The following is a 252,891-nucleotide window of genomic DNA, read 5'->3' on the forward strand; positions in this document are numbered from 1 at the left end:
TAGAAATGGAATCAACAAAAGGATTGAAATCTGTAGAGCAATTCAATTCAATGATGTCTGTATATTGCAAACATGGATTCATTGGCAAAGCAGCTAAACTGTACAAAAATATGAAGGCAAGTGGGTGTAAACCAAATGCCATAACTTATCGTCAGCTTGCTCTGGGCTGCTTGAAATCTGGTATGGCAGAGCAAGGTTTAAAGACATTAGACTTAGGCTTGCGTTTGACAATTAGCAAGAGGGTTAGAAATTCAATCCCATGGTTGGAGACCACTCTTTCAATTGTTGAGATTTTTGCTGAAAAAGGTGACATGGGAAATGTTGAGAGATTGTTTGAAGAATTTCATAAATCTAAGTATTGTAGATATACTTTTGTATATAATACCTTGATTAAGGCTTATGTAAAAGCTAAGATTTATGATCCAAATCTTTTGAAAAGGATGATTCTTGGGGGAGCTAGACCAGATGCCGAAACCTACAGTCTTCTAAAAATTGCAGAACAGTTTCGGACCTGATTTTGGTTGATTATTTTCAACATGTGTATCTTGTTGTCTTTCTATTTACTAAATATTTATTGGTGGTGGGACATGAGTCGATGTTAATTTATTGGCAAATATACTAATTTAATAAAGATTAAAATGAAAGTTCAAGTGTCGAATTCATAATAATTTTGGTTGTACTTAAGTGATGCAAACCCAATTATTAAGCAATTAGAAGTAGAAGAAAAAAGGAATTGTAAGTGTGAAAATTGAGGATAAAAGAAAAGAAGAAAGATAACAAGAAAAATAAACAATAGTTTAAATGCGAAAAGATGAAGTCAAAATGCAATAATGTTGGAACCTAATATGTCAAAACTACTACTTATAATGTAATGTAGCAGATTTTCTCTCATTAATGAAATATCTATTTCCACCTGTATCTATCGAATTATCTTATCTTTGATTTTCCGCACGAAGTGTCTAGTTTATTTTTTTTTTCCCCAAATTTCTTTGTAGAGACAAAAATAACAAACTCCATTAAAATAAGAGATGTAAAAATTCTTTTGGGCAAAATAAATGTCAATTTATTTGTAACAATGAATTTATTTAAATGCCCTCTAAACATTATATGGGTGATGAGACCATAATGATAGAAAAACACTGAGAAGAATAATAGAATCAAAATTGTATTAAATAGATAATAGAGAAGAATTACATTACAAGAGTTTGGTCTCTAAGCTCCTGTTATAGATAGAGGATTTCCCCTATGAGAGATATACTAGCGAGGAGACAAGCTAAAATTATTTTAAGCGTTAAGCGAGTTATCTTAATGTTCAATTTTTTCTTCAAGGTTTTCATTTTTTAAGTTTTTACATTGTTTTTTCTTCAAAGCACTTGAAATTTTCTTATTCTAAATTCTGCTGATCAAAAACTACAAAAATATTTAAAAAAATTATTTCATTAAATAACAACAATAAAATAAATAAATAATTTAACCAAAATTAACTATCAAATTAACTAAAATTTCGAATCCATCAATAAGATGCAAGAGGTATTAAAGAACATATACAATCTGAATCTCCACTGCTAGGCAAAATGTTCTTGGCTTAGAGTACTATGTATATCTGAGAAGTTCAGTAATTAGTTTTTCTCTAATCTTATAGCACATCATGGTTCTTATTATCATAATTAATTCAACTCTATTTCTATCATGGCAAAGTTTTTATTTAGAAAATGTGTCATATATCCCTATAAAATTATGATATACAATTCGGAAAATTATATTGAATAAGTGAACATAAAGAAAGTGATGGGATTATTTAACTACACATTCCACGGACAAGAATTTTAGGTCAGCTGTGGGGACATTTTCTATCATGTTGAATTTGGAAAGAAAGTCATGTTATGATTCTAGGTTCATGATTTAGATAAGCCCTGTTATTGAATACTCAATATCATATAAATCTGCATGCTGGATAAATGGAATGAAAATAGAGGCTATAGAATTCTCCACAATCTTTGTCAAAGGGATTACTAACATAATAACTTAACAAGTACCTTTGATTTTGTTGTGCCCATCTAGCTGTTCCTGCAACTTGAAATCGAAACTGAATACCAAGTGCCATGGGTTTGAGGCAATGCTTCAACTGTATGACAAACGCCTGCAAGTGCTGTAGGTGGTAGCAGCATTTGCAATGGAGATGCAAAAGCCAAGAGAGCGGGTCTTTTCTGATGCATTCGAAGTTGAAACCAGTTAAGGCAACGGCAAACCAATTAATATAGAGTAACACAACAACCGCTATCATAAGGACCCATTCATGAGGCTTGCAAGTGCCATTCTTGAGATGTCCATTTGTTTCTACCTACAAAGATGTACAAGATGGTGGGACCTCTTTGGATGCTAGTATAGACTGATGAGAGTGAATAGAGATATTAAGAACTTGACCATGAGTTCCTCTGTGACTGATTGTTGAGGATTTTTTTAACATTCCAATCATATCAAGAAAAATATTCCTAAGACAGCAACATGAAATACCCGTAAAGAAGGGTCATGTTCAAAGGATGTAATCAGCTAGGCTGCTTGAATAAAGTTCCGGGAAATTTCTCATTTCTTTCCTTAGATGTCCATGTGAAAAACCATAGACTATTTATTTTTTTTATATGGAAAAAACGAAGTGAGTGGTAAAAAGTATGTTACATAGTTAAATCGTTTAGCCTTTCTAAAGAATTAACAGTTATATTTTGATTTAAAAGAAAAAGTAATTTTTTTTTTGTCACTGAATGTCTAGATCAACTGATACAGTGTCATTCTAAATTTAAATTAACTAGAAATCTTGAGTATAATCCTGCCTAGGGTAGCTTTGCTATTCTTAGCCGGTCCCAAGCCCGGATAAAAGGAGAGGGTTGTGTTAGGCTTTCGACAGCCAACGTTAAACTTTGTCGAATCTCTATGACATGGATCAATTACGTAATAATGTGAATGCTAGGTCGTTGCCCGGAAGCAACGCGCTGTATGGCTCGAGTACAGTGTCAAAAGAGCAAGGGCCGCTGCATCGCCGCCCGGATGTAGTGAAAAGTAAGCAAGGGTTCCCACATTTTCGTGAACGGGTGTAGGTAAAGAAGTTAGTTCATGACAGGAGGATTCGCTTTGGTACATGGAATATAGGCACACTTACTGAAAAATCTATGGAAATAGTGGATGTTATGGTAAGGAGGAAGATCAATTTTATGTGCCTACAAGAAACTAAGTGGACAGGTGAAAAAGCGAAAGAATTAGACAACTCGGAATTTAAGCTGTGGTATACGGGAAAAATCAGATCAAGAAATGGGGTAGGGATTATTGTGGACAAGGAGTGGAAGAAGGATGTCGTGGATGTAAGAAGAGTAGGAGATCGTATCATAGTCTTAAAATTGGTAGTGGGACAGGACACCTTTAATGTTATTAGTGGGTACGCACCTCAGGTTGGGTTAGCAGAACACTTTAAGGTAAAATTTTGGGAGGATCTAGAAGGGGTACTTCAGGATATATCCCAAGGAGAGAAAGTTTTCCTAGGAGAGGATCTCAATGGACATGTAGGTAGCGTGGCTAGAGGTTTTGAGGGGGTGCATGGGGGTTTTGGCCTAGGGGAGATGAATGGGGAGGGTAAATCCATCTTGGAGTTTTCGGAGGCTTTGGATCTTTCTATAGCCAATACATGGTTTAAGAAAAGAGAGGAACATCTTATCACTTACAAAAGTGGAGGGACATGTTCTCAGATAGATTTCTTCCTTATCAGGAAGTCTGATAAGAAGTATTGCTTGAACTGTAAAGTTATCCCGGGAGAGAGCTTGACTACCCAACATAGAGTTTTGGTTATGGATGTAAGAATTAGAGATAGGGTAAAGAGAAGAAGTCCTCTTGTAGCACCAAGGATCAAATGGTGGCACTTGAAGGGTGAGAAACAAGGAATCTTCCAACAAAAGATATGGGAGGGTTGGTGTGGACAATCACAAGGAAGTGCAAATGATATGTGGAACAAGATGTCCCAAGAGATTATTAAAGTGGCTAAAGAGACGTTGGGTGAATCTAGAGGTTTTGGACCTAGGGGTAAAGAATCGTGGTGGTGGAATGAAAATGTTCAGAGCAAAGTTAGAGTAAAAAAGGAGTGTTTCAAGGAGTGGTCTAGGTGTAGAAATTCTGAAACTTGGGATAAGTATAAGATAGCTAGAAATGAAACCAAAAAGGCGGTGAGTGAGGCAAGAGCCCAAGCTTTTGACGGACTATACCAAGCTCTAGGAACCAGGGACGGAGAAAGATCTATATATAGGCTTGCTAAGGGTAGAGAGAGGAAGACTAGAGATTTGGATCAAGTAAAGTGTGTTAAGGATGAAGAAGGCAAAGTCTTAGTGCAGGAAAAAGATATCAAGGAAAGGTGGAAGGCGTATTTCCACAACTTATTTAATGATGGATATGGATATGACTCTAGCAGTCTAGACACAAGAGAAGAGGACCGGAACTATAAGTACTATCGTTGGATTCAGAAACAGGAAGTAAAGGAAGCGTTGAAAAGAATGAGTAATGGTAAGGCGGTGGGGCCAGACAACATACCTATTGAAGTGTGGAAAACTCTTGGAGATAGAGGTCTTGAGTGGCTCACCGAACTCTTTAACGAAATTATGAGGTCAAAACGCATGCCGGAGGAATGGAGGAGAAGCACGTTAGTGTCAATCTATAAGAACAAGGGGGATATACAAAATTGTGCAAATTATAGGGGAATCAAGCTCATGAGTCATACCATGAAATTATGGGAAAGAGTGATCGAACGGAGATTAAGAAAGGAGACTCAAGTTACTGAGAATCAATTTGGTTTCATGCCGGGAAGGTCGACCATGGAAGCGATTTATTTATTACGGCGGGTGATGGAGCAATATCGCATGGCCCAACAAGACTTGCACTTGATTTTTATTGACTTGGAGAAAGCGTATGATAGAGTGCCTAAAGAGATTTTGTGGAAAGCTCTAGAGAAGAAAGGGGTTAGGGTTGCATATATTCGAGCTATCCAAGATATGTATGATAGGGTATCGACTAGTGTTAGGACACAGAGTGGAGAGTCAGACGATTTTCCCATCACAATTGGTTTACATCAAGGGTCAACCCTTAGCCCCTACCTTTTTACCTTAATTCTGTATGTCCTCACGGAACAAATCCAAGAGATAGCTCCGAGATGCATGCTTTTTGCAGATGATATAGTCCTCCTTGGAGAGTCGAGGGAGGAGTTGAATGAGAGGTTGGAAACTTGGAGACGAGCTCTAGAAACACATGGCTTTCGCCTAAGCAGAAACAAATCGGAGTATATGGAATGTAAGTTCAACAAAAGAAGGAGGGTTTCTAACTCAGAGGTGAAAATAGGAGACCATATTATCCCTCAAGTCACACGGTTTAAATATCTTGGGTCTGTAATACAGGATGATGGGGAAATTGAAGGGGATGTGAATCATCGCATTCAAGCAGGATGGATGAAATGGAGAAAAGCATCGGGGGTGTTATGTGATGCAAAGGTACCGATCAAGCTAAAGGGAAAGTTTTATCGGACTACGGTAAGACCGGCGATTTTGTACGGAACAGAATGTTGGGCGGTCAAGAGCCAACATGAGAATAAAGTAGGTGTAGCGGAGATGAGGATGTTGCGGTGGATGTGTGGTAAGACTCGACAGGATAAAATTAGAAACGAAGCTATTAGAGAGAGGGTTGGAGTAGCGCCTATTGTAGAGAAGATGGTGGAAAATAGACTTAGGTGGTTTGGGCATGTAGAGAGAAGACCGGTAGACTCTGTAGTGAGGAGAGTAGACCAGATGGAGAGAAGACAAACAATTCGAGGCAGAGGAAGACCCAAAAAGACTATAAGAGAGGTTATCAAAAAGGATCTCGAAATTAATGGTTTGGATAGAAGTATGGTACTTGATAGAACATTATGGCGGAAGTTGATCCATGTAGCCGACCCCACCTAGTGGGATAAGGCGTTGTTGTTGTTGTTGTTTGTTGTTGTAGAAATCTTGAGTATAAATCTTTAGAAATGCAACTGTGTTAAAAGGGAGTGTTTTGTTACTTACTAATCTTATTTGACTTAGTTTAATTGAATGTTCAATATGATGTCTAGATATGAGTGGTCTTGGACAAAAGAAAAATAAACCTCTGTTATCAATCTTTACCCATCATTTTGTTCATGTTTATGGTGGAGCTAAAAAAGATAAAAATGAAATTGTTTTCACTGTTCTTTTCGAACCAAACATTAATTGAATGCTTTAAAACTTTGTAGCTCTGTTCCATTACATGCGCAGTGCAGGCTTAAATATTAGTGAAATTAACAAATGCCTTTGTTAATGCCTTATGGAAAAGCAAAATGCTTTATCTAATGCATATTGTTTGAAGTACAGATGGTTAGGTGACTTGTCTCAAACACGTGACATAATCTAAGAGAAGTGTCAACGAGTTGGTAAAAGTAATTAATTTTCTCCAGAATTAACTTTTATTTTAAAATCCTACTAGGTGGATAGCCCTTCTTAGAGAGATCTCTAATGCTCAAGGACTAATGCATGTTAGTGCGGATAAGAAAAGCCAATTCAATCTTCAAAACGTTACATGTTTTTCTCTCAAGCCACCTAATTATGTGTGCTCTTTTCAGTTTTAAACTTCATGTTTTTCAAAATATCTCTCAATTTTCCTTCTTCCACGACTTTTTTACGCAAGAGTTTTTATGAAACTTAGTTAGACTTACATATAACACTTAAGACTGAGGCGAGTACAGTGTTTTATGTTTTAATGCATGTTATAAATCATATCATATTTTGTAGAGGCTGAATACAGTTAAATACCCTTAGCTGCATGGAATTTTTGACTGGTGAGCTTAAAAGGATAGTTTTTTAAATTGTAATACGCGCGGAAAATTTTATTTTTTAAACTCAAAAATCTTGCTTCAATTAGTTCTGTATGTTTCAAAGGAACCACAATGTGATAGATTGATGTGCCATGCGTTCAACACTGGAGACTGGAGAGCTTCTCCTTACAGATGTACACTTCATTTCATGATCAATAACTGTAATTGAAATAAGTAAACATGAACTTGATTAACCTGTCAGCAGAAAAGGATTAAATTTGAAAACCTGTTCATCCAGAACCTTCATTATTCCAAAACCCAAAGACTAAATCGAACTGAACATGCTTTGACATAATTGCACAAGTCTAGCTTGACTAAATTGCAAGGCAAAGCTACTAACATGCAGAAAACCGAATGGCCAATATAATTTATCAAAACATGGGTTTTATAGAAAGTTAAATAAATAGCATATCTTAGAAGTAACTGCACCAATATCAAAGACGGAACCGGTACAGAGTATGACTAAAGAGAGACTGAGTGTGCAATCCTTTTCCAAAACATGCAAGAAAACCAGCAAGACATCCACTTTCATTCATTCAGGTAAGGTAATTTATGAACTCTGCAGCAGTAGCAATTGCTGCCCCAGTAATGGCATCTATTGCAATTTTGTCTTTCTTGTTGTTGCTGGCTGCAGATACCAGGGCCCCAGTTACTGCACCCCCAATCATGGCATTCTTCTGCAGTACATCCAATCCAAGTTCAAGAAAACAAAAATAAAAAGGGGGTTGAGTAAGAATTCAAGTTAAAAATAAAATTACAATTGAACAACAAAAAGCACAGTGCACATCTACAAATCCAAAAGTTACAACACGTTTGACTTCCAATTTTCACAAATTCATTTTTTTTTTCAAATCTTATGTCAAATTATTGTTCCCAAATCTTGAGTCCAGTCTAGTTGAATAAACTTCTCAATAAACACTGCAAGGAGAAGAAAATAAGAAGGTAAAATAAATTAAGTTTTTCCCGTAAGTTAAAAATTAACTTATGAATAAGTTGAAATCAGCTTTTGCAGAAGCTAAAAAGCTAAATGAGAAAACTCTTATAAACAACTTATGCATAAACAAATTTTAACTTATGCATAAACTAACTTATTAAGAAATTTATTCAAACACAACCTCTGCAATTTAAATTTCTAGCCACTCAAGCAATATTGAAATGGTTATTTTTTTTTCTTAATTCTAATACCTTCGCATAGCGAAGAGCCTCTGGGCAATGGGTACGAAGTTTTTAATTCCAATACAATATCCAGTTCACTATTAGACTAGCTCAAAGCCAAACATGATGCTTTTTAACTATAGCTTGAATTTTGTTATCAGATTACATATCAGCATGTTGAAGGCAAGTCCAGAAAACAAAAAGTAGTATAATTTATATCAGGGGATCTAAGATCTTAATGTCTATTTAAAATGTGAAATTAGACTACTGTACTGTAGAAAATGCTAGTAGTTGGGCAAACGGTAAGTACAACCACCCTGTGGAGAGAATTACCCAATCTCTGGTGCCACGGATCCTCTCTACCCCATATTCCATTCCAACATAAACGCCAGCTATAGTTCCTATAAGCATAAGAAAATTACATCAAATGGAGCTACATAATTTTCTAAATGAATGTAGCACATCATGCAACACAAAGTCTTACCCCAATATACACCTTCTTTGCACATCTTCTTCAACTGCAACAACACAAACCATACCTCGTGAGAAAGGAATGAAGAATAGCATACACCACGAAATGTCTATTGAATAGGATTCCAAGGTGCCCTTAGGGGGGGTCACCCCAGTCATCATCATTTTCCGTTAGGACTAATCCTCCCATCACTATAATATTGAAATGTTATGGACAAGAAAATCTAATGGCTCGTTATGTTAAAAACTGACAACAATATACCAATCTACATAGTGAAATTGTAGATGTCATCACCTAAAAACATCAATAGCACGAATTACAACGTTAAATCGCGAACTTACCGTTTTCTCGAAATCATGACTTGAGATATTCCCTGGAACAGACATGTTGAATTAGTCTGACAACAAAGGCCTTCGCAGATAATAACAATAATTCAAATCAAAACAACCAGGAACATTGAACCGATGCCACCACAGAAGCAAAGTAAAATACGGTACTACAATAAAACCTATTTTATACTTGCACGTTGGTGTATAACCCGAATTTAAACAAGGAAAGTAAAAATAAAAAACGTTATAAGAATCAAATTTTACCTCTTTAGGCTCCGAGAAAAAAGGAAAATAGCATGAAAAATAAATGGGGTGGAGAATTTGTGAAATGCTTGCTTACCCTTTTGGATAATATGATAAGTATCTTCAGCAGCTGATCGCGTGGCTGCGACCTGAAATTGGAAATGAAAAAACAAATAAAAAGGGCAATTAATTAAGAAAGAAAGAAGAAGAAAAAAAACTTACAGCTCCGATCTTAAGGAAACCATCAACAGTGAGATTGAGAAATGGATTGCCCATGTCAATAGCAACGTCGAGCCTTGGAGACCCTGAAAGCCTCGCCCAAGGCATCTTTCACGCTCACTCTTCCTTCCTTCCTTAGTTTTCTTCAGTTATGGTTTATGAATGCTTCATTTAATTCGCAAACATAGGAAAAGGCACAGATAGGGTCGGGATCCATGTGTCACTTCATTAGCTAATACTCACACATCCTTCCATATCAATTCTTTATATTTTTTACATCACAGCTTAGCTTCTAAGTATTTTGTCTTCAAGATGAGAAAGTAATAAATTTAGATCAGGGAGAGTGTTAAATTATTTTATATTATTATTTAAATTATTTTAAGATAGTTACTTGAAGAAAAAAAATGTTATATATCGGTAGAATACAAATTTTATGTATTCATTTAATCACAAATTATTATTTAAAATAATTATTTTAAAATAATTTAAATTAAAATTTTTAAAACCAAATCAATCATTATTAAACCCGTTAGCATATTGGTTCAAGGTTTAATAATTTAATCCTAATTGAATCGGTGTTAATAAAATATTATTATCGTATTTTTTTAATATAATAACTATATATGATATCAGTAATAATTATTTCTTAATATCTTTTTTCATATATATATATATATATATATATATATATATATATATATATATATATATATATTCATTAATATCTTTTCATTTTGTTTTTTTAACTGGATCAGCTCCACATTGTCTAAACATGAATTCAAAATTAATTCATTTAAAAAATTTAATTCTCGATCACCAAGGGAAAAAAAAGTTCAATATCATGAGTTTGATTTAAAAAATAAAAAATAAAAAGCAAGCAAAATAGACAGCTTTTTATCCTTGAAATGGGTGACGTAAAAGGTGGAAAGCTAAATTACCACCGAATACTTACAAGTTAACATACTACAATATACTTTTATATAGTATTTTATATTATATAAGTGTAATGTGTAGTATTCAAAAACGTATAGCCTATGGGTTCTGTAAAGGCTAGAGCATAGGTTTGACTGAAATCTATCACTCTTTGCGTGAGTATAGTTACAAAGCAAAACAATTTTTTTATTATTATTATAAAAAGAGAACGGTACTGCAACATTTTCATCTTCCTCCCTAGTGGTCATCTCCAGTCGCCATAACTCAAGCAACAAAGCAAAACAAGATACCATGGCAGCCACTGAGATCTACCACCACCATTTTCATCTTCCTCCATAGCATTCATTGCCACAACTCACAAGCTTTTTCAGTCCCTCGTTTCTTCTCATTGGATTGTTACTGCTACCTGTTATTGAAATTTTCTATTTTAATAATTAATATCAATTAATATTATAAAATAATTATATTAATTATTTATTATTAGTAGATATTATTTTATGTGGTTAAATTAAATGAATTCGTTGTATAATTAAATAATATAATATGAATTTAAAGGAGTAAATGTTTAATATTAAGAGATAATAAAAATCTTATTAGATTAATAAGTTATATGATTTATAACTTTTCTTTCTCTATTTAAAGAGTCATAAATATCCTGTTAGGAAAAAATAAAAAAACTTAAGTGAGAATGGATAGTAACAAAAATTTTATAACTAATATTTAATAATTAAATATATTATAGATCTTAAATATTTTTTAAAATTATTCTAGAATATAAACATGTGATATTTTAAGCTTTTACATAAAAAAAAATTAAGATATTCCAAAACAAGTGCCACCGCGGCAAGGAAGCCTCTCACCCTGTGCTGGTGCCGTTGATTCATCTTCTTCTTCTAACAACGATCTCTTCAAACTAGAATCAATTAATCCAGTAAACCACCGATTTTCACCGGTTCAGATGGTTTAACACCAGTTTTTGTGGTTTCTAGCCAGTTCCTCAAAAAGGCAGTTTGATGGTTCATTTGGACCGGACATCATACTCATTCAACCGATTAGTCCGATCCGATTTTAGAAATCTTGATTTCAACTGTGATTTATGATTACATGATAATATAAATATATAGTATATAGATATTAAATTATTATTTTAAAAATTAATAAATTTAATATATATGATAAACTGTAATTAGATAATTGTATAAAAAAATTTACACTATGAATGTATAATTATTTTTCTTTTTTTTTCAAAACTTTTATTTAAATGCAATCAGAAATCTACTATTTATTTAATCATTATTTTTTAAAAGTGTTAATAAACTAATTTAATTTAATTCAACAAAAACATAAAAATCATACAAACTAAATGTCAAAATTTCAAAAAAATAACTTTTTTTATAATTGGGTAAAATCAAATGTTAATTCATAACATGTTATTGGAGTTTAAGTCAAAAACAATGTATTTGTTACTGAGCAAAAACAATCTTAATTAATTTGTTATTGAGAAAATGGAGGGATAAAATATAAGAAAAATATTAACTAATGAATTAAAAGTACACCATATAAGCTAATTTAATATTAGGTTTGTAAAATTTTTTCATTTATATCTTATTCAACTTGTCTATTTTTATTCAGTTTGAGCTTACACATTTATACTTAAACTTCAATTGTATGCTATGTATATGTTAAAATACTTGTTATGGTTAGAAAATACCTAATTTCTCGTATGTTGATGTCAAAGTTCGATCCTCCGTGTTACACATAGATTGGTTTAGAGGGATGAAACAAAGGTAAAAGTCATTGCAGACTTGTACCTGAAAAGTGGTGAAAGTTTTGAAATTCACGTGAACCCCATAGTGGTTAGTTCACTTTCGCTTGGAAATGAGAAGAAATGTAATAAAAGTCATGAACTAAGAGGTTGCACCATACCAAGATTATATATTTTCCAAATTTGATCCACTCTATCCCGCATGACAAAAAAAAAAAAAAACATTCATTCCCCTTTAATATCTTACATTTATAGTATTTTTATCTAATGTATCTATTTCATATTTAAGAAAAGTTTCGAAACTTGATTTATTGATTAATGGAATATTAAACAATCTAAAATTTTCTTGAATGATATTAAAGAAAATAATGTTTTTAAAAAATTCATAAAATTTGAAAAACTATTTTTTTAGATGATGTTAAATAAATGTTCAAAAACACATTTACAAAATCTGCATACTTGAATCTATAAAGAAATAATATAATTAATTAAAACACACAACTAAAATCATATGAATACGATTTTGCATTTCTCGACAATTATAATTTGTTTCTTTATTCTTTGTGTGCTTTGTTTATTTATTTTTTGGTTCCCTCGTTGAGTGGGTGTTCATGTATGTTTTTGTTGGTGCTTGTAATAGATATGTTGTTTGGTAATGGGTTATGCTTAAATGCATAACTAGTCATGCTAACATGCATAATTGATTTTGTTAAAAAAATCATCCTATATAAATAAGGAAACTGCACTTTTGATGGTGTAAAATGGACAGTAGTTTTTTTAACCTACAATTTTAATCTAAATGTTTCATCTCTTTTACACTTTTTTTTCATCTCAATCAAACAATTTAACTTTTCACCCTCTTTCATCATTTTTCATTTTGTTTCATTCAACATACTTTGATCTTTTTTCATCATTCTCTACCAAATTCGGGCTTAATTCATCATATAATATTTATATTGGTTTTTTATTAGAATAAATTACATTAATGTTTATTGAGATTTTGTGAAATTACACAAACATCTTATATATTTTTAACTATTTAATAACCTTTATTATGGGAGAATATTAATGTAATATATAAAAGAGTGTTAGTGTAATGTTTTTAAACATAAAAAAAAAATTAATGTATGAATAAAAAAAGTGTTGTACGGTGTAATTTGAAAAAAAACTAAGTGAGTGTAATTTACTTTAAGTTTATAGTTTTTGAATTTACCTTTTGGATAAATAGTCATTTTTGTTCCTCAATATGTAATTCACTGACAAATACATCTCTGAAATATGAAATACAAAATTTAGTCCCTGAAAGTGTAAAAAGTGCGATAAATATATTCGGCGTTAACTTCCGTCCGTCGCTGTTAATAAAATAGTTTACGTGGTATGGAAAAATAAATTTGTCACTAAAATGATTATCAACGTGTATTACCAGCTTATGAACATATTTGTCATAATATTTTTTTGACTTTTCGTCTTCTCACCTCACTGACAAATACATCCTTGAAATATGAAAATATAAAATTTAGTCCCCAAAAGTATAAAAAATATGACAAATATATCCGAACGTTAATAATATATTGTGACTAATTATTATTATTATTATTACTACGTGTTTAGTACTAATGTAATATATTTTTTAAATTTCCTTTTAATATATATATTTTTATTATTTTGATTTATTTGTCAAACCTTAATCTTTGTTATTAAAAACAAACTTTATCTTATATATTATAATTTTATCATATTTCTACTAAATTTTTCACTTTTAATCTTTAAAATTATTTCATATCTCAATTTCAAGTTTTCAACTTAAGTATCCTTATATTTAGATTGAAAATAATATGTCGAGAATTTTGAGTAGTAAAAACACAAGCGATCGTGAGACCAAATTTATTTATTTATTTATTTATTAAAAAAATTAATAAACTATTCTTTTTATAAAAAAAGTCCCACAAAATTTAAACCAGATAAAGTTAATGTGAAATTATAAGTCTTTTTCCTTAATCAATAAAATATATATATACCTCATATATGAAAGAATCCATTGAATAAACCTTATGTGCTTCTACTCGATACAATACTTATGCACAATATGAATGAAATGAAAACAATTACTAATAAATAAAAAACCCAAATAAATTTAAATAAAAAATGCAATAATGTCCAAACTAATACAAAGATTAACTTTAAAAAAAAAACTAATAGAGAGATTTATTCTTTGCCTTTGGGACGTAGAGTTGTATCTTTCGTTGATTTAGAGGCTACAGCAATCTTGCATCCCATTTGACATATTGTGACAGAGTATATAATAAAGATTAATAATTAATTGAAGAAAAAAAAATTAAGAAATAAAAGGCTTTCATTTTTTTAAATGATAACTCAATTTTTTTATTTCATAAAACTAAAGAAATTTATTTTATTTTGAAAAATAAGTAGTTATCTTGATTAATTAAAAAATAATTAACAATTTGATAGATGGATAAATAGATAAATAATCAAAATATAAGAGTTCTAATCTTAAGTTGTATTTACTATTTTTTTAATTTCTTTTTTCCTATCTTCTCTCCTATACAATTTATTATTAACGTCCGCATATATTTGTCGTACTTTTATAGTTTAAAGGATTAAATTTTATATTTTTATCTTTCATGACGCATTTGTGAGCAAAGTGAGAAGACGAAAAATAAAAAAAAATATTACGCATTTGTGTCAGGTAGGTTATTTTTTTAACAGTGACAAACGGAAGTTAGGGACCAGATATATTTATTGTACTTTCAGGAACTAAATTTTATATTTTTATTTTTTAGGATACATTTGTCAACGAATTACACATTAAGGTACAAAAATGGTTATCATAACTAGCGTCCCACACGTTATTAACAATAAGACGAAAAAAAATTTGCTTGATGTTCTTAGATTACATGAGAAATCTTTGTCTAATTCTAATACTAGCTTGGGAAAGTCAAATTAAAATGTGTAGGTATTAGATTTTAAGTTTTCAAAATAAGATTGAATTTATTGGAATTATGCAAATATTATGATAATAGCAAGTAAAAAATTCAAGTGGAGTTTTTGGTTAATACGCTGAGTTGAGATTTTACTTTGTATGATTATTTAATGTGATAATTTATTTGCTAAGAAATTACAATCAAAATATACGTGGATGGGCACTATCATTAAGCAATTGATCGGTGTATTTTTTCTGAAAAACATAAAGATAAATTTTTACATCTAGTATGAATATTGTTAAAAGCATTGCTCTTATAATGGATGTAAATCCATCCTTTTAACAAAATGGCGTGTTATTAGAAGAAAAAAAAAATCGTAATTGTAAAATTATTGTCTATCACTAGTGGTGGCAGACTATCACCAAGAAAATTATGTAACACTTTTTATACTCCTTTTTGCAAATCTAGAAAAACTTATGATCATTTGTGTATTTTATTTTGCAGATGATGGATGATAATTTTGCAATTAGGAAAATATTTTATTAACAAGCAATAACATAGTGACGGTTTTTCTCTTCGGTAGGAGTAGCTATAAAAAGGCATAAAATATGCACTTATAATATAATATGTTTAAACTTAACATTTTCTTTTGCATTTTTATCTGCCATAAAAAAAATTATAATTTTCTTCGCAACCTCTTCTTCTTCCCATGATAAACACCATAACTCAAACACCAATCATATTGAAATTATGTGTAAATTTCTAAAGTGTTTATTAAAATTAAATTATAAATCTAACTTTTTTCAAGTTGAAAATAAAGTTGATTGCTAGATTAAAGGACTCACATAATTGTTTTGAAAACATAGTCTAATTATTAAAATTCTTATTTGTTGAATTAAAGTCTCTAATTTTTGTAACCAAAAAAAAGTCTCAAATTTTAACTCAAATTCTACGATCAACACCCACAGAATCGTACATTAGATAAAAAAGTTGGAAAAGAAAAATAGAAGAAGTAGGAGCTTGTTGAAGCTTTCAGCGAGTTTCATAAGAAGTGTGGCAATAAACGAAGCAATAAGCACCCACAGAGTTGTGACAAAAACGGATGTCCAGCAATCTGTGGTTGAAGAGGTTTCTTTACTGGTTCCACCTAACTCGAACAGGTCATAATTTAAACTCTAAAAAAAAGTAAATTAATGACACATGAAATCACACATGTTACTACGTGAGTTTTATTGGACAATGTAAACTCATTGAAGGTAGTGGTAAACTAGGAATAGGAACATCGGGACATTGGGTGGTTTAATTAATAATAAACAAAAAGTTAAATCCTAAAATCACCAATCAGAAGAATGAAAACCATGTCTAGATGCTCTTTTTTTTTTAACAGAGCCATGTCTTGATGCTTGAGAAAGCTCTAATCTTTTATGTCTTTATTATAAGGTCTAAAGCATTTAGTTTTTTTATAAGATCAAATTTAAATTATTTTTTAATAAAAATTCATAAAAATATATGACGGTGAAAAAATACAATCCATTATTATTTGTTAGTTTTTTTATTCTTGAGAACAAAATATAATTTTATGATAATTTATCTTTCATTAGAATTTGATATTAAATTTTTTAAAAAAATCATTGAAAACACAATCTCAATTAAATAAGAAAATATTTAGGTGATAATGTCATTAAATAAAATAAATTAGTTAATAATAAAAAAGGATCACCGAAAACATTATCTCAACAAACATGTGATTTATTGTAAAGAAAATAAACATGTGATTTTTTCTTATGAGATCAAATGAAGTAATCATTAAGGAAAGAATATACTATGTTTATTAATTTATTGATTGACCAGTAGCTTGTTAATCGCCAATATGCTAACCGAATCAATGATCAATGCAATTTTAAAAACATTGCAGAAATATTTGCTTTTTGACATTTTTTTAATATTATACATGGCTAAAATTTATTAAAATTGTTAATTTTGACAAATTTTAATTCTAAATAATAATAATAATAATAATAATGGCAATAAATCATTAATCAATTCATTAAAAACGTAAAAAAAATATCCCTAATATTTACAGCAGCATTTATCAAATATATCCATCACGTTCATATATATCCGATTAAGTGTATGTTTAATTCTTCGCTACAAAATCACATTAAAGTATTTTTTGTCAAGAGATCAAGACCCTTATTTTTATATTTATTTTATTTTTATCTTTTGAACTTATATTAGAACACACGACCTAATATTTTCACCACAAAACCAAGCATACAGTCAGGGCCAAAATAAAACATACTTGTCTCTGAATTTGGGTGATCAGCATAATTTACTCTACGAACCATTCGTCATTGAAGTTAACGTCACTCTCTTACCAATTGAATTTTATGAGAGCCACACACACACAAAAAAAAGGTAGTACTCTTAGTAGTAGTTACAACGGCCACAAAGTTATTCTAGATGCATCTTAATTGTGAATTGTGAATCGTGGATAGTTGGGACCTGAACAAACATGAATTACAGCCAAGTCTTAAATGCTTGTTTCTTACTCCTGCACAAGGAGAGATGCCTGACCACAATAATAGAATTTCTCCTCAACTTTTTCCTTTTCATTTTTTCTATTAAAAGAAAAAAAAAACTTTAATCCTATGTACAGACTTTAACGATGATTTAGTTTAATTTTTTTGCCACACATAGTAGTATCGCGTGTTTTCATTTCTTTTTTTTTAATGTTTTTTCCAATATTGAGATTGATTAGTGATTTTAATAAGTAGATGATTTTTTTAAAAATTTTCTTTACTATAAAATTTATAGAAGCTATCTAAACTCTCAATATTATTTATTATTTCAACACTAATAAAAAAATTATAAATAGATTAAAAATGAAGATAACATAACTCCAATATAATTAATTTAAAATAGATATATACGAGACAATTGAGCAAATGCGCAATCAATCATATATTTAAATATACATTATGTCAATTATTTACAGTTGACCTGTGAAGATTTTCTTTTTTGAAAGCTCTGGTTTTGACATTAATGTCTTTTTTTCCTCTTTTCTAAAACCTGTTTTAATTAGATAGTTCATTTGAAATTAAGATATTGGGAATAGACATAACCATCATGTCAAAAAAATAATTTAGAAATATAAATATTTTTTCATATTATTTTATAATCCATTTTAAAAATCTCTTTTATTTTGACGGGTGCATAAAATTGATATTTCATTTGTTCACTAGAGTCGACTTAGTAATATATATATATATATATATATATATATATATATATATATCATTTGTACAATATATCAAGTTCAAATCCAACTCTTGTCATTATTATGCATAAATAAAAATCTGATATTTCATTTAGAATCATCATGTATTTTCCCATAATCATTAACATGCTTCGACCAAATAATGTATATTAAGCATCTTATTCGGGTTTCAATTCCCAAATTTGTGTTATAAAAGAATATTTTATTGAGAGAGAGATGAGAGATACCCTTAAATTAATTTCATTATTCTCAGAAATTAGTTTATAATTCTCTACTAGGAAATACTCCAAATTAAAAAAAAAAAGAGAAGAGAAAAACATATCCCAATCAGTTTACCTGCAGATATTGATATTAGAGTAAGTTAAAAAAACATATCATTTAATAATTTTCAGAAATATTTTATAAATATACTATTAAATAAAAAATTCTTACAGAAAAATATGTTTATAACACTTTATATTAATTTCCCTTTCAAAAAAAATTAATGGATTTATAATCATTTAATATTTTATTAAAATTCAACATGCATGGATATTTATACTAACATTATAGTATATATTTAATATATAAAGATAATAATTATTTAATTAAATTTTATTAATTTTCAAATTTGATAATATCTGACGCACATAATTGAAGGAAGTTTTTAACGTCAAATTTTTCTAAAATGATGTTTATTTATTATTTATGTACTGAACTAAACTAAAGTAGTTTTTTAAAAACAATTAATTTTTTTATTGTTAAAAAAGAGAGGCAAAGGAAACGCCCTAAAGCATATTCGGTTTATCCGCATTATTGTAAAGGGTGATAAGGCTGTTTGGACGGTCACACGCAGTTGTATTGTAGAACTGAACAAGGGTTTCTCTTTCTCTTTCTCTGTCTGCTTCTTCACTTTCTCTCGTTTCAATCGAAAAAAATCATGGGCAGAAAATTCTTCGTCGGTGGCAACTGGAAATGCGTATGTTTCAATCACTATCTTCACCATTTACCTTTTTTTTTTTTTGCATGTCCGGTTTTTGTTTTAATCTCGATGAGTGAAATCTCGGTAGTTCTACTCTACATGATCAACTTCGAAAATTGTTCTAATTCACAAGGCTGGGCTCTGAAACTATCGTAAGATTGTATAATCCTTATAACTATAAGATCCAAAGAGTTTAATGTCTGTTTGTGAATCATTTGATGCATGATACTATTTTTTTTCCCGATCTATCACGTACATAGTAATAGTGACACTCTTTGGACTAAGATCCTTATCCTCGTCAGGGATTTGTACAATGGAAACACACTTTGAATATTTTGTGATGATCTTGAAAGTATTTGTGTTTTTGTGAATGCTTTATGTGTAATCTGATGATGACAATTCTTATTGCCTGGTATTTTGTTTTGTTTTTCGTGGATCTGTTTTGGACATATTGTGGAAATAGCTAATTGTTAAATCAACCGGTGTTCTGAAATTCCTAAGTGATTCATCGGCGGAACTGATGCTTTGAATTGATTTTGTTGCAGAATGGGACCACTGAGGAGGTGAAGAAGATTGTTACTACTTTAAATGAAGCTAAAGTCCCTGGAGAAGATGTTGTAGGTGAGCCTTAGCTAGCTTCTGATGGGATTGCCTCTATTTGTGGAAAACATTTTGTACTTATCATACTCTTGCGATGGTCTCTCTGGCTAAGTAAATTTCACTGTTAATATGGATCATTTTTTGGCATTGGAAATTATAATCACAAAACTACTAAGTATTTAAAAGGTTCTAATTCTCTCTTTTTGAATTCAGAAGTACTTTTTTTTTTAAATGTAGCAATGATATGTGACGTAAATTCTTTAGATACCATATATGAGTGTTTCATGTGCTTATACTGTGTGCAATTTGCATTTTGCCTTTGGATTTAAAAAAATTCACTTGTATCATAACCTTTTTTTTTTCTCTAAATAACAAGTTTCTGGCTCCCCTTGAACCTATTGCAATTTCTTTACTGGTATCTCATATATCCGTTGTTGGGTATTTCTCTTCAATTACTTCCTTTGCAAATAAGTTCATCAAATTATTTTTATCACCTCTTGGCAATGACAATGTTTTGACACGTGCTAATAAACCTGTTTGTCTTTTACAGAAGTTGTTGTGAGCCCTCCTTTTGTGTTCCTTCCTTTTGTAAAAAGTTTGCTGCGCCCTGATTTCCATGTCTCGGCCCAAAATTGTTGGGTTCGCAAAGGTGGTGCTTATACTGGAGAGGTTAGGTATGTTACCTGTTTTTTCTTCAATATTTTTCACTTGGTCAAGTGCTCTGCATTTAGTTATTTTTTGGCTAATGACTTAGTTATCTTCATTCGGTTCGGTTGAACCTTGTTATAGGACTGTCTAGTTCCCCGTCCCTGTGTCATCAGTGATATATAAATAGTGAGGCACATTTTCTCAAAGTTTTTACCCATCTTTTAATAGCTTTCCATTTTGTCTTTTGCATTAACAGTGCTGAAATGCTTGTTAATTTGGGAATTCCTTGGGTTATTATTGGTCACTCTGAACGGAGGCAGCTTTTGAATGAATCAAATGAGGTACAAAGTGTTCAATTGGCCTTGCTTTATATTCTCTTGTTAAAAAATTCTACTTTGTGAAGTTGCTTGTAATGGCAAAAACATAACATTTACTAAATATTTTACTGTCTATCAGTTTGTGGGAGATAAAGTTGCCTATGCACTTCAACAAGGTCTGAAAGTTATAGCATGCATTGGGGAAACTCTTGAACAGCGTGAAGCTGGTACAACAACGGCTGTTGTTGCTGAGCAAACAAAAGCAATTGCAGGTAGCTTTTTTTCTCCATATAAACAGGTTTAATTTTGTGCATATTCATTAAGTCGTGTTTTTATCTCTCAGATTTGTTCACAAATGCTGTTAGGAGGTCTTCGCAGTTCTTGTTAAAAAAAACTGTTCTAATTGCTTTAACAGATTATCATCTCATCACTTGCTATTTTGTTAGCAATCTATATTTTCGCTGACCTTAAGTGTATTTGCAGCTAAAATATCAAATTGGGACAATGTCGTTTTGGCCTATGAGCCAGTTTGGGCCATTGGAACAGGAAAGGTTGCAACTCCTGCTCAGGCTCAAGAGGTATGCTTGTCTATATTTTGTTAACAGTACTATTGTTTTGGTGAAAACTTGCTCGCCATTATGGTGATTATATTTTTGAATTTTATTGTTCTCACATATTCGAGATTGTGTAACTTTGTCTGATATCTTTTTGTTCTTTGCTCTTTTGCCCATTTAGACATTTGATACCTCGCATAATAGTGACTTGTAAATTGTGTTCTCTTTGACGATGTTTGTTGGTTGTTTGGCCTAGGTTCATGCTGATTTAAGGAAATGGGTTCATGACAATGTGAGTGCTGAAGTTGCTGCATCTGTAAGAATTATCTATGGAGGTAATCTTGCATCCACTTTACCCTGTATCATTGTATAATGTATCATATGTAGTTTACTTGGGGTTGTATGCCAATGAGTAAACATGGTGAGTTTCTTATCTAATGAAGCATTCATTAACTGCAGGCTCTGTAAATGGAGGAAACTGCAAAGAATTGGCAGCACAGCCCGATGTTGATGGATTTTTGGTTGGTGGTGCATCCCTCAAGGTGATTCCCCCCCCCCCCCCCCCCAATTATTTTGGTTGTGGTTGGTTTTCTTTACTTCTTGCTTTGCATTTAAGCAACTGACTTTTTGTACTTGTCTGTAATTAGGCGGAATTTGTGGACATCATAAACGCTGCTACTGTGAAGAAGAATTGAAATTCGTAGTTAGGAACTGATAATGCTGCCTTTCAAGCTGCTTCGGAAATTGCTGTTTTTGAGTTTTGGTTCTGTGCTTTGTGGCCAATGTATTGAACTCTGTTTAGTACCTGAATAAACATGCTTTCCTTTGATCTCATCCATAGGCGATCAATTGGATTTTGATTAAATTTCTGATTGCAAAAATAGTGTAACTACCATAACATTTGGTGGGTAAATAATGTTGAACTTGACTGTACTTTTAATCGTCACTTTCTTTATTACTGTTTATGCACGCATCATTTAGATATAGAGGCTCTTTGTTAGTGGCCAAAGAAGGTGAAAAAGAAGTGAAATAAACAGTAAAATTTTGTGGGATTTACACCTTTACTTTCTACTTCAATTCAAAATTTTCATCGCTTTTCCTTTTCACTTTATCAAACATACACAACTTTGTGGGTTTGGTTCTCCTTAGGGTTGGGATGTATTTTGTACACTAGAGGTGAAGGATCTAACCCTAGATAGAGGTGTGTATGCTAATCATGTGAACTTCACAACTTTGGTATCGAGCAGTTAAGTTATAAATATTTACAGTTTAGGAGGCTAGTTTAGGCAAAACCCTGCAATGCACTTGTAACAGTGCCGAAGGCAATGCTTGGAATTAACCTGTTGTATGATTTTTATCTTAAAATTCTTAAATTGAGAAAGAAAATAAAGGGGGTTATTAGATATAAATTATTTAGCAACAAGTTAATAGATATAAATGACATCCAATTGTATTATAGTCTCTTAATTTAAAATTTTCCCATTTTAGTCTCTGCATATAATTTCTTAAAATCTCTTTTGGATTCATTTGGATATTGGCAAATCTTTTGGTGTGTATCAAATCTGGAAGGCACTGTGGTGTGCGGTTATTTTTCGTATATGGAAAGAACGAAACAACTGTGTTTTCACTTACCATATAGCTGGGTGGAAAACTCTGGTGCAGGATATCAATTTCTTGGTTTGGTCTTTGGTTTTTCGAGCAACACGGAGGCATGTTTGGCTTCTTTGTAATTGATGTATATGTTTGGTCTGTTATTGAGTCTATTGGAGAGGCTTGGGTGCATGATCAAATGCGGCTAACTACTTTTGCATGGTTATGATTCATGTGTGTTGGGTTGGGACTTAATACATCCAGGTCAGTTTGGTTAGCCTATATTTATAATAGTTCTGTTATTAAGATAGCTTAACCGTGGTGCTGATCGAATGTCTCTGTTAGCTACCTTTTGTAATCACCGTACCCCTGATACCATCATTTACATATTAATACGTATTTTGCTGATTTAAAAAAAAATCTTAAAATCTCAAACACACTAATTAGGATTTTATTTTATTTTTTTTTAAAAAAACATTACGATATATGCAAAATGTTTTTGTTTAGACTATATTCACTAATTAGGCCATATTCATTTTTTAGACCTTTTAAGTAAATTTTGTGAATTTTTAATTTTGATTATACGTGTACAATTGTATGTTAAGATGTGTTTTTCTCTTTTTTTATATGAAGTTATGTGACTTTAGGGAACTTTTAATATTGTTTGCCAATATAGGTTATTCTTTACCTTATTTATGGTGAGGATAAGATTATTACTATCATGGTCATGGGGCCTGTATCGTTTTTCTTTTCATTATACTAGTGTGTTTGGATTTGGATAGAAAAATTTAAGGGAGTAATTCAATTGAAGCGAGAATTTATAATTCTTCACTTTAAATATATTTTAAAAGTATTTGATATTCTAATAATTTTTTTGAAGTGCTTTAATTGCCTATAATTATAGAATTTTAAAATTTCATCTTAAAAAGTAAAAATAAAGAAATCTTTCATGTTCTCTCCCCCCCCCCCCCCCCTTCTTTTTTCTTGTTCTTTCCTCTCATTCAATTTTGTCTCTAGATTTGTATGTTGCCATCATTTTTATCCCTTAAATTTTTTGAAGTTTCATTTTAAGTCCTTGTAATTGTCTAATTGATCTGTTTTTTCTCATTTTGGTCCATAAATTTATATTCTTATTAATAGTACTTAAGTTTCTGCACTAGGTACACAAATGAAAAAAAGCAAATTATTTTCAAAGACTTTTTTTAGTTTTTCATAGTTTCAGAGAGTAAAATAACGAGATACAAATTTAATGATTAAATTGATCATTTACTAAAAAAATGCCCTATGCAAAGTATAAATTTAAAGTTTACGAAATTTAAATTGCTTTATCCAAACAAAATATTTAAAAAATAAAAGAAATTCAGTTAAAAGCAATTCGTATCCTAGGTATTTTAAGATTGTGTGGATAAAGTTTTTGAAAGAAGAGATGTTGTAATACAAAGTTTCTAATTTTGTCAGGTTGAACTTCATTTAATGTTTAAATGTTAAGTTTGAAAACATATTTTATGTTTACAAGTTTTTCAGTTAAAAAAAAAATATATAAAGTATAACTTAAAAGCATAAATTCCTTTTAAAACTATGTACTTCCTCGGTTATCTTTTTCTTCTTTTATTTTAAGGTTTTTATGTAAAAACTAAGAAATATGATCAATTTTATTGATCTTAATAAAATATTTGTAATGTTTTTTATTTTACCATTTTTCAATTGTACTCCATATTAAACGCTCATGGATAAATTAAGTAAAGATTAGGTAGAAAGAAAATGCTATAATTCACAAAAAAAAATATTATCTTAAACTTTGAAATGATAAATAAATACAAATGTTTTTTCTTCAAAAATTAAGAAGGAACGGAAGAAAGAAGTAATTTTTTAACAACAAATACCATATGAAGAAAATGAGCAAATTGCTAAAGCGTTTGTATACACTCCTCATCCGGGCAGCACAATGCATATGAAAATTATTTAGTGTTAGTGCTGTAAGACATTTATATTTCAGTTGAAAGGGCTAAAAGTATTTTTTATTTTTAATAATGCTTTTTTTCTTCCTAACATGAATTAAAATTTGCAAAAATACTATTGAAGCAACTTTATTTTAGTTTCAAAAGCAAAAGCAATGATGCTTTGCCAAGGACAGGATGACTTTCTTTTGTTCATTCACAAGTTTTGAGCCCCATGGCCATAGATCACTATGCTTATTGCTTAAAAGCGACTGGGCCATAAAGCAAAGACTAACTAGATCAGTTAATGGAAAGAAAGAAAAGGTAAAATGAAATAATTAAAGGTTAGCAACATTCATATATACTTTTTTAGTAACAACATTCTTAAAGTTCAGCTACCCGCACATGTACACTACACATGAAGTCTTCAAATTGTAGCCGAGTTGGTTGAGTCATTCATCTACTTATTGCACGGTTCACAATTTTTCAACATACTGTCTCAGCTCATTATTTGATGTTGGTTTGGTCCCCACTAAATCAATCAATTGGAGGCCACTTTACATGTGACCAAAGTCCATTGCAGCCATCATCTGTTCACATTCACAACCCAAAATCCCCCCCTTTTGGGATTCATGAGTAGTAAAGCACACATATGCCACGGTCTAACTTTCTTATAATGTTATATAAATAGTTGTTTATCTATTAAGTTGAACCTAAATTTAATGGTGATACACTTTTTATCCTTTGAGTGCATACTTCTTTTTCTCATTAAACCTTCATATCAAATAAAATAAGTACATTTTCTCTTTAATTAATCATTCATTAAAATAATTTTCTATTACCTTTTTTTATTTTTTAATTAATGTTCATATTTCATTAGTCAACATATGTTTAATAAAACCATTTATAAATTACTATTGAAATATTTTTTTATTAATTAAATCAAAACTTTAGAATCAAATGTTTTGAATTTTTATATTATTCATTTAATTTATTACTAATAAAATTATCATCCATTAATCAAATTAAACTTAAAAATATTTTATTTAAGTATATGTAAAAGCATTCCTTTATTGTATGAGATAATTCATAATTATGTTTAATTGATTTATCTTTAGAATTACAATAAAAAGCAATAAATAAATAAATTTTGACTATATAATATAATTGGATGAAAATCAAAATTCCATCTTCTTTTTTTGTTAACAAATCGTGACTTTTATACCTTAATTTCTATAATTATTCTACATGACTTTATTATTATTTTTTCTTTCTTTCAGCTTACGTGTACTCCGTGCTGTAAGAAAATGACAAGCAAGAAAAAAAGTTTGGTCACGCATCGCAGTGCCATTGCAGACCCATGCAACTTCTCACGTCAAAGTGCAATTTTGGACCATTAAATCATATCCATCTGTTTGCTTTTTACTTTGCAGTTCCATCTTCCATGTCACGGGTTGTTTGATTTTCATTAATAGAATAATATTTATATAAAATATTGAATTTAATTAAAAATATATTAATGATATAATTTGTTATGCTATTCTCTAATAATAAATTATCATATATAATAAATAATTAATTTTTATAATAATTATTTTAAAAATCACACCTAAAATAATTTTTGTTCATTAATAATAAAAAATGATCAAATATAAATTAAAGATTTAATTTCCTTTATGAAAATATTTTTTATTTTATAATTTTATTGGGATAATTAAATAATTAATACTTGGGGTTTGATTAGTATATATTCACATTTGTCTTTGTATTTGAATCTTTATAATTTCTTTATGTAAAAACTTGAAAATATTGATTTTTCATGATTGTTTAATGTTTGATTGATGTAAATGAAGTTTTATTTTAGATTTTACTATTTCATAATTGTACATATTATTATATAATTTTGTTATCACTTGCGAGTAGGGAAGGTCGGACTGTCTATTATAAGGCCTATGGTTTAATTCCTTTAAGTTCTAACTTCCACTTGTTTAACAAAAAAGATAAATTTCAGTTTTTTAAAAAAACTTTTTTCGTTAAATAAGTGAAGTTATAGGCCTTAAAAAATTATTTAAATTTGACAGACTAACCTATTTAACAATAATAATTTTAATAAAAATATTTTTATTAATATAATACATAATATTATAATTATTCAAATGAAATTATAAAATATTTTAGTGATATGATAATTTGAATTATTTTAATGTTTGGAATAGATTAATTGTTATAAGCATATATGTGTAGTAGGAACAATGACTCTTTTCTTTTAGTGAAGCTTAAATTTTTTTATTAATATGTTATATGTCATATTTATAGACAAATTTTGACTATATTTTGTAATTTAAAATTATCTTGTTATTTTTAATAAAAATATTTGACTTTGTTAAAGAAAAAATAAAAATGCAACACATTTAATTTTAGTTAACATATAAATAACATTAAGTTGTTGCTTCACATTCTAATATTTTAATACATAATAACTTTATTATTATATAATAATTTATTATACTTTTTAATACAAAATAAATCTTTAAATAGATTAATGGAAAAATCAGATTTATATAAAAGTTCAAAGACATATAAAATAAAGTCATAAAAAATAACAAAATTAGATTTGATCCATAAAAGATAAAATAAGTGAGACTAAACTCAAGTATGGTTTGGCCTAACTTATTTTTTATCTTACTCGTGAGCAAAAACTAGTATACCCACATTTACCAATAATATATTAAAATCAGACTTTAGTCCTTTTACTTTTCTATTACATTATTTTTTTTATTTGAGTTTTTCTTTTTATCTATTGTGAGCGTAGAAAAATTACGCTATTAGTCAATTAAAAAACACAAAAAGAAAGCACCAATAATTCTTACCCTTTTTTTTGTCTATTTCTTTTTCTCTCACACACGTACATCTGTAAAGTTGTTGGCCAATTGCCATTATTTTTTATTTGGCCAGTAAGTTTTGTTTGTGAAAATCAATATGATTTTAAAATTGAATTGATCGCTGAAACGGTCAAAACATTGATTTAAAATTTAAAAGTTTAATCGTAATTGAATGATAGTTGAATTGATATTAATAAAATAATAATAATTAAATAATTTATGAAAATACTAAATAAATATAATATTACATAACGTTATAATATTAAAAATTAAAATAAAATATCATTTTACAAGTTCTTAGCATTCAAAATATATATAAAAGTCTAATAAAATATACCATAATGCTAAGGACAATAATGAGTTTACATTAGAATAAACAACACAAATTAGTAGTAAGGATAAAAATTACAATATTAAATTTTAAAAACACAATAATATATCTTGTTTTATCAGTATATAAATAACCAATAGTAGTAATGTAAATATATTTTTCGTTATCTTTAGTGACTTTGTTCATAGTATTTTTTATTTATTAAAATATATAATTTAATATATTATTTAATAATTTTAACTTTTTAAATACACTAAATGACTAATTTATGTATAGTAATGTAACAGCTTAAGGAGTTTTGTTTGTCCTCTTCATTTCACGATTAATTTTTCTAACTTTTTAACTTTAATCAAAGTCCTTTATTTTTATTTTTTTACTTTCCAGGCATCAATGTGATAATAGCAGGTTTGCAGACTTAGTACAATGTCAGCTTTGCAGGCTTGCGTGTCTAAATTGTAGTAGTAGAACACGTTCAGTTCACGGAAACATCTTTTTAGAAACTGCTGGACCGGTTAGTTGGTTGTCAGATTTCAGGGGTCATTCGGACCGGACTACAAACCGGTTTACGGTTCAACCGGTAGAACTGGTCGGTCCAGACCGGTTTTCAGAATCTTGAAAACCAAATGAGTCCATTTCGACCACAGATTTAACAATCTAATTGTACAAGCTTGTAGCTGCATTTGTCCATTCATTGTGTCGCACACCGAATATCTGTGGCCTCTGTTTACCTGTGCACATCTCAATTCCTTATTGTGAATTTTTTTCATCTGTTAGCTATCATAATGGTAACTCGTACGTGAATATTTAAACAAGGATACCTGGATACCCCTTTTATCATATTTTACTATCAATTATATCACATGTTATAGTTACAGAATTAACATGAATTGGGTCTAAGAAAAATAACTAATTTTCCACCAAACACGATATCTATAGGAAACCAAACAAGAAAATAAAATAGCATAAAGATGTTTACCTATATGAATGTAAGAGAAGATAAAAAGAAACAAGAAGCAGGCTGCACAAAGTGAAAAGCAACATCTCCAGATATGGTAAGTTAGTAAAAAGCTAGAAAAGCTCATTTGAGAAGAATAAAATAAAATGAAAATGAGAAAATAGTTCAATATCCCAACTGGATTAATAATGGCTAGGCCAAGTCGCAGGTTTACCAACCTAATCTAGTTGGAAAATCCTGAACAGAATTGAATGGTTATTTTCCATTTCCAGTGAAACATCGTGTTTTGTCGTGTTGCGTTTTCCTCTATGAAACATTTGCCTAAGTATTTATGCTGAGTTCCTGCACATGCGCGTGAATGTTGGCAATTAAGTATTACATATAATTAAAAATTCCAGCTACTTGTATCTGAATTTGCTCCATGTATTCTATCCAAGGTTGGTAAACGGAAAACGTGGATCTGGCCACATCAAATTTTGTTTCCACCAAACGCTAAAAATTAAAAATACTCATAGCAGTACATCTGTTATTGATTGTCGTCGTATGTGGTCTGTAATCAAACATGAAGCATTCAACAATATGATTTTTTTTACTAAAATGTAGCTTTAGTTCATGTATAGTTTCATTTGAAATGTCCACGAAACACTTGCTATTGCTAATATTATGAGTAGAGATAGATAAAAATAAAACTTGGAAATGACGAGACAATGTAAAATTAAACTTTGACATGAGAGGACCCATATCATAGAGGGTTGCATCTAATTCAAACGGCAAGTAATACATCCAACTTGCAATCTCGTTGGACCCTCTTCATGAATGTGCACGTGATGATGCTTACCCTCTTAATGTTATCAAACGTAGCAATAGCATGTCCATCCTCTGCGGTTATTAATAGGGTTAAGAGAAACATCTACCTTATTTTTCGGTGTTTTTGCAAGATAAAATAAAAGAGAGACGGACAAAAAAAGTTATATACATAATGAATAGTTTAATGGTCAGTTTTTAACTGAATGAATAGTTTAAATTTTACACTTTACCAATGCAATTTTTAAAATTTATTTATAGTTCTCTTTAATTTTATTTTATTTTTACAACAATTGCTAACCACAAAGATACTAAAAGAAAAAAAAAGTGTATATGCATGATTAATGTAAATCTGTTAATTTTTATAATAATCAACTTAGAAGTTATATCCTTTTGAAGTTTGTCGATGACTCGATCTGTTATATGAATCATAGAGAAATTTATATATATTAATTAAAAGGGAAAGAAGAATGGTTTGGCATATTAAGTAATGGTAGTACTGCTCAACAAAATGAAAATCAAATTTTGTCAAGAGGCATTATTCCGTTGATTACAACATGATAGGGACTCCATGCTTATTATATTAAGGATTTTGTTGAAACAAACAATCTGACTTTGATCTCATATTTAACCTAGGGAATTTGGGAATTGGGAAGAAGAAAATATTGGCCTCTTATCCTTCCTTCCCTCGTGCAAGTATCGTACGGTCAACAGTTGAAGTCAATATTGTAAACATATACAGGGGCAAGACAAGACAAGGAATAAGGTAGGAGCCCATAAATAAATTAAAAAAGAAAAGAAAAGAAAAGGACAGGGAAGACTAGAAGAGGCCACTAACCAACAGGATGCAAAATGACATGGAAATTTGGAAGCTAAGGTTAAGAGACCGTGAATACCTACTTTTGTTGTTGTTACTTAGTTTGTTTTCAAAACTTTTTTTAAAAAAAGGAATATTCATTAAAAAAAAGGATGTTTCCCCCTAATTGAAACAAAAGAAAAGGAGAAAATATTAAATTGTCAAAAAAGAAAAAAAAATGTAAAGCTTTTTGAAAGAAAAATAAATAAAAATGCTTTAAAAAACAATTATTTTAATTTTACTATTAAAATACTGTGTAACAAAGAACATTGCAATAGGATGGGGGATCCTCGCATCCAACAAGAATCTAATTTCTTTTGTCAAATTTGAATAATTTTATTATTATTTTTACTGTAAAAACAACTGTGTATTGTTAGTGTAAAAATCAATTATAAGATAATTATAGTAAAAGTTAATAAATTTATTATATATGTTTATTTGTATTTGAATAATAATATAAAATTATTTTATAGGATGAATGGATAGCTTGTGTTTTCATAAAAAGAATTAAGTAAAGATGAGATTGGAAGAAAGTAAAGTAGACAAATAATAGTTATAATTATTTATTAAAAAAAGATTTGGATTTGGATGTGGAGTAAGGTGGTTTGATGATTGATGATTGATGATTGATGAATTGATCCAGGTTGTGACAGGACAAGGACGAGTGTAGGCCGTGTATGAGATTGGAGAAAAATACAATCAACACAATGAATGTCACTGCTTCATTCGTCCCCCTTTTCTTTTCCTATATTTATCTGTTAATATTAATTTTCTAGTACCACCCAAAACAAAACACGCACAACCTCTCTCTGTTTTTTGGAGTCAGCTTCTCTGCAAACTGCATACAGGTTCTTATCCTTTTCCTTCACCTTTCAATCTCAATTCCTTCTTTTTTTCTTTCTTTCTATTTTTCAATTCAACTTTCATGCTTTCTGCAGGATCGCAACATGGGAGTTTGTTTGAGCGCCCAAATTAAAGCTGAAAGCCCATTTAACACTGGTATCTATCTTCCTCTTCAACGCCCTGTTTTCCATTCATTCATCTTTCGGCCCTTGTGCTTCCATCTTCATTACTTTTAGTTTTGGCTATTCTCACTTTCCTTTCGTTTTGTTCAAGTTTAGTCCTTTCCTTTTCCCCCCACTATTGTAAAGAAACAAAAATTTATTTTGTAAATTGGAGTTAAGCTTCGTTTCCCTTACCCTCCTCTTCCAATTGTTCGATTACACTCTGTTCTGTTGCTTAATGTTTGCTTGTTCTCTGCACAAATATGAGAAATCGATTTCGGTAACTCTGCTTTCTCAATTTCAATCGTCTCCTAGTAGTCTTTAAAGCTTAACCTTAACACTCTGAATGTATCAATGTGATCGATTGCATTGTCTAAACTTAATTGAAGATGCACTTAAGATAACTCAGTGGATGCTGTTACATTTTATTTTTTTATCGGCAAATTGTTAATTTAATTGTTTTTAGTTTTTTTCCCTTCTCCTTTTACCACCCAACCAACCTTATAACTTCTAATGTTGTTACATTTGATTTGGTATTGGTGAACGTTTAACGGTAATGGATGTGGTTTGGTTTGGCAGTGTTCAATTCAAAGTATGTGAGTACAGATGGAAATGATCTCGGTAGCACAAACGATAAGGTTTCAGCAAACTCAGTTCCTCAGACTCCTCGGAGTGAGGGTGAGATCTTGCAGTCATCCAATTTAAAGAGCTTTACCTTGTCAGAACTTAAGACGGCCACTAGAAATTTCCGTCCAGATAGCGTGTTAGGAGAAGGTGGTTTTGGATCAGTTTTTAAGGGGTGGATTGATGAGAATTCATTGACCGCTACCAAACCTGGCACTGGCATTGTTATTGCTGTTAAAAGACTTAATCAAGATGGCATCCAGGGTCACAGGGAGTGGTTGGTAAGTTTAATCCAATCCTTTTTTTCACACTAGATACTAATTAAGAAGTAAATGCTTCCTGTCTTACACTAGTAAGCGCAATTCACGGTTAATGATTCTCAAGTTGCCTAATGTGTTCCATGCTCTTCTATGCCACACTGATGTTGTAATTTGCATCAGTACATTTTAAACCTGTTACATTTTTTTATACAATTATATAGCATTACTTATGGTTGGAAATAGGAAGAGTTTATTTTCAGTGGTTTAGATGTGCTTGCCTAACTGTGTTTCTGTTTTCACTTTTAGGCTGAAGTCAACTATCTTGGACAGCTTTCTCATCCTCATCTAGTGAGATTGATTGGGTTTTGCCTTGAAGATGAACACCGCCTTCTCGTCTACGAATTTATGCCACGTGGAAGCTTGGAAAACCATTTGTTCAGGAGTGAGTTTTCTTCCTCTCCCATCTTCTCACAGTTTTAATTAACTTGGGAAGTCTGTATAACACTGGGAATATGTATGGTTGTAACAGGAGGCTCATATTTTCAACCACTTTCTTGGAGCCTACGTTTGAAGGTTGCTCTTGATGCTGCCAAAGGGCTTGCATTTCTGCACAGTGCTGAAGCAAAAGTGATATATAGAGATTTTAAGACTTCAAATGTCTTGCTGGATTCAGTATGTGAACTTTGAATCTTTTTCATTGAATGCATAATGAAAGAAAAAAAGATCTGACGAGTGTAGAAACCATTTGGATAGCAGATCTGAAATATGTGTTGTTGATTTGATCACAGAAATATAATGCAAAACTTTCTGATTTTGGGCTGGCAAAGGACGGACCAACAGGAGACAAAAGTCATGTCTCCACCAGGGTAATGGGAACATATGGATACGCAGCACCTGAATATCTAGCCACAGGTATTGTTGGGTTCATATTACAGAAGCATTGGTGAATCATTTCATCTGAGTTTGTCAAGTGGCTAAAAAAACAAAACATTTTAACTGTAGGTCATCTTACTGCCAAGAGCGATGTGTACAGTTTTGGAGTTGTCCTGCTGGAAATGTTGTCTGGGAAGAGGGCAGTTGACAAGAATAGACCATCTGGACAACACAATTTGGTGGAATGGGCTAAACCTTTCATGGCAAACAAGCGTAAGATATTCCGCGTGTTGGACACCCGGCTCCAAGGACAATATTCAACAGATGATGCCTACAAGCTAGCCACCCTTGCCTTGCGCTGCCTATCAATAGAATCCAAGTTCAGGCCAAACATGGATCAAGTGGTTACGACATTGGAGCAGTTGCAGCTTTCTAATGTAAATGGAGGGCCTCGTGTTCGTAGAAGAAGTGCTGATGTTAATAGAGGCCATCAAAATCCTTCTTCTGTTAATGGATCTCGAGTTCGTAGAAGAAGTGCCGATGATATTAGCCGTTTGGAGACTCCCAACGCTTATCCCCGACCCTCTGCATCCCCTCTTTATACTTGACATTGCAAACACACACACCCTTCAAATTTATCATCATGCAATCTGTTTCGGGTGATCACATCCACGATCTCAGGCACCTGTGTAGCTATTAGCCTATTACTCTCTAGTACTGTACATATCGTATTTCACCTAATATATTCAATGTTGCTAGTCCACCAATTAATATTTCACATATCATATTTTGTGTAACTACTAAACTAGATTGCATTTGTATTATAGCTCTAGTTAGCTCATTTTTGTTCTTGTCTATATTAGGGTGGTGTGATTTCTTAGTCTATTTTGTAACACCCAGTTGCCTTATGTGACTTCTACATCAAACATACCAAATAGTAGTTCATTTAAAGACTTGTGCCCTATTCTATTTGTTTCCATTCTTTCATGCTTCATTCTTGTGAACATGGACTCAATTCTGGCCATGAAATGGGGAAATTTTGAAATATGTTGCGAATATGAAACAAAAGTTCAATTTGAAGGGATGGGTCAACAATGAATATTGAAGCAGTTTGGTTAGAAACAATCAATCACATGTAGCATGCAGGTAATTATGAAAGAATCACTTGCCAAAGAAGAGAACAAAGACATAAACCTACCCGTTTCCATTTGAAAAGGCATAATCATGGAAGCAACTTTTTTCTTGAATGCAGTTTGGTTACGACATCAGGATTTTAAAGAAAAAATGATTTGTTGTTGGAATTTTATGATTTTAGCTTAACTATAATGTTTAATTGATTACACTGATAGGTTTTGGATAAAAGAATGTTTAAAATGGTTTGATCGGTTTAGTTCATAAATATTCTGATAAAAAAAAATGTCAGAGCTATAAGCAAAAGAAATCTACCAGAATGTCCCAAGTGTAACAATTAAAAAGTTAGACTTGATTTAAATAAAAATTATTATAAAAACTAAAATTATACTATATTATTAATAATAAACGAGCTAATTAATCCTAAAAATGGTTGATACATTAAGGAAAAGTACAGCCCAGTTTTCCTCGGTTCATACGGTATTTGGGTTTGAACCCTGATATTAATTCTTCATTTCTTTGAATAATATTTTTCTAATAAAATTTTTATTAAAGATATTTATGTTAGAGCACATCTGATAGGTATTTTTACATCTTGATCTTAAATGCAAGAATTGATCTTGCTAAGATCTACCATTAGGGGTAAGGGCTTGATCTCTAGTATGACAATGTTGTTCTGGTAGAAGAATGCTTAAATAATATTTTAATGTCTCACACCACATCATGCATGATTAGTTTTTTTTTACTCTTTTGAAATCCAACTGTTGGGAAGTGGGAAGGGAGAAGGGAGAGTCTAGTTTTTTTTTTCCTCTTTAAATGCAACGGTTATAGTAGTAAACTTTTAATTATTTAATTTTTTTATATTTTAATTAATTATTTTCTTCATTCAAAATTATATAACTAATTATTTTTAATTTATTCTAAAATAAATATTAGAATATAGGTCCCTTGTGGATTAAAAAAATGATTTAAGATTACATACCTTGATTTTGTATTGAAGTAAAAAATTGATTTTTTTTTTAATAATGCCACATCCATCAAAAAGTTAGCATGACAAATCTTGATGTCCAAATGCTTGGAGATGTTCTTATAAGTTACGAATAAAGGACTTTTGGTATGAAAGGAGAAATATTGTTATGAATGCAAGAATAAGGGGAAAAGAACAGCCTAGCTTGGAAGGCTAGAACCTCCATAAGAAAAAAAATACTTCGAGGGCTAGAACCTCCATAAGAAAAAAAGATAAGGAATAAACTTGTATTATTTGTGCGCCCTCCAATACATTCATGTTTACTCCTATATATATGCATCAATGATGCTGTGATTTGAAAAGAAGATAACAGAATTCTAGAGAATTCTAGCAATAACAGAATTTAGACAGCAATAACATAAATTTAGACAGGTATCAAACAGTAATATTCCTTGTCTTGACACCCCAGCATTCCCTTAACATAATGGATTACACAAAATTCCTTAGGTGCTGAGGTTTGATGATCTTTCTAGTGGGCCTCTGATGTATGCTAGTGATTGCTCCTATCGTGCTTGGTTGTATTGTATCTGATGGTGGTTGCCGTGTTACTCCCTCCATAACAAATATTTTGCATACCTATTACTTGTGTATGCACTAAATGGACTTGTCGGCTTTAACCTGTTATGTTAAACAATTTAAGAGTTGTAATTGTTGGGTTAAGACAAGTTGTATTTATTGTTTATCTGGTTTAAACATATTACCCCTGTTACTTTTTTTTGTTTAGTAGAAACCAAAAATTCAATAATTTTTTTTATTCTAATAAAAATTGTAAAATTTCTTATTTCACTTCTTTCTCTTTCCACTTCACAGTAAAATATATGTATAAAATAATTAAAATAAAAAATAAGTAAGTCTATAATTGATAAAAGAATAGTTAATATTATCTTAAATATTAAATAGGAGCAAAAATTCTCTTAATATCCAACAATTAAAAAGAAAATGAGGATGTATGAAGTAGTGTGACAAAGACCGACATTCACACACAAATTAAAAAATTTCCTCTCATTTCTTAACAATTTAAACACAACCAAACCACCCTAAAGGAAAAGGAACAAAGATAACAAGTTTAAAAAAACTTCCTCCGAACATGGAGAATTCTACAAAATGGAGGGAAGTTATTTTTTAATGTTATATATTTTTATGTAATATACAAAATACAAAAAAAAATTGTTACTAAAAATATTATAATAAAATTTTAAATTTTTAAATAACTATTTTTATTATATAATTTTAATTTTCACTCTTTTTTATATTTATTTAAAATAATACTTCACACCAACAAACATTAGTGATTGAAAAACTCAGACACATATTTCGTTTCAATAACGTAATTAAAAAAAAACAGTACAATAATTTTTCTTTACTTTTCATTCTTTATCCATTCAAAGAATATACAATTCTTTTCACTTTAAGTCACACATTTTTTAAAAGAAATAGACTAATGCGATTAATAGAGTACACCTTCAAAGACTTATTTTAAAATTTTAAATTTCAAAAACTAATATAAATACACTTTCAAGAACTAAAATTATAATTTAGTAGGTAAGAAAAATAATTAAAATTTAACAAAAGTTAAACATATGGATAATACTTATCAATGAGTACATTTTCTTTTTCATGTCACTTTTATCCTCTTTTTTTAAATAAACTTTTCTGTATATGTTTTTTATTTCTTGTTATTTCTCTTTTATTTTTACCTCAAAGCATTCAAAATAGGATGGATGAACATCACTTCTCTTTACATATTAACATAAATTACAAAGGTTAACTTTTTTGAAATTTGATTTTTAAATGCTGAATAAAAGTTTGAGTGGTTGAGGTCCTTTCATTTATTTTGCATTAAGATTTTTAGCCCTTTGACAAAAATTGTCCAATCAATATTTTTAGACTTTTTTTAAAATATAACTTTTAATTTCTGAAATCCCTTTACTCAAAGCAATAAGTTAATCCTAAATTATATATAGTGGAGAAATAGTATTATTTATTTGTTTATTAAAGCTGCAGTGGAATGATAAACAGGGGAGACGGGGGTAGAATAATTGGTACGACATCACAGGGCAGGCAGTGATATTATCTAATATATCAATGCATGTATGGCTCACTCGTTACGTCTAATCAGAAGGTATGATTCTCTTCACTTTCGCTGTTTTGTACTCTGCCGTTGCAAATCTCTCCCATTCCCCAAAAGCTCTCCAGTCTCCAGAAAAAAAAAAGTGTCTTTCCTTTATTATTATGAACTGGGACCACTCAGCACAGTAGTGGATTTTGTTTGACCATATGATACAATTTATTATTTTATTTTGAAACTAGCTCTATGACCATCCATAGCCTTTATAGACCCAAAATGATTCCCTCTTACCAAGATATATCAGTTAGTACAAAAGTACACTTGTGTTGCTGCAGCCTATCTAAGATATTGCATCATCTAATTCAGCTTTTTACAACAGATACCCTGATTCACTCTCATCAACGCATGCCCTCCTACACATAATTCCACTAAAACACTCCTTTCTTTGCTTATTTACACTCCTACCATTAGTTCCTTCCCAACTTATCATTGTAACTATCTAGTTATCTAGTTGGCCTTGATCCGCGCGCGCAATGGACACATAACCGAACGTACTAGTTTGTTTTGTTCCCTACATTAATTAATGAGCAGCACATTAGGGTTTTAAAAGTAACTTTTGCATGTAATGCACAGTGAACAGAATTAATATATAAAGAAAAAAGTTAAAGAAGCTAGCTACTACCTGAACCTGTACCCACAAAAAATTACTACTCAACAACAGCAGTGCTGTCTCTTTCAAGTAGTTTCAATATTCAATTCAAACAAAGAAACAACCAAATTAATTAGCACACATAAATTTAACCTCAATAATTAATAGAATAGTAGTGAAGAATTTGGATCAACACATGCAAGTTGCAACAGTACTACAAGCCTGAGCTCAATTTGCCACAACAAAGTTCTACAAAGCGAAAAGCAAGGAAGGAGTCATGAGAAGCCAAAGTGGGAAGCAAAATGCATGGCTCTATTAATTGCTTAAAATAAAAGGGCATGTTAGGGTAGGGTCGTAGCTAGGGATAAGAACTTGGTGAAGCTAACTAGGGATCAAGAAGGTAAGAACTAAGAACCCATTAGGGCATGAAATCTTAACTTGAAATATCGTTGTCACAATAGTCTTGGTATTGCATAGTGGGGTCACGAACTTGAAAGAAAGAGCGATTTTTAACGACGATGTCGTAGAAGTGGAAGTGCTTAAAGTTGGAGAAGTTTTTGGGGAGGGAGATAAGGTGGGAGGAGGTGTCTGAGCGGTGGAACTGGATGAGGTCAGAGCGGTCCGAGTCACGGTAGCGAGTCCAACCGAGTTCAGTGAGTCGCTGCTCGAGTTCGGCGTAGGAACGAATGACCTGGTTGCTTGGGAGATACACCAAGACTCTTGGTCTTGCACCGGGTGCGGTGGCTGTACCAGGTTGTCTTGGCTCTTTCTGCTCGAAGGATTCCCTTGTTGGGTTTGTTATGAGCCTCGCCACTCCTTTCTTGTCAAAAACCCAAACACCAGACATTGCTGCCACACTCTCTTTTCCTTTCTCTCTCTCTGTTTTTCGTCAATGTATGATACAACGACTACTACACCATGATATCACTCGATCTGCTCTTGCAAGCGTCTCACGTGATTCGCTTTCTTCCTCTCACTCCAGCCATCACGATACATATATAAATGACTCGCTTACTCAACACTCAAGAGGTACTCTCCCTTTCTATGAAGAAAAAAAATATCAAATCAAAGAGAATTTTAATTGAGAATAAAGTAAGAGAATTTTTTTAAACTTTTTGCGTCTCCAAATCATTTTTTTTCTCTCTTTTACTCCAACCAAACAATAAAAAATTAAATCATTATCTGTGTTCTTTTTTCTTTTCTTTCGTCCAAATATACCAGTAAAGTTGTATAATAGGTAAAACCCTTATATTTGTCTAAATAATTCATTAATCATTTGAACGAACCTCCTTATATTTGACTTGTGATTTTAATAGCTCTTTTTGTTTTCACTCTTGTTACAGTTGGATATCTTTATTTAATTAGTTAACTTTAAATTAAAAACAAAATTAATTTAAGGGATTGTTCCAATTGAACAAAATATTGTCTTGCATACCAATGGAAGTTGGATCAAGAAGAAGGTTAAGGTTAGTCTCTCATTGGTGAATTAATATTTGAATCTTATTAAAAAAGATGTCTATATTTAGTGTGTCTAAAAAAATTTGTCTCTAAAGTAGGAGAGATGAGAGAAAAAAAATAGTCTTACATATGACATTGTAGGTTTTAATTTCTATTCAAATTTTTTTTAATAAGAACAAAGGTAAACTGGAACTAATTATAACTAAAAATAGATAAATTTAACAATTGAATACTTTTAAATAATTCAATTATATAAGAATAAAATTAATAATTAAACCTTAAAAGTGTGACATTATTTATGCTAATTGTAAAGACCCAGTTGATCCAGAAGAAATTGGACGTTTTAACTTCATATATACTACGAAAATTGATACAATTGTTTTTCCATTAGTATAAATTCAGTTTGTTGAATGACTATATCTAACGCAAGTTTTTAAATAAAAAATGTTTCATCACTTTCAAGTTTCATCCATTTGATGCCAGATTTCCATATTCTACGGTTTTATTTCATCAAAAGGCCACAAAGCATGGAGATGAAGCAGTTAAACGTCGCTTTAATTTACATGTGACGAGATGCCCCAGGAGTCCATCATCATATGTGGTTAGGTATTCATGTCAAAACTGTATTTTGTCACTATTAATATTAGTGTGCGCATGCTGAATCAAACTGTTCATTGTTTTGTTTTATTCTTAGCATTTTGGGGCCAAACACATTTACTCACGACAGAATTGATGGTTCTCGTTTTTTTTTTAATGATTGGTTTAATTAAGTTTAGGAGATGCTAATAACATTTTTTAACCTACTATTTTGAATTCATTATTTATTATTGGTTAATTTTTTTTAAAAATTATCATTTTTTTATAGGTTTCATTTCTAATTTAATGATTTTTTTTTAATTTTATAATTTTTAATAAATTTCTATCAATAAAAGAGTGTATTAGAAAGTATGTTGCTAACATTCATTTTAAGTTTATTTTATATAAGTAGAAATGAAATAAATTGTATTATAATAACAATTTTAGATTAAGTTCTATTATTTGGTTGGTTTAGTTATAAATTTAAGTTCGATCCACTACATTTATTTGTAGTTTGACTTGACATGGTGATTCATGACATGGTGATTCATATTTTTTAGCCATAATATTTCATTTCGTTTCTACACATTTATAGCACATTAGGGTATAGACATTTTATGATCATAAAGTATTTAGGTTTTTTTCTCTCGTAAATTGCATTTTTTTATTTATCTATCGAGTATGAAGGAAAAATTCCAATCCTTAGATAAGATAAAGGCTAATGGAATCAATTGAAATAAGGAAAAAGAAAATCATAGACATCTCTCCTATGAAGTGCACAAAATTTGTGGAGCACCAGGATAATTAAATTAAGATATCTTAGATGTAACTACACGATCGTTTTAGACCTTATTTGAAAACTTATGTTTTATTGAACTTTGGTTTTTCCATGTTCCTTCTTATTTTTATTATGTTTTAGGTCCAAAAATTAAATCTACTTATTAAAAGGGTTTAAAAAACACCGAAGAAATGTTCTTTTCGTTCCACCCCTTTTTCTCTTATTACTATTACCCCTTCTCCTCCTCTTCTGGCCACCTTCATCTCTCTCTCTCTTCTAATTTTTTAGTTTCTCAAATTTTCTATGCTACCTTCCTCTCTGTTTCTACCTCCTTCACATCACTTTTCTCTTTTCCAACAAAAATTTTCAGAGCTATTTTTTACAATTGTACCCTAACCATTAGAGTTTCTTTAGGCAACTTCCCCTACTCATATTAACTACCTTTTCACTTGCTCTTTACACTACACTTCTTTACTCAGATTTGTTGTGGAATGTTTATGGGTCATCTTAGTTTAAGATGTTGCTGAGCGTGTGCTGATTTATAAGGAATAATAGAGGAAATAAACAAAGTGAAAAAAAAAAAAAACTTATGACTCTATCAAGGCTTCTTTGTACCGAGAGGAATTGAATACCATGCATTTTGTGTTTGTAGTTTAAAATTTGGTAATTTGCTGAGTTTCGAATGTGTGCCTAGTTTGTCGTTGATTATTTGCTATGAACAATTATATCTGTTCGATGTAAAGATAAAACAATAAAATGTAAACTTTATATTCATTAATAAAAATATTCTTTTTTAGTTTTTATAAAATAAATAAAAAATCTCATGTTGATAAAAAAATATATGGGTGTTGAAAAAAATTATTATATAATTATTTCATTCAAAATAAAATATTTTTCTTAAAATTTATTTTAAGTCTTAGACCGACACTGTAACGATAATGTTTTTCTTTTAGTATCATATGCTTTTTGTCTGGTAGACATTTTCAATAAATAATACCTGATGACAAAAACAAACGCTTATATGCTTTAGAGAGAGTGATAGACCTATACTCACATGGCTTTTGTAGTGTCCACCCAATAGTAAGTGTGAGCTCCAAAATTTGAGAGAAACTCTCACTTTAAACGAGAGTTTAAAGTTAGATGTTGGATATTCTTTCTAACATATGCAATCTTTCTGCTTTATAAAAATTAATAGATAATATTTGTTTTTATTGATAGATCTAAAACTTGGATTTTAGTAGTCTTACTTTTTTTTTTTTACCGCGCTTCCATGAGAAACTAAACTCTTCTTCAAGTTCAAGAGTTAATCATGTCTATATATTTTTCAAATATTGTTATATTTAAATGTTTTCTATTCCTTTCTCTTTTTAAATATTTGTATTTTTACTGTATCTATCATCAAAATGTTATTGATTCCACAAGTGTTCATCATTTTTCGTAATCAATGGTTAAGGAACAACTTTCATTGTGTAAAAAAAAATCTAAATAAATCAGTTTCACTTTTTACTTGGAAAAATCAAACTCGGCTAGCTTCACTCGTATTAACATGTTTTTTCATTCATAATATAATTATTATCTAAAAAAACTTTTTTATTTATTGATATTCATAATTCAACTTGCTCAAGAGTAAAACAAATCCTATTAATTTCCATCTTGATATCGTCCACTTCTTTTTACCTTCGAACCTCAAGTTAGATAATGATTAGAATATTTAATAGTAAAAATTTAAGATTCTAGGTTGTTATTTAACTTTTATAAATTAACACTTTTTTTTGTACTAAAAAGTTATTCAAAGTACTGTGCCATGAAAATTAACTTTTCTTTGAATGGAGCATTAAACTTTAATAAATGAAAGCACCAATCCTTGGATACGGGATGAAAAGAGAGAATACCATACGAGATTTTTTTTATTAATATTATTAACGCAATTAAGGTTGCTGATGTATTCTCACTAATCTTTAATTTTAAGTTTAATGACACTTAAATTTTTTATCCCTCTTCATCGATGTATAACGTGAGAATAAAAAAAGGAAAAAATTGAGAAAATAGAAGGAATTTTTAAAATTGAGGTTGTTTGGTAAAGAGAAAGCATGATAAACTTTTATTTTATTTGGTTGAGTCTATATATATTTTATTTTTTCCGTTGCAAAAAAAAGGGAGATTGAAATTGAAATTGTGAGAGTAAGAGGTGAGAGAGAAACTGGGTTATAATATGACTAACCCAATAAATCTTTTAGTGCGCCTCTCATTTGCTTAATTTTGGGTTTTCTTCCCGCCAATGAAAGAGTTTCAATTTGCTTCCAGCTTCGTTAGATCCAGGTTGATTAAAAGACCCCATTTATAGGCCAGTATGAATCATTCTTGATCTCCCTATTCATTCTTCGTTTCCCTTTTCACAATTGATCATCATTTTCTCTTTTTATATATTTTTTTCTCTCTAATAATTGATCCTCTTTTATTTGATAACTGGTTCTCTTTTCTCTTAAAATCATTTTTCTTTATCCCATAATCAATTCTCGCAATGATATATTTGATTTATTTTTTGTTCTGATAATTGGTTCATTTTATATGATAATCGATTCTCTTAATGATATAATCTATATTTTATGTTGTGATACATTTGATGGAAAGTTATTTCTCACTTAGAAGTGAGAATCAATTTTCATTGTTATTGGAATCTTGATTATGTGGGATAATATAATCTTAGTCTCTTAGTAATCAAAATAAGGTGAGTAAAAAAATTTAATATTTTTCTTCTCAATTTTATTTTTTTCTCTTAAATCAAACAACTTCAAAATTCACCATATTCAATCAAGAATAGGTCGAAAGGGACAATCAAGGGTCTTGGCTTCCCCTATCCCTCAAGACCCTATGAGTACGAGAAGAAGATAAAAAAATAATATTAACAGAGGACAACAAATATGAAAGATAAGATGCTAAATTGATATTTACCTAATATTCATCTTATAATGAATCTTACCTCTAATTTAACACATGAAAATGATAATAATATATTTTGAAATTTATTATTTATTAAAATTAAATATTTAAATAATTGTGAAAGAAATTGGACCCTCTTAACACATTTCTGTATCCGTCTCTAACTGTATTTCCTTTTCTATTTCTCTCTCCCATTTTTCCATTTCTTATTTGCATAGGTATTTATTATCTATTTCCCTCTCCCATTTATCCATTTCTTATTTCCATAGGCTGCTGTATTTATATCTCCCTTTTACCAAATAAATCATCAAACCAGGTTTCTTCAAATTAAATTAGTATTTTGACCGATTATTATGATTATAAATACTGATAATATTTCAATGTCATGTGTTTTAGTTTGAAATATAACTCAGTAATATATAGTAGTGACAAAACAGACTTTAAAGCATTGTTTTCCCAATCGTCACCCTCGGGTCAATGTTCCAATGACCCCAACTAACTATTTCCCTCCTTCGGCCCCTCTGTTACTAAGGAATAAGAGATGCTCTTAGTCTTAGGTGGAGAATTCATGCGTGGTCACGTACCCAGTACCCTAACTATAATAATACTACTACATAAACGAGTACGCTATATATACTCTTATCAATTAATGTGTAGTAAGAAAATTAAACTATTTTTCGTCTGCCTCTAACACCTTGTTGATATACTATATTGTACACGATCTTCAGATTCAGCTATGCATGCCTGAGTTTTCATATTCATATTCGTATTGTTTGCATTATTATATATATATATATATATATATATATATATATATATATATATATATATATATATATATATTAAGTATACTTATGCTGTTATTACAAATTTGGCAATGGCGTGGGGGATGATGGCGACTACCCGCCTAATGTATTTACATTTGTCAGTGCAATTCACGATTCATGTGAATATGATGTAAGACCTGGATTCGATCTTCGGATTACAGTTGTTAATAAAAAAAAAAAGAGGAAGGGTAAATAATTTGGAATATTAAATTAAAATGATTTACAGGACGAGCCCTGGAGCGGTAAAGTTGTATCTTGGTGACTTGTTGGTCATGGATCCGAACCCGGAAACAGCTTCTTTGCATATGCAAGGGTAAGTCTTCGGGGAATGGGATACGAAGTTTTTTATTAAATTAAAATGATTTTAGTTGTTTTCCCATTAAAAAAATTGATTAAAGAAACAAAAGGTGAAAAAAATTTAAAGCCATAATTTTTTTTATTACATAAAGCAATAATATTTGATTTCAAATGTGGCCGCGGATGAAGTCAGCTTATTTTCTTGTATTTCTCCCCAAATTGAAATTGAAGATCGTATCTAATGTTAACCGAGTTAAAAATGAGAGTTCGTTTTCTATACAATTATTTTTTGAAGTTCTTTTCTATACAAAATAAAAATATTTTTATCATTACAAATTGTAATCAAATATTTGTGTGCGCATTGGCATAGCAGCACCTTGTACTGCAACAACTTTCAACCAAAACCTCTCTAGCTTCCAATTCAAAGTAGGAACTCTACCATTTTCGTGCTCGTAGTCGAGACAAAGGTAACAACAACGTTTCAGCTTCTACAGTGTTGATTCACGATTGCTGATTTCTGGACTTCTACTCTCACTAAAATATAGTTTTAGTGTTGAGAAAGGGTTTAGGTTTTTTTCGTCTATTTCTGCATTCCTTTTCTAACATCATCTCTTGATTTTCTCCCCTGCTCTTCAGGTTGATCGACGTCCGAACTCGTCATCATCATCGTGTCGCCATTCTTCCAGCGCAAGGTATTACAATATAGGTTTTCTTCTTCGGAAAATTTTCTTAAGCTTTGTGAGTGAGTGAAGGCATATATAAAACTGTGACAGTAGCGTTTTTCACACTCTATGAGTCAGCTTAGCTACATGTAAAATGGAGAATCTGTTGATGATTGACAAACTGTAAATATCATTGCGCAGGATAATCATCTTAGTTTTTTTTTTTTTTTTACGTTTTTTATACATATCGTCATGATTTTAATTTTAATATTCCTTTGTTTGTGGACGTTTGACGACCAATGTGTGGATCAACTTTTATATAAAGCCTGCAACTGATTGTATATATCTTTATGCTGTTAATGATTTTGTATACACAATGTAATATTCTGTGTGAAGATGTTGATGTGTTTAAGAGTGTATGGGAAACACGAATTCCTTTGAATGTATCTGCTTTTGTGCCGAGGGTTGTGCAGGATAGGATACAAACATAATGGAATTTGAGGAGGATAAATGTCTAATTACAGTCAGCAGACTATGGGTGTCCCTTTTGCAATCTAGAGGAGGAATCTATGGAGCATTTGATGTTCAGCTGTACATTTTCATCAACATCTGGAATAAGTATTATGCTTGGTTGGGGATACATACTGCCCAACAAAAATGCACCCAAGGCAACATTTGTGTGGGATCTTATGAAAGAAGTTGGTGGTGAAATGGATGGTGGTATGGTGCACAGTGGTGTGGTCTCTATGGTCACAGAAAATTTCTGTTTTTTAAGGATGGAAACATTGATGGTGAACAGGTATGGGAGATGTTTGAAGTCCATTTGTGGTCATGGTTGTCAAGGAAAACAAAGGACTTTAACTTGTCGTTCTATGAATGGTCAACAATCCCTTTGAAAGGTTTGTAGGTGGCTCAATGAAAATTCAAGTAGCAGTTCATGGTTACAGTGATATCAAGACTGAAGCAGCAGCAGAGCCTTGCACAACAAGGCTTCCTTTTGTTCTCTGTGATGGAAGGAAGTTACATGTCAATACTGGCAGCATAGTCCATGGTAATAGGACAAATTCAATATTCATGTCCAGCAACATCATAAAGAATTCTGTTTCGGTATTAAGAGGGAATGACTCAACTGAGATGATATATTGCTACCTGGGCGAAATATTGGGGTGGTTGGCTTTACAAGATAAATTTCAGAAAGTTGTCATTTGTTGGTTGGTTGGAATTTTTGGGAGATGAAGCAAAAGGGAATGAATTCACGAGGAACATGTTGGGGTAGTTTCTTGCATTGTCCAAATTTAGGAAACATATAATATTGTTTATCTTAACTTCAGTTGTGCTGGGAAACACCATACAACATTACTATTTCTGTTTTTATATGTTTCCTTCATGTATTTTGGCTCATTAAACTGTGTGGAATATTCTGTAGGGAACCTTTTGTAACAGGGCAGGGGTACTTCTTGTACTGTCATCAATATATATCTTTTATTGGCCGATTAAAAACAGAAGCTTGCAACTAATCTTAAATCTCTCATTTGCAGATGTCTGGTAGACGAGAACGAGTCCGGGAGTCTGACTTTGAATACTATGAACGCGTGTATTATGAAGACTTGAAGAGTGGTTACTATAAGCTCAAAATCTCCAAGTCATCATATAAGTGTCCCTTTTGCCAGGACAAGCGGGAATACTCATTGAATGAGCTTTCGAAGCATGCAGTAAGATTTGAAAGGGACTCACGGAGCATGAAGATAAAAGATTTAGCCAAGCACTCTGCTCTTCAATTGTACATTAAAAAGTATCTTGATGTCTATGATAAAGTAGGAAGTGTTGTCCATGATAAAGTAGAAAGTGTTATCCATGATAAAGCAGGAAGTGTTGTTCATGATAGACCAGGAAAAGTGGTCCTAGATAGATCCGGAAAAGTTGTCAATGATGGATCCGGAAATGTTTACAGTGATAGATTTGGAAAAGTTGTGAATGATAGACCAAGAAATGTTGTCATTGCCAATGATAGATCAGAAAAAGTTGGCAAAGATCAACTATTTGTCTGGCCTTGGGTGGGCATTGTTGCAAACATTGCCACTGAATTTAAAAACGGAATGCGTATTGGAGACAGTGGTTCCAAACTAAGGGATGAGTTTACTTTGAAAGGATTTCATCCTTTGAAAGTTCAACCATTATGGAACCGTTATGGACATTCAGGCTTTGCCATTGTAGAATTCTCCAAAGACTGGGATGGTTTCACCAATGCAATGAACTTTGAAAGAAGTTTTGAGGCAGAACATTGTGCTAAGAGGGACTACGACAATTTAAGAGACCGAGGAGGTAGACTGTATGGATGGGTAGCTCGTGATGATGATTACCACTCCAAGAGTATAATTGGTGATCACCTTCGGAAGACGGGGGATTTGCAATCTGTTTCTGGAAAACAAGCAGAGGAAAAAAGGAAAACAACGCTGCTTGTCTCAGATTTAGCTAAAACCTTGATAGTGAGAAATGAGAAATTGGAGCAGGTATGCAGCAAATATGATGATATTAGTGTGTCCCTGAACAGAGTTATGGATGAGAAAGAAGCAATGATTGAATCATATAATAATGGTATGTTGAAGCTTGAAGTGAGTTGTTTGAATTCATGTTGGTTTCTTTTCTTTCTTTCGGCATAGCTTATTGTGTGTTTCTGTGTTGAAAGGTGAAACAATCTGGTTGTGATTATATCTTTCCATTCCAGATAGCCTATGGTTTGTTTTACTTTCTAGTGAAAGTTTTCTAACCTTTTCTTGGTGGCTTACTTCGTGTTTCACCTTGTTCGATTAGAAATAAAAAAGATGCATCAAATTACCCGGAAATATTGGGAGGTGTTTTATAGGGATCGTGAAAAGGCCGGATTGAAACTACATGCGCAGAGGAAAAAACTAGAGAGCCGTGAGAAGGATCTGCAGAGAAATCAAGTGCAGAATGAGAATGAGAGAAAAAAACTGTACCTTGAAAGGAAAAATGTAATCTTTTTTGGCTGCTTAAATTTTTGGATATCCCAGTTTCTTTGTGTCAGATTGGGAATAATGCTCCATTTATTTGAATTTAAATAATTTGAATAGTGATGAACTTTGTTCTTCATCTTTCTGTTTGCAGAATGAGATGGCAATAATGGAGCAAAACAAAGCCGATGAGAAAGTGATGCATTTGGCCGAAGAACACAAGGCACAAATTCCATATTCTTCTTTCCAATTCCTTTGTGTGTAATCATAAAGTTTTTTACTTAGTCATTCTTTTTTGGTTTGAAATGCAGAAAGAAAAGGAGAAAATGCACAAAAAAATTCTTGAACTACAAAATGAACTTGATGCCAAACAAAAATTGGAATTGGAGATTCAACAATTGAAAGGAAATCTTCAAGTAAGGAATCAAATAGGAGAGGATGACGAGGAGGAGAAAAATAAATTGGATGCAATTAAAACGGAACTAGAAGATAAGGAGGAGGAATTAGAAGATCTGGAAGCACTTCAACAAGCTCTCGTTGTCAAGGAACGTAAAACCAATGATGAGTTGCAAGATGCCCGCAAGGAGTTAATACGTGTATGTGTCTATTACCAACCGTAAATGTAAATCTGTTTGATATTATTACAACTCTAGGTTTTCAACTGAACGGTCTTCTCCAAGTAATCTTTTTATTAACTGGGATTGAGGGCTTTTTATTTGTATAAATTAACTGGTAAAGTGCTGCAGAAATGTAAGGTTTGTCTTGATTTTTTTAATTGACATACTACTTGTTATATACTAATCACAGCAGAGTGTTTCATGTTTACTAGTATGCTTGTTAACATTAACTGGAATCATATTCCGAATATAACATTGTTGATTAGCTGCAATAACTTGAACTCATCTGTTTTGCATATTTTTGCAATGCGCATGCTACACATGCTGTGTTTTAACTCTTGTCTCCATATTTGAGAATTGCAGTTTTTCAATGGTATCATCTTGTGAAATAATGTGGTTGCTTGCCTTTCCTTTGTCAAATGGCTATATATTTGTTGGTGTCTAAAGGAGATGATTTAAATCTACATGGTTTAAAATTTTTGGTAAAAAGTGGTAGAATTAGGTCAGGTCTATTGTCTATAAAACTGGTATAATGCTTAAGCTAGTAGCAAATATGCTCTATAGTTCAGCTTGTATGTTGTGTTACTGCTGCTCCGATGGTTTTGTATGTATTTTGTTTAAGTAATATGATTTACTTGTTCACAGTGGCTGAGGAAGACAAACAGTAGTCGGGCTTTTATTGGTGTCAAAAGAATGGGGGAGCTTGATGAAAAACCCTTTTTGAGTGCAGCAAAGAGAAAATATTCTGGTGATGAAGTGAATCTGAAAGCAGTGGAGTTGTGCTCACAATACGAGGCTTATCTTAGAGACCCAACCTGGTTTCCATTTAAAGTTTTAATAGATAAGGAAGGGAAGGCCAAGGTACAATCACTTCCAGAATTACTTGTTCAAATAGAAGTCATCTTTTTTATCCCTAGGATTTGTTCATATGGTCATTTTAATTGCGGATTGCCTCATTATCCAAGCTTGTAATAATAGTATAATACTTTAAAAAGTCATTGCATCATTTCATAATAGTTAAAACCATGGTATGCTGTAGATATTGTTCAAAGATTTGGCAGGGTAAGGTGCTACTCATATTTTGAGCACTTTGTTGGCACCATTTCCCCTGATGTTTGGTGCATGGATCATGATCTAATATATGTTGGATATATTATGCAGGAAGTGTTAGATGAAGAAGATGAAAAACTGAGAACTTTAAAGGATGAGTTTGGTGACGATGTCTTTCAAGCAGTGGTTACAGCTCTGAAGGAGTTGAATGAGTACAACCCTAGTGGTAGATACCCGTTACCGGAGTTATGGCATTCTAAGGAAGGAAGGAAAGCCTTGTTAAAGGAGGGTTGTTCTTTTATAATCAGGCAATGGAAAGCATTAAAGCAGCGAAAGAAGTAGGACTGATGCGGAACTTACATTTTCGGTTCTTATTCCATCAAACCTACTGTTGTCATCGTCAACATCATGGTGAAATTGATTTAGTTCAACTCTAGTGCCAAAGGTTGGTTATAGTATGTTACATGCAATACTGATATCATATAATGTACTTTTTTCCCGTGTGATAGAGGTTTCTTCTATTGCCTTGGAACATTTTTGTTTAGAATCTATTTGAAGTTATATCAGACCTTGCTTGAAATTGAAGTGGCATATTATGTTGTTTAGATTTATATTTTTAGTTAACACTGCTATTTATAAATATACTGTACTATTCAACAATGTCAGAAAATTGGGGGTTGAATTGAAACTGACTCTGCCGTCAGTTATTCTCTTATTACGGGTTCGGTGCAGTATACCCATCATTATGGGTCTGTTATCAGGTTTATAAAACAGTTTGTTAATAGAGATTGGGAGGTTAAAATTTCCCACACATACTGGGAGGGGAATGCAGTAGTGGATTGGTTAGCTAATTATGGTCATTGTTTTCCTTGGGGACTCCATCTTTTTATCACCCTTCAAAGGAATGTAAATATTTACTATGGTCTGATTTTGTGGGCATCATGCTCCCACGCAGAGTTTTGGTATAATATGGCTTCGGCCACCCTTTACATAAAAAAAAAATCCATATTCTTTAGAGACTAAAGTAACTTTATTGTCCACTTCAAAAAAAAAAAAAGAGTATCTTTAATGTAAATCATAATTTTAATGCTTAATAAATGTTATTACCTCCTTCCCGTTTTTTTTAGTTGTTTTAGCTTTTTTTTCTTCAAAATAATTGATATTTTAATGTCTACTTCTATTAAATGTAGTATTTCTTAATCTATATGTTAATTTATTGATAATAGTACTTTGATTACGCTTGACGAAAGGTATAAGTACTAATTTCTTTTTCCAAAATATATCAATGCAGCTTGTGTGAAATGATTTTAATCAAAGGAGTATTTACTTTAGTATTGCTGAAAATTTTGGTTGGCCTGACTTTATATTTTCTCCCCCGAAAATTCTTCAACTACTGCAACCGGTGTCCAAATTGCATATATCTCTCCGTTAGTTAAGGTATTTTTCTAAGTACCAAAAGCATTCGTCTTTAGATTCCATACACTTTTAAACGCGGTAGTAATTTTGATATGCGTTACATTCAAAGTGAATTGTGAAGAATCTTTAGATTAATTCTACAAAGAACTTTAGAAAATCTATGAAACATTATAAACAATCAAGAATCAACAATACCTGCGAGACTAGTTTTAGATAATACACAAGAATCAATTTTTATCTACAAAAATTATGATAACACCATAAAAAGTAGAAATAATTATTTGTTATTTTGCCTTCATCATAAAAATTTAATTAATTTTTCTATCATTAATATAATTCAAACACACATCAAATCCATGAGTTTTTTTTTTCTTTCTAATTTAGACTCTCTCTAACACTTTCTTTTAAGACTCTTTTAATAAAATAAAATTACAAAAATATATTTTCATTAATATTCACAATTTTTCATTAAACCCACCAATTTAATACTTATATAATAAAGAAACCTTGTTACAATCTAAAAATTAAACTCATCGCAAGAGGATCTTTTATCAAATTCAAGCTCTTCTTCGTTGTAGACCCGCGGAACTTTCAATTAGGTTCATTTCAGTGGATCTTTATCACTGTCGTATAATTTGGGTTTGAACATAGTCTTAAAAGATAGTTTATAAGATAAGAATTGTTTTTCAATTATATATATTTTGGTTATGTTGATAATTAATGTGAAATCTCCGATGCACCATTCTCATGTTGAAGATTGAATATTTCAAATTTACAATTTACAGTATTAGACATCAATAGCTGATCCACTTTAGATTTAGACTTAATCTCAAAAAACAAGTAGTACATAAAATGAGGATTGTCCTACTTACGGGAGATCTCAAACACACTCTGTCACAAATCTACTTGATTTCTTTCCCTGAGTCTACTAATAACTAGTTGGATGAATCTCGGTGTTTGAAATTTAAGCATTTTATTTATTATGTGTAGTGTGTAGTAAACGGGATGGGATGCGATTACTATTTTGATCATCTACTAGTAGCGTCGTCAAATCCACGTCTTAACACATGGACGTGAAAGTTACTTTGCCCGTGTTTAATTCTGCTATTTCTCGTCCAAGATGTGAAAATCACAAGTTATCATTATATGCTAGCTTCTTCATTAGAAGTGAGAATGAGATGCTTGTGGTGCTAGATGTTCCTTAGAACCATAAACAATAAACACCATGAAAGAATTAATTTTTGACAAACACGCATTAAATCCCAGACAAGTCTGCAGCTGGGTTTTTCCGACAAACATTATACACCCCACCCAAACAAACCAAATACTGTTCCCATCTGAGCTTTTGCGTAAAGTAAAGCACGCTTCCTAGATCCATGACGGAACAATATATATTAGTTAATACAATAGCATCATTCTGTAAAATTTAGCCGCGGGCTACCCTCTTTGCTTAGCCGCTTCAGCATTTCCTACACTAATCGGAACGCAAAACTTCACCCGGGAATCATCAATTATACATTAATTAAAAAAATGAAACCCACCAATGAGAAGCAAAAGTAAAAAAACTTGTCACTGACTATTTTTTTGTTTCTTCCTCTGCAGTAAAAAAGATCAGGAAATAGATAAATGGTGGGAACCCAAACAAAAAGAAAATAAACTTGTATTTTATATATCTTAAGAAAGTAAAGGGGGTGTTCAGACACGGAAGTTCTTTCCAGTGAAAGTTTGACCAAATTGCCAATTTGATGGAACAATGTTCCAAGAGGTGGAAGAGCGACGGTCGCTGGCGGTGACTCTGAAGGACAAAGCCTGACCCACCAAAACGGCGTTTGACTGCCAGTTCTGTCCCCAGTTTCTGCTCATTGGCATCCACCCCGTTCGTGATCCCTTAACGTAGGCGTGCACGATATCCCCTGCACCCGCTACGTTGCTGATCAAAACCAGGTTAAAGTAACGGAAACCGTTTATTGTGAACCTGATCCCACCATGCTTCCTACATGCCACCCTGCGGAAGGCGACAGGCACGATGCCGGCGCGGTATTCGGCGATTTTAAGGAACATGGGCATGGCGAGGTCGAAGTGAGGGCGAGGAGGGTTGCACCAGCCGCCATTGTCGTTTGGAAGAGCGTAGTTAGGGGGACAGAAGTTGGTGGCGGTGATGAAGATGGAAGGGCTGCCGGAGTGACACCACTGCTTGTCGTTTGCGCATTTGATCTCGAAGCACGCTCCGCAGCTCAGCCCGCTGTTGAAGAGTGCCGTGCTCAACGCTGCAGTGTTCACTCCGTACCCTTGGCTGTACAGGTTCCCGTACCCACATGCTCCACCTGAACACAACAAAACAAAGTCTCAGTTTTTCTTTCTACTTGTTACATAACATAGTACTACACAAGTACATACCCATGGTGCCGGAAGCATCGGATCCTCCGTAGAACGTAGCGTGAGCATTTTGCCAAGCGCCGCCAGAGTATACGCCTGGAATTCGAGCATCCACCATCCACATTAGGGACATAAGGCACAGCAGCACTGTACTGAACACACCCATTTTCTTATTCTTCTCTGCTTTATTCAGTTGAGCAGAGAGAGAGAGAGATGGGAATGAATGAGTGAGAAGCCCGTGGGGGGTGGAGTACTTATGGACAAGGCTTTCTTGAGGTTGTGGTGGGGAAGCTCTTCACTGCGGGGGCCACATTTGGAATTCTCAAACTCTATCTTTATTCAATGTCCTGTCACTCTTTTTTTCTTCTTAGAATTAATTAAATGCCTCCTTTATGTATAGACTAGGATAAATAACTGCTCTTTTATCTTGACATTTTGTTTTCAATTTTAATTTGCTCGACTATTTTTTCTTAAAAAAAATAATTCACTTTGCTGACCCATGATAAATTGTGAAAGATATCAATGCTCAAATGTTTTTGTTTAATAGCACTTTAAAGTTAAAAAAAATTTAACTTAAACACTAAATTTAAACCAAAAAATTAAGATTAAAGAAGAAAATTAGTATATTTTATCCTTATATGTAATTGTAAAACCAAATAATGTTTATTTTTTCATCGATGCTCAACTGCACTCTGAGTCCGTAGGTGATACTTCCCAAATTCTATTCCCACATATACTTGTGGGTCCACCCAATATAATAACCACGATATGTTGGGAGAGTACTGTACACATTTTCGGATTTTGGTCTTTTTGCATTTTATTTTTCAATTTTATTTTGCAGTGAAGGTGGTAAAGGTGGGACATGATCCTCCAACAGACAATGTGAAAAGGACAAATAAACGAACCAAATCTTTGGGGAATTCAATCTCGATGGACAGAACACAAAAGCATAACTGATTAACTGGAATCAACCTAATGGTGATGAATGGGTCATCAGAAAGAAACCAACCCGAGGCTTTAATACTAAGAAAAACATGTAATTTTCAGTAATGAACAGTTTGAGTTTGTCACGTTAATATTAGTTGGTATAATCAAATTGTAGTAATTACGAAGCTTTAATTGGAACTTAAATAAATGTAGTAACCACTCTATGTTATGTTTCGAGCTCAATGGCTTTGAAATAGGGTAGCTTTCATTCCTTTTGATAATAATAATAATAATAAACCATCATCATAGTGTCAAAAGAAACGACCAGAGATTAGTGTCTAGCTTTACCTGGCGTGATGTGCGGATTTGATTAGAGTGGGTGAATCTCCCAACGACATAATTTATGAAATAAATGGTAGGCGTCAACGAAGAATGGCGAAAATACGATATACACTTTCGTATTATGTCAGCTAACAAAAAAATTTAATGTGTGATAAATACGTTGAGCAAAAGAATTCTTAATGGTACACAAAATTGAGCTACTTTCTTGTTTCTATTTGTCTTTCAGACATATTCTTCCATTTTTTCTCCTTCTCAGGTCACTCAATTCAAACGTAGTGTAGTGTGAATGGTGAGGGCATTCAACCAAATCTATGAACGCAGTACAAGAAAGAGGCCGAAGGGGTTTAAAAATCCAGCGTGGGTGCTGGGCCCTCTCCTCCCTTAATCATCGGCCTTTAACTGTAAGTGGGCCACCTAATAGACGTAAATAATTTAATTCTTTTAACATCACTGAAAATATAAAACATTAATTTGAATTAAAATATGTAATAATTTTGACTATGGTATATTTTTAAGGCTAAATATGTTTTTTTATGTGTAAATTAAGAAATACAATATTTTTTATCCTATTATAATAGTTATGAAGTTTTTTATTTTATTATTTTTAAATTGTTACCCTACAATAAATGCATTTTTTTCATTTTCGCTTTCATGATAAATTTTTAAATTATTTAAAATTAGGTAAAAATTAAGAATGTAATTGATAAAAGAATAATTAATGTTATACTGAACTTTGAAAAGGATAAATAAATATTTTTTTTAAAAAAATCAACACTTAAAAAAGAAACATAGGAAGTGTTTTTATTCTTTTTTATCATATATTTCTTTATTCTTATTACATCATTTATTTTATCATATATTTTATTTATTTATTTATTTTAATCATAGCCTAATTCTTCACGGTTTCCTTAGTAAGTTATGATAAGAGTTTATAGATAATTGTTTAACTAATCTATAAGTGCACTCTTTTTTGTTAAGTTTAATCATAAAGTTTATTTTATACCAAAACCATCTAAATTGCAAGTTACGCACATCTCTTGTTTTATAGTATTTACAATCAGCTAGCTTTCCATGTCACGAGAACTGTTGTTTGGTCCTTGAGCCTTTTCTACTTTCGAAGAAAACTATTATGAGCTATGCAATAATTTTTTACTTGCATTAGCAGCTATATCAAAATAGGCCAGGAGGTGTTTAAAATATATAGCCATTTATTTTTTTATCGTTAACTAAAGAAATTGGATAGTTAGTAGCATTGGATACCCCAAATATCAAAAGATGATTGATGATAAGCAGTTTACTGCTTATCTCCTATATTTTGTTAGTTCATCATTTGATTCCTCTTTTTGGAACATTCTCATGTTGTCAAAATGTATAAAACATTGAAAAGGAGGAAAATTTTGTACTGAGCAAAACAAGCAAAATTCAAAGTAAGGCTCAAATTATATGGAAAATGCTCCAGTTTGATGAGTTAGTAGAAATTGAATTCCATGACTGATGACAGAAACTGATACCATATATATAATTTTTACTCTGTAGCGTTACGTTGTTAATAACAAAAATGGGTTACCCTTTTGGCGTCAAAAGGGAATCCAAGCATTGCCAACAGGGATAGATTTGTATGACTTTTTCTCTTTTCAATTGGTTAATTAGTTAACAGTCAATTGTTTGTTACTAATAATAATTTTGGAGAAAAAACATGCATGCACGTACTTAAATTCAAATTGTATTAGATGATAATCGTGTTTGGTCATTGGAAATATGATTACGAGGTAATTAACTGAAGGTGGAAACAAATAGTGACTAACTACCACCCCTAGACTATCTAGTGTGGCAGCTTGTGGGATTTGGTGCATGTGGGACCAACCAGATGACTTGTGTTATGTCAATCATCATGGTGCGGTGCTAAATTCACGTTGTTGTGATTATGATCCATCCCAATATCAAATTACCAATTCATTTTTTGTTTTTAAAGTGTTTTCTTTCTTTTTAAGCTTAGCTTGCCTAATTTTCCCCCCCTACCAAATTGGATTAAACAAACACTCATATATATATATATATATATATATATATATAACCAACCTAAAACACATACTACGGGACATGTACACTACTTTTTGGATTAGTTAATTACCACTGGTTAACGCGTGCAATATATATCATACAGTTTAGCATGAATACAAAATAGGTTTCGTACTTAAAAAAAAAATCGTAAACAAATATATATGTCCATATGAACTAAACAAATTACAATGAACGTTGACCTTAGTAATCTGAGATCTTCTCGTTATTCCCTTCTTTTTGTTTGTATTATATTTGTCAATAATATCATGCTATATTTTACTTAATTTAATGTCCCAATGCAATTTCTTATGAATTAAATAAAATTATCATTCCGTATGAAGCTATGTACGACGGGAATCGCTTGGTTAAGTAAATAAATATGCTTTTGGAATGTTTCTCATTGGACGCTATCAATCTCGAGCATTTGAATCCATGATTAATAGTATATTTGTTTTAACTTGCTGGGTTTTCTTGTATAACTTGATAACCGTGTAATCAGTCCGACTTTTAAGCCAAAAGAGTAAAACTTGTTTCATCTTGTGTCTCTGATTCCTATCCCGTATGGTTAGTACATGCATTAGGACAAAACTTTTTGCATATTAAATAGAAGGCAAACTTCGTAGCATAATAATATATTGACCAACATGAGAACACAGGGTTACTTGAATATGGATGTAGTAAATGATTTAGACTATAAAGCATACATACCAATGTAGAGTTTTTTATTATTATTATTAACAAATATTAATTATTGATTATTAATTTTTTAATGAAAAAATTGAACCAATCATTTTTTCTTTTTTTACCAACCAATCTTATAACTTCATACCGATGTAGAGTTAACTGATATTAGTCTCCTATATATTGATATAGATGTATATCCAAAATTCAAATCAAATTAAATTACCATGTAGTCATAGAGCAGGAGTTAGCTAGATATATTAATGTTGAAAAAGAAAGAAGTAACAAATGAGTCCTTGATCACTGAATGCCTTAGGGTTGTTTTTAAATACTACTACTACGACTTATTAGGTTGGAAATAGGGATTATATGGTGCCTGACCACTTTTATTTGTAGACTTAATTTAATTTCTTTTTGCACTTTTTGAACGTCGAGTATTTTTCACGTTTGATGATTTTCTTTTTCTTGGCCTTCGCTTTCAACAACCACCAAAGTTCTCACCGTACAATACGGAGCAGAAACTAGAGAACGGGGGCATTTGGTGGCACCATTTTAGGCTTAATTGTTGGAGGCATAATACACCGTGCATGCTTTTGATTTATTGGGTCATTGATGACCAAATGCAGTCATAGTGGTTGCATTCTCTTTAACTAAAATATGACTTATTTAATTACTAGGAATAAAGTTAGTCAACAAGTCTCCACCATCTTGATCTGTCATTAGCTGAAAACACCAAAGATTTCTTAAATTAAGACCCCAAGGGTCGCGTAATTCAACTTCCACGTACTCTATATTTGCCTTGCAATGGTGTGGATGCGACTTGGAATGCAACCCTATTGTCTTGCACATGCTCTTTGTGACAAAGATAGTCCGAAGATTGCATGTGGTGTTTGGTGTGATAAAAAAATAGACACAAAACCACACTGTTCACTAACGTAGAGAAGATGGGGATGCCCCACCAAGTTGCAAATTAAATATCGAGTTACTAAGTTTATCCATTTCCATATCCTTATCAAATGATCTTGCTTCCATGTGATATTTAATATAAAGCTATGAACGCATCCTATTTGTCACAATTTGGGGCTGGCTATGACCCAAGAATAATACAGTAATGTATTACTTTAAAAGAGCTAAATTCCGTCAATTAATGTGTTACCAACCAATTTTTTTAGTTGAGTTCAGTAAATTTCCAACTTTACAGGCTCTGGCATATACCCACATAGTATACAAAGGTGAGATCAATTTATATTGACACCAGATTCTGTCCCTTTGTTTTACATTCACCCAAAGGCCACGATTTTTCGTTAAATCAAACACTTGTCTCTTCTATTCCATTGGTATGAGGATTTTCCTACCCACGATGGCAATTTGCAAGAAGAAACATGCCTCTGTGGTTGTTAATTACTTCCTCTTTCTGCGGGGCTTGCGGTAAGGTTAATGGACTTTTATATTCGGTTGAGGGAAGGCCATAGTGAAAAATACTACATATATATAACACCACATTAATTATAGGCTTGTTGTTGCTTTAGTTTACAAGACCCTATTACCTGATTCTTCTCGAATGATTTCCTGCACTTGGAATGAATATATGTACAGTAAAGGGGAGGGATAGACAACAGATAGAGGGGATCAATACCAGTTTCACAAAAAGAGGAGACAACATTGTCAGTCAAATGGACAAGCTCATTCATTACACCTTCAACTAAGTAATGACCATTTTTCTTTCCTACAGGATAAATGTGTTAGTGTTACGTTTGACTTATAAACCGTTGTATTGAGGTAAATTAAAGATTATATTGAAATGTATTTTGATTTTTTACTTTCGATTTTTTGTTACTCTTGCTCTTCCTTTCATTATCTCACCTTCCCCCACTACTGCTATCTAAAAACTAGTTCTATAACTATTTTATAAATTTGTTTTTGAAAACTAAAAAATATTAAAACAATCGATCACAACCTTCTCTTCAAATTTATTTGTAGTTTTTCTTAAAAAAAATGTTAAATTAAAATATTTTTCTAGCTTTTTTTTGTGTTAATAAAAGAAATTACTTTTAGCATTTTAATAAAAGTAAAAAATTATTGCGAAATATATAATTTTTAATAACTCAGACTGTCTAGTAATTTACTTAATTTTGGTCTATCTATCTTAAACTAAAAATAAAACAAAAAGGGAGTAGTGCAATTTGTTAAAGAGCTCTGTACTCATCCATAAAAATGATACCGCTATTGATTTTAGATTCGTGTAACTTGGCTTCTAAATTTGGGTCATGGTGGACATAAAATCTTGTCATGTCTGACCCCCCCTAGCAACAAACCTTGTTGGTTTTGAGATACAAGCCTGCCCCCTAATGTGGTATAACCGAAAATATCAGCTAAGAGGTGCTATGGCAATTTCCATCCAACAATTATAATTGGGACTTGCATAGATAAAAAAATGCCATGGTGTTTCAAACACATCCCTTTTTAATTCCGCTTCAGGTAAGAAACAATTTATGCCTAGCACTTTGTTGCCCTGCTAACTTTGCCAGAGGATTGTTTGAAAAATGAATTTATATTGAAAAAATAAGCAAGATGAAAGGTTGAAATTGTATTATGAGGAACAATGATGATGCCGTAGAGTAGATGTACTGAATTTGGCATGCATGCAAATGTAGTAATCATATTCATAAAACCTTTCCCAGCATTCAACGTTGGACCGTTTTATTGCATCAATGAACCGGGGATTCAGCATGCCCTCAAATCAATAGACAACTTTAACTTCACTGAAAAGCTAAGTTTTCTTTTAAGCGAATTGCCATAGCATAAAAGCTTCTTGTTCTAATCCAATTGGAGCAACAAGTCACATTGTCTCTACCTTTTTCTTTATTTCTCTTTTTGGGGTTCCTAAGATTATGGAGCAACTAACTTCCTTCTTTATGGTCTTCTCCGTATCCCTAACTACCATTGTGTAGCATATGAAGAATTACCAAGTACCAACTACCATACCATCTTTTTTAACTACTTGTTACAAGATGCTAAAGGGGACCCACAGAATTAGGAATAGAAATTTGAGGTGATAGGTGCAGGAGAAAGCATTTACCATCTACCCTACACAGCATCAATGGTTCTGTGATTTTTAACTTTGTTTCAGCAAGCCATTGAAACAATCATATCACTTCATTTATTCAAGGCATCATACAAGAACCGTGCAACCAGGCTAATCCAGTAGTGAAGTAAAGCAATGGAGTTTATACTCATACTTCTACATGCTATTTTTTCCGCTTCATTTTCCCTTCTTTTTCCTTAATGTCTTATTTGGTAGGTAAGGAATTAAGGGGAAGGATGAAAGAATAATTTGGGATATTTGGAGGAGGAAAAATAATCTGAATCACAAGAATCCTTAGTTAGAATGGGATTCCAACTCAGTACCTTTTGAGATTTTGAGAAGAGTTGTTTTTTAGAGAATACATTATAATGAAAGTTGTGAGTTGTGTTCAAGGAGAATTATTGTTTATGGTTGGTCTCTATGATAAAATCAGTCGGGGCTTAAGAGACTTTGATTTACCTTGGATAGAAAATATTTATGATCTATTCTATAATAATATAACTTTTATATTATTTCTCACGTATTTTCTCTCATCTCTCTACTCATTTATTTTTTATTTTTCTTTAATCAAACACCTTTAATTTTTATTTTATTTCCCATATATTTTCTCTCATTTTTTATTTACATTTACTCTATTTCTCTCTTCTCTGCAAAACAAGGCCTAACGTTTTGTTTACTTTTGTAGAAAAGCTACAAAATGATTGGGATCGAAGGGAAATATGGTATATGACAATCCTTCTCTTGTTTAGAATGGTACAAGGCACAAAGGAGAGAATGTATTTGTATGGATCTCACCTAAAAATGTTATGTCCAATTTTGAAAGGAAAGGGGAGGGAGTGAAGTTTTATGTGGGTTTAAAAAAAAATACCTTATTTATATCACATCGATTTTATCTGACCAATTATATTTTTATATACATTTTTTTTTCCTTTCACTTATTACACTACCAAATAAGAAGAAAGAAGAATATATATATTTCATTTTCTCTTTTACCAAAACATACATTGTTTAGCAAAAAGAATTGACCCGAAACAAGATCGATCCAAAGCTAAAAAATCCAAAGCGTGATATTTTCCTACAATCAATCATTTGACAACATTTACTATATTTGAGAAGTATTTTGCTTCTTTAATCAATTACAACTTCCTCTTTGCTCTCTGCTCCAGTTACAAAAGAATAATAGCACATTGTAATACACAACTAAGAAAGGAAAAGCAGTGACAACAATAGAAGAAATAATTTCTCTGTAGTATCAAGTATGATCATATGCACAGGTAGTTGAATAATATTTGCATTAAGGAATGCTGCATCTGTATCTATCAACTGCAAAGTTGAGAGCATAGCTGTTGTTGAGCCTCCAATGAGCTAATATCTGAAAGAGGAAACATGTGACTTCTCCCATTGCTCAAGCATGTTATGTTAAGTTGGTTTCGTATTTGGGTTGACTGCACCAGAAAATATCAATATTAAAACCAACTTAGATGATATAGAAAAAACATTGTGTAACAATCTCCTTAAATCATCTACAGATTTGGCAACAAAATCATACAATTCTTTTCATCACAGCCTGCAAGGATGGAAAGTACACGATGAAATGAAAGACCACTCACCTCACAATAAAGTTGTTGTGATTTGCAGCTCCATTTTGAGGTAGGAACGCAACTTAAGTAATGACACCATGAGCAACGATCATTCAAGTTAACACCTCGAAGGAGCAAAACCAGCCCAGTAACCAACCTGTCAAAATATACAACTTTCAGATTTGGGGGCCTAGTGTGATAAAGCAAAGCACCCAATAGAGATAAAATCACAAAGGTAATAATAAGAAAAATAGTACTTCACAGGCCATAAGATTCAATAAATATATTATTGTAGCATGACTTTATAAATCTTGCTGTGGAAGAAAAACATAGGCAATAATATTCAAAGAACTCAGAGCAAGGAGGATCAGGAACCATCCTGAAACAGAAAAAACAGGAAAAACAAAACCCAAGACTCTTAGAAGCACAGACACTTCTGAAGAGTGCCGTGTCCACTTGTCGGACACGTGTCTGACACCGACACTCCTCGGACACCATGTCAGAAACATTTTGGCAGTGTCCAATTTTTTTATTTTTGGGCTTGAACACACTGCAGACACTTCTTCAAACAACTGGACGCGCAACGGACACCTCTCTGAACACACAATGGACACTTATATGGACACATCAAACACATTTGTGGTTTGCCCCTTTTGCATGACAACATCCACTCACATTCTCGAGTATGCTGGTGCCACTGGTTATTTTTCATTTGTCATTGTGTCTGGTTGTCATGCTTGGCTGATTTCACATTTGTGGTCCCTTTGTTTGTCACTTCGTCTTGTTTTTCTTTTCACTAATTTTCCTCTCATTTCATGTGTTTCTGGAACACCCTTTGTTTTTCTTGATATAAATCTTAATTATCAATTTACATTTTTGTCATGCTGATTGTATATGTGTGTGTGTATGTGTGTATGTGGTGTCCCGTGTCCTATGTTTTAGATGACTTTGTGAAGCCCATAAACAGACACTCAGCAGCTTAAATACCATGCCAACAAATTTCTTTAACATAGTTGTTAGAATCTTAAGAATTGTGATTCAAATAGCACAATTTGATACAACTTGTATCATGTGATGAATTGTAGATGACTTTGAATCTTGTGATACATGGATAAGGCGGTACAATTCTGTATCACCAACACAAATCACTTGATTTATCAATTTGTTATTTTATACTATTCTTTCACCAAGTCTCATAAAAGAATTTGAAAAGTATGATAAGCTTAAATTGTTAAATTGAAAGGAATTGAAGGAGCACTGTTGCATGCATTCTATTTGATTATTCTAATGTTCTAATACCACCACTATCTCATCCTATGCATTCCATTTGGTTGTTCCATTCTCAACTTTTAATCACTTGAAACATAGGTTTCACACATAATTATGATTTGTTTTGGTAGATTCATGCGTAAGTGGTTTTATGATTTTATCTGTTATAGTTTAAAATTATTACATCAAACATTACACATCACTTATATAATATTGCTTAAGTAGTATATGTCAATTTTTTTACATTGTGCTTTTGAATCTTATGATTTGATACACTTTATGATTAACAATTCTAAAATTAGCTTGGCAATTCACAATTTGAATCCCAATTTGATAACCTTGTTCTTTAGTATTAAATCAGTGTATTTAGGAAACAAGCATCAAAGTCCTAATCTTGTGTAAATACCCTATTGTAGAAAACAATGCAATTGGATCCCCAATAAAATACAAGGTAATGTTCAAAACAGAAAGGAAGAAAATAAACAAAAAGAGAACTTACCCGGCAATGAGTAGTATGAAGGATATGACCCACAGAGCATACTGATAAGGTTTGTGTTTATATTTCACCGAAGGTGCAGCAGCTGTAGAGTGAGAATTCCTGTGTCTACTACTAACCCATTTGAACTGGGGGCGAATCAGAAAGATAAACCCAAGAAAAAAGCCAGAGACAAATCCTCCAATATGAGCAAAATTGTCCACATGTGGAAGAACTCCAATGGCTAAATTGATTACAACGATGACTATAAGAGTCAATAACGCTGCAAACTGCAAAACAATACAAACATAGAATGGAAAAAAAATAAATGTCTGTTGCACAAAGGCAGAGCGGATCATTTATTAGGAAGCAGGCACCATTGCATGGAACAGATTTGTTGATTCACTTACCTTATTGGCATATATTGTCCAATTTATCAAGAGCTCCGATAGCATGCCTCCTAGTAAGCCAAATAATGCACCAGAAGCACCCACGGAGATTCCTTCTTGTATGAATAGAGCAGACAGCAAACTCCCTCCAAAACCGGATATCACATACAGGAATCCAATTCGAACTGCCAAAGGGCAAGCCAACGTAGAAATTACAATCAGAAACTGAGATAGTTGCAGCTAAAGTCTGCTCAGTTTCTTCCAGAATATTTATGCAGTAAACCCTTAATAATGTGAAAAGGGAAATGAATGAATGATATACGTATACTTGACAATGCAAGGATAATTACCAGCACCATACCAAATCCAAATTCTTGCTCAAGGCGAATTCCAATAAAAACGAGACTCAACATGTTGGCAAGCACGTGAACAACCCCACCGTGCAACCATATACAAGAGAAGAGCCGCCAAACCTGGTGTCCATGAATCACTTTACCAACTTCAAGAGCACCCATCTTCTCTAATCTAAATAAATATAAAAATAAAAAAAATTTCAGTATTGGTACAATCCATTATTCATTGCAACAATGTATGACACATGAATGAAATAAAGTTGTGTTTTTGGGCGATGAGAGACGAAGAACTCACGTGGAGGAAGAAGGACCTAAGAGAGGGTTCTCTTTGAGAGGTTGAAACGAGAATCTTCCGAGAAAAGAGGCGACGCAGGAACCGTAAAAGGAATGGTTAGGACAATCATTTATATACATTGTGACGATGAAGACGACAATGTTGGCCACCACGAAGGTGGGGACCAGCCATGGGAACCAGCGCTTGAAGAGGCTGAAGTCGCGATCGTGCACGGCAGGGGGACTCGGCGGCGACGGAGAGTGCCTCCGCCCCCGTCCGGGGTGGACGGTGGTGGTGTCGCAGCGCGGATGAATCTGCACCTCGACGGTGGCAGAAGATGGGTCCCTCCCCATGATTCTTCTCGTCCCTTTGGCAAAGATTGAAACTTTGCTAACGCATTGCAGCAATTAAGATTTGGGGAATTGAGAGTTGGAAAACGGAATCCAACAAAGACGAGGGAGCAAAGTTAGGAAATGGTTGGTTGATCTTGTTTGGCATGTCTCGCTTCTTTGTTTCTTTGCCTTCCTTACAGACTAATCTTCTAACCAATGGCACCTACCATTAGCTCTCACTTACTTATTTCTTCTCAAATTCTTCTTCTTTTACTTCTTCTTTTTTTCAATTATTATTATTAATTATTAATTTTTGCCTAGAGTATAATATAAATTTATGGGAAATGTTTTGAGTGACGGTGAAGAAATTTAAAATAAAAATGTTTTATTTATGACGGAAAATTGTGTGGTAGATAATCTTTTTTTATTCTTCTATCATTCTTAAGCTAAATATTTTTTTTTCGATTTGTTAGTTAATACTTTAAGGTTATGTCTTGACAAGTTATTTTAATTAATTTTTAATTTTTTGATTGACTAAAATTTTATTTAATTGTTTAATAAATAATTTTTTAAAATAATTTCTACGTTTTTTTACAATAAAACATTGAAGTCAATTTTTAATTTTTTTTCTAGTTAAAAGTTTGTTTAATTGTTTTGATAAAAAAAACTTTATTAGCTTCTAGCGATTTTTTAAATATTACTTGGAGTAATATGTTTTAAAACGTTAATTTTTAATTTTTTATATTTTATTTTATTTTTATTGTCAATATATTTTTTATTTTTTTATTATTTTTTTTAAAATAAATCATAATTTTATTATTTTTTTATCATTTTATATTTTTCAATTACTTCAATAACTAATTTTACTAAACACGTGTAATTTAATAAATTAATTTTTCAATTCTAAGCTTGCAGCTTTTAGCTATCAATTAACTTTTCAACTTTTAGCTTATTTTCCAGTTTCGTCAACTATCTAGCTTTTCTCACTTTTAGCTAACTTTTTAGCTTTGAGTTAATTTTTTAGATAATTTTGTCCAACATAACTTATAACATTTTTAAAAATGCTAATTTTTAGCTTCTAGATTATCATATTTTATTCAATTTTTATCCTTAAAATATTTATTCAATTTTCTTATTATCTTTTTTAAATTTATCATTTTATATTTTTTAGTTACTTCAATAACTATTTTACCGAACACTTGTGATATAATAAGCTAATTGAAAGCTAAGAAGTACTTGATGATTGAAAGCTTAACAATTACCTTATTAAAAATCATGATTTATTTAAAATGACATAAAAAATAATAAAATTATCATCTAGTTAAGAAAAATAACAAGAAAAATGAATAAATATATTAAGAATAAAAGTGAAAGAAAATATAAAAAATTAAAAATTATTATTTAAAAAAACTGTTATTTAATGTTTTAAAAAACAATAGAAGTTACTTAAAAAAACATATGTTTACCGAACTGTTAAACAAATTTTTCAAATAATTAAAAAACTAAAAATTAATTAAAATGTTTTATTAAACATAACCTAATAACACTCATTAATAAGACACTAAATTTAGGCTTTTTTTTACGTTAATGGTGTAATTTTTTTCAAAAATTACCAAAATTAATACCTTTTGAATTATTTATGAAAGGAATAAATTGTCATTAGAAACACGATTTCAAATACAAAGAAATGGTGCTTGCAAACAGAACTTTCCTTTTCAAATACATTGATCATTTCTGTTTTTGTTTTAAATTATGTGATTTAAGTGAAATCGTACGTCCATTGATGATTTCAACTTAATTTTTAATATTAAACTAAAGTCGTCTTAGCAGTGACTTTTGTTTTTTTTTTTTAAATCATGAATTTATAGTGGGTTTTATGTTAGCTTAAAATATAAATGATTAAGGAATTTCTAAATTAAAAAAATATGAGAAAAACAATAGATTGGTAGATGTGGTGATAGAAGAAGGGGAATATAACCAATTTAATGTGGTTGTAGATAAAGGGGGAAACAACCAGAACCTATTTAACAACAAACGGAAGAAAGATCACGACAACACACCATAAGACCTACATGTAAAATATTCTCCCACAAATAATTTTTTTTCTTCCATATATGTAAGATATTAATTATATTTTTATTATAAAATTATGGCCAATTTTAAGTGCTTTTGAATTATCCAAATTTTTTTTATGATCATAATTTAAAATAATTTTCATATTTTAATTTAAATACCCTAATTTTATGCATTTTTTTTTAAAAAATATTATAAATTCATGAAAAAAAAATCGGTCCTGCTAAGATGATTTTAGTTTACTATTAAAAAATTAAGTTAAAATCGTGAATGAATGTACGATTTTATTTAAATCACATAAAAAAAATTAAAAAAACTGAATTCGTCCTTACATACACGATTTTTTCAATAAAAAGGAAATTGTGTTTGCAAACATGTTTGGATGAGATTATACGTTAACATTTCAATATCATAATTAGATAAAGTCCTATATTTTTATCACGCATATTATTTATATTTTTGTATTTCTGTTTTAAAGTTTGTTGTTACGTTCCCAAGTGTATCTCTGAAACGGCTGATCCGGAACGGACTTTAACCAAAAAAAAATTGTTGTGTTTGATTGAATGAAATCCAACTATCAAGTTTTTATGATGCATAGATGATAGAACACGGATACTTTTGCTTAAAATGCTTACATACATGTTTATAGTTACGTTACGGAAAAGGGATTACGATGTTCCATATAGGCATCCTCTCCAGGGATTACAATGCCCAGTCTCCACTATTCTAATTTATAAAGCAATTCCTGAATTGTCTTCCAAGCAATACCCCATGTTGAGTTTAAAATTTCACATTTTAACTTGTTTACCAACATCAAATTTAAACTCGACTTATTTTCATTATTTTTCCTTCCGTTGTTTTGGTTTTAAAAATTATTAAGTTTATATATTAATGGGCATTTTACATTAAAAAAATCAAACAGAATTAGGAAGATAAATACAGTAAAGTATGAAAACTAGGTATTATTCTCTACATAAAATTATAAATTATTAAGTAGAAGAAATATATATATTAAAATAATAAGATTCTGGCATTAAGTATGAGTATTAAGTATTTCTCGATAATATTTATATAAAAATTTTATTGTCATTATCATTCGTATAAATATGTTTTTAATGCTAAAGATTTTAAAGCCTGATTTTTTTTTTTTTGTTCTTTGTTGTCTTTTATCCCGTATGTATATGTAAAAAAAACAAAAAATCAAACTCGAGTAAAAAAAATCAATCATCCCTAATTGCTTTTGATGGGCGACGACAAATAAATGTTGTTATTATAAATTTGATTTTAAATATAATGTTGATAAAATGATCAACAAGGCGTTTGTAGTCCAACGGTTAGGATAATTGCCTTCCAAGCAATAGACCCGGGTTCGACTCCCGGCAAACGCAATTCCTCTTTTATGATATTATTTTAGTTTTTTTGGCTACACAGAAAAGACAAGGAGCCAAACGGCGAAACCAATCCAATCAATTGTGGTCTCTATTTATCTACGTGGTCGGGTTCTTTGTATTGTAATTTCTATTTTCTAAAGAATGAAAGTGAAGGTGATGAGAGTCGCGAGCAGCAGCAGCAGCAACGGGTTGAGCGTGGTAGCCAAAATGAGAAGAAGCAGCAGCGTTTCTTTGTTCTCCGTTCGAGCCTGCCATGATCTCCCTCATGGACCTTCCTGCATCTACGTTGGCCCCCTCCACACCGCAACCCAAGAGACCCTCGAAGCTCTTTACTCTCAGGTCAGCTCAATCAATTTAACTTAATTACCCTTCTACGATACATTTGTTTCCCTAGCTGCTCTTAATTTTTCTTAATTAAGCAGGCACGGGATGCATATTACAGCGGAGAGCCTTTGATTCTTGATGACATGTTTGATAGACTAGAGGTATCTATCTATGTCTATCTATCCATATCTTTCTTCATTTCACCACTCATCTATTCACTCATCTTATGGAAAAACAGTTGAAGCTTAAGTGGTATGGTTCTAAGTCAGTTGTCAAGTATCCCAGATGCAGTATCAGAAGGCATTCAACATATGCTGATGCTGACGTAATTTTTCTTCGTCAATTATCAATTTTTGCTTTCAAATATTAAACAATACAGTATTGTTAAGAATGCATCCCAAAGTTACATTTTATGTGTCGGGTGATGTAAGTCTATTGAATGTCCTTAGTTTATGCAGTTAAAATATCCAGGTTCCTCTGCCTCCTTTTTCTGTTCTCTTGGTTTCTTCACTTGAATATTGAGTGGTGTGGATGTAGGGCAGGAAGATCTGTCAATGGCTATTGCATTAGCAAGCTTATGGTCCCTATTTCTCGCACTTGGCTGTTCAGCGTGTGTTTCGCCCATATTCTACACTGTTAGCACGGCTTATCACAGAGCATTCGACTCAGGATTATCATACGGTAGCCCATCTTCATCGGGACTAGGGCTTCTTTTTGTCGTCAATAGCATTATCTTCATGGCACTGGGTTTCGTCATTGGCTACCCAGTTGCTTCAGCTTCAGGTAAAAATTATTTTCAAATTTAATGATAAGCCCTTTTATTTAGTTCAATTTTGATAAGGACAAAACTTAGAAATGATTCCTTGTGTATTTTTAGTGTTGTTCTCCGGTCAGATTTAGTGTCTCGCCCTCGAAAACTTATGTTAATATTTAATGTAAACATTTATTTTGGGGATTATTGAGGTGAAACTCCAATTCTATTTAGAGAATAACATGAAAAATACTTAAGTTATGTTTGACAACATTAGTTAAAAAAGTTAATTGGAAGTTAAAAATTGAAAGCTAGTAGTTGAAAGTATGTAACTGGAAACTAGCTTATAAAATTAGAAGTGTTGAGTAAAATTATCTGTTATAGTAGCTTAAAAGTATAAAATAACAAAAAATTAATAAAATCATGATTTATTTAAAAAAGGTAACAAGAAAAATGAATAAATATATCGAAAATAAAAATGAAAGAAAATATAAAAATCTAGAAGCTAAAACTAATGTTTTAAAAAACATCAAAAACTATTTAAAAAAATATTTGCTTACCAAACAATCAAATAAACTTTTAAAATAAATTAGAAACTACATATAAATTTTGTCCTTTTGGTAACTCCAAAAAAATATCGAATCATTCATTTCAACATGTCTACTATTACTATTACATTTATTTATAGAGCAAATTACACTTGCACCTTATGAGGTTAACACTTATTATATTCAAGCCCACTCCTCTTTTTTTTTATCATACACAAGACTCTTTTGTTATTTTTATCATCTATTACACTGTGACCCCTAATCCACTAATGCTGTCAAAGATAATGAGAAAAAGAAAAAAGAAGTGAGGATCTAGTGGCGTTGTCGTCACGTCTTCGACCCTGATGAAGGTGACATTGTTGTACTTGACGAAAAAACTGTTGAGCTGCAACGCACTATCACAGGAGGTGAAGCAGAGGTTGCTGAGTTTGGTGACCGCATGCGACACGCAGCAAGAGCACTAATCGTTGGTAAAGTTGTTGCAACATTGGAAGAGTCCATAGATGGCGTCAGAGAAAGCAGGAACAGTGAAGTTGTTGTGGTTGGTGAAGGCAACGAAGTTGCGAGGGAGGTGAGGAGCCAGTTGACGGTGTTTAATTTTGTAGGGGAACTTGAGTTGAAAGCAGACTTGCATGAGAGTAATAGAAAATTTTTACACATTTCAAAGAAATTAACATCGTTAGTAACAATGAATGTTCATGGGAAACAAAAGAAATGTGATTTTAGAGAGGAGGTGTAAGTGTAATAAACACTAACTTCAGGAGGAACGCGTGTAATTTACTCTTATTTATATTATATTAACTGCACATTTTCACAGTTAAGGTACTTCAAGGTTTGTGGAGGAATGATTTAGCGGCACTAAAGGGTTCTTGTCCAAATTGTGGAGAAGAGGTCAGTCATTAAGTTATATACACAAACTGTCATATAGGCCTCTGGTTTCTTTTCCAACTTGTTGCTCCAGTGACTGGTCCTTCCTATTTGTTCAGATAGAGAAGCACACATTTAATGTTAAACTTCTCTTAAATCGACCTCACGGAATTTAATTCCTTTTCTTTCAGGTATTTGCATTTGTGAGAACGGACAAGGCTAACAACTCTCCCCATAGAGCAGATTGTCATGTGTGTGAATGCTTATTGGAATTTCGCACCGAAGTTGAGGTAATAATATAATATTTTTTTGCTACTGCATAAGGGCTAATGCAGGTCATAAGATTAGACATCTATTTTATTCTCATTTTATGAGTAGAGAATAAAAACATAACAATGTAAAGCAAGAGTTGCAGCTATTTTGCTGTTTGCATGACAGATGATGTTATTATTTTGCAGCAATCGGCTTTAAGATTAGGGAGACAATGGGTTTATGGGCGTATTTACCTTGTTCGCAGATCCAGACGCCAAAGAGAACCGTAAATTTTCATCGCATCTGGGGCTTATATGATTGTGAATAGTAGCTAGTAAGGAATGGATAAAACCAAATTCTGTTCAGATCTTCTTAGTACAAAACAGTTTTGGTAGAACTAAGAAGCCATCTTGTAACACTTTCATAAAGGAAATAATTGACGTGTCAATGGTTTCTTTGATTTGATGGAGAGTTAGAGTTAACGATTTTATTTTTTGAAGCTGCTATAGATGTTAAATGTAATTTTAGTTTTAGTTATGAATGGTTAAATACTTAAGTGTAAACCAATATGCAACATCAGAACGTCTTCAATAGAAGACTACAAGTACAGTACCGCTGCTATTTTTTTTCCTCGACTTCAGACAACTATGGTCCAATATCAAATCACAAAAATCATTAAAATGTCAATTACGTTTGGAAGTTTAGCATCACTGGATTTGTCTCCTTTATATGCTTCTTTTTTGTATGCTTTTATTTAAAAAATAACACATCAAGGGAGTGAAAAAAACAACTAAGAAAGATAATGCTGCTATTTGAGAAAGAGAATTCATCTTTCTTATTATTTTCAAATCAAACTACATCGAGAGAAAACTAATTATGCAAATTGAACTCATTAAACTCGCAGGTTACGCAAATTAAACCGAACTCATATTCTAAATGAGCCTCACTTTATAAGACTCACAACCTATACGTTTCAGTGAAAACAAAACAAAAAAAAAAAAACCCTAAAGCGTGGACTATCTCTGTAACACAACTTTTATACCAAGCTCTACCTATAATAATGATAATAATTGTTCATATATATAATATCCTTTTGAAGATTTTACTTTTCTTTTTTTTATAAGATCATTTTCAAATTATTTTTTTTATTAAAATATTCTTAATTATTTTACAAATTTTAAGTGTATAAACAATAAATGGTACTAATTTAATAAGATAAACTCTATGTCTTTTACGAAGATTAAGAAAGATGACTAACAACATATTAATTAATTAAATTAGATAAAAAGAGTAAAATGATGAATAATATTAAAAAATAAGTATAAATTTATTTTCAAATTTAATATTACTATGTATTTTTGGTGTAAATAACGATAATAAAGATGAAATTTAATTTCTCATAGACTTGTACATTACTGGTTCCTAGATATGTTAATGAGGCTTTTAAATTAAAAAATATATAAATAGGGAGTTATTAGTAATCAGTAATAGCAATAAATTAGAGTGTAACTTGTGATGATAACATTAATATTCAGAGGAAGGGAGATGATCCACTTTAGAATTCTCACATAAATCATTAGATATTAAGAAGATTAACCATGAGAATGAAAAATAATACGCGACAGTCACTGCTTAACTTGAATGTTGTCTTCATCCACACTTCCTTCGGATTCCAACACACCAAACAGAACCTCCACCTACGCAATCCAAACCAAATTCTCTGTTCTCTTCTTTCTCAACATTTCAATACTCAATTCCATCCCTCAAATCACTCTTCCTTTTTTTCTCTTTCTAACATCCACTCCTTTCTCTCCTAATTATTATTATTTTAATTTTCTTTTCAAACAAACACTTTTTTTGCCAATTCGATTTGCTTCAGCGTCGAGGAGCCATCGTCGATTTGTTTCCCTTCTGTCTGATCTTCTGAATCAGTGTTTTACAGAGAGATGGGTAGCCCCGAGAAGAATGAAAATAAGGGCTTTTTCGCCACCATGACTTCCGGCTTCTCCATGTTCAGCAGCGCCATGCACCGATCTGTCAACGGGTATTTTTACCAACAAAGTTTCTTCTATTCCTATTCTAATTCATGTCTATATTATCATAATTCATCTGCGTTGTGTCATCATACATTGTATCTACACTCATGTGTATAACTATGTGTGCGTGCGTGTGCGTGTGCGCTTGTTGTTTAATTCTTAACTTATAATTTAAAGTGTCATTGACAACATCACATGATTATGTAATATTTGTTGGATTTTATAGTTTTAGTACTTGAATTTTACAACCTAGGTTTACCTGTGTGCTTCGACTTGTGTAACAAGCAAGCAACTTGTATTTCCCAGTTACTTTTATAACTGCAATTATTTGTCTGTATGGTATGCTTAACCTGAGATTGTATTCATCTCAAGCGCACAGATGATCATATCTTTTGAGGAAGACATAAGATTTTAATTATTACAAAGTATTGGGTACGGCAAAGGCATGTTGCTATTATAGTGTTATTGTCTTTTCAAAATACTAAAATGGCTGGAAAAGAGAATTTTTTCTCCATGTACTTGTTCTTAGTTCTGAGCTCTCAACACCATACTGGCAAGACTTATTGGAAAGGGTTCCATCAAGGATTTGCTTTCCAGGGTAATGTTCAACAGTTTTATACATCAAGGATGTGAGCTACAAGTAATTATTAAAGATAAATATCTGTTTATGGAAGTGGAATATCTTTAATCACTGATATTCTCAAGAAATGTAGAAAGCTTATGGCAATTTTATTCCAAGCTTTTTGGTCCTTGGACATCATTTTATTACACCCCTATCCATTTTAGTTTCATCACTAAGAAACGTAGTGATTCTGGGGAATGCAAGGTTACACATGTTCTCCTTTGATTCCAGGATGCTGGGACATGAAGGGGTAGAAGTCATAAATCCGGAGGGTAGTAAAGAGGATGCAGAGGAGGAAACTCAAAGAGGAAGATGGAAACCAGAGGTGTTTATTTTGCTTGTTTATTTTGTTAATGTTATTTTTGTAATTCCAACTTTTTCAGTATTATCTTATTTTCTTACTTCCTGTTTAGACATTGAAAATGCTCATGGTTGTCATTCCTCTGTCTCCCTTAAGTTATCTATTTGTGTTGCTTTTTAGTTTTATTTATTGTTGATCATAAGGTTGCCACCCATTTTTTTTTTGGTTTTACTTTATTTTCTACTTCTCTTCTTCAGCACATACTTGATGCATGTGTTAGTTTTTGTTCTTCTAATTACATTGAAGTATTTGTTAGCTTTGTGCATGTACTTTCTGATTATTTCATAATTCATACTATTATAACTTATTTAGTTATTGCAGCGCCATGGGCTATATCTGTGTACTTTGCATATCAACGAACCAGGAAGCCTTTTAACCCTATCCTTGGAGAGACTTATGAGATGGCTAACCATGGTGGAATTACATTTCTTGCAGAACAGGTACATTTCTTGAGATATTTGTTATTTGTATAATAAATTCGACACATAATGAAAGATAGAGAGAAAAGTATGGAATGTAATGAGTGATACCCATATGATCGGGGAGATGTTATAAGTATATTTTTTATATTTTTGTTTAGGAGATTTTTTAATGAGAGGAGGAAAACAAAAATCAACTTATTAATCACATTTTTCCTGAGGAGAATATATGTGCAGATAAAATTAACTTCTCATGGTAATTCTACTTAAGGTTTTTTTTTGTGAGATTCTACAGTGGGTTCTTTGCCTTGGGTTTGGTCTATGTCCCCACAATGGTCTTGTTTTTTTTAATTTATGAAGGTAAGGACATTTATATCCTACATTCTTACTATTACATCGACATTTTTTCTACTAAAGTATGCATGCAAAGAATCACGAAAGTAATAGGCATCCAAACCCCAGTTACTCGTGATGATCAGCTGCACACCCCAGTTGGTAGCAGCTATGGACATGTCACATGTCATTTTTAAGATTGGTTATAAAGGAGTTGTAGATAGAATTCAGGGTCATAGGATTGATTTTTCTGAAATCGGAGCCTTGGTGATTGAATGTAAGGCTCTTCTTTCTTCTTTTCCGAACTTTTCTGTGAAGTTTGTGCGGAGACAATCTAATATAACTGCTCATTTTAATGCAAGGGCAGTCATCAACTATGCTTCTACATACTTAGCAGTGTGCGTGTAAGATAGGTATCTTTTTTTCTACTATTTTCAAGAAGTGAATTTTAAAAATTGAAGAAGTGATGTAAGTCAAAGACTAGTCTGTTGCTAAAAAGATTGTTTTGTAAAACCATACAAAGATTCAGTCTATATGGCTGAAGTTTTCCGATGATTAGATTCAGTTAACATTTTTTCATTTTCTGGTATAGTGTTTTAAAGTTAATCCAAAATAGCACGACGGAGATTCACTCTGTTAACAATACTCATTCGGTAAAAAAAAATACTGATTAAGATTCAATTCCTTGTTAATTACAATTACGTGCACTTAAAATGGAATGCAAGTATTTAGATGTCTAAATGAGTTGAATGTTTGAAGTTAAGTTTTATTTTTAAAAAAAATGTTCAGGTTTGATTTATTTGTTTAAACAAGATAATTAAAGGGGCCAATTGCTAAATTAAAAGCTTCATCTCTACTTATTTAAAATATGAAGCTTGAATTTTCTTATTTAAAGGAATTTAAGAAAATACACGTTTGTGTGCTTTTGACGAAAACAATTTTTCAACTTTCAGCATTTTCCATTCTTTTAAACAAAATTTCTAAATAATTTTACTTTATTTTTAAAACCCTAAATTTTAGTTTCAATATACTTTTTTAAGTAAAAAAATGAGTCAAATTAAACACATAGGTATAAAAAGTAAGTATAAATAAGGGTTGTGTGCATGGGAGCAGTGAGGCTCTGAATTCCTCTGGTGAATCTGACTAGTTGGAGGCCATTAACCTTATATATCCTTAAAGGGTGCACCCCAACTCATGAGTGCGCTTCTATTAATTCTATTGTTCAATTTATATATTCTTCACAAAGCTAGTCTTGGAGTTTTTAGTTTAGTTATTTTTTACTCTGCCTCTCCTCTTTTGCTTCGTTGAGGGTCTGCGATGATGCTTCTGTAATCTCTTTCTCTCGTGGTTTTTACTTCTATTCGTCCCCTTCCTTCATTTCTCCAAAAAAGTGATCACCCGCGTCTAAAAATATTCTAATTTTACTCTATTAATCAACACAAACTGTGTTAGAGATAACTTTTAAAATGATTATGGTTAAAATCATCTAATTTATTTTATATACAAATTCGTGATTAGATGACATGTGCTATTCACTAATTATAATACGGATAAAATTATAATTTTCTCCTTCTCAATTTAATTTAACTTTCTTCTTTGATACATAATTTAATTTAACTTTCAGTTCTATTTAGTTACCTTTTTATTTAAAAGTTCAAGTATTTTTTATGCCAACTTTTTATCAATTCACACTAGTTGTTTTAAGTTTTTTTATGTTACTAATATTTTTTCTTTACGTTATTTTGTCTCCTAATTTAACAAAAGTTCCTTAAATAACATCATTTTGGAAGTTCTTTTTTCTGATTCTTTATATCTCAGTATCAAACTATCACCTAAAACTTTCAAATAGATAATATAAAAGCTTCCATGGTTACTTAAATGTTTCTGTTTAGCCACGTATCCTTACTTTATTCTCCATTTTAAGCATCTAATAATCACCGTAAAACTATCATCAAATGCCATACCATTGTCTCTGCTACCGATAATAATTTTCATTGGAATTAAATTAGGGAGAATTTTGACTAAAAATCAATAAAAAAATTAAATAAAAATAGAGAGTTAAATAAAACATAAATCAAATTTAGAAAAATTAATCAAATAAAAATCTAAAATTTCAAACACAAACCTAAATTAAATTAATAAAATAAAAAAGAATTACAATAAATAAATAATACATACACAAATAATATGAAAGATTTTAACAATCGTTAAACATTTATTTTTAACTACTTATATATCAATAAATTTATTATAATGTATATATTTACAAAAATTATTAAGAAAAAAATATTAAATTATATAAAAATTTTAAAATAAAATTAACTAGTAATAAAAATTCTAAGTTTTTGATTAAATTATACAAAAATTCTAAAAATTTTAAGTGACGGGATGAGTCTAGGGTTGGGGTCGGACGGATGTAATAATCTCATATCCATACTCGATTTTTAGTTATCAAAGAAAATTTAAATTCAAATCCAAACTTATACGCAATCAACTCAGATATTATCTATCAAAATCAAAACGATTTAAACAGATATATCCAAGAATACAGGTTTTGTTCACATGTCTAATCAAGAAATAACGAGTGACAACAAATAACACAAATGAAATGAATACTGTTTCAAACTCTAATTAATTATAGCGCGAGGGAGCAAAGTAAAAGAAGAAAATGTGAGGAGCGAGCGTCTTTCACGATCGTGCGGACCAGAAGCAACCACAGGATCCAAACGTGTGCCACGTGTCGGAATCTGGTGACCCATAAACCCATCCAATTGCGTGGAACCGGTCTTTAGGTGCCTTATGATCCACCTATTATATCCGGTGCCCTTCCCTGCAATCACCGATAGCTCCGGTGACACTGACACACGGTCAATGTTATAAACTCTTGGGGTTTAAGCCATAGCTTTGGTGGTTTTGGTTTTCACAGGGTTTTACTTTTAGCGATTCACAACGACACATTATCATAATCCGTTTGAGATTCACAATTCAGATTTCAGATTTAGAATGAGAGAACAATACAATTTCCAAAATGGCCACCCTCTCAAACCATCATTTCCTGCATAACTGAGATTCTTTTTTCCTTTTCTGGGGTGGAATCATTTTTACTCTGAATTCTATCTCACAATTCCTCATCTCGAAATTCCGAAAATTTGCCGAAATTTCCATTCTTTGGGAGTAAAAGTTTCGTCTTTGAACGACAATCTGTGCTAAGAGGTGATCATTGTTGAGCTTTGGGAGTAAAAGTTTCTGTCTCGAAAATATGCCGTGTTTTTTTTTCCCTTCTGAACTATATCGAGTTTATCCCTGGGTTTGATGTATGATTTTGGTGGTTCTGGAAGATAAAGTTGGAAGTTTGACGTATGATTTTATGTGGGGACTGTGTTGTGGTTCTGAGACATGAATTTTCAGTTCCTAACGACCAGAGTTTCCTCTGATATTTTCATTATTCATGAGTTGTTTTTATGTCGTGTTTCCCTTTCATTAGTTCGAGCTTGTGATGATTTGATCTCCTTTTTGGGATGCACGTGATGGCTTTTGGTTGTTAAATTGGTTGTTTTCTGACGTCGATCTTCTTCCGTGATTTTAGATCTCTTTTGGTCTGAATTTAGTTTAGTTCTCTTCTTGCGAACGTGTCTGGAGTATAGCCTCATTTTGAAATCCCTTTCTTGGTGTGTGCTCTCGTTTAACTTTTATGTCTCAATTTTTTTCTTCCATCCTCTGTTTTTTCATTTCACGTTTGAACTTTTCAAAAATGATGCTTCGTGGGATTTATTTTGCAAATTGTATCTTACTCCCAGCTTACTTATTGTATCTTCATCTGAATCTATTTTCACTGTTTACTTCTCTGTGCAAAGGTTTTTGTTTTTTTAGTTTTAGGCACCTATTTTCCCATTTGGTAATATTAATATCCATGTATACATATATGTACATATCTAATCAACGGCCTTTATCGTCAAAATATTTGATACATACTAGTTGGAGTTTGTTGCATGACAATTTTTTAACCGTGAAAGATTGAATTTGTAAGTTGAAAAATACACTTGTTTTCTTCTGAAATATTGATATGTTCCTGGCTTCCATTGGTTTGATATACTAGTAATTATTAAAAACTTTGGGATGGAAAGATGTATGTGAGTCTTTTATACTAGTAATTATGTGATATACTTTACTGTCAGGCTTTCCAATCGAAACCGGTGGGGTCAAACCATCCAGAATTCAAGTTTATTTATGAGTATTGGATTACTGATGTTCCATGTTCAATCAATCCTTATATTGGCATGGTTCCTGAGATATGGTGTTGCAGAAGAGGTTAGACTATAGCTTTTATGGCTATCAGGTGCCAACCAAGCGCCGAGCTACCCGATTAGCTAAGGTAAATAAGTTTACTTCTCATTTGGGGCTAATTAATAGAATTATCTATTTAGTTACTGGGTTGAAACCAATCCTTGTATTATTTTTTAAATATTTCCTAGAGGAGGGTTACATTTCAAAGAAGGTTGGAAGACAATCAGATGTGTGCATTTGACTTATTGGCCACTGTAGCTGACAATTTATTGCAAGAGAAACAGAATCCAACCACATCCAGTGATAGATCATCGGAAAAGGATGGGGATGGATTTCCTAAAGAGGAACGCCAGGATGCAAATAAACCATTCAAAACTGAGCTTTCTGATGAAGCAAGTTGTGACAGAAAATGTCAGCTTGAATTTGTTAAAGAAGGAAGCTCAAATGCAAATAGTTTCAAAGTTGAGCTTTCGGATGAAGGAAGTAGTGACAGAAAATGTTTCTCTAATATTTCTTCACAAGTCTACAATCAAAATTGTTGTTCGAAGGAACTCCCCGAACATGAAATTGATGGCCATTTATGCATTGCTTCTATAGTAACAAGTTCTAGTTGCTCAGAGAAGATTGTTGCTGAGACACTGGTGGATGGAAAAGGCCACAATGGGATGGAAAAATTAGCTAGCAAAGTTGAATTAGGTTCCTGTGGATATCTAGAGAGTAGGGGTTGCAAGTTAGATGGTGATGTTAGTAAAGTAAAAGACGATAAGTTTGGGAAGGTTCCCATTGATACTGGGACTGGGTTGTGCTGTTTTGAGGATACCTTGGATGAAAAACCTCTAGCACTGATCAGTTCATGTGGCAATGCCAAGATGTCCGGGTATGATGACAGCATGCCTCAGAGCTCATGGTCCAAAGGTTGTGACAATGTACTGGTAGATAGTAGAGATGATGACGAAAACTTTTCTGGGTGTGCTCACCCCAGTACCAAAATAAAGTCCTTTAGGCCAATTACTTGTATAGATGATAGAAAAACAAAGAAAAGATTGGCTTCTAAACATCATAAAGTTTCTCAAGAATCCAAGCATGATATACTATCTAACAGTGGTGAGTTCATGCTTATCATATGAAATTTCCGGCTTTCTTGTTTCTTCACTCATTATGCTTCTTTGCTTGTTCACTAATCTGTTTGTCAATTGAAAACATGTTAGTTTTGGATGGAAATTTGAAGTCAGTTTACAGCAGTAGGAAGAACTATTATAAAAGCCAAAGATCTCAAATGAATATTCCTTTCAAAAAGAGGAAGCTTTTTAACTGCAGCTCTGATACAAATTCTAACGGATATATCAGAAGTGATGACACTTGTTATTCACCCAAGAATGACACGAACCAAAGTGTTTCTTGTTCATCTTCTGGAATGAGCCAAGGTTTTACTCTAAATGACTTCCTTCCATTAAAATTGATTTTATGGACCACCTGATTCAATTGTTTCTGGAACCAGTTGCTAAATAAATTTCAAATCTTTGATGCATGTTATCAGTTTGGCAAGTGCACCAAATATCCAAGTAGTAAAACTCAGAAGTCCGAGTGTCGATTTCCATAATTATAAATAATAGAGAGCAAGAGAATTAATTAGAGAATTCAATAAAATGAGAATGTTAGGACCTAGCATGCCTTGTTTGCCTAGGATGTATTATTTTTGAATTTTTCTTTATCAATTAGGTGAATTTATCCTACTCACATCTATTCGATTACTTGCCTCTGATGCCTTACGATGACAAGCCTATTATACCTACTTATCTCCCAAATGCCTTTGCAAAGATTGAATAGATAAAACCCATGAAGCTTTGGTTTTAGATGTGTGCTTTAATGCATAGGCATAAAGTTATCATCCTATATCTAGCAATGATTTCATTATGATATCTTTTCTTTTTAGTTCTATTAAAAGTTATCCTCTGTCGAGCGCCTAACCCCTAAAACTGATGCATGCATATTTTCTTTATATTTTTATAAGAGTTACCCTCTGTCGAGCATCTAACCCCTAATATAATGTAAAGATGAGTAATGCATGAAAATATTTACTTTTACTTTACTTTGTACCCCATTGCCCGGAGGCTCTTCGCTATGCGAAGGTATGGGGGAGGGATGTTGTACGCAGCCTTACCCTTGCATATGCAAAGAGGCTGTTTCCGGATTCGAACCCATGACCAACAAGTCACCAAGGCACAACTTTACCGCTGCACCAGGGCTCGCCCTCTAATGCATGAAAATATAAATAAGAAAAAACAATAGGATATAAAACACCTGTGCATTGATAAATATGGAGTACATCATACATCTCTTTGACTTTTTAGGTCTGTCAAACCCTAACTAGGGGTTTAGGCTCTCATGGCCATGAGGACCTTACACTGAAATAGGGGTACAAGAATTGGTAAAGGAGAAGGGATGGAAAAAGGAATAGAGAAAATGATGAGAAAGAAGAGAGGATTCCCTAGGGGAGAGTTCTCAGCTTTAGGTAGGTATGAGAGTGTTCTGAGACTCAGTCTGTCCTTTCTCCTTGGCTCGACTCTTTTTTTATAGTTGCTGAAGTGGATTTGGACCTTCGTACTCGCGCTTAGCACGCTCTGCTCGCTCAGCGCAGGTGCATGTTTTCGCGCTTAGCGAGTGCTGTGTGCTTAGCGCAAGTGCTTGCTTGCGCACTTAGCGCGGGCAGCGCGCTGAGCGCGCCTTGGGCTGAGCCTGAGGCTAAATCCTCAATTTTTCTCTTCATAATTTTTGTAGCTTTTTGCTTTTAATCCCTCTAGTTTTTATATCTACAAGCCATAATTTGGAAAAACATCAATTCCTAACAATTAAGCACAAATAACTGTTAAATAATTATTTTTAAAACAATTTCACTTTATTTTTCATTATCAAAAGCACATTTATTTAGCAGTTATCAATGCAGATCATGGAACATCATCCTTGGGACACTCTGCATTACGATCTAGAGATTCTTACGGTATGGGAAGATTGAGGGAATGATTCTTTATGTACTCTTTGATTTGACTGATGTCTTCAAAGGGGTTCTTACATGGAGATGTCTTTCTTTTATCCAGTGAAGCTTAGGATCAAATCATTTAGAGTGCCCGAGCTTTTTATCGAGATTCCAGAAACTGCAACCGTTGGGTCCTTGAAGGTATGATAAAATTCTATTCTGCCATACACACAAGCATCCTCTCCCATATTCAGATGTTAATGATGGGTGGCGTCTGTTTCTGTATCTGTGAGTTCGTGGCATGCTGCATCATGTGGTGTGATCATTATTGCATATTTCACATAAGTCGTTTGCTCTGCAGAGGACAGTGATGGAGGCAGTGACTGCTGTACTTGGAGGCGGATTGCGTGTGGGTGTGATTCTCCATGGAAAGAAGGTTAGAGATGACAGTAAAACTCTACTTCAGACTGGAATTTCTCATGATAACCACCTGGATGCTTTGGGCTTCGCCTTGGAGCCTAATTGTTCACGAAACCGACCATCTGCATGTGCTACAACAGATTCTCTCCACATTCCTAGTGCAGATATGCCTCAGCCTTTAATAGGGTAATGTTCAACTTTCAATTGAGTGCATTAACGCGTTACTTGGATTAATGCTTTGGGTTTCACTGCCTCTGCATTTTTGTTGACATTTCTCTTTTCCTTGGAGATGTTTTGTTTTTATGGAAATGTTACTTGCAAATAAGAATTTCCTCACATAACTCCATCCGTCAATTAACAACTTTCCTTTCTCTCTCCTTGTTTCTTTATCAAAATTGATGGCCCACTTCACTTTATATGAATTATGTGAGTGAGTTGCAGAATATGTATCTAACATAACTCATTTGGTCATTTTCATATACTGCATTAAATGTCTTTTTTCTATAATTGGCATTCCAGTTTTTATCTAAAAAGGATCATTAATATTCAGGTACCCTTCAAGTCCTGCTGTAATTCATCAGAGGATTCAGGGCTTTTCTAACATGTTAGCCAAGCATCAAGCAACCAGTTCAGGTAACCTTGTTGAAAGTGATCATGATTCAGCACCTTCTCCTATCAACACATCCGGTGAAAAATATTTGTCAGATTCAAAAGAACTAATTACTGTTCCTGAAATGGGTATGGAGGCACTAGCTGTGCTACCTGTGCATCAGAAGTCAAAACGAACTGAGATCGCACAGCGCCGAATTCGTAGGCCTTTTTCTGTTACTGAAGTGGAAGCACTGGTTCAAGCAGTTGAGAAACTTGGAACTGGAAGGTAAGATTTACTTTGGCCTTTGTTTGACCCAACTTAATGACTGAAAGTCATAGTATTGGGTCAGTTTCGTGCATGGCTCAAAAAGTACGTGTATGACCTTGTCTTTAGCTTTTGGCTTTCGATCGTGTTTTTGCCTTACTTGAGTATTGGGAGATTTATTTATTTTGCATTTCCTTTTTGACAATCCCTTTATATAGTTTCCTTTTGGGTGTGGAAATCAGGTGGCGCGATGTTAAACTTCGTGCATTTGACAATGCAAAGCATCGGACATACGTGGATTTGAAGGTAAAACCTTTTGTGACCCATATGCATAAGCATAGTATTGGATATTATTCTTGCAAAAGAACGTGGCTGTCACACCTCAGGTTGTTGGGTGGCACGCTTGCTTCTTCAATTCATCGTCCATTAACTTTAATTTAAAACCAATTAGTAGTTGTTTCAAGGCAAGTAATTGCTTGCATATTAGGTAAACTATTTATTGCTTCATTAATGATCTAATGATCTCTTGCTTTGGTTCCAATATTAACCGGCCATACACGACATCCAAGAGGATATATCTACTTGATACAGAATTTGATCTATGAAAATTTAATTATCATACTTTATATATCCTTTTTTGTTGTTGTAAAGAAAGATAGTGATTGGATCCTAAAGAAAAGAACAAGGTCACTTTCATTAGTATAGAAAAAAGGCATGAGCATATATGATTTGGGTATGGAATAGTGCAGGATAAATGGAAAACACTGGTGCACACAGCAAGAATATCAGCTCAGCAAAGGAGGGGAGAGCCTGTTCCCCAAGAACTTTTGGACAGGGTCCTAACTGCTCACGCATATTGGTCCCAGCAACAGACTAAGCAACAGCTTAAGCACCACTCAACAAAACCTTGCCTTCTCCTTTAGTAAGGACTTGACACCACCACGTGCCTTCATAGATGGCTTGTTAAAAGTGTCATTTATCATTTTTTTCTTCCTGTATTTATGACAAAGTGTGTTTATCACTTTGATTTTCAGTACTATGTCACACTTTATCTATCATGTTAAAATTAGAACAAGGTGATGCCTATAGAGAATTTGCGTCACAAGTTGGTTGTTAACTCTAAAGTCAAGGTTCGGTGTGTAACTGGAGAGGAGGGGCACGTGTTGATGATAGAAGTTTATCTGCAAATTCAATTATGGACCCACAGGAGCTAATAATGTTAATGAGTGTAGCTAGAGCTTATCCATGAGCTAATCGCTGTATAAGTCTAAATGATAATATTAAATGAATAATAGTAATACACATATTGGCATACTTAAAGTAGTTGAGATAAGAAATTTTACTTTCTTTTAACAGTTGCATTTTTCATTCTCTTAATTTAGTCATGTCTCAAATTTTTTTAACCAATTAAGCTCTTTATTTTAAAATCAAGTGAATTTGGTCCTTCTATTAGTTTTTCTATCTAAAATCTTCAAATTCTGATTTTACATAAAAATGTTTGAATTTCTTCTTTTTTTTTCCGGTGAATTTGATGTTTGAGTTAGTGAATTTTGAGTAAGAGGTTTAAAACATTTCAAACCGTAAAGATTTTGATTATAAAATAAAAATGAGGGGTTTAGAAAAGAAAAATTCACACAGACCAAATTAATTTTAATTTAAATAAGTCGAGCAAAGAGGGTAGCGTGGTCACCTCCACTTGATGGTATGATCAAAATTAATGTTGACAACAACTCTTTGAAAAATCTGGATGCTTCTGGATATGGTAGTATTCTGGCTATGATCAAAATGTTTTTTTTTTTTTCCTATAACCTACTTTGAGACAAACCGAGTTTGGTTTATATATTTAAAATAGAAACATAAAGTAAAAATATATACCTTTGATTGATATTGTCCAAACAAAATTTATTTTATCCATTATCAACATGTTTGTGGAAAAAAAACTAAAACATTAGTCTCGTTATAATAAAATTTATTTTTTTAATAATATTTAAGTTAACAAGCTATTTTCTATTTTAATACACACGTGCACTATGGTAGGTAGGAGTGTGTTTTTTGTTGGAAGGAGAAAGGAGCATAATCTAGTGAGGAAGAGGGGCAACATCAACATTTGACCTCCTCCGACGTTGAAGGAGATATTTGATTCTTGAAAGTGCAAGCAGCAGCTAGCAAGGGAATTAAGTTAGTTAGTAAATCCGTCAACCATGAACTATGGCCGAAAGACATGACATGTGTTAAACGAATTAGCTAGCCGGTGGCCGGTGGCCGGTGGCCGGTGGCAATGTTGCGACTTGCGGCTTGCTAGCTTCTTCAACATATTAATTCAGTTCCCAGCTCGATCAGTATTCAGTCAGTCCACATTTGAAGTCGCAATGATTATTCTGACCCTCCCTTCCTCCCACTGGTGCATCTACCAAAAAAATAAATCCTAGCCTATCAAAGTGTTACAGAAAAATGTGATTATAGCTTATTAATTTTTTGAAGTTGTCTCTAATTTGCAGATTCAATGATGAATGCTACTAATGATGAAGAGTCTTGCTTGGACAAGAGTGTCCTGAGCTACATAAAGCAAATGCTGATGGAAGACGACACCGAGGAGAGGTACAGTATGTTCCATGATTCCTTAGCCCTCCAACACACTGAGAGATCATTTTTGGAGGCTATCAATCACAACTATCCTTCTCCTTCTTATTCTTCTTCCACACACTATCATCTTGACAACTACCCCAGCGTGGACAGCCCTGAGCCATGTCTCTCTGCTTGCTCCGCTGATAACATTACTTTTAGCGCTTCCAGTAGTTGCGCTAGTAACAATACTACCAGCTCCTCTGAGTTTCCCTTGAGAAGCCTTTACCCTCTACTTCCTGACACTACTGATGAATTTGTTTTCCACTCAAATTCAACCCAATCTACCATCAATACTCCCTTTGGATTCTTCGACAATCCCCTCGCTGAAATTTTTGAGAGACGTGTAGACCTAGGTACTCTGTTCCTTCCTGCCAACACACCTTTTTCCTCTTCTTTCACAAAGGTTCCTCATGTTGTAATTAAGACAGAAGCAGAAGAAGGAGATCATTTTCTGACAGGAAGGAAACAAAGGGAGCGGGAAGAGTATGAAGCTGCAGATGGGAGAAGCAGGAAGCAATCAGCAGCACATATGGACGAGAGTGAGCTATCCGAATTGTTTGATAAAGTGGTTCTAGGCACTGACTTAAGAAAACGGGTACCTCCTAACACAACCCATAAAACAACAATATTAACAAACATGTTGTATGGTGGAGATGTCTGGGAAAATGATGACCAAGTTGTGGATCTGAGGACACTGTTGATGCTATGTGCACAAGCCATTGCTTCTGATAATCCTTCATCTGCTAAGCAGTTGGTAAAACAGATTATGCAGCATTCTTCTCCAACATGCAATGAGACTCAGAGGCTTGCACATTACTTTGGAAATGCACTTGAAGCACGCTTGGATGGAACAGGCTACAAGGTTTGTAGTGCTCTATCATCCAAAAGAACCTCTGCCAAAGACATGATAAAAGCTTACCATGTATACGCTTCAGTGTGCCCCTTTGAAAAGCTAGCAATCATTTTTGCCAACAATTCAATTTGGAATCCAAGTGTGGATGCAAAAGCAATTCACATCATAGACTTTGGCATCCGCTATGGCTTCAAATGGCCTGCACTTATCAGCCGTCTATCAAGACGTTCTGGTGGGCCACCCAAGCTACGAATCACGGGGATAGATGTGCCACAACCTGGTTTAAGGCCACAAGAGAGGGTGCTCGAGACAGGGCGTAGACTTGCAAATTTTTGCAAGCGTTTCAATGTTCCATTTGAGTTCAATGCTATTGCACAGAGATGGGACACCATCAGAGTTGAAGACCTCAAGATAGAGCCAAACGAATTTGTAGCTGTGAACTGCTTGTTTCAGTTTGAGCATCTGCTTGACGAGACAGTGGTGTTGAATAATTCCAGGGATGCTGTTCTGAGGTTGATTAAGAATGCAAATCCAGACATATTTGTGCATGGCATTGTCAACGGATCCTATGATGTACCATTCTTTGTGTCACGGTTCCGGGAGGCTCTCTTTCATTACACTGCATTGTTTGACATGCTTGACACCAACGTTGCTCGTCAAGATCCCATGAGGTTGATGTTTGAGAAGGAGTTGTTTGGACGGGAGATAGTGAACATCATAGCTTGCGAAGGTTTTGAGAGGGTTGAGAGACCACAAACATACAAGCAATGGCAGCTTCGGAACATGAGAAATGGGTTTAGGCTGCTTCCTCTGGATCATCGAATCATTGGCAAATTAAAGGATAGGTTGAGAGATGATGCGCACAACAATAATTTCTTGCTTGAGGTTGATGGCGACTGGGTGCTACAAGGTTGGAAGGGTCGAATTCTATATGCTTCCTCTTGTTGGGTACCTGCATAGCATAGGCCTTGAACATTATTTATTCCAGATTACAAAAATCTAGTCTTACACACAACTATTAGTACGTCTCCTTCAATCTCCCTAGCTCATTTGTTGTTTTTTATGATAAGGAAAAACCAAAGTTATAGTTAGTTTCTTTCAATGTGTAGTTTGTTTAGTACTTACATATCTAACAAATTCAGCAAATACAATTGAGAGCCGCAAAGAATATCGTTAATGTCGGTACATTCTGAACAAATAAATAACAGAGTTATTAATGAACTTACCTCAATAACACACATAATACTGATCTTGACCAACATGTCCTTAGCAGTGCTGGTTCTCCACATCCGCGATATACGCAACCGCTTGAAAAGGAAATTTATACAGAACTAGACCTAAGAGCATTAAATCTTGTCTATGATTAAGTAGAATTTTTTTTTATCAATACGTATGAGTGAGTTTACAAAACTCACACACTTTGCTTATCTAACCTATTTAGATCCCCATAATTGATTGAGTTAAAGAATCACTGTTAGGAAAAAAAAAATCTCAACCTTTCAATATTCCAAGATGACGATGGGTAGCTTAATTCCTTTTAATAAAGATTGAGTTTGACAAAAATGTTTATTACTAATTTTATGTGTAAAATTATAGATAAGATATACTATAAGAAGAAAATTAAACAAGCATTAATTCAATATTTTATTTTTTTTATTCTTTTTCTTTTATTAATTTTAAAATAAAATATTTTAATTATAAATTATGTTCAACAATCAATGTTGTAATAAAATATTATTAACATTTAATAATCAATATTACAAGTACATATAAAAAATTTATATTGATTTTTTAATATTTTATATTCTGTTAAAAATACTTTTGTAATTAAAAGAAGTCTTTGTTATGTACTCTCTTGTCTGTTTTTATAAGAAACAAATAATAGTTTAAATATATTATCATTTGTTTATAAGAACGGAAAGAAGTATTTTTATATTTATATATCTTAAAATTTTAATTAATGTGATTATTACTAATAGTTATCCTCAACCTCAAGTCAAATAAGTTTTACTGATCTTTATCAATGTCATCACGTGAACCACGGATTTTAAAAGTTACGAAGTGGAAAGGGACGTGGCAAAGTGAGGTACACTGCTTAGCGGTCCTACACAATCAATTTATTAAATAAGCCTTTTGTGACTAATATTTATTTGAAATTTAATAAAAAAAATTAGCACCTGCAGAATGACTTAGATAATTTACCTAATTTAAGAACTATTTTGAAAAATAAAAGTAATAGTTTAGAAATAAGATTGATGATTTATTTGACATGCTGGAATCGTTTGTTTGTAAATCTGCAGCGTTGAATTTGGAGTTGCATCGAGTTATATAATTTCAGAGATCTCAACCACCTCCTGCCGTGCTACTGCTCCTTCCTTGCTTTGGTATGCAAACTTTTTCAATTTTATTTCATCCACACACTCCATGGCTTTAATTTAATAATTTTAGATTCCCAAAAACCTGTTTTCCTCTTCTTAAACAACAATTTTGGTATGAAATCGTTAATATAATATATGCATACATACCCCAAGAATGAATTCTTATTATTCCTCCTTGTAAGATGGATAAGAGTCTCCTCCATCAATATTAGTAAAGAAGATGAGAGTGATGTCTCCGCTGTCCTTGGCTACATTAAACAAATGCTCATGGAAGACAACACAGAGGAGAACTACAGTATGTTCCATGATTCCTTAGCTCTCCAAGACACCCAGAGATCATTTTATGAGGTTATCACTCACAATCACAACTACCCTTCTTCTTCCACCCACCATCATGTTCACAACTACCTCAGCGTGGAGAGCCCTGACCAAAGTCTCTCTTGGTAACTCCAGTCATAATAATAATAATAATAATAGCAGTAGTACTCTTAGTTGCAGCACTAGCAGCTCCGCTGAGTCTCAGTGGAGAAACCTTGACCATATTCCTGATAGCTTTGTTTTCCACTCTAATTCAACCACCAACATGAATACTGGATTTGGATTCTTCAACGATTCCCTGCAGGCTGGGTTTCTTGATTCTACATTTCTACAGAAATTCCAGAGAGGTGTAGACCAAGGTACCCAGTTCCTTCCTAAACATACTCCATTCATTATTGCCCCTTCTTTCACAAAGGCTCCTCATCTGGTAATTAAGACAGAAGCAGAAGAAGGAGACCATTTTCGGACCGTGTCAGGAGGAAGGAAAATTCGGGAGCGGGAAGAGAATGAAGCAGATGAGAGAAGCAGGAAGCAATCAGCACCATACATGGATGACAGTGAGCAGTCTGAATTATTTGATAAAGTACTCATAGGCACTGGCTTAGGAAAAGGGGTGCCTCCTAACACAACCCATGAAACAATATTAACAAATATGTTTGGTGGAGATGTTAGGAAAAGTGATGGGGAAGTTGTGGATCTTAGGACACTGCTGATGCTATGTGCACAAGCTGTTGCTTCTGCTAGTAGTCCTTCATTTGCTAAGCAATTAGTAAAGCAAATTAAGCAGAATTCTTCTCCAATCGGGGATGAGACTCAAATGCTTGCACATTACTTTGGAAACGCCCTTGAAGCACGTTTGGATGGAACAGGCTACCAGGTTTATAGTGTTCTATCCTCCAAAAGAACTTTTGTCAAAGACATGATAAAAGCTTACCATGTATATGCTTCAGTGTGCCCATTTGAAAAGATAGCAGTCATGTTTGCCAACAATTATATTAGGAATCTAACCGAGGAAGCTGAAACAATTCACATCATAGAGTTTGGTATCCGCTATGGCTTCAAGGGGCCTGGACTTGTCGGCCATCTATCAAGACGTGCTGGTGGACCACCCAAGCTTCGAATCACGGGGATAGATTTGCCACAACCTGGTTTAAGGCCACGACAGAGGGTGCTCGAGACAGGGCGTAGGCTCGCAAATTATTGCAAGCGTTTCAATGTTCCATTTGAGTTCAATGCTATGGCACAGAGATGGGACACCATCAAAGTGGACGACCTCAAGATACAAAGGAATGAATTTGTGGCTGTGAACTGCATGTTTCAGTTTGAGCATCTGCTAGACGAGACTGTGGTGTTGAATAATCCCAGGGATGCTGTTTTGAGATTGATTAAGAATGCAAATCCTGACATATTTGTGCATGGCATTGTCAACGGATCCTATGATGTACCATTCTTTGTGTCATGGTTCCGGGAGGCTCTCTTTCATTACACTGCATTGTTTGACATGCTTGACACCAACGTTGCTCGCAAGATCCCATGAGGTTGATGTTTGAGAAGGAGTTGTTTGGACGGGAGATAGTGAACATCATAGCTTGTGAAGGTTTTGAGAGGGTTGAGAGAGCACAAACATACAAGCAATGGCAGCTTCGGAACATGAGAAATGGGTTTAGAACGCTTCCTCTGAATCATCGAATCATTGACAATTAAAGGGTAGGTTGAGAGATGATGCGTACAACAATAATTTCTTGCTTGAGGTGGATGGCGACTGGGTGCTACAAGGTTGGAAGGGTCGAATTCTATATGCTTCCTCTTGTTGGGTACCTGCATAGCATAGGCCTTGAACATTATTTATTCCAAATTACAAAAATCTAGTCCTACACACAACTATTAGTACGTCTCCTTCAATCTCCCTAGCTCATTTGTTGTTTTTTACGATAAGAAAAAACCAAAGTGATAGTTAGTTTCTTTCTATGTGTAGTTTGTTTAGTACTTACATATCTAACTGACAGCCCTAAACTTAATGTCAGTACATTATTAACAGATATATACCACAAACAACAAAGAACAAATAATGAACTTATATACCTCAATTAGACACTACTTTTTTCCTGGATGTGACTTTTGGCTAACATATCCTTAGCAGTGCTGGTTCTCCACATCCACGACATAGGCAACCGCTTGAAAAAGGAATATATGCAGAAGTAGACCTCAGAGCATTAAATCTTATCTTTGATTTAACTGAAGTTAAAGAATCAGTCTTTCTGTCTAGAGAAAAAAGCTCAACCTTTCAATCTACCAAGATGGAAATGCTTAGCTTCATTCCTTTTTTATCTAAGAAAATTAAAAAAAAAAATACAGTACAGTTTTGCACCTAAACTAAGGATTTCATGAAATCGCTGTTAACCATGATGAATAAGTTAACGATTTTAGTCTAGTCTATAGTTAAAAAAAGAAAGATTAAATGGCATAAACAATATTGAAGGGAATGAATTCTAAAAGTGATATTAGAAGGGATAAACTATAATTTGATCAAGTATCGTAGGTACACGTTCGTGCAAGTTTTCTCTCTGTTTTGTTCAAGAAAAACTGAAAGAGGGCCCAACGCTCAAAACAACTAACGCCTAATAACAGTTCTAGCATCATCCTCTATGGTCTTCGTAGCTTCATCCTCTATGGTCTTCATGCGCTGATCTAAAAGGATAAGCCAAACTTGGCAAGTGAATTAGCTAACCTCTTTCCAAACATTGGAGCATCACCGTGTTAACTAGTTTGCAAGTGTACTAAATTTTATAACAAATAGTAAAGTACTCAAAAGTTCGAGTATGAATCCAGAGGAACTTTAATTGTACTTAGATTAATGTAAACTCAATTTACAAACAAGAGATAATAAATTTAAAATAAGAGATAAGATAAAGATTTAAAGATAAAAATAGAAGATAGAAAAAATAAAACATGTAAATTAAAAAACGATAAAGATAAAGATAAAAATAAAAGAGAAAAAAAAAGTAAAAGATTTAAAAAACAAAAATATTAAGATAAAGATAAAGAAAGATAAATTCATAGTGATAATGTTGAGACCTAGTCTGTCTTATTTGTCTAAGGTATATTATTTTATATTTTTCTCTAACAATTTGGTGATTTTTTTACTACCCACATCTATTGGAATATGTCTCACGGTGATAAGCCTATTTTACCCATCAATCTCCCGAATGTTTTTGCAAAGACTCAATAGATAAAATGCATGAAGTTTTAATTTTAGATGTTTGCTTTGATGCATGTGCATAATGCAATCACTTTATATCTAACAATTATTTTATTAAGATCCCCCATTCATTTTAGTTATATTAGAAATTACCCTCTGTCAAATGATTAATCCCTAAAACTAATGCATATAAGACCTTCCTTATATTTCTATTAAGAATTATCCTGTGTCGAGCACCTAATCCCTAATCCCTAGAGATGATACAATGATGAATGATACATAAATTAAAATAAGAAAGAATAATAGAAAAAAAAAACACATGTTTACATTGATAAATATAAAGTGTATAATACATCTGGCTTTTTAGGCCTGTGAGGCTCTAACTAAGAATTTAGCCTCTCATAGTCATAAGCAGTCTTACACTTGAAAATGAGTTTAGAAACTGATAAAAGAGAAGGGATGGAAAAAGAATATATAAAGAAAGATTTCCCCTCTTGGATATACTCACGCTTAGGATGTATTCATTATAGAACTCTGAGTCTCTGGAGTGGTTCTATTTTCTCCTTAGCTTGATCCTTTTTTATGTTGTTGGTGTGGATTTGGGCATGATGTCAAAAATCTTCCTTATTCATATTTTTGATATTTTTTTGGATCTTTTTCGTTTTTAATTCCTCATTTTCATATCTGCAAGTCATAAATAAGAAAAATATTAATTCTTAACCTTTAAGTCAAAAAATAACTGCTAAATAAATATTTTTAATATAAAAATAACTCATATTAGCTGACATGTAATATTTATGAGATGAATTGCCACTTGAGAATCACTCTCCACCTCAAGGTTTTGAAGCCATCTTGAAAAGCTACTAACTACACTATCAAATCAAATAGATTGCCCGGATTTCTCCTCCTGGATATACTCACGCTTAAGATGTATTCATTATAGAACTCTAAGTCTCAGGGGTGGTTCTATTTTCTCCTTAGCTTGACCCTTTTTTATGTTGTTAGTGTGGACTTGAGCATGATGTCAAAAATCTTCCTTATTCATATTTTTGATATTTTTTGGATCTTTTTTGTTTTTAATTCTTCATTTTCATATCTGCAAGTTATAAATAAGAAAAATATTAATTCTTAACCTTTAAGTCAAAAAATAACTATTAAATAAATATTTTTAATATAAAAATAACTCATATTAGCTGACATGTAATATTTATGAGATGAATTGCCACTTGAGAATCACTCTCCACCTCAAGGTTTTGAAGCCCTCTTGATAAGCTACTAACTACACTATCAAATCAAATAGATTGCCCGGAGTTCTGCTGAGTTATGACCACCGACCATTCTCCCAATTGAGTAGAGAACGAAGCAATAAATTGCCCATTACTATCCCTGATGATAACACCAGCTGACGCTATATTTTGCTGATAGGAACATGCTCCATCACAATTCACTTTAGCAAAAATTGCCTTAGGGGGAGACCAGACCCCATATTGCTGATACCACATGTAACTTTTTCCTTTTTTAATCCATATTGCAGATGCTCCTAGAGTGTGTTTTTCTAACATTTCTCAAGTTTGAAAATAACCCTTGTTTCTTAAAGTGAGAGTCCTAACTTGATAAAGATATAAAATTAGCTCCAATTAGCATAGGTGGATAAATGTGACTTCCCACGACCTTAATTAAATTCAATTCTGAGGTGCGCCTAATCCAAATGTCATTTCTTCGCTGCATGTTTTCCTGCTTAGTAATTTATTGCCAGGAAATTGCATTAATTCCACAATCACCCAATACGCCAAGCAAATCCAACCCCATTATATTGTTTGTGCTCCTTATTCAAATGCCCGAGCATAACATGTGTACGTGTGTGCATGAATGTGCTTTGCCTCCGCATCAATGTTACGCGAGCGTGCGTGACACCTGCGGTGAAAATGTCTGTTAACATTTAGCATTTGTCTTTGAAAAGTCTTCGAAATTTCAAACATGTCTGGTCTGATCCGAAATGAAGACTGACTGGTTTCCTTGTCAAGGTTTACCTTTTGTTTACGTACGGATTAAGAAAGTTTGTGTAGGCTTGGCAGCCAAGTAATACGAACAATCCGGTCGCTCTCCGGTAGCCTGTAAAGTGTAGAGTCACCACCCTATACACTGTTTGATGATGATATCCAAATAAAACAATAGTAATTCGATCAACTCTTTATAGTTTATCCTACACATGTTTAATTGAAATTAGTATGAGTTTATTAGCGAAGAATGTTGAATATGAAATTTCAATATTTATCTTAGTATGTTATGTCACTGTATATTTTGCGCACGCCTCTGTTTTTGTGGAACCAAGTGCTGCTTTAACTGTTTTAAAACCCTGTTTCAACTTATAAGATTCCTTTTTTTTTCCCTGAAACTTTTAAAATAGTTAAGCATATTGAGATATCACTTTCTTTTTCCCAATTAAATATTACACTCACATTTTTAATTAAGGACCAAAATAACTTGTCAAACACATATCAGGACATGACATTGACTGAGAATGAGATGCAATTATTTATATAAACATTTTACTAAAAAAAATTAACAGTGATAAAACATATGTACATTATAATAAATTATATTATTAAAAATTTACTTGTTAGTTTTATAATTGATAAATGTAAATGTATTTTATTTTCTAAAATATGATTATCTCATTTCAGAGAAGACTTATTATATATTCAAGATCACTACATGTCGATAGTCTTAAAAAAAATTAACAAAAAAATAGTATTGATTAAGACAAGCATTTAATACATGCTTTTGACTAATTTTTACATAATATATAATTAAAAATTTAATTATATAAATATTGGTCGAAACCATAATAATATAGACCGTGTAATAATTTCTCTTTTTGATGATTTTGTCATTTTAACCTTTCTGTGCGTATTTTGGCAAACAAATGTCTTTAGCTTGCTAGGATTAGGAACCAGTAGCTTCCGAATAGCATTCCAGATAGGATGTTGAGATTCCTTTCCGATATGATAGTCACATATAAGATACGTTGTATAACCCGATTAACTAGGGTATAATATAAGTATAATGAAAATTATCATCCTTTAGCCACATTTGATTAACACAAACATTCATGGGGGACTGAATATATATATAATTTTGCGCACATTATTCAATGAGTTGAAGTGGACTCTTTTGATACTAATGCTACTTAGAATTGCTTTTTTTTTTTTTCTAAACTAAATCTGATTTTTTATGTCAGCGGTAAGTAAAAATGTATTTTTAATTATTTATGTTGATTTATATTTGTAATTTTATATTTAAATTTTAAAATACTTTGTATTATGTATCGTGTACATACTATGCCTATAACTATTTTTTTTTTAATTTAGGATGTGTTTGGTGCTAAGTTCACTCTGTAGAAAAAAAAATCAATATTTTGGTTGCAATTTAGAAAAGGCAAAGAAACAAAAGAAGTCACGAGAACCAACTAAAAAAACTTTTATTTCACCCCAACAAGGAAAACTAAGACAAAACCAAATTTTCATTAAAATTTATAAATTGTCTTAATTGTTACTTTTCTTTTATATTAACACTAGTTATTTGTAAAATGGATTTATGCTTCATATTTTTTTTATCTAAATAAATAAGTATAAAAAATTATTTTTTCTACTTTTCTCTTTTTCTCTATTTTCAATCAAACCAAATAATATGTATATTTTATTCATTTTCTCTATTTTTAATTTTTATCATTCCTTTTATTTTTCTTTTTTCATTTTTATATTCAAACAATGTGTAACAAAATGTTTCCATTTACACTCATGTTTGGAAAAATATATGACCATTATTTTAATGTGATGAATGATAGATGAAAAAAGTGTCAATTTGAGTAAAATTGGGTAAAATATTTTAAATAAGATATTGAGTTTAAATCTCATAAATGAAAAAAAAAGGAGACTTTGTTAAAAGTGATCTCTCAATTTTTCTAACAAAAATTATTCTTAAAAAAAATTAATGAATAGTTTATACCTATAACATAATAAAAACAAATTACTAATGTGATTTTAATAAAAAGTAATTGATGTTTAACTTTTTTTCCCTAAAATTATTGATGTTTTACATATTTTTAAGTTTAATTAATTATTTTCTTCCATGTATATTATTTATTATTTAACATGGCATAGATAATTATGATGTACTTCACAATTACTCTCATCATAAATATTAAATAAGGGCATTTTAGACTAAATATGTAATTCATGATCAGTATTAAATATTTCTTAAGATGTCTACATTAATATTAAACATTGATACCAAAGGGAGTAACTCTTATGTAATTTATTAAGTTTAAAAAAACTATATTAAATTTTTCTTTTAACTGATTTTTTAAATAATTAATTTAATTTAAATTAAATTTGTAAATATTTTTTACCTAAAGACACACTTAAAAAATATTTTAAAAATTTTATTTAGTTTATTTAGTTTTATAAAAAAATTATGATCTCCACGTAATTTTTAACTTATTTTAATATTTTTAATAAATTCAATATAATAGTTTCTTAAATTATTTTAATAAAGTATAAAAATTCATTAAACAAAAATTAATTAGATAAATAAGTTGTTTACGAATTTCATGCACAATATGCACAATATTAAAAAAAATAGATAACAATTCAAATTAATCTATTGGTAAATGATTGGATTTCTTACATAAATAGATACCACTCCAAATAGATACCACAATATTAAATGAAAATTAATTAGATAAATAAGTTTCTTAAGGACCCCAACTATTGAATTATAAAAAACTTATTTTAATAAATTTTTTATTATTATTCCTTATCAATTAGAAAGACCAAAGGAAAAGACAAAATAGAGACCACTCCAAATTTATCTGTGGCAGAAGATGTCCAAGGGATTTAATTTTGTCTTTTATTTTTTAAAAATTAAAAATAATAAGAGTTTATTAAAAGAGATTGGATATTTATATTATATTAGTTATCAATTATAATATATTATACAAATACTGATTTTTATAATAATGATTTTAAAAAATGTATAATAAGTTTTCATTAATACTATACAAATATTCAAATTGACTATATACGAAAATTAAAATTAAAACATTTTTCCTTATCTTATTACTCTCCTAGTTTTACCTTAATTATTAATTAAAATATAATCGCTAGTCAAATGTCCTAATTTCTCTTTTCCCAGTTGTCGGTAGCCGGTGAAATTAAAGTCATATATTTATATTTTATTAGCTAATTGTTTTATAACTTTATTGTCATTTCAACATATAATATTTTAATAAGGAATTGTCGTGATTTTAACTACTCATTTTTGTATAGTTTGACTAGTAAAACTAAATTTTATATTAAAAAACATGTCAGAATATAATTTTAAAAATGTAACAAGTGGACAGAAACTGTACAGTTTTTAAAATATTATTTTATAAAACTATGCATTAACAAGTTATACGGATATTTTTTTTGGGCCAAGTTGGATTGGAAAGTAAATAAAGTATAATAAATAATTATTTTTTTATAAGAATCTTATTTAATTTCAATTCTAACACATTAATTATTTGTGCCAAATTAAAAAAATAATTGTATTATATGCTGAGAAAAAAATTATATTTTCACATGCTATATAGTTTTTTTAAAGGAGAACTTTTATAAATTAGTTAATAAAAAAGTTAATTTTAACTTAGAGATTTTTTTTAGTTTTATTTTTTTTCTTAAAATTTCTTATAAAGAAGTTTGTTTAAAGAGATTCATATATGATAATATTATTAATTTTTATTATAATTATCTTAAAAGTCATATGAATATGAATGATGAGATGTGATTAAATAATAATAAAAAATTATTTATTTAAATCTTTTTTAATCATAATTTATTTGTTTTACAGAACTCATTTTTTAATATATGAACACACTTTGAAAATTAAAAATATTATAAAATAAATCTTAAAAAAATATAATCATTATTTTAAACTTATCTCTTATAAATAAAAATAGAGGGAGAAATAATAATATTGCCTGATTTCCATTACTTGGACGAAGATTCGCGTGTCACAAAATGAATGTGAATGATAAGAAAATAGCTGGAGTCTGCAGAAGCTCCATCCCTATATAACTCTCAGCACGGCTTGACCAATTACTATGCGACCTTTTTTATTTATCTCCCTTTTCTGTTTTCCCCTCTCTTGTCTTTCTTTCTGGACTTCCCCCAAACACTTTACTTGCAACGCTCACTCCTAATCAACACTTGTTTCCTTCCATTTGGTTTGGATTCAATTTCTCTCTTTATTTTGTTTTCCATGGCCCCAGTTCGTCTTACATGTTAGTTTTCTCTTTTCCTCCATACGCACTTGTTTTGTTTCATATTTCCCTTGCCTCTATGGATCCAAACTTTATCATTAGCGGCTACGACTTTGATGAATCAAACCACTGGGATCTTAACGGACACTACGCCAACCTTCTCAATGATGCTTTTTCCGATGTGGGCCCACTTGGTCTTTCTCAGAATGCAATTTTGAACTCGGAGCCCTTTGTTTCATCCTCTGGTTCCGCCGCCACCGACCCCGCCGCTACCACGGCGACTTTGGCTGATCCTTCACCCGAAGAAGACACTGATTTCTCAGAAACCTTCAAGTTCATTAGTCAAATTCTCTTGGAAGAGAACTTTGAGCAGAAACCGTGTATGTGTTATGACCCTCTGACCTTGCAACACACTGAGAAATCATTCTATGAGGCTCTGGAATTGGAACCATCACTTCCTCTTTCCCCTAATCAGCACCCGCTTGAGAGCCCTGATGGGAATTCTTCTAATTCCATTTCTGATTCCGCCAATTCTCATGATTTGAAGCCTTCTTCACCCAATACACCTGTTTCTGATGCTTTGCATTCTTCTTCCCACGCGCCCTCTTTTGTTGTTCCACCCCATGCTCTGAATAAAATTAATGATGGAACCGTGGATTTGGATTCTTCCGTAACCAAGCTCTTGGCTGAAAATATTTTCAGTGATACTGACTCTATGTTGCAGTTTAAAAGAGGGTTGGAGGAGGCTAGTAAGTTTCTTCCTCGGAGGCCTCAGCTTTTCACTGGGTTGGAGAGCACCGCAGTGTCTGCAGAGCCAAAGGGAAAAGGTGTAGCTCTGAAGATGGAGAATTCAATTGGGGTGAGGAGTAGAAAGAATCATGCGCGCCAAGATGAAGAAGAAGAAGAAGAAAGAAGCAACAAGCAGTCTGCTGTGTCTGCGGTTTGTGTTGAGGAGGAGAGTGAAATATCTGAAATATTTGACAGGGTGTTGCTTAGTGTTGAAAATGTGCCACTGTGTGCTGAAAAGAATGGATCAGTGGCACAAGCTGAGAAATCGAATTTGTCTGATGGAGGGAAGGTTCGATCCAAGAGGCAAGGGAGGAAGAAGGAGACGGTGGATTTGAGGACCCTTTTGATTTTGTGTGCACAAGCTGTGTCTTCCAGTGACAACAGGACTGCTAATGAACTGTTGAAGCAGATTAGGCAGCATTCTTCTGCTTTGGGTGATGCCTCGCAGAGGTTGGCTCATTATGTGGCCAATGCTCTCGAGGCTCGCTTAGTTGGTGATGGAACTGCCACCCAAATATTTTATATGAGCTACAAGAAGTTCACTACTACTGATTTCCTGAGAGCTTACCAAGTTTTCATATCTGCTTGCCCTTTCAAGAAATTTGCACATTTCTTTGCAAATAAGATGATTATGAAAACAGCTGATGGGGCAGAAACGCTTCATATTATTGACTTTGGTATCCTCTATGGTTTCCAGTGGCCAATTCTCATAAAGTTTTTATCACGCAGACCTGGAGGCCCCCCCAAGCTGCGCATCACAGGAATAGAGTATCCCCAACCTGGCTTTCGTCCGACTGAAAGAATTGAGGAGACTGGTCGTCGTCTAGCTAAGTATTGCAAGCGTTTCAATGTTCCCTTTGAGTACAAGGCCATAGCATCGCGAAACTGGGAAACCATTCAAATTGAAGACCTCAAAATTGAGCGCAATGAGCTGCTTGCTGTGAACTGTCTGGTAAGGTTTAAGAATTTGCTTGACGAGTCAATTGAAGTGAACAGTCCCAGAAATGCTGTTCTGAATTTAATCAGGAAGATGAAACCAGATATTTTTGTTCACAGCGTAGTAAATGGATCTTATAATGCTCCTTTCTTTCTCACACGCTTCAGGGAGGCACTGTTCCATTATTCTTCAATTTACGATATGTTTGATACTCTCATATCCCGTGAAAATGAATGGAGGTTGATGCTTGAGAGAGAATTTTTGGGCCGGGAGATAATGAATGTGGTAGCATGTGAAGCTCTTGAGAGGGTTGAGAGGCCTGAGACATACAAACAATGGCAGGCTAGGAATACTAGAGCTGGTTTTAAGCAGCTCCCACTGGATAAGGAGATAATGACCAAATTTAGGGGCAAATTAAGGGAATGGTACCACAGGGATTTTGTCTTTGATGAAGATGGAAACTGGATGCTTCAAGGTTGGAAGGGTCGCATTTTGTATGCTTCAACTTGTTGGGTGCCAGCATAATGATGTGTGTGACTCAACTCTTGTTTCAGAATTCATACTGGATGGAAGGTATGATTCTAAGGATCACTGTAGATATCTAATATTTTCACTTTTATAATTCATCCTGGTTTAGTTTTGGGTTATAATCCTAGCAATGCTTGGCCGTTACTAGAACATCATGTATTATGTAACAATAAAAAGCTAATTGTGTTCTTTGGATGGTTTCAGGTCACCTTCAGCTGTTGTGAACTGTGATGAATATTCTTCCCAGGTTTGCACCAAGTGACCCTGTATAATAGTGCCAGAATTTTTCCCAGATTAGCATTAAATCCTACAATGACATGGACGCGAACATTAGGAGTCAAAATTGTTATTTACGATGCTTTTCCTTTTCTTTTCACTCTCTAACCGGCATGTACTATAGGCACTTCAGGATCCTAAGAAGTACTTAGTAAATTGGTTAAAAGGTTTTTTCATAATATCTTGTATCATTAGCTACTGATTTGATTGATTTGAAATAAGGACCTATCAAATTATTTTTTTGTTATTAATATACATATATTAAGTATATGTGCCATCAAATGCTGCAACTGAGTGGTAACACTGTGTGCTATTATGCGTGAGGTTATTATTAACCGTGGCAACACTATAAATGAAAAGAGTATATGATAAATTATAAGCGTATATGATAAATTAAAAGGTTAGACTCAGATTTTTTAATATATATATATATATATATATACTTATATTATTTTTTGGATACAATTAATTTTTTTTTGAAACTATCAGACTTTGATTACACATTACTGTTCTATAATTTCTATTCTTACAATCAAGTAAGACTCTAATTACAATTTAGGTGTGAGTTATATGCTCTTTTATATTCCTCATTATTTTGATTGACTTTTCTTTTTCTTTAATTTTCCTAGTACGTTTCCATAAAATATTAAATATTTAGTGTGAAAAAGACTTTTAAAAAGTCTATCAGGCCAGACCAGACTTTTAAAAAGGTTAGACCGAGTCAAAATAAAAGCATTTGATAGGCTATAGGCTAGACTCAGGTCTCAAAGATTCATTGTAGGCTAGGTTCAAGCCTTTCCGCCTATTCCCACCCCTATTTGGAAATTAAAAAAAAATCTCATTAACTCATTTAATTCTTTTAATTTTGAATCAAAAAACAACTCTTCTTTGGTCCTATAAATCAATAAATATTTTTCTAAATTGTAACTCTTCATCTCTTCCCCTCTTTCTTTTAAAAGAAAAATTCTTTCCCTCTCTTAATCTAATAGTGACACCATCTCTCTAAAACTCTCTCTCTTTGAGTTTGTAAATACTTTTGCATTTTTATCAAATAACAATTCCTTGAATTTAGTCCAAAAAGTATAGTAAGATTTTTTTAAAAAAAATTGCCACCCGTGTTGACGATTGATCTTACCAATAATTGCTACTAATAAAATAATTTATAATTTACTTTTCATTAAAAGTGTATTTTTAAGTGGTAATATTTTTTTTTACTAACCATGATGTTAGTGTGAAATAGTCCGATCGAAAGTCATGATAAATCTTTGTGGTGTATGTTAGGTAAGTATTTCTCTTTCAATTTAATTTATTTCATACTTAAGGACAGATTAGTTTTGAATATGGACCATAATTAAATAATGTAAGTCATTATCACTTATGTCAATTGTTGTTGATCAATAATTTATTATTTAACTTTGAAAAAGTTCTCTAATTTATATATATTATAGATTATAAATATAGATACAAATATAGAAATAAATTAAAAAGAGTATATGATAAATTATAAGCGTTTAGTTACCAAGATTTGGTGTTTGAAGTAATTCTCATCAAGTTCAACTAAACATGTATTAAGTTTTCATTTTTTAACGTTTAATTATTAAAATTAGTAAAAAAATCTTTATAACATTTAAGTAGATATAGATCAAATATGACCAAATCCATATTCACTTAAAGAAATTGGATTTTAAATTTAAATTGTTTTTAGAAAAATATGAATATAAATTTAAAATCCAATTCATTAAACTAAACATGGATTAGATTCTTAAAAATTTAATCCATGCACACCCCTTTGCAACCAATGCATGTTTGGTTGCAGACGTAAATTTCCACGCTCCATATGTTAGTTTCCATGTTTTTTCAAAATAGACATGGTTTTAGGACGTGTTTCCAAATACGCTGTAAGAGAAGCTTCTACATTTGACACAAAGACAAGGCGATTTTCATAACAACGGGAATCTAAAGACAGTTTATTTTCAATTTCAACGTGAAAAGTTTTAGCAAGACAGTTGTGTGCTTTCAATTTCAAGGAATTTAGGATGGCCAGCAATTGCTTTTCTTCTTTACTTTTCTTTTATTGATGATGATGAGGCTGTTTGTTTTTTAATAATATCACTTCCATCCTAAAATAAATGCCACATCTCGAAAAAAAAAGTTGTTTTAAAATAAGTGACACATCTCATTTTTTAATATAACATTAATTAATTTTTTTATAAATACTTCTAATAAATATTAATTTAGTTTTTGAATCTAATAATAATGTTATTTTTATTTATTTAATAAAGTTAATTTTATAAAATTATTATTCATTTTCATCAAAATTCAAATAAATTAGATTCGGATGGCTCACTAGACTAGAAAAGCTCCCAAGACTCAAACAATATTTATAAAAATATTAAATTATCTACCAATAAAATTTTTATTTCCACAGTGAGAATCGAATCTATGTTTTTTTGAAATATGAATGTGTTTCTTATCCTCTGAGTCAATCTTTATTGATTTTTGTTAATGTTCCTGAGAAAATATGAAGAATCAATTTTAATAATTGATTCTATAATTCTATTACTCCTATCTAAAAAAATCTGCTCAGCATCTTACTTTAAAAATAAAGTTTTTTTCAATTACTAATGAACAAATCAACAATCAATATTATATGCACATGCACATGGATAATAAATCATGCATATGATAAAATATCAACTACTGATTAAAATTGTTTGTATCAAATAATCTACTATAGAGAATTCAAATCCTATCCAAAATCATGGTCTTGCTAACGCATACATAGGACGTATTCTCTAGATCGAGATATATATTTCCTAAATTCCTTGAGTGCGTGGCTCTTATATATATATATATATATATATATATATATATGTGTGTGTGTGTGTGTGTGTTTTTTGTTGCTCGTGATGGATTGGCTTTCTTGAACGTAGCTTTCCCCCGTCCCATGATTGTTATGATTGATATTTTCTTTCCACTTTGTTGTTGTTAGTGCTGGACGACACATTTTGATCTCATGGTCATGGGGGCATGCATCTGTCGTGAAAAGGATTAAGCATGGCAGTGTGGGTAATTTGATTTGATCTAATTTCTTAATTATTACACTAAGTGCTGTTAGGTGCAATCCATGTTGGAAACTCATATTCAAGGGCACATTTATGAGAGTTCTTAGTTTAAAATTTCTTGTCCTTGTCTCATTCAACCAAATGATCACTTTATTTTAAGAATAAAAAATAACAGTCAAGATCGACTTCTTGTCCAGGTTCTTAGGTTATAGCATTTGAATCAATCATTCAATCAAGGACCGAAGTGACTGCTTGGAGTGTTTTCAGGTAGGCAGTCTCATCATGAGATGCATTGTGGACGTTAGTTAGGGAATAATCGCTTCATCCATCCCTCAAGATAAATTATAGCCATATATTCTAATTCTAATGTAGATTCGATATTTCATTTGTCTAAAAAATGTAGATTCGATTCGTTGCAAAAAGGAAACTGCTATCTTGGAGGTATACGATATTTTTTACTATTTAGTAATTTTTATTAACTCGAAAACTCGAATAAGATTCTCTTTCGTAAAAGTATTTATAATCTCTCATAAAAATTTCAAATTATTGATATAATCAGTATGCAGGCAGATTAGTGATGAGGTACTCCAGATTGACCCGTTGGTATTAAAGATGTGTTCCTTGCCTTACCTCAGCTCGTAGAGTTCAAACTTTTAAGTTAGAATTAATTCTCCTAAGTGAACATAAGTTGATATGTGAAATATCCTCTTGATTAAAATTATTCATAGAAACTCGATATGTATGTTATTAGACACCGAATAAAAAATCAGAAAAATATAAATGTTAATATAATGTGAAAAAAATAAAAGAGATGGAGAAAAATGATGAGTACTTAATTAGGTGTTAAAAAAAATGAGAGTGTAAATATTGTTGCTCATTTTCACAAAATTATTCATAGAAGCTTCTATTTTATTTCATTACAGTCACCGTTGTAATCGGACAAAATTGTAGCTATCTTTTTTTAGATATGGAAAAATAAAACACTAGTGGTAAAGCTAGTGTGTTGGTTGAATGTTTTCTCATGATGCAGAAATTATTAATTGATTTTGGCATCCATATAAAAGGAGAAACAAAACAAAGAGAAAGTCAACACAGATCAAGGGGGCTGTATCTGGATTTATCTTACACTTTATTAAAGCATAGTAGGACATAGTTGAAGTTTCAAAGGGACGTCATATAACATGAACCGCGTCAAAATCATTATGTTATTATGCATAGAAAAACAATAATAAGAAAAACTTTGCTTTGAATGTTCCCTTTTTCTATAAGATACGTTGTCAACCAATGCCTTTTCTTTTGCCTGAGATGTTGAGGACAAGTCGATTACTACACCATGGGGTGGAATCATGGGACGCAAGAAAACATAGAATATTAATTCGAGCGCGTTCACATTGAAAAATATTAGTTTAATACTCTAATACGAATGCAAACTCATACAAAAGAGTTATATATATATAATACGACTCAGTTAAAACACTTATAAAAAATATGAGAACAATTAATAATAATTATTATATTATGATTAAAAATAATAAATAGTTAAGATTAAAATATTTAAAAATTAAAATTAAAATCTAATATAACCATTGAATTTCTAAAAGATTCATCAAATAAATCAATTCTTAAAATATCTTAATTATCGTTAATTCATCATCATGACTACTATCACTTTTGTTGTCATAATCGTCGTCATTGTCACCATCGTTGTCGTCGTCGTCGTGGTTTGCAATGATGGTGGTGACAATTGATAATAATGATGGTGGTAGCGATAACCGTGTGATGACTGCAACGGTGGTCATAATGGTGGTGACGACAGTTACACTGATGATTATGGTGGTGGAGGTGATGATAGTTGACGACAATGATGGTGACAGCGACAGACAACCAAGGTTGTGGTAGTGGCGTTAATGACAATCATGATGATAATAAATTAATTGAGATATTTTAGAGAATGATGATTAATATCTTTATAGATTTATTTGCTTTTTTTGTTAATCTTTTAGATATTTGATGATTTTAATTTAAAATTTTAAATATTTTAATCTTAATTATCTTTTATGTTTAATCTTAATAAGATGATTATTATTTGTTGTTTTTATGTTCTCACTAGAGTATGCTAACAATTATCTTTTTTTCTCTTTTTCTTTTATTTATAAAAAAATATATAAATAAAAATCTCTTTAGGAAAGGGATGTGTTGAATGACTAGAGGTCAAGGATTCACCTGCATGTCGCCACATGTGTACTTTTGACTGCTTCGCATGGTTTGGTGACTAGGAATTCTTTGTTTATTTATTATTTTAATTTACAACTTATATTCATGGAATGGAGACTGGATAACATAACACTTAGCACTTATATCTCCCGTGTGGGTGACAGTGACTACTACTAGCCATGCCCGACCATCATTTTCCTTTTATCAGCAACCTATGCTGAATTAAAGAAATTGTGCAATTTGTGGGTGACACGTGAATTTTAATGCTGTATATAAAAAATATTTTTCTCAACTTTAGTTTTTTATAGTATGGATATGGATTTTGACCATGTTATTTAGTAAGCATTAACAGTTTTTAATTAAAAATAGTTATAACATTTAAAAATGATTATTCATATGCATTGTAAAATAAAATCACATTTGCGTTATTTAAGTTGAAAATTGTGTGTGGGCAATGCATTACAAAAGCTAATTAACTTGGCAAAATCATTCAAAAAAATAATTTTGATTATATACACATGATTTTAGAAGTGCAAATAGTTAAATACATGTAAAAAAAATTGTTTATGGGACATTTCGATAAAGATATAATTAACATAATTTGTTACATACTTTTTCTATCATGTATGTATTTTTTTTTGGTACAATATCATTATTTTAAAGTCAAACATATAATATTTAAAAATAATTTTTCGTGTGTATTTGGTGCAGAAATTAAAGTTGTTTTTTTGGTGCGTATTTGGCTAAAAGCCCAAACTAGAAATTAGGAGGAAAAGTGGCAGTTATGGCTGAATCAGATCCTATAAGAACCTCTCCAAAGGATATGTAAACATTATTTTATGTATTTAGGGATTTTATCTCATAATGCACATAAGATATGCTTTGTCTACGTTAAAGTAGTACCAAATGGAGCTTGGCGGCTTTGACTGTCCTTCCTTAATACAAAAACAATGCATCATTTTATAAGAAAAGGTAGGACCGCATATCACCGAACCGTGTCGGTTACACTTCAGTTGGAGATTTTCTGAGAGTTTACGAGATACTCTGCAACAAAACTTGTACTTGGTTTGTCCCTAGTTAGTTTCATTCATCAGGGTCTATATCATGTTTTTACTCTAATAGATTTTCTTTTATTCCTTTCTTATGATGAATATAATGATTATCATCACTAGAGGCATCTAGCTAGCTATTTAAATTTCTGAATCTACCCTGCTATATTATTGATTCCTAGATTATTTTTCTTACCTTGTTCATTAATTCCCATTCTTGTTTCATGTTCTGTCTTTGGTTCCGTTTCAAGTTTGATTGACAATCCTAGTCACATACTGTTGACTTCTTAGAAACATTTTTCTGATATTCTTGTTAGTGTTCAACATCTCTTCTTATAAACATTCTTCTTGAGTGCAACATTTCGGTGGTACTATCTGTGTTTTCAAATCAGAACCAAGTAGCGAAGGGGTTTGAGTTTGTTGATTCATCTTCCCCTTCTTCCGGCACAAGCTCAAGTGGAGAATCCATGGAGTTTACTAAGTATTCAAATCCCATCCTCAGATACATAAGCGACATCCTCATGGATGAGGAAGATGACTTGGAGCGCAGACCCTGCATGTTGCAGGATTGTTTGAGACTCCAGGCTGCTGAAAAATCCTTCCATGATGTCCTTCTCCATCAAAACCCTTCTCCTTTCCGTGATGAAAGCGTTGGCATCATACATTCTGATGAAATTTTTGGTCGCACTCCAAGTTTTTAGAGCAATGGCAGCTGCACCACTGATAATTCATGTGAGTCTAACTTGGTCAACGGTGTGAGTGAATTTAATTCTTCTTTCCTACAACTAGAAACCCCTCTAGTTGATTCCCCAGATGCAGTTCCTGATCCTCCATTTGGGGAGTCACGTCCTATTGGTTATTTTCTTGATGGAACCTGGAATCTCTTTCAGTCTCATACAAAGATGGTAGAAAAGGGTTCTTCAGCTTCAGCACTAAGAGAAAAGAGAAACCATCAGATGGATGATTATGAGTCTCATGAACAGGAAGCAAGAAAAGGCAGCAAGGTTTCAGCTGTCTTTTATGACGAGTCAGAGCCACCAGAGATCTTAGATGAGGTGCTGCTTTATCAAACCGGAAGAAGTCAACCACTCTATAGTTCTCCTACTGTGCCATCACAAACTCAAAGGGTTGATTTAGGAAGGTCCAGTGGAAAGGAAGCACGTGCACGTTCAAAGGAAGTGTCCTCCAATACTGAGACAGCTATAGATTTATGGACCCTTCTGACTCAATGTGCACAAGCAGTGGCAAACTATGACCAAAGAAATGCAAATGAATTACTCAGCCAGATTAGGCAACACTCTTCACCTTATGGGAATGGACTTCAGCGTTTGGCTCATTATTTTTCCAATGGACTTCAGATAAGATTGGCTGCTGGGACCCCATCATATATGCCTCTAGAAGTGGCAACTGCTGCTGATATGTTGAAAGCTTACAAACTATTTGTTACATCCTCTCCTTTGCAGAGGTTGACAAACTATTTGACAACCAAGTCAATCATTAGTCTTGTGAAAAATGAGAGCAGCGTCCATATTATTGACTTTGGTATTTGCTATGGTTTTCAGTGGCCGTGCCTTATCAAGAAGCTCTCAGATAGGCTTGGTGATCGTCCAAGGCTTCGTATAACAGGAATTGATCTTCCTCAGCCGGGTTTTCGGCCTAAAGAAAGGGTCGAGGAGACCGGGCGGCGTTTGGTAAACTTCTGCAAGAAGTTCAATGTCTCTTTTGAATACAATTGCCTTGCACAAAAAGGGAAACAATAAGACTTGCAGATCTCAAGATAGAAAGGAATGAAGTAACTGTTTAGCTGCTTCTACCGGCTGAAGAACTTGCCTGATGAGACTGTGGATGTGAAGTGTCCAAGAGATGCTGTGTTGAGGTTGATAAGGAGGATCAATCCAAACATGTTCATCCATGGGGTGGTCAATGGTACCTATAGTGCACCCTTTTTCCTTACTAGGTTCAGGGAAGCACTTCACCACTTCTCATCACTGTTTGATGTGTATGAGGCTAATGTGCCTCGTGAAGACACGCAAAGAGTGATGCTGGAGAAAAGGTTGTTTGGAAGGGATGCCATCAATGTTATAGCGTGTGAAGGGGCTGAGAGGGTTGAGAGACCGGAGACCTATAAGCAGTGGCAGGTTAGGAATCAGAGAGCTGGTTTCGAGCAAGTCCCTTTGGATCCTCAGTTAGTGGTTGATGCTACGGATATTGTGAAGAGGGAATATCACGAAGATTTTGTAGTGGCTGAGAATGACAAGTGGGTTTTGCTGGGGCGGAAAGGGCGTATTCTGAATGCCATTTCTGCATGGACTCCTGATTAAGCATTGTCCAGAAAGTGTCTTGTAACTGGAAATGCAATAATCTTCTCTCTGCTATTTCTTTTTCTCCATTTGATTTCGCATTTTTGATATTGCTGTTCTATTTACTTCCTGGCTTGTATGAGTCGTATTGTAAGGAAAGGCAGAAGAAGAAAAAAAGAAAAAAAAAAAAGACACCACATAGGAGACCAAATCTAGTAAATCATAGGAACAAATCAAACAGCAGCTACATTTGACTAAAAGTAGCATACAATACTGTCTCGATTATGAATTAGATAAGGACATATTCATTAATGAGCCACGTTTTGCACTGTCTTCTGTGAGAAATAAGTCAGCCTTCACAATCTGCTCCTCAATTCTGCACTACAAACTGTATTGTCTGTTTTGCTTGTTTGTTGTAAATAATAAGAGCTTTCCCAGTTAAGTTAATTTATCAATGACTCGCACCATTTCAAAAGGCTTTCAATAAAAGTTGTGGGGTTTCCACAAACTAGTCCAATCTAGCGAATGCACAAATCCACCCTTGCTAGCTTTGATTGCATGCAGCATTACTTTAATTTCAACTTCAGTTTGACTGGTATGGTATCCCTATTTCTCTACAAGTTTTACAAAAAGGTCTCAAGTCTGAATCGTCATTTGGAAGCCAACTCAAATCTTGTCCATTGATGTACGCAACACACAATTTCGCATCAAGGGATAATTGGCTGATGAATCCTTTCTGAGATCAAAATAGCAAATAAAAAAGTACGAAAAGAGAGGTTCAAAATTATAGGGTTTACAGAAATGAATTAATATTTCACTTGTAACCACGTTACATTTTAATATAATAACATATTTGATAGATAAAAGCAAATTTCCAAAAACCAACAGTTTCACAAAATACAACATATAATGATAAAAAAGCAAAGTCACCAGGCTTTGTTTTAGCCCTTTAATCTCAAAGCATTCAATCTAAACCAGCAGGTGAAACACTGATATATCCAATTTAGAATCGTGTGGATCGTGGCCTCCTCCAAACCTCCACACCTTTTGCACATGTTGGCACATTCTGGACCTTTGATAGCTACAGGAACTAAAAGATAAGCTAAAAATTATATTGGAATGGTTCTGATACCCATTTTATTCTATTGCTTCCTTTATATAGCCTTTCTACAAGATATTTTCTGCTAAGTTGTTATAACAGACTTTCGAATTTGTAAAACTATTACAGGTATCAATTAAAACGTGGGAAATTACTTTTGGCGCTTAATGAGTAAGATTCTAGAAGCTGTGTAATGGGCATGTTCTCACACGTAATCTGCAAGGTATTTGGGCCTGTGAGTGTCACGTTTGCTTCTGCTATTCATAGCTGTGAATTCCTCTTTGTTGTCTGTTGTGTAGTTTGGGACTGCTGCAGTCTCTATGTGTTCTGTTATTTGGATGTTGCTATCATCGCCCTCCCCTTCAAAAGGAACCTCGTCCTCGAGGTTAAAAGTGTGCTTCACATCGGACCAAGACTCCCATGAGGCGTTCTCTGGAGGAAGACCCGCCCACTGAACCAACACCTTGCGAGCCGCCGGGGTAACCGAGGTGTCCCATTGCCAATCTAAGAACGCCAAAGGAGTGACGAGGGGATGATGTTCCACGCTGGACGGTGGTAGGGCAGCGGAGGTAAGGGAAAGAGGGCCCTGGTGACGTTTCAGCAGGGAGACATGGAACACCGGATGGATGCGAGACGACGGAGGAAGCTGGAGTCTATAAGCGACGGAGCCGATGCGTTCGATCACTTGATAAGGACCGTAGTAGCGCTTGGAGAGTTTGGAGTAGGCAGGAGCTACGGACTTCTGTCGATAGGGTCGAAGCTTGACATAAGCCCAATCTCCGACGGAAAATTGTAGATCACGGCGGTGTTTGTTCGCAGAAGTCGTCATGAACTCTTGAGCTTTGCGAAGACGCCGGAGTAATGTGTTGTGAAGTTCAGTGCGATCCGTTAGCATGGAATCGACAGCATCAATAGGGGAGGTCCCGCGGACATAGTCAATTAGAGAAGGGGGTGCTTTGCCGTAGGTAACTTCGAAGGGGGTGTAGCCCGTGCTAGAATGAACAGTGGTATTGTAAGACCATTCAGCGAGCGATAAAAAGCGAGACCAGTGATGGGGCTTGTGATGCACGAATGAGCGGAGATATTGCTCCAGGACGCGGTTGACCACTTCGGTTTGGCCGTCGGACTGGGGATGGTATGCCGTACTCATCCGTAACTTAGTGCCACTAAGCTTAAAGAGTTCTCTCCAGAAGCTGCTGAGAAACAGAGCGTCCCTGTCGGAGATTAAACTCCGGGGAAAACCATGGTGTTTACAAACCATGTCAAAGAAGAGGCAAGCAACCGTATGAGCCGTGTGACTGGTGGGTAATGGACCAAAGTGAGCACCCTTCGAATAACGGTCTACAACTACTAGAATGACTGTGTATCCCTTCGAAAGGGGAAGACCGGTTATAAAATCGATAGATAGATCTTCCCATACCGCGGAGGGGAGGGGAATGGGTTGAAGCAGGCCCGGTGGCTTCTGTGGTTCGTACTTCGTCTGTTGGCAGGTAGTACACTGGGCCACAAAACGGCGGACATCAGAACGGATGTTGGGCCAGTCAAAGCTTTGACGAAGGCGGTGAAGAGTTTTGGTGGCGCCGGTGTGTCCCCCAAGGGGAGTGGAATGAAATTCCTCCATAAGTACCTCAGTGAAATGAGTGGGGAAAGGAAGCCAAAGTCGGTGATGGCGGAAAAGTAAATCGTTGTGTACCGACAGGGAAGGATGAGCCGCGGGTGTAGACTGAACTTGGTGTACTAAGTCCCGATACTGGGGATCCTGCATAAGCGTGTGGCGGAGCTTATCCATAAAGTCGTAGTGTGGGACTGAGAAGGAAAAGCATTCGCCCTGAGGAAGACGAGACAACGCGTCGGCAACAATATTAGAGCTTCCCGGCTTATATTTGATGTCGTAATCATATCCCAGGAGTTTCACGAGGTAAGTCTGCTGCTCCGGGGTCTGAATGACTTGCGACATAAGGTCCTTGAGGCTCCTATGGTCGGTAAGGATGGTGAATGAAGAGCCCAAGAGGTAATGACGCCATTTGCGGATGGCAGCCGTAATGGCATGAAGTTCACGGACGTACGCCGATGCCCGTTGTAAACGAGGGCATAGTACTTTGCTGAAGTAGGCGATGGGGTGGTGTCGCTGGAGGAGAACGGCCCCGATAGCCACCGCAGACGCGTCCGTTTCCAGGATAAATGGCAGAGAAAAATCCGGGGTAGCTAGGACTGGAGCTTGGGTCATTAAGGTCTTGAGGGTGTCAAAAGCCGTGGATGCTGTCGGGGACCAGAGAAATTGGTCCTTGCGAAGAAGTGCGGTAAGAGGAGCGGCTACAGAAGCGTATCCCTGAATGAATTTACGATAAAAGCCGGTGAGGCCGAGGAATCCGTGAAGGGCCGTGGTGGTGGTGGGAATCGGCCAATCAAGCATGGCCTGGACTTTATCCGGATCTGGAGCAATGCCCTGTGCCGAGATGATATGTCCCAAATAATTGAGCTGAGATTGGGCGAAAAGGCACTTAGAAGCTTTGAGGAAGAACTGTTTGGCAAGTAATGTGGAGAGTACAGAGTCCAGATGAGAAGCATGGGTGGGAATGTCTGGGCTGTAAACCAGTATGTCGTCGAAGAAAACGGCGACAAACTTCCTCAGGAATGGCCGGAGGGCGTCGTGCATGGCCGCCTGGAAGGTTGAAGGTGCGTTGCACAGGCCGAAAGGCATTACGCAGTATTCGTAATGACCCTGATGAGTGCGAAAAGCCGTCTTGGGGATATCGGAAGCTGCCATCCGAATTTGGTGGAAACCCTGCCGTAAATCGAGCTTCGAAAAACATGAAGCCTTGCCCAAATCGTCCAACAACTCATCGATTGTGGGCATGGGAAATCGGTCTTTAACCGTAATGGAATTCAAGGCTCTATAGTCCACGCAACACCGCCAGGATCCATCCTTTTTCTTGACTAATAGGATCGGGGATGAGAAAGGGCTATGGCTGGGCTGAATCAGACCAGAAGCTAGCATGGAGGAAATCTGGGTTTCGATTTCGGTTTTTTGGAAGTGGGGGTAGCGATAAGGTTTTACATTGACGGGGGTGGAGTTAGGAAGGAGATGGATGTGATGTTGGATGTTGCGGGAAGGAGGTAGATGGTCTGGTTCAGTAAAAATGGAGGCATAACGGTTGAGGACGATGGTGATGGAGGGAGGGGTAGGGGGTGAAGCTGGTAAAGGTGAGATGGGTTGGGCCGGTATGGGGGTTATGTGGTATAATGCGGAAATACTGTGAGTTTGGGCAAAACGTTTAAGCTGATGGGCCGAGGCTGAGGTTAAGGTGGGGGGTGCGTCAGCAAATAGTGTAATAGTGTGGCCCAAGTAGGGAAAAGTCATGGTCAGCGCGGAGTAATCCGTGGTAACGGGCCCAAGGAGTTTCAGCCACTGAACCCCTAAGACTATATCGGCGCCGCAGAGGGGAAGGTGGAAGAGGTCAAGAGCAAAGTCATGCCCTTGGAGGGAGATAAGGGTTTGGGGAGAGAGGGTGTCACAATCTAAGGTATTGCCGTTTCCTACCATGACACGTAACGGCGGGGTAGGGGCAGTGGGGAGAGCCAAGAAGCGCGTTATTCGAGTCTGAATGAAGTTATGAGAACTTCCACCGTCAACAAGAACAATCAATTGATGGTGGCCAATCATGCCGAGGAGGCGAAACGTCTGGGGAGCAACTGTTCCTTCCATGGCGTTGAGGCTGATCTGGGAAACGAGAGGAGGGTCTGGGTTAGGGTCCGGGGGAATATTAGGGTTCTCAATATCTTCGTCAGCTAGGAGTAGGTGTAATCGAGACCGGCAACGATGACCATGTGACCATTTATCGTCACAGTGGTAGCAAAGGCCTTGATCGCGGCGGATGGCTAACTCTTCGGCGGAGAGGCGTTTGACGGGGATGCGCGGGGAAGGGAGAGGGGTAGGAGATTTGGGGAAAGGTGATGTAGTGGGTTTTGGGGAAAATGATTGTGGTGGGGCAGGGGAGGGATGCGGCGGGGCTGGGAACGGAGGACGGGACCCGCGACGGCGGTCGATCAACTTATCCTCCTGAAGACGGGCGAGTTCGATGGCCTGAGGAAGGGACATGGGTCGTAAGGCCTGGACCTCGCGGCGGAGCTCGGGGATAAGGCCGGAAACGAAGCAGCTGAGTAGGGAGGAGGGAGCAATACCAATCGTGCGGTTGGCGAGGCGTTCGAAGGCGGTGAGGTAGTCTGTGACAGAGCCGGTTTGCTGGAGTTTGAAGAGACTGCCCTGAGGGTCATCATAGAACGAAGGGGCGAACCTTGATTCGAGAGCCTGGAGCATCGCGGGCCAGGAGGGGAAATACCCGTTACGGTGCATCCACTGGTACCACGAAAGCGCCGGGCCGTCCATGTAGAAGGAGGCTATAGTAAGGCGCTCGGGTTCTGGGATCCCCTGGTAGTCGAAAAACTGGGACACCTTGAATATCCATCCGAGGGGGTCGTGGCCATCGAATCGCGGGACATCAAGCTTCAAATGATGGTGGCGTGAAATTGGGGAAGGGGGAGGTTGGGTGGCGGAGACGGGGGAAGAGTGAGGGACCGCGACGGCGGCGAGGCGGTCAAAGAGGGACTCGATTTGGGTGGTGAGGGAGGCATGGATGTTGTCTATTTTGATGTTGAGGGAATGGTGGTTCTGAGACAAGGAAGCCTGGCCTTCGGTAAGGGAGATTTGACCCTGCGAAAGGCGTTGGACAGCATCGTCAAGTTTATCGAGAGTGACTTGACGCGTGTGATGCTCAGGCATGGGGCGAGGCAGGTCGGACCAGTTTGATAGCTACAGGAACTAAAAGATAAGCTAAAAATTATATTGGAATGGTTCTGATACCCATTTTATTCTATTGCTTCCTTTATATAGCCTTTCTACAAGATATTTTCTGCTAAGTTGTTATAACAGACTTTCGAATTTGTAAAACTATTACAGGTATCAATTAAAACGTGGGAAATTACTTTTGGCGCTTAATGAGTAAGATTCTAGAAGCTGTGTAATGGGCATGTTCTCACACGTAATCTGCAAGGTATTTGGGCCTGTGAGTGTCACGTTTGCTTCTGCTATTCATAGCTGTGAATTCCTCTTTGTTGTCTGTTGTGTAGTTTGGGACTGCTGCAGTCTCTATGTGTTCTGTTATTTGGATGTTGCTATCAACCTTCCACAGAAAAGCTATTTTCTCTGAAACAATGCAACCAGAATCGAATTAAAATTCACTTTCAGAAAGTCATCGTCTGAGGAAATTTTACAATAGTTGTCCTTAAAAAAAGACCAAGCCATGAGGAACATTTAGATAGTAAAACCATAAATAGAGAACCTTCAGACTTCAGACCCTTGACGAGGGAAAAAGAAACAAAATCAAATATTCACAATCACGTGGAAGTTTAGGCAAATATATATAAAGTACAATAGTTTTTTTTATTCTAATTAAACATATTAGGTACAATATTTTTTTAAAATCTTTTTATCATTTTATTTTGAAAAATTATTAAATTAATAATAAAACAATAAAAATTATATGCATACATGCTAAATGTTTTTTTTTAACTACAACATTCTTTAAATAGTTTATATGACTTTCATTATAGCATGATATTTATAATGTTTATTATCTCCACTTTTAATAATTAATGTTACATATTCAAATGAATTTTTTATAGTATTTATTTAATTTAAATTCTGAATGATTAATTGATAATATATTTTATGAGTGAATATTATATATATTAGATAATTTTAAATGTTTGATTAAAGTTGAATTATTTTACAGGTTTATAGTTTTTTAATAAAATAGAAAAAGCTATTAAAATTTAAATATTAAAAAATAAACTATAAATTCATAAATATCGTATATACTGAACTATCAATAAAAATAACTATTCAATGTTCATATGTATAATATGTATAAGTATGTCAAACGTATCCTTAAAAAAAACATGTCAAATGTATTACCAAATAAAATCATATTTGCATCATTTAAGTTGTAAATTATGTGGGAAATTTAATTTTTAAAATATCAAAAATTAATTTTGATTATACAATAAGGTCTGATGATTGTGTTTTATATCGTGGATAAAAAAACATGATTGAAAAAGTCTTTACTCAAAGATTAGATTAATTATTAAATATTTCATATCATTATCAATGATAAAAAAAATTATTACACATTTAAATAAATTTTAATTAATATAACTTAATACATACTTTTTTTACTAGCTATTTCACACAAATATCATGGTGAGAGGAAAAGAAAGAAAGAAAAAGAGTGTTTATTAAATATTTAAATAGATATAATATAATTAAATCTTTTGTTTAGGGATAAAAAAATTGTATTATCTCTATGTTGTAATGCTGGAAAGATATAAGAGTATGCTAATCTACATTAAAATATAGTCTTAAAAGTGGCTTGGCGGCTTTGACTCTCCTTCCCAGAACCTTCCTTAGTTAAAAATAAAAAATGGATCATTTTATAAATTCTATATAACAAAGGTGCGACCCCTTATCATCCAAGAGTGTTGGTTACACTTGGATCAGTTGGAGATTGTCTGAGTCTACGAGATACTACTTGGTTTGGTTCATCATCAGGTTCTATAGTTATATGCTCTAATTGATTCACCTTCATTCTTTTCTTATGTTGTATAAAATGATTATCATCACTAGAGGCAGATATTTCGATTTCTGAATCTTGCCTGCTATTAATATTGTATTGATCTCTTTTCGGTCATCTGATCCAGTTCCTTTTTCTGTTTCTTGTTCTGTCGTTGGTTCCGTGCAAAGTTTCATTGACATTCCTAGTCAATTATTGTTGACTTCATAGAAACAATTTTCACCTCTTGAGGTACATGTCTTCTAATTTCTTGGTCGAGTTCAACATGAACTCTCTTGTGCAAAACTTTGGTGGTCCTATCTCAGTATTTTCAAATCAGGACCAAGTAGAGAAGGGGTTTGACTTTGAGTTTGATGATTCATCTTCCCCTTCTTCCGGCACAAGCTCAGGTGGAGAATCCACAGAGGTAACCAAATATTCCAACCCAATCCTCAGATACATAAGCGACATACTCATGGACGAGGAAGACGACTTGGAGCGCAAACCCTGCATGTTGCAGGAATGTTTGAGACTCCAGGCTGCTGAAAAATCCTTCCATGATGCCCTTCTCCATCAAAACCCTTCTTCTTGTTTCTCTGATGAAAATTATGGTCGCACTGTTAGCTTTGAGAGCTGCACCACTGATAATTCATGTGAGTCTGAATTGGTCAACGGTGTTGGTGAATTTGATTCTTCTTTCTTACAACTACAAACCCCTCTGGTTCATGATCCATTTGGGGAGTCACAAGCTGCTGGCTATTTTCATGACGGAACCTGGAATCTCTTCCAGTCTCAGTCTCAGACCAAGCCACTGATGGTGGAAGAGGGTTCTTCTGCTTCAGCACCAAGAGAAAAGAGAAGCCATGGGATGGATGATTATGCTTCTCATGAACAGGAAGGGAGAAGAGGCAGCAAGGTTTCAGCCGTCTTTTCGGACGAGTCAGAGTCACCAGAGATCTTAGATGAGGTGCTGCTTTGTCAATCTGGAAGAAGCCAAGCCCTCCTTTGTGCTGCTACTGAACCATCACAAAGTGTTGATTTAGGAGGGTCCAATGGAAAGGCGACACGATCACGTTCAAAGAAAGTGTCTGCCAAAGCCGGTACAGCTGTAGATTTATGGACCCTTCTAACTCAATGTGCACAGGCCGTGGCAAGCTTTGACCAAAGGAACGCAAATGACTTACTCAGCCAGATTAGGCAACACTCTTCAGCTTTTGGAGATGGACTTCAGCGTTTGGCTCATTACTTTGCCAATGGCCTTCAGATAAGGTTGGCTGCTGGGACTCCATCATACACGCCCCTAGAAGGAACAACTTCCGCCGATATGTTGAAAGCTTACAAACTTTATGTTACATCCTCTCCTTTGCAGAGGTTGACAAATTATTTGGCAACCAAGACAATTGTTAGTCTTGTGGGAAATGAGGGCAGTGTTCATATTATTGATTTTGGCATTTGCTATGGTTTTCAGTGGCCTTGCCTTATCAAGAAGCTGTCAGAAAGGCATGGTGGTCCTCCGAGGCTTCGTATAACAGGAATCGAACTTCCTCAGCCAGGATTTCGGCCTGCAGAAAGGGTTGAGGAGACCGGGCGGCGTTTGGCAAACTACTGCAAGAAGTTCAAGGTACCTTTTGAATACAATTGTCTTGCACAGAAATGGGAAACTATAAAACTTGCAGATCTCAAGATAGACAGGAATGAAGTAACTGTTGTTAGCTGCTTCTACCGGCTGAAGAACTTGCCTGATGAAACTGTGGATGTGAAGTCTCCAAGAGATGCCGTGTTGAAGTTGATAAGGAGGATCAATCCAAACATGTTCATCCATGGGGTGGTCAATGGCACTTACAATGCACCCTTTTTCCTGACTCGGTTTAGGGAGGCACTCTACCACTTCTCATCACTGTTTGATATGTTTGAAGCTAATGTGCCTCGTGAAGACCCGGAAAGAGTGATGCTTGAGAATGGGTTGTTTGGAAGAGATGCCATCAATGTTATAGCGTGTGAAGGGGCTGAGAGGGTTGAGAGACCTGAGACCTATAAGCAGTGGCAGGTTAGGAACCAGAGAGCTGGGTTCAAGCAAGTCCGATTTGATCCTCTATTGGTGAATGATGAAAAAGAAATGGTGAAGAAGGAATATCAAAAAGATTTTGTGGTGGCTGAGGATGGCAAGTGGGTTTGGCTGGGGTGGAAAGGGCGTATTCTGAATGCCATTTCTGCTTGGACTCCTGCTTAAGCAATGTCCAGAAAGTGTCTTGTAACTAGTAATCTACTCTTAGGTCGGTTAATGAAAATGCAATAAACTACTATTTACTATTTTTCTTTCTCCATTTGTTTCCACATTTTTAGATATTGCTGTTCAATTCGCTTCCTAGCTGGTATGGCATGACACATTTCCTTCTTTTTTTTTTCATGAAGCACAAATTTACTACTGATGGTAAGGAATGGCAGAAGCAAAAATAAGAAAAAAGGGCACCACAATGGAAGACTAGATGTAGTAAATCATAGGAGCAAATCAAACAGAAAAACAGCAGCTACATCTGACTAAAAGTAGCTGACAATACTCTCTCAATTACGGATTAGAATTAGATAGGGGCATCTTCAATAATGTTCCACGTATTGCAATGTCTTCTGTGAGAAATCAGTCATTAGCCTTGACAATCTGCACACCATAAACAGTTTTATTTTATCAGCAAATAAACTGCACAATAAACAGTAATGTCTGTTTTGCTTATTTGTTGTAATCAGAGATTCCTTGTTAAGTTAATTTATCATTGATTCGAACCATTTCAAAAGGCCCATATAAGTGTTTTGGGGTTTCCACAAATGAGTAGTGAGCCTAGTCAGGGGCAAGGGGAGTGGGGTGGCCCAAGGGGACCACGGTCACCCCTAGTTTTGGATTTGTATAAATATAATATGAGCCCCAATTTTTTAACTTATGCTTAATATTTTAAAATACAATATTTTATTTTAAAATCAAATGCCAAGTTACAATTTTTCTTTAGTATTTAACTATTGCCTCCTAATGACAAGAGAGAGTCCACCCTTGCGGACTTTGATTGAGCATTGCTTTCAACTTGAGTTTGACTTGTCCCCGTATTTCTCCACGATGTATCCAATGGTCTCAACTCTCAAGACTGAATCATCATTTAGAGCTAACTCAAATTCTTGCCCATATATGTACACAACACACCATTCATATTTTGGGGCAAGTGGTTGACCAAGCCTTTCTGAGACCAAAATAGCAAAAGACAAAAGAACGAAGAGAGAAGCTCAAAATTATAGGGGTTTGCGGAAATGAATTACAGCGTGTTTGGTTTCCTATAAATCTCATTTGATCACTTGTGAAGTGAATCAAAAGGTAAAAGCTTCTACGTTTTCTTATAGATATTTTAACCTGATTTTTGACAACACACTTATTGTAAGCTACATCAAAAACATACTTACGGAGTTTTTTGTTTCGGCGTCAGTCTTGTATTCCAAAGAAGCAACAGTAAACAAGAAAGTAGACGTGATATTAGCGTACGTATGCAATGAAGTGTCCATAAACACACTAAATATTTCACTTGCAACCACGATACATTTCAATATCAAATTGTATATAATAGCTAAAAGCAAATTTCCAAAGACCGGCAGTTTCATAAAGTACAATATATGATGATAAAAAAAAAACACTCACGAGGCTTTTGGTTTAGCCCTTTAATCTAAAAGTATTCAATCTAGATCAGCAGGTTAAATCCTGAATTTTAACAAGAAATTGTGAAGGTCTTTATACCAATGGATAAACAGCCTAACAAAACCACGACTACCGATATAAATGCCCAAGGCCTGAAACAGAACCAAACCTGGCATAATTTTTACGCTATCAAATAATCAATAAAGTCATCATCTACTTTGTTTAACACTAGATGGTCTAAGAACTTTCCAGTCCAGCTTATCTCCACTCGGTTTTTTAAAAGAGCCCAAACTATTGCTTGGCGATGAATGTTTATCATCATGATCGTTCTTCGGTGATTTGTTAGGATATTGTGCTTCATAATCAGATTGTTTCCTTTTAGCATTGCCGTTAACCTCCACAATCTTTTTGTCCATGTTGCCACATTCTGGACCTTCTACTGGAGACCTATTTTCTCTGAAACAACATAAACAGAATCAAATTAAAAATCAGAGTCATAATCAGAGGAAATTTTTATAATAGTTGCCCATTAAATTTTTAAAAAGAAGGCCACGAGGAACATTAGAAAGTAAAACCATAGACAGAGAACCTTCAGACCCTTGATGAGGAAAAGAGAAACAAAATCAAATGTTCACATGGAAGTTTAGGCAAAGAAACCCACCTGATATTGGCATTTGCATTTTGATTTCTAGACATGGTAGTTTCAGCTGCTGGCTGATGTAGTCTTGCTTCTTCCTCATTTAATTTCTAAAATGGTAAGGCTTTTGGCATTAGAAAAGAATCAAAAGACAGAGTATGAGATCTAGATCAAGTAGGAGAGTAAAGAAACAGCTTTGAAATTCTTGATCTTCAAACTCACATCAACTAAAGGATTGAAACTTTGAAATGACATTCGACCTTTAGCTGCTCCAGGATGGGGATCACCTTCCATTATAACCACACTACATATGTGCAGAAAGTCAAAAAAATAAAAATAGAAATATAAATAACTGAGCAGGATGAAGCAAGTAACTGCAGAAATTATACACCAAAGTTGAAAAGAAAATTTTGGCAGACACATTTTTTTATTTAACTTTGCTGTTTTACAGGGTAAGATACAGAAAGGTTTGTCTAAATTGTAAGGGCTATATGTGAAGCAACACTAGATGCCCAGATACTTAATCCAATGTGAGTACAATACAACACAGTTACGGGGATACAGAATATTATTAAAATTTCAAGTTACATTACAGCTTATATATAGTTAGAGTGCCTTTTTAGTTTTTATACAAGTAAGAATAAATATTGAATATTAGATCTTATCATAAATAGTCAAGATTAAAGCACATACGATATGAGTTTTTAAAAATTCACATGATACAAAAATGCTTTATAAGGAGACTCAAATTAATGCATAACTACATCAGTGCATGGTGATCACAATTGAAAAAAAAAACAAAAATAGTTGTAATCAACTAATCATAACAAAAGACTATAGTTACATACCTTTCCCATGCCCATTATCAGAAATTCTCTTCTCCCAATGACCATGTCACAAAATTACATATTTTCCCCAACCCTAGTCTATTCAAAAGAAGTCTGCTCTATATATTGACTACAGCCTCAAGGATATAGAGAAAGAGACTAGAGTTGTATTCCAAATGTATTATCAGTCAATAAAATATTAAGAAAAGTAACATATTGGAGGATACTCCTTGAATGCGTATCTAGGCATATCATAAGCGTTACAGCATCGGATTTGGGTACGACACTGTTACTTAATATAACGGACATGTATATTCCACCAGTAATTACTGCATACCAGCTCACAATTTAAAAACAACTGTTTTTTAACGCCTTATTTGTTATTACCGCTCTTTCCATTAGCAAAAACCAAGATAAACTCATTCCACAACACAATCATAAATAAAATATAGAAAATTTTCAGTATCAACCTTGGGTTGCTAGCCTACAACTACAGTAATACTGCATGATGTAACATCACAAATGATTGCTACGAGGAATCTCAACTTCCAAAACCATTAATTGTTTCACTAAAATCCCAAGAGATTTGAATAGAAAACACTCGGTAAATGGCTATTGGCAGAGATACAAATGCCTAACTTCACAACTACCAACCGCCATGATTTCAATTTCACTTCTAAAATGTATCAGTCATAACAAACAAAGGCAAGTATACAATCAATATAGCAGCCTCAAAGACAAGAAGACTCAGAACTCAGACCCATGTGTGGTAAAAACTAAAATCCCTATAAATTATTTTTGAATTTAGCAAAGAAAAATACCACTTTCTAGTAACCGCAGTGGATGTGCCAACACTGACATCAGGCTTAACCTCTTCTTCTTTCTTGGTTCTCTCCTCCCTCAGAGCTGCCCTTTGCATGAACTGTCCAACATCGAAAGAGAACCAGGAACAACATCATTAGTCCCGATATTTTCACCTCTAATCTTGAATCAAACAATTTCTAGGTTAAAATATCACAAACAAGCAATGAAAACTCAACGATAACCACAAAGAGGAACGGTAGCGTTCCCTTTTATTTACCTTTAAGTTCTTCAACGTGCTTGAAAGCTCTCGCCTCGCCATTATACCTTCAATTCAACTTCCTCTTTCAAATTTTATCTCTTCCTCTTCCTGTGAACTCGACCACCAGCACCGCAACCTTAACCTAGGTCCTCTGATTTCGTTAAGGTGATTTTATTTTGTTTTGTTTGTCTCAACTGAAGACTTTAAAAAAAAGAAAACTATCGAAATGACCAACATAACCTTGAAAAGAAAAACAAAATAATGAGCCATGCACACGCGTTATAAACGGGCCGGCCCAATAACATCTTTGGTTTAATCCAGCCCATGAAAGAGAGAGATTGCACACAGAAAACATGAAAACGATCACAGTCCTAACCTATAAAAGCTGTAACCGTGTGTTCTTCCGAAGCATGTAAGCGGTGTGGTGTGGTGACTCTAGTGGTTTCCAACGCAGCTTTTCATCATTAAGTCTAAGGTTGTCGAAACGTTACACAAAATTTCTCATCTGCTCACATTTATTTTGTGATTATTACTATTAGCATTTGTTTATCCTTTTTTTTTTCAGGCACACGCAGACCATCAGTCATCTTTCTAGTCTTCTGATAACTATGGTATGTTGACCTGCTACTTTTGAATTTTTTGTGCTATAATTTTAATTCTTCAAACAATAATAATAAGAACAATTCTAAATTTAAATGGATTGGGACTTGGTTCGTTTTAATCCAAACTTGATCAGTGTCACTGATTGGCTTGATAGAGTATCCGACCATGCCTTGGAACGTAACTGTCCAAGTGTTAGACAACTTTTTTCTTTTGATCGTGATAATTTTATTGCTCCTAGTTTTTCTGTTAACATTTTTTCCCTTTTTGCTTTAAAAAAAATTCAGGCGTATTACAGAGATGCTCAATATGCAAACCTTTGAACAGTTTTATCGTTGTTACCCTGTTTCCTTCATTGAGAAGGTACGAACACTGATTTATCCTGATGCCTATAATATTTATAATAACTTCCTTTGCTAATCCTCAGTTTCTTTCAGAGGAAACAAAAGAAAAGGTGAGAGAATTTTGAAATTTGAATTTTAGAGAAAAGAATTCTCTTCTATTCTCCTTATTTTCTTTCCTGTCATCCAAACATGTCATAAAAATTTTCTATTCACAAAGTCAACATATTCCTTGGGATTTATATTTGCACATGTGTTAAGCATCCATTGATCAAGGGGTTTGATCTGTGGTCACTGGCTATAGATCGCTGACTATACTGGTTTATGAGTGACATTGCAGCATCCTTTACATGCATACAAATTTGGGCTCAGCACTCTCTTTAAAAAAAGAAAAATATTTACATCTGCACGTGATTATTCTTAAACTGATTCCTTGTCCTCTTGATTATGCAGCCAGATCTGGAAAAAGGTGATAAAAGTATGTACCAACAGCTTACATTTTACTTCTCTGATTCAAAACATTTATGAAACTTTGATATGTTGTTTTTGCCTATAGAATTTCTTATGACAATTTTTGTTGCCTTTAGTTATCATGCCTCCCTCAGCCCTTGATCGCCTTGGTAAGTCATTATTTGTCTAGTTGCAACAATTGAAACAGACTAGGTTTATTCATCTAAAACATCTATCAAGATTTTTACCAGTTATGTTTTTCAGCGTCTTTGCACATAGAGTACCCCATGTTATTTCAAATTAAAAATCCTTCTGCTGAAAGAGTTACTCACTGTGGGGTGCTAGAATTCGTATCTGATGAAGGGACCATATATATACACCATAATGGGTATGCCGTTTCCTCTTCTTTGTTTCTCTTATTTTCTGAACTTTTTTTCCTTAATGAATTTTCCTTCCTTTATTTACTGTTTATGATGTTCCTCTGTTTTGGTTGTCAGATGATGGAAAATATGCTTCTCCAAGAGGGAGACATTGTAAAAGTGAAAATTGCCACCCTTGCAAAAGGAACGTATGTGAAGCTGCAGCCTCACACAAAGGATTTTTTTGGATATCTCCAATCCAAAAGCCATGTTAGTATTTCTTCTATAATATCTAGTTACACCTTTGACAGTGTCAATTGATATTTTCTTTCATTCTCTTGATTATTTGCAGCTTAGAGACTACACTTAGGAGCTACTCATGTTTAACAGCCGGTGACACTATAATGGTTCCTTATAACAACAAGAAGTATTACATCGACATAGTTGAAACTATACCCTCTCCTGCAGTCATTATAATTGAAACAGACTGTGAAGTTGATTTTGCTCCACCTCTTGATTATAAAGAACCTGAGAAACAAGCAAAACCTGTTGTATTTGACAGGAAACAACCAGAAGGTTGTCATTCTTTTATCATATGTTGATAGATGCTTTTATGAATTTTCTCAGATTTATTTAGTAAAAAATTCATTAGCAGTTAATGACTATATTCTTTGTATTTCAGTTGAGGATGAGCCGCCAGCAAAGATTGCCCGGTTGACTCCATTCACTGTTTCTGGAAGACATTTGGATGGTAAACCTTCAGCACAATCAGTCGAACAAGCATCCTCTTCAGAGCTAAAACAGAAACAAACTGACAAAGAAATCAAGGGTTCTGATTCTAAGTCATCAAATACCGTGTCTCGTAGACATTCAGGAAAGCTTGTGTTTGGGTCAAATGCTACTACATCTGACGTTCAAACAACACCTAAGGTAGTTCTTACTAGTAGTAATCTTCTAGGAGACAGAGAAATGCCCTAAATCTATGATTCATTAATATGATTTTAACATGCATTTGCTTTACGTAAGACCATCAATAACCAATTTTTCTTTGTTTTTTTTAGGTTTCTCAAGAAAACACCTGTAAAGAGAAATCTCAGAAGGAACAAGAGCCAAAATTCAAAGCTTTCACGGGAAAGAAGTATTCATTAAAAAGTTGATCCTTGTTGGGCTACTTTTGTGTTGTTTTCTTTTGATTTACGGAATATTAGTTGAGACAACATTGGTTAGATCTTAATCCATATTCCACTCTTGCATTTTTTTTTTTATGTTACCTCATGAAACAAAAAATTATCGCATTTGACAGTCCAAGGAATACCTTAGTCCAAGATTGCAATTGCAAGATCATGTATAGTTTTCAAGAGGATGATTGAAGTCTTGTTTGATTTATTGTCTCTGTTTCAGTGTTATCTTGTCAGCAATACTACCCTGCTTCCTGCCACTGGCAGTTAGTGTGGACTTTGCAATTCTCTAGAAGTCAATTATTTTCTTGTTGCAATTGCAAATCATTCCTTTAATCTTTTGTACGATGCTCTCTCCATTGGTATAAAGACCTTCACAATTTCTTGTTAAGATTCAGGATTCGACCTGCTGATCTAGATTGAATACTTTTAGGTTAAAGGGCTAAACAAAAGCCTCGTAGTGTTTTTGTGTATAGTTATATATTGTATTTTATGAAACTGTTGGTCTCTTAGCTATTAAATATAGTTTGTTATTAAAATGTATCGTGGTTACAGGTGAAATGTTAAAGTGAGTTTATGGCGCATTCATTAGGTACGTACGCTAATAATCATGCCCACTTTCTTCTTGTGAAGAATTCGCATGTTAAGGTGAGTTTATGGCCCTTAGAATTAGAATTGCTAACTCTGAAGAATTCGCTTTTCAACCATTATATTATGAGTCTATTCTGCCCAGCCTTTTGTTTCAACAGTTGAACGGAATTTGTATAAAACAGCCGTGGGGATAATAATCAACCAAGGCATTAACTTCTATGAAACTCTCATCTAACTTTTCTACTCTCTAAAAGCTGAGGTTTATAAGTTTATTTTAACTTGTGAAAAAAAAAAAATATCGCGTGTGGATTTCAGGCAGGGTACTTTTAGGCATGCTACACAAGAAGTTTTCAATGTCTGTTTTCTAAACGTACTGCCTTTGCCTCGAGTTGAATAACTTGAATCTTTACACATTTTCAGAAGGACGGGGAAAATGGCGAATATAAACTTATTTATGAATATACCAAATTCTTCCAACTGCATTAATCAACATCATTTGCCAATACAGTACTAGACACCAAATGTCTCAGAACTTGGACTAATAAGTTAGGCTATTACTGATGTTTCAATTGAAACCTTTCTAGAACACTCGACACTTTCAGGCTTTTCATTGGCTTCCCATAGTTCTGGAAATGCCTCCTTCATATTATGGATGCTCTCTAAGGCATGATCCACTCCCGTAGTTCGAACGGATGTACCCACCTGCATGGGTCCCACATTCGATTTCACATTTAAATTCAAATTTCATCATATATTATTTTAATTGAGATGTGATGCATTTCGGTCAAATAAGGAAATTTCTAATTATACCTTCTTAAAGCTAATACAGCCATAAAATAGTAATAAGAACATGTGCATGCATATAATTGTCAAGGTTCCACAAATGTATACTTGGAAGTTCCATTCAACTTAACTATGAGAAAGATTCAAACGTAAAAAACTAAAAGTAGTTCTTATGACTAGTTCTATATGCTTTCTTTTATGCCCATTCATGATGATTTTGTGAGGTTAAGGTTACGATACGCCGTTTGACATCATTACCACGAGAAAGAAAAGAAAAAACTAAAATAAAGTTCTTATGACTAGTTTTTTGTGACTTACCAAGACAGTGTGGAGGCCCAAGGATTTTCCCGTTTGTAAATTGCGGAGACTGTCATCAAAGAATAACTGGAAAAGCAATACAAATAAATAATTTAATTCGTCACAAAAAGGCACATAATCAGAAGGTAAAAAACTGATAATTGGTATTCATTGTTAGAAAAAGACAATATGCAAGATCATAATGACAGGCTAATTAGAATTTGAGAAAGAAGGGAAAACCCATGGCCAAAGAAGGATTAGTGATCTTACTGTTCTTTGAGGGTCAATATCTGCCATATTGAAAACCTTTTCATATGCATCTTGAAAGGGTTTGCACACAACCGGGGTCCTTGGAAGCACGATATCAGAATCAGGCCTGCCAATGTACTCATAAAAATCAAAAATCTCTGTGGAACTTTGTTTATATTCACTGCCATCTTCATTGGAGGAATTAAGGGTCTCAAAGCTTATAACTCTTTCGAAGCAATCCTCCAATCCAAGCCTATGAAGCACTCTGCTTGCATGAGCCTTGTCAGAGTTTGTAAAAACCTGGGGGAAAAAACATGACACAAACATTATGCTGAAGAGAATATTTATGAATTAGGTCCTATTTTTGGTCATTAAACAAGAACAAAGGAACTCACAACTTTTCGAACAGGCAAGCTTAGCAAAATTCCCCTGAGAACAGGGTCAGGTTTCAGCATATCATATGGCAATCTCCCATGAACAAAGCTGCTCAACACACACTAAATACTTTTTGGATTCCATTATATTTAACATGATTTCTAACGATTAAAATAAATGGAAAAAAAATAGAACAAATCTCAAATATGTAAAGACAATTACCCATGAAAGTCATCATAGTCAAAGTCATAGCCAATAGCCTGGTGAGAGGGAAAGAGACAATGATTGAGATTGATTCGTTCACCGTCACATCTAAATAAACAAACAAAATTGGGCCTTTTAAAATATAATGAAAGTTCAATTAATTATTTATACTACCTTGAGACCGGCCATGGTTGTCCCGTAAGTCTTGTATAATGAAAAGCACAACTCAGGAACTTTAGCCTCTGATATCCAAAGCTTTTGAAGCATGTACTCTGTGCAATGCATCCATTAAAAATTAATTAATAAATAAATTCAGAGAAAACCACATACATTCTATTCGAGTAATGACATATTACTATGTCTTCAATTCGCTGAAGTCATTACCCTGAATATTTTTTTTCACTTGCTCAGCCAATCCAGAACTCAAAGGATAAAGGGTGTCATCAAGATCTGAAAATATCAAAAAACAAGTTATTAATATCCCATTGGCAGAATAATGAAGCTAGAATGTAAGAGTGAGAAAGTCACCATGAATCGTTTAGGCTTACCAAATAAAAGACAATCATATTTCCCCTTTGAAATTTCCTGGAACTGATCCCCGTTTTCCATCTCAGACTCTGGTATGCTCAACTACACGCAAAAGAAGGAACCATTGCAGAATGTTAATTAATGTTAAAGGTAAACTGAAAAGTGAAGAAAATATAGAATGCGGTATCATATGGATCATCACATTCACTTACCGTACTGCAAACTGTTACCAAGAAGAAGCAGATCGTAGAGAATGGAGGGGGGAAGAGAAATATATAGAATGGCGTCGAGTGAAAGCGATTGTGAGGTGAATGATGGTGATTGTGTAGAACTAGAAAAGAAAGAGAAACTTAAAAGCTGATATTTTTTACTTGTACCACGTTGTCCACTCCAATCTTGACACGTTCCTGGCTTCAAGTTTTAGCATGCACCCTTTGGCCTTTACTATCTTTTTACGCGGCAACGACAATTGAAGTAGTTGCAAGGTTTCAACTTTTGGCTCTGCTCTCAAGTTAATAAAATAAAGGAAATGAGAAAGAATCATAAAAGCAGTGGGAAATTATTTTGTTTTATTTTTCGCTTTTAGACGGTAACCCACGTGAAGGTCAAGCTGCTAACTGCAAACGCATCATCATAAAAACAAGGCTTAATTTCAAAAATAATTGTCGTATTTATTTCAACTCTTTAAATTGATTTTTTTTATAATTTAATTTATTAATTGAGTTTTTCATTTTTTTTTCAATCTAACTATTTAAGTCTCTAATTCTGAAATTAAAGGTTAACAGTTAGGTTGTTGTCACGTATCATAATTTTATCAATATTAAATGTTATTTATTAATATTCAACGTCTAATTTTAAGATTGAAAATTTAAATAATTAAATTAAAAAATAATAATTAGTAAATTAAATTATAAGGGATCAATTTCAATTTAGTGAGCTGAGATAAATAAAAAATAATTTTTAGAATTAAGCTTAAAATCAACGGCGAAGTTACTTGCAACCGCAAGACCAATTTTAGATTTGTCGGTGCATTTTTTTGATTTAAAAAGTAGTTGGAGATTACATTTGCAAACAGTCAACTGGTTAAACCACCAACAAGAGAAATGAAGACCAGATTTAACTCCCCCTTTGTATAATATCCATGAATTCAGCATCCCTTCCTTTAAAGATGACGCTATTTCGCGTGAGCCAGATATGCTCGTGAAAGTGAGTTTAAGATGATTAGATGCATGTTTTCGGAATCATTATTCTAACTTTTGCAATCTTATTAATTTTTTATCTTTAAAAATTAAATACAATATCAAGACTTTATAATACTTACATATTTTATTAACCAAGTGAATTAAATCTTGCCGGCTAACTTTTGCAATCTTATTAATTTGATGCAAATTAATTGATTTTGGAAAAATAATTAATTGTTTTATTTAACTAAAATTTTATAATTTGATTGCACGAGTTTCACAAACCTAATCCAAGAATATTTAACTAAGACAACTATAATATGTTGTCTTAGCGAGGGGTCATATTCACACAACTTTTTCTCCTATTTAATAATCGTTCTCTTCATCCAAAACTCCTCATAAATTGTTATTATGAATATTTTCTAACATCATTTATGTGGCGATCATTACAACTCCCAAATTGAGAGGGAGTTATATGAGTTATTATCGTTATTGGTAGGCTAGTTAGAAACTGATTGATCAGGCTATGTAAGAGAAGTTGTGGATTAATTGGCACAAGACCCATCGGGTACAAAGTTCTCCAACCTCATATGTGAAGAGACTTGAAGTTGTGGGTCTATAGGCACACGATTGATTATGTATGGAGTCCTCCATGCTCGAGTGTCTTTGCTTGAGGTAAAATACGATGAGAGAAAAAATAGATATGAATTCCACATGTATTAATTTTTCAGACGAAATGAGTAGCAGTTTAAAACCATACATACCCTATCTTATTGCTCACTATTATTATTTTTGTTCTTCTTTCTTAACAAACACATCTTACCGCATGTTAAAAAAGGAAAAATAATGAAAAGGCACATGAGTCATTTATTGGCGCCACGTATCATGGAGTATTGACATCTGTCAATTCTAGAACCACAAAACAAAATTAAACCCCCAGCGTCTTCCCTTGTTGCTTTTTGCACGATGAAGATAAACGATATACTCTTCTCTCTCATAACTCATAAGTCATAACTTTCTTCTCTTTTTCAAACCTTGTGATCCATGGTATATAAAATATAATTATTTTCCTTCTAGTTGCCTTCTAGTATTTCTCTGTCACTACTCGATCCTCTTACAAGATCACATGCACAACAACCTAATTCTTCAAATCAAATCCCTTCCTTGTGTGGTGTGCAAGAAGAATTTAATTTAAAGTTTCTTTTTAAATGAATTTCGGATTTGATCAAAGGTATGGGATAATTTTGTTTCTTTAAAAAATACAAAATGACGAACTACTCCTCGTAATTTTGGTGGAGAGGGTGTGATGTGAATCTTACGGGGCGGAACGTTTGATACAGGCTATGGAGTTCTGGATGACGTCACTTTCAAAGAGGGAAGATAAGTCAGGATAGACGCCACAAAGATTACCTTGATAAGTCTGATAATTGGTTTAACAAGGAACCCAGGGAGAAACTCTCACCAAATTTTATCAAATGCCAATTTTTTTTTATTGAAAACAAAAACCAATACTTATAGTGTATCTGAACAAAAAGATAAAAATAGACATGAGTCTTCTAAATAGTTTGGGCCAAAATTACAATAAATAAAAATTATAACTAAAAATATATTTAACTTGGGCCTTCAGCAACAATTAATAGTCTTGGTAGTGCATCTGCCTCTCGGTCTTCATCTTTTTCCACTTGGGCCTTCAATCGTCATCAATGGCAATTATACAAATGACTAGCCTTGTTTCTATGACGTGTTGAGCCTGTTTAAGTCTGCCTCTGGTCATGGGTCCTTCAAGTGCTTCATGGTCCTTGCCCTTAGTTGTGTCTTAATCACTGTATTAGACCTGCTTAAATCTGTCTCTAGTCATGAACCCTTCAAGTACTTCATGGTCCTTGCCCTTAATTATGTCCTCATCAGGGTGTCATATTTAGCGCATGAAGATGTCTGCAAATAAAAACCGTTAGACTGTCGAGAATTTTGGACTTATTCTAGGAGTAAACTGTGATGGACCCATTACAAACTTGGGCGCGGGCCGCGTTAGCTTCAGCCCGTTGGAATTGAAATTTGTAGCATTAAAATCAATAAATGCTTGTATTTTTATTTTATTTTATTTTATACCAATTGGAATTTTTAATTTATCCTTTTTATTGCCTATCATTTGTCATATCTATTAAACAGTTGGGACGTGAGAAAATATTTTTTTCTGGCCAATCGTTCTCATCTCTACAACTCTACAACAGCATATCCAAATGATATTACCAATTTGATTTCTTAATTGTGAAGATAAAATATTACACACTGACTAAAATTATGAATTTAATTATAAAAGATGAAAATTACAATTTAATAAATAAATAAATGATAAATTTATTATTTATGTGTAAAAATTAATTGTTAACTAATTCAACTTAATAAGAAAACGTATACCATACTAGTCTAAAGTAGCCTCTGACTTATGGATATAGCCATATAGGAGTGGAGATATGTTCCCGGTATAATAAAATCTGAGTCTGAATTTAAAAAGTGTATTTTTTTTCTCTAAAATTAATTTTTTTCTTTCTTGGTTTTGACATTGTCGCATAATAAATAATAAATTCACACTTTATGTCGATTTTTAATACTTTGTGATGTTTTTTTTAACATTTTGTTATAATTTTAAAATATAAATTGAAAATGAAATAAAATTATGATTTAATTTATAAAATCAATCCATTTTTTTTGTCAAACTGATTTTAAAAACTTTTAAAATAAGAATAAAGATTAATTTTTGGTATCAAAATTAATTTTAAACAAGGCTTAATTATTAGTATTTGGATTTTGGATATGTGATTCTTTTAATTTCTAAAATTTTAAATTTTTTTTTTCTCGAATTTTGACAAATTGTTCTTTTTAATCTTTAAAATAATAAATTAATACTTTGTGTCAATTTTAAGCTATCATAAATTAATTTTTATTTTTAGCAAATTGAATTTCTATTTTAAAACCGTATTATAAACTGTCATAAATATCAATTTATTATGTCAAAAACTAAAAAAATAATTTATTAAAATTTAGCGACTAAAAAAATAATTTTATATTTTAGGAATTAAAAAAAAACACATCCTAAATTTAGGAACTAAAAGTAATTAAACCAAATCTAGCCCTCAAAAGAATTCAACTTAGTCTGTTAAATTTAATAAATTTTAAAATAAGCCCTAGCTACACATATTTATCAAATAGGTCTAATTAATTTGAGCTTGATGTAACCTGAGTCACAAGATTCCAAACGATGTAGGTAGGTTATTTCCATTCTTATTTGTAGATGCCCCAGAAATGTATTTCTTTTAAAAAAAAAAATGTATTTCTTAGGACGAAGTTTGACCCATTTTTCATATCTTTCTTTTCCTTTTGAGCTTTGGCGCAAGACCCTTCTTCTTTCATCACCTGATGTCACATTACGCACTAGCTTGGCAATGTGTGGGAATTTTTCTACTGCAGTGTTTTCCTTCCTATTCATAATCATATCTTTCACCACCATTATTCCTAAACTTAATTAAATACTCTGCTACGGTTAGCTAGCTACTTGTTGCAAAGATCTCATCTCTGAGCCTCTCACTCTCAGGTGCTGCTTCTTGGGATCGAATACTAAGGTCACCGATTAGATTTATAGTTTACTTTAATTTATACTAACTCTTTCCTTCATGTTTATTTATAGCACTTTAATTTTTGCCCCTGCAGCTCCGATCCCAATTAATATATATATTCTCAAATTAATCTTAATTAGGCTTTTTAATCTACTTTCGGTGCGGCTTAAAAAGCCTTGTCACCCGGGATGGATAATCAAGTCTATGATTTCAATACGTACGGTGGGCAGATTAATAGTAACCTTATTATTGAGTTTTGTTATTCAATTGTTTATTATTCCTCCTACCTATATATCTTCTCCTTGTTTGTAACATATATATACACTTGTTGTCTCTCAGGGTGACATCTAGTTAATTATCTTCAAACTTTGGGAGAAAGAGTTGCAGAACACAGTCTGCAGGTGCAGCGGCATCAAGATTCACACTGCCTAATCAGCTAGGACTTCATGACTGTACACGCTTATACATACATATATATACATGTACGTTGGCTCTTTGTGGACGAGTGTGGAATGAATAAAGTTCTATTTTAGATGTGGGAATCTTGATGATGCTGCATCAGCAAATACATGACTCGAATTTCCAGTTCAGATCGAAGGAAGCATGCAAATGAGGAAATCAATTCAGGTGAAAACATTTTGATTTATATTATATCTATCAGTATTGTTGCATATGTTATTCATGCATGTAATTTGTCCTTTCATTCTGCATGCTTTTTTTTAGTGTATGTTTACAAGAAGATTTCAACAAGATACTTGTCCACTTACTGACAAAGAAACGAAATAAAAAATAAAAAAAAATTCATGAATCCCATTATGAGTGTCGTGTCTATTCTCTTTGTATATATTATGTTATTTTCCTTTTAATCTGAAAAACTAGTGTGTGTGTGTGTGTGTGTGTTTTTTTCTCCCTAGAAAATGGGCGTGGCATCTGATATTGCAAGTATTTTTTTTGTGTTGGGTAACGATTGATCTTTTATTTGTCTTAGCTTCTTTCAGGCATGAATTAAGTTACTCAATCTATCTATCTTTCTGTATATAGAAAGGCCTAAGCTAGGTATGAAAAGGGTACTTAAAAATCACGAAGATGTTCGTCGGGAAACTCAATCTAGATATTTTAACGAAGAGAAAAGATATAATCTTTAAAAGACTGTATTATCTAGATTACGCATACCCCATAATGTATAATTAAATTATTGTTGGAACACCGTACCCTCTTTGGGTCTTCGAGTCAGAAAGATGGTGTCATGTCAGCCCTCTTTAATTAATTCACCTAAAGAGAAACATATGGAGGGAATTTAGAAAGTTGAGCTGATCATCAAAGTTGGCTTCTTCATGTGGAAGACAAATTATTGCTATATTTAAATTTGAAAGGATGGGTAAGGAGAACTATGTTTAGAAGAGTTGATATCAGAATAAAGTCTGTTTAGCATGCACTATTTCCTTTGGGTGCATAAACGCTAATACGAGAATGTTGGAAGTAAGGAGTGGGTGGGGAGAGGGAGCTAAAACTAAAACCCTACGGAAATTTTCATCAACTGATCAAGTAATTATGAATCACACAAACAAAAGACCCCATGTCTAACTTAAAACCTTTAAGATGTTAGGCATATATGTTTTTGTTGTTAAACTTGTTCGTTTTTATTTAGATTTCTATTTGGATAAATTTTTCAATAAACACTCAAGATTCATTCATTTGAGTTAAGAGAGAGTAAAAAAATAATAATATGAAATTCACATTTTTATTTTCTATTTTAATTCTAATTTTTTTTTATCTCTATTCATTATTATTATTATTATTTCACTCTATCGGGGATCCAAAGAAAAACAAAACAACAAGATAAAATGAATTATTTTTTCGAATAAGTTAAAGTCAATTTAAGCATTTCAGCTTTTGCGAAAACTCATTCATTTAATTTTTCCAAAAAAAAATTAACTTAATGCATAAATTAATTTTAATTATAATTTTTTAAAAATTATTTTACTTTCTTATTTCTTCATCCTATAAGCACTAGTTTATTGAAAGGTTTATCTAATATAAGTATGATCTTAACATAAGACTATTCCTCACAGTTGATACTCGAATATTAGATACCTATTTTTATTTATGTGTCGAAATAACTATTTAGATTCGATAGCCAAAGCAAGCTAAATTATGTATCAAGGTTAATTTACTTCACTTTTATGATGTTAATAATTAAATCCTTTTCAGTTGAAATAGTAGTAAAGCTGCTAAATGAAAGGTATATAGTGAGTACAAATATTTTTTTATTATAAATTAATTGATAATATAAAGACTTGTTCAGAGTGAGGTTTCCCTCAATTAATTAGGATCAGAAACAATCTCCTAATCCATTTGTGTTGTGACTTACTAAGTTACTAGTGTTTATAAATTTAATTTGATCAACTTACGGTACTAAAATTTTATTTAAAGAATCAAGCATAGTCTCACTTATTCCGAAAAAAAGAGTAATAGTAGGTATACTACGGCAAATTTAATTTGGTATTAAAAATAAATTTTGCTGATCTAACACTACTAAAAAACAGCTTTTTACATTTGTTTGGAGAGCATTTCTACATCGATTTTCCAAATCGAAATGATATAAGAACATACTTAATCTAGCTAAGTCTACAAGTTCTAATTTAGGTTGAATTGAGAACGATGGTGATGATACTGGTCCAACAAGGGAGCAAATGTGTCAGTTCTTACAAAAATATTTTAACGCCCGGCCAGATTAGTAAGTATACCATACTGATAGTATATGAGATAGAAAGTTTAAGCTGTGATTATAACACTTATATGAGTTTGTTTTTTTTACTGTGACATTATAAAAAATATTGAATAATTTTATTTATGACTAATCTTCAAAAACTTGATTGGTTACTTTTTGTAGGTTATTTTTGTAGGACCTCTTTTTTTAACTAAAGTTTTTTATCACAATACTTAATCTCTAAATGTTACCTAAGAAATTCAAGATCAATTCTATTCGAACTAAAGAACGTGGATAACAATGAGATCTTAAAAGACAGTAATTAAGCCCCTATAACCACGCGCTAAATATTTTATTTTATAACCCGTTGCGTGAGTAGGTAATTAAGATTATTTGCTTAATATAGCAAGCACCATGTAAGGAATGCTTTGATTTGAGTAGCATATTAAACATCATATGCGGAATATAAAAAGATCACAGAATCAAAAAAATATTAAACCACATATATATTGGTCCCTCAGCCTAAATAAAATATAGCTAGATTTTAATTAAGTTGAACGTTGGAGTCCTATTTTTTTAAGTCTAACTTAGTTTTGATTTTAATTATTTAGGTGAACAGAACAGAAGCTGAAAATTTTTATAAAAAAAACCCCATTTGTTCTTACTAGTTTTAGTGTCTCCCGACTTGATCCTATCTTTCTCCTCCTCCTCTTTGAGCATATGAACTCCGTTACTGATGATGGATTGAGCACCTAAAAAGGGACCCTAAAGATTAAATCAGTATGTGAGTCAAGAGGGATAGAATGCTACTTACCTTCTTTTGGTGTCTCCTCCTATATAAGTAGCAGGGCCAAACTTGGACGTGATCGAACTGATAACTGTTGTCCAGGACATGCACCCACTACACTACCAGGTTGTGGAGGTCAATTACTATCACGTTCGAGCTCTCATGAGCCTAATGTGGTACAAAATTGTTATGCTTTCTTTTGTTACAAAGTCCTCTCTCTCTCCCAACCATTTCTTGTATTTAAGAGATTTGAGTCGTTTAAATACAGGATCATTTTAAAAGATAAAATGTGAAATAATAATAGTTAAAAAATAATCAATAATTATTATTGATTTTCATTTTATATATAATTAAACTGTACCTTGTGATATTAAGTGACTTCCGATGTTGTTGGAGAATTAGCTTGGATGACAATTAATAAACCTCAGATTCTCCATTTAACAGAATCTTTGTAGTACCTAAACTATTCATGCTACCCAGTTCCCACTAACAAAAGTAGACATTAATTGTCATTATACCTAAATTCTCTACATTCAAATTAATTTTATGCAGCCAATCATCATGATCCCGCGGCTCAAATTTTTTTTACTTATATTTAATTATTTTTGTTAAGTTTTAAAACAAAATAAATGGTAAAAATTATACTTTCACAGACACACATATACACTCTGAGTGCAGGGAGTCCACTTTCGTTGTGATATTAACCTGAGAAGGTATATAAATCTATTTCCAATTTTGGAAATACATCATGCACCTGTAAATATGCATGTCTTGCACTGCAAGGAAGAAGAAGAAGATCATAATGAGGGTTATGAAATTTGTATTAGTTTTCTTTTATTGTTTTCGCCTTTTGGCATGGTTAGTAGATCACAACTAAAGTGTTTAATATATATATATATATATATATATATATATATATATATATATTCTAATAAAAAATAATTAATTGATAAGAGGAGAAAAAATGCAACTGATGAAAAGACCTCAAACAAACCACATGCAAGCTAGAGCCCGATTCGGCAATCAATAGAGCCCAGACTGGTCAATTGCTTCTTTTTTTTGTGGTTTTAATTTAGTAACTTTTTTTTAAAGGCAAATACTTTAATTTAATAACTATGATAAATGATAAATTAAAGATCGACCTTCACCATGTGTGAAACAATGATAGAGAATATAATTCATTTTGTTTTCACTCCAAGAGCAAGTCAGAAGGGACTTGTTGGGCCGGGCCTCTCTTCAGACGTCTGCCGATTTCACAGAATTTAGCAAACGACTACAAATTAGCAAGTTTTCAGCTGATTTAACCGGTCAATTATCGCTCTCATTTTGGGTTGCAATTTGGCAACTTATTGTGCTAAGATGTTGGTCCTAGACATATATATAATTATTTTCACCAAAGGTCATAGTATACTCTGTTATTAAATATCCAAAATTGATTTTTTCATCATCATCGTTTTTAATTACAAATTGTTTCTATGGGGACATCCGATCGTTAAGTACAGATTTGAAATTGAACATAAAGTAAATAAACTCATGCATTAGAAAATGTAAAAATATAAGCTAATTCACGCAAAATTTTCTGGTTTCGGTGTACAACACCTGTTGTGATTGGTCAAAGAACATCTCCGAAATTCAAACGTCGTTCCTGCAGAATCTGCCCGTCCCAGTCCCATATAATTATATTATTGTCTAATACGCTCCCGCTAAGTGGTAAGTTACGATGAACCTTAACGCTGCATGTTATCTTATACATAGTCTTGGCCACAAATAAACAGAAACACAAGTTATTAACAGCAAGGGATAAAAAAAATAGTATAGTACACGTCACTTTGGCCCTGATGATTTTGGTGCCAAAGCCAAATTGAAATTGACAAGATTAATGCCTTGAGAGTGAATAAAAAGGGTATATATATAGAGAGAGAGAGGTAATTATTATAGATATAGTATATGCATGGTAGCACCTCCCCCACCTGACCATGCCTTGTGCAGCTCACATGCCTGCATGTGGGACTCCCCATTCCTCATATTCTCCCCGCCCGACATGGCCAGCAAAACCATTTTGAAAACTCTAAAAACCTCATAAAAAATTCCAATTAAAAATTCCCAAGTTCTTGTTTTCCACTTTTGCTGCGTTTTCAATGTGAAACTGGAGATATACACACCTAGTATTCCCGTCAAACATTAAAAATCTCTACTCCTATTTTAATTAAATAAAATTACTCCTTTATATATATATATATATACTATTAGTATAAGGTACATAGATTATTTACTCTTTTTATTTTTAATTTAATTATTCTCATATTAGTTCTTCGATAAAAAAAACTGTATCTTACATTTTTTATGTAGGAATGATCATAGGTTTAGATCAATTCGATAGTTCGAATAAAAAAAATTGGATTGATTCATATCATTGATTTAGTTCGAATTAAAAACTGTGAATTTAATCATTTTAATTTGAATTTTTTATTTTTGATTTTATAGACTCAACCCAAATCAATCTACCTGATTGATTTATTTTATTTTATTTTTATTAATTCCTTTAGAGTTTAGGGCCTTTAGGGCTTTAGCCAAACCCGTCTAGTTTTTGGCATACTTCACTCAAAGTTAAAATTCCTGTTAATTTATTGTAATTTAGCATCAATTTTCTTTTTTCAATTTTTACTCCATGCCTACCCCTACTTTTGTCAACAACAGAAAACAAGATTGATGTTTTAGAGTAAAAGTTTAGGTTGATAACATTACATAATTAACAAACTTCAATAATAATATTTTTTAAAATAAAATAAAGTTATAATTAATCAAATATTTGAATTTTTTTAGGAAATTCTATTAGTATATAGTAACCGTTGGTGGAAGGAATATTATACCTTTGCAAGCTAAATTTGAAAAAAAAAAAAGTTGGTCAGTTCCTAATTCTTTAAAAAAAAAACTATGTACTAAATAGCAATGATCATTAATAATATATTTGGAAGAACAAAATACTTGTTTACTTTGTTAAAATAAATGAGTAGATATGTATTTTACACCAACCACAGCACCCCACGTGACATGATGTTTGACCATCCACGTCATGTTTTGACCAACACTAATTAGTAATTACAACTGCTTATAACTTGATTGCGGTGCTGTGTATCTTAGCTTTTAATAATTAATTGACTGCATTTCTGGGCACCTCAAAATTTTACAACAACACTGAATTTGTGCTGTACAGAGAGGGACAGGGTCCTCAGAAAACATCACAGGCTCGAATTTTATGCGTACGTGCCAGTCAAGCCATCTCAAAAAGAAGGAAAATACTTGGTTCACATTGACTCAATATAGACCTACATATGCCCAACCGAAAAAATGCTGTATGTACCTTTTACACACTAATTTTGTTTACCAATGATAATGATACTTACATGCATGTGATTGCAAAGTTTTTTTTGACCAGTCAAATAATCCTCAAAAAAGAAAAGTTTGTATCCAAATCATTAGATTCCTTCTCGATGGCCATTTCATATCCTTTCTTTTGAAATTTCATCTTCCTTTTCTTTACTTGTCAATTTAAGAAATACGATATATTTTAACTCATGCACTGTGTAAACTGCAGTACTAAGAGCGGCGAGATCTATTAAAGTATTAATACAAAATGAATAACAAATCAATTCCCTCACATGATAAGTTAAGCAGGACCCCCCTGTTGAAAATTTTAAATGTATTCAGACAAAAACTTCAGCATAAAAAAATTTAAAATCCGAAAATATTGTTTCACTATCCTAACTACTGGTCTAGCTACGTACGTAGTTGCAATACCATGTGCCTGTGAATTCAAGCCTGTAATAAATTAGTTAATGAGAACAATAATATGGGTGTTATTTAAACTAGTGTCTGTGATGGTCACAATTCTAGCAAGATCGACTTGTAGGTTTATTAGGCGCTACATTTTCTTTAAATAAGCAGTGGACAAAAATAGAAAACTATATTTGTAAATTATATACATCTAGATCGATAAAAGGGAGAAGAAAGATGCTTTAGCACCGAATCCATGGACAAGAGGCAGGAGTAAAGTGCTGTGTTATTTCGATGATCATAAGATTGACCATATCAGCCACTAGCAAAATAAATATACCTCTCCTTTCCCACAAATGAGGTTTCAAAACTTTGAAAAAAAAAGGGGAAGAAAGATTATGATTAAAGGAATATATATTGTTTCATTTAGTTTTTTTAAAACCTTAAAGAGCGAGCAAAATTCAAAACTAATTTCAATAGTGACAATTGACAAACAACAGTCACGTTCATACGAATAAGATGTGAATCATGGACACTAGTCTCTTAATATACTCATCAGGACTTATAATTTAAACACATTTTTGGACTACCAAGGAGATGCAGAGTACTGTCATCCATGTGCACATTTTTCTGGTGAAGGAAAAGCATCTTTAACTGCAAATTAGGCACACTCTAAACATCAGCCATTCAACAAACTTAGAGGGTCCATAGAAAAAAAAAAAAACTTAGGATGCTCGCAACAGTTTCTTTGAACACATCAAAAACTGTGGAGAAAATCAAAGAACCAAAATTAAAATTAGTGAAAAAAAAGGGGGGAAAAATGGAGTAACAGGCACAACCCTCCACATGAGAACCAGCTAACATTTTTGTCTACAGAGGGGCAATTTTAATAAGTGACTGCCCATTTTGGAACCGTACAAAATGTGTCTCCAAAAAGAATCATAGCATATCCGAGGCGATTTCAATGGACAGGGTTTCATGTATTAGCCCCACCACAGTGAAAAATGGGGCACAAAGTGTAAATTAAAAAAAAAGTTGCTTAAATTAAAATGTTCTGGTACTGTTGTTTATTATTGAACCGATCTTATATATTAATATATTTTACATGTAAATGTATTTCTATATTTATTTGTATTTATGAACAGTAGTGTAGTGAGTGGATATGTATAAGGCTATATATATATACAAACTCAGTGCTGACCACAACCTACTAGCAAGTAAGTAGCAAGCATTGATGATCTCTTTGAACCCTTTAAATATATACCTATTATACCTACACAGTCCCACAGTGACTTTTTTCTTCTCTCTTATCACAATCTCCTTTCCTCTTCTTCTTCATACACACAAAGGATAAGGCTCAGTGTGGTAGTTAGTGAATATCTATCTATCACTTATCACATTCAAAGTTCCTCTGTTTCTTGTGATGGATGAAAAGAGAAAGTCATCATCAAAGAAGGACACGGGTTCCTCTTCCACAAGGTCATTATTCTCAAGGAGCACCTCTACTTCAAACTCTCCTCTCCTTAGAAGCCTGTCTCAAAAGAGTTCTTCATCTTCCTCCAAATGCAATAACAATAATCTTCCTAGGAGCTTCTCACAGAAGAACCCTTCCATTGGGCGCAAATGCACCAAATTAGCTAAGGAACAGAAAGCACGGTTTTACATCATGAGGAGGTGTGTTGCCATGTTGGTTTGCTGGCACAAGCATGGGGATTCATGAAAGAACCACACAGATCTTGTGCTCAGTTTTTATTGGTTTAGTTGCAACTTGCACAAATTTTTTTGTTTATGATCCATGAGGATACTTTTTTGGCCCACAATGAATACTATAGATTCGATTGTAATTACGAGTTGACTAAGGAAAGTTATAAGATTTACACATTGCTGGAAATATGTATATGATCAATTGGACTCCAGATTAATATTGTTAGTTGACTAAGGTGAGTTTGATTTTTTTTCTCTTACACCTAATGTTTGGGATGATTTTTTAAAATGAATGGCTAAATTAAAACTTTCATGTGTTAAATCTTCTCCTATGTCTCTAATTCTGTCTCTCTCTATCTGTATGTTCTCTGAGAAAGCGATTACTTTTTGATAGAGCATATTATTCTTGTCACTATAATAGTATTTGGATCTGCATTGAAAATGCAAGCTACATTCATTCTTCTATTACCCTATATGCAACCTACCAGACCTTAGTTCTTTCTTTATTCTTTTTTTTTTTTTAATTCAATTAAGCGAAAGACACCTCGGAAAGGAAAATTTTGGAGTCTGAAATAGATATCCTTTGAGGCCGATGTGCTTAGGTGCCATCCATAAGTGAATTTGATGACAGTATGATTGTAAAAAAAAGAATCTCTCTTTTTCCAATCTCTCCCCACCCATCTTAATTAACGTCTCATCCATTAGGTCTTATAATATCAATTGGAAGATTTAACTTGTAAAAAAAAAAAATTAAAGTGGAAGATTTAACCTTTCAACACATTCTCTACCTTATTTTCCCAACATACTTTATTAATTCAGATTTATTAGAAGTTTGAAAATTAGAAGTAAAATACATTAAATAAAGAAATCAGATTTACAAAATTTAGTAATTTTTAATATATTTTATTGAACAATAAAGATTTTGTTTAGAAAAATATATTGTTGGAAAAAAAATGTTAATAAAACATTTTATTATTAATCAAAATGACGAAAGAAACTCTTCAAAAAAATTGAGCTACAGAATCTCATTTCTCACGTTTTTAGGTGAACGGGTATCCTTGGCAATAAATATTTATACATAATATTTTATAAAAAAATATTTAATTAGAGACTCTGATTTCTCACGCATTATAATTTTTATACATCTCTTTTTATTCAATTGAATTTTTTTAAAAGAATTATAATTTTCTATTCTTAGTTAATTTTTTAACACTAATTATTTTTATAAAGATGATACTTATTATTAGAAATTTAAATAAATATTTTAAGTTGTTTAATAATTAAAATAAATAAGCTTAATTAAATATTAATTTAATATTTTTTGTGTATGTTACAATATTTTATTTTTCTTATAATATTAGTATTTTTCTACCACTAATTTGTATAAATCACTTGTTAAATTTGTATGTCAAATAATTTATTTTATCTACAATAATATCAACAACTATTACTTACTATGTTAATATTAACTTATGCTTCCATCTAAACACCTATAACCAATAAGTCTTTGAATTGACTATCATGGACTTCAAGCCCAATCACTATATTAATTCAACAAGTTTGACTTATTCATATTTCAACTTAGATTTTTTTTAAAAAAATAGTTATTTTATTTGAACATGAAGTCCTTTAAAAAAAAGTTTGAAAAAAGGGATATTTTTTTAAAATTAAATATACGTGTGTTATTTAAAATTAAATATTTCCCAACCTAAGCCAAGTCAGCTGGATTTTAATTTATTTTTTATTTTCATAAATTTATATAGAAAAAATAGAATCTTCTATGTTTATTTTTTGTTTTTACTTTTTTCTATATAAATTTTTGAAAATAGAAAACAATGTACAAATATAAAATAAAAACAAAAAATAAAAGAAACTATTTTTTTATCCGTTAAAAAATTGATCCGTTGAACAAAACTAATATATAGAGAGAGAGAGAGAAAGATTGATCTAACAAAAGAGGCTAAAGTCACCAAAATCTAATGAACTCAATAGATAGTTGATTGCTCCTTAAAAAAAAAAAATAGATGATTGAGTTCTATAAACATATTTTTTAGAATTTGATTCTTAATTATGTGTGTGAAAAATCCCATTTTTTTGGTGAATGAGTGAAAAATCCCTTATTAAAAAAGTAAAATTAAATTATTATTTAATAGTTAAAAAACGAAAAAAGGGAAAATTAAGCAATTTGGTAAAAGAAATGCATGGGATGCTCTGTTCGTCCTAGGTCCAGTTGCTGTGTGAGCGATCCCATTGGCACTGTTATCTGTACAACCAAACTGAATGATTGTCGCAGGCTGGGGCATGGGCATGGCACTCCATATGCGTACCCGAGGTTCTTGTTAACGTGATCGATCGATGGAAATTGTTATACATACGAACAAAACAAATTACTGCCATAGACATTTTAGATGTAAGTGTATGATTGGTTTTATTTCATTTTTATTCTATTCATTATTGCCCATTTCTCTATTAGCTATGCTATTTCATATGGATAATTCAATATGAAACTTAAAAAACAATAATTGAAAAGGTTTATGTCAAGCAAATATAACAGAGAGGGAAAAACCTTAACAAAAAAGTGAAAAACAACCAAACAAAATAATATATGGGTACAAATTTCGTATTCGTGCCATTAAGCACTTTTCTTTTTTATAACATAAATTAAATGTCATCACAAAAATAAAAATATGCTCCGAACCTTATTCTAAATCCATAATGACCTAGTAGGTCAATCCACTTGTACTCAAATAGGCCAGAACACACACAATGAGAACTTATACATGCAGAATAACAACCCCGACCTTACCTCTCACAACTCAAGTTTTTTATAATAAATATCTTGACTTTTTTTCTAATCAATAAAAATGAAAATAATTAAAAGTGCATAGAAGCCAAGTCCTGGTTCACTCTTACATAGAATAGAAGGTAAAATTAACACTGAATATAAATGCATAAATAAGCTGGAAATGAGACAATTTTTTAGGCATTAAGATTGAGCTAACAAGATCCTTGAGTAGCTAGTTTGCAAGAGGTAAATTATAAGATACATAATCATTATTGTGAGAAATTAATGAGAGACATGTTGAGAGAATAAGGTGATTCTAGCTAGCTACAAGTTGGAAAATGCTCAACACTTTGGGAGATCAGCTGGCGGAGGAGGCAACTTCGTTCTGATGAGAGAGCTTCCCGTCGTTGACAATCCAAGTCATCCTCAACCCCCAACTCAGGTGCACATCGATGTGACAGTGCATCAGCCAAACACCTATTCCATAAACAACGATAATTAAATCACAATTTTTTTAAAAATTATTTTGGTTGAATTAAATTAAATAAACTAAAAGTTAAAAGTTAAAGAACATATATAATATGATTAAATATTTAATTTGGCGTTTGAAGTGATGTCACCTGGGTCGTCAGCGAGAAAGCGAATTGCAACCCAACCGGTTCCTCTGAACAGGGCCAACCAGATTAAATTTGGCAGGGTCTTTGATAGGATCAAAGTTCCCAAAACCTTGACTCACAACGAAACATGTTGAACCCATGAAGATGTAACGGATGACTCTCTGCACCTAGTGTCCTGCAACACCACCTGCACCCTCGTGTTAAAGGGTATCACCACCACCTTGGTTCCACTTTTCACCATGGTGTTATTCGGGGGAGTCCCCGTGTAGTTAAAGGCTCTCAGAGAAACAACTGGGAAGTCCGTGGTGTAATAAACACCATTATTGTCCTGCTCCTGCCCTGAGAAATGTTTCTCAAGAATCGCCACTGAAGGAAGTGGGAAAGATATGTTGTTCATGGAGGCAGAGAATTTAGTTCTGTTATTAGGCCCTTCACACGTTTGGTTTCTTGGGCAGAGCATGCTCCCGAGACCTATCGTGAAGAAGAAACTCTTGTCAACTGTTTCGGGCACATTCGCAGGGTGCTTTGCACTGTTCAAACTGCGAAATTTAGTGTTCAAATTGGAAACAAAGGATGTGTCGTTGATATCAGGAAGGGTTGGTTTCAACATGGGACGGTTTGAAGCAGGGGTATCGTTATCGTCATCGTATTCTAGGATGCCAGCCAATGTGGAATTGTTCGAAGGTGCCCTTGCCAGTGAAAAATGGCCTCGCTAGCATGAAGAAAGTGGCGTTTGTATACTAAGGTTTTGTCTTCAACACTACGTTTGTAGTTTGTCCTTGTCCAATGAGGATGATGTCGGAGTCGAAAGGTTTAATGTAAGTAGCATCGGCTTCAAAAACAGTTATGATGTGGTTTGCTATGCTGAAAAACAGTCCAGTGTTCACTGCAGCGTTGATCAAACGGAGAAGATATGACTTCCCTGCTTTCACCTTTAGGCTGAATGTATCTGTACATGCATAATTAAGCATATGAAAGTGAAACCCAATTAATTAATTAGATAATGTGTGTTTAAGTTAATTAATAAAGCTGTGTTGTGTTGTAGAGGGGCTCAGGAAGGCCGTTAATGGTGTATGCATCAGAGACATTAGGACCACCCCTGCGTGAGGATGACGAGGGGTCCATGCAGAAGAGCCCTTAACCACGAGTGGTGTGCGTGCCAGAATAGAGTTCCTCTTTTGCCCAACCATGCTCAAGTTGTACACATAGCTCTGACCACTTTGTATGGGGCATTTAGTTATGTACGATGGTCCATCCGACCATCCACTACGTACTTGTCTCACTCCATGCCTATACACATTTGTTGTTATACTCCACTGTTTAATCACAATATCATATCATGCTGACATATGCTAATTAATTACGGGAGACAAAACAATTAATTAATAAATTAATATTCATTGCATGCATGCACATGGACATACGCATATATACAAGCTAGAAGATGCACAACATGAGGTTAATTGGTTCAGAAAATCAAATGCGCATACCAATGGATGGTGATATTCTTTGGAACATGGTTAACCTTAACCACTAATCTGTCTCCTACATCCCGTTTACAGTAATCATGCTCTTTGTGTGGCACAGCCTAGTAACGTTTTTCAGCCTTATCTGCATAAGTCACAAAAAAAACAAAAAAAAAAACATTTCATGTGTAACAAATGTGAGAAAAACAAGTAATTTGCCAAGTGGTGGCGTAAGTTACGGTTGTAATAATTATTTGAAAGGAGAAAACAAATTAAAATTATATAGAGACGCGAGTGCACGTGTAAGTGATGTAAGGCAATGCTAATGCGCACATCGAACTGATAATGCCTAGTAACGCGTCCATGGTTTGAAATAGCAGGCAGCACGAGCTCAGGAAAGGTCCAAATTAAGGAAGCTAGTGACTAACAGAGAGTGCCGCTGATGAAAGGAATAGCGCTAATCATTTTCTTCTTCAACAATACGTGCTTCTGCTCCGAATCGATTCACAACTAATTAATAGCATTTGAGACTGGCTTATATTTGTATAAATAGAAAATTTGGTCCATTAGCTAGGTATCTTGGTATTTCATTAGGTTTCAGAAAGAAGCCTGTTAGAAGAGGAATTGAATGATCGATTCTACACCTAGTTTCTAGCTTCTAGCTAATTTCTTCCCGTTTGGAGTCCTTCACTATTTCCGTATTAATTTCATTAGTTTCGAGTGCCACCAACGTAATTATTAAATGTTCTCTCTCCCAAGTCCCAATTACGTCCCCCAAATCTTACTCCTCCTAATTTATAAATGTACAATCACATCTTTCTTTCCCATGTACACCAGCTATACTAGACATTTTTTTTAATTTGAATTTCATTATTTATGAATAATGAATAGTCACTATTAAATACGATCTTTAATAATATTTTTTGTTTAATCCTTATTAAAAATGTTACTAAATTTTTTCGTAATATTTAAAAAACATTATTAAATATAAATAAATGTTATTAATATATTTTTATAATATTTTATTAAATATTATATATAATCTATGTCTTAGAGGCATAAATAAGACACAAATAAGACACAAGTGGAATAGTGAACGACTCGATCGATTGGATATCTGCTTCACTCCCTGGTTGGTGTGATTGCACCCTTCGTAACCAAACAGCTAGTACCTTATTGAATGAGTGAGACCAATGCAAATGGAAGGAGATGGACATTTGACCAACCTTTTTCTTATATTAGGCCAGGAAAGCACAAATTAAATCAGAATTTATTAAGAGTGCATTTGGATAGAGAATTTTAATTGAAAAAAATAATTTATCAAAGAAAATATTTTTTTGTAAAAAATTTAAAATTTTAGAATTTTAAAACAGAATTTTAAACAACTAAAAAACTTGGAATTTCAATTTCCTTTTAAAAGATGAAAATTGAAATTATCTTCTTACAGTCTTTCTCAAGAAACACACCGCCTTAGCTCTTGGAACATCGATCGGGTGTGAGCATGGAGGAACATGTATAATTAGCACACCAATCATATCTTCTCTTTTTTTGATTCATTTTTTTCACCCTCATAATTTTAATTTTTTTATCCAAACACAAAATTTTAAAAATAAAAGAATTTCAAGAAACACCATCTTAGCTCGTGGAACATCGATCGTGTGTGAACGTAGAGGAACATGTATAATTAGCACATCAACCATATCTTTTCTTTTTTTTCATTTATTTTTTTTCACCCTCATAATTTTAATTTTTTTTATCCAAACACAAAATTTTAAAAATAAAAAAAAATTCAATTGAAGTATTTAAAATTCTTAGAATTTAAAATTTCTCATAATTTTAAATTCTCTTATCCAAACACACTCTAAAATAATATTACTAACAGCAATCTATTAACTACACATAATTTCACGGAACTCAACTTGGATTAGCCAACTGAATTTATATTGCCATGAGTGTAATACGTTGTAGCTATGTCTATTGATCAGTTACCGGCCAAGAGATGAAGTGCAGAAGTCAGAATTCAATTAGCTAGAGGGACAGGGAAATTTCCGTTTCTGCTTTGTAATACCTTGTGGTTAATTAACCTCTCACAAACACAGGTACCAACATTAGTAATAATACTTCTGTAAAAAAAACATTAGTAATAATATTGACTAGTTGATTATCCCCTTTCATCATATATTATTCCCGTTCACAATAATTCACAAATCATTTAAATGTCATTCACCATTATAAAAATTATATGCAAGAAATGAAATGCCCCGATGTCGTTTTCAATTTGTAGGTTGTACTATATATATGTGTGTACAAATGCCTGCACATAAGTTGTAGCATGATATGAAAATGTCTCTTGACCAGTACGAGCCAACGAGATTAATGTCTGCATTTATTCGTCCTTTCAAGCCAAATATGGAATTTGCATTACTTACAGACAACGGCATTAAAAACCAGGTGTTAGAAAAGGGAAGCTAAATACAAGAAACATTAAGTGCTCAGATTTCCATTTATTATGTTATACTACCCAATACATCCTTTATGTCCTCCATTAATGATATAGTGTGTTTGAGTGTGAGTCTTTACAAACTTGATTTTGAATGATTTTCATTTTATAAAATTAATTTTATAGTTAAAATTAAGTTTAAAGCTAAGTGTTTTAGATACTTAAAAGAAGATTACCTTTGTAAGACAATTTTTATCTTACAAGAATTGGAAGTGTTAATGTAAATATGAGAAAAGATGATTGTTACGAAATTATATTGCACAAATCTCATGTAATTTTTCTAATTTTACTTATTTCTTAAAATCACATGTTTATCCAATAAAAAATGAACAAGGAGAATTCATGCGTCCATGCGTTTTTTTATGAAAAAAAACATTGTCACAAATTATACGGTATTATATATATTGAGAAATAATACATAAACATCTATTTATTCTAAATACTTTACCTATATTTTTCATATTTTTTAATCTATTTATTTCTATCATATCATAAATCTTATAATATTTATGTTTTTTCTCACTTAATTCTGTCTCTCTAAATGTCCTATAGCATAAAGTATTCACGAAACATTATTCATTGAGAATTCGAACAACTAAATTATATATATATGTACATTCATTATAGTTGTCGCACGCACAGTTTCGTAGAGCAATAATAAAAACAAAGAAAAACAGGAATTGAAAGATGAGGAAGAGTCCCAGATCATGACTACTGCCATAACAGCAACACCAGAAAGCAAAGCAAGAAACCTAAACCAGGGGGTGTCGAAACGGCTGGTCATCCGATCCCCTGCTGTTTGAAGCCTTTGGATATTAAATGATTGATGGCAATTAAAACACCCATTGTTATAGCAAACATCCAATCTGCGGTGCTTCCTTGTGTTGTGGCGTCTATGCATGGCAATGCCAATGGGGCTTGAGACACCAAAGCCAAAAGAATATATACTGTCGTAGTTAATAAGGGTCTCTTAGGTAACATCCTTAGCTAAACAATTCCCATTCCAATGGCAGCAAATATCTTTTGCAAGGATATTGTCCATAAGTTCCTCCGTGCTTCCACCTTCGTACCTGAATATTAGTCAAACAAGTTTACATATATATTAATAATTGAATAAATACTTTATTTAATCCTTCAATTATTATGCATTCCCCGAAGACTAATTTAGTGTATATATATATATATGTAAACTTGTGATGAATTAGTTCTTAAATAATAAATATTTTTTATTAGAAATAATTTTATTTCAACAAATAGAATTATTATTAGTGATAAATTTATTTTTAAATATTTAACATAATTAAATATCTAAAATGTGAATTAAAGACACTTATTAAGCTTAAATAACTTTATATATTAAACCGTGATAATTTATATGAATATATAAATGATGATAATTAATTTTTTTGTTTTAAGTCCTTAATTTTTTTTGTTATGTCGAGTGTTTAATATATTAAAAAAATTGTTTATATTTTTTGTTAAATAATAATATAATTACTTAATTAATGACAGAAACTAAAAATACAAATTTTAATATATCAAAAACTTAAAAAACAAAAACTTTTATAAAAAATCCTAAATAAAATTGAGTCATTTATCCATCATGTTAAATATATTTAAATTTTTTTTAAGAAAAATTCCAATCTGAAAAAATATATATTTTATATTTCTATTAAATATATTATCATTTTAACATCAACTTCTCCTATAATAATATGTATGCTACCTACTATTTCATAATATCGGATTATATAATATGATCTCACAAAAGAGACCATTGTGAGTTGTTTTGAAGGTGAAGGAGTGAAAATTAACCTGCAACTCCGACGGCAATGCCCTCAAAAAGCGATTGGAAACACAGTGTAAGGATGAGTAAAATGGTGTCTCCCACGGAAGAAGTCTTCAATAATACAGGGTTTGTTGTCTCTGCCACTGCGCATTGATCTCTGGCTTGGTGATGCTGCTCTTGGGATGCTTTCCCTCCTTCCAGTTCCACCACTTTGGGTTTCTTCTGGCTATTGCTGGTGACAAAATTCACAAAGCAGTCACCAAGCATGGCGAGAAGGTATCCGGATAAAGCGAGCATAAAGGCAAAAGGGTAAGATTTTGAGGTGAGGTCTCGGAAAGTCTCATCAGAATCGATCAGGAAAATGCATCAAAGAGGTTCCAAGGAAACCCCACCAGCAAACTGAGTCCCCAACACAAGAAAAGTGTCGTTCCAGCGGAAGAAGTAAGGAGACACCCCACCAGCAAAAGTGCTCACAAGCATGATGATCAAACACCATAGTTTCACCACGATCAGACCCCGAGAATACAAATCTTCTGTGAGCCTTTATTGGATAGAGGAGGGAGGCTAAGAGGCACACTACGAGAAACGTCGTTGACAAGAGGTTTCTATTCTCCTCTGCTATTTTGATATCTGAATAATCTGAACTTGTTGCTTCAATTGTGTGTATATATATACACCAATACACACATGTGTGTATGTGATTTGGTAGAATAATTACATTATAGCTTGTATTAAACTTGCACTGCACTTGTGAGGGATATCTATGCATACGTTGTACTGCAGCATTTGTACTTTGCACAGAGATTGGCGTCAGCATGCACTCAGTCAAAGTTTAATTAGTAAAATTATTATACTCAAACCAGTATATTCTTACAAATTGGACTCGACTTGAATATACTTTGCTTTACATATTTACGTTTCAAATATGCCCACGTCATCAAATTGTATGTTCCGGTGAATCCCATCGCGTCTATCCCCTTTCATTGTCATTTTTTAATTAGAGGAAAAAATGAGACAACAAAGAGATGAGGACAATTGAGAAGCTTATAATTGAACCAAATTATGGGGAAAACACGTATGGAAGAGATACCAAAGACGTCAATATCTGCAGTTTCACGGCTTCAAGCGCAGGGTGGATTCGGGAGAGTCAATGACGACAATATTAAGTATTTTTTAAACAAAAGATTACTAAAATGAATTAATTAAGATATGCTTGTACATGAAAAAAAAAAATACAATTAAAGTGAGATAGCTTCTGTTATACATTTAATTTTGGAGCATAAGGTAGCTCAAGTCTTTTCTTTAACCCTTTATATAAATTAGCTAGCAATAAATTAACTCATATACACTATTTTTTAAAATAATGACAACCAAAGTATACTGAGAACTTACTTAAAAATAACGAAACTTCGAAACGGAGAACCAAAAGCATCGGTAACCTTCAGTACCACATTGTTGTTGTCATATAGATATGTATTAAGTAAAATCTCAACTAAAATCGATGCTAATTGTTAAAGTACTTAACTTAGTCACACCCTCGATATGAAATGGTTAATCTTTTCTCAATTCTCCAAGTATTTTATCTTTACCTTTAGAAGTTGATTTTAAGATTTATGTTCTTTGACTTTTATTTTTGAATGATCAATCAACAATTAAAATAAAATAGATCTTAGCATAACGAATGATATGTTCAAATGAGTGCATATGTGAACTTTATTTTCACGTACATATGTTTAAAATATATTCGTCAAAGTGTAAGTACCAACCCAAATTAACACGTACAGAGAAATTATATTTTTTGTTTTCTATTTAAAACTTTAATTATGTATCATTTCATTGTTAGTCATATTCTATAGTGATACAATAAGTATGTGTTTATCAATTTTTTTTAATTGATGATCAGAATTAAACTCAACTATCATGTTTAGCGGACTTAATTGTTTTCTATGATCAACAATAATATTTATAAGCATTACCTTATATATCTTTGTATTTATTTATTTTTTTTCTATTGTAATATAAGTTTGAAAACCCACAGTTCTCTTTTTCTTTATATAATTAATGGTAGTCATTTCATTCTTTTGCAGTAAAAGATAAATCTAATCGTTACTAAGTGAAGTATAAAATATTTGTTATTAATATTTTTTTATTAAATTACATATATTTGTTTTAGATAATAGATCGAGTTTACGCTCTATTCATTGAACACCATCTTAATATATATCAAACGCTAACTGATACAAGGATTGAAATCAGATAAAAAAAACAAAAAAAAAACAATGGCCTCTTCTACCTTATACCTTATCTCTTAAATTATACATCGGAGGATAATTGAACAAGGAACCTGAAGAATTAATTTCACCTGATAGTAGGAACAATGACTATAAATTTTCATTCAAAATAGTAAACAAACGTTTAATATTGTAGCGAAATATAATGGTACATTCATCATAATTATCACACACGCACAATTTCGTAGAACAATTATTAATGAACAAAGAAAAACAGGAATTGAAACATGATGATCAGTCCCAGATCATGACTACAGCTATAACAGCAACACCAGAAAGCACGGCGACAAACCTAAACAAGGGAGTGTCGTAACGCATTGTCCTCTGTGGTTTGAAGCCTTTGGAAATTAAATGATTGATGGCAACATAGATGAAGACCCCACAAGCAATACCCATTGTTATAGCAAACATCCAATCTGCGGTGCTTCCTTGTGTTGTGGCATCTATGGCAATGCCAATCCCCACACCAATGGGGCTTGAGACAGCAAAGGCCAAAGAATATGCTGCTGTTGTTACAAAGGGTCTCTTAGGTAACATCCTTAGCAAAGCTATTCCCATTGCAATAGCAGCAAATATCTTGTGCAAGGATATTGTCCACAAGTTCCTCCATGCGTCCGCCTTAGTACCTGAATTATATAGTATTAGTTAATTAAACAAGTTTACTTATTATTAATCTGAATTTGATTTATCATAAACCATAATCAGAATAAAGGGAAAACATACTGGAGTTCCCAATAAATAATAATCAAATTGGCGAATATATATGCCAGGAAATGCAAAACGTGGAAATATTAAGGCCTATTTGATTTGAGAAAATGTTTGTTGTTTTTATTTCTAACTTGTTTAAAAGTAATTATAAAGATTTGTATATGAAATGATGAAATTATTACATAGTTTTAGAACATCGTGATTTTAATTATTACATAATTACATACTATTATATCATCAACTCAATCGATCTCTATCTGACTATAATCAGGTTTTATTAATTAATTCTTTCTTATAAACTGAAAAACTAGACTGTGTTACTAGAGAAATTAATTAGCAAGACCATATTCATGATGTGATATTCAATGTAATAATTTCTAGTGAAAGAGCCTAGCTTGTGATTTGTTTTTAAGGTGAAGGAGAGAAAACTAACCTGCAACTCCAACTGCAATGCCCTCAAAAACTGAATGGAAACACAGTGCAAGGATGAGTAGAATGGTGTCTCCCAAAGAAGAAGTCTTCAATAATACAGGGTTTGTTGTCTCCGCCACTGCGCAATGATCTCTGGCTAGGTCATGCTCTTGGGGCGTTGTCCCTCCTTCCAGTTCCACCACTTTGGCTTCCCTGTTGCTATTCCTGGTAACAATAGTGATAACACAGTCACCAAGCATGGTGAGAAGGTATCCAGATGAAGCCAGCATATAAGCAAAAGGGTAAGATTTTGAAGTAAGGTCTCCGAAGGTCTCAGCAGAATCACTCAAGAAATGCATCAGAGAGGTTCCTAAGAAAACCCCACCAGCGAACTGTGTCCCCAAAAGAAGAAAAGTCTCGTTCCAACGGTAGAAGTAAGGAGAAACCCCGCCAGCGAAAGTGCTCACAAGGAAGATGATCAAACACCATATTTTCACCACGATCAGACCCCGAGAATGCAAATCTTCGCTTTCAGATACACCATCATGAGAACTTCCTCCGTGAGCCTTGATTGGACAGAGGAACGAGGCTAAGAGGCACAAAACGAGGAACGTTGACTTGATGGTCTTCATTTTGTTGGAAGAAGCCATGTTCCTATACTGATGTCCAAATAATCTTATCATGTTGCTTTAATGGTGTCAATAAGTACTCGTTTGTATTGTATGTGTTAATTAACTAAATTAAGTATGATTTGGTACAACAATTGTATTACACTCTTGTACTGCATTTTTTCGGGATGCGTATTGTAGCATTTGTACTACACAGCGATTGGCGTCAGCGTGCATGTATTCAAAATTTAATTAGTATTTTTTTGGTAAAACTCTTCTGCTTAAACCAATATATTATTACAAGTAGAATCCACTTATACCTAATATATATCATTGTAATATCAGATAAGATTACTCACTTTTATAATAATAATAATAATAATCTTAATATTATATTAAAAATCTTAATAATTATATTAAAAATAATTTGTAACTGTTTCACCGTATATTTGTACTGACATTCCATTCAACTCTTTTAAAAATTGTTTAACTTAGAATATATTTTGCTTAACTTTTTTACGTCTCAAACATTTTTCCATCACATTTAAAAAATAAATATATATGGAGGGATTCAAATTACTCTAAAAATATTTTTACATCTTCATCGTCTATTCAATTTTACTAACGGTTCAGATTTAAAAATAATTACACTAACGCGTGATCAATTACACACGAACCCTTTCTCCGGGTTTTGTTCGCGTTGGAACTATCCATGGTGCGCTGTTGCTGCAAAGGAAAAAAATCAGCCAAGACAAGAAATCTCATTCTCATTACCAGTTGGTTTAATTAACTTTCCTTGTTCTTATACTAAAGGGAAAATTTGTTGTCACTCATTTCCTATACGTGTTTTGTTCTTGCTATTGTTTCAGAATAAGCTTTATTAATTTGATTAAATTGATTACATATATGTCAAATTATGAGTAAGCTACTAAGTTCACTTTTTAATCATTTCAAGAGCAATTTTCTTGCACTTGCGGCACTCTCTAATTGAGGCAAATAAAGTAAAAATGTTATTATGCGCATATCATTTGCAATCGCAGAGCAACTCCAAGCGTGAACAAACCAAGGAGAAATGGTTCAAGAGCACCGTGGACGAAAACGCAAGGAAAACAAGTGGCAACAATTTTACTTCTTTTGTGATTGATAACGAATGGGTAAAGAGACAGAAATAGGATGTTCAGAGCAATGACTGTCGATTCAACTTCTCAATGAAACACAAAGGAAGGATTCGTGTATGGTTCGTCACGTGAGTGTAATTATTTTAAAATAGACGCGGTCATGAAGAGTAATTTTATCAAGTTTATTATTTAATTATAAAAAAATCTCTCTCCTATCTATTCCTATGTATGGGAAATTTTTTATTTTTTAAATTAAACAAAAAAGTACGATAACATTTTTGAATTAAATTTGAAAAATAAAATATTTAATAATTTTATAGTTCACTTTTTTGTTTTGAATGCACCAATTAGAATAAATATTAACATTTTCATGTATGGAGATATATCAAATGAGAAGAAATTTAAATTTTAAAATGAAAATTAGAAGAGTTGATTTTAACTATTGTGATTAAAAAAATTACTAACTGAAATTAAAACCTTAATTTATATATACTTTCACTTCTATCTTTTTTTCACTTTTTGTTTTCTTCTCATTACATTTTTTAAATTTTTTTGTCTTTTATTCTTTTTTTTCATATTATATGATCTGAAACAAATATTCTTTTATTAATAGGTTGTTGATTCAAGTAGTATCAAATTTTATCCCCCTTAAATAACATGTTGGTTTTAAACCTTGCACATTAGAAAAAGATAATATTTCATTAATTATAACTAACAGGAGTTTTCAACTAATATTAGTCATCAATAAAACTAGTGAAACTCTATATATATTATGATCATTCAAAAATAAAATATAAAATTGATTTAGTGATTGAAGACGAAACAAAAGAAAGAATAAATCATGAGTTTAAATCTCTTTCACTAATATTTTTAATTAAACTAACAATTAAGGAATTAACCAACGGTGAAAAAAATACAGCTATCCCTTTCATTATGAATTTTTAATTGGAATATATGTGACAACAAAGAGATTATGAAAATTAAGAAGATTAACTCCACAGAATTATTGGGAAAATGGTACGTAAGAGATACCAACGACGTCAATATCTGCCATTTCACCTCACGGCTTCAAGCGCTGGGTGGCCGGTTCGGGAGACTCGATTTTTTTTTTGCTGAATTCGGGAGAGTCGATGACAATAACATTAAGTATTTTTTTCAAATAAAAAGTTATTAAAATGAGATAACATATGATTGCACATACAGAAATGTTTTGTTTTTTTTTTTTTACATTTAAGGTGTGATAAATACTGCTACCTTTGATTATGGAGAGTACTTTTTTAGATTTATGTATTAGAAAAAGATAAAATAAATAAATAATGAGATCTTTCTCTAAAAAAAGATTTGAAATATTTGTATAGGATATTAAATATTTAGAGGGTGTTTGTTTCACATAATAGACTATATTCTTGAGAGTGATGTTCTAGGAATATTATTACTGAGAATACTCATTAACATGTGGTGGTAACTACTTAATATACTTCGAAATATTTTAAAATTTATTTTAATTAAAAAGTAAAAAAAAAATAGAATAAGTTGAAAGTGGAAAGTTATTTAAAAAAATATTGGTCATCCTCGTGAAAATGTGGGATTCTCACAATATTTGAATAATGTTACTAGGGATTGATGGACAATTATCAGTTCATAAAGTCATCTACTAATAATAATGTACATCTAGGATTTTGGATTTATGGATTGCAAAGCAAGTACATAAGTAGAAAAAGTATATAGCCTTAAATGAAATTTAGGATTCCTTACTTTTATATTTGTAAAATCTTATTTCTCATAATTTTAATCGAGCAATTTTAGTCTCTAAATTTTATTAGATGTGAAAATTAGGCCCCTATGTTGGTTTGCTACCCAAAATTTAGTAGAAATTTGGTGAGATCAATCATCTTGCACTCGTTGCTCCAGGTAATTTCGGCACTAGACAATTTAGATTTTAGAATTTAGGATGCTCAAAGCTAAAATTACACATACGAGTCGACATGTTAGTGCAAATAACCAAAGATTAAAATTTTAGTATTTATTATAATGGGTTACTTTGTTGGCCCGCAAACCAAACTCATTTAACCTATGGGCTATAAGGAGTAAGTTGAACTAAATTGTCTAGTTAGGCTTATTAGTAGTCCATTCAGGTTTGGACTATGAGTTAAATAAGTCATCCACAGACCTTAACTCATATACCCTAGTTCTATCCAAAGTTTAACTAGAAATTGAAAGGTTTTATCTTCTTCTTTTTTTTGTCATTTTGTGCTTTTTTTCATCTTTTTTTTTTTTTTATCAATTTTAGATAAGTCAACTTATATAACCCACCAAACTTTTGATAGGTCAAGTCAAGTTGACTATTTATTAACTTACCAAAAAATGAGCTAGGATAGAGTGACTTGTATTTTTAATCATTTCATAATGAATCAATATAGAAAAATTAGGTAGTTTCACTTTGAGGTTTGAGTTCACTTTATAGCCTTCATTTAAAACGAGAACTTAATATTAGCCTACTATAAATAAAAAAGAATAACCGTTTAACAACACACAACAAAGTGACAAGTGTCTTAAAGATAAAAGAAATGATAGAATTATATATTTAATTTTTTTTTTCTGACAATAGTCGTAACTGTCAGTTTGATAAGCCTTTAAAAGAGTTTGGGTGTCTCATAACCAACCTTAGTTACGAGTGAATTTTGACAAGATATTTTAATTAATTTTTGATTTTTTTATTAATTAGAAAATTTATTTAATTATTTGATAAATAATTTTTTTATAATATTTTTTAAAGCACTACTTAAAATAATATTTTTTAAAATGTTAGCTTTTAACCTCTAAAATTTTATATTTATTCATCTTTCATCTTAAATATTTATAGATTTCCTTAACAACTTAACACCTAGCTGTTAAAAAAAACAACTTAATTCGTAGTATAAAACAAATAACTCCCTAGCCAAACATTTCACACATGCCTTTATGCATGGAATGTTAGGTAATTGACAAAATCTACCAAAACTAATTCATAACTTGTAACTTTGACTTCAAATATGTGTCACACTTGATCACACAAATAATTTTTCAACACTACAACTTTCATAATAGTCTTGAGTTTGTTTTAATTGCTCATAAAACCTAAAGTTTTTTTTTTATATATATAATTCTTCAAAATAATTGGATACTTAATAAAAATCGTAGCTCGAATGGTCCAATTAAGGCAATTGGCACACCTATTCCTCCTTTTATGTATGCTTGAGTTTTGGAAGATATTAGAAGTTAGAACTACTTTCTCCTAACCAAGCTAACTCATTGACAAACACCTTGGGTCCATATATGCATTTCTTTGGTAAAAGAAAAAAAAAATCACATTAGAAGATTCGTTCCCCTCTCGTTATTACCATGTAGCGAATTCAGGATTCCCCTTGGCCGCCCCCATCGACGTTGACTTGGTCCAACGAAGCAGAGGACAACCAATATTTTGCCAGCTTGTCAATATAATACCGGATATTTTTCCTCTTGTTTTTTGGTACATTCAATAAACTATCTTCTAATATTTAAAAGTCAACTAGTTTAGGGTTAGCCTGACAGTTCTATAATATTTAAAATTCAAACGTAATGGCAGTGCTGAAAGATTTGAAGGTTTGAAGTGATCTTCCTTCATGAGTTCATGTAACAAGTTGTTAATATTCCCATTCTAAATGCTTCTCGAATTCAGAGAGGGGAGGAGATATATATGTCAAGCTTTTTTTGTTTAAAAAATAAAATAGATTTATGCTTTGTCGGTCAAAGATGGGAAAGTACTGTTTACCAAAAACAAGGGCAATGTATAGTGATCGAGAAAGCTTCAACTTTAGTTGGCTGAAGGCCTGAGCCAGGCGTGCCAAAATTTAGAATTGACTACTCAGGTTGAAGTGCGAGACAGTTGTCAAATTCAATCCCCAGAGTACGATTAGTGAAAAATGTTTAACCGAGGAGTCCTTTTAGAAAAGTTCAAAAGGCTACAATTGAAAAAATCAAAAGGGCATGCGAGTTAACAAGCCTTTATGGATTCCACAGCACTGCCTAGTGCCAAAGAGTTTAGTTCACCCCACAGCTAGCGGCCATATATTATGTATATCATAGCCAAAGGACTAGAGTGAAGAAAAGGCAAAATAACCTTTATCTTTTGACAACTAGGACCATGATTAGGAGTGAGAAAAAAACAAAAAACAAAAGCTAAGAAAAAAGGAATTCATTCATGATTAAGATGAAACGGATGGTATGCCAAGTGTCATCATCATCATCACCAGCCAAAGAATTGGCTCCAAGAGTAAAATGTATGCCGCGCATATGGGACACAGATTCGGTAATTCCCTTCTGTTCTGCTAAATATGGAATAATGCAACATAATAATCATTAATATCTCCTTTCATCATATTGGGAAAACATAGGACATAAAACTAAAAACAATGCTTACAAAGAATTTGCGGCTAAAACATACTATATGAACATTAAAAAAATCAAGTAATTAAGCATGTCTTCTTCCCCCAGAACGTATGTTCTGCAGCAAGAACAATCTTTCTCTCGAGTCCCCTTCGGCGATCATTTCTGGAGAAAAACATCTATTGATATAACGCAAATTGCAAAGAAATTTTGAATCTAACTGCCCCTATTTACAATAAGAATCTCAATTCTGAACTGAAATTAAAAAGCTTGTTTTCCAAAAACTAACTCCATCCAAATCAATTTCCCAAAACCCAGGCTCTAGAACTTCTTCTATTGAAGAGTGAAGTTGAAAGGCTACGGCTTCTAGTCAAAGCCCCAATTCTCCCAAACAAATTGCGGAAAATTCTCCCAAATCCACCACCACGACTTTCCCTAACTCTGCCGCTTCCAACCGCCAGAGAGATTCTTCTAGAACCTTCGTTGGAGTTCCCGTCACTCTCCATCTCCGTGTAAACCACCGGCAAGTGGCTCTCTCCGGCGAACCTCCCGACGGCGAATCCCCCGCCCGGCAACCTCCATATGGTCAACCCTACAGCCTCCTCCTCGATCTGGCCGGCGACTCTTGTTTCCGGCGCGGTTTGCTCCGACGGCAACTCGTGGCGGCACACCGGACACGAGTTTCGCATCGAAAGCCACGGGAGAATGCAATCGGAGTGGTAGAGATGCTTACACGGCATCTCACGCGCCAACGCGCCAAGCTCGAAGGCTTCCTTGCACACGGCGCAGATCGTCTCCGACGCGACGTGAGACTCGGTGATTTCCACCGTCGGCATTGACTCTATAGCCGCCTTAGACGCCGGTGGATTCTCAGCCCTCCCGAGGCCGTTGATCTCGATCTGCGAAACCTGCTCCAGCAACCGGTCGAATCCCGATCCAAGCAAGAACTCCGACATGGTGGATGGCAGCGGGCGGAGCCCCTCGCCGTCGAAGCCGTCGTAGTATAACTCAAAGCTGCTCTCCTCGTCCTCTCCCGGTCCGCGGAGCACGATCACCGGGTTGAACGCCGAGTGGTTCCCGGCGTTGCGGCGTCGGCGGCGGAAGCCTTGCCTTGACGATTGGGGGGCGGTGACCTTTTCGACGAAGCCGCCGTGGCAGCGCGGGCAAACGACGTCGTTCTGTTCTTGTATGTGAACGAAGCGCGTGCAGCTGTAGCACCAATAGGAAGTCGTGTCCGAATTCATTTTTGCAACCCAGAAGTTTAGGCTGAGAGAGGATATATGAAATGAAATTTTAATTAGCCATCACTCTATTTAAAAGACTCTGTCAGAGGAACGCGTCTGATGCCTCATGCCTCTGCTGGAAAATACATGCTAATTCATAAATCTGACTCGTGCCATTTGGACTTGGATTAATTACAACTAATTAAATCATAATTATTATTTAGGTGAGTGCCACCAACCTAAGCCAGTCACAAAAAGGATAATTCCAAAATCCTTTTGTAAATATTAAATTTAAGACATTAGATGTAATCTTATTTTAAAAATTACTTATAAATGTAAGATTATTTGTGCCAAAATAAAAATAGTAGAGTAATACGAGAGAGCAGAGACGCCAATTTTGATTTTGGTTTTTGCATTTGAAAGAAACAAACATGTGGAGACTGATGATTAATTAGTTTATTACTTTACACGAGACAAACACGCTCGGGGCCAGAATCATGAACTTGATTTAACGATGTACCTTCATTCATGCACACATTTTATTTTTGGGTCTTTTCTTAACACATGGCCACGGCACTATTCATTAACTTTTAAACCACTACTGCACTACACTAATCAATCATGATTTCACTTAATGGGTGTCCGGTGTAGCTCTGTTTGTGGGACAAGAAGGACTTGAGTTCGATTAATATAAATTAAAGTATTAATGGGATTAATTTGACGCAATAAATTCAGTTATTCAAATTAAATTTATTTAAATTAACTTAGTTAATTGGTTGATATATTTAACTTTAAATTAAATTTAATTGATTTGGTTCTTAATTTTATATTTTAAATGTAAATGAACTTGATAATTTTTTATATTAATTTTTTTAAACATAAGCATTCTAGACTTTAATTTTAATATTTAGATTTCTTATCTATTTTTCATTTCATTAAAAAAATCATTTAACATTATTTTTTTCTCGTTATGTTTAGTACCAAACTTCTTTATAATATTTAAATAAATGTTAACAAGCTATAATTATAGAAAAATATATATTAATAAAAAATAATGACAATACATGGATTTTATTTAATTGTTCTTTAAAGTAAAATGAAAAGAGTAAAGAATAATGTTTAATAATATGGATTTCAGAATTTGATATAAACAAAAGATAATATTTAGGTAAAAACACTAAAAATATAATAATTTAAATTTTAGTTTAATTTAACGATGAGAATCAAGTCAACCTAATCTCATTTAAACTCTTCATGTTTGAATTTGTTGAAAATTAAATATAGTCCAGTTATATCTATTTATTATACCAAATCAATATAATTAAACATGTTTAAATTAAATATATTTATTTTTTAGAGTAAACTAAATATATTTATTAAAAATATAAAACTATTTTAATGTATATTTTAAACAATTTAAAATTCTATATTTAATATTTTTAGAACACGTTCACAGACACAAATAATAATAATAATAATACTCTATAAACAATTTGGTGTACACAATTCAATGGAAAATCTTATCTTTATATCACTTTTTAAATTTTAAATTTTAAAATTTTCTTTTAATTTACATTATCTTTTCACTACTTTTATATCATTAATTTTTTTATTCTGTTATTTTTTTTATTGACTGTATTTAACTTTAATTTTTTATTATTTAAAAATTTAGAAAGAAAAAAATATCTATCTTCCCTTAATAATAATAATATTGAATTTTTCATTGTCGTTTTCGAATCCGCTACAACATGCATAATTTGAGGTGTTTTCTTTCCTTTTGGTAATAATATTTTATTGATATTTAACCGCCACTAACCCTATGTTTCATTGCACGAGAATCTTAATTCATTTCCAAAACGTACATACACGTGTTGAGTAATCCATTGACCACTTCAAGACAGGCTTGATTCTAGATCATTGCCTACAAGGGCGAATACAATAATGCCTTTTTAACATATACATTAAATGAAAAGAATAAGAATTATAAAGGTTATTATATAGGACTACACCAAAAAAATAAAATCAAAACAAAACAAAACAAAAGTAGGTTATTACATTTACATGTAATTGTAAGCTATTCAACGCTCATTAGTGGACTAAACCCGTGGACTTGGTCACAGGATGTTAAACAGCCACTTTCTTAGATTCCTATTTTACTATTTTGAGCGATATTATCATGGTGATGGTCATTTCCCGGTTCTGCCATATATGTTGGACTCATTGAACTCATAACACTAACACAATTTCAAAATTTCTTTAAGTGTGTTTGGATGGAGAAAAAATTTTAAATTTTAAGAATTTTAAATACTTCAATTAAAATTCTTTTATTTTTAAAATTTTATGTTTGGATAAAAAAAAGTTAAAATTATGAGGATGAAAAAAAAAGAAAAAATATGATTGGTGTGTTAGTTATTCGTGTTCCTCTATGCTCACACCGATATTTTAGGAGCTCAGACGGTGTTTCTTGGAGAAGACGGTAATAAGAGAATTTCAATTTCTCACCTTTTAGAAGAAAATTGAAATTCCAGATTTTTAGTTGTTTAAAATTTTGTTTTAAAATTCCAAAATTTTAAATTCTTCATAAAAAGCATCAAAACAATGAATTCTAAATTACAGAAATTCAAATTCTCTGATAAATTACTTTCCTCAGTTAAAATCCTCTATCCAAACGCACTCTTAGAAAAAAAACAAAATTTCAAAATCATACATTCTTAATTATGAACATTCATTAACCATTAATATATTTTGTAACTATAGATTTTAGTGAATCATCTACCAACAGGCAACACACGCCAAAATGCAATATTTTATTCTTAAATTACTAATTAGACATAAGTTTTAACAATGACATTAAATTAATTATTTATTTACATTAATATAATTTTTTATAACGTACTTAAAATAAGAAATATTAAACCTACTATTGTTTAGTATTTTAAAGTTTTACTTGATGTTAAATTGAGTATTAAATTTTTGGTGACATCATTTTTTGTCTTAGGTTAGAGATCACGAGTATCCTCTAATTCATTAGGTCAAAAATTAATCTCTCTCACGATATGTGACTCCGGCTAGTCCAAGAAATTTTTTGCATAAGATAAAAATCGAACACAAATTCATTCATTAAATAAATGTTTTCTCTTATGTGAATGCAATAGACATTTCATTCCTTTGGCTTAAATTTTTTAATTTTTTTGTGATATGAAGTAAATAACTAAAGTGACATCAAATAATGATTATATATTAGTTTATTATAAATCAAATTAAGAATTATTTTTATGTTTTCAGTATTTAAAAAATTTAATATCACAAATATTTAAAAGAATAAATTAATGCCACATTATTCTTTGAAGGATTAAATTAGTTTTTTTGACTTTGATCTAAAAAGTTAAAGCATTAAAGTCTAATTAGTAAACTTAATCGTACATAATATTTTAATGTTACAGTAACCATTTAATAAATAATAATTTATTAAAAAATTAAATTACAATTACCTACCTATACCCCAAATGATTAATTTGTAATATATGTCCTATGTTTGTACAGCTCTCCCGTAAAAAAAACATAAAAATCAATAAAAAAATGTTGTATAATTTTAGTTAATTCTACTATTCGTTCAATGTTTTTATGTTAGATGTGAATTATAATAGTGGGCTAAATTATAACTTGATATTAATAAGTAAAAATAATACAATAAAAAATAAAAAGTATAAAATAACATTTTGGAATTAAGAGATAGTTGAAATGAGTCAGCAGAAGTTTGCCTCAAATGTTGTGGATGAGTGTTTGACCTTTGGAGGTCCTTCTGAACGCCAATTACTAGTGATTTGTGAATGAGATGCTTTGTTCCACAGATTTTATTTTTTCAGGTTTTATTTTTTTACCTATATCCCCACCCTCCATAAACAATAAAAGCTAAAAATCCCCCTTTCTTTGAGACAATTTGGCTTATAAAGAGATATTAGTTGGGCTAAAAGTGATTTGATGATAATGAAATGGGGCTATTTTGCTTGCTTAGTCAAGGCTTGAAAAGCCAATTTTTATCCAAATAGACTTGTAATGATCATCACATGGTGAATAGGAGGTAGGATGAAGTGCAACGATCTATTGGTGAACAAGTGATTATTCTGAAGACTTTAGAATTATATGTCCAATTCAGCTTTAAGTAGGATGTTAGTCTAATTGAGTTATCTCATTTATGCAGGCAATGATGAAAGATCAATTCGGCAACCATGTTAGAAAAGGTGCCGGAGGCTTGTGATGAGCAACAGCGAGAGCTAATTCTTGCACGAATTTGAATGCATTGAAAAAGTACACCTCATCTTGTAGTTGCATACCTTTTTTATCAGCTACATGTAGTTTGCCAACTGGGTCATGTAATTTGTTGCAGAGAGTCTCCTCATCCTGCTGCTTAGGTGGCCATAGAAAAGTCTGAGGCCAGGCTAGTGTGATGGGTAGTGGCCGATTGCAATGAAGAACTGTACGTACATTTTCTAGTCTAAAGTTTATACACAGAAGAAGAATTTAAGGATTGAATCCATTTAGTCAATGAGATTAAACGAACCAGCCCGACAATTGATAGATCCCTTGAAAGTTTTTTTTGCCATCCAATCATGTAATTATGGCTAACTACAGGCAACAGATAAAACTGATACTCTGATACTGCCGAAAGGACTCAATTATAGTATTTTGTTTTAAATTAATTGAAAATTAAATTTTCGTTTTAGTCCAACTAGATGGAGAAATCTATCTTTCTGTTTAGATAATGGGACAAAAATAAATAGGCTGCATAGAATAAATGTATAGTATAACCAGGAATCGCCCATGGTTCACAATTCAAACAAAAACCCAATAATGAACAATAACGGCAGCGTAGGCATGGCAGTTCCGATAAATTGTGAGGTTCATTCAACATTTCCTGAAATTGTATGTTGCAATGAATTTATAGTCCAACAAGATAAATTACTCGCTTTCCGCCGTTAAAACATGTTTTGTTTTGGAAACTCAAAATCACACTGTGAATGAGTGCGAGGACTAAGGAATAGCAACTTGCTAACCACGGAAAAGACAAAAAAAAAAAAAAAGAAAAGACCTGAAATGGATTATCCTAATCATCGTCGTCTTCAACAACTTTTTGGCCAAATCCTCTAGGACCTGCCCTGGCTCTGCCCACCTTCTTCTTCTTCTTATTCTTATTCTTGCCCTTAGCAGCTTCTTCTTTCTCAAACTTGTCTGTTTCTCTCTTCTGCAGGAAATCTGTCACTGCTAGATAGACAACCTGCAAAACAAACATTTAAGAGTTCAGAACAGCATAAAACTAATATTAAGAGTTAAGTAGGGAGTTGTTTTACAGTTATACCCCAATAGTGATAGCGGATAGGCCAACGAAAGCAATAAAGAAAAGAGCGGATACGACTGTGGCCACCCCTTGATCGGTGGTTTTGTACAATTGCTCCGCAGCATCCACCGCATCTTCGGCAGCAGCAGCAGGAGGAGGAGGAAGAAGAAGGGGTCGGAATCTGCTATGTTTTTGAAGTACTGGGTTGTGAAAAAGGATTAACTTTTTGGATGGGGAGGTAAATTGGAGAGATGGAAGAGTGGTAGTAGTTCTAAGAGTAGAAGAAGAAGAAGAAGAAGAGAGGAAGGTTGCAATTCTTGGAGATGAGGATGCAAATGTGGTGGCCATTGCTGCAATGCAATCCTCACCACTGCCTCAGCTTCCAACTACTTTTATTTCTCTGACGTGGCACCGCTTTTCCGGAGTCTGATCTCCCAACAAGATTTTGGATGCACTTCTAATACTATCCCATGTTTATTTAGGCCCATCAATTGTTCCTACCACAGGCCCAATAACATAAAGGTTCATAAGTCATCTCTGCAACAAGAATCTCAACATTTTTTTTTTATCACAAAAAAAAAAGTTACTTTAATAGGTAAAGTTGACAAATACCATGCCTCAAAATAAAATGCAAAACCCATGCGATTGGTGTTCACAGAAATTTACTTGAGTGAACAACATTCACACATTATTTTTTAAAAAAATAACACAAGAATAAAATTAACAGATAATCGTTCAAGTTATAACTTATAGAGGATGATAATCTATTCTTATGTTATTATTTTTTTAAATCAAACTATTATTATATTAATCTTTTCCCATACAATTAGGTATTTTCTTCATTCTATAATATGACTTGTAGACTTTTATATAAAATTAATATAATATGCTTGTTTGTGTAAAAGAGATTTTTAGTTTTAAATTATTTTAATTAATACTCTAATTTCTTCGATAAATATTAACTATAATGTGATATTTATAAGTTATTTTTAAAATAATACTTTATTAATTAAAATTATGGATTTTCTGAGAGAGAGAATAAAGTTATTTTTCTTTTGGGGAGGAGAAAAAGAGGTAGTTAACAGCCAATATTTTTTTAAAAAAAATTGAATTTTGGTCGGGGGTTAAGTTAAACGAAATTTCAATCCAAATTTATGTTTGGGACTTGGGGTGATAACTGATAAGAGAGCGATGTTGGTGTTCCGAAGTCTGAACCAGAATCCTACGAATGACATGAAGAGATGAGGGAACAAAGTTTTGGAGATAAGATGCATGGAATAACAACTCTCGCTCTCACTGCAACTGCAAACACAAACACATTCCTTTCTTGTCCTCTAAGATCTCTTCTACCACTTACCCCTCCATCGAATTGTTGCATACCCACTTGTAAATTTAGCTATGGAATTCGTTTCAACCATTCTCAGTGGAAGCACCAAAAAACAGAAAGATGGAGCAACAGAAATAGAACGATGGTTGTGAGAGCAAGGCGTAGCGAGTCTCCGTATGAAGTTTTGGGCGTGTCTCCATCCGCAACCGTCGACCAAATAAAAAAGGCCTATCGGAAACTTGCTCTCAAGTATCATCCCGATGTCAATAAAGAGGTAGTTACTATGTTTAACGCTTATTAGTATTATTATTTCTCTCTCAATAGTGTGTGGATTTCTATGGGTCAGTTATCAAAATGTTAAGGTTATTTGACAATTGTTGGTGGGGTTATTCCGTTAGAGTTAAGTTATCGAAAGCAAGTATTTTTACCATGTTATCTGGGGAAAGAAAACATAGATATTGATTATGATTTGGGGGATTTTTTTATGATTAGGGGGTTTATCCTTTTGTTAGGATTTTAATCGTTTTAAATTGCAGCCAGCCATATTACCCCAATTCTTCTTTATTGTATGTTTCTCTTTGGATTGATTGAGGTCGTGTTTTATTGTTTATCATTGTCTCTGAATCAAGTTTTTGCAAAATTGTCCCATCAATATTCATTGGTTCTGCAAAATCTAACTAAAACTTTGACTTATCTCCGATGGAAAGGTATAGTACCAGTACTCTTTATCTACAAAAGACACAAATCAGAAACCAGAAAAGAAAAAAACAAATGTAAACTTGATCACGAGGACAAAATTGTAAAAGATTGCTGTATGCACTATGCTGAAAGTGCTTCAATGATGTAACTGTTCTGTTTTGGATTGTGTGTTAGTGATCTCACATTCACTTTTACTATATTTCCAATTAATGTATAAATAATTAACTATCAGAACATTGGAATCTGTGGTGCTTACTTATGTATTTTAAAGTTTCTTTTCACAGGATAAGGCACAGGAGAAGTTTATGAGGATAAAACATGCATACAATACATTGCTAAATTCTAGATCCCGCAAAAAATATGATTCTGGAAGTCGAGGTTATGATTTTTCTCAAGGAAGCCGAACTAGGAATATACAAGCTGAAGAAGAGTTTTATGGACTAGGTAAAGATTAATAGCCATTTGCAATTCTTGTTTGAATATCTAGCTGCTGAACTTTACTTTTGAATATGTACTTCATTTTTATAATTGCTGTTACACATCTGCAATCTTTTTTTCCTTTTTATTCTTTTAAAAGGAAAAGTATACCACCGAGTTCAATAAACTCAAAATAGCGGAAGGGAGATACTGTCGGGAAGGTGAATGATTAGACTCTGACAAAGAATTATAGGCGAGGATTAGGGAAGAAGGAAAAGAAAAAAGACAGCTCAAAGTACCAAACTGAAATATATTATTGATAGTATTTAATGTTGTGAAGCATACCTTAATCTAATACTCCTATTTATACTATTAGTTAGGTTGATCAGTGATTACTAGTACTATCAGTGCAAGACCTAACAATAAGACTATTTGCTTAAACACATCCAAAAAGAAATTGTAAGATAATTTGAATATATCTTAAATATTCTCTAACAATTGCAAAGTTGTTTTAGTGCTGTTGGCACTCGCCCAAAGAGATCTATCTGCCCTAGATACAGTCCAATTGAAAGATATTGGGAAAACTTTTAGTCTTCATGCATTTTGTGCAGTTAAATATTATCAGGATACATATTTGATCAAGATTATTTTCTGGACTTTTGGATTTTATTTACTTTAACCAAGATACTACTGAGAATTTCCGTATTTTTTTCTGGTTATAAAAGATGCATGCTAGTTAAAACCTTAAGCTGACGGCCCTATATGTTTCCTTTTTGTCCTTGGACACTCTTCTGCTACTAATTCTTCACCTTTAATTGTCTGAGAGATAATATTATATTTTAGGATTCAATATATATATATATATATATATATATATATATATATACTGAAATTTGTTTTTTGGTCCCTCATTTTTGCAAATGTGTCAAGTCCTTGTATCACGTAAAAATCATCTCATTTTGGTCCCTTGTATATGGAAATAGAGACCAGTTGACCACACTGACACATTTCTATAAATGAGGGGTCCAAACCCAAAATGCCATTATTTTTTTAAGGCCTAAAAGCATGTATTGTCCTATTTGCAAAGACTAAAACATATTTAATCCTTACTTTTTTATGTGCTTCTTGTCCTATCATTTTATAAAGTTAGCTCATTTTTATTTTAATCTTCTTATGGTCCAACATCTTAATGATGCAGGTAATTTTTTGAGGGATGTTCAAATAACAATTGGTAGATATATACTCTCTGGTAGACATCATGTGATCATGTAGCTCATAAGTTTAGCCTGTATTCATTAAAAATTCTGCTGGGCATTGATTGTCCCATATAAATTTATCAACAGGGGGAAAGGGATGTATGTCTCTAGTATATTGCAACTTAATTCTGTAATTCCTTACTTTTTAGTGTTTGAGACCTGTTGGTTTTGTTATACAGAGGACTTCTTTAAGGATCTTCAACAAGAATTCAGGAACTGGGAAGCAAACACTGCTTCACAAGGAAAGCCAAAGAGTCTATGGGAGGAATTGGCGGTGAGACTTCCTGCTTACATCTTTATCCGTTTTGATGCTGTACCAGTCCTTTTTCCAAAAAAAAAAAAAATGCATACATGAGCCATCTAGATATATAGTTGCCAACATGACCTAAATAGGGATTCATAATATTTGAAAATTTACCTTTCAGGAAATAGGAGAAGAATTTGTGGAGTTCCTTGAGAAAGAACTCAATATTACTGATCAAAATGATGATTATAAAACGCCTCAGGGAGGCAACACATCGAACTTTCCTGGGACAGAGACACCAAGCAATAGCAGTCAAGGTCAAGCTGGCAAGGGAAGCAGAGGCGTTGAGGATAACCTTGAGGAAATAGAAGCCACTCTGGCTCAGTTGAAAAAGGAACTAGGCTTATAGCATAAAAGGATTAGAGGTTCCTCCATTTGGTTGAGAGAAAAAGCCACAGAATTTATTGCCTCTCATTCTTGGCACAAGACATGGCCTTTAATTATGTGAAGGCATATCTCTTGGTGGCCATTGGGAACCAAAGTCACCAAATTGACTGTGTAACACCAGGGATTCAACTGTTTTATTTATTTGTCTTCGGTGTTAGTTGGGTGAGTAGAGGAAATATAACAACACTAAAACTTAAATCATGGATGTATTTGGTGAGATGAAAGCAAGAGAAATGTAAATGGATTATAATTTATTTGATTTGTAAAACATTTTATGCGGAACTCGAATAAGCAACATTGACAAATTATTTGGATTTCTGAGAGCATTTACAAACAAATATAAAGGGTCCACTTCGTGAATTCTGAATTTCCATTTACCTTGCCTCATTTTTTATTTTTATTTTTGCCATCTATAGGAAGCTTTCTGATACAAATCTTTCATAATGTGATTATAAACTATGATCTTACAAGTTTATACTATTAAACTAGATATTTATCCGCACATTACGTGGATGCTTAAGTATTTTCCTTTTAATATTATAATTATTAAACTTTGTTTTGGTTAAAATTATCTTAAACTAGATATGCATGGCAGAGTTAGATCGCCAGAAGTTGAAGCCATCTCTTATCAAGCCATTTCTTGGGCAGTTGAACCAGGGTTCGAAAATATAACTTTTGAGACAGATTGTAGATTTCTTGGGCAGTAGTAGATTTCTTTTCAACCTTCCTGTAGTTCTTCAGATCTCAATGTTATTCTCTCCAAGTGCAGAGCCAAATTATCATAGCTCAATGGTGAGTTTTATTAGGAGACAAGCTAATTTTGTAGTTCATATTCTAGCTAGGAAAGCAAGTTGTTTTGCTAGTGACCAAGTTTTTAATTATGTTCTAAATTGTATTTTTCAGGTAATTATCAATGATATGATATGATTTTTTTTTCTCTCGAAAAAAAAACCCAACGTAACATGTAAAATAAAATTTCATTATAATGATAATTTTAAGGCATTTTTGTCCCTAATTTTTTAATTTTTGACGAATTTTACCGTAACTTTCAAGAGACTTATGGATTTTATCTTCTATTTTTTTGCTTCTAATATAATTATATTTTATATCCTAACTTTTTTAATTTTTTGTAAATTTTAAACCCAATTTTTATTTTTTGATAAATTTTATCCCTAATTTTTGTGTTTATTAATGAATAAATGGTTGGGATAAAATTTGTAAGTTTCTTATAAATTTAAAATAAAATGTATCAAATTAAAAAGTTTGAGATAAAATTTGCCAAAAATTAAAAAACTGAAGGTAAAAAGTACCATTAAGCCTATATATATATATATATATATAATACTTTAATCTCTTTAATTTTATCTAACTTTACTATGCATTTTTTTACCTCTATTTTGGATGGATACAAATAGACAGTAAAAAAATCTAATTTTAATGGTCGACAATTAGGAGAGAAAAAATGCCATTAACATTTATTCACTGAGTAATTGAAGCACCGTAATGTATATAAGATAAAATAGACAATAATACATTAAAAGAAAGATAAATGATTAATTAAATAAAATGTGACTAAATTCCAAAAAGATGAAAAGAAATTAATTAAGACATGACCCAATTGAGAAAATACTAATGTGATTAGATGTATATCGAACTCCTAGTTGAAATGTTGTCCACTACAACTTACACTCAGCTTTTATAAATAGATTATAAATAACGATCAACTTATACCATTAAATATATTTTGATACTAATGTGCAGAACATAGATGGGATGAGAATATTAGGTTGAATGTATAAACATACTTGATAAGACTAGAAATGAATCGATTACATAAAATAAATAAAAAATGTTAGAATAGCACCTATGTTAAAATTTCATCTTTAAATAGTTCGGACATTCGTGAAGATTTGTGAACTCCCCAACAAAGACGGTAGATCAGATAGGTTTAGTTTTACCACTAAAAATAAAGGAGATAAAGAAAATATAGAGAAGATTAAGAATATTTAAGACGTCATATAATTTATAACATTATGATGTCTTTTAACCTCTAATAATTTGACAATCATATTTAACAAAAAAAAATATTAAAAAGATGATATGGATCCATTTGTTCTCATGAACTGTGCAATGATCACTAGCCGCAAAGATAAACTAAATCCATTTCATAACAGAAATCAAGATTATCTACCATCTTAATATTTCCAAAGAACCCTCTACCAATTTTACGGGAAACAAACAAAAACACCACCAAGTCTGCTAGTCTAGCACATGTAATTTTTAAGCATCTATAATCCCCTCCCCCAACCAAAAGAAGAAACCCCAGTGAACAATATACTAATGTCACTAATTTGCACTTCAAAACCTCTCTCCGAAACGGAAAAACAATGCACCAGTTCCTGAGTTGTGATCAACAGCGTATTCTGCTCTCACTAAACCGAGCTTGACACCAAGACCGTAGGATGAACCATGACCCATGCGTCTGTAGACTTCTGTAGGATTACCTTTGACACCCTTTGAACTCCCTAGATCATTGCCATGTTCAGCAAATGCATACACATGCGTACCTTTAACAGGTATCCTTAACTCAGCTGCAAGCTGTAGAAAGAAATCGACGGTTAAACTTAATCCCCACGTAATGGACAGATATAGATTATAAGAATTAACTAAACTAAAATCTCATTCCTACCTCAAGGATATTTCTGGCTGCTCCTATCTCACCCATGTTGTAGCCCCTTACAGAATAGGGACCCCCAAGAGTAAAAGCATCATAGCTGGGGAGATCACCTACACAACCACCATAGTGGCCATGGAGGACAAGCACCGGTGGAGGTGGTTTACCAGCCCCTTCCTCCACTGCCATCAGCTGAATAAATCGTGTCAGAGTTAGTTGGTGGCGGTTAAAGATCGGGAACTGGCTGCCAATGCCAAGGCCTTGGTCTACCTGCAGTTTGCATATGTTAACAATGCATTATCAGAAAAAAGACATAACATATTCTAAGAACAGAAATTCAGAAAACACCAATATCTTGGCGGCACTGCAAGTTAGACCTTGCAGGCTTGCCCTAAGAGGTGTGGCTGAAAATGTGTTATGGATGGAACTAAATGGTATTTGATTTATCAATGTATCCAATACCATATATGAGGGGATAAGGATTGGTTGTTGGTTAAAATGAATGTTTTCACAGCAGAAGAAGAATGGTACCCTGATAACTCTAGCCATGGTATCATCCTCTAAAAAGGATTGCATTAATTATCATCAAAAGATTAGCTACACTTAAAATAAAAATTGGAACGTCCTTCACCCATCCCTGCTATCTTAATTGCAAGGCTTTTATATGCCACCTCCATGAAGAATCATAACATAAGTTCAGTCATTCCCAGCAAGACAAATTTTCTTGAGGGTCAATGGAAAACAATACTACCAGACACATTACAAATACTAAATTTAGTGAAATCAATCAAAGAAAAACATAAAAACCATCAAAGTAATATATAGTAATAATTTAATAGTTGGATCAATAAAAATCATGTTCCAAACAAACTCATTGAAGATGTAAGAATTGGTGTCATTTTAGTGGTATAAGTTGATCCCTTCCCAATAATATATATGAGAATCATTTTTTCAGTGTTTCCAAAAATCACAAAACTGATAGGAAGGTGTAATGCTTCCACATGTACAACTTCAAAGGCACTGAGTGTAGAATGAGAGTCACCTGGAACATATTTCTGTCTCCAACAACAGTTCCATTCACAAAACGGGTGTTATCTCGTGTAATATTTGCCTGTAAAAATGCCATGTGATCAATGCCAGTACCACTGAGGGTGGTTGGAGGTCCATCAGCACTAATTCCTCCACTAGGTAATACTCTTTGACCATTTGCACAGATATGACTACTTTCATCACGCGTTGTTATCTCTTCCATTACAAGTCCATATGTGAATTTACTCTGACGTGTGAAATTCTGCATGGCACACAAGGCGGAAAAAAAAAATTAATTGAAAAAATACCACTAGCCCAAATGGCCAACTCAAGGTTCATATATTTAACTTAAAAAGAACTGTGAAACTACCTCTGTAATATTAGCTTTAACACCAGTACGATCAACCCATATTGGAGGCACTTCATCCACGCCTGGCCCCCCAGTGAATACTGGACTCAGTTTTCGGCTATTGAAGCAGCTTACACGGAGAGTACGGTTGCGTGAATAGTACACCCCATCCAGATATGGGTGTACATACTCTAGCTTAAATGCAAGATCATCCTGAGGCAGAACCAAAGGGAGACATGTTGTGATACCAATGCCAAAATTACAAGACATAAAACTATTTGTAGAATCAAATGAAGGAACTCCAGGAACTAGCTCAAGGGTACCTACCTGAGGATTCAAGAAGTTGCTAGTTGTAATAGAACCATTAATAGATCTATTCAGCCCTTGCAGATTCCGATGTTCAAAACTAACAGTGCCACCAGGCTGGAGCGAAGCCTACACAAAGTCAAATAGAAAGTAAACAAATTAATTGGGTGGGCCAAAAATTCCTCGGTTGTTAAAGAGAATTGATATTCAATTTGACAGAAATAAATACCAGAGTGGGATGCCCTCCACGTCCAGGGACAATACTCCACTCAGTACTGACTTCAGCCGACTTCTGTTCTAACTCCTTTAGCTTAATTTCAACAATTATACCTCCTTCATTAGTCTCATCAGGGCGCGGATTGACCTCAATATTTGAAAACAAAGCAAGGGAGTTCACATTTCTTAAAGCTTGCTTCCCTGCTTCAATATTGAAAGTGTAACCTGAGCGCAGCTGTTAATCCAATACAAACATCCATCAAGTTAGTATCACAAACCAATGAACAAGTAAAACACATTAAAAAAAAAAAAACAGAAAGTATAATCACGGAAAACAAACCCCAATATCCAACACAAAATGTAATAATGTAAACTAGCTCCTAATCATACTAAACACATCAATTGCACATATAACAAACATTCATAACCAACCCAAAAAATGTATATATATCTATATATATACCTGCCGGGGAAGCTCTCTTTGAATGACAGGGACTTGGGTGTTCCCTTCAACAACATTACCAAGCTTATCCTGGAACTGAATATCCAATTGTGTGATATCCCCTTCAACAACCTCACAAACAACCTCCTTGGTGTTGAGGTTCCCGAAATTAACGACCTGAGCGCAGGCATAGCCTTCATCATGATACCATTTCTGCACTCGGTCCCGAATCCTCTGCAACAGCCTAGCACTGACCATGCCATGTCTCTTGAGCATGTCCAGGATCTCATTGTGCACGTAGCGCGGCAAGAGGCAGGGTCTCGCCCTCTCGATTCTCCTCTTGTACTCCCTCTCCTGACTCAAATAGTACTCCAGCCTCTCCTTATCGGTCATATCAGCATCCATTTCAACGGGTTTCGTTTGTTGCATCAACCCTACATTGATGCAACGAAATCCATCAGCAGATTGCCACGTGCTCTCGCTGAAGGAAATGGTAACCCCAATTGAGCCGTCTGGGTTTGTTTTTCCTTCCAAATCAACCTTCTCGAACATTCCAGAAGTCGCAAGAGTCTCCAACTCCTTTTGGAGCTGCGCTTTGGTGTAAACCCCGCCCGGCCGAAGAGAAACCATCTCGAAGAACGAATCCTCGGTGCCAACTTTTGTCTTCCTGTTCCGATCGAAGAAGGAGATGTCCGAAACCTTGTACTTCTTGAAGCCACTCATTTTGTTCAACTGGACAACGATGTTGGCGGGTAGACCGTGTGAATCCCACTCCTGAGGCTGGTTTTCGTCGGCGACCGCGGCGAACATTCTGGACCAGAACCCTCCATTTCCGCCGCCGCCGCCTCCTCCATGGCCGCCGAACCACCCATCATCTCCGCCGCCGCCACCGGTGTTACCGCCTCCGCCGAGTTTGGTGAGGGGGTTAGGGAAGAAGGGGGAGAGAGGGGTGCATTGCAAGAGGATGGAGGCGGCGGAGGAGATGGCGATGGCTTTGAAGAGCGGCGGAGTGTGAGAGGAAGAAGGGTTTGAGAGTGAATCGTTGTTGTTGGAAGAAGGGAGAAGGGAGCATTTGAGGGGAGGGGGTCGAGAGGGTTTTCTCTGGCGAGAGGGTAGCACGGCGCTGCCAATGTTGTTGGGGGCAGCGAAGGATGCCATGGTTGACGGAGCCAGATTGATGGATAAGAGTGAGTGAGGAGGGTTTTTGGTGGGTTTGGTTTTTGATGGACTCAGAAATCAGAATAATATAAATACTAATGCCCATCAATCACAAAGCTCGACCTGAAAAACCCAAGTTACTACAGGATACATCTATTCCTCTTTTAAGAATAATAAATCATCAATTTACTCTCTCAAATTATATCTCCTTACACTAGTAAGTTCCTAAACCTTCTGTCAAAACAAAAATATTCCTAAACCTAAAAAAAATCAAATAAGTGTCTCAATTTTTTTAAAACTATATATATAGATTATTAACATGTCATCATGAATTTAATTTATTGTTCTTGCCCTTATAAAAAAATATGTGTTGAAAGGAGTCAATTCCTTACTTTATTTTTTTGTATTTTGGGGCTTCAGAAAAGACCTTTTTTATTTTAGTAGATTAGACCCAGTTTCTAAATCCTAAAAGAATAAAAAATAATAAAACTCTTTGTCACTTTTATTTTTCTAATGGCAAGTTATTCTACCTTAAGTTTTCTTCTACTTTTTTCTGTGTTTTGATGTTCCCATGAGGAGCTAAATCCCTTTTTCCAATCTAAGGTTCATTAATGCATAATTTTCATGGCTATGGGGTATAAATATTTTTAATTATTTTCTTCCTAATTTTTAAATATTTATATTTCTACAGTTCTTCACACCATGTACTACTACTTCATTAATTTTGCAAAGGTTTGAAGGAGACAACTTACGAAAGGTAGTTTATGTTCTCACCACCATGAAGCCTTAAGAAAGAGAAAAAAAAAAAGACTAAAATAACAAAAAGGTGAAAATGGGAGAATAATGACTGCATATGTGTTGGACACATTCTTAGTGGACTTAATGATGCACTTTTTATTTTCATCAAGACTCAACTTCTGGAAAGGAACAATGAGAGAAATAAAGGCAAGATACATGCAAGAATGGCACAAGTAAAAAGTAACTGTTGATGAAAAATCTATCATGGAACAAATACTTTAAATTATTGAACATATTTTGGACAACTTCAAACAACATAACATGCATATAGATGAAATTATCATTGTCTCCTCAACCATAGAAAAAGTATTACATTTTCATGGAGACTTTAAAGCGTGCTCTTTTTTTTTTTCCCCTCATACATAAATAATTATACTTATTTAGTTTTTTAATTGTTACTAGTATATTTTAAGGTGTTTCAATTTTCTCATGCTGGCCTGGTCAACTTACTATATCAGGTAAGTGCTTATTTGTGAGGTTCAGTAATAAGAAAAGTTGTTAGTCTGCACGTGTAAAAAATGAGCCCTCAAGTATGTTTCCATAGTATGTTAGCCTCTAGAATATTTCACAGTGCAAGAACTCCGGAACCAATTGCTTTACAACGGTTCATTTTGGGTTAAACTCTGCCTATTATTTACTAACCACAGAGAGAAGAAATATAAAACCAGAGTCATTTTAAAAAGCAGAGGCAAATTGCAATACAGGGAAGGGAACTAGTCATTGAAAATGCCTCTGCCTGCAGAACGCACGTACAGATATGTTGACACTTCAAGAAGTCCTACCGCCATCATTAGCGTGGAACAATTCCTTCGAGGTAAATTATTTGTCAACACTCAACAATAATAGTATATCAAGACTTTAGACAAAGCTTAACTATGTCAAGGAAAAATGAGATATCCAAAAAAGAAAAAACTTAAGGGAAAGATGCAGATGTTTGATTATATGGTATGAATGTGCAGAGGAAAATCATTGAGTGATGATATTGGACACTTTTACATATCATATACTCCCTCAAATACTTATTATTGTTTTCTCTCTAGATGTCAATTAGCACCCAGGTGTCTAATTAAGGATTGTTTTCCAAAATCATATTCTATGTTCCTGTTTGCAGCTACACCAGGAGGGGAGTCTTGTAGGAAGTCACCAACCTACTCTCCCACCTCGTCTTCCCCTTCCTCTCCTTACTTTGAGAAGTTGAAGAACCAAGACCCAGAAGAAGACCATGGCCTCTATCAGAAGAAATCAGTCCTCACCAAAGTAAAGGAGAGGGCCAGGAAATTCCGCTACAGCCTCAGCAAGAGAAGAATGGATGACGAGAACGTCACACCCTCTTGGGGTGTTAGCTTAGAAGAGGATGAGGAAGAAGAAGACCCTGAATACCTTGGAGCTCCAAGTAATTAATTAATACACACATATCATTCAAGGCCTTTGCCTTGGGAAATTATTATATGGTCATAATGGTCCTATCTAATGTCCACATGACATGTTACTACAATTTTTAATCTACCCAAAAGAGTTAATAAGGTGTCACATGCAGATTGGCCATAACATATAATAGTTCAGAACATATATATATAGAACAATTTCTCCTTGACCCTTAGTTTATATTATTCATTAGGACTTGTTCTTTCTTCTCTACTTTTTCATCTTTTTATGTATATAACAACTCTTGTGTGGACATTATTACATTTCAGTGTATGAATCAGAGCTGGCACCTGAGGAATACAAAGAATATGCAAGGCAACATCCAAGAGCAAATCCAGTAATCTCTGAGAAGCATGTTTTGCACAACGCTGTCAAATTAGGAGCGGAGCAGGATCAACAGAAGTCACGTGGTGCTGTCAGTGCCAGGTTCACGACAACAACTCCAAACATGACATCTGAAACCACAGCTCAGAAACTGACACCTGTCTATGTTGGAGTGTCAAATGCAGCTAATGCTATATCCTCCAAAATTCAAGCTGTTTCTAGTTCCACAACTGCTCCTGCAGCCAACGACATGTCCTCACATACCTCATCACTTCCATCATCTTCAATGCAAAATTCATCATCCGCTTCCCTGAGTGGGAAGAATACATCTTGCCAAAAGAGTGCTTCTCTAAGAGATAATTTGATGAACCAGTGTGAACAAGGTGATAGAGCCCGAAATGTGCCTACAATGCAAAAATCATCATCCTTATCTGCTTCGATGACTGAGAATAAGAATATTACAAGCCTAATGAGTGCTTCAGTTAAAGATTATTCAATGAACAAGTCTGAGCCAAGGGATGATGCAAAAACTGTGTCTCAGCCTCAGGTGATGATATCTGAAGCAACGAGTCCTAAGAGAACTTCTAGTAATGCAGGTGTGATGGACAAGGTGAGAGGAGCTGTGAATTCATTGCTGGGGAATGAGGAACCATCACAACAATATGGAGTCAAAACTCCTACTACACGCACTTCGTCACAGCAAACTCAACAAGGTAAAGCACTCTCATTATGATATCTGTTTGGTACTATCATCTTTTTTTTTTCATGTAAACTATTTTGTGCTACAGAATAAACTTAATTCATGTGATCGTTCCACATTTTGCAGTTGATCAGGAAGAGAACCGTAGGAGAATTCTACAGGAAAATTGAAAATCCTCCAGAGATGTCCTTTATAAACTTTTGTATATGACTACATGTATCGAATATGTACTTTCTTTTTTGCCATTTGGTGTATGTATCCAATAATTAGACTGGAAATCATTTCCAATGTTTTGTAAAATTCAATTTGTATGGAATAAACTGTGTACCATGATTATCCCCAAAAAATGTGTGCAGTTTGCATTTTCGATAATTAATACAGAAGGATTTCGTTAGAAAAGACATTATTGTCGCCATATAATAGGTTATTCTTAAATGGCAGTGTAAAAAACTTACACAATAGATATATTATTTACTGTTATGTAGTTGTGTTTATAACTTGTGTGAAATATTATAATCATTGGGATTTAACTTCAATTTAAACAAAACAGGATAACTCTCTTCAATTTCATTTTGAATTTTGGCGTAGTTATGCAAATAAATGAAACAAATCACGTCTTCATGTTTTGAAAATATATCTCACTTTGTTATTGGTTATGCGTATATCAGCTGTTGAACTAGCAATTTGTTCCCAAATTATTTGCAACAAATCCCGATTTTCTATTCCACATATTATATGTCTCGTTTCCTTTTTTTAATATAATTTGTTCACATGTTTGCAAATAGTATATAACCCCAAAAGGATGTGAAACAAACATTTTTCATTGGTAATAGTTTACGTGTTCGATAACCAGTCTGTAATACTTTGTTAATGAATAACTTATAATTGAATCATCAGTTCATCACTAATTGTTTAAATGCCACTCTGAGATATACACAAGGTGACAAGACTCACCGAAGGCTATTATAGTACAACAGGATCGCAGGGTAAATATATATAGTTGAAGTTGCCACTTGAACTTATAGTGAAGCAAATAGTCATTAGCCACAAAAGGAACTAAAGGAGGATTATCTGATGCAAAAAGCTCCCCAAAAATTAAGTCAAGTCAGTGCCGTCTATAATCTCAAAGGAAGTTGCCTAAAATTATATATAAAAGAATATACGAAAATCAAGAATCCAAAACTTTGATAATGAGAATAAAATGGCAATTAATAGCATTTGAATCCAAGTCACTAAGTATAATTGGTTTTTTTATTTTTTATAATAATAAGTATAATTGCTACTAGACAGTAGTTCAATACTAAATCAGAAGACTTTTCTAAGTAACAGAGCTTCTGCTCCCATCTTTTCTGTAAGCACTAAGCAGAACCTACGGTGTTCGTTATAAGTTTCTCCATTCAAGCGTAAGTATAATGATCGCCTGTATAAGATAATCCAATCCAGTATTTCAAGTCATTGATTATTTCTATAAGATGTTATTATAGCTTTTTTTAAGGTAAGTAAATTTATATGTAAGAAAAGGTAAAAGAGTTACTATAAGAAAGAATACAGCATCCCTTTAAATTTAGGGTGAACAATTTAAAGATAAGTTTTTCATACAATAATGTTTATATAGTTTATATCTAAATTTTGATTTCTATGTATATCATATGAAGTCCAAGGTAAATCTAAAAGAAATAAGTTTAATATCTTTTAGCAACTTAATTATACATGTTGACAATGCATGTACGTACACATAGGCGAAAATGTCTTGATTTAGCTTAATAAGACAGCTAAATTATTAGCAGCAGTAGTTACCCGAAAACGTTTACAACTATTTAACAATTACTGTAATGTTTCTAAATATGGATCGTCCAGAACAAGGAGCTTATCTACGACTGAAAGAGTAGAGAGAGAGAGACGTGAATATGCATGACACACACGCATGCACACGCACGAGTTCCCATATTTCCCGGGAGATGAGAAAACATTGAACGAGAAACTAAAAAACAAAAGGTTTGAACGAGGGAATAAAGGGAAATGTGGTTCTACAAAAGCTACAGGCCATCCAAACGTAGTCTCATTTAGTTGTTAAGTTACGTTGCGGGCGATGACCGCTAAGGAAGGAAAGTCAATTAGTTCACCACCTTCTCTGTCTTCTCTTCTCCCCCATTCCTTTTAAAATCGATCTCTGCAAAACATGATTATTATCTATCTACCCAACAAGCTGATTAAGAGGGAAGAACACATATATAGAGTTTAATTAATTATTGATGGAAATGGAAGACAAAGCGAACATGATGATCATAAAGAGGAGTAGTAGAGGGGGAGGATGCCCTACAAGGTTACAGAAGCATGCTCCGGCTTCTCTTGACACTGATAAGGTTCTTGTTGATCGTCCTTCAAACCCTTTTGGGGAGGCTTCAAGGGCAATACCATTGTTATCTCCACTCGTTCTTTCTCCACAGCCAACTTATGCAGACATTACTATTCAAGTTGGAACATCAGAGAAGAATGAGAGTGCTGCATGTGCATCATCCTCCACTCCGAGTCCAACCACAGGCTGGGAACATCCAGCTATCATTTCATTTCCCGAGCCATCATCTACTTTGTGTAGTTTCTTCCAAAAGCAATGCGTATTTCTGAACCATCCCCGGTGAAACAAATTCGATCACCTCACTGTTATTAATAAAAACGTCTTGTGTTGCGGTGTGGGGGTTTCAAAAGGAGGAAGGGTAACGCCTGCAGTGCACTTCCCCGTCCTTCGCCTTTAGGGAACTAATTACAACGTTGTTTAGAAATGTTAAAAGGTTCGATTACAGATGTAATCTTTCTATTCAAATGTTTATACAGTGAACTCCATTTAATTCCAATACAGTAATCTTTCAATTCAAGTGTTTTCTTATTTTGTAATTTAATTTGTTGCTGTAAAAAAAAACCAAAACTACATGTATTTGCAATGTCAACGTGTTTTTCTATTAATTTTCACAAGACTTCTTTTTCTCTTCCTATATAATATTACTCGTTTTTCTTTTTTCCGGTTTCTCTTATCATAAAAACTATTGCGAAAAGTTTATATAAAAATTACTGTTTTATAATCCTTGCAATATTAAACCTTTTTTTTTTTTTGTACTCTTGTTGGTTTCCATTATATAGTAGTGTAAGCATCTCCATGAGCTGGCCTAAGCAAAAACATTGGAAAATTGTTGATTTATGTGTTTTTGTTCTTTTAAATCCACTGCCGTATAAATTATGTGAATCTTGACTGTACAAGTTTGATTGACTACACAATAAGACAGTGGCTATTTTTTTTTTTTTTTTAGAAGAATAAATAGTCTGTTCCAATATTTCAAAATGGCGTCACTAAATTAGATACGAAGAATCCTGCAAATCATGTTTTAAACAAATCCTGTCCATTTAACATAGTCACTGCCAACTGCAACTAGAAAGAGATAAAATAAAACGGATTTATCAAGTATTGAAATAGTAACAAACAATAACTAGACTTGAAAAAATACATTCTGCTACGGTTAAGGATGTTGTTAATTTTTTAGGAAAAAATATATAAAAAAAGTCAAGAGAAATGCTAATAGGACATTGTCTAATACATTCTTATTTATTAAATAAATTTATGTGGAACTTATTTCAAAATAAAGGATAAACTAACAATTTTATTTGTAGAAATCGAAAACAGTTATCAAGAAATTTATCAAAAATGGGTATCAAAGGATAAACTAACAGTTTAGTAAAACTTGGGAAAAATTCAACCCATAAAAAAGAGCAACAGAAAATCCATTACTACCATTTATCAACAAATCATTAAAAATATTGCAATTACTTTTATAATAAGATGAGCTAGTGAATCAAAATAAAAATATATATTTTAGTAGGGCGAACTTGCTTATCTTAATGGCAGTCGATAGACAATAGGGTTCTCATCCTCAACTCAGAAGCCGACATGATGTACGGTATCAAGCACATAACATCCTTCTTATACATAGAAAACCACTAAGATCAGTTATTAATGCGGAAGAGCATATATATGACAACGTTGTCGAAAACATATTTTTGAATATCCCGAACTTCAAGAGTTCAGCACGCAAACGTTATCAAACTGTTTCTTTTAATTTAATAAGAAAAAAAAAACATCATCCTGTTTTTTAATGTCAAAAAGTTACGCGAGGCCTAACAAGCCTATCTATCATTATTATCATACAAGGGATTCTTAAATTCACTAAAATGTTCAAGTATACAGAACTAAAGAAACCACATACTTGACAAATGGTGGGCTTAAAGGAAATGCCCGAGTCTCTAACCATCAGTTAAAGGCAAAAAATTGCTCATTCTCTATGTACAAGAGGCCAACATCACAATAGTCTCGAAAGGGTAAAAATATTCCTATCTTCATCAATCTTTCACTTAATAATTATAATCAAAGAAAGGGATCATGAAACACACAATGACACCTCCGAATCATATTTCACGAAAGCGCCAGCCCCAACAAAATCAGAATTCAAACTCTCCTGTCGCCTGCAGAGATGTATAACATCATCCATCATGACAATTTGATACAATGAATTAAAAAAGAGAAAAATTCATAGTTGTTGTCCTTCAAGAGTAACAAACCTTATTGAAGAGAATGTCCTTATTATTTATGTGCATGATGCCATCCTTTAATGTGCATTTCCACCTGCTCTTGGTACGTGTCACCTGAATTTGTAGCAAGAGAAACCCTATTAGAGCCACAATATTTATCCAACCCTGAACCACTACCTACATATTATTATATCACTTGACATCTAGTTCACAGAAAGTGGAGGAAGGTTGTTACCTTATCAAACTGGGCCAAAACAAGATGATGTGTATTTTGATCCTCTCCTTGTTCCATGTCATCTAAATCATCATCATCCTCTTCATTTAATGGAGGTTCATCATCATCATCATCATCAAAATCATTACCCACTTCATTCTGAACCAAGAGAGCAGGGGTGCTTGCTGGTACTTCTAATAATTAATAAAGGAAAAAGAATCAGCAAATTGTGATGGATAAAATATATAATAAGCCACAAAAATCTTCAAAAATATAATTAATATATTCACATTCTCAATTTACCAGGAGGAGCTGGTGTATTAGAAATGTTGTAGTCTTCACTGAACACTTCTCCATAGTTGTATATCTGCCACATGAAATAAACCCAGTAAGATGATGGAACACAAAACATGGTGGGGGAAGTGTCAAATGGAGCATAATGCAATTAAAACACTAAAACTAGCAACCGAAGAGTTAACTGGAATTTTACAGTCCAATTTTCTTCTCTTTTTGGCGAAATGTTAGTCCATCTAGTCAATTGGAATTAAGGAGTATCATAAAGTTTGGATATAACAAAGCTATCCTATTATTAAACACGCAACTTATTCAGGTTCCAAATTATATAAATGTTAGTATGTTACAGTATCCATCTTGAATTCAAAATGCAACCACTTGAAGAATTTGAAAACTTGTTTCAATCCCTTAAATTCTTTTTAGAGTTATATAGTTCCTTTTACAGTTACGTCATTCTGTTTTATCAATGATAAACCAGGGAAGATGGACCTCATACTTACACTAAACTAAACAGATACCCATATGTAAATGGGAATACTTAAAACTATGATTTTTCTCAATACTTAGAACTTACCAAAAAGATCTACTTCTGAACAGATATATCTAATTATCCATTTCTTTTATAGTTTTGTAACAAAGGAATAACTCAAATTATGAATGAGAACTCGTTAAATGTTATATTGAAATCTTTAACATTGAATGTGGTTATTAAAGGCTAAAATTAATAGCCAAAGTGTACCAACTACCAAGAACTAAAGGGGGGAGGGGGGGGGGATGCATTTTTCACAAAATTATAAGGGATAACAGTAAACTAGAATAAGTAGACAAAGTAAATGCATCCCTGGCTGTAGAACGAAAGAGCAAACATGTTTAGTTACAAAAGCTCACAAGAGTGCAGGAAGGAGGGGCCAAATGTCACTACTCACATTTGGAGTAGAGAGCACATCATCATCATCATATGGAATTGGTCCATCAAGTTGAGGAATCCTAGAAGTCGACCTCTCCAAATCTGCTGACATTTTTCCTTTGGAAATAGTGTGATGTGAATTAATAGAGATGCCCCTTCCACTTACCTGAAAGATTGATCTCCAAGAGTTTAGTAACTGAATAAACTTTTTCCATCAACCAAGCAAGTCAATGAATTAATAGACAGAATTAAGCATGCATGTACATTGTAAAAAGCCAACAGAACAATGTATATTCAGTACAAGAGTGGGATGGGAAAGAAGCTAGCAATTTAAACTTATCAATAAATCTTTTTTTGAGTAAAATGTCCATGCTGCAGATCATTGAGACAGTAAATGTTTATTACTTTCAGAAATCTGATAAATACAAATTTGAGAGGATGATTTTTTATCAGATTTCTAAAGTTGGCAAATACTAGATTATGGTTCACATTGTCAAGCAGCTCCCAGATGGACCGGCAGTAACTAAGTTCACTCAACCTATAATCAGTACAATTATACGGAATCAGAACCTATGTTATTGAAGAGCTGAATAATTGATGTCACAATCAAATGCCCCAAAAACTATAAAACTACAATGAAACTGGAAGAGTGAATATAAGATATCAAATTCCAAGAAAAACACTCCCATTAGTGGTTTTCCAACAAGAGAAAGAAACTACTTTTATCATTATGCTATCTTTAGAAACTATTAGGCAAATTTCTTTTACAAGCCAGAGTGATACAGGCTGCAGGAATATCTGTAAAGAAATATGCTAAACTCAATGTGCTGAAAATCATTTATAGCCAAAATTGAAGACACTAGCAAAGAAAAAGGATAATTTATCAACTGATCTTACTCTAGTACTCATACAATAGTCTAATGCATGAGCAAGAGATACAAGCAAGGAAATACATAGAGGACAAGAGGAAGACAAAAATAACAATGAGAAAAGAGTGTTTAAAAATAAACAAAGAAGGAAAAAGGAGCAAGGCGAAACATATGGCATCAGTGTGGATTGTGGAAAATCAGTGGGTAGAATTGAACAGAACTAAAAAAAGCCTTCAGATTTGGCCTAGTATTAAAACATTCATACAGGATACAGCTGACCCCCAAAATTAAGGTTGGCAATTTTTCTTTCATTTTGATGTAAAACTCTGCGAAGTAGACCTCATAGTTTTATGTTGTTGTAGAAGAAATCATTGTTCATTTGTGTTCATGGTAACCTGCCATGGTCCAGCAATATGTTTGAAAAAAGTTAAGAGATTTCTGCATTATCTTAACCAATTTTTCAAAATTGACAGATGCAATGGAGATAGATATGGCAAGACTTGCCCCCTCCACCTGCCATCCCACATGTTCCCATCTCGTCCCAACCCATGGCAGCCCCCATTAGAGAAAAAAGAGAGGAAAGAAAGCACCTCCTAATAGCACACTACACTTTACAGGGATGGGATGGCAAGACTAGATTTTACCAACCCCCATGTCCCATCTTGTCCCCTCCATCTGCCATCCCTCATACCCCCATCTTGTCCCAACCCATAGCAACCCCCATTTGAGAAAAAGAAAGTACCTCTTACAGCAGAATACGCTTTCTAGGGATGGGATGGCAAGACTAGCTTTTACCATCCCACATGTCCCAACTTGTGTCAACCACAAGTCCACAACCCCAAAAAGGAACAGGAAAGGGAAGTGCCAAAACAAACAAACTATGATATTATCCTTGCTCCCATTCAATAAAAAAATCAGAGTCATTTACAATGAAGACAACAATGATAAAAACAAGAAATTAGTCAGCTAACATCATTACAGCACTACTTACAAAAGATATGCAGACATCCTGGTGATATATATGATGCTGACTAATAGGGGGTACCTCAATTTCAAAATCTCCATGTGTAGCATCCCCAGCTCCATCTTGCTGAGGTATATATCCACCAGCATTATATTGAGAAGTTAAATCATTGCGTTTTCGCTTTCCTGATGGCATCGTGAAGAAGTCCTGGGTTTTTTTAAAGCTCAGGTTTCACATTCTAGACAAAAATAACTATAAAATGTTTTGCAACAACAGTAACAATGTTTGCTGGCTTTATAAAATAACTCTAACATGATGAGGTCAATTCAAATTTTGACAACACAGGAAGCATTCTTCTATCAGACCGACTTGCTTACCTGTGTCGGAGGTTGATTAGAAGTTCCCCTGTCTGCCTCATCCCGCCCTTCCACATAAGCTACAGTTACACACACCGTCATTACATTACTACAAAGTCATTTGGTTAAACACTTTATCCTGAATTTAAATGAGACTCACCAACATTGACATCAAGTGGAGGCCTTTGGTTCATCCAAGGAGAAGGAGATTGCTGTACAAGATTATAAAGACAACATCAATATTGGCATTTGAGAAACTTAAACATAGTTATCAATAGCACAATATAAGATTCCTAGGGTTGGCCGCTACATGCTACTTTTTGAGATTGATAACTATGGAAACAATGAAAATAGGCAATTTGACGTGGTAAATTGAAAAATACTTTGATATATCATGGGATCATCTAGCAAAATGAGCTTTACCATATATGGAGCAGGTCTTGCTCCTTTTCCATCAGCATTTCCTCCTGTGTCATTTCCAGAAGAGGGGTAGTCACTTGGTCCAGTAGGAATGTTATACGTTGAGTTATCCCCAGTTCCTGGTAGAGGGGTTTGAATTGGAGTTTGCAATGGTGTCTGCACATTCAAAAACCCACATCAACACAACAATCCAATATTCTTAACTCATGAAAAGGAGACATCACTTGTCAAACTTATAACTAGGGTGTGTCAAAACTCACAGGGGGGAAAAGCATATCCGCTGTAGGAGTCTCATACTCATCGGTCCCCTCATACGGTACGTTGAGATCATGAACCGGAGTAATTGGACCACCAGGAGTTGGCTTAGCTGCAGTGGACCTTTCTATGGGACCGAGCACAGCACCAGCTTGCATCATCTTCGATTCCCACATCTAATCAAATTACCAACAAAAGAGAAACGATGAACATCTTAAACACCAGCAATAAAAGTTAAATAAATAGCACGGCCAAAGAATAGATCGGATCCAAACCCTAAATCAACAACCCAGCTGAGAAGGAAACAAATTCCCCAAACTAAATCAATACGCGTTTCAAATTAGAAGTAAAAGCATCAAATAATCTCATTAATTTCTTCATTCGTATAATTAAAAGGGAAATCATGGACGAATGAGAATAGCAGAGGCAGAGAAGAGAAATTACAGCTTGAAGCTCCTTGAGAACTTCCTCTCCAGGACCACCGTTGTTCACGAACTCGTCACGGACCTTGACCATGACATCCTCGATTACATCGATGTAGACCTGGCTGGTAGTGGAAGCCGCCATCGCGAATGTTAATTTTAGCAGACCTCCGAGTGTCTCCGATAATTCTCCGTATACGACCGATTTGAGAGAGAGTTCAGTGGAAGAGATCGAGAGGAATCATGAAAAATAGCGAGGCTAGGGTTTGGGATGGGGATGAGAGTGAGAGCTGAGTGAAACCAACGGCGAAGAGAGAGAAGAGACGGACGAGAAAGAGAGAATAAAGAGAGGAATATAAATAGGTTTGCATCCGATTTTAAACACAGCCGCACGTGTCAATATCCTCTTCTTCTTGATCTTTCCCACTACTCCAACACCCCCCGTTTCCTCTTCTCACGAGTATTTTTCAAAATTAAAAAGAAAAAGACTTTAAGAGAAGGATGTTAAATCTTATAAATGTATAATCTTCAAAATAGATCATTTCAATTCATCTTAATTGACTTTGTAAACAAGTCAATTTGCCTTGACTCACCACGTCCTAAAAAAGTTGATCAAGTTGGACAGTTGCTAAATTAAACAAATTGGTCTCTTAAAATTTAAAATAATTTTCTTAAGAAAAAAAATCCAGCAAAATAAAATACATCAATTGTTGAATTTTGTTCATAACTTATTTTTTTGACTTTCTGACAATTCCATTCCAAATAAAACAATTTTTTTTAAAGGTAAAAAAAAAAACACCAACAACCCAAATAATTCTATCACGCAATAATTTTATAACATGTACAATTTTGCAAACTCACTTGTTTATGGTCTCTTTCTTTCTCCTGAAAACTCAACGTAAATAAAAAAGAATTAGTGTAGCACACACTTAGTAATAGTATAGAGAGGTTAAGAACCACAAAACAAAAACATTAGAAAACTCAATGTAAACAAAAAGCTAAAAAAACCAACTAAAATAGTACGTTGAAGCAGTTTTTTTATATATGGTTGAACAAAGTTTATTAATATAATATCATAATTAAGGAGAAAATTAAATGAAGTCGTCAAGTGCTTTGGGACTATAATAAAAAGAATAAAAAAGATAAAATGAAAAGTAAATCTCTATGTATATTTCTTTTATTTTCTTATAGAAACAACGTACTATTTATTATTTTTTTTTTAAAAATATAAACTTTAAAACTATACTCCATTTTTATTTCCTGACATGCAGTAAAATAGAAACAATTAATTATCATTTTCGAGGGAAAAGATAGACTATAAACAAGTGAGTATATAAAATAAATAAGAGAGAGAAATAATGTTTTTTCAACAATACATAATTAATAAGTTAATCAACCTTAGTTTTTGTAAGTGAACAATCATTACAAGGTATTTGCTAATCACGATGTAATTAAAAGTAATAAATAATTATATGATAAAAGTATTTCAAGATCACGAAATGATAATTTACACAAAATAATATTTAATTTTTTTTTGTCAATCCAATTCACCATATGTTAAGCCTGGGGTGGATTAAATCATAGGTGTGTTCAATTTTCTAGTTAATTATAATTTTAATTTTTTTATTAGTTCAGCCTGAACTCATGATGAGTTAGGTTGGCTTGCAAGTTTCTTTCTCTTTTAAATATTATATTATATCATTTAAGGTATTTGCTAATCACGATGTAATTAATAAATTGGATGAGAAAAGATAACATGAAGTGATAGAGTTTTTAGAAATATTTTGAGATTTAATAAAAAAAATCCTTTTGAAACTTTAACCAATTTTAAAACTGCACTTTTCAAAATATTTTTCTTTCATTTTAACTGATAATATTAAATATGCAAATGCTCAATGTTCACCTATTCAGACAAAAGAAAAAAAGTTATTCACAAAAATGCTTTCAAAAACAAATAACAAAAAAATAACAATAAAAGACTGGTGAGAATATGTATACTGGGAAACTAATCCAGTGGATTCACCTATTTTTAGTGAATATATTACCAATCTCTAAGTTCAACGTGCATTGGTCTAGTATCAACAAAATAAAGTAATGTTTACTTGCTCACAATTCCATCTCTTCAAATTAAGATCGAGATAAAGATTAAGAAATTTTTTAAGGCATAAACAATAATGATAAAAGATAATAAAAAGTCAATATTGATTTGAAGCTAACCAGCGAAAATGTATAAATATAGAAAAAAAATTAACAAAAAATAAACATGAATATGAATTATATTATTAGTAATAAAAGGAACTAGAATTAATGTTATAATATTAGTGTTATATTTTACATTATTTTGAATCTTTTAATTATCATTTAAACATTTTTTTGGTTCATTCGGTCCCTTCCATATATATTTTCGTTTATGACTTTCCGTTACTTTCCGTTGATGGCAGTTACGCCAATTGTGACTAGGTGATGACAAATCTGTTAAATGGCAGATAGCAAGAAAAAATATATTAAGAGGAAAGCGTAGAATAGAAGGAGAATGCAATCTGTTTTATTCATTAAGGGTAAAGCCTTATTATAGGCTTTTACATAACAGAACAATTCCTAAACTCTAGGTCACTAATCCATGACAAATCCATGTTCCACGTGAAGTAGCAAACTCCCTAGCATTAAAGATAAATTAAACTGAAACAATTCGATCAACAAAAATTAACGTGCAGAAACAATAAAATAATATTATCCTAACAAAATCAGAGTGTATATAAGGCTTTGTAACTGCATTTCAATCACTTAAACCTCACAAACCAGTTCTGCATTACTACTTTTTCTTCCCTCACTTCACTGCTCTCCATCTTTCAATTCTCTCTCCGAAAATGAGTGAAGATAAAGAATCACATAACATCTCCCCTGTCAATGTAAGTTCTTCACTTCTCGTCTCCAATGATAATGAACACAGTTAGGTGGATTTAATCTTGAGTTCTTGATCAACTCAATCTTTATTATGTTCACAACAAAGAAAACTCAAACTTTTTATCATTCAATTATTCGTTAAGCTGTTTTTCTGTGTTCACTCAACATAATTAAAGTCTTTCTTAATTAAGGAAAGAAAAGGAAAATGAATTCTGTAATTTTGTCTTTTTGAGATTTTTCTATACGTGGATAATTTCTAAAAAGAAGCATGAATACCCTGCATGCAAAGCTTTTCCCTAGTGTTTTGACCATTTTTTGGGGTGGGTCATTTGCTTTTATGACAATGGTTATGGAAGGAAAGCAAATAGTTTATAATTTCTTGTAATTTTTCATGTCTCTTTTCTTACATAAATATCTTTAATGATATTTACATTGATTTTGATCAAATTGAACAGGAACGTGCTGGCAGTGGTAGTGGTGAACGTGGTATGTATCATAAGGTTTAAAGTTTCTTGTAATTGCTAATTATCTGGACTTCGTGATGAGTTCTTAGATTAAAAGATTTTCTTATAGTCTAGTTTGATAGCATGAGTTCTTAGCTGGACTTCGTGTTGAGTTCTTAGATTAAAAGATGTGAGTTTTGTATTGCATTGAGTGGTGAACCTGAGACTGGTGGTATGTATCATAAGGTTTAAATTTTCTTGTAATTCCTTATCTGGACTTCATGTTGAGTTCTTAGATTAAAAGTTTTTCTTATAATCAAGTTTGATAGCATGTGAGTTCTTATCTGGACTTCGTGCTGAGTTCTTAGATTAAAAGATGTGAGTTTTGTATTGCATTGAGTGGCGAACCTGAGAATGGTGGTATGTATCATAAGGTTTAAAGTTTCTTGTAATTCCTTATCTGGACTTCGTTCTGAGTTCTTAGATTAAAAGATTTTCTTATAATCTAGTTTGATAACATGTGAGATATCCTATCAAGATGTGAGTTTTGTATTGCATTGCATTCTATTATCTGTTGCTTCTTTTTTCATTTCAATTACGTTTCCCGTAACATTTTTCCTCAATTAGGGACATAAAGGACATACCAAGGTGACATTTTTTATTTATAATTAAAAATAATTGCAACAAATATTTTGTCAAACCAAAGTGGTCCTGATCTTTTAATTTTTATCATCATGACTTACTAATGTACTTCAATATGTGAGACCTGGGTAGTTTGTTATAACTTATATCAACTGTTATGTTATGTGTATATGTCTTACTATATGCATGCATTCCAACTTGATGATTTTCGTCTTGTCTTTGTTGTTCATTACAAATCTCCACATTTTCTTGTACGCAATAATAAAAAGACTTTTTCCTGGATGTATGCTTTGTTCCTTTAAGAAGTGGTGCATTCATAATTGATGAAATTAATGCTTTTTACAATGGTTTTGCATGCTAATTATCTATTGAAGTGTGAGATTAAGTTAGTGTTTACTAAATATCATATATGACAGGTCTTAATTCTGATGACATTTCTGCTACCTCACCCGTTGCAAAAAATGAAATCAAGGAACATGATGATAAGGATGACAAGAATGTTGCAGGACTTAGTGGTATGAATAATACTCTCCACACTGATGATGAGACTGAGATTAATAATTGATGAAATGCTTTGCAATGGTTTTGCTAAATTGATTAATTACCTATTGAAATGAGATTATTTAGTTTTGTACTAATTATTATGATATGACAGGTGTCAAAATTGGTGACCTTTGTGCTAGTGCTACCTCACCAACTGGTGCCAAGAATGAAGTGAAGGAACATGATGTCGGTGAGCATTCCGGCAGTGATAACAAGAATGTTGCAGGACCAAGTGGTGTGAATACTGCCTCTGACGATGACACTTTTGTTGATGTAGTTAATTTTGATGAGAATGAGAACAATGGGCTTACTGCTGCAGATATTTTGATAGCCCAAATAGAAGCAGAAAAGCAGAAGAAAGCGTCTAGCAGTAGCAGCAATGATGCTGAATCCAGTGGTAAAAACAAGAATGAACCAACATCCAAAAGACAAAGACTCGATTAACTCAATTTGTGAAGTTTTTTTCTCCTTGGCTTGTCAATAGAAGAATTTATTGTAATAACTCAAGCCATGATTCTAAAGGTTGACAAGTTTGTTGACATTGAGGCATTCTGGGTGTGTTTCATGTGTTCATATAAATCTGCTTGTCATTAGTGAAGCAACTTTACGGCATACATGCAAGAAACCCTCAACTTTTTTAGGATAAAAAGTGGCTAGTTTTAAATGACCAAATCGATTTAAATTTTTAACTTTATATGCTGTAAAATAATAGAAGGTTTTGTTAAAAGCTCATTTAGATATATTTGTTAAAAAAATATTTTTATAATATACTTTAGAACATACTTTCCCTAATTTTCAAGAAAAGTACTAAATTTTTGTCTTAGTTTTTATTTGAAAGTTTTATCTAATTATCATTTTAAATTTAAAATATATACTAATTTTTTTTAATATATTTATTCGCTTCCTTCCATGTAGATTATATATAGTGTTTAAAATATATACTAAATTTTTGTTGACATTTGTGCGACACGAATTTTTATTTTGTTATTAGTCACTATATCTATGTGAAGTTTCTATTTATGGAAAAAATGAAAATGATTTAATTAAAAATGAAATTTCTATTTATTAGTCACTATATCTATGTGATTTTTATTTTGTTCTTAGTTCTTTTCCATTTAACCATTTAAACTGTGACTTTTCAATTTCTTTTCATAAGAATTGGTGAAAGAAGTTATAAAGAACAAATAATGTATTTTTTAGAAGAAAAAAATAATGAATTGTATGATTCATATCAATGATATAAAAATATACTGATTCGTTTACATATCATAAGAGTTAAAGTCGTTTAATATTCATCTTATAAATACAAATAGATAACTAATCGAATTGCATCGAATCAAATAGTAAAAGACTAAGGGTGTGGCACTAATCGAATTGCATCGAATCAAATAGTAAAAGACTAAGGGTGTGGCTCCAAATAAAGTGTTTTTATGAAGAAGAAAAAATTAAATCATGCTTTCTATCGTTTGAGTACACTTTTTAAAGCTTTTTTGTCCTTTTATATTAATTTAATTATTATAAAAATTTTGGACATTTTTTAACTTGAAGAGGAGTAAATGGAACTAGAGGAGTCAAGACTCTAATTTGATTTTTTTTTTTCCTTTTTCAATTTAGTAATTTCAGGTATTAAGCTTGTAAGCCATTCCTCCAAAATCAAACTATAAGTTATTTCCTTATGTGCCCTGTACAGGAACTCTTTCCATCAAAATTTGGTTTGTACAAAACTATCATCAAAATCATACTCCATAAAATGGTTGTGCTTGTTTACAAATTAATATTAGAATAAAGAATGAAAAGTCTTACAAATGCTAAGTATTACTACAAAACAAAACAGCTCAAGAACCCTTACCACCAGTTACTGACCCATCTCGTTTCACTTTTACTAAACTAACAATGTCAAATGGTTAAACACAATTCAGTGGACATTGCAAATTCATGTCTTCAAACAAGGGCTTCACAATCACAACCGGAATATCATCATGAAACTGGTCATTATCATCATCGTACAGCCAACGAGCTGTCTTGCTTCATTTTTATGAGATTGCTTTCAATGTTGCGCAGCACTGGCCTATAGCTGCAATATTGTTGATCACATTAATGGACGGTGTAAAAACCAAATGCTAGAATGAATGAATGTGTGGGCTTTGATACAGGAAAAAAACAGAGAGAAGATCTTACAAGCGTGCGAGACCATCATATGCTTGTTTAACTTGTTCAAGTTGAGCAGAAAGCTGCATGACTTCTGCAGATAGCACCTCTGCTCTGCTCTGTTCTGACACAAGTTGGCCCTGCCAAGCAACAAAAAAAAGTGCAAAATTTTAAGGTATGAATTGAAAAGTTATCAAAGCGTAGAGTATTACATAGAGACCTCAACCAACAACAATCCCCCGAAAATTTCTCAAACAAAATCAGACAATTCAGGATAGAACTCATTTTAAAAATGAACTTTTTGACTCATAGGAGTAGGACCCAACAAATCAATGACATGAACTGACAACAAAGAGGAACAAATATGCCATGAGTATGTTACTAACCTTCATAGATGCCAAGGAAGCAATCTCATGTTCCCCATTTTTAGAAGAGTCTGGCAAACCCCTAGCCTGTTCCATTCTCAAATTATCTAGAATACCACGAAGCTCTTCATTTTGCTTAAGACACTCCATTACCTGAAGAATCAAAGGTCAACACAAGTAATAGTAAGAATTTTAAAAGACAAATCCAGTAAATTTTGGTCGTACAGATGAGACCTTAAACGGTTAAACCAGTAACCATAAATTATATTTATGGCCAAACCCCTGATGCTGATTGTTACCTGGTTTTCCCATCTTGCTGCTGCCCCAACTGCCTCTTGGTACGAATTTGAGAGATTAGAATTTTCCTCAAAAAGCCTCTCTATTTCAGTAGATTGTGAGTCAATCTGCCAACAAGATGACAAACCAATCACTCCATCAGATGGAATATACACGGAAAAGGTGCTTTTTTTTTTTGTTAATAAGAGAATATACACAGCAAAATTTAGAGTTTACCTCCATTAGAAGTTTCTGCCTACTGCTTTCCAACCTCTCAATGGCTAAAGCCATATCATGCAACTGCCTATCAAGTTTCTGCTTGTCTTCCTGGGATTTAGAAAATTCAAAACAACATTTAACCAAAGCAAATTAACCATCAGCAAAATGGTTGGATGACCACTAAGCAACAAATATATCAATTTGCAAGTGGGGTTGGGGTTAATAATTTAGGTCATTCATCATCAACTCAACTGCCAAAACATCCATGCCACATATTTAAAAGAGCATTGGAAATTACAAATGAAAATTGAAAAATCATTTCACACTTGCTTGGTATATCAAAAATATGGGAAGGTTGAAAAAAAGTGCGGCTCATGCACAATCTAGTCCACAAATTTTGGCTATTAATTTTATACTTCAAAGAATTGAAAGTAATTTCCACCTCCCCTCAATGATACAACAAGTAAAAATCCAAACCTTCCTATCTAACTTCATCACTCTCTTCTTTATTTTCCACCTTCTAAATCATGCATAACCTAAACTAGACAACAATGAACAGATACTAGTAATTTTGCTAATAACTGACCAATGGTTTGAATGAAATAGTAACTTAAATTTCTTGCCAATAAATTTGATTAGCTAACAGATACCGAAAATTAAAAATTCACTAAATAGTGAAAAATCTATATGGAAGAAGTTTTTCTCACCAAAGAAAATGCTTTGTGAGAAGCTTTATCTGAGACTTCTGCAAAATATACAAACCAAGGTCAATGCCGTGTTATAGTACACCAATTCAACAAGATGAAATATCAAGTCAAATGCATGTGAATTGGTATAAAACAGAGTCCATAACAAAATAGCCACTCTTATGTACCAAGTACAATGAAGAATACATGGCATAAATAGATGGGTAGATGCGAATCTATATTAATTTAAGTCAGAAAGCAGTAATAAGAGACCCAATCCTGGTAATTATAAGCCATGTATTTCATGAGGAAAACATGGGGTAGTAATAATCAACAAATAGTTAAAAGAACAGAATGTTTCTACTAATCTCTTCTATAATTTTGAAGAGCTTGATTTCAAGCATATGCCATTGAGATTCAATGACACTAGCACAGGATAAAGCATCAAGGAAGTGAAACTGCTTATATAATGAATTGGTGATTTGGTGGCATGCTTTTGTTTCATTATTCCATTAGAAATTTAATATGGATTATAAAGAAGTTTTCATGAGAAGAACCTGCAGCCTCTCTAGACATCAACATGAGTTTCTCTTCCAACTCCTGCTTTTCAGATATCAGTGAGGTAATGTGGGTTTGCTCTTTTGCTAACTGTTCCTGCTCCTGGTGCCTCAACAGTGATTCTCGCTATAAATTTTAATCACCATCAGACAAACAACAGAAAAAGGAATTAAAGAAAATATGCCAAAATGTCAATAACATAATCATAACACAACCTGCAGTTCCAGTTTTAAATCACCTAGCTCCTTTTGTAATCTTTGAATTTGAAAATGATCTGGTGGATTACCAAATGATGAAATTGTGCTAACTGTATTATTCATTGCTTGTTGCTGAATTGAGTTCAATTCTGCTCTCAACGCTGCTGCATGTTCCTCAGCCTAAACCAATATAGTCAATAAGACTCTAGGAAGTAAGAACAAAAAAATGTTCCTTCATCACTTAGTATTTTAGAAAAATCAACCATACACGATATTGCTCATCTTCTGCTTCCTTAAGACGTTTCTTCAGCATACGAAGCTGTGCTGAAAGGTCCTCCTGCACTAGTAGGCAAGGTCTAATAGGAATTGTGAAAGATTAAAAACAAGGTGAAACCAGGAGACAGGAATAAATGCTTGAATATAATTACCCGTGCAACAACTGCAGCATCTTTCTCCATTGCGACATCCCTCAGAGCTTTCCGTAGAGATGGCACTGTATTTTGTTCCTGCACGAATCAAACTGGGGGTTTAAAACTAAGATATATAAATTTCAAAACTGTTCCAATTCCAATCTCCATACATGAAATGCTGTAGTAATTTGTTGGAAAATATTTTTATTATAATTGAAAATTTAAAGTAAAAAATATATTCATATTTTTTCAACTTTGTTTTTTAAAGATCTAATATGTTTTCAGATTTGTTTTTCAACTTTTCCTTAAAACTAAAAGAACTCCCTATATCTTCTTCCATTCCTATCTTTTAGGCAGTGTTATGAAACCCGGTTCAGCCCGACCGGCTGGACTGATCCAACCAAGACTCGGTGGCATAACTGGGCCAGTACCACTATTGGCCTAGCCAGGTCGGTTCCACTATTGGATCGGTCACGCAATTGACAAGGAATGACCCAGCCAAACCCGGCCAGTTAGGTCACCGGATCCCGGTTGGACCGGTCCGACTCGGTCGGTTTTACAAAAAATAAAATAAAATGGATCACCTCTACAATGCTGTTTTGATGTCTCATTATTATCAATTGTTATTTTGGATTTTGGAGTGTGGATGGACTTTTCTTAGTCAAATAATATCAATTATATACTTATATATAATAGATACCTATATAATTTTCGGTTCTTATTATATATCGGGTCTAACCGAACCAATTATTAGCCCACCGGTTGGATCACTGACCCACTACCTCAACCAGATCAATATGATCGGACTGGGTTTCATAACAATGCTTTTAGGAACTTTTTCTTTTACTTGGTCAATTTATTTTCCTAATGGTTATAAGCTTTTGCACATTGGGAAGTTTCAGTTTTATTTTACGTTGAAGATTTTATTTTGTGAGCAGCACTCCTCCTGGTCTCTTCCTATATATAGTGTGCTGCTTGCTGTAAAAATGGAAAGACAAGTAACACAACATACTGAGCAGTAAAATAATCATGTACCCAGTTTTTCCTTCACAGAAAAAAAAAAAAGAAAAAGAAAAAGCTCTTCTCTTTCTGTATAAAAAAGTTTTGGAGCATTGGTGTTCTTTGGTTTGGAGATCCTTCGCTGCACACGATTGATCTGACGGGTTGACGTATCTTGGGAAAGGAGCACATTATAATTTACTACCATGCAGTGAGGCGTTTTCTCTCTAAGAACAACGCATAGCGCACTTCAACCCAGGTTTTTTCTAAACTCTTTGTTATTATATTTATTATTTGTATTAAGTATTGTTATAAAAATTGTTTGTGGATCGATTATATGTGAAATGATTCCACTGCTATGTTTGTTGTTTTGGTTTCCTAATTATTTTTTCTAACAATTAGCACTAAACTAACTATGTTGATGCTAACTATGGGGTGTTCATGAGATAATACTATTCTTCTTAATTAACAAAATTGTAACTCAAAGTAAAAAAGAATTCATTATAAAACTTTTTGCCTACCAGATCATTCAACTGTTTGTGCATTGCCTCATTATCAATTTCCATCGTTTGAAGCTGCAACAGTAGACAAAAAAAATACAATCAGTCAAGGTTGTTCCTTTTTTGGTGGATTTATAAATAAATAAACAGCAGGTGAATATTCAATTTGAATCTCCACCTTTAAAGTAATTTTCCTGTTTTCTTCCTCCAACTCCGTGTTCTTCTTTTGCAGACCTTTCAATTGAGACAATAGAGCACTAAGATCTGTCTGCAAAAGAGTATACGCACAAAAACAACGCAGTTGCAGTTCAAATTTGTTCGATTAAAGATTCCGATTAATTGTTGTTTCAAAGACAATAGAATGAATAAGATGATTAATAAATGATACAAAAAAAAAATGTTACCTCAGAGAGCCTATTTGCGCTCTCGGATTTGCTCATTCCCGAAGTCTCTGAAGGAAAAGAAAAATAGTTTTGAATTGCAGAAAATAAGGCACATAGAAATGGAATCATCATAATAATAATAAATACACAATAGGTTCATTCTCGTGGAGGAGAATTCTGACCGGAGGTGCTGGGAACCTGCCCGAGATCTGGTCCCGAAGAGGTTTTGCTCAATCTCTCCGCGGCCCTCTTTTGCCGAATTTCCTCCAACTGAAGAAATTGATCGAATCCAGAAGAAAATAAATAAAATGAAACGAGAAGGCAATGAATGGTGATTGACAAAGGTTGTTTGTATTGTACCGTTCGTCGACCAAGAGTTGCATGGCGCGCTTCCATTGTTACAGATGCGATGGGAACGGAATGTTCGTCTGCAAATTCACCTCTCCGCCGAGACGCCGAGTATATAATTTATAGTCTTGAATCTGTTTTAAATATACAAACTGAAAGCATGTTTTTCGAAAACAAATATGTTGTCTGGGTGGTGTAGTTGGTTATCACGCTAGTCTCACACACTAGAGGTCCCCGGTTCGAACCCGGGCTCAGACAAATTATAACGTTTATTTATTTTTTTAAGTTAATAATTAAAACACTAACTTTTTATAATAATAACTTAAGTAAAATACAATTTTTTTCTCTCTATTTTTTTAAATCAAGATTTTATTCCTTTTATTGAGACATTTTATTTCCCATTTTATAAAAATTTATAATTTTAGTTCTCTTGTTTTTTTATTAAGACATTTTATCTTTCATTTTTTAAAAAAATACATAATTTTAATCTTCCTTTTCAAATTAAAATTTGACTATGTAAATTTTATTAACATTATTAGCAATTAAATAATTTTAAAAAAATATTTTTCAAATAGATAATTTTAATCTTCCTTTTCAAATTAAAATTTGACTATGTAAATTTTATTAACATTACTAGAAATTAAATAATTTAAAAAAAATATATATTTTTATGTGAATAATAAATAGTGATGCATGTCAGTCCACTTATCATTTTTGATTGGTTTACATGTACATGTTTTTGCATTAACAGTCATTCAACCCATTAAATATTACAAAATCAGCTTATTATAATATAGAAATTATGATAAAATGATGCATCAAAGTTTAATTTATTTAAAAGTTTTATTGCTTTTTGTTTGATCTTGTAAAGGTTTAAAGTTGTCTTATGCAAAATTCCTTCTCCTATTTTTTTTATTACACTAAATCGATTCATCTATTTTTTAATTTACTATTTGAGTTCTCCTATAATAAATATATAGTCTTAGTCCCTAGAATTGATTTTAACCGTTGACCATTAGATTTTAAATGTTCACTAGACTAGAAAGTTGATTAATATTTTATTAAAAAACAAGAACTTAAAAAAATTCTTAAGAAATAACTAAAATCATGATCCTTCAAGTAATAAGAACAATATTCTATCACTACACTCAAATACTCATTGGAATATTTAGTGCAAAATATGTATTAATATAAGTTTTATGCTAAAATAATTTAAAATTCAATTTTTTTTTAATTTATTATATTTTTATAATCTTATATATTATATCTTAAAATATAATATATAACATTAAATTCTATTTTTATATAAATAAGAATATATATTTATATAAGTTTTATTTTAATTTTATATATTATGAGCCTTTAGAGTTTAGACATAGTTGGGCTTTTGTCAGTAATTATGGATTATAAAAGAATAAACTGGCCCGTCCAAAAGGCGTGGATCCAACTAAGCCCTTCCTCCCAGAAAACAAAAATAAAAAAATAAAACGGTATCGGTCTAGGTTAGGTTCCAATATTCGCAACGAGAACGAGAGGAGGGGTTCGGGTGTGAGAGCGAGAATCAGAAGATGAAGAAGGAAGACACAGTGAAGCTGATCAGTGCCGAAGGTTTTGAATTTGTGGTCGACAAAGAAGCTGCAATGGTTTCACAGACCATACATAACATGCTTACTTCTCCAGGTTCGTTATTATATTTTATTATATTATATTACCCCCTTTTCTCTGCAATTAGGGTTCCAAGTTTCAAAATTATAATAATAATTTCTTTGATAGGGAGTTTCGCTGAGAGGCAGCACGGCGAAGTTACCTTTCCTGAGATCAGCACCACCATTCTCGAGAAGATTTGCCAGTACTTTTATTGGCATCTCCAATTCGCCAGGTTTTTCTTTCTCCCTCTTCGCTATTCACACATTGCCATATACGATGTTATCTTTCGTTTTTCACTTTGACAGCTATTTGTTTTTGTAATTGAATATGAATTCTGCTGTATCAAAAGCCTCGGGTGTGTATTTCACAAATCATAATAATATATTATATTGGGATCAACCAATTACCTTGAAATGCAATAGTAATGGTAGTGAATCCCCCACCCATGGCTACCAATTTGCTTCAAATTAGATCCATGGTTGATGACTTTATGGATGGAAAATGTCAGCGCTTGGTTCTCGGTTAAAAAAGATTTTCCATGAGTATATGCAGTTATAACATATCCTTGACCAGAACACGCAAATTGTGACGTGAGGGTCTAGTATTTAGCATGTTCAACAATTGTTGCTAGTTATTCTGTGCATAAACAATGCACGTTGCATTCAATTTTTTATTTGGTCAAAGCATTGTGAGGTCATTTTGTGTAAACACTATAGTTAGTTTGTTCAATTATTTAATTCTACAAATTAATTCAATATTTTTCTGAGATGTAAAAGATTAAATGTGCTTTTCTAATGCCTATTTGGATGGTAGTTATCTATGTTATGGAGCATGAACTTTCGTGGAATTTAGTTCTCCATTCAAGAGATGTGGTTTTACATGATTTTATGTGAAATTCGCTCCTTGATGTGCTCTATACTTTCATTTTTGCTCCTTGATGCATGAAGACTCTCATCTCAGTTTGTAAAATTTCAGTAGATTCCTGTGGTGGGATGAGCATGAATGATAATTTTTTACGTGTTGAAACTTGGATGTAATAGTTTCCTTTGGGTTGATTAGCTGTAAAGCTTTGATCTGAAATCTCACGTTTTATGCCATGCTAATTTCTATCAAAATAGTTGTATTGACTCGAGTATATTGCTCTTATTAGTGGGAAGGAGACGGAATTTCCCATTGAACCTGAATTAACTCTGGAGCTAATGATGGCTGCCAATTACCTCCATACATAGCATTTTGACTTCCCCAAGGGTGATAGTTCTTCGGCCACATAGTAAGCCTTTATTATTCTCCTGGAGTCTAACCAGTTATAGTAGTTGTTCTTGTCGTTGTGATCTTCGCTGTTTTCACAACTTCATTGTGTCGCTCATGCAGATGGAACTATTGCCTAGTTGGGCATTCAAAGGGAAATCAGCGTATTAGTGTTGCCACTGAAACTATGTCCTTGCTGGAACTAAGTATATATGTAATTTGTATAATTTAGTGACTGTTAGACTCAGCTTGCAAGACTCTGATGCCGTCGATTGATGTTGCTGTATAAATCAACTGGTTTTAAAATTCTAATTTAATGGGAACATTACCATCTCCCGATAAGGTAAATCATAATGCTCTTGTAATGTCCATTAACAATATAGACATTGTTATCCAAACAAGGAAAGGAAATTCGCTCTACGATCATCTGATGAATATTTCTTTACTTTTACTTTGTACGACAAAGGCCTGGAATGGTTGAAAATGAAATGGAATTCGTCTCACGTTGGACTCTTAAACTTCTATCTTTTCCCACGAGGTAGAAATGAGTTGATAAAACAAAACTTATGGGACTGTTTGGTTAGAAAAAAGCTATTTTTATTTAATTATCAAAAACTGATCTTATTTTATTTTATTAAAAGTTTATATAAGAAATAAGGATTTTTTTTTTTGTTTTTATTTCTAATTTCCCTTCACAAATTTTAAATAAAAATCATTTTCTCAAACCTCCATGCTTTGTTTTCATTTCCCTTTCTACCGTACTACGTTATCTATTCTTACTGGCATAATTTAGACAGCAGCATGAAGAAATGGGTCCTTTGCCTCCTACTGCTGTGCGTCTTAATTACATTACTGCAGGTCTCTAATTCCTTAGATACTCGAAATCGTCCCACAACTCCACATTTCTGCAGGCTTGGCATGGAAGGTCTCTGTTCTCATTATTTTCTTTATAAAAGTTAAAAACTTCTCTGATTATAAATGGCTTGGAAAAAAATCTGACAATAAGAGTTTAAAAAATCAAGCAGACTGTGTTGTAACTTGTAAGTTAAGCATTATTCGCCACTTGGATTTTTTTAGTAGAACAGTAATAAAGTCAGCATTATGTGATAGTGATGGCCTCTTTGATTGATCCCAAAATCTCAATTGCAATTGAGAATTCATTCGTAAAGTATTAACTTGTATTTGTTTAGGTTTTTTAAATCAAATTTGCGATAACTAGAATTAATTTTGAAACAAGTGAAAGTTTTTATCAATGGTATTTTGTAATCAATTAATCATTTATATTTACACTTTAAATTTATCTAGTTTTAAAATATTATTTTTAAACAATAAATTATTTTACTCTCTCTTTCAAATTTGTTTTATCAAAATCTAAAACAATTACCCTGAATCCGGTTAATTTCTAACCGTCTTGGGATCAGTGTTATTGAACCCAATTATATATATATATATATATATATTCTAATTTGTTTGTTATCTACAATTTTAAATGCATGATTTTTTTTATATATTGTATTGAAGTTTAAATCTATGATTTCATACATATTATTTTAACCTTCACTGTTAGGCCGATATGGTTTTCAAATTCATGATTGATAATGATAAGTAATAAAAGTAGTTTTTACACACTTTTTAACATACTTTAAAGTGAATTTCATATTTTCCTCATCGGATAATCTTAGCGTACCTCTATTTCCTGATGTCTACGTACAAATACAATTCACTAAATAGCAAAAATATGGCAAAAAAATATTTTGATAACATTCATCAATCATAATCTGGTGCAAAAAGCATAAATACATTTTTTTCGATTCATAATATGAAGTTATTTTGAAACATAAATGGGAAAACTAGACATGCACTTTGTAAGTAAGTAATTTATTCTTGTGGAGCCGTCCTGATGAGATCATATTTGAACTAGATTGTGAAAAGATCGAGTCAGATTTAATTTAGATGCAATCACATCGTAGTGTTTCACAATTTGTGCTAATGTGCTTAGATAGGGTACCGTGCAAGTAGCAGCATTACGAAAAGTAGACTTTCCTGGTTGTTGCGGGTTGCCTAAGGAAAAAGCTTGTTTCCTAAGGAAAAGCTTGATGCCTAGGCTTAACTATGAACTGCCTTAAGAATTAAGATATCATGTAAGCATGTGCGTGGACGGTGGTAGTAGTTAATGATTAATTTGATTGACTTCAGAAAAATACTGATCACTAAACAACAAGTTTATCTCTATTATTTTTTCCCTCTATTTTGATACTAGTTTAATTATCCTATGGTTGGTATTCACAGAAATGTTCCTCATGAGTTACACTTGACAAGCAAAGAAAAAGTCTCTCATAAGCATACACCATTTTTGTGGCAGTGAACAATTGCACACCTCTTTGCAAGGCAACATGACCTTTCTTGTCTAGAACTTCCCTCCCACTAACCCATAACTCATATATGGCCTTCTTTAGAGCACTCACCGTTGGTGCAAATGTATAACCCATTTCATTGCCAACAATTACAGATCCTATAATGCTTGCAAGCCTAGTGGCCATTACTGGCTTCCCAGTCAGCATGGCTTCTAGCAAAGTGTGATCCAAACCTTGTGCTCTTAAAGTGGGGTTTACAAAAACGTCAATAGCATTATAAAAAGAGGCCAATTCAGCTTGCTCCAATGGCCCCAAAACCAACATATTTGCCCCAAGATCTGTGTATCTTGCACCCCAAGGACCATCTCCTGCAACCACAACCATGCTACTCTCTTGGAAAGTGCTATTTTCTTCAATTATCTGCTTCAATGCCTCAAACATCAAAGGGTGTCCCTTGTCCTTGACCAACCTCCCAGCTAGTCCTATCACCAATGACTTCGAATCCGGAATGCCATGCCTCTTCTTGAAGTCCTTCCCCTTTGAAACATTTGGCCTAAAAATGTGTTGGTCCACACCATTGAGAATAATATGGACCCTTTCTTCTGGAATCATGTAGACCCTCTTTAGGATATCACCTGCATGATCACTAGTGGCAACATGATGCGCATAATTTGGGAAGAACTTGACCTCTTCAACAACCTTCACAGCTCTTTCAGTCAAAGCCTTTGTCTGTGGTTCTTGGGGGGTTCTAAGGAGTTCTTGAATGATGTCAGAATGAAAGGTCTCGTATGCGATTCCGTGCCAAGTGACAGCCAAATTAGTAACATATCGAGATCGCGTGTACCTAAGTCCAACACTCTCAGTGTGAACAATGTCAAAGGGTTTACTAGTTGAGTTTTGTGCTTGAAATTGCTCCCAAACCAAAGCTTGGTCAAGGTAACCAGCAGGTGTTGGTTTGGAGAAGTGAAAGTGTATGTTGTTAATTGAATAATTGGAGAAAGAGGAGTCTGTGGAAGTGGTGAAAATGTGAAGATCGTGGCCTCTTTTGGCAAGGGCAAGGTGGAGTGTGAGAGCATGGCGTTCAAGCCCACCTGCATGAGATTTCTGTGGCCATTTCTTGACAAAAAGTGCAATCTTAAGGAACTTTGAAGGTGGCTCTGAGGAAAACATAAGGTGGTTCCATGCAAAAGGATATGAAAGGAGATTTATTGGTTGGTTTTGCTTTTGTACTATTACTTGGTATGGTGAATTATGGCATTGGCTGCAACAATGACTCCAAGAGAGAGATAAGATGATAGAGCAGATGGAAAGAATGATAATAATGTAGCAGAAACAGTGAAAACTGAATAAAGAACCTCGATCCTTTGCCATGGACATTTGATTTGAGGAAAGGAATGTTAATTATTAGACAAGAAAAAGTCATGATTTGTATGATTAGTTTTAAGCACGAGCATAGGGGGACAAGAAAGTAGAGATGAAGAAACCTATCACATGGTGACTTGGCCTCAGCACAGTAAGACCGTAGACTTTTGATAATTTAGTGATGTATATAATTAGGCTTGCTTGAACGGCAATGTTGCTTTAACAAAAGTAACTGAAGCAAACCAATATTCAGCATTGTTTATTATTGCTGGCAAGTGTTCTAATTCTGCATGTCATCTTTTAATATTCATAAAATATCATTTTGTATACTATAACCCTTAACTAGTAAAGGCATATATCATCGCACTTGAATCTAGTACAAACACAGAACGACCTCAATAAGGATTTTGTTATTTCATATTTGAGTGTTGCTACTTCTTGGTCTTCTTAATCTTGAACCATGTTTAAAATCCTCTGACTTCTTCGGTTTGATAACGAGTACACTTGTAGAGAAGCCTTCGCATATGGCCAAAACATAGCATTCATATACGCATTCATATGCGTGATGTAAAAATATTAAATACTTTACAATATGAATCAGTAACTCTTATGGCCACTTCGGACTCAATAAGGTTACGCAAATAGTTCAATTTAAAGTTACTCCTCAGCATATCAAACCTCAAACAAATTGAAGTCTTATGTAACAATCTCAATTCGATACAACTCACATATATGATGTGGGAAATAAAGCACCTTTTGAGCATCAAAGTTCACATATATTCATACAGGTATGAGTAATAAAAAAAATATATTAAATACATCATAAATCAATCTAATGTCTACTCAGAACTCAATAAAATTACACACTACAATTTAATTGAATTCACACCTCAACGCCTCAAACCTTATCAAATTAAGGTTTGGTATGACAATTTTGAGTTTAACATAACTCACATATATAATGTGGGGCATGGAACATCTTTTAGGCGTTCAAGCTCCCACATATTCATACACATATGTTGCTGTAAAAACATTAAATATTTTACATTATGAATCACTCCTATTTAATGTGAGAAATAGAACGCCTGCTTATTTGGCTTTCAAAGTATTTACATGTAGTCAAACCATTATTTTATCATCATGAGGAGTCATTATCATTAATTTTAGAAGATCCAATGCTCAACCAACGTGAACTCACCTATACTAGCCTACAGCTAATTCTTACTAACACTTTAAATTAATTAAAAAATAATGAATAAATATTAAATTTTTTACCATTTTGATTCAATAAGCGTTTTAAAAGGTTTCATTTTAACTTCGTGCCTTATATTTGTGTAGAAAACATAAAACCTATTAAAAAGTAAAATGTCTAAAAAATAGCTTATATTGTTTTCTCGCATGCGTGCGTGTGTGGTTCATGGATACTATAAAGAAACCATAAGAGACATTTTTATCAAGATATTTATAGACTCGAGTCTGGTCAGCTAAACTTAACAATGACTCGAGTAGTAGGTGTTACTCACGGTCCATGGCTTATTCTAATGTTTCGTCCTTCAAACTAACCCATCTTACACTCTAAATTTACCTACCCTGATGATATAATTTCTACTACCCCTATTGTTGCCATTCCAATCATGTGTGCTTTTCTATCACGAGAAGTTATGGTACTATATTTTAACAATAAGCCTAACTATTTTATTTTTTGTAGAACAGCATAAACCTACGTATTTGAAGATGGCTCCATTCTCGCATTCTTGTTATACAAAAAGTTTAAACTTAATAATCCTAACTCCTAAGTTTACTACGTACTTTCTATATAATTTTGAAGAATTAAGATTGTCTATTGACATCCTAAGAAAGATCCCAAAATAATTGTAAAAACAACATTATTTTTTGTTTAACAACTTTAGTTTAAGGGAAGGAAGTAGGCTGTATTTGCAATATCCTTTGTCCTTGATCATATTGATTCAAGGTGTGTTTAATTAGCTTCAACATCAATCATTAACTAACCTTTTGACTTCAAGGAGTAGGAATACCAGATTTAGTAGCTAAGAAATAAAAAATACAAACGAATTACTAGATCTAATTAATAATGTACATGAATGACATGATTACAAAGTAATAATAACACACATAGACATAGATTTCATATTCAACCATTTTGCACAAAAATCAAATTTATACATGATTGTAATATTGACACCGGGTTGTTAGATCAGATGTGTTATTACATAGACAGTAATAATTTCTGACAAGTTAACTGAGTACAGAAATAAATTGGTTAATGCTATCAAGGGAATAATAAAAAAAAGAATTAATAGCAGGAGTGGAAACTGTTGGGGGTAGTTCGCATGTTTTGGGTGGAACTTATACTAAGTCCAACAAATGGCAGTTGAATTGTAGAGCTAGTAAATGACAATGTATGGTCCAACTGCTAAACCGAACTCTGCGCATAAAAACGCTCCCATCACAGCCCCAACAGGCAATGGGCCCACTCTCTCTCTCTCTCTCATTTCATTCATCATTCTCTTCCTCCCCCGAAGAACTTGTTGGCCTTTCATTTAAAGCCCTCTCTCTCTCTTTCTCTCATTCTCCGCTATTCTTCATCTGTCTATTAATTAAGTAAATAAAACCCGGTAGCTTCATTTTCCAAATCCCAGTTATTACTTACTGGCCAAACAAGGCAGAAGAAGAAGTACTGTTTTGGTTCATACGCGCCCACACACTAACACAGTGCTCCCCTGATCCAAGTAATTACTTGCTCCTTTATTTTATTCATATATGGCTGTTGAACTACACACTTCGCTTCCTTCTCACTTTCTTCCCGATGATGACGACCACGACGACATCGTTTCGTCACAGCATAGCCACAGAAACGACATCCACCACGCCTTAGCTTTAAACCCGCTCCCCGAGGTCCCGATGAACGACAACGACGACGATTTCATCTCCGAGTTAACTCACCGCATGACTCGCTTCTTACTTCCAGATGACGACACTTCCGATTTCTCATCCATTGGCTCTCACTCCATGGATCTAGAAAATTCGGTATTATTTTATTTATCAACTAGTATTAGTATTATTACATAAGTTAGTTATTTAATCAATTTAATACGTTATTTAAAATAAAATAAAATTGCTTCTTCTCGTGAAGTCACGGGACTCAAAACATAGTCCAGAAGATTCAGGTTCATCTCAGGAAGCATCACCGCCCGCTACACCTGAAGAGCGTTGTTGGAAAATCGACATGATTGGAACGTTTGAGAAGATGAAGCCTAACGAAACAGGGAATTTCAACAACCAGTTTCAGAACTCCAATACTGGACTCTATTCTTACCAATCTCTAATTCGGGAACAGATTCGAGCAATTGAAGTAAGACAAGAGTGTCTATTCCTATTTTTGTTAGCTTTAATTATAACTGTGTTAGTTAATTTATTAATTAACTAATTTGTTTGTTGTTATGGAATATTATCTGTAATAGTTGTCTGGGGTTAAGCAGGAGCATGTGGCTGTGTCTCCGAAACCAAAATCCAACCCGCGTCGGAAAAGTCAAGCGCAAGAGGCCAATAAAGGAAACGGACGGAGGGCACGGCCGCCACAGGTTCCACATCAAGGTGGTGCGGGGATGCGGGCCCTATTTCTGGATGGGTCCGGTTCTAGAGGTGGGACCGGCGTCTTCTTGCCTCGGGGTGGTGGAGCTACTACCCCATCCGAATCAACCAACAAGCAAGGTAATATATACATGATCCATAAATATAATCCATGATCTTCAGTTGCTTTTCTGATGTTCCCTTAATCGCTAATGAAATGGAATGTGCACTATCCCACTTGCAATCACTTTATTATTTGTTATTTATTTATGTTCTTCTATTATGTTATGTCCCACCTTGTATCTGCCTACTTTGCTTTTGCCTGCCCTTTAATTCTTTCTCTTTACTGCATGAATCTCAACCATAAATTAAAATATTAATACAAAAATAAACTCGAAACGAATGCTGAGGGATTCAATTGTACTTATTTTACAACTAGGGAGATCAACATGGGCTTCTTAACTTTCCTTTCTGAAATTTCATGAGTATGCACGCACACTTCTCGAATAATAGTAATAATATGATTATATTAAAATATTCCTTTACTTTAGTCTCCAACCTCCCACTTTGTTTGTGAACGCTTACTGACCACTATTCTTTTTTATAGAGCTTGAATTGGAATCTTCTGTAATCTATATTATCACATGCCATCCTTCCGGATCTGTTATTTTTCCTTTTGCTAAAATCAAGGTATAGTAATGCAATATTTTTTTACTGTGATGGGGTAATATAATTGATAAATAACTGGTTGTTAGATGTTTATATTTTTTTTAATGTGAAAACATATATTAGAAAAAGTCAATTTCTTTTTTAATAGATTTCAGTATTTAAAGGAATTTATTCTTATCTACTGAGAATATTCTAAATTCACAAAAAAAGATACACTTTTTTAAATTGAAAAAGAAAAAACACAATCTAATTTTATCCTTAAAACATTCAATATTGTACGTGGTCCACTTGAAAGAGAAAAAAAGGAGAGAAGAAAATAAAAATATTAGTTTTTTTGGTTTAAAAGAAAAATAGTATTTAAGAAATAAAATTTCAAAATTTTCTATTTTTATTTCAATTTTTAAAACTTCTTTTTAGTCTTCTTGTTTCCCAATAAAGACTAATAAAATCTAAATTTATAATTTTCAGAAACTAAGGTGGGCTTTTACTAAATTTATGTTGAGTACTTACTTAAAGAACAGCTAAGAGAGTTGGTGACCAAATTTGGAGATTCTAATTTCTTCATGTTGACAATCTGATAAAAACTTTACTGCCTTTTGCCAACAACATCGATTCGTGGCACGTCTAACATCGAAAATGATTTATATTGTGTACAATGTGTCAGGTAAAGGTTGCTCCACTGTTCTTATACCTGCCAGAGTAGTCCAGGCTTTGCAACTCCATTTCGACCAAATGGCTGCCACGTCTGGGCCCAAAGCTGGTGGCTTCCCTCCTCTCCATGGTACTCTATTTTCAACAACTTTGATTTGATCTAGTTGTTTGTTTCAATAACGCCCAATATTTATTGCCACCTTTCTTCTAACCCAACACTAATAATTATCTAAATTTTAATTTCTTTTATATTGTTTAGCATTATAAAAGTTTCGTGCATGCTAATAATATTTGCATTTTCCTTTCGTCTTCTTATATTTTTATAAAGTCGAATAAAAAATAGATTTTAATAAAGTATAATTACGTTTTCATAAAATTAAAGCATGCGATGAAACTTTCAATTTCATGCATTTTTTAAAAACAATTATTTAAAAATTCAGTTGATGTCTTATTTTGTAATAAAATAATTTTATTATTGTTCTTTAAAATCAGTTCTAAGATTTTATCCTAATAAAACCGTTAAAAAATTTTAAAAAGTTTATTTTAAAATAAATTGAGAAACAATTAGAAATAAACTGTTTGATTTTCAAGTTTTCATGAAAAAAAAAATTGTTAGATCGTCTCGGACCATTAAATGTCTATGAATCAGTCCATTTTCATGTGACGTTTATTTAAATTTTTAATCTATGAAAAAATAATAATATTTAGTATATATCATATAAAGATTAGTTAAAAACTATTTGGAGGATTCAATTTGGTTAAGTATAGTGTATAAATATTATAAATTTTTTATACTTATTTTTAATTTCTACGTATAAAAAATAAATAGATGGAATTATGATGGTCCCACTACGCACCTAATAAGGGGAAGGATTTAGGTTGTCCAATTTTGATTTTTGAAGGTTCCCAAAAGTCCATTCTCGTTAGCAAGTTGCATGACTGTGAAGTATGAATATAATATTAATATTATTAACTTATACTATCTATTTATGGAATTTGTTTGGATGAATCTTAATTTTGATAATATGATGATTACGATTTGCAGATGTTCTAGTGAGTAACAGGGATGGCATGTATTCACTTCAGAAGCCCGAGTCACGGAAAGCGCCGGCAAGTATCCAGAATGATACGATTCTGCCTCAAGAGTGGACGTATTGAGAAATGCACATGCACATGCATTTCCCATTACTCATCTTTTTACACATACAGAATAATAATTATCCTGTTTTGGCAGTTTTTTTGCCCAAACTGAAGAACAAAGAAACGAAGATAGGTGTGAACTGTGAAGTGAAGAAGAATAAACCAGAAAAGAAATTCCTATACTACACAGATCGGATCTATATAGTTAGGGAATCTTTTCACACGCAGAGTACGACAAATAGGGATCGATATACGGATTTAATAAATATGCCTGGTTTTGTATTTTGCTATTTCTTATGGGGTATAAGTTTAAGTAGGTGTATACTACGTACTACGTACGTACTCGTGAGTCGTGACAGAATACGATAAAGCAAGAAATAAAATCTAGCTCAATCTCTTTGTATGCAAAGCAAGAAGCTAGAGTGGGTCGGTTGAATCTAAATCTCAACAGAGGATGTCTTTTAAAATCCTTTGTAATAATTCAACTTAGTTATGGGCTTCTGTCTTATTTGCCTGCTCTGTTGTTATTTTTTTCTCCCCAACTGTTCTATTACATGGCCTAAGCCCTAAACCTTTATTTAGTAGTTAAATTGGATTGAGTTTACTAACAGCCCTAATATTTAGGACTTTGGTAAAATAAGAATGACAAATTTATAACTCAACCGTTGAGGGATCAAATTTTTTAACATAACATTTTTTAGTTAGAAATTTTAATTTCACACTGATAGTTGATATGATTCAATGTAATCTAATATTAATGAATGATTATTAATTTTTAAAACTTTATATATATATATATATATATATATATATATATATATATATATATATATATATAAAATTGAATGTATTTGGGTTTATTATCCTGTATTAATATGAAATAGATAAAATTACTAAAATAAAAGATAATGTAACTATTTTAAAATAGTATTCGTTTTCACTTCTTCAATGATATTGCTCAACTGCTCACATTTCTCTTGGCAGCAATAATAATAATAATAATAATATAAATTTTTTTCTTATAAGAGTGTTCAATTAATCAATTAAAATCTTTGATAATATCACATAATTAAAATTAATATCTGTAAAATCATGAAAAATATTATTTCAAAATAAATAAAATTAATATCTATTTAATAAAAATACATTATTTAAACAAAATTAAAATAAATGTTAATGTTGATAATAAATGCATTTAAAATTACTTTTATTATTACTGCATTAAAAAATTATTACATGTTAACAATAAATAAAATAAATAGAATTTTTTTAATAATTATATATTTATATTTATTATTTTCAGATTCTTTTATATTTATATTTTTCATATAATAAAAGTAGACTTGAAAATGAAAAATAAATGTTTGATCATATTTTTTCCCTTACTTCACATTGATTATGTGAATGAAAAATTATATAAGAGTGAAATTTACTCACGTCCATTGTTATAATTATGTACTATAAAACTGGACTCATCTTTAATGATTTTAGAGTTAAGATCATTATTTTATATTTTTCTCATGTTTTCTCATGTAAGTGTTAATAAAAATTTATATTATAAACTGATAATAATTTTATTTTTAAAATCTTTTATAATACACAATTTTAATAAATTTGAATTTAAATAATTTGAATTTATATGTATTATTTTTATTTTGTATTAATTTTAATAATTTTGATGCCATTGTTATTATTTGAATTGATTAATAAATTTCAATAGGATTAATGTTTTTAAGATAACATCTACTCAATTAAAAATATAATTTATATCTTTACTCAGTTTTAATATAATTATATCTAATATAATACTAAATATTTAAAAAAATTTATAAGTTTATTTACTTGCATATTTTCAAATAATATTAAATATAAAAAAAGGTTGGATCTGCAGAAGAAATTAGTCTTTTTGACCCGTTAATATTCATGATCTCTCACTAATGACTGTGACAAAAAAAGCACTAGGTACAAACTTAAAAATTTATAATTTAATCAAAGTTGTGCATCTCACAAATATAAAATAGTGAGTAAGATATTTTTTACATTCCTCTACAAAATATTTTTTTACACCCAAAACGTGACTTTTTGCCATCCATCTAGAAGGGATTGAGATCCACTAAACAACTGTTAGCCCAACAAACTTTATTTTCTGGGTTAAAATTATACTGCATATCAAGAATCATTTTTTTCTCATACATTAAGATCTTATTAATATAAAGAAACATCTTAATGCATGAAAAAGTAAACATCTCAAAAAAGAGAAAGGAGAAACAAACAAGCAACGCCCCCAATTCTTTAACGTTTTTCTGTCTAATTTCTATTTTATCCATGATTACAAAGAATACAACTACAAGGCCTTGAAGTAGTATGGTTGTGGATGAATTGTGGTACACAGAATTCACGTGATTAAATACATGTTTTTACTAATTTATTTAGAATTTATTTTTTGAAACATTTTTTAAAAAACATAATCTAGAAAATTAATGTTGGCTGGTATTTATTGATTCAAATATTTTAAATAAATAACTATGTTTGTTAAAATTTTAAAAATTATAAAAAAATAAAGAAATATATTCTCAATTTTAAGCATTTTTCAATAAATGTGATGTTACAGGTTATAGACCTAGCCCCCACTTTCACCTAAGTTCTAGATTCCAGATTATGCAATACAGGTCAACCCAAAACGATAAACTTTTTTCACTTTTTTATTTATTTTTCTTTGACTAATCAATGCAGAATATGTGAATAGGATAACAACGAGAGGGGAAAAAAACATGGCAGAATATTATATAATTAAGTGCAAATTAATACTAGTACACAAATACTAGTAAACTTTGTGTATAAAGCTAAACGAATCATTCTTAATTAAATGGGTCAGGGTTTAATCATAGATTGTTGAAAAAAAATCCTCAAAATATTTACACAAATAATCTATAAAATATTTGATAAAATAAATACATAAATTAATGCTATAATCAAAATAGAATATATAAATGAAATGTAATTCTAACCTATAGAGTTAAATTTTAGAATTGAATTAAAATCTAAACCTAAATTATAATATAATTTTAGACTCTATTCTAATAATTCTAATAATTGTTGTTAGGTAAATTTAGCTAGTAATGCAATGTCTAAATTCAAATTATAAGATATACTATAATTTATTCTAATGACTATTGTTAAGCATGTGAGACAATCTATTATCCGGTTGTTATCCAACTAGAAACAAAATTCGCATCTCTTGCATTAGTGTTTATTCAGATTTAATTTATTCAAATTTTAAGAATAGGTGTTAGTAGTTTAATAATGAATGAATAAGTTATAATAGATTCTCATATCGATGGTTATCCATCGGAAGCTATCTTAATTAACAATTACACTCACCTAACTGTATGTTATGGAGAGTGAGTATTGAACTAGCTGCTACAGATCCTGTTCATGGATTGCTCACCTAGGAAACACAAAACAGTTGTTGTTGATTCCAAAATTTTGCATACGCATATCATATGCATGTATGCGAGGTGTCTTATTCCTTAGCCTCTTAAGGTTCATTCACTTAGTCAAACTCCTTGTATGTCTCCAATATATGTTACTTTCAACCAAATAAGTCAATTGTAAACCATTTGATAGAATAGGGTTGATGAGTGTTATAAACTTCTTAGTGTTATCTTTAATTATTAATGATAAATAAAATGTTACTTTTTATAATAAAAGTTTAACTTAAAAAAATAATTAGGTGCTCCAATGCAATAACTCCGAACCAGACTCTTGTCAAACAATTGTAGTAATGTGATTATTATCACATTTCAATTTTTGCACAATTATTGGTTTGTTTGTGTACAAGACCATTCTATTTTCTAATAACAGATTCAGATATTTTCTTTTTATAGTGAAAGTTTAAGATAAAAAAAAAATAGATTATTCTGATTGTATGCCTTAAGCTTTGAAAAAAGTTGAAAAATAATAAAGAAAAGAAAAAGGAGAAAAATAATAGAAAGTAAAATAGTTTTATAGAAAATAAAAGAAGATAAGTTTTTCCTCCTTTTTAACATATTGAAACAAACTCTTAAAAAGAACAAGAACACTAGTTTAAACATTATTTCACTGTAAAAAAAAAAAAAGTAACCCATGTTTTATATTGCCTAGCATGGATCCACCAAGAAATCTTATGAGACTCTAATCACTTGATTAATTTCAGAATTTCTCCTTAAATTACATTCAAATTAAGTTGTGACATAATAAGTTTGATATGGCTATAAAAATAAGATTTTGTTAAAAACAAAATTAAGAAGTAATTTATAAAATATGTTGTCCGAATGACATGTAAAACCGCACCACATATATTTACCTCTATTCCGTAAAACATAGTAAGTTCAAGAAATGTATGGCAACGGCTATTAATTCAATTTGAAATTGATACATAAAAAAACAAATAAATTAAATTAATCCCAAACATGTTTATGACGAGCCTCAGATAAAAGACATGGAACCCTACATTTCCTTCAAGTTTTCGGAGGGGAGGCGTCGGGGTTATGCTATTGAAGTTGTTAAATAAGTGACAAATTTAAAAATGCTATGCTAGAGATCTGAGATCAAGCCGAAACTTCATTTATTTTCTGGACCGAAAGTTCCGAGTTTCAAGGCCCATAGAAAATACATCAAGATAGATGAAAAGGAATGGACCAATAAAAAATTAAGAAAATAGACAAAACAAGGATAAAAACACACGCCTGCTGCTGAAGCTACGACATATCACTTATGATAGAATCATCATTGTACCTAGGCTAGATTAATAATGCTTCTTCCCATTTTCATTGCATGTATTACTTTACACGTCTCTAACCATGAATACATAATTTTGTTCAAGAAAAAGATATTGATGTCACGTCTTGCCAGTGCCGTGATTTCCTTATTAATGATTCAATAACATATCCTCCTCTTTCTCATGACAAGTTAGAGGAAATAAGCTACATCATCCAATTAAGGTCTATGACCTAATCTATATTACTATTAGACCAAGCTTTTTTAACAAAAAAAAATTTAGATCCAGACTTTTATGAAAAAACTATTTAGTTAAAAGAATTATATTTAAGTCATTCAAAAATTAATATAATAATTAATTATATTAACTTTATTATATTTTATATTGTGACAAATAAATTATTATATTAATTTTATTATAGTATATTAAAATGATAAATATTTATTTTTAAAATATTGTGCACATTAGCATACATAAATAGTCTACGTATTAGTGTATTACTATTTGGGTTAGAATATGATTGATATATAATTTATTGGGAATTACGTACGTGGTGCATGGTGAGTTCCAGTTTAAAAAAATTTAAGGGAGAAAAAGAGAGGGGTGAGGCTGGATGATTACGTATACATTATTGAAAAGTTGTATTTAGATAATATTTTATTCAATAAAAGAAGTATAAAAAATGATGATTAGGGAGATAAGATTCTCGCTGCTGCACCTTTAAAATAATGATAAAGTCCTTAACCCCACCACCCCTCAAAAGAAAATAATGATACTGATACATTTCATCCGATAGCCAAAAAAGCATCAACACTTGTTCTTGTTCTTGGCATATATGCAATGTACACAGTCGAGACACTTGTTCAGTTACTTACTCCAAGTCAAACTGCTACTTTTAACAAATATGCACACACATACAATAATAAAAGAAACAATAAAAATGCTTCACCGGACTTCCCAGCCCAATCAATATATGTTATATGGGCCACCTTGAGAAAAACGAGCCCAACCTCAAAGAGCCTGGTACATTATCAGCCCATTCTCTTTTATACGCAGTGATTTGAAAGAGAAATCTGCAAAATATTCAAAATCCTCCCTCAGTGTCAAGTGCTTAAAGTTAATGTAAGTAGTCGAATTATGATTACAAAATATATTAAATAAAACCATTTATGAGAAGTTATAAGTAATTTTACACTATAAAAATTTAAAATTAAACCATAATACTTTTATTGAATCGTTTTTATTAATTTAAGAAGATCTTTTAAAATTCCCTAGCTGAGTGTTCGCCCGGATATTTTTGTCGGAGTGACACCGTTAATTATACGATATCGCCTAATTGTCAATAGTTCAATACGCAAAGCCTATCAAAAAATCTAGGGATAGGTGCTGCATAATAATTATACACTATGTTTTCATTAGAAATTTCACCATTAATCATTTCGACAATATCCTGATAATAATTGGGATCGAGACATTTCAATTGCAATTTCATTGTGTTCGTGTCTGCTGAATTTTTTTTTTGGAAATATATATTTTTAGTTTCTCTCTCTCTCTCTCTCTCTATATATATAATTTATAAAGTTTCTTATCCTCTAATTTATTTCTTCTATTTTATTAAAAATGTGATTTTAGTTCCTTCTAACATAAGATTTAGATTTTTAACTTTGTTTATTACGTGACGCATAAATTATACGGTGATCATTATTTTTTTGCTAAAATATAATTTTTATCTCTTATTTTCTAAATTCATAATTTTAGTCTTCCTATTTTTTAATTAAAAAATTTTGTTCTTCACTTTTTAAGAAATTGTAATTTGAATTTCTTATTTTTTAATTGAGATATTTTGTTTTATACTTTTTTAAAAGTTGTGATTTTCTTTTTCAATTTCAGACTTAACAATATATTTTTAAATTTTTTTATATAAATTAAGCTTGTTGACAATTAAATCATTTTAAAAAAATCACATGGACAATAAATAAATATTTGTCCGTCAATGTTTACAGAATATATGAATCAATGTTTGAAATTAGTTACAATGATTAAAATTATAAATTTTTTAAAAGTAACTGACGAAATATTTTAATTACACATTGAAGGATTAAAACTGTAAACTTTTTGAAAATAGGAATGAAATATCTTAGTTAAATAGTAAGAAGACTAAAATCACATATTTAAGAAAATAGGTGGATAAAAAAAACAATTTTGTCTTGTTTTTTTTTTATAAAAAAAGTGGTAATGCATTACTCCTGGTGGTATTTTAAATTAAAAAATTAATAGAAACTACAGGTTTTATTTTCAAATTAAAGAGAATCAAAATAGAAAGAAACTTCACTCTTTCTCTACTTATTTTTTCATGTGCATGATTGCAAAGGCGGGTTCTCATCCTTATTCGAAAACTACGTTCAATAAACAAATAAAAAATAATAATAATGAAGGTAAAAATCAAAATAGAGATGAAGTCGTTAAAAGTTAGGATTCAATATATTTGGAAAAAAAAATGATAATTTTATTTAAAAAATGATAATTTATTTTTTACATATTTATAAAAAAATTTAAAAAAGCACAATATTTATCACGCTGGACACAACTCAAGTTAACATTGTTAATGAAAATCTGTGAAAAATAGCTAAAAACATTGTTTAAAAAAAAAATTAGGGATCAAATTAGAGAATATAAAAGTTTAAAGAATAAAAATAAGATTTGATGAAAATATAGTAATCAAAAATATATTTTTGTCCTATTTTTAATATAATGCATTGCACATGCCGTAATGATGCTTCCTTTTTGTTTTTCCAAACTATGTTTATAGCGATCAGTTAGTTTTTTATACTAATTATTTTCATGCAATGCACGTCCAACGGTCCAAGCTTTAATTAGTCACGTTTCAAGCAGTAATTTTTGCATTCCTATATTTTAAATCTGTTCAGAGAATAATTTTTTAACTGCCAGAAAGTAAATAACTTATAAGTATCAATGAAAAAATATATATATAGTTTTTCTCGTAAAGATTCATTAAAATCTTTTACACGTGATATCCGTTTTGATCCAATTTTGACGTAGAAAACCATACTGCACGTGAGAAAGTTTTTTTTTTTTTTTTATAGATTCTGTAAGAAAAAAAAAATGTAAAAACACCAAAGAATGTGAAATTACATTCATGTTTTTCTTTTAAGAAATTCAGTTCATAATTTTTGAGTGAGAGTATGTAGACTTCAATACATTTTTTCCCTTTAACTTACTGTTTTTTTTTTCATTTTTAAGAGTGAACATATTTTATATAAAATACTTTAAAGACGAAAAATAAAATAAACATATTTTACAAGAATAAAAATAATTTATTTTACAGAAATAAAAAAAATCTAAATTATAAAAATAAAAATATATTTAAGTCAGGTAAATATTATCATATTATGATTTTGGAGAGGAAATATTACATAAAATTTCACATCATAGATCACATACTCAAGGGTTTTCAAAGCTAGTAACTTTCTGTGCAGCTTTTAAGGGGCCAAGTTTTCTGTAATACAAAAATTGGTGTTATTATTGACCATGCAAATTGGTCTTAGTCACTGTTAAGGATATTAAAGGGTTGAAAATTTCTTACTTCAAAAACATCTTTTCCCGGGAATTATGATTTTGTTATATATCACATACAAAATCCATAATAGATTCTCCAAAATAGATTCTGTTGTAGTGTAAAGATGCAAACAAATTACACAATAAAACATATTTTTGTTTTGAACTTGGTATGCGAAAACACATTTATGCTATTTTTGTACACACCCCATGTACTACAACATAATTACATTTGTTGTGTAGATTGTTCGCACCTCATCTTTATCCAACATAATCTGTTTGATATTTTTTGAGGAAAAAATTGATTGTAAAATTAAGTTGCCTTTTTTATTTAAATTAACTATAATACAAATTATATTAATGATGGTACACATTACCTTTTTAATAGTAATCAAATTAATTGTTACATATATAATCTTTTTATTTAAATTTAAATTAACAATGACATAAATTATTATATAATCAAAATAATATCATGAATTTATTTGAGTGTGATTAATAAAGATAATTCTTATAATAATTAATTTGATTAACTTAAAAAGGTAAGTTGCATTTGTAATTAATAAAATAAATCATCAAAACAAAAAAAAATTACAACACAAATTTCGTTGTGTTTTTTTTTTAAAAAAAATACATAATGAAAATATAATTTCGTTGTGTCCTCAACAAAAATTATAAAAAAATTGTATTTCTGTTGTATATATATATATATATTTTTAAAATATAAAATGAAAATATAATTTTATTGTGTATTTCAACAAAAATTGTAAAAAAATGATGTTTTCTTATGTATTTAATAAGAGGCGAGGAAAAGGAAGACACAAGTAAACGAAATGAAAAAAAAAAGGAAATGAAATGTTTGAACAGAGGGAGGAAATAATATTTTTTAGGAATTTTAAAAGTTTTACAGGTGTCAAGAAAAATTATGATAAGATCAATAATAATACTGTACAAAAAAGTATTATAAATTGCCCATTTCATAATGTGTTTGGGATGTACTGAATACATAATGGGATGTGTTAAATAATTAACGAGGTTTGACTAGAGTTAAGAATATTAGGAAAAAATCACAAAGTTATGATCGGATCCCTGACCCAAGAATATTTTTATCTATATGATCTGATCATTATTCATGTGCTACTTTATATTCAAGACTCGGATGTCGTTTAAAAAATGATATGGTGCTGGCCTACTAATCATTATCATCATCTTACTTATTTGAAAATAAATTGTTTTTTTACAGAGATTTGAAAAGTAATTATTGGTTTATTTAAGCAAGGGATTGCATTGCAGGCAGATCATTAATTACAGACTTGGGAAAAAATAATTTGTGGCCTGAGCAGTTTGTTTATATTTAAGGACTTTACATGCACCCTTTAGTTAGTATATTTAGGTCATCTCTATTTCACTGATTTTTTCTCTCTCACTTTTTGAAATTCTTAAATAGATGTCACCAATACATATTGTTCATATTTACTTTTTATAATTTAAGTAACTCATATCTCTAACTGCAATAACTTAAAAAATTGTAAGCTGAATTGTAAATTTTGCTTCTTTTAATTTTGGATTTTAAAAATACATAATTTTTGTTTGATTATTTTACATACCTTTATTTTTTTACATTATAATCAACTAAATTATTAAATAATAATTTTTACTTCATCCACGATTCTGGTACATCATTAGTCAACTATAAAAATTACGGTACCTTGGTCTAGACCATAAAATATATGTAAAATTAAAAATTAAATTGAAATTACGTAATATATATATATATATATATATATATATATATATATATATATATGTATATATTAAAGGATGTGAAAATTATAATTAAACCAGTTTTATTTTATTAAATATATCTCACAGATAACTTTATTTCATTATATAAACACTTGCTGCCTTGAAGAATGCTTAATAAACACTAATTCTAGTGGAAAAGTCTAATTAAGCATGGTGCCCCTTAATAAGCAAATGCAAAATAAGCACCACTTATAAAGGTGTCTTTAGTAAGAGTTTAAGAAAGAACATAATGAATTATAACATATGACAAATAATGTAATGTACAATACAATTGAAAAAATAAAATATATTTTTTATAATAGATTGATGTATAAAATGAGTGAAATAACAAGCCCGAGATGAACAAGAAAAGAAAAAAAAAAAAGAGATACTAGTGTTTTTTTTGTATAGACATTTTTTTATTAAAGATAATTCTGTTTAAATTGAATATAATTATTATTTAAAATAAAAAAATTATTTTAAATATTGAATGTAATTATATATTTAAAATTTAAATTTAAGATATCTAATTAAATTAAAATGATTATGTGTTAATTAATTTACAAGATTTAGACACTAGTGTCCTTATAAAAAGAGAGATGGAGAGAGCGAGAGTAGAAAGAAATAAAAGAACTTAAAAAGAAAAGGTGGGTAGGAAAGATACAAAGATGACAAAGAGCTTTGCCTATGCGAAACGTGGGAGTTGAAATGTTTCGGCTATTGCAACATGATTGATTGATCTTCATCTCTCACTCAACACCAATTTCAAAAATACACCTAAGTGGGCCCCTTCCAAGCCCACCAAGAATCACACGTGGGACCCAGAATATGCCCTCCATGTATTATGCAAGCCACATTCACCGTCCGATCACGCCACCCTCTTTCAGCCGTCTGATAATAAAACCATGTGGGCCCCACCCTATTTCACTATCCTTCAGCCCAGCTCCACCCTCTTTGACTATCACTGCGCACACCGCACAGATACGAACGAGCGAGAAAGTGAGGAACCCAACCACACGCTCTCTCCTTTTTCTCAGCAGCTTTGGACTTTGAGTTTGCGTTTTTCGAGGACGACACTATGTAAAGTGTTTTGGGGTTGCTCGCCTTACACTCTCACTCTCCGCTGCGACGTCGTTTTACCACCAAACGACCGCACCGACACTCCTTGCTTCTTCTCCAAGCTAGACAACCTTCCGTTTCTCTGCATTTTTCACGCGCCGATTCTCTGGTAAGCATTCCGAGCTTCTAATTGGAGTTTCGCTATTTTTATTTTTATTTAATTATTCCAATCTTATGAACGCACGTGCATTACCAAGGGTTTTGAGTAATTTTCAGCAATCGTGCGGTCCTGGCGAGATAATGTTGCGTGGAAAAGAAAGTGAAAGTGTTTTTTTTTTTTTTTCAAATAAAGTTGTTGCGTTGCGCTTTTTGTTTTTGTTTCCTTTTCGTGGTGGTGACTAATTTACCAAACTCCAAACGAGGCCCTATTATTTCAAATTCAAGTGAAAATGCTGTTGAATGAATCGGCTTGGAATAATAATGGAATATTGGACCGTTCCGTTTAATTTGGGCAAAAAGATTTTGATACTGGTCGTTGTTTGTTTCATGATGCCTTATCTTTTTGTTTTTGAAAATGGGATCGCATGGACCACTTAATCTTGTTTTTTAGCTTCCGCTTTTTTGATTTCGGTTTTGCCCCTGCACTAGTGTGTTTGATTTTAAAATTTAATTTTAAATTTTGCATTAACTCATGAACCAACGTATTTAGTTTTCGTATATTATTGAATCTGTTGTACAACTTCCCTAATTTTTCTCGTCTTGGGCAGTTGAGCTATTTGTACTTTAAGTCATGATCACATTGAATTATATTGCTATCAAATTGATTAGGAAGAGTTGAAAGCTAGAAGGCTCCTTATAGCTACAATCTTTACCATTACTTTCTATCTGAAGTCTGAATTGGGTGGCCAGTAAAAGGAGGAGGAGAAATTGTAAGGGACCTTTTTCCTAAAGCCCTATCGTGCTTTTTTCCATAGAAAGATTTTCAGTCATATCAGTTCTTAGTTGTTACCATTGTATTGACTTTTTCATTTGAATTACCTGATTGGATTTTCACATTTGTTCTTGCTTCCTATTAAATTGTAGTAATGGCAGGTTTAGTTTTTGCTAGCTTTGTCTTTAATGTAGTTTGGTAGTTGGTACTGTAAATTTAACTCTCTGCTATTGTGATTTTGCTTATTCATTTTGCATTTGGTTCCCAGGGTTATGAAAATGAGGAAATGAAAATAATGTGGTCGTAGAAGACACCCTTGATAATTGATATTGATATATTTGCGTATTCTTAATTATTCTCAACAGTCATTTTTCTTTTATTTAGTATAAAATCTTTGTTTTTGGAAGTTTGATTTGTGAATGTAATCCAGTTGTGCAGCTGAAAAACAAGCAGTAGTATTTTCCCAACTGCACTCTCTTTGGACAACAAAAAGGTTGTACATTGTTTTCAAAGCCGCAGCCGAGATGGTTTATTCAGCTGATGCCAGGTGAGAGTGAGATTCTGGAAACCATCCATCAGAATGAACAGAAAAATTAATGACAGGTTGAAACCGGAGAAAGCTTCTTTGTCATACGCTGATTTTCATCATGAAATTACCAAAAATGTGGAAGACAACTCTTTAAAACCTTACCGAAATAAGCAAAAGCAAGCAACTTATCGAAGGGCAAGTGAGGAAGATGAGCTGGTTAAGTATATGTCGAATCTACCAGGTTACTTAGAGAAGGGAGAAAAAATTCCCGATAAAGCTTTGAATGTTGGGGTGCTTGATTGGGCCACTCTACAACAATGGCAGTACAGCCATAAACATTTGCCCTTAAGTAGCCGGAGCTCGACATCTACTGGTAATACATCATCTTCTGTTTCAGCAGAGGAATTATCTGGTAATTCTAGCAAAGGTCCTGTTTGTTCTCCTTCACGTCAAAGAATATTTCGTCCGTCGCTGAAATCTCACTTCATGGCATCTCCAATGCAAGACTACTCTGCATCTGTCAAATCCTCTGGAGGGAGTTTTGGAAATTGTCAGAATCTTAGAGGTGGGTGCAGTAATATTGACACACACGGCAAATATGCTCAAGTTGGTGATCATCTTTCCCAAAACCATCCTGCTAGTATACCAAAAGGATGTGACAGGAGACAACTGAATCCACATATTAGTAAAGAAAGTGATATCTTGCCAAATGGGGGAATGTATGAGGCAGCATCACATACTACGACTGAAATGAGCTCTCAAGATGATAGACCAGAAAAGAAAGTGGAGAATTTCAGACAACCAAACATTGATGCTGATGAGCAAGTTATGCTTGGGAAAAGCAAACCTATTGTTCTTATTTTGCCTAGAGACATTCCCCAGAATAATCATTGTGAAGTTCCTGATATGCAAACATCCTTGGGTCAAAAGCTAGGAAGTCCCACTGGAACAAGATTTTCAGAAAAACCTAAGGAACCTCCCTGTAGATATCCAAATTCCAATATTTCCAAAACATGTCCTCTGCCAGATGAAATTAGAGGAATCCGTTATCAGCCGGAAAGGTCAGGATCTAGTTCCACAGATCCAGAAGGTATTAAAATTCCTGCTTCTACTTTATCAGCACCTGTACCAGTCAGAACAGGGATAATAAGTCCATGCAGATCTAGAAAGGCTGAGGAAAAGAAACACAACATTGGTGCATCTTCATCTGCAAATGGGTCTCTCAAGGGATTAGATCAGAAAGTAACAACTGAGAAACCAAGAAGTTCTTCACCTTTTCGGCGATTTAGCTTCAGCATTGGCTTTACAGGTAAAGGTTCTGGCTGTAAAGAGGTTGCACATGTGCCACATCAGAGCTCCATAGCAGCACTTAAATCTAGTTCAGAAAATGTGAGAGGTTATGCTAGCTCAAAAATTTCAGGCAATGATAAACCTGGTAATGCTGTCAAAAGCAGGTCTAGTAGCCCTTTAAGGAGACTACTGGATCCCCTGCTGAAACCGAAGACATCAGACCATCGCTCGGTGGAGTCATCTCAAAAAGATTCAGTGGTAATAAAGAAGAATTGTAGGTCAGCTAATGGGGGATTTGCTATGGAGAAAGAACTGGACAGGGACCAGAGGGTTGGTTGTACAAATACAGCAATTAATACAGTTGATTTATCAAAGAACAAGAAGTATGTGCCGTCAACGTTTCAAGCTCTTCTAAGAATTGCTGTGAAGAATGGTCAGCCCCTTTTCACATTTGCTGTTGACAATAATAGCAACATTCTTGTGGCCACAGTGAAGAACTTGGCTGTCTCAAAGGAAGACGAATGCAATCGTATCTATACATTTTTCACCTTTAGGGAGGGAAAAAAGAAGAACGGAAGTTGGATGAATCAAGCAAGCAAAACCCAAGGTCCCGATTATATTCATCATGCTGTTGCCCAAATGAAGGTTTCTGATTCACACCATTATGATTCAACTAGCCAGAATTGTGTGGACTCCTCTACATCAAAAGAGTTTGTTTTGTTTTCTGTAAAGTTAAAGCAGGGAGATGCTCAGGTCACTGACTACAAACCAAATGATGAGCTTGCTGCTATTGTTGTCAAATCAGCTAAGGCTGTCAATTTTATCAATTATGCACATCAGAGCAGTCGCCAGAATGACAGTCAAGATCTACATGTAACAGTTGTGCTCCCAACTGGGGTTCACAGTTTTCCAAGTAACGGAGGACCTTCATCACTGATTGAGCGCTGGAGAACAGGTGGATCATGCGACTGTGGTGGTTGGGATATGGCTTGTAAACTTAAGATTCTTGCAAATGAAAGTCAAGCATGTAGAAAATCAAGAATATCAAAAGCTTGTTTCCCACATCCATTTGAGCTTTTCCTCCAGGTACTGTGTTGATTAATCTAAGTTGGTTATTTTTCTAAGCTTTTGTTGATTAATCATGTTTGTTAGCCTGTGGATAATTAATTAGAAATGTTTTTTCAATAACTATCATTGTTAACTACAGGTGAATGACCAAGACCTAGAGAACCAGCCTGCTTTCAGTTTTTCCCCCTTTAAGCCTGGGGTATATTCGGTAGCTTTTGATTCCTCATTCTCACTTTTGCAAGCATTCTCCATCTGCATAGCGTTAGTTGATGGCTTGATCTCATATGAACTTTCTGGATCAAGAAACTACATCGAAGGAAAAAATTCGAGAGAAACTCTGTTGGTGCAAACAGATGAACTAAAGGCTTTTGGCAAATTAGAGGACATTCCTGCAAGTTATGTTGCTTATCCTCCCCTCTCTCCAGTTGGTAGGGTCTAAAATTAACATGAAGTCATGCCTGATGTCTTTTGCCATTAAATGCACAATGTGGGTAACCAGCGAAGATGTTACTATGTGTTACTCATATCTGCTGCATAGTGATCTAAGTCAGGTTCATTGACTCAATCATAAATCATCATTTTGAAACATGAATCAATTGAAGTGTGAATAGTACGAGTAAATTGTATTTTAGCTTCTGGTAGTTTATGCATATTCATTATCTCTATTACTTTGCTGACCGCTGAATAAATCATGTATTTAGAGGCTTACCGTTGATGGTTAAATGACCACACTCGATATGCCATTTCAAGTAATATTCTGTGCAACTAAACCATAATAGGATCAACTAAGGCTGAAGGAGGCTAAAAAATTTGGTAAGAGTTCTCGTGGGGATTGTTATCCCCGCCATTCTTAATCTCACTTTCAATTTGCTTCTTGTACGAACGGTTTAGGAGGTAATTCTGACTTTTTAACTTGATTTTAATGTTAATGATTTTGATTAATGTGGAACTTGTTCGTGAGTTCAAACATGACGGTTTATGTTCGGTTTCTTTGAATTTCTGCTTCTACTAAAATTGAATTTGGTGGGGAAAACAGAACTTTGAAGTTCAATTTTTTGTTGAGGATCAATCTGAGTTTCAGATTTTCAACTTTATATAGTTTAATATTCATAGATAAAGACGTTGGCTAATCTTGGACACACAAAGCGCGCAGGATGAGTAGTGCCCTTACAATGAAACAAGCTTAGGGTAACCAGACAAAGAAGTGGGCAATTCAATTCATGCTAATAGTAAGTAGGCTGATTGGTATCTAATGTTTCCATATACACACTGCAATTGTGACTGCTTGCTGCTACTCCTTTCCTTTCTTTTTTAAGAACCTTTCTGACGACATGTATGGATCTGGCGTGTGAACCACTCTTCCACTTCACGTCTTAAGAAAGTAATTACATTAAAAAGGTGAAAATGTACTCATGGGTGCATCAGGCAAATTCACTGGGCCTAACCTCACCCATATAAGCCCATACCTTTACTAATTTAACAGTTCTTAAACTTGATACTATATATAAATATTAATCAATAGTTTTGATTGTAATTTAAAAATAAATTTTAACTAAGTAAAATAATTTTAAGATAGTTATTTTAAAAGTCAATTTATTATACATGATGAAATATGATGGATAACTGTGTAAAAAAATTTAAACTGTTAATACATAATCCTTTTTCTCTTTAAAAATAAATATGATATTTATTATAACTATTTTATTATTATTAAGAGATACTTTATTTTTTAATTATATTTATAATTATTTTTTTATAAAAATATTCTATTCTGTTTATTTTAGATTATGATAGTACTTTTTCTTCATCTCTTATTCTCATTAAAATCAATTTCTGTAATTTAAAAAGTAGATATTTAGATGAGAGATTTGAAATAAAATATTATATAGTTCGTCGCTAATTATAGTTTTTTTTTTCAAAAGGTTTATTTATTTCCTTTTTATAAAAATTCTTTTCTAATTTTGAAATGTTTTAATTATTTTTTAATATATTTTTATTTAGTTGAAAATATCTTATAATTAAAGAGTAAGAGGGATGAATAAGTTAAAGATTTTGGTAAAGTTTCGGGTAGTTAACACCTGGGCTCCTTCCTTAGTTTATGAAATTTGTTTTCTGAAACCTAGCCAGGCAGCCTCCCTTCCTCCCTCGATATCGGGTGCCGCTATTTGCTTCTCCTCTGAACCATCCAACCATTCAACGGCCCTGTGTTTGTTAATTGAGATTTGAGATTCAACGCTCTAACATTGTACGTTTCTCTTTCTCACACTTTAGATTTCCTTTTTGGTTCTGTCAGTTGTATGTATAATAAAGGATTTTGCTTTCTGGCCATTTTATATATATACATATACATACTTGAGAGCGCTCATTATATTAGAAATTTGGGAAAATTTGTGTTTTGATTGGTGGAATCTCGCCTTCAAGCGAGAAGCATGAGAGATACAGAGAATAAGTGTTAGGTGAAATGGTGAATTACTGCTATGACTCGTTTGCTTCTCAATCATTTTGTTCCAACTGCTATCTTTGGAGGCTATTAAGAAATTCTATGTTTAGTTGTTCTATGTTCTCTTTTTAGCCTAAGTTGTAAAAATAAGCTTTACTCAGCGTTTGGTTGATCCAGTTTCATACACGTTTAATTCCCAACTTAGTTGTATTTTAGCGTACAAGGATCACCTGTGTGTTCTTTTGGAATTTAACGTTTAATTATTCTGTGGAAGATGATACTTTGATTACAACATCAATAACCTCATCGCATCCCATATCCCTAAGCAATAATTAGTTAGACAACATAATTAAGAAGATAAATAGATAATATGTTTGATATTACACACACACAGTTGTTTACTAACTTACTACTGCTAACTTAAAACCAATAATTTTTTTTTTCTATCAAACTTCAATCATATATTTGAGTGAATCATAAGGCATGGCATTTTCTAATTTTTTTAGGGGACTTTCAGGGTACAATGGCTTCCAACATCTCGCCTTCTGCCCTTGATAAAGAACAGGTAGGTGTTCTTTTCTCTTGCTCATATTTTGGAAAAACAGATTTGGTGGTTGATGTTGTTAATTTGACACCCCAATGTGATTTCCAGTTTAAACTTTCTTTTTTGGGTGTTTTTATTATTATTTAGTTTTTCTTGTTTTTGGATGTGTTTCAATAATTTGTGTGGTAATGGAGCAGATATTTGGAATGGCTGAAAAGGAGATGGAGTATCGAGTTGAATTATTCAACAAGTAGGTTTCCTTGCTCTTGCTTGCCTTGATATTTGATAGTGTTTGCCATTACCAAGTATAATGTAGAATAATGACTGCATTTTGTTTGAGAAGTGGCACAATAATTCATTTGGCTAACATTTTGTTGCTTTTACCATTCAGGATGACCCAGACCTGTTTTAAAAAGTGTGTTGACAATAGGTAGGGAAACTCAAACTCTTATCTAATTACGTAAACTGCTTAAGAAGTGTCATGTTTGATGCCCTTCAAATGTCAATTTGGAGATTAGTTTCTGATTTCTCAAAGAGAGTTGTCTGCTGTTGCATTGTTTTGATTATGGCTCTATATGAATGTAATAATAATATCTGTTTATCACTTTTTGCTCTCAGGTACAAGGAGTCCGAGCTAAATATGGGTGAAAATAGTTGCATTGATCGCTGTGTTTCAAAATACTGGCATGTAAGATTTTCTTTAGTTTACTTTTGGATGTATCACTGAATCTTTCTGGGTTGTCTATAGGTTATTCTTTTTTCTCATCAAATTCAATATTATGCTTTATGATAGTTTCTGAGATAGGAAGAAATCTTAGTGGGGTTTAGTACCTGGTTAAATGTGTGCTCTCTTATAAAATTCCTGCTTTAGACTTGATAATTTCATGCAAGGCAAGGCAAATTAAGTTATATGTGGATCACGGAAATTCTGACTTAATTATGGTTTTTGCTTCTGAAATCATGGGAAACTGCAAATGTTGACTATAGTGATTGTCTTGTTGTCTAAGCAGTTTTCTTTTTTTGACTAGGTGACTAATCTAATTGGCCAGCTGCTTGGTTCTGGAAGGCCTCCTATGTAATCCAATACTGTTATGTCTCCTTTCGCGGTTAGCAACATGTTAGCTACATCTACGATATTAATAGTTGCTTCCCCAAGGAAGCGTAAATTTAATACTTTGGAACGTCTTTATTTTTGTCCATGACTATTTTGAGTTCAACCTGTTTTTGTTAAGAAAGGAATTGATGATGAGCTTTTGAGGTAGCCAAAGGTGAACAATAAAAGTAGTTTTAGTTAATTAAGTTTATTCTTCTTTTTCAGAGGAGTTCATCTTGTAATCAGAGGAGTTTATCTTATAGTGACAAATCTATGTCTTACTCCATTTTAAGGAACAAAAGGAACAAAACATGACTTTTTGGCTCTACCCCTACTTTATCATCTTGCAACCGCATTGCTCTTTATCCCCTTGCGACATTATGTAGTTAGAAACTTGGAATTTTTCCTTTTCGTTTACAAACGATGTATTTGCTTAGAATTTTTTCCCCACTCGACTATCACCAAATATCTACCAAAAATTAATATATTAGTGCCTAATTGTTTACAAAAAAAAAAAAAAAAACTCAGTCGCTAGGGTTCTGAATCAAGTCTCTTGAGACATTTGTTGAAAGGTATTAATGTTAAAGCAGTGTTAAATATTAAAAAGTATTTAGTGTTTTTTTTTTTCAATATATAACTAGCACAAACTCTCCTGATTTGCTTAATAATTGTATTATTACTGTGTGGAAAACAAATTTGTAACGAAGTTAAGGTCGATAAGGTATGCTACAATACCCTCTTTATTTTCATTACTCCCGTAACTTCGTTACAATATCACATCCATAAATGATTAATATTTTTAGAAAAAAAACTTTTATTTTCAATGTCACATAGTGTTTGGATTATGGGATACTAACTTAATTGGAATTGCAGATACTATGATGGTGTAGCTTGCCTTTTTGACTTAAAAAAAATGTAATCGTATTAGGTTTTTGAAATAATTGCCACCAAATTAGTTGGACAAAAAGATAAAAAAAAACGTCATTATACTCATCGTTACTAAAAATTAAAATATGATAAAAAATAAATCACAAGAATCTAATATAGTTATAGATTTAATTTGATACATTTTTGTTTAAGAATTTAATTTGATACTTAGAACTAGTATCATGATGTCTTTAATTTTTTGGCTGAATAAAAAATGATGTTTGCAATTTTTGAAATACTAATTTAGTGACTAAAATTGTCGAGGAAATAATGTAATATAACATATATCTCTAAAAAAATCAACTTGTAACTTCTTTCATATAATTTTTATTTCATGTTTTTTTTTCTTATATGACAGAATCTTCAAAATATTCAGGTGCCCAAAACAAAAAAATATCTACACGAGTGCTGCAATACTTTCATAAATATATGCACACTGATGTAGTTGATTTAAAAGCAAGGAGAAGCAAGGAGAAACGACTAAGAGAAGACAAAAGAAACTATGAAATTCCCCAAGTCTTGCAATGATGGATAAGTAAGTTTGAAGCTACTTATACTTTTTCATGTCTAGTGAAAGGCATTGATATAATTCTCTTCATTTGAAATATGTTGCTGATATGCTCTTTCTTTTTTCTTTATAAAGTGCTTTTGATATGCTGTGGATTTGTGCAAGTGAACAATTTAATGATCCTGATAAGTCTGACATCTTCTAATAATGATTAAAATGTGATATTGGTCTTATTAAATATTTTTTACTTCAAAATATTTTTCAATGAAGACCAAGTTGATGTAGGAATCACCATATACAAACTTCCTAAAAACGAAGGGAGTTCTACATCTTTTTTCAGCACTAGTGATTGTTCCACGCAATCTTTCATTTTCACGTTATTCCATGTAATTAATTATATTTGTTGCATGGTTAGGTTACAAACAAAAGCTTGATTCTATATTTCATTTCATTTCACTATATGAGACTGAGAGTAGAGTTAGATTTTTCTGTACATATTATGATGCAGAGGTAGATTTTTCAACCAAATACCCCAAGCACAATCAAGCAGGGAGAATTGTCTAGTCTTTCAGAAGAATTTTTCAAGCGATTTAACAACCTAGGGGTAGCTTATCTCACTTTAATGTAATCAGCAAACACCACTGAAACCTAGGCCTAATATGAAGCTATAATTATGGTGTCTGCCATGTGCACTCATGAGCTCCTTAGAAACTCCCAAGGTCCTGATCCCGTTCCAATTCTGCATCAACACAGTCCATTTATTAGTTCCATTGACTTAAAGAGAATGCATTGAATCAATGTTCTAAATGTGACAAGTGTCTTGATAGTGATCAATTCAATTAGGTGGAAAATATTAGAAATAATAACCCTTAAAAATCAGTATTACCTCAAGAAGCCAGCAAATGCCCTAAGACCCATATAGATGGTCAAAGCAACCCAAATTCCAATGAAACCACCAGCGGATGACAAAATAAGCAGAGAAATGATGCTAAGAATTGCCACCACAACCTGAGAGTTACCATAATAAAGTAGTCCTAAATATTTAAGGCAGAAGGCTGAATATGCCATTTATCATAATACCATAAAATGGAAGAAAATACTCACCATGGAGAAGGCTGAATATGCAAAATCAGATGCCCCAAAGTTGACACCATCAAATACAAATGCTAAAGAATTCAGGGGTTGAGTGACTGCAATAAACTGGTAAAAAAGGATGAACATGAATGTAACTATGTAAGTCACCCTGCTATGGGGTTGGAAAGATAGAATACCAATATCCTTTCCAATTTGAAAATGGATAATTACCGGGATCCCAATTTGAATGAGGTGGAGGACATTAGCATCTTGTGTAAATATTTTAGCACCAAAGTGCAATCCTGTTCCAAGAATGAATGCAAGTGCCAATCCTAGAACCAAACCCATCTGCAGTATAATAAATAGTGTCACATATACAGAATCTATGTCTGAGAAAAGATGGTATCTCATTCAACATTCTAAAGCACCTGTAGAACTCGGGATGCAGTTGCTGTGGCCCTGTTGAAGTCCTTATTAGCAAATGCACCTGCAAGAATTGCCTGAAACTGACATGTTACTTTGGAAGCTATAAACTAATAGAAGCAAAACAACTAGGAAAGAAAAACATTGCCTTTTACTTCTGTTTCAGGATGGCAAATGACATTATAATCAAATCAGATAACGTAAATGTGTAGTTATTCCACACTAAAGATTCAACTGGCCATTGAAAACGAGAGAACTATGGCTTCTATAGTTCATTTCATACCCAGCCAAGTATTTTTACAGGAAAGTGTGCATTGGAAAATGAAAATGAATTCAAAGAATCAATCATGTTATCCAACACCTTTTCAGTTTTTTCATACAAGAAAAAACTATTCAAGTGGAGGTCATTGCTATTTTATCCGTTGTTTTGGTATGAAACCATCATGAAGTAACATAGCAAGGCATTTATTGGACAAAGTAATATCTAACCTGCCCAGCAACAGCCAGACCATCCGCAAGAAGAGACACTGCCAACCAAACCTGCAGACATACTTGAAATGCGGCCATAGATGTTGGTCCCTGCCGTGCAGCTAATGATGCAGCCAGCGTCACACAGAATGTTACAGCGATGACTCTCATTAATAATAGAAAACCTGGATGACAACAACAATATAGGAAAGGACAAAGATGGTGTCAAGTCTCAATACTAAAGTGTTAGTAAACCTATACAGAAAAAAAATAAAGCATAAGATTAGAAGTATCAATTTGAATGGAAAAAGATAGAAAACAACATAGAAATTTCCATAAGAAAATTTTGATTCTGAAAAGTTTATGATTAAATAACATGAAATAAGGTATTGTTTATATAATATTGCTAGGAGAGGAAATAGCAAATACATCTTCAGTAAATAATTTTGATTATGGTTACAAGGATGAAATCTTAATACAAGAAAGTAACATAATCTTGTGGTGCGCCAGAGTTTAGGTAGGGGCAGGGGTGCCATCGTTGGTTGGGGATGTCTGCCCCTACTTTGTCACCTTTGCGCACCCTTTTCAAAAAAAGGTAACACAGCTACTTTGCCCTGCCCAGTTCTTTTTTTTTTTTTTGTAGATCATTTGGTCTAAGCAAAATAAACCCTTACCATTTTTAAGAAATCGGTCTAATTGCAGATGATTTATGCTTGGAGGTATAAGGTCAACTTGTTCCAACAACCTCCACAAGAGAATAACTGAAATTAGGTACCTACACAGTTGATTTGAAAATAAGGGATAATTAGGGTCAAAAGAAGCAAAAGGAAAATTAAGATACCATGGAAAAGATAGTTGTGCATAAATGTACTTTGCAGAACATACTGAGATATAACATGGGCGATGGCTGCACCACTGACACCCAAGCGGAATACAAACATGAATAAAGGATCTAGTGCTATGTTGGTTACATCTCCTGCCACTAGATACATCAAAGAAAGAGTAGTTAGAATCAGATAATAGCAGGATATTGTGACATTTGATCAAAGACAATTTAAGTTTGTCAAGGCATACCAGTGGCATATAAAGGAGTTTTAGTGTCTTTAAATCCTCGGAAGACTCCCTGCATTGCTAATGAGAGAAGAACAGCAGGAGCACCAAGGGACCTCAATTTCAGATACTGCTTTGCAGGATGTAGCATAGGAGAGTCCTGGATAAATAATTCATATTATTTGGCAATCACCCCATGCTAGTATAAGGTCCAATCACTAAAGGAAAAAATTAAAATAAATGCCAACGTGCTATCATCCGAAAAGTTGCATTCCATAATATTATGCAGAAGTACTTACAGAAGTTACTCCCATGAAGTTCAATAAAGGTTTTGCTGCAGATATAAGAAATATTGCCTGGATGAGTCCAAGGATGCCACCTATAAATATTGCTGATGAAGCTGAAGGGATATGCCTTCTCTTACGTTCCTCCTTAGCTATATTAAAGCTTTCGCCAACAAAATCTGAATTGTGAACATTTCCACCTGTAACTGACCAAGTTAATGGAATGGTCTAAATTGGCAACGTACAAAACCTTTTATTGATTTTTCTATAGGACAACAAGACATCACTCTATAGTGGAAGCCAATAAAACATGGCTGAAACCAAACCTATTACCTAAGAATGGGAGAATGGTACCTTTCTGTGGTAATAACTCTTTGGTTTCAGTATCCGTAGGTTGACCTGCTTCCAAGCATCTACCCTCCTCTGTCTGAGGGTTTGCTCCACTAAGGGTATCTTCCTCAGCCACAAAAGAAGTTGTGACACTGACAAGTGGGAATATTGCGATCCTTGATACTTGATTGAAGAGAGCTATGGAAACTCCTACAGCAGCAAGCTCTACTGGACCTGCATGGACCAATAATATTTAACACTTGATGCATTCAAATACATACAAATATAGTCTTGATCATTGGGATTTTTTTCACTCACATCCTGACTTAGTTCCTGTTGTTCTCTGTCATAATATAAAGTATAAACTCAGCTCATTTATATAATTTGGTTGATATGCACTAAGTGAAGCATCACAGACCCATAGATACCAAAAAGTTCTAGTTCTACTGATTTAAACAGTCATGCCCAGTTGCCCACCAATGGTTTCAGATGAGAAATGTGTGAAATAAGCTCAAAGTTAATAAATGAATAACAGAACATACCTATTTGGCCAATAAATGCTGTGTCAACTAGTGAAGCAATAGGATCAGCTGTCAAAGCCATTGCTGCAGGCAATGCAATTGACAAAATTTCCCGACCAAGACTGTCTGCTTTAAAAACTAGTCTGTAGTGGGAAGAAAATCAAGAGTTAAATCTAGGTACTACATCAGAATAACGTGATCAATAACTGCTGGAAGAAAATAAAAATTGAACTCAAAATAAACAAGGTAAAACCTCCCAAAGCTACACACATGCGTTCATCATAATAGCTCCACCTCTTAGGTTTCTAGTCAGGTGGGAGGGAGTTTTTTTAATCCATAGGAATTGAAGACAAATACTAGGCATTTACAACAACTAACGCATTCAGCTAAACTAACTCAGCTAGACTCTGTTGGTGTGGGAGCGAAATTGGAATCATCAACCAAGCCGTGAAATTAAAATCATCAAAAATACGTATAACAGATGAAAATTTTCAGGAAAAAAAAAAAGATGTAAACTACCCAGTTTCTGTTTAATGAACGACACTACTCGTTCAGCCTTTCAAGTTAGAACTTGCATTTTTTCAGAAAGATATGTACTACAGAAATGCTATAACATGATATATATTATATATACCTGGCATCCTGAAAGAAAGTGCAAATTGGTATTCTCCTCCAATCACCAAATGAATGAATACTCTCTTTCTCAGCCATATCTGAGACGCCAAATTCACTGTTGTGTTGTTTGAGAAACCAAACGAACAAAGGCAACTTATTGAGGCTAGTGATACATAACTGAAGTGATACTGAAGGAGCTCCAATATCTTGCATGAATTAAACTTTTAACTTGAGCATTAACACTTAAAGACATCATAATTTCGGCTCCAATGTATTGAGACTGCATAATATCTCGTTATTTATGTGGTTAAATACAGACCAACCAACCAATCAAGTCAAATCATAATGGAATACCATTATCATCATGGAATAGGGATAGACTCCACAGTGATGAAAAAGTTGGTAAAGGAGATGCCCTTTTATATTCTTCCCCTCTTGGCATAGAATAGTCCTTCTCACTATGTATGAGCAAAACCACTGACTATAATAATAAAGAATGAAAAAAAGTACGTAATTAAAACACACAAAAAGGGTTTACCCACATGAGAATCACTGTAAACTGTAAAGTGAGTTCCCCTTAAAAAAACAGGAGATGTTTTTCCAAATCCGGTTGCTTAATAGTAGTTAGTAACATTCAAACTTGGACATTTGGGCTCTGAAAGAAAGCCAAACCAACCAATCACTAGTAAGACAAATAAACTGCAACTCAGATTTCCCTGCTACCCAAAAATGTGATTCACCTGAAATTCAAGGTTTGAAACTCCGCACTTAGGCTTTTAATACTAGCTTTGAAATAAAAACACCCTTTAACTTGGGGGAGAACAAACAACAACCATAGCATGTTCAATTGTCCATATATATCACATAAAATATGCATGCGACTGAAAGAATGATAATGGAACACTGAGAACAGGACAAGAGAAGTTTGAGGTAACAAGCAATAATATATGGTGGTGGAAAAAAAGTTGAACACAGACATCATGCGGGCCCAGCTAGCCAGGTTCAACTTTCAGCTTCTTTGGGACACTTAAAAGAAGTAGAAGGAGCTTCATTGATCTTAGTAGCTCTTGTGTACCATGAATTGTTAAAACATGTGGCAGTACTATAATCCATAGAAGCGGTCCATACACGTCAAAAGTCTCTCAGTGTCTGCCACGTTAAAACATGTGGCACGCTTACCAACGATTGCCACGTGTCTGCCACATTCTGCTTTGGAATGTCCTCCAATCCAACATGATAAAAGAAGAGAAATGTTAGAAAAGCATTACAACTATTTTAAACACACGTTTTCTATTAGTAAAAATTTATTAAAAATTATAATTTTTACAAACTTATTTTATAACTTCTTTTATAATTTTATACATTTTAATTTCAATAAATTTTAATTAATGAGAGAAAACATGTTAAAATGATTGTGTTGACACTTTTCATAAAAGAAAGGAAAAATCTGTACCAAAAAAAAGAAGAAAGGAAAAAATTAAAAATGCTTTTCCATGTAAAGTTAGACTAATTCGTTACGTCACTTGCTGATATGAATATGATAGGTGAGAATGAGAATTTTGGAACCTCCCGGCCTAGGTCATAACCTGCATTATTATGATTTATGAAGCTTCAATGATACAAACACCTTACATTTTTTTATATATATATATTTACATAAATGCATTGAATTTAGAATCTAATTTAAATAGAAATGTTTTCACTTTCATTTGAGCTCTATTTTTTATTTAGTAAAATAATAATAAAAATAGTCTAATGATAAATACATTGAAAAAAAACTGTATTGTATCATACTGTTAAAAAATGTTTTATTATTGAATGAAATTTTACATAAATTCTAATTAATAGAGATTATTTTGTAAAATTTATATTTAAAATAAAAAATGTCAAAAAGCATATGTGAAAAATTTTCTAATTTTTATTTAGTTTAATAGTATGTTGATTTAATGACACGAGGACGTGTAGCAGTACTAGTTACGTTTCTATTAAAGTCATATAATATTATCAAAAGACCTACGAAAAAAGGCTTTATGGATTGAATGCAATCTGGGCCTTCCATAATTCTATTTATGTTTCGCTGATTTAACTAATTTAATTTGTTTTATAAATTTCACCAATGTCAACTACTATTCTTCCTTTTAGTCTTTTATGAAGTTTGAGTCTTTTCCTGGGCTGTTTGAAACATTCAAACATTTAACAGCCACAGAAAGCAGTTCTCGAGCTCGAATAATCTCAAATTAAAATATTTATATTTTATATTGTTTTTTATTATTCTATCTCATCAATCATCATATCACATATTTCTCTTTTTATCAATTTTTTTAAATATATAAAATTATAAATACAATTTGCCTTTTAAATAAAGTGGGAATTGACAACAGAAGAACCCCGCAGGCCAAAAATACCGCGTGGTCCATTGAAACTTCGAAAGGAGAAATTCCCCTGCACTTTCCTTTCACTTTAATTGGCATGGTTTTTAATAATGAATAGTATAAAAATAATTATTTACAAATTTAATATTCAAACTTATATAATAAAATGTTTTTTTTACATCTGAGGTACTGATAATTGTTTTTCATAAATAAATTTTATAATTAAGTCACATAGAAATTATTTGATTTTTTCATCTTTTATTATTATTTTTTTGTATTAAACATTAGGATTTTGATATCATCTGAATTTTTATCTAGTAGTTGTTTAAACTGGTAAATTTATAGTATTTTGGTGGTGTATTTTTTAAAAAAAAAACACAAAAGAATGTATGGAAGAGAGTTGAAGATTTGGAGAGTCTCCTTCAGCGCACCACACTTATTTAGCATGACGCGGTAGCTCAGCGTGCAATTCTCGCTTAATGAGAAGAAGCCACATGGGGAAGCCAAATGTCACATGAAGACGCATTTAGCGTGTGACTACTTACCTTGCTTAATGTACATCTTTGCTTAGCGCGTAAAATGTAAAAAAACATAACTATGCTGCATTTTAAGTGAGGAAAAAGAGCGATAATGGATTCATTCAATTTTTTCCACAAAACCAGAGTTAGGGCATGTTTTTGTGGAGGGAGAATCACTCATTTGGAACCTTTCTTTCATTTCCTCTCCATTCTCCTCTATTCTCTTCCACCATCTTCATTCCATTTTGTAATGGTAAGTCTTCCATGACAATAAGAGACTAAATCATCAATTGTTAGGAGCTTAACAATCAAACACTATTATATATAGTGATTTTTACTTTCTATTTAATGTTATTTCAGTTTCATTGTCTCTTTTGCTTATTTTCATGTTTATGGCTTGATCATCCATGCTCATGTTATGTTTTAGGGTTTAGGTATTGGAAAATGTTTATCTCTTAAGAACTGAAAAAGAACATTTAATAATTCATCTATAGGATATATATATATATATATATATATATATATATATATATATATATATATATATATATATATATATATATATATATCTATAATGCAATTTACCTAATTTATCTCTTAAGAGATTAAGGGAGAAATTAAGTAGATTAAATTTTTTCGTGTGAGGCATCATGACTATGGTATACAAATAGATATAGGTAATAATTGAAATAATATTGAACTGAGAAAAATCATTAACATTGCATCAAGAGTAATTTTGATAGGCTAAGTGTCAACATGCTCGTAATTTTGCATCATGACTACCGCTCCAAGTATTTGTTTTTTTCGTCCTTGCACATTCTAGCTTATTAGTTTAAATTTATGTCAATCTACCTTTAATGTTACATGTTACAAATATTTGAATAAATTCATTAATTACTTAAAAATTGGATATACACAAGCTATGAGTACAGTCAAAGTGCTTATGAACTTAACACTCGGACTTCCGTTTTAATTACTTAAAAACTTATATTTTTTATTTATATATATATATATAAACATAATTATTTTTTAAAAAAAATGCATTTTTTTTCAATCAGAGCTCTCTAAATATGTATTTCTATTTTTTATATTAGTTTTTTTATCTTAAATCTTAACTATTAAAATCATTAAATTGATTTCTTTTGAATTTTCAAAAGAAACAATAACTGAGATAAAGTAAACCATTAAATTAGTCTCTAAATTATAACCGTTAATCATATAAGTTTGCTACTAACGGCTTTCAAACTTGTATGTATCTCGTGTTTAATGGTTACAGTAAAAGTGAATTTTAGCTGAATTTTATTTATAATATCATGAACTTGAATCTTGACGAAGATAGATTTTTTAATCAGCACAGTTTTGAAGGTTATGGGGTATAATAATAAACTTTTTATTTAAACAGATATGTAAGAAGTGCAGTGCGAATAAAAGTGATCAAGTGGTATTTCTTATGTAACCAAAAAAGTGGTATTTCTTATCCCAAAGACACAAACTCAAATCCAATCACTCATTCATATAATAGTTTCATAATCAGCATAAACTGCATAATGCTTTGGTGAGTAATACTCCACCATGGACCAACCCTAGTCACTAGTCAGCTTCAATCTTTGTTTCGGTCGGATTTAAAAACACCGTATTCTCACTTTTCCGTCAACAATTGGATTCCGAAAACATCCAAGAAACTGTAGGCGGTACATCCCAGTCCTGCTTTTTTTTCTCTCAGTGGTGTAATTTACTTTTAAATTATAAAAAATTATTAACATAATCATAGAGTGAGTATTTTTGCACATGTTATATGAGTATGACTTTTTTGTGATTTTTATTTTTTTAGTTTTGGAGAATCACAAATATTTCTATCAGTTAACAAACTGTCAAAAATAAAATAAAAATCACATTCATAAAATATGATTGCATACATGTTAATTTGATGATTTAAAAAAAAACTACACTAATTTAGTAAAAAAAAAAAAGCCGTCACAATTACCACACTAGTTCCGTGACAAAATGATTGTGGTAATTCATATATAAATCAATACAACCCAATGCAAATGGTAAAACAGAATGGAAAAAGGAAAAACTAACTATTTTTTTTTTTTAAAAAAAAAGCAAATCATGAATAGAAATAAGTCAAATAACCAGCTTTTTTAGTTTGGTAAAATATTAAAATTAAACGCAATTTTATAAACCGGTCTATTTTTTTTGGTACATAAAAACCGGTCTAAGTTAGAATATTGAACAACCAAAATGTTTGTGAAATGCAGATAGAATTACTTGGATACTTTTGGTATTCATAGCATGTGGTTGATACATAGTAGAGTGGCTACCATCTCGTCACGCAAAAGACTTACTTGATTGATGTGATTGTCCCTCAATCTTCCATTTCTATGATAGATAATAAGGCCATAGTAAGATTAGATCAGGGACCAACCACATCTTACTACTAGTAAGACTTGTCCGGTTCTTGATAGATTTCGGTGTTGAACTTTGGAGCCAAAGTAAGGATTAACACAAAAAATACAACAATGACAGATAAAAATATGGTGAAAGACACATGTTTACATACAACAAAAATACAAATACAGAAATACTTATTATTAGTATGATAATCAATTTAATAAATTCAGTGATTAATTAGTATGATAATGAATTTTACAAATTCAGTGAAGGTAGTTTTCACAAAAAGTGCTCATAAAAAAAGTTTTCCCAAAAAGTATAATGCATTTCCAACCATCCACATTAAAAAAAAGTGATTGGTCAATCAATTAATATTGGCAACCTTTTGGTTTCCGACGCTTTTATACTAAATAATAATACATATTTTGTGCTAAAAGGATAACAAAAAAGCTGTTTATGTGACACTAGCATTTTTAAATAAAATATAACTCATCATGAGATTAAAATGTAGCATGTTTTAATTTTAATTATACTAAATAGTATGAAATAATTAAAAATAGAGTAAAATATAATTATTTTGTTCTACTTACGTTCTAAACATAATCGTAGATAATATCTAGAGAAGAATTTGGAATGCAAATTCATTTTGTTTAACTCGAAATATCCAAAAATATTTTTAGTTGCATGATTATTTTAAAGAAGAGATGCAAAGGTATGACAAATACAGAAAGAAAATGCAAAGGCATGACAATAAAGTATGAAGATCTCTGCTATGTTGTATCCCGTCGTTAGTTGTACAGTTAAATAATCTGAATAATTTTCATTATTGTTATGGTCATACCGTTATGGTTATACATTATTGTTATGTAGTTGTTGCTCTTGTTCGTAAACACATCATGGTCATCATTATTACTACTCTCTATTATTATTATTTCTTAAATATTACTAATTCCTTATTACCAAAATTATTGACTAATTTAGGGAGTCAATAAAATAGAAAAACTTTGTTGAGAGAGATGAGTAAATGATAAAATAAGAAGTGGTATTTGTCGTTTAAATTTAAAGTTCAATATTAAAAATTACAAACTAAAAAATTGTTTTAATTTTTAAAAAAATCAAATCTTAAAATTGAAAACCACACTAAATTAAGCAAGAGTTTTTTTTTTTGTTTAATGCATTTTTTTTTATAAAAAAAAGCATAACATAAATTTAAGAAATAAATTTTGATTTTACTAAATTATTGGGAGAGAAAAAACTTAATCTACTTATTTGCTTTATATCCATGTATCAATTAGTACCATCATATCTTTTTTCTTCTTAGGGTGTATTTGATTAGGATTTTAAAAGACTATTTTGATATAATTTTTTTTTACAGATCTTAAAGATTTTGTAAGAATGTAATAATTATTGAGATTTTTTTAAAAGACTTTTGTGATTGAGATTTTATAGTTTAGATTTTAATGGATTCATAAGATTTGAAAGAATATTATAAATTTTTAAGGATCTCATGAATTTTTTAAAAAAATTCAAAATTATTAATAAAAATTCATGAATTTTTCTCGTCTAACACTTTAAATATCCCTAAACCATTTATATAATAAATCAATTTCCTTAAGCATGCTTTCAAACACAATGGACTCATTCTCCTTCAACCATCAATCATGTTAATCATATAAAAACTTTATACCACAATGTTTGCCCGTAGCATGAATAATTGCAATCATTCTCACAATAACAATCTCACAAAATAAAAAACATATCAAACGATTGTTTCAAACCTCATTTATAGATGTACAAAAAAATGCTTCTATAAAAAAATCATTTTATATATTTATTGACTTATAGATGAATCAACCTCTCGTGTTCATTAAAAATAAACATGTAATTAAGATGTCCCAAATTCAAAGAATTGTAAAGATCTCTTATATTACTCGTTTCAAGACATGTTGTCCATAGGTAGAAAGAGTAAAAAAAAAAAAATTATGAATGTCCACTCTTTTCAACAAAGAGTTAAAAGAGATTATGTATGATAAAAAAAAAAACATGTCAATTGTCAGAAAAAGAAAAAAAGAAAATCTCATAAAATTTTAAAAATTTGGGTAAGATTGTTTGATATGTACTTTTTACTAAAGAATCTCATTAAATCAATTAAATTTCATCCAAAAAAATAATCCATCGAAATATTTAATAATGTTAAGTTGTAAAAATTTTAAACCTTTAGTAATATTTTTTTTCTAACACTTATTAAAATTGTTGTTAAAAACTTTTGACAAGACTTAAAAAATATTATCAAATATGAATAAATGTTACTAATATATTTTTGTAATATTTTATCAAATATTATGTATAATATATGTTACTAAAAATCATATGTATTGTCGTGATTAAATATCGAAAGATTTTATTGAATTCTTTAAAAAATTATAAATTTTAATTAAATATCATAAGACTTATTTATATTATTTAAAAATCTTAATAGAATACTGAAAGATTTTTTTTATATATATATTGAATTTGAAATCGGAATTAAATACACTCCTTTTGAAATCCGAATTAAATAGATTTCCTTAAGATGAGTCTCTCGCACGTGACAAGACTATTGCGAACTAATTTTACAATTTTCCCCCTACTATTTCTATTATCATAACGAATGGGCTGGGCTGGGCTCTAGCTTCCCTTGTTTAGAGTTCTTGGACTTCTGGTAGCTTATTATGAGTTATGACAATCAAGCGGTGAGGCGGTGACAGACATATGAACAATAAATTTCGGAATAAAATATTTAACATGCTTTCCACTGCATTTTCATATTTTAGAAAAAAAGTTGAAAACAATGATTTTTCTTTGGAAATGTTTTCCAAATTTGAACTAAATGTATTTTCTAACACTATTTTCTGTTTTGTTAAAAAATGAGAACAGAAAACAATGAAATCAAACGCTCATTTAACTTTCTTCATCATTTCTTATATGATTTCTAAAAGCAATAAATAAATTACATTGTATTTTTATAATTATTTTTAAAATACAGGATAAATTTAAACATTTTCTTAAATAAAATAAGGTCTTATTTTTCTTATATTTTTTCTAGTTAGAAAATAAAAGTCACTAATTTAGTCCATTTTTCTCACATGATGCATACGGTGTGAAAATAAACCAAGTTTTAGGTTAATTAGATCCAAGGAGGCCTTTATCTAGCCAGTTTATCTTATAAATTAAGATCTAATATGAAATAGTTAAAAGTCTTGTCTAAATCGAAAAAATATTCTTTCACAATATAATTTAAATGTTCGCAAACCAGTTTTTTAATAGAAAAAATTCTCAATAAATATTAATTACTAATTTTTAATAAATAGATATTTAACATAAAAAAATTTAGTATATGTTTGAATTTCCATTAGAAACCACTATCCATTATCTATCCACTGCATAGAACAGTATGAAAACTGCTATTCAAATACATTCTTAAATCTTCTATTGGACTATGCCAAATGCTAATAAGTGCTCTCATGATATTACTTTTGTTCTTATTTATAAAAAAATTAATGTAACTTATTTTTTATAAAAATGAACAAAAATAGTATTAGTTAAGGAGATAAGAGTAAAAAATATTTAATTTATTGGAAGACGCAAAATTATACTCTATTATTTTTTTTTGCATTTTTTATGATTTATATATTAATTTTTTATTTTAATTTCTTAATCAATGTTATTAGGATAATAGTTAGCCAGACCTTTGAATTATTTATAAAAAGTAAAAAATTAATATAATAGTAATAACAAATGATATAATTATGATTACAATTATATTATTTATATTTGTTTTAATAGGGAGGTTTGGTATGCATGTCTTAAAAACTTTTTGAATCAGCTTGACCACTCAATTACATAAACTTGTAGGAAGTCTAACTTAATTATTTAGTAAATAGAGACTTGATTTACTGATTTAGTATAGACTTAACCTGAGTTAACTAGGTCATATATAGAACATCAACGAGCAACTTCCATCCTTAATGATAGATAGTCTTACCAACTAGACAAATTTCAGTCTGTTCACCCTCCAAAAAAAAAAAACATCCGTTGTGCATTCTGCTAGCTAGTGCCATTGTTTGTTAGCTTCAAAAGTCATAACAACATTATCATGAGAATATATGTAACGTTGAAGAATACGGAAGTATACCCGTGGTGAAGATGCAAACTATACCTACTTCCTATCGAAATAATTAACAAAAACAAATTAGTTATGGTATGATGGAAAATGGAAAATGATATAAAAAGGCACTACGGCACTACCCCTTTTTCTTATCTTTCTATATTGACGAGCCAACTCTCGTTACTTGTCCATTTCAAATTAAGTTGCTTTATATTCACTTCTTGATAATTATCCTATATATTCTATGGCATATTTTTCGTTTGTCAATATAATAATTATATTTAGTCCTCTTTCAAAGGCTTGAAATCAAGCTGAAGTTATAATTACGTACTCTTAGAATTCAACCATTTAGCTTAACTAACTTCCATATACAGTATGATGAACTCGACAACTGATGAGTACCCATTAACCGTGATTTTTTCTACCGAGTGGACTAACTTTTATGATTAAGTAAGCTTTCCAAAGTATATAAACAATCATGAAAAGCAAATCTGATTGCCTCCAAGACTTTAAGAGCGGAATCTAATTATTACTATATGAACTTAATG

The 252,891-nt window shown here is 32.6% G+C and overlaps 29 protein-coding genes, 3 non-coding genes and 5 pseudogenes across 53 annotated transcripts in view; 21 read left to right on the forward strand and 16 right to left on the reverse strand.

Moving 5' to 3' along the window:
• The window catches only part of LOC100789374 (pentatricopeptide repeat-containing protein At1g07590, mitochondrial), a 1,955-nt gene extending 1,379 nt beyond the window's left edge, over window positions 1-576 (forward strand). Inside the window, exon 2 of the mRNA XM_003541980.5 lies at window positions 1-576. This exon is cut by the window's left edge and continues 736 nt beyond it. Within this exon, the coding sequence (XP_003542028.1) occupies window positions 1-515 (515 nt within the window). The 3' untranslated portion in view covers window positions 516-576.
• A 6,446-nt stretch (window positions 577-7,022) lies between these two features.
• LOC100499674 (putative outer envelope pore protein 16-1, chloroplastic) lies at window positions 7,023-9,544 on the reverse strand. Its single transcript, NM_001251226.3, has 6 exons — window positions 9,314-9,544; window positions 9,189-9,240; window positions 8,861-8,892; window positions 8,532-8,565; window positions 8,381-8,448; window positions 7,023-7,569 (listed from the first exon to the last, which is right to left on the reverse strand). Exons 1-6 carry the CDS (start codon window positions 9,416-9,418, stop codon window positions 7,429-7,431), a joined length of 432 nt encoding a protein of 143 aa, NP_001238155.2. The 5' UTR covers window positions 9,419-9,544; the 3' UTR covers window positions 7,023-7,428.
• A 9,538-nt stretch (window positions 9,545-19,082) lies between these two features.
• LOC547761 (triosephosphate isomerase) lies at window positions 19,083-22,223 on the forward strand. The gene is given in 9 exon segments (NM_001250543.2): window positions 19,083-19,188; window positions 19,737-19,812; window positions 20,342-20,465; window positions 20,696-20,780; window positions 20,896-21,028; window positions 21,240-21,334; window positions 21,567-21,645; window positions 21,770-21,852; window positions 21,958-22,223. Coding segments are annotated over 9 exon segments (762 nt in total). The 5' UTR covers window positions 19,083-19,149; the 3' UTR covers window positions 22,006-22,223.
• A 9,061-nt stretch (window positions 22,224-31,284) lies between these two features.
• Window positions 31,285-34,390, forward strand: LOC100788856 (protein kinase APK1A, chloroplastic-like). 2 transcript variants are annotated; one of them, XM_006593366.4, is made up of 7 exons: window positions 31,285-31,513; window positions 31,604-31,664; window positions 32,249-32,574; window positions 32,860-32,995; window positions 33,083-33,225; window positions 33,342-33,465; window positions 33,556-34,390. In XM_006593366.4, the coding sequence occupies exons 2-7, from the start codon at window positions 31,613-31,615 to the stop codon at window positions 34,032-34,034; spliced, it is 1,260 nt and encodes a 419-aa protein (XP_006593429.1). In that variant the 5' UTR covers window positions 31,285-31,513; window positions 31,604-31,612; the 3' UTR covers window positions 34,035-34,390. The 2 variants fall into 2 exon arrangements, with proteins under 2 accessions (XP_006593429.1, NP_001240863.1); NM_001253934.1 differs by lacking the exon at window positions 31,285-31,513 and having other exon boundaries at window positions 31,613-31,664; window positions 33,556-34,034.
• Window positions 34,391-38,734: 4,344 nt separating this feature from the next.
• Window positions 38,735-39,148, reverse strand: LOC100789901 (flowering-promoting factor 1). Its single transcript, XM_003541981.4, has one exon. It carries the CDS (start codon window positions 39,146-39,148, stop codon window positions 38,735-38,737), a length of 414 nt encoding a protein of 137 aa, XP_003542029.3.
• Window positions 39,149-39,193: 45 nt separating this feature from the next.
• On the forward strand, window positions 39,194-51,130 carry LOC100790432 (factor of DNA methylation 4). 2 transcript variants are annotated; one of them, XM_006594962.4, is made up of 11 exons: window positions 39,194-39,330; window positions 40,243-40,365; window positions 45,107-45,193; window positions 45,551-45,644; window positions 45,814-45,869; window positions 47,378-48,434; window positions 48,651-48,832; window positions 48,966-49,034; window positions 49,123-49,407; window positions 50,074-50,289; window positions 50,590-51,130. In XM_006594962.4, the coding sequence occupies exons 6-11, from the start codon at window positions 47,378-47,380 to the stop codon at window positions 50,818-50,820; spliced, it is 2,040 nt and encodes a 679-aa protein (XP_006595025.1). In that variant the 5' UTR covers window positions 39,194-39,330; window positions 40,243-40,365; window positions 45,107-45,193; window positions 45,551-45,644; window positions 45,814-45,869; the 3' UTR covers window positions 50,821-51,130. The 2 variants fall into 2 exon arrangements, with proteins under 2 accessions (XP_006595025.1, XP_040864468.1); XM_041008534.1 differs by lacking the exons at window positions 39,194-39,330; window positions 40,243-40,365; window positions 45,107-45,193 and adding an exon at window positions 46,313-47,111 and having other exon boundaries at window positions 45,397-45,644.
• Window positions 51,131-53,538: 2,408 nt separating this feature from the next.
• Window positions 53,539-54,625, reverse strand: LOC100789913 (expansin-A4). Its single transcript, XM_003543469.5, has 2 exons — window positions 54,292-54,625; window positions 53,539-54,218 (listed from the first exon to the last, which is right to left on the reverse strand). The coding sequence occupies exons 1-2, from the start codon at window positions 54,434-54,436 to the stop codon at window positions 53,590-53,592; spliced, it is 774 nt and encodes a 257-aa protein (XP_003543517.1). The 5' UTR covers window positions 54,437-54,625; the 3' UTR covers window positions 53,539-53,589.
• Window positions 54,626-62,317: 7,692 nt separating this feature from the next.
• LOC100790951 (RHOMBOID-like protein 1) lies at window positions 62,318-66,287 on the reverse strand. Its single transcript, XM_003541983.5, has 6 exons — window positions 65,728-66,287; window positions 65,441-65,604; window positions 65,101-65,264; window positions 64,715-64,980; window positions 62,977-63,103; window positions 62,318-62,811 (listed from the first exon to the last, which is right to left on the reverse strand). Exons 1-6 carry the CDS (start codon window positions 66,057-66,059, stop codon window positions 62,686-62,688), a joined length of 1,179 nt encoding a protein of 392 aa, XP_003542031.1. The 5' UTR covers window positions 66,060-66,287; the 3' UTR covers window positions 62,318-62,685.
• A 3,140-nt stretch (window positions 66,288-69,427) lies between these two features.
• Window positions 69,428-69,499, forward strand: TRNAG-UCC (transfer RNA glycine (anticodon UCC)). Its single transcript has one exon. It is a non-coding gene; the product is annotated as a tRNA-Gly (tRNA).
• Window positions 69,500-69,609: 110 nt separating this feature from the next.
• On the forward strand, window positions 69,610-72,692 carry LOC100791480 (PGR5-like protein 1B, chloroplastic). 2 transcript variants are annotated; one of them, XM_003541984.5, is made up of 7 exons: window positions 69,610-69,841; window positions 69,925-69,987; window positions 70,065-70,151; window positions 70,369-70,609; window positions 71,943-72,016; window positions 72,184-72,282; window positions 72,451-72,692. In XM_003541984.5, the coding sequence occupies exons 1-7, from the start codon at window positions 69,644-69,646 to the stop codon at window positions 72,532-72,534; spliced, it is 846 nt and encodes a 281-aa protein (XP_003542032.1). In that variant the 5' UTR covers window positions 69,610-69,643; the 3' UTR covers window positions 72,535-72,692. The 2 variants fall into 2 exon arrangements, with proteins under 2 accessions (XP_003542032.1, XP_014621568.1); XM_014766082.3 differs by lacking the exon at window positions 70,065-70,151.
• Window positions 72,693-73,797: 1,105 nt separating this feature from the next.
• LOC100792007 (oxysterol-binding protein-related protein 3C) lies at window positions 73,798-76,672 on the forward strand. 2 transcript variants are annotated; one of them, XM_014766083.3, is made up of 3 exons: window positions 73,798-74,288; window positions 75,134-75,227; window positions 75,576-76,672. In XM_014766083.3, the coding sequence occupies exons 1-3, from the start codon at window positions 74,191-74,193 to the stop codon at window positions 75,714-75,716; spliced, it is 333 nt and encodes a 110-aa protein (XP_014621569.1). In that variant the 5' UTR covers window positions 73,798-74,190; the 3' UTR covers window positions 75,717-76,672. The 2 variants fall into 2 exon arrangements, with proteins under 2 accessions (XP_014621569.1, XP_006595028.1); XM_006594965.4 differs by having other exon boundaries at window positions 73,813-74,288; window positions 75,585-76,658.
• Window positions 76,673-78,902: 2,230 nt separating this feature from the next.
• Window positions 78,903-85,869, forward strand: LOC100792533 (telomere repeat-binding protein 1). Of its 5 annotated transcripts, XM_041008533.1 has the most exons (12): window positions 78,903-79,228; window positions 80,191-80,387; window positions 80,488-81,403; window positions 81,508-81,723; window positions 83,244-83,297; window positions 83,395-83,474; window positions 83,635-83,879; window positions 84,244-84,326; window positions 84,399-84,570; window positions 84,792-84,855; window positions 85,299-85,471; window positions 85,584-85,869. In XM_041008533.1, the coding sequence occupies exons 2-12, from the start codon at window positions 80,307-80,309 to the stop codon at window positions 85,627-85,629; spliced, it is 2,130 nt and encodes a 709-aa protein (XP_040864467.1). In that variant the 5' UTR covers window positions 78,903-79,228; window positions 80,191-80,306; the 3' UTR covers window positions 85,630-85,869. The 5 variants fall into 5 exon arrangements, 4 of the variants coding, with proteins under 4 accessions (XP_040864467.1, XP_040864466.1, XP_006595030.1 ...); XR_005888030.1 differs by having other exon boundaries at window positions 84,244-84,570; window positions 85,294-85,471; XM_041008532.1 differs by having other exon boundaries at window positions 78,904-79,228; window positions 84,244-84,570.
• A 692-nt stretch (window positions 85,870-86,561) lies between these two features.
• On the forward strand, window positions 86,562-90,594 carry LOC100793066 (scarecrow-like protein 14). Of its 3 annotated transcripts, XR_005888032.1 has the most exons (3): window positions 86,562-86,950; window positions 87,048-89,048; window positions 90,328-90,594. XR_005888032.1 is itself a non-coding variant. In XM_041008537.1 (2 exons), the coding sequence occupies exon 2, from the start codon at window positions 87,053-87,055 to the stop codon at window positions 88,985-88,987; it is 1,935 nt and encodes a 644-aa protein (XP_040864471.1). In that variant the 5' UTR covers window positions 86,562-86,950; window positions 87,048-87,052; the 3' UTR covers window positions 88,988-89,245. The 3 variants fall into 3 exon arrangements, 1 of the variants encoding a protein (XP_040864471.1); XR_005888031.1 differs by having other exon boundaries at window positions 86,562-89,048; XM_041008537.1 differs by lacking the exon at window positions 90,328-90,594 and having other exon boundaries at window positions 87,048-89,245.
• Window positions 90,595-90,748: 154 nt separating this feature from the next.
• LOC100793591 (scarecrow-like protein 14) lies at window positions 90,749-92,691 on the forward strand (annotated as a pseudogene).
• A 7,344-nt stretch (window positions 92,692-100,035) lies between these two features.
• On the forward strand, window positions 100,036-121,401 carry LOC100794643 (uncharacterized; annotated as a pseudogene). Its single transcript, XR_005887765.1, has 5 exons — window positions 100,036-102,476; window positions 102,590-102,595; window positions 102,685-102,727; window positions 109,402-111,405; window positions 119,372-121,401. The product of XR_005887765.1 is annotated as an uncharacterized protein (transcript).
• A 1,262-nt stretch (window positions 121,402-122,663) lies between these two features.
• Window positions 122,664-125,466, reverse strand: LOC100500671 (uncharacterized). Its single transcript, NM_001250774.2, has 5 exons — window positions 125,307-125,466; window positions 125,047-125,147; window positions 123,621-123,702; window positions 123,423-123,508; window positions 122,664-123,217 (listed from the first exon to the last, which is right to left on the reverse strand). The coding sequence occupies exons 1-5, from the start codon at window positions 125,346-125,348 to the stop codon at window positions 122,971-122,973; spliced, it is 558 nt and encodes a 185-aa protein (NP_001237703.1). The 5' UTR covers window positions 125,349-125,466; the 3' UTR covers window positions 122,664-122,970.
• LOC100790444 (uncharacterized protein C24B11.05) lies at window positions 125,352-131,699 on the reverse strand. 2 transcript variants are annotated; one of them, XM_041008559.1, is made up of 9 exons: window positions 131,456-131,699; window positions 131,264-131,345; window positions 131,100-131,165; window positions 130,890-130,987; window positions 130,734-130,771; window positions 130,532-130,619; window positions 130,158-130,436; window positions 129,909-129,974; window positions 125,352-125,489 (listed from the first exon to the last, which is right to left on the reverse strand). In XM_041008559.1, the coding sequence occupies exons 2-9, from the start codon at window positions 131,322-131,324 to the stop codon at window positions 125,460-125,462; spliced, it is 726 nt and encodes a 241-aa protein (XP_040864493.1). In that variant the 5' UTR covers window positions 131,325-131,345; window positions 131,456-131,699; the 3' UTR covers window positions 125,352-125,459. The 2 variants fall into 2 exon arrangements, with proteins under 2 accessions (XP_040864493.1, XP_003543518.1); XM_003543470.5 differs by lacking the exon at window positions 125,352-125,489 and adding an exon at window positions 129,259-129,509.
• On the forward strand, window positions 125,681-128,424 carry LOC100795701 (ubiquitin fusion degradation protein 1 homolog; annotated as a pseudogene).
• A 4,730-nt stretch (window positions 131,700-136,429) lies between the features above and the next one.
• On the forward strand, window positions 136,430-136,607 carry MIR172L (microRNA MIR172l). The gene has a single exon (NR_126658.1). It is a non-coding gene; the product is annotated as a microRNA MIR172l (primary transcript).
• Window positions 136,608-144,583: 7,976 nt separating this feature from the next.
• LOC100790962 (uncharacterized) lies at window positions 144,584-145,153 on the forward strand. Its single transcript, XM_006594969.3, has one exon. The coding sequence runs from the start codon at window positions 144,733-144,735 to the stop codon at window positions 145,027-145,029; it is 297 nt and encodes a 98-aa protein (XP_006595032.1). The 5' UTR covers window positions 144,584-144,732; the 3' UTR covers window positions 145,030-145,153.
• A 2,987-nt stretch (window positions 145,154-148,140) lies between these two features.
• LOC100796224 (laccase-2-like) lies at window positions 148,141-149,712 on the reverse strand (annotated as a pseudogene).
• A 3,206-nt stretch (window positions 149,713-152,918) lies between these two features.
• Window positions 152,919-155,154, reverse strand: LOC100796755 (zinc transporter 1-like; annotated as a pseudogene).
• A 1,379-nt stretch (window positions 155,155-156,533) lies between these two features.
• Window positions 156,534-158,365, reverse strand: LOC100791492 (zinc transporter 1). Its single transcript, XM_003543472.5, has 2 exons — window positions 157,603-158,365; window positions 156,534-157,087 (listed from the first exon to the last, which is right to left on the reverse strand). Exons 1-2 carry the CDS (start codon window positions 158,261-158,263, stop codon window positions 156,696-156,698), a joined length of 1,053 nt encoding a protein of 350 aa, XP_003543520.3. The 5' UTR covers window positions 158,264-158,365; the 3' UTR covers window positions 156,534-156,695.
• A 5,312-nt stretch (window positions 158,366-163,677) lies between these two features.
• LOC100792020 (E3 ubiquitin-protein ligase RDUF1) lies at window positions 163,678-165,113 on the reverse strand. Its single transcript, XM_003543473.4, has one exon. The coding sequence runs from the start codon at window positions 164,952-164,954 to the stop codon at window positions 164,010-164,012; it is 945 nt and encodes a 314-aa protein (XP_003543521.1). The 5' UTR covers window positions 164,955-165,113; the 3' UTR covers window positions 163,678-164,009.
• Window positions 165,114-169,815: 4,702 nt separating this feature from the next.
• On the reverse strand, window positions 169,816-170,714 carry LOC100792546 (uncharacterized). Its single transcript, XM_003543474.3, has 2 exons — window positions 170,290-170,714; window positions 169,816-170,208 (listed from the first exon to the last, which is right to left on the reverse strand). The coding sequence occupies exons 1-2, from the start codon at window positions 170,614-170,616 to the stop codon at window positions 170,038-170,040; spliced, it is 498 nt and encodes a 165-aa protein (XP_003543522.1). The 5' UTR covers window positions 170,617-170,714; the 3' UTR covers window positions 169,816-170,037.
• Window positions 170,715-171,392: 678 nt separating this feature from the next.
• On the forward strand, window positions 171,393-174,972 carry LOC100793601 (curved DNA-binding protein). Its single transcript, XM_003543476.5, has 4 exons — window positions 171,393-171,869; window positions 172,579-172,738; window positions 174,147-174,241; window positions 174,393-174,972. Exons 1-4 carry the CDS (start codon window positions 171,510-171,512, stop codon window positions 174,618-174,620), a joined length of 843 nt encoding a protein of 280 aa, XP_003543524.1. The 5' UTR covers window positions 171,393-171,509; the 3' UTR covers window positions 174,621-174,972.
• Window positions 174,973-176,771: 1,799 nt separating this feature from the next.
• LOC100794483 (protein TOC75-3, chloroplastic) lies at window positions 176,772-180,963 on the reverse strand. The gene is made up of 7 exons (XM_003543478.5): window positions 179,696-180,963; window positions 179,246-179,467; window positions 179,038-179,145; window positions 178,732-178,923; window positions 178,375-178,623; window positions 177,348-177,602; window positions 176,772-177,256 (listed from the first exon to the last, which is right to left on the reverse strand). Exons 1-7 carry the CDS (start codon window positions 180,830-180,832, stop codon window positions 177,017-177,019), a joined length of 2,403 nt encoding a protein of 800 aa, XP_003543526.1. The 5' UTR covers window positions 180,833-180,963; the 3' UTR covers window positions 176,772-177,016.
• Window positions 180,964-182,356: 1,393 nt separating this feature from the next.
• Window positions 182,357-184,249, forward strand: LOC102664483 (uncharacterized). The gene is made up of 4 exons (XM_041007950.1): window positions 182,357-182,444; window positions 182,751-183,023; window positions 183,325-184,092; window positions 184,206-184,249. The coding sequence occupies exons 1-4, from the start codon at window positions 182,357-182,359 to the stop codon at window positions 184,247-184,249; spliced, it is 1,173 nt and encodes a 390-aa protein (XP_040863884.1).
• Window positions 184,250-188,265: 4,016 nt separating this feature from the next.
• LOC100795010 (transcription initiation factor IIA subunit 1) lies at window positions 188,266-193,841 on the reverse strand. 3 transcript variants are annotated; one of them, XM_003543479.5, is made up of 11 exons: window positions 193,378-193,841; window positions 192,939-193,109; window positions 192,682-192,834; window positions 192,419-192,470; window positions 192,280-192,338; window positions 191,984-192,109; window positions 190,089-190,235; window positions 189,172-189,235; window positions 188,890-189,062; window positions 188,685-188,768; window positions 188,266-188,588 (listed from the first exon to the last, which is right to left on the reverse strand). In XM_003543479.5, the coding sequence occupies exons 1-11, from the start codon at window positions 193,498-193,500 to the stop codon at window positions 188,565-188,567; spliced, it is 1,176 nt and encodes a 391-aa protein (XP_003543527.1). In that variant the 5' UTR covers window positions 193,501-193,841; the 3' UTR covers window positions 188,266-188,564. The 3 variants fall into 3 exon arrangements, 2 of the variants coding, with proteins under 2 accessions (XP_003543527.1, XP_006595034.1); XM_006594971.4 differs by having other exon boundaries at window positions 191,930-192,109; window positions 193,378-193,804; XR_001384298.3 differs by lacking the exon at window positions 188,266-188,588 and having other exon boundaries at window positions 190,051-190,235; window positions 191,930-192,109; window positions 193,378-193,809.
• Window positions 193,842-199,650: 5,809 nt separating this feature from the next.
• On the reverse strand, window positions 199,651-205,125 carry LOC100795899 (myosin-14). Its single transcript, XM_003543481.4, has 15 exons — window positions 204,989-205,125; window positions 204,811-204,898; window positions 204,650-204,696; window positions 204,424-204,513; window positions 204,267-204,320; window positions 202,765-202,842; window positions 202,605-202,673; window positions 202,355-202,516; window positions 202,139-202,265; window positions 201,603-201,640; window positions 200,914-201,003; window positions 200,700-200,804; window positions 200,422-200,553; window positions 200,066-200,175; window positions 199,651-199,961 (listed from the first exon to the last, which is right to left on the reverse strand). Exons 1-15 carry the CDS (start codon window positions 205,022-205,024, stop codon window positions 199,886-199,888), a joined length of 1,302 nt encoding a protein of 433 aa, XP_003543529.1. The 5' UTR covers window positions 205,025-205,125; the 3' UTR covers window positions 199,651-199,885.
• A 35-nt stretch (window positions 205,126-205,160) lies between these two features.
• On the forward strand, window positions 205,161-205,234 carry TRNAV-CAC (transfer RNA valine (anticodon CAC)). The gene has a single exon. It is a non-coding gene; the product is annotated as a tRNA-Val (tRNA).
• A 1,247-nt stretch (window positions 205,235-206,481) lies between these two features.
• LOC100305702 (uncharacterized) lies at window positions 206,482-208,266 on the forward strand. Its single transcript, NM_001248584.2, has 4 exons — window positions 206,482-206,656; window positions 206,750-206,855; window positions 207,774-207,893; window positions 207,995-208,266. The coding sequence occupies exons 1-3, from the start codon at window positions 206,545-206,547 to the stop codon at window positions 207,850-207,852; spliced, it is 297 nt and encodes a 98-aa protein (NP_001235513.1). The 5' UTR covers window positions 206,482-206,544; the 3' UTR covers window positions 207,853-207,893; window positions 207,995-208,266.
• Window positions 208,267-209,621: 1,355 nt separating this feature from the next.
• On the reverse strand, window positions 209,622-211,999 carry LOC100797831 (uncharacterized). Its single transcript, XM_003541994.5, has one exon. The coding sequence runs from the start codon at window positions 211,600-211,602 to the stop codon at window positions 210,142-210,144; it is 1,461 nt and encodes a 486-aa protein (XP_003542042.2). The 5' UTR covers window positions 211,603-211,999; the 3' UTR covers window positions 209,622-210,141.
• Window positions 212,000-214,029: 2,030 nt separating this feature from the next.
• On the forward strand, window positions 214,030-218,146 carry LOC100796420 (uncharacterized). 5 transcript variants are annotated; one of them, XR_417763.4, is made up of 6 exons: window positions 214,030-214,635; window positions 214,742-214,960; window positions 215,070-215,319; window positions 215,786-215,868; window positions 216,512-216,628; window positions 217,544-217,560. XR_417763.4 is itself a non-coding variant. In XM_041008557.1 (6 exons), the coding sequence occupies exons 2-6, from the start codon at window positions 214,510-214,512 to the stop codon at window positions 217,654-217,656; spliced, it is 807 nt and encodes a 268-aa protein (XP_040864491.1). In that variant the 5' UTR covers window positions 214,033-214,337; window positions 214,450-214,509; the 3' UTR covers window positions 217,657-218,146. The 5 variants fall into 5 exon arrangements, 4 of the variants coding, with proteins under 4 accessions (XP_006595037.1, XP_040864491.1, XP_006595038.1 ...); XM_041008557.1 differs by lacking the exon at window positions 215,786-215,868 and having other exon boundaries at window positions 214,033-214,337; window positions 214,450-214,635; window positions 215,088-215,319; window positions 217,544-218,146; XM_006594975.4 differs by lacking the exon at window positions 215,786-215,868 and having other exon boundaries at window positions 214,034-214,337; window positions 214,450-214,635; window positions 217,544-218,146.
• Window positions 218,147-228,708: 10,562 nt separating this feature from the next.
• LOC100798889 (uncharacterized) lies at window positions 228,709-233,343 on the forward strand. 2 transcript variants are annotated; one of them, XM_003541996.5, is made up of 4 exons: window positions 228,709-228,986; window positions 229,646-229,746; window positions 230,179-232,653; window positions 232,775-233,343. In XM_003541996.5, exons 3-4 carry the CDS (start codon window positions 230,329-230,331, stop codon window positions 233,072-233,074), a joined length of 2,625 nt encoding a protein of 874 aa, XP_003542044.1. In that variant the 5' UTR covers window positions 228,709-228,986; window positions 229,646-229,746; window positions 230,179-230,328; the 3' UTR covers window positions 233,075-233,343. The 2 variants fall into 2 exon arrangements, with proteins under 2 accessions (XP_003542044.1, XP_006595039.1); XM_006594976.4 differs by lacking the exon at window positions 229,646-229,746.
• Window positions 233,344-234,690: 1,347 nt separating this feature from the next.
• LOC100305717 (Tim10/DDP zinc finger family protein) lies at window positions 234,691-237,039 on the forward strand. 2 transcript variants are annotated; one of them, NM_001349565.1, is made up of 6 exons: window positions 234,691-234,880; window positions 235,582-235,640; window positions 235,817-235,869; window positions 236,011-236,049; window positions 236,238-236,307; window positions 236,648-237,039. In NM_001349565.1, exons 2-6 carry the CDS (start codon window positions 235,599-235,601, stop codon window positions 236,696-236,698), a joined length of 255 nt encoding a protein of 84 aa, NP_001336494.1. In that variant the 5' UTR covers window positions 234,691-234,880; window positions 235,582-235,598; the 3' UTR covers window positions 236,699-237,039. The 2 variants fall into 2 exon arrangements, with proteins under 2 accessions (NP_001336494.1, NP_001336495.1); NM_001349566.1 differs by having other exon boundaries at window positions 235,593-235,640.
• A 1,524-nt stretch (window positions 237,040-238,563) lies between these two features.
• On the reverse strand, window positions 238,564-243,948 carry MATE (aluminum-activated citrate transporter). 2 transcript variants are annotated; one of them, XM_006593251.4, is made up of 13 exons: window positions 242,932-243,948; window positions 242,319-242,440; window positions 241,801-242,010; window positions 241,462-241,646; window positions 241,187-241,322; window positions 240,998-241,094; window positions 240,787-240,887; window positions 240,134-240,297; window positions 239,650-239,721; window positions 239,453-239,569; window positions 239,252-239,347; window positions 239,034-239,155; window positions 238,564-238,886 (listed from the first exon to the last, which is right to left on the reverse strand). In XM_006593251.4, the coding sequence occupies exons 1-13, from the start codon at window positions 243,123-243,125 to the stop codon at window positions 238,841-238,843; spliced, it is 1,662 nt and encodes a 553-aa protein (XP_006593314.1). In that variant the 5' UTR covers window positions 243,126-243,948; the 3' UTR covers window positions 238,564-238,840.
• Window positions 243,949-252,891: the final 8,943 nt, after the last annotated feature.

This window comes from Glycine max, chromosome 13 (assembly GCF_000004515.6).
Source record: "Glycine max cultivar Williams 82 chromosome 13, Glycine_max_v4.0, whole genome shotgun sequence".
Taxonomy (NCBI): Eukaryota; Viridiplantae; Streptophyta; class Magnoliopsida; order Fabales; family Fabaceae; genus Glycine; species Glycine max.

Bases quoted from the DNA above. Each gene is read 5' to 3' on its own strand.
- LOC100499674 (NM_001251226.3), bottom strand. From the start codon at position 9,418: ATGCCTTGGGCGAGGCTTTCAGGGTCTCCAAGGCTCGACGTTGCTATT. The intron at 9,241-9,313 runs GTAAGTTTTTTT...TTCCAATTTCAG, and splicing joins GTTTCCTTAAGATCGGAGCT to GTCGCAGCCACGCGATCAGC. The intron at 7,570-8,380 runs GTAATTCTCTCC...GATGTACTGCAG, and splicing joins TCCGTGGCACCAGAGATTGG to AAGAATGCCATGATTGGGGG.
- LOC100788856 (XM_006593366.4), top strand. From the start codon at position 31,613: ATGGGAGTTTGTTTGAGCGCCCAAATTAAAGCTGAAAGCCCATTTAAC. The intron at 32,575-32,859 runs GTAAGTTTAATC...TTTCACTTTTAG, and splicing joins AGGGTCACAGGGAGTGGTTG to GCTGAAGTCAACTATCTTGG. The intron at 33,226-33,341 runs GTATGTGAACTT...ATTTGATCACAG, and splicing joins CAAATGTCTTGCTGGATTCA to AAATATAATGCAAAACTTTC.
- LOC100789901 (XM_003541981.4), bottom strand. From the start codon at position 39,148: ATGTCTGGTGTTTGGGTTTTTGACAAGAAAGGAGTGGCGAGGCTCATA.
- LOC100790432 (XM_006594962.4), top strand. From the start codon at position 47,378: ATGTCTGGTAGACGAGAACGAGTCCGGGAGTCTGACTTTGAATACTAT. The intron at 48,833-48,965 runs GTAATCTTTTTT...TTCTGTTTGCAG, and splicing joins TGTACCTTGAAAGGAAAAAT to AATGAGATGGCAATAATGGA. The intron at 49,408-50,073 runs GTATGTGTCTAT...ACTTGTTCACAG, and splicing joins CCCGCAAGGAGTTAATACGT to TGGCTGAGGAAGACAAACAG.
- LOC100789913 (XM_003543469.5), bottom strand. From the start codon at position 54,436: ATGGGTGTGTTCAGTACAGTGCTGCTGTGCCTTATGTCCCTAATGTGG. The intron at 54,219-54,291 runs GTATGTACTTGT...TGTTGTGTTCAG, and splicing joins CGATGCTTCCGGCACCATGG to GTGGAGCATGTGGGTACGGG.
- LOC100790951 (XM_003541983.5), bottom strand. From the start codon at position 66,059: ATGGGGAGGGACCCATCTTCTGCCACCGTCGAGGTGCAGATTCATCCG. The intron at 65,265-65,440 runs GTATGGTGCTGG...GCCCTTTGGCAG, and splicing joins TGAGCAAGAATTTGGATTTG to TTCGAATTGGATTCCTGTAT. The intron at 63,104-64,714 runs GTAAGTTCTCTT...ATATTTTGACAG, and splicing joins TTCATACTACTCATTGCCGG to GTTGGTTACTGGGCTGGTTT.
- LOC100791480 (XM_003541984.5), top strand. From the start codon at position 69,644: ATGAAAGTGAAGGTGATGAGAGTCGCGAGCAGCAGCAGCAGCAACGGG. The intron at 69,842-69,924 runs GTCAGCTCAATC...TTAATTAAGCAG, and splicing joins TCGAAGCTCTTTACTCTCAG to GCACGGGATGCATATTACAG. The intron at 70,610-71,942 runs GTAAAAATTATT...ACATTTTCACAG, and splicing joins CCCAGTTGCTTCAGCTTCAG to TTAAGGTACTTCAAGGTTTG.
- LOC100792007 (XM_014766083.3), top strand. From the start codon at position 74,191: ATGGGTAGCCCCGAGAAGAATGAAAATAAGGGCTTTTTCGCCACCATG. The intron at 74,289-75,133 runs GTATTTTTACCA...CTTTGATTCCAG, and splicing joins ATGCACCGATCTGTCAACGG to GATGCTGGGACATGAAGGGG. The intron at 75,228-75,575 runs GTGTTTATTTTG...TAACTTATTTAG, and splicing joins GAGGAAGATGGAAACCAGAG to TTATTGCAGCGCCATGGGCT.
- LOC100792533 (XM_041008532.1), top strand. From the start codon at position 80,307: ATGGTGTTGCAGAAGAGGTTAGACTATAGCTTTTATGGCTATCAGGTG. The intron at 81,724-83,243 runs GTTTTACTCTAA...TTATCAATGCAG, and splicing joins ATCTTCTGGAATGAGCCAAG to ATCATGGAACATCATCCTTG. The intron at 85,472-85,583 runs GTAAGGACTTGA...TTTGATTTTCAG, and splicing joins AAACCTTGCCTTCTCCTTTA to TACTATGTCACACTTTATCT.
- LOC100793066 (XM_041008537.1), top strand. From the start codon at position 87,053: ATGATGAATGCTACTAATGATGAAGAGTCTTGCTTGGACAAGAGTGTC.
- LOC100500671 (NM_001250774.2), bottom strand. From the start codon at position 125,348: ATGGCGAGGCGAGAGCTTTCAAGCACGTTGAAGAACTTAAAG. The intron at 125,148-125,306 runs GTAAATAAAAGG...GATGTTGGACAG, and splicing joins GCACGTTGAAGAACTTAAAG to TTCATGCAAAGGGCAGCTCT. The intron at 123,509-123,620 runs GTGAGTTTGAAG...TTACCATTTTAG, and splicing joins GTTTCAATCCTTTAGTTGAT to AAATTAAATGAGGAAGAAGC.
- LOC100790444 (XM_003543470.5), bottom strand. From the start codon at position 131,324: ATGGAAAACGGGGATCAGTTCCAGGAAATTTCAAAGGGGAAATATGAT. The intron at 130,988-131,099 runs GTAATGACTTCA...TGCATTGCACAG, and splicing joins AGTGAAAAAAAATATTCAGG to AGTACATGCTTCAAAAGCTT. The intron at 130,772-130,889 runs GTAGTATAAATA...CCCTCTCACCAG, and splicing joins CAACCATGGCCGGTCTCAAG to GCTATTGGCTATGACTTTGA.
- LOC100790962 (XM_006594969.3), top strand. From the start codon at position 144,733: ATGGATGAAAAGAGAAAGTCATCATCAAAGAAGGACACGGGTTCCTCT.
- LOC100791492 (XM_003543472.5), bottom strand. From the start codon at position 158,263: ATGATAAGATTATTTGGACATCAGTATAGGAACATGGCTTCTTCCAAC. The intron at 157,088-157,602 runs GTTAGTTTTCTC...TATATAATTCAG, and splicing joins CATTGCAGTTGGAGTTGCAG to GTACTAAGGCGGACGCATGG.
- LOC100792020 (XM_003543473.4), bottom strand. From the start codon at position 164,954: ATGAATTCGGACACGACTTCCTATTGGTGCTACAGCTGCACGCGCTTC.
- LOC100792546 (XM_003543474.3), bottom strand. From the start codon at position 170,616: ATGGCCACCACATTTGCATCCTCATCTCCAAGAATTGCAACCTTCCTC. The intron at 170,209-170,289 runs GTATAACTGTAA...TTTGTTTTGCAG, and splicing joins TATCCGCTATCACTATTGGG to GTTGTCTATCTAGCAGTGAC.
- LOC100793601 (XM_003543476.5), top strand. From the start codon at position 171,510: ATGAGGGAACAAAGTTTTGGAGATAAGATGCATGGAATAACAACTCTC. The intron at 171,870-172,578 runs GTAGTTACTATG...TTCTTTTCACAG, and splicing joins ATCCCGATGTCAATAAAGAG to GATAAGGCACAGGAGAAGTT. The intron at 172,739-174,146 runs GTAAAGATTAAT...TTTGTTATACAG, and splicing joins AGAAGAGTTTTATGGACTAG to AGGACTTCTTTAAGGATCTT.
- LOC100794483 (XM_003543478.5), bottom strand. From the start codon at position 180,832: ATGGCATCCTTCGCTGCCCCCAACAACATTGGCAGCGCCGTGCTACCC. The intron at 178,924-179,037 runs GTAGGTACCCTT...GTTCTGCCTCAG, and splicing joins GCAACTTCTTGAATCCTCAG to GATGATCTTGCATTTAAGCT. The intron at 177,257-177,347 runs GTAGGAATGAGA...TTCTTTCTACAG, and splicing joins CAGCCAGAAATATCCTTGAG to CTTGCAGCTGAGTTAAGGAT.
- LOC102664483 (XM_041007950.1), top strand. From the start codon at position 182,357: ATGCCTCTGCCTGCAGAACGCACGTACAGATATGTTGACACTTCAAGA. The intron at 182,445-182,750 runs GTAAATTATTTG...CAGCTACACCAG, and splicing joins CGTGGAACAATTCCTTCGAG to GAGGGGAGTCTTGTAGGAAG. The intron at 184,093-184,205 runs GTAAAGCACTCT...CACATTTTGCAG, and splicing joins GTCACAGCAAACTCAACAAG to TTGATCAGGAAGAGAACCGT.
- LOC100795010 (XM_006594971.4), bottom strand. From the start codon at position 193,500: ATGGCGGCTTCCACTACCAGCCAGGTCTACATCGATGTAATCGAGGAT. The intron at 192,835-192,938 runs GTGAGTTTTGAC...TTGAATGTGCAG, and splicing joins CGGATATGCTTTTCCCCCCT to ACACCATTGCAAACTCCAAT. The intron at 188,589-188,684 runs GTTTGTTACTCT...ACATCTCTGCAG, and splicing joins AGGACATTCTCTTCAATAAG to GCGACAGGAGAGTTTGAATT.
- LOC100795899 (XM_003543481.4), bottom strand. From the start codon at position 205,024: ATGGAAGCGCGCCATGCAACTCTTGGTCGACGAACG. The intron at 202,266-202,354 runs GTTGTGTTATGA...TAAAATTTATAG, and splicing joins ATTTAAAACTGGAACTGCAG to CGAGAATCACTGTTGAGGCA. The intron at 199,962-200,065 runs GTAAGATCTTCT...ACAATATTGCAG, and splicing joins TATGATGGTCTCGCACGCTT to CTATAGGCCAGTGCTGCGCA.
- LOC100305702 (NM_001248584.2), top strand. From the start codon at position 206,545: ATGAAGAAGGAAGACACAGTGAAGCTGATCAGTGCCGAAGGTTTTGAA. The intron at 206,657-206,749 runs GTTCGTTATTAT...TTTCTTTGATAG, and splicing joins TAACATGCTTACTTCTCCAG to GGAGTTTCGCTGAGAGGCAG. The intron at 206,856-207,773 runs GTTTTTCTTTCT...TGCTCTTATTAG, and splicing joins TGGCATCTCCAATTCGCCAG to TGGGAAGGAGACGGAATTTC.
- LOC100797831 (XM_003541994.5), bottom strand. From the start codon at position 211,602: ATGTCCATGGCAAAGGATCGAGGTTCTTTATTCAGTTTTCACTGTTTC.
- LOC100796420 (XM_003543482.5), top strand. From the start codon at position 214,369: ATGGCTGTTGAACTACACACTTCGCTTCCTTCTCACTTTCTTCCCGAT. The intron at 214,636-214,741 runs GTATTATTTTAT...CTTCTCGTGAAG, and splicing joins CCATGGATCTAGAAAATTCG to TCACGGGACTCAAAACATAG. The intron at 215,320-216,511 runs GTAATATATACA...ACAATGTGTCAG, and splicing joins CGAATCAACCAACAAGCAAG to GTAAAGGTTGCTCCACTGTT.
- LOC100798889 (XM_003541996.5), top strand. From the start codon at position 230,329: ATGAACAGAAAAATTAATGACAGGTTGAAACCGGAGAAAGCTTCTTTG. The intron at 232,654-232,774 runs GTACTGTGTTGA...TGTTAACTACAG, and splicing joins CATTTGAGCTTTTCCTCCAG to GTGAATGACCAAGACCTAGA.
- LOC100305717 (NM_001349565.1), top strand. From the start codon at position 235,599: ATGGCTTCCAACATCTCGCCTTCTGCCCTTGATAAAGAACAG. The intron at 235,641-235,816 runs GTAGGTGTTCTT...GTAATGGAGCAG, and splicing joins CTGCCCTTGATAAAGAACAG to ATATTTGGAATGGCTGAAAA. The intron at 236,050-236,237 runs GTAGGGAAACTC...TTTTGCTCTCAG, and splicing joins AAAAAGTGTGTTGACAATAG to GTACAAGGAGTCCGAGCTAA.
- MATE (XM_006593251.4), bottom strand. From the start codon at position 243,125: ATGCAAGATATTGGAGCTCCTTCAGTATCACTTCAGTTATGTATCACT. The intron at 240,888-240,997 runs GTATGTTCTGCA...TCAACTGTGTAG, and splicing joins ATCGCCCATGTTATATCTCA to GTACCTAATTTCAGTTATTC. The intron at 240,298-240,786 runs GTAAGGGTTTAT...GTTGTCATCCAG, and splicing joins AGACCGATTTCTTAAAAATG to GTTTTCTATTATTAATGAGA.